The following is a 260,672-nucleotide window of genomic DNA, read 5'->3' as shown; positions in this document are numbered from 1 at the left end:
ATTTACTAGAACGTAAACAGTTGAAACAACAACACACGAACCAGCTGTGTAGAGCCGTCTACTATTGCGTAATAGTTTTTGATTGGTTGACCACATTTCTCAGCTCCATTATACAGAAAAAGAGCAAAATGGTTGTTGCCAACCTCCTTCTGTCACATTTGGTGTGATTTGCAGCCAGTTTTATTGAAACTAGTGTCCCTGTTGCTCGAATTCGAGCAATTGCTAAGTACTACAGGCGTTATTATAAAACGAATAACAGTCATAATTTCTGATGACTCTAAAAAAATCGACTCAAAGATTATGGAAATACTCAAGATGTACATAACAGATCGATATAATCAACATTTCTTGTAAATATCTTATCATTTTTCAAAAGCTGATCTTGTTTTTTAGTGTTTTCTACAAATAGCCTTACTCATAGCCGCATTAGGTTGTCCATAATTATGATTATAAAAAAAACATTATTTTCATTTCTTCTCCTTGGGTGTGTTCTATGACTTTCCTATGTTTCCATAGTTTGCAAATCGGCTCTTTCAATGATTACTAAGATATGCAGCACAGTGTTAATTCAGTTTTCTTTTTAGTATATAAAATGATCTGGGCTCTCTCGTTTTTTTCCAATGTAATATTTACGCCAACCCAAATTGAAATAGTAAATATTTTATTTCAAGCAAGTCAGTAAATGTTTGTAGCAAACTGTTAAATTTCGCAATCTTATTGACTTTTTACAATTAACATTCTGTTCTTCTTCTTGCTTTTAATTTCTGACAACAGCTGGAGTTTCATAACAATTTTGGTTCCCATGTTAATCTTATGGAGAAATACGAAACTTTAAAGGGCTTCAGGGCCTCACTCTCTTATTATTTCCCTAAAAAGAAAGTTTCCTGCACAACTTCACGTTACGCTCTTTCCAATGACACCAAAAACACGTCAATCGGTTCAGTAGTTTCGGAGGAGTAATTGTCACAAAAATCGTGCTTGCGTATTAAATAAGTATAGATGTGATACTGTATGAAGTGATTTTCTGAGCGTCTCGCTCCGAGACACCGGCATTTCTTGCGCAACCTCGACCGTCTCGTTACGAGACGCTCGACACTCAAGCTACGACAATGGTGCAACTCGGAACGAGACGCTGCGGCACTCAAAGGGTTAAAAGTTATGCTTTCCAGTTGAAGACTGTGGTTTTAATTTATACAAGCAAGCGATTTGGTCAAACCAGAGGCGGATTATCATCCCGAAAATGAGATTTTAAACCATATGTAAGATTTAAACGTTATTTTAGACTCCTAAACCTGGTAATCAATTTTTTAGCTTTCCATTACTAAACTAATCTATTGACTAACTTATTGAATTATTTTTGCAAATAGCCTAATTAAAATTAACATGATACATCAAAAATATCACTCGGGATGGAATGAGATTTTTTTTTAAATTCATGCAGGATAAAACACAGTTTTCTCGACCTGCTTAGCAGTATTTTTGTCTTGTGCTCGTGGAAATACTCATAAGCTAAGCTAGTATTATGCCGGATTAGTGAGAACATGTATTTATGTACTATTTTTTAGGATTATTTTACCTAATGTGGAATATTTTATTGTATTATGAAATTGTTGAGCTTATCAGTAATATTGCATTTTTTTACAATGCTAGTTTCTCTTTTTTGATGAAACCAGTTTGCTATGTTTTATAAGGCATAAGTGAAAATCGAGCAAATGATTTAATAAAGTTGATATAATAATGGGCCTACATAAAAGTATTGTCCTGTAAGTAAAAAATTATCTGTTCTACGCCTAAAAAAGCCACATCCAACTACCAGTACTAAGAATTTTAGCACAAATAATTTTGTTACATGGAAATTATGTGTAGCTAATTATCTATTAGTAACAAGATACTCATAATTGGTTAGTTTTGTTTAAGGAAAGGCTCTAGGCCAGGATTTTAAATGGTAGAAAAAGGAGGATAGCAGCTAGCTTACCTTGAAAGAAGTGTGGGTAGGCCATAGAACAAGTAGAAAAATATTTTGCACACAATATTTCGTCCCCTAAGGGACTTTGTCAAGTGTAGAGAGAGTTTATCATAACAGTCATAAACTCATAAACTCTCTCTACACTTGACAAAGTCCCTTAGGGGACGAAATATTGTGTGCAAAATATTTTTCTACTTGTTCTATGGCCTACCCACACTTCTTTCAAGGTAAGCTAGCTGCTATCCTCCTTTTTCTACCATTTAAGATACTCATAATGTAATTTATTCTTCAAGTTGATTGAAATGACAACGTTAGGCCGTATTTTGATGGGCCGTCTTAATTATTTGTATTGTCAATAAAGATTAAAGGAGTGCCTTATGGTTGGGAATTGTTTTAGACTGAAACATTAGCTGTACGTGTAGTTATAAGAGTTTACACTTGATGTAAAATATAAATGAAACTTCTGTGATATTTATCATACATCAACAAATTTATAATATGTTGAAAAATGTTCAACCTTCATGTATTCTTTTAATGTACCTTTTTTAAAATGTTTTTAGAATTTGTATAATTATTGATATAATGTTTAACATGTACAATTTTTAACTTTTATAAAAAAAATTATGAAATTTCTAATACATTGTGGATTTAATTAACTTCCTTTACAAGACCTTGTTTGTTGGAAACTGTTAAAGTATGAAGTCGGGCCTACTTATTCTTTTTCCTAGAAGAAATCTACATATTTAATACGCTAGGCATTTTTTTGTCATAATTGTTTTGGAGTGGTGGTGCTACCGATCACCATGTCCAAGGTGTCGTTAGAAAGGTCTTAGCATGTAGTTTTGCCATCAAACAAAAACACTTTGGAATTCCATCAGGGCTCTGCCCCAGTGGCCTTCAAAGTTCCCATGTTATTCTTAGGGAGAAAATGTTTGTTTACATTTGAACAGATGAATACTTTCAAATTTACACTAATATATGATACAGCTGGTTATACTAAAATTTTGCACAAAATCAAAACATAACCAAAAATACGTTCGACATAATGGAGACTATAAGACGTTGACCAGGACGGCCAATAGGAGGGGGCCGACAAAATTTTAACTGGTAGACGAGAACAAAATACAAATAATACTATTATCATCATCGTTGATAGCCGAATACAGCAAGCACCCTTCCGTGTGTGATTTAAGTGTGCTCTCAAACAGCCGCCTGAAGATTTCACATTCAATTTAGGACTGTTGGATAATCGCTGCATAAGCTGTTGATTTCGGAAGACAAGGAGGCGGGTATGACTACATCGGAAACAGAAGAGAGGAGATATTAGATGAGTGGCAAATGCGTTGGGAGCAGTGTTTTATGTTAACTTTTTAAAGGTAAACGTTTGTATATATACCTAACATCAGAAAGAGACTGGAACAAGATTGGGAGATGGGCCATTATGAAACGCAGTTTGTCACAGGACATGGAAAATTTCAAGGCGAATTTGTGAAGATTTCACATGGTGAAAGAGGAAGTGTGTAGATGTGAAGAAATAAAAACCAAGAGTCACGTATTTATAAATTGTTCACTTCAGGAGACAAATAGGAGAGAACAGGAATAAGGCTTGGATAAGATAGGTCTAGAGATGAGAAAATAAAACATGTTGAGTTACAAGGAAACAATTGAGACGTTTAGAAAAGTAGCTAAGGAAAACCAGGGATACATACAGACTAAAATTTACAAAAAGAAACAAACAAAAACTAAGAAAGAAAAGGAATGAAAACTTGCCCATGAAGGGGGGAGGAAAAGTTAGAGCGAATCTCAATGATCCCTATCGCTCAGGGCGGTATGGGGAAGGGAGTCGAGCTGTTAGGCTTTTGGACACGTGTCTGAAAACCTATTGCGGTTATGAGTAAGGCTATTTGTAGAAAACACTATTTACATTAAATGTTGATTATATCGATCTGTTATATACATCTTGAGTATTTTCATAATCTTTGAGTCAAATATTTTAAAGTCATCAGAAATTATGACTGTTTTCGTTTTAAAATAATGCCTGTAATACTTAAAAATTGCTCGAATTCGAGCAACAGGTACACTAGTTAACAGTTAAACCTCATTCATAAAAGTACAGGACACTCTCGGCTGTTGTAGGTCGTTAATAGGCCTAAATTTATAAATTTTTTATTTTGAGTCGGAACACAATGATTACTTAGTTTTAGTACGTTTCTGTTTAAAGAAAAAAAAACAGCATGTAGGCCTAATTGGTGATTTCTTGAAATTATTACTTGAGTATTGGTTTAGCATAATTAGGGTCTATAATAATAGTATTAGTGTGTTTGAAGTTTTTCAAGACGATTTAAGAAGTGTTGAGCATGTTTGCAGTATTCAATAAGGGTCCGCGGAATTGGCTAAATCTGGAACTCGCTAACCCCATGTTAAACGCCCTATCTTCAAATTTGGTCGATGAGAGGAACTCGCTAACTTGTTCGGTTTCGGAATTGGCTAACTCCGGAACCCACTAATCCGCTCTAGAGCCGGGTTAGCGAACTCGTTCTAAACCTCTTCTGCGAAGGAGTCAGGCATTGTGCGAGCCGCAAGAGCCCCTCACGCCGACATAAGAAAAATTATATTATTTTTTTTTATAAGACTAATTTTACAATTTTTAATTAAAAAATCAAACTGTCATCACCTAACTCAACCAACCAAACTTACTGATAAATATAAAATACCCCCGCCGCAGCAAACCTGCAGACGAAGCGAATTCTAACTTGTCTGATTACATATTTTTACTAAAATATTTCCATAAATAAGCGAGTGCATAAGTTTGGTGCTACGGGGAAGGTAAACAGTGTTTTTTGACCGGACAATGGGAACGGGGGTTTATGGGGTAAAATGGGGTTTTCCCATTTTTGACCCTAAAAACATAACATTTTGGAATATATTTTAGCGTGTATTTTAGCTTAATTTCGTAGAGGTTTAATTGCTTAGTACCAATTAAACTGAATGTTCAATATTTTTCATATTCTATTATTTTCCTATAATACTGATTGCATTTATATTTTTAGATCGAAATCATAAACATTTAATTAGCCGTTGTACAGTTAAATAAAAAAAAAACACTTTTTTCATGATTTATTAATTGCCTTTCAATTACTTTGGACTAGTTAGCTGTTAAAAGTGGAATTGATAACAACAAACAATAACATTTACAGTGTTAGCAAAACGGAAGTCCCTTCACACGCACGCACCCCCACAGGTCTCCATCGGCACTCCCGTTTTGCTAACACTGTACTGTATCTTCATTGACACTGACATTTTGAAATACGGCAGAGTACGATTATTTCGTCGTACAAGGTTGGCAACGCTCCGTGCAGTGGGCGCGGCCGGGTTAGCGACTTCCAGAGTTAGCGAATTCCGCTGCGAGACAAAATCGAGTGTGCGGGTTCCGGAGTTAGCCAATTCCTGACTGAGACGGTTAGCCAGTTCCAGAGTTAGCCAATTCCTACGTCTCTTCAATAACACTACCTTATTTTTTAAAAAAGGGCATAAAAACACATTTGACCATTTTAAATTCACCAGTTAGCAAACTAGTGGTTACAAATATTCTTTTAAAGAGCTCACCTTTTGTAAACAAAAAATGGTATAAGTGAAAATAAGGATCACTGTAAAATAAAACAAAATGTGTGCTGAAAGCATAATAATATAAAATATTTATTCATTGCTTTTCAAATAGAATAACTTTGATCTTAAAATATACTATACAAAATAGGTGGTTAAATTACATCAATACACCAGTCAACAAAATTCATCTTCAATTGTCTTCACTTTTTCCATGAATGTTGCCACCCAAGGCTGCAAAAATAAATGTATTATTAATTTAAAAAAATATATCAATAAGTTATAGATGTGTTAGTACCATCAGTCAAGAATTATACTACTTGGTCAAGATTATTTATAGAAGTAAAAATTGGTTCTAAATGTCCTTAATGTGCAGTACAACTGTGCTAATGTGTCACCTAAGGGACCAAGACCGTGGCCGTAATAGTGAAAAGGTCGGATTATTCGAGGAGCAGAATGTTCAGGATTTAGCTGCGATCGCAGAAGATGAGTATATGACCATGACTTTTTTCATTGCGGGAGATGTTCGTTATTTGGCCACGATCCTGGGAGATGAAGATAATGTTTACAGATTCTATGTTCAAGATTTTTCTGTAATTGCGGGATGACGATGTTTTTGTTATCACAAAAGATAAAGATGTGTCAGTGACAACATTTTTGCAGGAGACAGTGTGATGTCCACACGAACCATGGGAAATGGTCACAATATTACTGTGAGAACATTTTCATTGATAGGCAATGGCTTGGTTGGACTAGCCAAGGTCAGATTAACAGGGTTCTACTGTACCTAGTTTCATATTACATGATTGAGCCAATGTTGTGACAATCACCTATAATTGTGGCAAAACTATAACCTCACCTGTGCTCACAGAAACAAACATTATGTCAATCTTTTACTATTTTGCTAAAACAGCAACTATTAATTGCAGCAAGTAAGTGATCCATTTAAAGAACTGGTTTAAACTTAAACCCACTTTGTTAACTGTATCAATCAATATCAATGTACAAATCACCAATGTAATGTTACCTACCGTGATTTCAACCACATTTTCTTTCACAATCTCCTCCACTCCTTCCAAGTATTCTTTTAATCTCTTTTGAAGAAGCGCATAATCATGCTCAAGCATCTGTAGTCTGAAATAAGGTAAGATGATTTGATTTTTTAACAGATAAACATTTGAAAGCCAATTTTCAAGTATGATATGGAAAAATATACATGTGTTTGTATAACTCAATTACAGGGTAGTAAAAAATAATAATAATAAATTGAGAATTAATTAAATGATGATAGATTACATGATTGAGATGAATTGGAATTTATTACTTCATACCAAATATTTTCAGCAATTATCTAAAACCAAGTTTTTAGTCTTTACATTTATGGTAAAATTTATTTCTATTTTTAAATGTACCTTTGACAAAAAAACAATTACACAAGCAGATGTGAACATACACACGTTTAGTCAAGTTTATCATTGCTGTTTTTTATGAACCAACACAATTTTTGGTTATTTTTAACCCAAATATGTTTAGGCGTCGGTGAGACACAAAAAAAAGGGCACAAAAAAATTGTTACTGAGATAATTTACTACGCTCCCAATAAAACATGCGATTGAGGGGCTTGCCAACATAAATTACGAGTATAATATGCCCACGATAAAAATGTATGTAATTTTGAATGAGGTTTCTAGGGAATATTTAAGTCAAAATAAGAAGTACTTACTCTCGCCTCTTCTCATTTAATTTTGATGGGTTGAACTTTGAGAGTTCCTCAGAAGTATCTTTTGACATCCGTTGATAATGGTTGAGACTTTCCCTCAACTTTTCAGTTTCCTGGGGATTAAAACAGTTGAAATCAAAATCAAATATAACTGGCTTTTGTAAACATTTGTTTTCTATTATTTTTTTGCTACGTACACATGCAAGAGTTGCAATGTGCGTTTGTTTGAATAAGAGTCACCACATGGCACGTCCGAAAAAAAAGTCGAAAAGGCAATTTTATTTTGGGATTTTCACCATAGATATAAAGGACGAAGATACAGTCAAAATACCTACGTCAGCAATCCAAGCGACCTTAGCCGTACTAAGAGAATTGACATTTGTCTGATGGTAGTTTTTGCTTGGTTCCCTACATATGTCAGATTTATTCCTAATTTAAATAACATTGTGTTTAACGAGTATTTAGATTTGCTGCCACACGGTAGGCAGAAACTTCAAGAACTCGCCTACGGCTTGTGGGTAAACATTTCTCTTGTGTGCAGCAAAGTGCCACTTCGCCCACTAGTTACACAAATAACTATTTCCTATAAAGCACATAAATAATTAGTCTTTCAAACATTATAAGTTTTTTTTTTAGATTATGTTAAATCCTAGGGTTGAATGAAATGGGACAGCTGGGACAGATTTTTACAGCTGATCATAGTTGTAATATCTTTAAGTGTTGCCAACTTATTTTAAAGCATACACGTATTACGTGCATAGTAAAAGCACACTGTTTTGTATTATTTTGTTGGAAAACTGGAGTACGGCAAAAGTAAGTAAATGAAGCAATTAACTACTTGATGTACTATAACCAGTGCAAGGAAGGCCACTTTGTCAGGTAACTGTAGGAAAAGTGTATTTTTTAGTTAAATATAAATAGTTTATTTTGACATGAATACAATTTTTGCAATTTGAACAAATATACCGGGTATCCCACGAAGGGGTTTAAACGTTTGATTTTATATTACGTGCCCATTCATGCACCGAACTTTTTTAAACTTTACACAGTTTACAAAGTAGGTTCTAAAAATATTCTGGGAAAATTTCAACTCCCCAAGAAACAAAATGGTGGCATATTGACAAAATTACCAACGTGCTTTCTATAAAAACTACTTTCATGATTTATTATTAGTTGTTTATTTATTATTTATTAGTTATTTGATTTATTTTTAGTTTTCCATTAGGCTATATTCTAGTTTTTTTTTTATTTAAAAGTCATATTGCCTTGGAAAGTAACAATAAAAATATTTTATAAAACCAAAAATACCTTTTGTAATGTTTTTAAAGTAACGTTTTTCAATATGCCGCCATTTTGTTTCTACTAAGGTTAGGGAGTTGAAATCTTTCCAGAATATTTTTAGAACCTACTTTGTAAACTGTGTAAAGTTTCAAAAAGTTCGGTGCATGAATGGGCGCGTAATATAAAATCAATTAAGCCCCTTCGTGGGACATCCTATATATATATATGTTTATTAAATAATTTCTTTGTAACCATTAAGCATACTAAAACACGTAAAAATACTGAATCAATTGTTTTTTGGGCTCTACAATATTGTTTGAAGGGGAATTGCTGATTGATGATAAAATGAAAAATTTTGACGAAAACAATACTTTCTCCATATACTATGGTATAGGGGGAGAAAGTAAAAAGCAATTTCGACCCCATAAAACCCCATTCTCAAAGTCAGATCATGCTGGTTAGGTTCACGAAATCATTCCAGTGTATTCAGCTCTACACAAACATGACAAATTTAATAAAAATCAAACCACAGATTGCTCTTGTTCGTGTCCGTCATGTTCTCGGACACACGCCTCTGGGGACATAAAAATGAAAAAGTTAAGTGGCCATGGGTAACCATGAGTAGAAAATTCCCTAAGAACACTTGGGACATCCAATCTTATGAGAAAGTTTAGCTCGTATTTATTTTTTGACTTTATACCCTAATCAAGGAAATAAGTTTTTTTATCAACTACGAATGCTAATTGCTTCACTTAAACAAAAATAAAGGTCTCCTTTTCGCTTCATGAACGGTTGCCATTTTTGACTCGGTAGTCCGTTTGTGTTCAAATTTGTAGCATTGTATTCTACTATATAAGTCATATTATTTGATATGCATATCTACCTATGCTTATATTTAAGATTTTCTTCTGACTCCTAGTGACCGTCCCCCTGAGGAAGTAGCGGATCACTGAATATGTGATAAAATGTATTTTTATGCCCAGTCACTTTGTGAAAAGTTTTGTAGCTCTATTTTAAATATTTCAAAAAATATTTAACCGACCCGGGACTTTTTGGGCACTCTGTATTGTTATAACACAGCTCAAAGATATTTAAAGTTCGTAAATCCTGGTTCATAAATCAGATTGATTTTAACTGACCCCAAAGTCCTGGGTTGAGACTATAGTAACATATTAACCATCTTGCTTCATTTGACACTCAATTATTCCGGTGTAGAGCTTTATGTATTTTTGTAAAATTTTACACCTACAAACTCTAGCAAAGATTTTGAATGTAAATCCTAATGATATATGACAGCTGGGTCCTGCTTTTACCTTCATAAGCCTTTTTTTTCTACCAATACTAGCGTTTCAGTAGTCAAGCACTTGAAACACTGATATTGTATTTTCATTCATCCTTTACCAACATATTTAAGAAATAGCTTATTATTGCTTTATTTAGCAATAACAAAATTGACATTCATAAAACTTGAATAAGAACTTGAATTTGTGTTAAATACTATAGTATGATCTACAACGAATTACTTTATGAAAATTAATCAACATATTTTCAATAGCAGCTCTGAAGCGTTAATAAAGAGTTAAAATTAAAACTATTACCTTTAATGATGAATCCTTTTGCTTTTCATAATCACATTCAATTATTTCCAATAGCCTACTTTCCCTGTTGATTTCTTCTACTGTTTTATCCCTCTCTTCATTTGCCTGGGACAGAATTAGAATATACATGTCTGATTGGAATCACATTAAGCTTAAAAGATTTTAAACACGATACGAGACTCGCCATAAAAAAGGGGCGAAATCCTAACTATTTTAAAATAGGTATATGTCTTTAATGTATCTTATCTTCTTAAATTTTTTTTCACTTTTTAGTCGTGTAGGCCTAAAGTCAATTAATGATAAGAGCATAACAAATTACAAGGCTACCACTTAAATGACTGGTATTAAAAAACTAATGAGTGATTTCAAGGATATAAATCTTAAAATTCTAGGTGACCATGTGTACACGATGTATACCAATACTTTTTAAGCAACCCATGTTTATTACAATAATTTAATATAAGTTATACATTGACACCATAAGTAAGTTTTAACATGGATAAAACATACTCCCTTAGTAGATTTCTCATCCTTATGGTACAGCTGAAGCAGGGGTGCCCATCCCCCCCCCCCTAGACTCATGACGCACCCCCCCCCTCCAATTGAGCAACAGCCATCCCCCCAACAAATGAGAAACATTATTCCCCCACCCAGCATTATTTGTAAAACTAAGTTTTATACATTTTTTTAGATATTGAAAATTCAAACCCAGTTAATCTATATAAATAAAGTTATAGTTCTGTCTGCACATTGCTCAGAATTATACATATTTTGGGTTATTTTTACATTTTATACATTGAAGAAGTTGAAACATCTCAACTTCTTGTCTTATCTCAATTTATGTCCGTCTGTCACGGCCCAGAAGGCATTTTACGCAGCCTACTCTAAAGAAAACTAAAGTACCGATTATGATTCTAATGGTTTAATTGTATTCACAGGATTGGCGAGAGTGTCCTTAGCCATTAAAATATGGCCTCACAATTTTGGAAATAAAATAACGGACGATCAAAAACCCAATTTTGTGTGATTTTTCAAGTTTTTTCCTCCATGTTACTACATACGTCATTTTTGAATTAAATAATATAACTGTTGTCATTAATTAATCGACTTTCTATCTGGTGATTTCGTAATATATTTTTGATTGTCGTCACGTTGAACACTGTTGCAACTAACTTTAGCCACCCCCCCATTTGAATTTTTTGCAACCCCCCCCCAAGAATTTCAATGACGCGGTCTGCGTCCATCCCCCCCTTGTGGGCACCCCTGGCTGAAGACAATTTTATTGTTAGTTCTGTACGGTTTATGTAGAGGTCGTGTTTTGTTTACAATTTGTTTCCCGTTGTTACAGTCATTTAAAACCTTGTTTAACCAAATAATATGATCTAATCATAAACAATAACTTGTCCCCTAGTTATATAACCAAACAGTAAAGCACAAATCAAGAAATTAACCATAAAATAATAGAAACAAAATTTCGTCGACACTAGCGCCCAGTGTCACAGTACATGAACTAGACACGAAAAACGTGCTTCAAAATTTACAATGGGATGAGAAGTCTACTTTTGTTGGTTAGACTATGGTTTTAATATGAAACAATTTAATAACTAACCGTCCACTATGATGACTAAACAAATTTATTAATATACTAACTTACCAATTTTAAAATGGTTTCACAATCTTGTTTCTGTGACTCGAGTTCGTTTATTGCAGATTTATACTTATCCTTCAGTGTTTTCAATTGTGAATCAATTGTTTCAAGCACACTAACATCAGTTAACAGCTGCAACTTGATCTCACAGTTTTTCAATTGTGGTTCCAGGACATTTGTTTCAGCAACTAGTTTGTTATATTCCAAAACTAATTTTTCAAGCTGTGAAATCAAACAAGTGGTAAACAGAGTTAGACAGAAATATTGTTAACAACTCAATTTCTATTGTAAATAAAAATGTCTGATTATACTTTAAAGTACATTTACAGTAATGTTTTTGTTTTATTCATATTCATAAAGATAATAAAATTAAGAACGGCAATTGGTGATCGGTTTGGACCGAGCAATCATTATGAGATCTATCTAAACACGTATTTATTATTTTCCATCTTATAAGTTCAGTGTTCAGCTTTTTTTTCCCGGTTAGTGTGATGGGGCATTTAAGAACTAGCATCCATTAACAGTTAATGCAAATTCTGCCTTCTTTTATTTAATGTTGTTTAAGTTACTTGTTGAAATTAATTAACTAAGTGGACCGACCATTTATCAAAAATTTATGTAACATTTTTCAACTTATGAGTGTTTCTAAAAAACGGTTGATAAAAAGAGAAATAATTTTTACACAACTCCCAAAAATCATGACATTGAAGACATTGGAAGGCTATTTGATTGGTTGAAGTTATAATTCATTAATAAAAAGGATGCTAAAATTTGCCTAGAGTAGAACACAGAAAATGAAAATCTTTTTGAAAAGCAATACTTAATTTCTCATTACGTTTACAACTCCTCACTAGTTATAAATTATTTAAATCCTATAGGTTTGGACATGGTTTGATAGGCAGAAATTTGATTGCTACGTGATTTTAAGATGGAACAGTAATTAGGACAGTTTTAGTTTTTCCGTGTTCATTTATGATAGATTTTACATGACTCCACTCAAGTAATCTGGCGATCTCACTGCCTGGACTCATTTCATGCCAAATTAGTATAAGACTAATAGATTGATTTTTATAACTTACCCTCTTTTGATCCTCTGCTAGTTTCATGTCTACGGCAAAAGTAGAATTTTGGTATTCTCTTATGGTACTTTCATAAAACTTAATCATTCGCTGCAGGTTATTTTTCTCCACATTGAACTGATCTATTTCATCACGAGATATTTGCTGAGTGTTAACCTTATCCTGGATTTTTTGCAACTCCTCTTTTTTCTTTTCCAACGCAGCTCCTAAATAACAGGTCATTTTTTTAAAATTCACTAACCTAGTCAATTGAAGCATTATTTCTAAATAAGAAATGCACTGATGGTATAATAAGTTAAATATTTCATGCAGATGAGTCTTAATACTTTTAGTTTTAATGTTTTAATTAAAATGGCGACCAGTCAGTAAGCATTATTGAAATGTGATTGTTTTCGTTCTGAAAAATACTTGTGAAAGCAACTATGTTTGGTGAGTCGGTGGCTCAGTTGGTAGCGTCACGGACTTAGGGCCCAAGGCAGAAGTGTCGTGGGTTCGGATCCTGGTCACTGCCACAAACTTTTATCAGTACAGTTCACCTTTTTACTGTACCGGATCACCCCTTGCTTTGCTGGATACGTTCCACGCACAGATCTGTAGTCTATGTGGACGGGCAAATGCAAGGTTAAAAGAGGCCGCCAACCTCTTTAAAAAAAAAACAAAAAACTACTGTATTGGTAAACTTAACTAATGTCAGCATTTATAATGGTGGCAAATAATGCTAACATATTCACATTAAAGCTTATTGTCAGTAAACAAATTTTTTGTTCAACTTAAAACTTCTAAACCTTCCTTAGCCAAATTAATTTTTTCTAACACTATCTCTACATAGGAATTACTTAAAGCTAAAACAAACTATTAAGTTTAGTCCTAGTTGATTGGGAAACCTGGAATAAAACATGTGAAATATAAATATACTGACAATAAAATGCTTTATGTATTAGCTTCTCATTCATAATCATAGCCTACAAAATTTGATATCAAATTTTTCAACTAACTGCAGCTAATAACTATAGAAAAGAGTTGACATTAATTAATAATATACTTACTTTTTACAGTTATTTCTTTATCTGTTGTTGCCATTTTTACTTCAACACTCTCAACAAAAGCTTTTGATTTTTCAATATATTCTTTCATTGATTCACTGTCCTCAATTACAGCCTTTTCTTTCTCCTTGATTTTCTATAAAAAAATTGCTGGGTTGAAACAGACAGTATGTACACAAAACGAATATAAAATTGTCAATTAGTAATATGAACCAAGTAAGCTACCAAAGAAACACTCTTTGGTAGCTTACGTCTATGTGCAGTCTACATGAGTTTTAATTCCTTTAATTCTGGTGTTTGTTTGAGTTATTAGTTTCAAGAGTTCCCAGTTCAACACCAATGAATTGAGTAATATTTTCTTATCTTTGTATGCATTTAATATATTTCTAAAAGTGAACAACTTTTACTAATTGTACAAAAGTTTGAAAAATTATTAATAACTCATAAGCACACATTTTGAAGGGTACCCCAATAATATTTTTACTACAGTAGGCCTATATACTGATTTTTAAAGGTATTTTTTTACAAACTCTGTGAAAGGTTATTTCTCTTTGAAATCTATTGTCTTCTTTTAGGTTTAAACACTTTTTATAAAAAAAAATAAAAATTCTTATTAAGAGTACATCAATTTAAATTTTTTTGTAAGAGGCTACAACCGAAAATCTATGTAGGATTTGAGAGCAAAGTTTTGTTTGTTCTACAACACTAGGCTCACCTAGTGGTCTAGTGCCTATTTATAGTGGTGCAGGTCTAGGCTTACCTGCAATTCATCTATGACAAGTGCTTTTCTCTGGTTTTCACTTTCTACTTCTTCTTTGATTAGATCAAGTTGCCTTTGTAGTGTGTCAAAATCTTCTTCTGTACATTTTAAGTCTATAACTGAAAACAAAAACCTTTATTAGTTCCTAGAGCATAATGCAAACTGAACTGAAATCAACATTAATATTAGCGGATTTCCCATATAGGGAATAAGCTATTACTGTAGGTCTCATGGCAAGATCTAGTAGTCCCGGAACTTATTTAATTTTAGTAAATATACTACTACAGTACTTAGTTTTGTGTCCCCCTGAAGCCGCGTTTACATCGGAGTTTGAAACACGAGTTGCAAACAGAAATTGCAAACACCTCTAAAAACGCGCATTTTTAGACGAAACATTTCGCTGTTGCAAACAGTTTTTCAGTGTTTGCAACAGAAATTTTGTTTCCACTTGAAGGCGGTAAAGATCAAAGGGAGTTGCAAACTCTTTGTTTGCAACACTAGTTTCTGTCACTATGAGCCGTTGAAACACGAAACAGAAACATTTCTCCGCCATCCCCAACGCTGCCACCTCCACGTGATCACTCGCAATATGCTGTGTCTCGCCTCAGTGTTATTAACCCTGTCTAGACTTCTACGCTGCTACTAGCTACCTCGTGTTTGTTGTGACTTGTCTCGTATCGTGCGAGTTGTAAGTGATGGAAAATCTACTTATTGAGATGGAATGGGGAGATGACAATATTATTAGTTTGTACAGAGAACAGCAAGTGCTGTGGAATGAAAGTATTTCTGACTATAAAAACAAAAACAAGAAAAACTATGCGTGGAATGACATTTCACCGGAAATGAACTTAAGCAAGGCAGAGGTCCAAAATAAAACGAGGAACCTCATAATTCAATTTAACAGATAATCTAAAAATGGCAAATAACATCCTCGACACTTGACATCCTCGACACTTGACATATATTGTTTATGATTATGAACATATATCAAATTTATTTATTTCATATTATCACTATCAACATTTGGTCAAAAACTCTTATAACCGTCCTCGTAGCAGCAAACCTAAGCACTACAAAAAATCAAAAAACTAATGCTATTCTCTAGAAAATAAGGAATAAATATGACATTTTTAGGGGGATACTTTGGTGAAAATTCAATCCGACAAATAGAAATTTGCATAGTCTGCAGGTTTGCTGCGGCGGGGGTATACGTACTAGTTTCTTAGCTTGCAACTGAAAAAACTAACAACTTTTCAGACAAACAATCCATGAAATAATTCAAATGTGCTGTATTATTTTTTGAAATTATAATTGTTAAGTGTACTCACTTTGTTTTTCAATAAATTCTTCATCCATCAAAGCTAACCGGTCTTCATCACATTTCCTCATTTGATACGACCTCTTGAGATGGAGAACCATCTGAAATTTATTGCTATTAATACCATACATATGACACCAGTTATCGACTATATTTAATCCAAAGTATTTTGATAGATGTTCAGTCTTTTTTAAATTTAATAGACAGTCTAATTCGTCCAAAAGAAGAACGATTGTAAAACAAAGACAAATTACTTTATACCACTGGTAGCCTGTTTAACAATGTTATCATCTCCATAAAAATGTCTTATATTTAAATACAGTAGATTAATAATAATGTTTTACTCTTATGCAGGCATTTGTAATGATTTTAAGAATCAAAATCAAACACTGCTCAAGGAGAGCAGCTGGAGCTCAGCCATACCTGCGAGGGACCCAACCCTTGAATGTAAACTCACCACCGTCATAAATCCCTTTACTAACTAGAAATATAACACCTGTTGTATGATGCCTCAAAATTGTAATTAATTTCAAGTTAAATATACAATAAAGTGATTTAAGTTACTAAATTTGATGTTAAATTCCATGAAAAATAAGTCCAAACATGAAATGAATATTTTAAGAAGAAGTGGTAGTTTACTGTATGGGGATGAAAACATTTGTAATTTATAGAAAAATACAAATCCAGAGTATAAAAGCTATTCAAGCAGAGAAGATATTTTATCAAGCTTGTACTGGAAACTGTCCGTCCTGACACACTATATAGATACTTTGGCAACAAAAGTACAAAAACAAAAGTAACAAAACTAAAAAAAGTACAACAAAAGTTTTTTTTAGATATTTCTAAAGTTACAGTAGATGAGGTGTATTAATTGTTAAGCATTACATCTTTATCAATGACAATTTCATCTTCTTCCTCGTCCTCTTTTTCCTCAGTTTCGTCTTCAACAACGTTCGGGTAGATCATTTCAAACGGATCAGTCAGATCCATGACCTCTTTCAAGTCCACGAGCCAACACAAGACCGCAATCACATGCTGCCAAGAGTGTGGTGTATTCACTACAACAATATATAATATGAATAAAGTTACAGTTCAAAGAATTTTAAATTTTCCAATATCAATCTAAATTATCTTCATAAACGGTTTAATTCTTTTAATAGGCTACTTGGGAAAACAAAAGAATATGCATATCAACAATGCTGCTTAAAAAGACACACATTTAATTAGCAACACATAGGCACTGTTTATTAACTTTACGGTATTTATTGATTTTAGGTCAGCCAGTGTTTGTTGAAAGCTATAGTAAACAGTATTTTAAGTCTGGAATAATATAGAAACAACACCGTTGCAGAAAACCCAAAGACTAAACTAGTTTACAGTTATTGAGTTTATTTTTAAAACATATTTTACAATTTAATTCACGCTTAGTATAAATCTCATTGGCTCAATGAGAAATTTGGTTAGCTAATTTAAGGAACACACACCAGTGTTGTTCTGACAAATCATTACAAGCCTAGACTAAAATAAATTTGCCAAACTTTAGAAAGACATCCATAAACTAGCATGCCACTTCCATGATAGTATTACATGGAAATGAGAGACAACGTACCACAGATTTTTATATAGCATATCAGAAACCAATAGTAGACATAAAATTTAAATTTAAATTGCTGAACTGTTTTTTTTAGCTTAATGTATGTAAGCAGCTCAATAATTGAACCAAGTCAAGCTTAGCAATAGTCAAGCTTGAAAATTGAGCGAAGAATCAGAAAATTGAGCAGAGTTAAGCTTCAATTCATGCAATATTTCCCCAATTGCTGAAAGCTTCTGAGAAGTTTGCACATTCAAAAATGCACTGTCGGCACAATTGTCTGATACAATGATTTTTTCGTAAACATAGGAGATTTTGCTTTGTTCACGACTTTGCCACAATTGCAGGAGAAATCTAGTGTTTCAAACTCAGAACTATCTTTGAGAGATAGTAGGGATACTCAAAGTAAAAAAAAACAAGAGATGAAAGTAAAGACTTAAGACGACAAAAACTGGTAAGCAGTAATTTATATTAACAAAAATAGATAACTGATCACTGTACCAGTCATAAGCCAGGATCTGTCCACTTTGGAACGATAACCCAACTTCCTCAAATTTAATGGTATTTCTTCTAAGTAGTTTGATTTTGATATGACAATTTTTGAATCCAAATTCTGCAGAAGGTGATTGATCATATCTACAAACAGCTTAGTGTTCATTGGACGAATGCTGTTTCCAGGTCCAATAACGTCAGATGCATGCCGATCAAAGTACTCTTGCACCTGGATAAAACAAAACAATAACATTGAGATTTGACCTGGTTCTTTTTTAATTCTTATGGATGTAGGCCTATATAGAAGGATGTAATTCTTTGAGATTGAATTGGAAACTAAAACAAAAATCTTCATTTATACCTCCTTTAATAATGTAGGTCTAAAAAAAAGAACTTACTCTATTATGTCTTTGCTTATATTGTTCTCGACATTGGTGAGTGAACTGGTCTAGTGGTAGAGAACGTGACTTCAGGTTCCGATTCAAATCCCACTAATCACTAATGGATTAGCTCAACGTCAACATTAGAACAGCCGTCCACATATATTTACTCATGATCTATATAGTTGCTTTGTTACTGTTAAGCATGCATAACAATGTACTTTCACTGTATTGGTTTATAACCGTTTAGTGAATAAATAAATAAAAAAGTGATAATGCCACAACCTCCAGGTCTAGCCTGAATTAATTTTATAAACATTTGGCTAGAGTATAGTAAAAATTATTCTTTACTCTATCAATCAATATCAATGTTTCAAAAAACCTCTCAAGCTAATTAAAACTAGAATTTTTTATTAACCTTTGAAATTTGGCTGGTTGGTGATTTAAAAGTTGTTAAAACATCGTTTCACGTCAACACTATGGTTACAACAAATTGAAAGGCGCCATCTTACCTTAGCTTGTGCAGCTTGCTGGAAAGACTTTTCTGCAATTGGTCTTGTATCCTTACGTTTTCCACCTCCTCCAAAACTACTCATTCTTCTGGCCGAATCGGTACTGACCATTTGACTTCTGCAAATAAAGTGTGTAAAAAGTAAAATACCCCCGCCACAGCAGACCTGCTAACTAAGCAAAATTCTAGGGATGGGTCCCGAAATTTCGGGAAATTTTACTGGAAAATGGTATTCACGATTTTCGGGACAGGATTACATTTGAATCGGAAATTTTTTGGGACTGGTTTTTAACCGATAGACAGCGATTTTGCGCCACTACAGCGAGAGATGTTCACGATAGTTCCGCAAACGCAGGAGAAGAAGGCATTTCGAAGATCACGCCGAGACTGCGAGTCATTACAATGATCGCGCAGTTACCGCGAGTCATTACGACAATCACGCCGAGACTGCGAGTCATTATAATGATCGGGCTTGACCGCGAGTCATTTCGACGATCACGCCATGACTACGAGTCATTACAATGATCGGGATGTGACCGCGAGTCATTACGGCAATCACGCCATGACCACAAGTCATTACGACCATTACACCGTGACCACAAGTCATATCGACGATCACGCTGTGACCATGAGTCATACCGACGATGACACCGTGACCGCAAGTCATACCGACGATCACTCCGTTATCGCGAGTCATTTAGACTATTGCGCCCAGACAGTGTCTTTTTGGTAACTGCAATATTCAGGACTTTTAAAACAACCGATTTTTATGCACACGACCCAAAAATTGAGAAGGAAATAAAAATCCCATCGTGTCCCGTCCGGATAAAAAACTCAATTCTGTCCATCCATAAAAAATCAGTTTTGCCTGATTGGATTCTAAATTAAATGTCTCCTTTAAACATATGAGGTTTAACGAGTACTTATGTTTAGTGCTACAGAGTAGATAATAAAGTGTGTTTTTTTTAGTAAAATGTTATCGGCTCACGGCTCAGTAGAATATAAAATAAATAAATTTACCAAGTAAGATCTAAATATATCCATAAACAAGCAAACTACAACAGTTTACTTATTTTTTTCAAAATAACATGGGAAATTTAAAGTTTGGCCTAAAATTTTTTTGAATTTTCTCTTTTATCTTACTAAATTATTTATTTTTTAAGCTCTATAACATATAAGATAAATTGGGAAAATTGATGTTTCATGGGTAAAAATGAGAAAAATAATGAGATCAATTTTTACTGAACTTTGCATAAAACTACAAATGCAAGATCTTGTGAGGGTGATTGAATAACAAATGAACTAGGATTTAAGCTGGTTTTTAATCATTACAATTTGAGCTTTTTCAATAATATTGATAAAAATTAAATACCGGTATCTAATTTGTTTTTACTTTTATTAAAACCTCAATTATAAGGAATGTTCCAGGGTGAGTTATTTTCAGTTAAAGTTTTCACTGACTCTTCACTTTGTCTGGTGTTAGTCTGATTGGATTTTTCAACCAAGGTATTCACTCTGTTAAAAAACTAGGGGGTGTAAAACTGTATGACAAAATGACTTTTTTTATAAACCTCTATATTTCTTTACTTGAAGCACTTGTGTTAGACTTACTTGGGTGCCCTAGCACTGCCGGTGGGAAGGTTGCCGTGCACACTCGTGTGGCGAGGCGTGATGGGAGTCATGGCACCTATTGTGTTGGCTCTTTGAAATTGCCGACCTAATAAACAAATTAAAACATTACAGTCTAAAAGTAGCTACAGGTATGATAATGGAAATTATGATAGTTTAGTTTGTAATAAATAAACTTTGATAAACATTCGATATGATCTGTTACTAGTAGCAACCTTCTTGTTATTCGGTTTTGTAAATTTAGAATGTTTTGTTAAAATTATTTCGGTCTTCGCAAACCGCAGGACCATTCCAAGATATTGCCGCGATTATAAGAGGCAATGAGAATATCATGACCCCAAAGGAATATAGAGATGCACAGTATGCAGGTTTTGCAGGGTCTATGCGAGACTTTTTCCATATTGCAAATTGTATGAAAACTGTTTTTAAATCCCTTTTTTAATAAATATGATTTTGATTTTATTTGCTGTCATCAAAGGAGGCAGCGACGATGTCTTTGCAATCACGTGGGAATGTAAAAATATTAATAAATCGTTTTAAGTTACCTTTCTCTAATTTTCTTTTTTGAGTATGGCCATTTCATCAAATCCAAATAAATTGTTACCTGTTCAATATCCTTTGGTGTGTCAGATGACTACCACTTTCAAGACGACGGTCACATCATCAGTAAACGATTCGTCAAATACACGTAAAGTTGATATTGAATACAACGGACACAATATCTGTGGTACAAACTTTTTACATTTACGTTCTCGAACCAGGACGGAAAACATCGTGGTGTGTGCAGGCTTACGTCGAGCCGGCCGCGATTGTATTGGGAAAATGAACTCAAATACCTTGAATATTTTATTGTCCCAACAATCTCTTACTGTGATCAATGCTAAAGGTTATAGGTTTATTAGAAAGGAGCTTAAGAGTCCTTGGAGGCTAGCAGCCATCTTGGATAATTTTAAACAGCTGCTGAAGAGTTATTTATTGTCCAAAAACATTTTTTCAAACATCAAAGTGATTATAATTTAAATATCTAGTATACTGTGAGATTAGAAATGTTCTTTGTAGTTATGAATTGTTCTCCAAGGGAGTACGTGGAAGCTAACGGCCATCTTGGATTTGCCTGCCGAGCAATGTTAATTTTGTTAATTTCAAACAGCCGCTGAAGAGTTATTTACCACCTCAAAATATTTGTTCAAACTCAAAAGTGATTGTAATTTAAATATCTAGTATACTATGAGATTAGAAGTTTTCTTTGTAGTCCTTAAATTGTTTTACGAGCTAGAACGTCTAGGCTCCAAGGACTCTTAAGGGGCGACGTTAATCAAATAGCCTACCATATCTGCATAATATATCAATATATCTAAACCTAGGTATTTATTTTAATAAAGTGGTTTTAGATAACAAACCTCCATATGACCCACAACTCTCCCGGTCTGCTGATTGTGATCTTCGACCCTGAGTATAACCTGGCTTCAACAAAGTCCCAGTGCTTTTTTTCCCTGTGCATGATCTGAAAACAAATTTATACAAGTAGACATTTTTTTATTATTTCAATATGAAATTGCTAATTTATCCATGTATGCTGATAAAATCTAAGGCCTCATTCGCATTATTAAGTAAAAATAAATTAAAAATTGACGCAAAAACCATTTTTCTTGGTAAAAAAAGAGTACTCTGTAACTGTTTTGGTGAACGATAGTTGTACGCTCGGCAAAATAGTAACCAATTAATTACCATTTAAACAATAGTTAATTTCAAAAATCTGTTATTTTTCCTACAACTTATATAAAGCTCATTTCAATGTTATTGTTTGAAAAAACTTGTGTATAAATTACCTTGAAGCACTGCCTCCAGAACTGGGAACTCTGACAGGTATATGAGTTGAAGACCTTCGTCCTAGAGATGACTTTCTCATTTTTAAAAGCTCTGTAAAAAAAACAACTCATTGTAGACCAAGTAAAAATTGGTCTTAGCTAGAACCTTTGTTTTCATTATTTTAACAAGATACTCTAAATTAAGTAAGTGTACCATGTGAAATTTTTAAAGACACACTTGAATATCTGGTAACACTTTTGTAACTACTCATCGTTGAGGATATTTACTCTTAAAATTAGTTATTTGATTGAAGAATATGTTTTTGTTATGAAAAGGTTTATCAAAGAGTGGAACATCTTCTAAGGGAGAGGCTATTAACTTGATTCAAGCACTGCAAAATAATTTTGGTAACTATAACAGTCTATCATATACAGCGCTTAATAAACTCATTGATTAGTTTGATTAGGTAGGCTACATATGATTATCTTTATTTAAATGGGAAAAACCAATTTTTACCCCATAAATCCCTTTCCCATAGTCCGATCATGCTGGTTTGCGAACTTGTTTGAATAAACGGAGGTCTACACGTTTTTACCAAAGTTGATAAAAAATAATTGGATCATTTTTGCTCAAAAACACATATGAGTTTGAACAGAGGGTGTTTTTGGCCTCTAGGGAACTCAAAACGAAAAAAGTAAATCGGTCCCGGGTCTAGGTCTTACCATGAGACCTACGGTAATATCTTTTTTCCCTAGCTTGTTTATTTTATCCCTTTTGATTATTTTATCTTGTTTATTTATTTAAGTTTAAAGAGGTAAAAAAGTGGTGTAACATCTGTGAATCTTAAAAAACACCTTTGTGCTACCTCTACAGACATAAAAATACGTTGTCAAGTGAGTTCTCCATTTTTTTTTTTTTTTTTAAAGACAATTACAAAATTATACCCTAGATTGTAATTTTTTTTTGGCTTTTTGTTTGTTTTTGGCGAATTTCCCATAACCCCTGTTAACTGAATTCGGGTTAACCGAAACCCAGGTTTAACCAACATGGTTCTATAAAGTAACGTTTTTGTAGCTGAAATAAAACCCTGAATGATATAGGGCCTAGACATTCTCTTAAATTCATTTTCCTACACAGTGTGGTGATAAGCTTACATTGGCTATTTTTAGCATATGATAAGTTAACCGAAAAATTGGTTATCCGAAACGGCTCTCCCCCCTTTATTTTGGTTAACCGGGTGGTTTTGTTTGTATTACTTAAACATTAGCATATAACTTAAATAGGCCTAATGGTGTGGTGTTTCAAACACGAAACGTGTTTTAAGTTAGATTAGGTTCAATCCAAGTGTGTAACAAAAATAGATTATTAACAAGAAACATCAGGTTAAGTTGTATATTGTAGTAATACTCAAAGGCTGTGAAACGCTGCACCATCTGATCGTTACTTAGTCGTAGTAGGCTATCTATAAGTGTTGCCGACTTATTTTTAAGCATGCCTACACGTATTACGTGCTTTATAAGTAAAAGCACACTGTTTTGTGTTGTTTGGTTGGAATACTGGAATGCAGCAAAGTAAAATGAGTACGGCAAAAGTAAGTAGCCTAAAAGCAGCCATTAGCTAACTTACTTTGTGTGATATAATCAGTACAAGGAAGCCTGTTTATGTCAGGTAAGTTTGTAGGAAAAATGTATTGTAACTTAACTTATGTTGAGTTATTTTCCCATAAAAATCAATAAAAAGCAGAAAATTTGAAATTTGAGAAAGAACCAGCTCGACCTGTTTTTATTAAAATTTAGTACGCCTAGCCTATCTTATGGTCGTTGTAATTGAAAATAAAATAGTGTACAACCACCAATTGCTGTAAAAATTAGGTTCAAAAGCCATTGCAGCGTTTCTGATTTTATCCCTATAAAATTTCATAGTTATTACTACCACCGCTTACCTATGTTTAAGGTTGTTGACAAGCTAATTGGAGAAAGTAACTTAGGTTAGGCCTAACTTATGGGTTAGATTGCTGATTACGATTATTTCATTCCATCTTGTGTTTAGGCGATGGGCCTAGGCAATGTTCTAAAGTCTATTGTCTATTGTCATGTTAGGCAGGTCTACATAGGCCTACATTCATGTTCGAACGGCTTAGCATGTCTAACATGTATTAGAGTTTACATAGCCTAGGCCTACTTTACATGACTAAAGGGAGTAGGCCTATGTGCTAAAATGTAGCTTATCCTAAGATACACACTCTGATTACAATACAATCAATAAACATGAGTAGTTTACCTATTTATTTCCGGCACAATTAATGAGGCCTAGTGTGAAATATTACAAGATTCTATAATTTCACAGGTATAAAACAGCATAATAAATGGTTACCAAAACAAAAATGATGGTTAGTTATACCATACCACACAGAGCAACAGCAGCGCATCAACATTCAACGAGATTTTAAAAATGAAATTAGATAAATAACTTATTTGGTCTGCAAATGTGAATAACAAAACATGGACAATAAAGTTGAAATGGTTGAACCGGTGAACAGTCACTTTATTAAACAACGATTCTGGTTGGCTGAATTTTAAGTTTTCAAAAAAAAAGTTTTGTCTAGGTTTGAATAACACCATAGATAAACCGATAACACTGCCTCCGATTGGTGTAAAACAGTCTAGGAGGGAATTTTTTTTACTGTCGTGTGCTGGATTAAAAGCCATGAAGCTGAAGACATAGATAATACATGGATGTTTTACCTATGTTGAAACATTTTATTTGAATTAACAAAATTGTTGGGATATGGACAATCTTGGCTGTGTAAACGGACAAACCAATTAGAAATTTTATTATCATACAACCATAGACTAACCTATGTTTTATCTATGATACAACTAAGCTTAAGAATGCAAGAATGAGTTACAGCATAGACTAACCAACATATGTTTTATCTATGGTTACAGTAAATTATTAAGTTTGTTTGTTAAATAGCTGAACTGCATGTTAGTTTATGTTAGTTCTCATTCGGTTTTGGTTTTAAACGCATGGTGGAAGGAACAAATACAATAAAAACAATAACAATCAAATCTCAACAAATACATACTAATTTGACATTTGACAGTCAGGTGATCTTTTGTTTGCAATCTGAGTGACGTCAGACATGACGGGAATAGCGAATAGCCAACAAGGCCCCACTAGAAAAACGAATACCTAGTTTACCTATGTATTTTCCTTCCACCGTGGTTTTAAACATTACAATATTATTAAGGTTATAACTAAAATTACATAGGCATAGATGACACATACTCCCGTGTAACTTTAATCATAGGGTTTAAACTTTAAACATTAATCCCTTGTGTTAAATATTACGAACCACACAAGGGATTACTTCGTAATATTTTATGGGAATTTGAATCTTTTTTGTAACTTAATTGAATGTTTACAATGATCAGAATTGGGATAGTGCGCTATTGGTCTGTACCACGGCCACCTTACCAGGCCGCGGCATGGGGCCCATTTCATAATAAACTACAAGTTACAACTTGTAACTTTTAATTTCCATTAGATTTGCATTGGACGATCAGCTGATTTACTAATAATATTAGTTTGTAGTTGATTATGAAATGGGCCCCTGAAAGAATTGGCGGTTACGGTTCTTTTCCCCGATATTTTTTATTGTTCGGACGCCTGACGGAACTGTGTTATTCTTTTTAAAATAACACCTGTAATACTTAGCAATTGTTCGAATTCGAGCAACAGGGACACTAGTAGGTATATAATTTAAAATTTTTGACTGTAAATATTATAGACGGAAGACTGACTGAAACTAACTGACGGACAATTGACTGAGAAATTGCGGATGCAACTGCGACTGGACTGCAACTGGACTGTAACGGAACTGTGACTGGACTGATGTGTGTGAATCGACCTTAACCCATACAGCATACAGCAAATGAAAACTAAGGGCCGGTACACACACACCGACTTTTGTCGTGCCCCTGTACGACTCAAGAAATCGTATATCTGCACGACAAGTAGAGAAACAAAGTAGGCAATGGAAGTCGCATGGGGGTGTACACACTAGTGCGACAGCAGTCGTGTAGGTGTCAAAGTCGTGGACGACAAATTTCGAGTCGCGCCCTACACCGACTGGGGGTCCGACAGGCAAGTCGTGTCGTATGGGCTCACGACTGTTTTGAGTCGTAGCGGGACATGGCGTTATACGGCTGTCGCGTCGGTGTATACACACTAGTGCGTCTTGGAACACGACTGCCGGGCGCCACGCTGGGCTTTTAGCTATTTAAAACTGGTCTATGACACTTAATTATTAAATAACAAACGTTCAAAAACCAACATTTTTACGATTTTAGACGTTTTCCAAGATGTTATCATGGCAATTAACGGTTGTGAGAGGTTAAGTCAAGTATTAATAAATTTATGTAGGCTACTTCAACATAGGTGAATGATTGTAATTTTTCAAATAGTTCAACATTAAACAACGCCTTTGTTGATTTTTTACCATAGGTGATGCATTAAATAGGGTATTATAAATTTTGACAGTAAAGCCGGATAGTCCGGTTTTGTAGTCCGGCCGGTGGTCCGGTCCCGAGGTGGCCGAACAAGAGAGAGTCTTCTTTATGTACATTTACAAAAATAACTGATTGTAACGGTAACTTATTGTAAAGGGCAACAAAAATTTACCAAAATTAACATTACCTTAACTGATAACACATATAATTATACGAATTAAGGTTGTATATAATGAAATGTACATAAATAGCATTACTTAAATTATTGTTTTTTTTGCAAAGTGTTTCAAAACAACTTTTTTACATAGCAACGACTAAACTTTCCATACACATTCATTCTGTTTATACATGGTTGTATGCCTGGGTTAGTAGTCATAAAGCCAGTAGAGTTCGCTGTTGTGTTTGCTGAGTCGTATACCGATACGACAACTGTCGTGAGGTAACACCATAGACTAACCAACACAAGTAGACTTCTCATCCCATTGTAAATTTTGAAGCACGTTTTTCGTGTCTAGTTCATGTACGTGACACATGGGCGCTAGTGTCGACGAAACTTTGTTTCTATTATTTTAGGGTTAATTTCTTGATTTGTGCTTTACTGTTTGGTTATATAACTAGGGAACAAGTTATTGTTTATGATTAGATCGTATTATTTTGTTAAACGAGGTTTCAAATGGCTGTAATAACGGGAAACAAATTGTAAACAAAACACGACCTCTACAGAAAACCGTACAGAACTAACAATAAAATTGTCTTCAGCTGTTGCATAAGGATGAGAAATCTACTTGGGGGAGTATGTTTTATCTATGGTAACACGACGTTGTCGTATGCCAACACGACACGAACAGTCGTACTCACATGCGTCCAAGTCGGTGTGTGTGTACCGGCCCTAAGGGACCTACAGTACAGTTTATAGTGGAATCTAAACCATATATTTGCTTTGGTATTGACATTGACTATTGATATTGATAGTTAAAATTAACATAGATAAAACATACTTGTGTTGGTTAGTCTATGGTATTAACTAACTGATCAGGTATCTATACTATAACAACCACGGATTATAACTACTGATTGGTATTATTGGCTCTTTATTCACAGTCTTTTTCTTTGGCTGTTTCCAGCTTTGACCATCGCCGTCGTCCTAGTCCAGTCACGGCCGCCTTTCCAGTCCAGCTTTGCTTGTGTTGTGTTGTGTTGCTTTTGTTGTGCGTGCTGCGCGCGAGCTGCTAGCGTAGCGTAGCGAGTGGAGTAGTGGAGTGAGCTGTGAGCTTCTCTTCTTCTTCTTGGGGTCTGACTTAGGGGAGGTACGAATGAGGCATTTAGTTCAAAATTCCTCCGTGAACAGCGCTGTAGTAGAGAGCACTTTGGCAATGAATGTTTACTAATCGCAAAAATTGTTCTGTTCATAAAATAAAATTATAAATGTCTCAAATTCAATTTTATTATTTTTTAATTATAAAATTAAACTATCATAACCTAACCGAACTAACCAAACTTGCTGATAAAGAAATAATATAACAAAAGTTTAGTAATCGGAAAAATAATTCTGTTTATTAAATAAAACTAGAATTTGCTCAATTAAAATTTTATAATGACTTAATAATAAAATTAAACTGTAATAACCGAACCAAACCAACCAAACTTGCTGATAATAAAAAAATCTTGGACAAAGAGTTAATGTTTCCAGCAGGATTCGAACCCGGGACCTACAGTATATCAGCCCGGCACGCTAACCATTAGACCACCGAGGCCGATGACAACCGACTGTTTTGTTACGGTAATGGCGTTCCCTCAGCTAATAAGAAGCCCACAGCTGTCATCGTAGCCTCTTCTATACCTCCCCTGAGTAAATACCTTCTTCTTGTTAGTTGTTCTTCTATTTCAGTCAGTGTCAATAGAGTGATTATTTTCATATTTTCTAACCTGTCTGTCATGATAATTTTCGGGATAGCCTATTGATATTGTTCTTTTGTTGGGACTGTTCTCTTATGATTCTTGTTTCGGAAATGTTACCTTTACGATTTTAAACCTTAGATTTTTCCTTTTTTCAACTAACTAAAATCTGTAAAGAAATGCCCCCAGTGTTTGATATCAACTACGGAAGTCAGTGCCAGTAATGTAAGATGTAACCAGTTTTGTTTTTAATGTTTTCAAGTTTTCCATCACCAGAATTGTTATGGGCATCTGTTAAAGTATCCTACCGGAACTAGAACTGTTTTTACTATACCTATATTTTTATTTAGATTGTAGTTACCTTTAGAAAAATGGGATTTGATGTCCATAGATTTTCTGGAGATGTAGATGAGGAACTTGTTTGTCCCATATGTTCTGGAGTGCTTGAAGATCCACTTCAGGTAAGTAAAATTTGAACTTGTATGCCTACCTCCTTATTAGGCCTATAGTTAATCAGCCCATTTACTAAATTATTGTTATTGTTGGAGTAAGACCTTGGCCTGACTAGGATAAGTTTAATTTGTTTGCGGTAGTAGGCCTGGCCCAATAAAAAAGGTTTCGTCTTGTCTGTGAAATATTTTGGGCAAGTAGCCTATATATTGTTCGTAACAATGTGTGGACCTAGGATATGTTATACAAAAGGTTATTGTGATGGTTTTACAATTCACTTGACCTAGATTAGCCTGGTCTAAGTACAATCTTCTGGCGACATAGGATATCAGTTGTGCCACATCTAGCCTAATAAAAAAATGAGAATGCTGTAGATGAGGCCTTGTACAGTTTTTAGGCCCCTTCCTACATGAGCAACAGTAGCGACGCTAGCGGAACGCTTGAATCACCAGAATGTTGTAGGTTTTGGTGTCCTAAGTTACGTGGACTGGCGCTACAAGCAACAAGCGCATTTTAATATCGCCATTTCCTTCTTTGTTATCTGGACCTAACTTAAGTTATAGGTCTATACATTTTTGTTTGGTTTTCCGGAACCAAATAGTTATGTTGAATAACTTGGTAAGTTAGCCTAACTGATGTTTAAACACAATATAGGCTAGCCAATCCCACGTTAGACATGTGATATTGGGAAAGTACTTAGGGCCTACCATTTCCATTCCATTCTTCTGCGATCTTTGACCTTTTAGCGAATTTCCCTATAGGGAAGTAGCTATTACCGTAGGTGGCATGGTAAGACCTAAGCCCGGGAGCGATTTACTTTTTCATTTTGATGTCCCCAGAGGCCAAAAACACCATTCGTTCAAATTTTTATATATGTATATATATATATATATATATAGATTTATATATATATGTGTGTACGTGAACGCGATAACTTGAGTAATTTTTGTCCGATTTTGATGAAATTTGGTTTAAAGGTGTAAAGCGGGATAAACTTGAATGAGTTCGCGAACCAGCATGATCGGACCATGGGAACAGGGCTTTACGGGGGGTTTTATGGGGTAAAAATTGGTTTTTCTCACTTATGACCCTCAAAACACAAAGTTTCCCAATTTCTCTTTATACCTTTTTAAAGAGCTTAAAAAACAAATAATTTAGTATATAAAAGTATTTTTGTACGGTTATTGGTAACGGAGAAATTTTAAAAAGTTGTAAATTTAAAATTCCAATGTTATTCTTATGGAGAATATTGTAAAATGTTGTAGTTTGGTTGTTTATGGATATATTTTGATCAAACTTGGCAAACTTATTTATTTTGTACTAAGCTATTAATATTTTACTAAAAAAAAACACTTTATTAGTTTCCTTGTAGCAGCAAACCTAGGTACTCGACCTATAATGTTATTTAAATATATTTAATTGAAAATCAATTCAGACAAATGGAAATTCGCTTAGTTGTCAGGTTTGCTGCGACGGGGGTATTTTTTTCATTAGCTAGTTTTGATGGTCTAGGCTATCTGTCAGATGCGTCCCATAATGAAGGATAGGCTACCATTGCATTGAAGAAATTAATTCTTCCTCAGACATGATGAATGCACGTGGTAGAACAAAAGCTACTGAACACAAACAAAACTAACCGTCAATGCCGCTGAGAACGCTCGCGCTGTCTGGCCGAGACTTCTATGTTCGAGAGTTGTTAGCGACACGACCAACTCTTTATGAGCGAAAACAGTGGCAAGATACAAATTGTCAAATGGTTTGCATTTTCAAAATACGCTCGTAATGCATGCTGCCAAAGTATTGATACTATTGCCCATTAAGTAAGGAAGCTCCTATGCTTAGGCCTATAGTTTGGTTTGAAATGTAGCCGCTCCCATCGTTCTGCTCTTTTCGCTCACATAAGTTAACCTTTCAGAGGGCGCATTGGTTTTCAAAACGTATATAAAACGTGTATTTTGGTGCACAAATTAAGTTTTATTTTTAAGTTTAAACATCAAAAAAGTGTTTAGTGAACTCTTAATTATAAAATAACTTAATTAGATTAGGTATATAAATATAAAATTAAACTATTCTATTAAATATTGTAACATCAAAGTAGGCTATATGAAGAAATCTTTTACAAGAAGTTCATTTAAATTTTAATTTAGTTATTTTATTTAATTTTTTTTTTTTTTTTTTTTTGTAATATAATGTGGTTCTAGATGATAACACTCACAATACCTGATGTTTGAAGTAATTTAACTTACCGTAGTGGGTATCTTAATACTAAATGACTATGTACATACGTCGTTTGTGAATCTCCCTTTCAGCACTGGCTAAGAGTGTTGCAATTCAACATTTGACCTCTTCACTCATCTTGTAAAAACTATATAGGCTATTTACTAAATAATGTCATGCATCGTAAAAAAATTATTATTTAGGCCTACATGCAATAAATCAACCCACACACTAAACTAGAGGTTGCACACGGAAGTTGCCTCCAGGCTGTACAAGAATCGGCAGGGCGCACAAGGAAGCTACTTCCAGCCTCTTACAAAACTAAAAAATATAAAATAGTAGGGGTGAGTTTTGACCTTCACTCGATTCTAGGAATGAGGTGCGTGAGGTACAGTGACACTCACACTGCCGACAACACTCAAAATAATATAATCGCATAAAATAAAACATCCCTGGAGGTTACTTCCGTGATGGGACCTCTGGAAGGCTAAGAAGGGGCCTTAGCGCCACCTTAGCAAGGGCTTTTTACTTTGTTAGATTATTGGCAAGGCTACATTTTTGATAACTATTCTGCTCATAATTCTCTAGCATCTTTTGCTCAAAATGTCATTTTAAGTTAGCCTAAGCAATTGTAGGATCTTTAGATGGTTCAGAGAAAGTTTCTTTGATATTTATAAATTATCAGTCAATTATCAAAATGGGACTAGGAAGTTGTAAATTGACTTATTGTAAAGTAACTTAATGTCCCATAAGCTTATAGTTCGTTGTAATCAAAAAATCAAGAAGACTTAACTTAATTGATAAGTTAGCCTATATTATACATTTAAGATTAGGCTATTTTTCAAGTTTCGATAATTATGAACACAAGTTATTTTCAGGCTCCACTGTGTGAACATGCATTCTGCCGAAGTTGTATTCATGAATGGATATCCAGACAACCAACGTGTCCTGTTGATAGGCAAGCAATAACATCTGCACAGCTTAGACCAGTGCCTCGTATCCTTCGTAATCTTCTTTCTCGGTAAGTTGTAAATAATAACTATAAAAAAGGGGAGTTATGGACATAGTTTTAATTTTTTCCTTTGACATTAGGCGCCTACATTCTAGCTGTATAACATATTTGTAATGTCTAGAGTTAAAGGCTAGTATCAGACTCTTAATACTTGATGTCATGTTCTCAGGCTGTGTATTAGCTGTGACAACTCTCAGTATGGATGTGAGGCTGTGTTGAAGCTAGACTCACTTCCTGCCCATCTAGAGGAGTGTGAGCACAACCCCAAGCGACCGGTGCCTTGTGAACAGGGCTGTGGTCTAATCATACCTATGGATGAATTGAAGGTAGCCTAATCCTCAAACTACCTAACTCTATGGGCCCCATTTTTTAAATGATTGACTGTTGAGTCACTCACTCTCATATTGTTTTGTATTTTTCAAACGATTGACAGTTGACTTATTCAACCAAAACTACTCTCCACCTATTGAGCTGTTGAGTGGACGGTTGACTGCACTTTCTTCTTTCTCTCTAAAATTGCTCTATTTAAGTCAACGCCATGTTGTTATTGCTTTGTTTAGTTGTTAAATTGTGATTAGAGGTTAGGTATTTGTTGTCTTTGTCATTGCACCCAATACTTTATTTAATTGTTTTCTGTAGAATAAATTGCATTTTTATTTACTGTGTCGATTCTAGACTATCAAATCAAGGGTTTTATCCTTTTTGGGATGTTGCAATACTTGTACTTATATCTTCTGAGTACAATCTTATTCCGGATACAAGTTTATTAAGTTTCAACAAATTTTTCTAAGTGATAATTTTTAATCTTCCAAAGAATTTATAATATTAGATTTTTCTGGCTGTATCCTACTGAAGATCAGCTATGTTTTACAATTACAACTATTGCCTGGTTTTATAATGGTCTGAGGTATGCTTGATTTATGTTCCTGCTTGTTTAAAATCATACACAGTCAAGTTTTTATTTATTTATTTATAAGTAGTTTTATAACTTAGTTACCAAATTAATTCCTTGCCAAGTGTGATTGTTGAACTGATGATATTTGTTGTCTGAAACCTTTGAATAGATTGTTTGATGACATTAAAATGCTGTAGGCCTAGTCATGTTTTTGAGTTATTGTTATGGTGATTACCTTATAGTTTTATCTCATGTTACGCATGTTATTCACTGATTAAAGATTTGATTCGATTTATGTTATTCTTAAGCACCGGTAAATCTATAAACTTTGTCAAGGTATTGTTTAAGAGATGAATTTATTTTCCGTTGAATTTTAAGTTGCTTTTAAACAGATTGTTGACATTTTATAAATATTGCAAACAGATTCACCTGAAATTACATAATTTATTCTGACAATACATTTTTTTCACTGCTAACATCAATTTATTGATGCAGGATCACAACTGTGTTAAGGAGCTACGATCCCTAATCCATTCTCAGCAGCAGAAAATGACAGACTTTCAAAAAGAAATTGCGGATTACAAATTTCAGCTGAACCAGCAAAAAAGAGAAATTCACTTACTTAAGGTACATCACTTACAATACTTTATTGGAAGATGGAAACTTAGGCTATCTATTGTTCTGTAGTAACCTATGTATGACATTAGTTTCATACTTTCATGTATGCCATCCAACTTAGTAGGGTGCAGTTTAGAGATGGCCAAAACCAGAAATAACGAATCTTGAGACTACAACTGAAAAATCAAACCTCAAAACTCAAGTTGCAAAATCTGTATTTGCCTGGTTACTGTTATGGCTTCTTAACTCCAATTAATAATTAGTAGGGATGGGATAGCTACAATTCTCGGTTCCTCAAAACTTCTCAGTACCATTGGTGTGAAGGATTTGTCGTTTCACAATACATTGTGATTTTTTATTTGATAACCATTTTAGCTATATAGTAAACATATTTTGTCAATATTTTTATTCAACAGTAAAGGCGACAATTAATTTTCAATTGCGTAATCTTCACAGAAGTCTGTCTTCCTTGATCGGAATCATATCACATGATTCTCGTCTGAAAACCACAGATCCTGAATAACGGGGACATATCCCAAAGTTTGGATCAAAAATCAAAAACAATTCCCTAATTCTAAAGATTAGTTAAATATTGTGAATGATGATGTGTTATTATTTTGTTAATCTATGAAGTCAGGGAAATTTACAAAAAACTTCTATAGATCACATTAATTTTTTGGATGATTATGTTATATTGAAATGAGATAGTTGCTGAAAAGATTACTAAGTTATGACAAATCTGTGGTGTGTATGTAATATTTATTCCCATTTTTTTTTTTTATTTAGGGCTGTAAATATTTAGAATTTTATTTCTTATTTGGTATTGTATTAATAAATATCCCAATATTGGATTTTAAAAATATTCCTTTAAAATTATTTCTTATTCGAATAAGATTAATTTTAACAAGTACTCGTACATAGGTTTGTTGCTATAGAAAATATAGTACAGAGTGCTTTTTATTAAAATCTTGATAGCTTAATATGAAATAAACAAATTTGTCAAAACAAAATAAGTAAATCGGTCGGTGGTCTAGGTCTTATCTTGAGAACTGCGGTAATAGCTTATTCCCTATATGGTAAATTCACTAAAATGAGCTGTAATGGGGATGGTGGAGGTCGTATTAAATAAAACAAGTTGTATTTAAGCTATAAAAACTTAACTTATACCTAAGTATTAAGAAAACTCATAGCACGATACCTAGAATATGCCGTGGTCAGGGAAATTAACAAAACTCGGTCAGGGAATTCACTTAAGATAAATATTTTCGTGGGAACACTGGCAAAACCTGGCTGACCATATAGACTAAGTGAGCCACATTTAAAAGCCACTTTAATGGCTAAATATTACTAATATTAGGAAACTTGTTTTTGTAATTAAAATATTCTCCTTAAATTGTTCTGTTCATGTTTTTTTTAGTTGCAAGGAGAGGCTATTTGTATCTATGGTTCACAGTTTTAGTATCTAACAGTCTTAGATGTTTTATCTACTCAATGTAATTATTGCTATTATTGATAGTCCCTTCATTCTCCTTATAAAAAAACCGGAATTTGTGTAAAGTTTGCCGTTAAAATTTTGCCTCATCACTAATAGTTTTAGCAAAGAGTGAAGGCTTCAACACAATATTCAAACTTAAGTATCTTTTTATTTATTTATTTCAATGGCAAGTAGCCAATTTATTTGTTTTGTATTGTTGAAACAGGATTTCATGAGAGCAATGCGAGTCCACAACCCGACAATGAGAGCGTTAGCGGAGGAGATGGAGAGAGACGAGGTAGTGAGATGGTCCAACTCTCTCACTCGAGCGAGAGTCACCCGCTGGGGTGGCATGATCTCTACACCTGATGACATGCTGCAAGTAAGTCTCTGCAACAAACTAAATCTCACATTCTAGCTTACACTAACACAACACCAGATATGCATAATATTTCACTCTTGCAAACACTCACTAAAAGACAACCATCCTAAAAAAGATATTCTCACCTTTCTCCTATTCCTAATACATAAAGCAGGAAACTATCCCAATCTGGACGACGACAATGACGTTTCCGTTACCGCGGGAGTCTATGATGATGTCTACACAGCCGCGGGAAATGTTAACAATTTTGCCGCGATCGTGGATGATGACGATGACGTTTTCGAGATCGCGGGAGACGACGATGATGTCCACACGGCCACGGGAAATGTTCATGATTTTGCCGTGATCGCGGACGACGACGATGACGTTTCCGAGACCACGGGAGACGACGTTGACGTTTCAGAGACCACGGGAGACGACGATGACGTTCCTGTGACCGCGGCAATCAATGATGTCTACTTGGTCGTGGAAGATTTTTTATCATCCAAAAAATCTAAATTGGCTAGTTAGAATTTTTAATTGCTGCATTTTTTTTCTTTACTTGAAAAACAGTTTTTTAATAATACTCAATGACATAAAGACAGGGGTTGGTGTTGGTTCAATTATAAAAATTGGTATTGGTATCAAGAATTGAGAATCGATACATTCTGGTATCAACACATGATGTCTGGTCAACAATTGTTGAAAAAACTAGTCTTAAAAAATCTGGAATTTTTCTTGAAAAGTCTGGAATTTGTCTGGAAATAAACTAGGCACGCTGATTTTGCTGCACAATGTTTGGCAATTTATTTGTTTGAGTAAAATTTTAAGAAAGCTGTGGTTTTAAATGTTAAAGTTTTTATTACTGAACCAAGGTTAATGACTTAACATAATTATCATGATTGCGCAATAGCATACTAATTGTATTTTGATGATTTAATATGCAATTTATCACATTTAAGTCCATTAATACAGTACGGTATTAGGTGTTGTTTATGAGTTAGAAAAATTACTGTTTTATATCGTGTTAAATTAACCGAAGTTTTCAGTTATCCGTGGTCTGTTCAAAACACAGCTTTACTATTTTTTTATTAAACACGTTCCTCTGATAAAAGCGAGGTTCTACTGTAGTTTTATTTCTACACATTTTCCCAAAACTTTTGTTAGTAGCCTATTTGAAAATCAGGGTAGCTTAGTGGTAAGAGAGCTCAATTTAAACTTAAACTGCTACTCCACCAAATCATATATATAATTTGCTATATATAAATGTAATATATATAGGCCTTTATATTATTTTTTTTTACAAAATTTGGTTCTAACAGAACAACATACAAATTTTGTTATATTTTCTCTTTTTCCTTCTTCTTTGGTGGTATGTTTTTACTAGCTTTGTCAGCTCATTTACGTGTGTAAGTCATAAGTCATAAGTCATTTATTTTCTGAATAGGTACAATTTTTTACAATTATACATCTCAGTCGTCAATAAGAACTAAAATAATAACATTTAATAAATAAGATAGACAATATATCAAAAAAAGATACAATCAGCCAGACATAAATTCTGTGTACCAAGTTTCATTCAAATCTGATGATTTTTGCTTGAGCTATCATGCTAACGGACATATATGAATCTGAACGGATTGTGTTTTTGGCCTCTGGGGACATCAAAAAACTATAAAAAGTAAATCGGTCCCGAGTGAGGCTTACCATGAGATCTACGGTAAAAGCTTATTCCCTATATGGGAAATTCGCTAAAAGACATGAAATGTAATAGGCCTAACCTATAGAATTTGTAAGAATAATAATAATAATAATGATTGGTAAGAAACCATGAAATAATTTCCATGTCAAAGGTACCAACTGTAAAACTTTGAATGCTAACACATTATGGCATTACAGGCAATGATCAGGAGATCGCTGAATGAGTCTGGTTGTCCGACACACATCATAGACGACTTGATGGACAACTGTCACGAGCGAAGCTGGCCGTCGGGACTCAACTCACTGGAGACTCGACAAAACAACCGACGGCAATACGAGAACTACGTGTGTAAGAGGATCCCTGGCAAACAAGTAAGTGAGGAAGAGTAGGCCTACCAGTGTATCTGTCGTGATATAAAAGTAGATTAATAAGTAGAGGTGTGCGGATATCCAAAATTTCCCCAAGCCCAAATTTGGTATCTGACACTATCCGTTAAATATCCGACATTCCCGGATAGACTGTATATAATGACGTTTGAGACTGAGGTCAAAATGTTTATAAGGCTACTTATACTTGAATAGATACAACTTCCGTATCGGCGTGGTGGGGCGATCTGACGTTTGAGTAAGAGGGAGAACTGCCAGGTTGACTACCTGACCAATAAGAGCAAGGAGAGCCTGACGCGGTTTCCATAGCAACAGGCGCTGTTGCCATATCGCACTGCATCTCCACGCCCGCACGCACATGTGCAGTTCCTCCAGTGTTATGACAGTGACTACTTCGAGTACAGTATACTGTCCGCAAGAGTTTAGAAGTCCCCTAAGCTAGAAAAAAACTTTTTGATGTTGGAATAGTCATCACATGTGCATTTCACAGTATATTTTTGGTTTACAACAGAAATGTCGTTTCCCACCAGAAGTCAGTAAATATCAAAGAGTGTTCCAAACATAGGGAATTATTTACTTTGGAACAAATGTTTCTGTACTACGCTGTTCTGTTTACAACACTTCCCTATCAGCAGATGTTCTCTAACTATCAACAGATAACACGAAATTACAGCACAGCACACAGTGTAACGCTGCGTGCGTTGTTGTAAGCTGGCGCTGGAGCGCATATTCTGTGAGGAAGTTGCAGTTCCCGCTCACTGCGACTAACAACGCGGCAACACTGCAACAGCAGTCTCCCCACTGCTTGCTACCCCTCCACACCTCTCCGATTCGGAAGTTGTATATATTCAACTATAAATCATCATTAGTTTCCCACGACGTAATAATTTCAATTTCACTAGTTCCCATCGACGCTACAGCAGTCGATGAGTCATCGTCTATGACACAAAACTAAAACATTCATATTGTCATCGTCGCTATGGAAAATAACTGAATAAACAAATAAATACAGCAATGACTATCAAGGTTTGTCATTGCAAAAAATTTCAAGGTTTTATGTTTTAACCCTAGTGCTGGCAAACGCCGGATATACGGCGCGAACGGCCGCGGCCGAAATGGCAACGCCGGATATACGGCGCCAATGCAGGTGTTACGGTAGGCCTACATATAATTTTTTTTTTTTTTTTTTATATAGTTTTGTTCGCTTTTTAGGGCTGCTGTTGTAATAAATAAGTTAAATAATTCAAACCAGAGTACCCTGGAATTATATATTATATAAGGTGTACGGTTTTGTACATGACCTGGGTTGGATGATTATTTGGTACTAGCGCGGGGGTACGATCAACATAATAATAGGGCTATCAAACAAAATACACAAAGTAAGCTATATAAACTATATATTTTTGGAATCAGCACAAAATTTACTACAACTTTACAATTTACCTTATGATGATAAGTCTAACCTGCACCTAGCTACACGGCGGAATATAAAACATTTTATAAAAAAAATAATAATGCCTAAAATTCGGAAAAACTAAAAAAAAAATTTTTTGTGGTAACCATGTAAACCACCTATATTATTGTTCTTTGTTTTATTCTGAACAAAATTATATATAATAATCCACAGTTATGTTGCTATTTCTAATTTTTATGATGGTTTAAAAATGATATTACATAATTAATAAAATCCCTATGCCAGTACAGCGTTACACTACTGCCAGCTCTAGGGTTAAGGGTCAAAAATGGGAAAACCCTATTTTTATCCTTATAAAACCTTGTTCCCATGTGTTTCTCAACCTATGGTATGCAGAGACGACTGTGGTGGTACGTGGTCAAGTTTAAAGTACATATACCCCAGGATTGTTTGTGCTGGCACATCAGCTCATCAGCAACTCTATACAGTCAAGAATGGGTTAGTACGTGGTTGAAATTATTTAGTTAGCTATATATGTGTCACCAGCATGGCAACCCGTAAAGCCCATGTTAATTTTTTTAAAATTTCAAATTAATTTTTTGTGCTTATATTTGAGCCTATTTGAGTTTTTAAAGGGATCTGACAGCATGCGTAGATTTTCCCTGCGATGCACACGAGCTGAGAAAAAAGGTTTTAAAGGATCATGCTTGCCTATTAATATATAGATAGGTTGATGAATTATTGCGAAAGTACAAAATTCTAGGGAAAGGTGCATTACTTATGGTTAAATACTAAGTTATTTAGGTTTGTAAAATATAAAACATTTGTAGGCTACATATTCCACCCTTAATTACATCAACGAGACTAAGTAGTAATTTTGACTCTAAAAAAACATATTGGTAAATACTGGCTCTAGTTATTACACTATTGGACACTTATAGTGTTTCTGGTGAAAACATCATAATTAGTTTTAAATTACCTATTCACCCATACCCGATGTTTTCAGGCAGTCGTAGTTCTTCAGTGTGACAATCTTCACATAAATGAAGACATGATGGCTGAACCTGGTCTGGTGATGATCTTCGCTCATGGTATAGAAGAAAGTTAAACTCTTAGGTCTCATCATTTGCATCGGTGCTGTGAATAAATCTACTTATTTTGCTTTTATAGCTCCATAAGTGAATTTTTACGTTAGGTAACTCATTTTAGTTATTTTGTTATGTTTTAATCCTTTGCAACGTTTATCTATGTATCCAGCAACTTTTGTCCATGTTTAAAGCTTTAATTTGATTGTTTGTGGTTAATCCCTGCAAATTTTGTAGATTTCAAGATTATCAGATTTTCCTTGATACTGACTGATGCAACAAGAATAGAGTAAATATTTTGTCTTTGAGACTTGTCTGCAATGTAGAAATCCCACCCTACAATACATTCCGTTGCTTATTCGTTATTATGTTTTTAATTTGTATGGTAAGTCTGTCAACTTCTCCATCTTTGGAGGATGAAAGATATTGTATACTTTTGAATAGTGAATATATTTAAAGTAAAGCAAATACATATATATTAAATATATATTTTATATACCTGTATTGTAATTGAACATGTTTGTCTATAAGGTACAGTTACACCTATTTCAACTACATATTAACCCATTTGCATCGGATGACGTACCAGTACGTCAAGTCCGTGATGTATGGTATCACGGCTGACGTACTGGTACGTCAGCCATTAAATTTTAAAATTTGATTTTTATTCAAATGAGCCATTATACAAAAAATGTACCCATTATGTACAATATATACATATAATATTTAAATTTGTTCATCAAAATATTATGTTCCTTGAATGATTTCATATTTACGTAATACAGGCAGCTATTTAATTATTTTTATAAAAAATATGAAAAAAAGTGTAAACGTGTCCTAAATACATTTACATGTACATATAATATACAAAATTTTATATACATTATATGTTTTATATTATTGTCAGAGCTATAGAATACTATATAACAATAAAAAAATAGTATTAATATTTTTCAGGCAAGTATATATATGCACCTATTTTTTTAGAAATACAAAAAATAGTGTAAACGTATCCTAATCCTAATTACATATGAATATATATACAAAAGTCAAAATAATAAAAAATCTAAATTTTATTATTATTTTCAGCTATAAAATACTATAAATCATCATTAAAATAGTCAAATATATATCTTTTTATTTTTAATGTTTCAGTGATACTGGAATTTTTGGTCAATAAATAAGACGGTGCAAATGGGTTAAGGATATTACTTGTGAACAACATACTCGGTTGCTAAATATTTGTTGTATAAAAATAAAATTACTTGTAGGATTTGAAAAAATAAATTTTTCTTTTATATGTTTTTATAAAAGTTATGTTTTCTTTAACATTAGGTACATTTTCATGCCATTATCATTGTTTTGTGAATACCAATAGTTAATGTGTTTTTTTTTTCAATAACCATTAAGTGAAACAAATATTAAATATATTCCACATTGGATCTACAAAATAAGTAAAAAAATGAGCGTGTGGGATAATAACTTTCCTAAAAACTGTTTTTTGATTCTTGCAATATATGTCCTTAGTTATTTCTATATTATTATAAACTATGTTTACTTGTCACAAGGAAAGATATAGCAACAAAATTACAATTTTATAAGATAAAACAAATAACTTTGTTAATTAAGACTCTGAAGTCTCAATACAGTAAGACTTGCAGCTTTAAGTCTTTTTCTCCCGACCATGGCTATGTTATTTTATCTTTTTTACATCTTGAATCAGAATTTAATTTTCCTAACTAGATTTTATCCTCTATGTTCATGTCTTCTTTGTTTTTTGATATTTTTCATAAAATAAATATATATAATAAATTTTAGTTATGTAATGCCTCGTTTAGTAAGAAAGGAATTTGATTTAAATTAACTAGTCATTAGGAGCATTCTGTGATTGTAGTTAATCTCGGTCATGTTAATTTTAAATTAGTAATCATTGTAATGTTTTAAAAATAATTGTTCATGTAACGAATTATTGAGTTTGTGATATCGGTTAGTAGCCCTCATTGAATTGTGTGTTCATTTTACTCAATGTGTTGAGTTTTAAAATTTTGATTTTTTTTAAGCTGTAAATAATTTACGCTGAATTGTTGAGGTTCAATAAAACATTATAACTACTTGGTTCTTATGTTGTAACGACCTGTAGCCATTAGAAGTTTTGAAGTAATTTGGATGTATGGATTAAACTAAAGATTAGGAGATGTTTGTAGCTGCTCTAAAGGCAGCACTCTTTCAGCAGGAGTTTCCCTGAATTAGGCGTAATTTAACTTTGTTGCAACAAACGTGCATACCTTACTAAACGAATCTCCATTACTATTTTTAATTTGTATGTAAATACTTTTTTTGGAAAAAAGAAGTTTGTACAGGGCATCTACCGGTCACCGAAGTAACGGAAGTCCCCGAAATGTTGCGTAATGCACTGTAGAGGGCCACGGAAGTCACTGAACGTCATATATTTTCAGACTAAGAATTTTCCTATTTTACTTCTTTTACTGTCATCGAAAAATTAGTATCTGGATGGAAAACACAGGCGTAGAGGCAATAGGGTTGGGATATTTGATAAATCTGATTGGTTTTGGATTTAGACAATATAATGCGGATCAAAAGTTAGAATAACAAATTGGTTAGTCAATAGTGATAAGATAATGCACTGTAAAAACTCTCATTTTGAAGCAGTCTTTTGACAAGGTCAATGTTTTGTTATTGTTCATATTCATCCATGTTTAAATTTTGAATCAGGCAACCGGCATATATCATGCCGGCCTAAAATTATTGTGCGTTCCCAGTTATTATCGTATCCAAGTCTGATGAGTAAATGGAATCAGGGAACCGCTCTTACTTTTTATGAAATGAACTAGTCAGAGACTGTAAACAACCTATTGCAGTTACCATAGCGAGCAACTAATTGCCGGCATTGACAATTTGTGTTTAAGGATTTATTTTATATTTTACTACCTATATTTAACATTTTTTGTAAAATCAAAAACTTTGTGTGCATATAAATAAAATTCTCAATGAGTTTGTAGGATTGTTGGAATGCTGCTATATTAAAAATTCATTAGTGTGATTTTTTTATAGCATTGTACTTTTCAGTTAAACTTAATGTCTAAAAATAAAAAATATATAAAAATAAAAAATATATAAAAATAAAAAAATAAAAAATATATAAATAAAAAATATATAAAAATAAAAAATATATAAAAATAAAAAATATATAAAATTTAAAGAATAAACAAGCAATTTACAAGTAGCACTTTCAGACCAAGGGTTTCTTAATTAGCTGCATCTACAGACTTGTAAAATCTTGATAAATCACTAGAATCTACTTTGTATTAGCTAGTTTACATAGTTGAAAGGTGGCAATTCCTAGCACTTTAAAATGAGCTTGCGTTCAAATGTAGCCTACCCATTGTAGAGAATTACAAAAATGTTTAGACTAACTTAGTCAAGGCTTTACATTTAATCAGTTCTCCTACTCAGGTGAGGTGTGAATCATGGAAAACTTCAAAGATAGTGAGTGACACACCGATTTATAATATTAATGTCGTAGCCTTTGAAGAATCATGAATACTTTGTGGTCAGAGGTGATTTCCTACAGTAAATTGCCTCAGTTATTGGACTAGCTGCTTGTAAATAAGAAAATAAAGAGGATGAGAGGAAATGAATGGCCACACGCTGAGGAAATCAAACCATGCTCTGAGACAGGGCCGAACTGTGGCTGAGGGGGCACCGCGGCTATTTGTATTAAAATATGCGAATGCGACTATTACTGCTGGGGGGAGGGGGCGCCACGACCACGTTTGCTCCGGGTGCTGCCAACTCTAGGGACGGCCCTGCTCTGAGAAATCAAGGACTGGAGGAGCCTGCAAGGTGAAAGAAGATAAAGGCAAAGGGAGAGTTTGAAGCAAAGTGTTGAAAGAGAAGCTAGATAGATTGGAAGGAGTTGGAAAGAAAGAAGTGCAGATTTTACTGCTGTAACGGGGGTTGAAGACAGTTGTTGAAGCCTTATTCTCCAGTGGGAGTTATTGAAACCATATCAAGCACATTCTTGTAAAGGGCAATGACCAGTCAGATTTTGTAAAAAGTGGCATTTATTACGACTATCACTAAGTGCATTATTGCTTGGTCTCAAGCTCAAGTGAGTTCTCTGCGTCAAAGTCTGTGATGATGACTTGGATGGGAGACACAATTTCTAGAAGTTCATTGTCCGTGGCGGGGGCTCCGTTGGGCAGCTTGGAGTTAGAGTGGTCTTCAGGTGCATCTGGGGGTCTCCTGCGTCTGCAAACAGTGTTTGGTGAAAGTTGTGGGAATGAGAGACGATTTGCCAATTATCACTGGCAGGAAGCAGATTGTGGAAACCAAATCAAGTGGAAAACAGCAGAATTCTTTCCTCAAAATAAATAGCGGTATAAATATTTTATTTGATCTAATATTTAACACTTGAACTACAAAGAAAGGTTATACTTACTACTAAAGATTACTTAACACTTGATTACTAAAGAAAGAAAACTTGTTAGTGTTAAAAATTAATATTATGTAAATCGTAGATTTCATGACAGGTACTGAATTGAGATGCCATTTGTCACTTGCTATTAAAATGTTATAAAACTCAACATCAACCTCGTTATATAGTAACAAGACCAGTGTTTGGACCGTTCCCTTAAAAAATACCTAACTGATGGAAATGTACACACAAAAAAACCTATATTTTCAACTGGTATAAATCAAAACGTTACTTACTCTAAAAGTAAAAAAACTGACATGTTTTTCTGTAAAAACATGCAATATAAAATAAATAGCTAATGCCAATTCGTAATAACTGGTATACCTGCGCTTGGACGTTATAGAGCACAAGCTGAACGTGGCTTTTAAAGCCTCGCCTTCAGCAATAGTTTGGGGCAGATGAATGTGAAGTGTCTCAGGTAGGAAGACAGACACTGCAGCCCCAGCTAAGGACAAAGTGCCCATCACAATCAGGGGCATAACTCTGCTGTACCTCGCCTGAACAAAAAAATCATGTATTGTTATATAAGAGGTCCAAGACAATGGATTGAGCATCCTCTATGAAGGACAAATTGTTCCTAATTTATTTATATTTTTTTGGAAATGCTTTGTGCTACTATTTATAAAATCTAGTTTCTAGATTGGTCCATTCTTGTAAGTTTTATTTTATTTAAGTTTTTATTTGAACTTTTTGTAAAGCAATATGATTTATAAAATTATTAAAATTACACTTATTTCTAGTAAGGTTTGCACTGGCAGTTGTCCTTTCGAAAAAAATGGAAGCAAATACACCTTTCTGAATTGAACCTTCTACAGAGACTTTATCTTTTTTAAATCCTTAATTGCTCAGGTAAAATCTTTCTTTTTACTTGGATGCATCTTTAATTTTTATGATTAGGATCATCACTCCTCTAAAAAAAGACAAAATATATCTTTTTATTTAGCTGCTTATTTCTGATACTATTAGTGTGTTAACAATTTTTTTTAGAACTGTGCGCATAATAACCCATGCTACCCTCCCCCCCACACAACTCCCACACCCCCCAAGCCCACACACCCCCCCCTCCCAAGGCCACACTCCCAAAATGAAACTACCCCACGGGTGATGAAGACTCTTAACAAAAGCATATTTTTCAAGTGGTTCCAACCAACTTAATGAACTCACCAAGTTGACAATGTGAGGGAAGCTGAGCAGTCCAATGCCAGCAATAAAACTTCCGATGCCCATAGCTTGACTGCGGAGTACAGTGGGAAGTAACTCCCCAACAAAGACGTAGAACACTGCGAAGGCGGCCGCATTGCCAAACTTGCCCACCATCGCCAGAGAGACTGTGACCCACACAGCCTCTGAAAAGAGTTAAAGATTATTAAGATTCAATTAAATATTGGTTTGTTTTTGTTATTGGACCAACCCTTTGAACTCCGTGGATAAATAAATGATTTTAGTATGATGTTATGAACATATAAATCAAATTTTTTCAAATTTTAAAACAACTTTTTGGTGAACACACACACACAAAAGTAGGCTAAGGATAAGCAATAAATAGCAAAATTCCTGATTTTTGATGCAGCTTTTAAATATTGAAATAATTGACCCGTCCTGTAAACTGCTACAATTTATTCTTAGATGGGTCCCTCCCTAGCATGGTTTTGAACCTTCAATTTTAAGTGCTGATTCTCAAAAAAAGCCTTAGACTTCTCGGCCTTTGAACAGAAGGTGCTTATGTTATAGCTGCATATGAATGGTGATCTGTGTACCGTTGTTACTGTCTAAGATAATTTATTCTTTAATTAGGAACATATCAAGACTTAAAAAGCAGGGAGAGATGATGTTAAGGCCAACTTTTATCAAGATTTAATCAATAATCTATTAATTGGCGACCAAATCACCTAATTACTTAGCATCAGCTGTACTTACTTTCAGGTACAAATAAACATGAAACACAGGCTACTCCTCCAAGCAGCATTGAGAGACACAGAACAAGTCTGCGACCGTAATAGTCCATAGCCCACCATGTCAACACATAGCTGGGGATCTCTATGGCTCCTCCTACAAAAACATCGACAACAATGAGATTGTGGGGATAAGTTTATATGAGCAAACATCGAGAGGTCCCTCTCACACAATCCCTATACGTACCCATTGTTACCTGATCCATAAAGACTATGTGATGGAGTCCTTCTGTTACAGTAATAAACACACATTCCAATTGTTTTGATTTTGAATTACATAGTAGGGTGTGATTTTCTTACCGTATATATGTTTTTGGCTACTGTAACAATTCTTTTAGTTTTCTTCTTCTTAGTATTTCCTCTCCTAGTTTTAGATACTAAGACAGTTGAGATGACATAGTAGATGTGATAGTTTTATAAGGAGTTGTAATTCAATTTGGTTTGGTTAAAAAATTGGTGGAGTCCACAAATATGATATTGAATACACCACTCTGTTGTAGGCTCAACTAACCCCATTTTTTTAAGACAGGAAAAAGATCAACCTGAAGGTAAAATGTCTAGTTTATCTCTAGGATAAAAAACTATATGAAATGAAATGAAAATCCTTTATTTCAACTGGCAAAGTTAGGTTCGTGGCCCTTGCTTATACTTAACCTGCATTCATTTAAAATATGGTAATATAAAACATTATACAGACAAACAGTCCTTCAAAAACAATTCTTAAATAACAAAATTAACTAACTAAATGACTCACACACTCAGTCAGCAATCACACAAGCACCAAAACAGTTCTATGACATGCCAACCGATGCCATACCCTTTGAGTACAATCTTTTTAGTGTACTCAAACCGGGGACGATCAAGCATTTTTATGGAGAAAAGTAGGTTGTTCCAAAGATGGCAGGCAATTGTGATAAGGGATTGTTATATGATGTTCTCCTACATGAGTAGGTAAGGTGCAACGTATAAGATGCAGTGCGTGAGCTACTCCAACTACCTTTAGCTACAAAGCTAAAGTCACTTTAAAATTTATTTTGTGATCTATTTTGTCAGAAATGAAAAATGCTTACAAAGTTATTTTAACTAACCTCTGATCATTCAATTTTAATATTTTTGATTCAATGTAAAAAGGTCACAAAGCGTAAGAATTTATAGGTAAATCTCAATCAATGATTCTGTGAGTGTTGCAACATACCAGCAGGATTTACAGTCATGATATGATGAGGTGAAGCTTTATTTTGTGCAATGGTAAGTAAGGGAGTTTGTAATCTCTTTAGTAAATGTATTGACGAAAAAACATTTCTACAAGATTTTAGTGTTGAGAGAGTCGGTCCTAAATTTCTTACTTTATCACAGTATGCTAGTGCAGTTATGTTAACAGTGATCAAATTTGTAGCATGAAAGTCAATTGAGTCAGTTTTGATGACAGATTATGATTGGTTTGGTTTTGTCACATAAATGTTATTATTTATAATGCTTAACACAACTATAATAATTTATAATAATGTTAGACAACCAAATTATCAGAGAGGACTTGCCAATACTGTACTACCTAACTTGCCTTATAAATGTCCAAATTTCTAAAAATAGTGATGGTTATTGGCTTTTTGTTAGGATAACGATTAACCACAAAGATTAAACCAACCTATGAAAAAAGCGAGATAGTCGCTTACGCCCAGGTTGGTAGCATTGTACGAGAGGCCATTGTAGACAACAGCGTTAGCCACCCAATCAAACGAGAGGATGAAGAACTTTGTGCGTATGTTCGGATGTCTCAAAATGTCCATTGGAGTTGTGAAGTCAGAGGTTGGCTTTGAAGGCTTATGCTCTGCCAAACGCTCACTCTCTACCTAATAGAATAAAGAACTAAAAATTTGGGTTATATTAAACTAGTGTTTTGTATATTTTTATCATCACGTATTATCAGCAAATTCTTCTTGACAGGACCCTACATAATTTAAAAAGATTACGGAATTAAAAGCAAAAAAACTGAGACTCTTGCCGCTTCCAAGTTCTTAGGGATTGCCATTCTAAGAAAGGTGGCAAATTATAATCCCCAAGGTAGGAGACTGTTCTACATATCATAGTATACAGTCACAGTAATTAGAAGTTCTTACTCTATGCACTTATGGATACTTTTGAATGCTACTCAGTACTCAATAGCACTGTTGAGAAAAGTATTGAACATTATTTTTCATTACCATATCAAAAAACTTGTAAACAACATGCATATTTTTGTTTATTCAACTGAGTATCAAGAAAAAACCGAACTCATAACGCTGAGTTTCCGTGCTTATGTCACAGATAACAGCAAATAATGCAACAGCTGATCCGTCTGTACAGCAAAATCCTACAACGGTTACTACACCACAAATGCACAGAAAGTTAACGTTATGTAATTTTGCCGTGCAGTAGTGGGAATAACCTATTTTCTTAGCTCATTTTACGTTTAGAAAGGGTACTTTCGTGTGTAGAGAAATAAAAAGAGAGATTTCAATATCCATTAGTTTTGGTAATTTAAATTTTATACATCAGATACTATGGGTGGAACTATGTTGTAGCTCAACAAGAGGTTCTAAATTACAGTTCATGATCAAAAAGCAAATAGCTGTTAGTCATTGGAAGTTAGAACGTAGCTCCCAAGTAGTTCTTTGCTCTAGCCACTGGACCAGTAGCACCTCTGACCTTACATGTAAAACTATAAGGATTGAAGTTGTACTGATTTACCTGCAATGTCCTCAAAAAGTTAGGAGGAACAGGTTTTTTATTCATCTTGGCCATTTTCTGAACAATGACTTCTGCTTCATCGATTCGATTTTTGCTCAGCAACCATCGAGGAGATTCCGGAGTGATCCAGTAATAACTGTAATAGGCACAAGACTTTCATAGAGCATTTAATTTTATTAACAAGAATAAATAAAAGTATGAGAAATCATTTAAAGGACATAAAAAAACTGAGAAACTAGAAATTAAAACAATATATTTAGAATGTAGATAATAATAAAGTCAACAGGAGACACAAAGCTACATTTTGGAGATGACACGGAAGAAGAGATGAAGAATAAATCATACATCAGCTTAGCTTAGAGCAGTCTTTACATAAAATAGTAGCAGTTTATTGTATAATTTTGTTTTAAGTATTTAGGTATTTTTTTATGGAACAAATGTTGTAATCACCTGAAAAGCAGTAAGAATGGTACAGATGTGGCGAGCGATAGAGTGAACCAGTGGCGTAGGAAGTACCCAAGTAAAGCTAGTAGAGACATCGCCATGGCAAAGAACATGCATATGACCATCCCAGCGAATGTGCGGTACCTGGGGCCCATCATCTCTAGTGCTGAAACAACGTGTGTATGCTGATTGAATGATTCAAAACTCTTGAGAGGTTGGTTGCCTCTTTTAATCCTTTAATTATCCCAGCATCCACATATGCCTCAGACTTGTTTATTGGATGTACCGAACAAAGTTGAAGATTAATGTCTGGGATTAGTGTGCTTCTGATTAGTGCTTGTCTCAAATTCTGAGGGTTGCTGGTTTGATCCCAACTGGGTTGATTATGATCCCTTGTCATCGGCCTGTCAGACAAAAGATTAAAGCTAGAAAGTGACAAGACATTCCTCAACAAAACCATTGTGACTAAGCCACTCTAACCCTTCAAACAAAACTAAAACTAGTAATAGCTATTTACTTTACAAGTGTAGTAAGAGCGTTTTTACATCACGCAGGTGAAGGTTGTGCAACGAGCGGAAGCGAGTTGCATAATTTACCTAAGTGATGTATAAACACGCTCTTGCGTAACGTGTAACGTACAAGATTTTACCTGACCCGACAATATACAGGAGGTTACGAACAATATTAATCATCCATTTCACTCATCTTCTAACAGGAACGTTCATTTACAAACAAAAGCTAGGTTAGGAAAATTCTTCAAAACATAACAAAACAATAAAATTCAAGAGCACAGCTGATTTCTAGCGTTGAACGTCGTTGGCTCCATAGAGGTATATTTTTTAAGTTAATCACTCAATGTTATTTAAATGGGTTTCATTACATCACCGAGTGAGTTTTTGATACTTTACATCACTCGAGAAGTAAGGAAGTTGTATACATCACGCTTGGGATAGGGAAGTTTAACATGGCGGGTTAGGTAAAAAATATTACTCCCTTAAAAATCATGCTTTATTTATACTAATTTTATAACTGAAAATACCGTTGAGAAATTACTTTCATTCTACTAATACAGAGTTTTTGTTAGGCTACTTATAAAATATCATCCAAGTGGTGATGAGAATTCTCTAAAAATAAAAATTTGAAAAACAATTCAAATAGCCATAGCATACCAAGAATGAAGGGGATCTGGAAGATGGCTGGAAAGAAGAGTCCGTTGACTGTTCTTAAAATTGTGTAGACGAGATAATTGGGTGAGAACGATGTAGCAATGGATGAGAACACCATCAGGAACAGGATGGACAAGAAAGCCTTGCGACGGCCCCATCTGGAGACATTACAAAAGTCAGCGTTTTACCTTATCCTATTGGGTTATGAACTTTGAACAATATTACTAGGATATAATCAATTTATATTTATAAAATATATATTATTATTTAATCCTTATAACGTCTTCTCAATCAGAGGTGATACTCCTACGGGCGATTCGGAGATGACTTTATCGTCAGGATGGACAAATGAAAACATTTGTGTAGTACAGTATCCAGTGCCCTTAATAGGGTAGTCCAAGTAGTCCGTGTTTAATACCGTATGTCTAATGCCATATATTTAAATTCATTTTGATCATTTTAATAACGGTATCTTTTCATTTTGACAATTATTGTACTGTAATTTTTTTGGGGTAGGGTAAAATCTAGTATTTGTATGTCGTATTAGTTATATTAGGTATACTGGTATTAAGTTTCTTTGTATTACCTATTATTAATGTGACCGAATGTGGTGGTATCAGTGATGACATCAGACATCACTTAACGCACTCGTCTAGATATCAGACATGACCATTCCAAGGAAAGTTTGTACGCGTTTTTCCTTACTTAGGCGAATGGGTTTTTTAAGGGCCGCACCTCTCCAGGCAGAATGGAAGATAGGATTTGGTCCTAATTCAGCTTGGTTTATAAAGCCCGAATTAGACGGTCATTCAAATAAGTATTTAAATTACAAATCTTGTTTTTATGATATTTTTAAAACAAACTCATTAGGTAGATGGTAAAAGAAGCCAGGATACAGGTACGTCACCACACAAAAAAATGTTGGGAACTGCTGGCTAAGTACTTAGATGCAGTAAAACTCTAAAATGAGACTGTAAAGTACCAAAACATTGATTTGTAAATTAAAGAGTCTTTAATTAGCCATTAAGTCTTTCATGGTTGTGCTTATAAATACACTATAGACTTTGAAAATAGAATAAAGATAATAGAAATATTATATAACTAAATACACACTCACAAACCTGTCTGCTATCCATCCAAAAACGACGTTTCCCAAAAGTGAGCCGACGTAGAAAAATGTAGTTGATGTGGAAACCCACCAGCTCTTGTCACAGACTAGATCTAGCTGAACAAACATAACACCTTAGACACCAAAATACAATCCCGAGAAAAATATACACAATTGTTTTATACATTGTACAAAAATACAATAGCCCAAGATAGGACAGTAGCCACTAAAACAATTAATAAATACTCGTTTTATAAATTGATTTTTCATCTCATAATAGACATCCATGATGCCTTATAAATTTACTATTAAAAACCGTAATTGTAACACTTTTTAAAATTTGGATTATAAATAAGTTTAATTTTTTAAAGACATCAAACCATTGACTATATGGTACTATATGGACTATATTGCACCATGATATATAAAAGGGCCTTCTATATTTGAATAGTCAATGATAAAATTTAATAAAATCAGCATTAAATAAAACAAGCTTCTAATTTAATTGAGAATCATAAATACGATTGATTCGGAGGTTGATTTGATTTTCTGTAAACAAATAGTAGTTAAGTTAAGATTTTGTAGTTAAAAAGTAAAAACTAACTAATATATTTGACTATCCAATAGTGAATGGTAATATGAAGTTTTTTTTTCATACTGCAACAAAAGCAGCTGTTTTTCATGCATGTGTTGTGGGTATAAAGTAGCTCTTTTACTCCATAGGGAGTAAAAAGCATTATTAGTCTCTAGCAAAAGTCAGCTGTTGTAAACCTTACAAAAATTTATTGTAAGCAATCGCATGGTTCAACATTATTTAACGGGCAATAGGTGTATTTTCAACCAAATATAAGTTACAACAGATTGAGCTGTAGACAAAGGTAAAATCTATTTTTAATTATTTTCAACTCTTGCTCATTTTTTTACCTCGGCTTCGCCTCATTTGTGAAACTTGAGCTTGGGTTGAAAAGAGTCACTTTACGCCCTAGTGGTGAAATATACTATTGTTTATATTATAGACGGTATCAAAATTGCAATTTAAAATAATAATATGTTGTTTACAAAGGGATTTTTTTAGCAGTTTACAGATTTGAAGCTTATACTGTACTGCATTATCATTGTGTTTTTTTAAGATTATTTTATATTTCTATATATAGGCTAAGTCAATTAACATAGGCTACTGTGCAAATCAAGAAAACGTTTGAACTAACTGTCCCTTTGTTGTCTTCCATTAGTAAAGTTCTGATAGGTAAGTTACATGGTTCCCCTACAACTTTGCTCAACCTCCTGTTGGCAGCAAGTTCTTTGTCAATTTTTTTAGATAATATCCAAATATAGTGGAAGTATACAGTACAGATCATTATCACCACTACAGTCCACAAGAATTGTGGCAAACAGTTTTGACCGAGAAAGAAAATTATGTGAACTAATATAATTGTTTTCTCCGTTAAATTTTTCAGATTTGTGAAGTCATAACTCATCTAGTTCAAATTGTTGGCGAGCTTAAATACCTCATTGGGCAAAAAAGGATGCACCCAACTACAGAATATCTATTAATTAGATCAAATCAATAGCTGATATGGTTTATTCAGTTATTTTGGAGGAAAATCCATTGTTTTTCTCCATTATCTCTTATAAATACATACAAAATAGGGATTTCCTAAATAAAAACCATCATATAATTTTATGATGAAACTATTTTTTTGAAAAAAATGTTAAAAAAACTAGCACTTGGTGATTTGTTATCATAAACAACTCAACATGTAATGTGAAGCTTAAATCTAACATTTTACACAACATGGACACAGGAATAGGCCATACATACAATCGAATGAGAAAGTTGACCTTTTAAAGCATCATAATATATTATGTGTTCAGTACCAGGGCCATAAATTTATTCGGAGTTACTGACCAGTACAAATATCTGATATCATATCTAGAGCAACAGGTCTCATATAAAGGTTGTTTGTACAGCAACAAACAACTTGTCTGCAGCAGTGAGATGTTGCTTGTTAGATAAATAGTAAGTCACGATGTTATCAAAATAAAATGTTATGTGGTGGCTAGGTGGTGCTAGCATAACAAAATCAGAACTTCTCCCATTCGATCCTGAGAAAAGTTGTTTTGTGATGATTTAAAACTAGACCCAAGTGTTCTTGATCATTGATGGGCCTTTGATAATCACCCTCGCTAAAGAAACAGACAGGAGCCCAACTTAGCCAGAACTAAAGCTACACAAAAGGCGTTTCACCAGTTTCACTCCATTCTACACTCTTGATTCACTCATATTCATGGCTAAAATCCACAAAATTGACGAGATCGTGTTTCTGTCTCAATATGTAACTATAATGAATGATAAAGGTAAAAGAAGGTCAACTGTTTGATCTGAGAAAAGTCAGTAGCTTTTTTATAGTTTTAAACCGTACACTACCTACCTTTGACTATTAGGCTTTTAAGAGTTTTAAGCTTTTAATACATTAACTTGGGCTAATCAAGAGCATAGTGAACATAAAATTGAGAGATTAATTCCTTATGAGCTTATAACTTTGTCTCCCCTATTCCCCCTTGTCCTTGACCCTGTAATTGAGTGTGAGAGGCTATTGCTGTCTTAATTACCACATCATCATCCATTATTATCTCATCACTTGGTTTTGGCTGACTCTTTTATGTCTGCATTGGATAATGTTGGCGTGAAATAAAAGAAAAATTAAAATTGAACAATAGCTTTTGAAATAAATAGGGTGTACGGGAAAACCTATCAAAGTCACAAAGACTAACTTTTACAGAAACTCGATTTTATATAGTCTTTTAGGAGTCTAAAACTATTTTTTTTAAGTTCAGGGCATATTATGTGGCAGTGAATACATTTTTGTACATATCTTACTATATATTTGAAAATTGTTTTATTTTTCGACAATGTAAAAAAATATATAAAACCCACTCAAATGCACCTAAATTCGCTACGTGTTGCAAGAAATATAATACACCCACCTAAAGTCGCTAACATTAGGTTTTTAAGATTAACATCAGTGACTATAAAATTGTGAGTTTTATAATTCTTTGCAATGCATTTTGTTGCCCCAAATTACATTAAATTTGTGATATGCATATACCTCCCAAATGTGCAATCAAACTGTAGAAAAACTTGTTGTTTGGTGAAATGAAATGCATAACACTCACTGCTTGGTGAACAGAAAAAGTGAAATGAATTCAAATTGTTTACAAAAAAATAATGAAGAATATCATGTGCTATATAGCTATGGTAAACGAAGTAAAAAATTAAAGTAAAGTGTGTATGATCACTCGGCGTTCAGATAGAGCTTCAGTGGGTGCGACTGGTTGGTCTTGGGAAGCGACCATGGTTGCTGGACCACAACCGAAATGCGGATAAAGTTGCGGTCGCGACGGTGAACTGGTTCTCTTGGACAGCCACAGCCATAACCATAACCACACATACTGCCACCGGGCTCCGCGGTACACTGGGAATCAGCTGATGACAACTTTAAGGTTGATCCATAATCCCCAAAGTACTCTTGAACTTATGAGAAAACTACAATTCACGCCCCCATAAACCATATACTTAAAATGTTCGTCTTGACGAGAAACCTTGCGCAAAACTATCCATTATTTCATTAATTGCCCTTTAAGGTCGTAACTCCTTTCTAAAGGGAAATTTTTGTCTACCTAATGTTAAAAATACTTATTTGTTTGTTATTCTTTCAATTTATCACCTTATTAAAATGAGTCGTGATTGTTTGTTTGTATTACTGTACAAGGTATTTACATCTGTTTACATCTGCTTTACATCTGTTTTGTTTATTTCAGCTTAACTTAAACAATCAATAGTTTTATTAATACGGGGAAACGAAGTCAAACGGGGTGAATCCCGTGGGTAACAGCTAGTTTATGGTAGTTAAAAACTAATTTAACAAAATGAATGAGTTAATTAAACAATTATTGTTAATTTTTTCCCTGACATTAACAATTTATAAAACCTCTACTCGTAATAAAAGAGAAATTATGGTTAACTCAAACAACAGGCTACGTAGAAAAAGCACATCAAATCAGGTTTCGGATTTTAAAATATTATTAGATGTTTACCTACACTCAGTCAAAGGCTAGTGTAATTTGATTCAAAATAACAACCAAAAGATAAGTTGCTTGTGGCTATGATAAGTTAAAATATTATCTTCTCTTCAGTTTAAATAATGCAGAAAAGTACGAAATCTACCATGGTTCGTTAAATATTTTGTTATCTCAAAATGTTCAAAGAAGTAATTAGTGAAGGATTAGTTAGCAAGGCGTATTCACTTTTGCCAGGGTGTAAACGGTGTTATTTCTCTCTGGAAATTAGGCCAATCTACCAAATGGACCGTTCATTATTCATTGTGTAGTTTAAGTAACATTATCTGATGAGCTTGGCGCTACGTGTACTTGCGTGGAGACAGGTTTATACATTGTACACTACTCAGTAAATTAGTAGGTAATTACCAAACACGCGACAAGTATTGTACACGCGTGTCTACAACTGTCATGAAACTCACATACAGACATACATACACATTCTAAAACTATTGCTTTCTAAAATATTAGCTTTTGATGATACATCATTTATTGCATGTTGCTATTTGAGATAGGGACTCAACTTAGACCTATATTTTAATCGATATTTGAATTAAACACGAGTTTCGGATGAGTAATGCTTTGAGTTTGTTACTTATGGTCTATTGGTACAAAACATAGCCGGAAGAAAATGTTTTTGATCAGCTTGAATCCAGTTTTCAGTTTACTCAATGCGTATTTTTCTTTATTCCTATACTGTAATTAATTAAAGATAACAACGCCTCCTGTAAAAAGAAAAAGAGCTGCGTATTTTAGAATGAAAATTAATGGAAGCTCAATAATCAAGGTAGAGTGATTTATAATAGATTAGCTTTAGGTGATATGATCTCTACAGCTTTGTTTCTCACAAAGATTGGCCGCTTCTTTAGCCAGGAACATTGATTAGATGTACAATAATCAAGGACTACTGGGCTTGATATGTATACTAACTAGTTAGTTACATGTCTCATTATTGAACAAGCGAATCTCTCCTGGCAGTTATATGGCTATATTATTTTGGCCAGCACTATCACTCAGATACCAGATATGTTTAACTTTACATTACTGTATATTAAAGTTTGAGATGGGGACGCAGGGACGCGTCTGATTTTTATCAAAATATGAGTGAGAAATGAGTGATGGATGATTATATTGCCCTGGTATTTGACTAAATTCTAATGTTTCTACAGGGAGCTATACCTAATACAGTAAACTTACAAACTAATACAGTCTTACCTAATACTGTAATTAGTTCGATCCTGAGAATTACCAGTAGATTTCTGATGGTTGTAATCTGTACCCGGCACTCAATCTTAGGGTTTATTCTAGATATATTTCTTCAACACATATTTCAAGTCAAATTTTCGAGAAACATACAATAAATTAAGAACCATATTTTTACTATGGACCAAAAGATCTGCTAACTGTTTATCGGTGCTAAATACAACACTTTTTATTTACAGCGAAAATGGGAAAAATAACGAGCTAACATCAATTTAAAATTCCTAATTGGTCAATGAACATCAATCAAAATTCAGCTCTGCGATTATGCGTTTCATCCGATCCGAGTAGTTAATTCGACATCGGATTGGAACTTGCTTCCATTCACACTCACGCTAATATATTGCTTTCGCAAACTGATAATACAGGTTTGTGTGGTTGGCAGTATGCCTAGCAGCTGATTTACATAGTGGCAACAGGTGGTCTGTAGATGGAATGTTGCCTTAGACGGAGTTTTATTCATTGCTTTGATTAAGTTAGAGGGACGGATTTCTAGATTACACCATTGACATACATTCGTAACAAACTCTAAAATTATTCAATGGGGGTTTCTGTTAGTTTTTTACCTCTCCAACAAGCGGTTATCGTTATACTGCATTGCAGACGTTGTGGGGCTAAAGTAGTTATTTTTATCTCTAGAGCAAAGACGAATTAGCTTAAGTCGAGGACACAGGTTGTACTACGGTTTTCCTACAACATTGCTCCAAGCTACATTTTCGAAGCACTTACTTAGTTTTGCCTTGTAAGGAAATACGGTTTGGAGTTATGCTTCACTAGTCACTATACATATCTTTCGTAGCAGTGCCTCAGCCTCTTTTTGGAGCAGTGTTAAGGCATAGCATTCTTTTCGGAGCATAGTTTTTGGAGTAATATACATTTTGAAGTAATGCATTTCTGCGTAATTCCACGATCGGTCACGCACCTTAGGTCTGACCTACTACCAACTACTAACACCCATCTCTTGCTGGGAGACATGTGGATAAACAACGGCCGTCTCTCCGCTCCGTGACGGTGTCAAATTGTATAACAGCCGCTATTATTTCATTTGTCATATTGTTTTGGGAGGAGTCAATCCCCATGCTTACTTTGATACAGTGGACAACGTTTTACTTTGAGTTGCCTATTCTTTTTCAAGTGTGATTCGTAAGTGTGATTTTACTTTGTTTAGTAGTTTCACTGAAAGGCTGAACATTAAAACAACAAGAGCTAAACATTATTATTGAAGCAAATATAACAGTCAACATTTGAGTGTCTGAATCGTTATGATTATGAGTTTTTTCCAGTATTTTCCAGTTCAAGTGATCGCAACGAATGTTTAAAGGAACTGCCCTAAAAAGTGCAATGGCGTGGTCTTTAGTAAATATGACTGACTCTGACTGAACAATACAAGTTATAGTTAGAATTTAAAAAAACCCCAAATGTTTATCCCACAAATCATGAAACTATGTTGATTTGGTCAACATCGTTATAGCCCTAAAATAAGTTTTATTACACTTACTTGACATTCACGTATACCTAATTTTACGTACATATTGGATTAGGGTTCTCGAGGTGTTCTTATTGGTGTCAAAGACCCCTTTAGAAGAGCAGATACGTCATAAAATAAAATGGCCGTGTCTCACGTGGAGCATATAAACATCTCGCTATATGAACTTCAGTTTTAACTCGGTCTTCATTTTTATACATCAGAGTACAATGAGCCTTGTGATGGTACATTCTTAGTAGGTATTACAAAAATATGTTTTTGTAGCGTTTTTGACATAAATAGTCTTGCTAAAGTTGTTTAAAGCTGTATGAAATCTATGGGTATAAACTACCAAAAGTATAACATTTTGAGTAACCGAGTAACTTACGTTTGGCTATTACTGACTGAATCTCTTATGGATACTGAGCGCAATATAGAAAGTGTAATATTGTTGTCACGGATACTGACCTCTGTCACAAGAGTGCTGTCATAGTCCCTGTGGTCGTAGTTCCAGCCATGCGGACACTTGACCGTGGGCCACTGCGGGTCAGGGGGAGGCAGGTAGGAGCCGTTGTGAAGAGACAACCAGTCGGTGAGGTTGACATCGTACACGAGGCAATGGTCATACTTCCTGGACCCATCCTCCAGAACCTGTGAGGGAACTCCGACGAACCTCTGTTGCTCTGGCGATAACGGCAGCCCTCCTGTAATCCAACATGAAAATTTAAGAATTAGGTCTACTACGGTTATGGTTACGTTACTACGACAAAAGCCCGTGATCTAACAAATGAGAGCTAACCTAACTGGAACCCTATTGCGCTGGAGTTCTGAAACATAACAGGCCAACGATAAAACAATAGTCACTCTGCTTAGTAAACAAGAAAAACAATCTTCCAGTATCCAAAAGGACATTTCCACGACTCTCTTACACTCTAGAGTCAACTTACTGTGGCTTCTTCCTGTAAGACAAAAATTTAAAGTGAAGAACAGTCAGTCACTCTGTTAAGTAAATAACAAAAAATGCTTATCTTAAAACATCTGAGAGGACATCTTCACGACCCTCTTTTTCTCTGGAGTTAAGGGCAGTCTTCCTGAAAATCACTAGTCAAAGTCTAGAAAAAAGTCGTTCAACTGGGTAAACAAAAGCAAAAGCCACGAAATGTAATTATGTAAATACTTACACAGATTGTTGTATTTATTTACAAAATCAAGTGGACTGTGAAAAAACATACATAAACCAACATGCCAAAATTAATGCCAATGGTCTGGGTTGCCGAGTGGTTACAGAGCTCGCCTTTAAATCGTTTCCAGACACGGGTGCCATTTGTCATTGTATTAATGATGCTTTCTAACAAATATGTCCACGGTGGTGGCATTAGTTGGTATAAGACCATTGGCGTAGAAAACACAAAAGAAAAGTAATTATTCTATGTTTGAATCGTTCTCGTATTGCTGTAATGACGAACTTGTTTAAAATGTATTCATACCGTATTCATCCATATTCTTACTTTCGTTGAAGCCTGAAACTATAAAAGTTTACCCTGGTCGTATGGTACAAGCAGGAAGGCATTGGAGATGTTACATGGGCTCGCTATTTATCTTGTTTATTGATTTGATTGGCCCAATCACCAAACAACATTCGATAAGCGACGCGGGCGAGTCTAGAGAAGGCGAGTGGTGCTGATAACAATCACATTCTCATATCAATATTGATCGGAGGAACTGTCAACAGATAACCAAGACTGCGTCGTTTGATAATATCTCATTTATAATCTGGTACGATCGTATATAAAACCGAAAACACTATTATTATAAACCTAAACTTTTGTGGGTTTACAAAAACTTACTTGGACTTTTTGTGAACTTGTTCCTTGCACCCGAAAAACATATATAAACTTAATACGAAAATGCGTTTGTCTGTATGTTATTTTATTCAAATCATAATCTTATATATTAAAAACACTTTGTTTTTCTTTTCCAACTACGTTTGGCTCTTCTACCCGACCGATTTTCATGATTGAGGTCTCAAATTGATATGCACTCACAGATTTGCCATCAAGCATCGGCATATATTTATCTATAATCCCACTCTGCTTATACGTAAACGAAATTTGCTCCCCATGTATTTCTTATGGGAGTTAATTTTGGTTTTTCTTTGCCGAGTTCGTTTGGCTCTTTACCCGACCGATTTTGGGTGAGGTTCATAACTCCAAGTTTTCATAACTCCAAGTACTTTTAAATACAACATTTCATAACTCCAAGTAAAATTATGTCCAAGTAAATTAAAACCAAAATATCATAAGACCAAGTTTCATAACTCCAAGCGTTCATAACTCCAAGATTCATAAGTCCAAGTTAAAATAAAACCAAGTAAATTAAAATACAAAATTTCATAACTCCAAACGTACAGATTTGCAAGGACCACAAGTCCAAGTTTCATAACTCCAAGGGTTCATAACACCAAGTTTCATAACTCCAAGTGACAATGGGTACAGTCCGTGCAGGAAGCGATAACGTACGCACACACACGCACCCATTACACACACACATGCTGGAAGAGAGTTTCCGATGTTGGCGAGACTATTCGAAGTGGTGCGTTCCCTGTCGCTTTGCACGTTCGTCTAAATTGTAATACAAATAGTGAGAGGATGAAATTTACATATTTAAATTCTGCGTAAACTGATGTTTAATACTATATAAATACAATTTAGTTCGTGCAGATGATTAATGTTTAATAATGGAAAATATGAAAAGGTTGTTCAATGTAAACATGAAAAAGTAAGTGAGCGAGGATTTTTGTTATTTTTTGGTCAGATGAAAACTTTCAGCGAGAAAAGTATAGATAATAAGATGTTCTTAAATTTTTGTTCCAAACATTTTTTCGTAAGACTTTTAGTTTGTCCAGTAATCGACTTAGATGACCACCACGAGGTATGAATGAATTAGTTCACGCGCACGGTATTTTAGCAATTGCCGTCTTCCAACAACAATATTAAGGAAATACAGTATTAGTTCACGTTTTAAAATTTCTAAACTATGAAAAATATTTAGTCTTAACTTCTTCAGCTGTATGTACGAAATTTCGAAATTTTTTCTACATAATATTCGTGATGCACAACGCAAATAAGTCGTAGTGCCTTTTTTCCACTATTTTTCATCTCCTATTTTTCGGAAAAAATTTACACAGGATTAATCCACGTTAAGGTTTCATCTTGTAGCATTCATTTGTAAATATAAAATTTGATTATAGTTACAATTACTTGTTCCCTCATAAATCTTTATTCCGTAACAAATATGAGAGTGTATGTTAGCAAAGTAAATTGTACGCAAAATGTCTGTAGTGCATAATGGGTTTAGTAAAAAAAATACCATATTTAAAATTTTAAAAATGCTATCTAGATTTGTATGATCCAAACAAGCGGATATAATCTATAGATAGGTCTAAACATTTGGATTTCGAGACTAAATTATCATAGAAATAGGTTTTTGAGTAAATACATCTATACCTAATACCAGATTGTTTTATTTGAGTTAAATAGAAGGTATTTATCATTTAGGTATTATTGAAGTACCTTAATGAGTTAAGTACTTTAATATAAGAATTGATGTCGTCCAGTGGTCAAAACTCGACCACAATCCAAATAAAATATGAACTTATCTATATTCATCCCACGCTGAAAATCAAACATGTGATGATTGTGTACCAGTCTTCAATTTGTTTTGATTTTCTGTATATTTATCGTTGTTATTGCGTCACCAGAATTTTAACCCATAATCCAAATGTTAGTTTTTTGTTTGTGTTAAATTCGTTTTCGTACTTATTTTTCATCAAATTGTCTGTCACAATTTTATTTGTTCAATTGGTGTATTTTTTGTTTAGTTGCAATAACGTTAATTATATTTACCTGAGAAAATGCAAAGTTAAAGACCTTCTGTTGTTCAGATGATTTTTGTTTCCCTTAGCATTATATGAATAATAATTAAAAGCCTTCAGGTAAGGGGCTCTTGGATATTTTCATAGGCTATTATTAAAATTGCTTGACTTTTATGAAAACATAGATTAATGTCATTGACGTACCAGATTTATTTGGCTTTAGAGGGCTTTCCTCTGCAATGATCACAAAGTTAAGTCCATGTTTCCTAATAAAATTTGTAGCACTTCGGCTAACATCCTCGTTCATAGTATGTAGGAAACTGAATCTTGTAGGTGTTCTTCATTATACAGGCTAATGACGATAGTTAATTCTTTAAAAAAATATTATCTCTATTTCTTCTACTAGGGGGCGTTCTATGACTTTTAATGTTTCAATAATTTGCAAATGGGTTCTTTCTTTTTCAAAGATTTAATTTTTGTAGGACGCTTTTCTTTGAAATGCAGTTTAAATATTGACAGCAATTAAATTATACAGCTGATCAAAATTTAAACAATTATGATCTTCATAAGGATAACATGGGAACCTTCAAAGCCACTGGGGTAGAGCCCAAGGGACTTTTTCAAATCCAGTTCAAGGCCAGTTTGCAAATCTACGTGACACGCTCTTTCCAATGACACGTCAATGGATAAAATCGGTTAAGAAATGACGGAGGAGTTCAACCGACAAACTTCGTGTTCGCGTATTAATTATATAGATATACGTATCACGTTTCGTTTAGCCTACAGGTAGGAAATGTCGCTCATTACGAAAATCTATATAATTAATACGCTACATGAAACTTTGTCGGTTGAACTCCTCCGCCATTTCTTAACCGATTTTATCCATTGACATCTCATTGGAAAGAGCGTGTCGCGTAGATTTGCAAACTGGCCTTACATTTTTGAAAAAGTCCCTTGGGCTCTGCCCCAGTGGCTTTGAAAGTTCCCATGTTATCCTTATGAAGAACATAATTGTTTACATTTTGGTCAGCTGTTTAATTTAATTGCTGTTATTTATTTTTCAATTCAATGAAACCCATCGAGTACATTTATTTACTATTTGAGTTTGTGTAAACATAACCTCCAAGACGGATTTTGTTAGTATGGTTGTACAGTATCTTAAATTTGTGTATTTATTTATCGTGAAGACAGAGACTCCAAATTGGTAACCATCATCCATCTCGTTTAAATCACTAACTAAGGACAAATCGTCATTGGACATTTTGAATCAGCATACCGGTAGCCTAATAGGCCCAATTATAACTTAAACTCATCAAGATCTACATATTTCAAATTTAACCTTTATTCCAAATTTACACACACATTTATTATATACAGTACAGCATATGAGTTTGAACGAAGTGTGTATTGTCCTCTGGGGCTCTTAAAATGAAGATAAAAATCGGTTCCGGGTTTAGGTCTTACCATGAGATCTACGGTAATAGATTATTCCCTATTATGGGAATTTCGTTAAAAGTCTCAATTAGAGGTGACGGTATCCCTGGTTTTATGTAGTACATAGTACCTGGGAACCAAGCCATGACAGGGTAGTAGTATTAGCTTATTTCCATTGAACCCCTACATTGAGTAATCTTCAGTGTAATCTTTGCTCAATAGTAACAACTGGTGTTTTCCCCTTTGTACTGCATTCGTTAATTTGCTCGTAAAACCTTGGTGAACATAACAACACACTACAACTTAAAATAGTTCTATTAGTCTATGGTCATGGTTACTTGGAAACCAATGAGGCCAATGTTAAAAATTATAGACTTTCAATTCAATTTTGTTGCGTAGTTAGTTTTTTGCTAGCAGTTTTAACTGCAGTAAACACGTTTTTAGGCCAGATATAAATTATTTATCAAATTAGAATGAAATCGTATTGGCCGTTTTCGATATATAGAGGATTAACAACCATTAGTAATTGAACGGCGCAAAGCGAAGCTCTTATACTACTCTCCTCTTTTTGTTTTACAAATACCTCCTGAACGGCTGAAGCGATCTACACGAAATTTAGCACGATCATAGTAACCAACCATGGGAATGTATAAATCTTAAATGGTACAAATTGGACCACAGTGCTTTTCCCTACGTGAATTTTTTTTTTTTTTTTTTTTTTTATTTAACATGGGCCTTATGGGTTCATTGGTTGCTATGACTTTATTTGCGAGATAACACTAAAAAGATAAACAAGAATTGCCACATATGTTAGTCAAAGAATCGTTTAAAAACTACATTACCGTATAGGACACAGAAAAAGGGAAGAACAATAAGATTAATATCATTGAGCATAATTTACTACAAAATGAAAACAACCAATAATTATGGTCGCCGGAATAAGGCTGAAACACCTTTGACTTTCAATAATCTAAATATCCATTACATTTTAACCAAATATAAGCCTACCATTGAGTTATATTTCCATTTAACTTGCAATTCCAAGTAGGCTTTCCATTTCAGTGAACTATACTTACAATTAAATAATGCAGACTTTGAATAGGTACTGCAATAATTAGGACTTCCATTAATATGAACCGAAGATACCACTGAGTTTAGATGCTGCAAGTAGACATTCCATTGACGTGAACCAGAATAACATTGACTTAATATACTGCGAATCGGCACTCCGTTTATGGGAATCAAATTAACCATTTCTTTGGATCCTGCAAGTAGACAATTTATTTACGTGAACGATATGTACCATTGAGTTTGTATACTTCAAGTAAACAATTCGTTTAAGTGAACCCGACGTATCATTGACTTTGAATGCTGCAAATAGGCATCTTATTTATGTGAACCAAATGGACCATTGACATTGGATACTGCAAGTAAGTTTCTCATTTTTGTGAAGCTGGCGTACTATTGATTTAGGATACTGCTACTGCAAATAGACATTTAATTTATGAGAACCAGATGACACATATATACTTTGAGGTAGACAATACATTTAATTGAACCAGACTTGTAATTGACGTTGAATAACGAAATTAGACATTGCATTCATTTGAAACAAAATATATACTAATGAGATTGGATACTGCAAGTATACATTTCATTTACGAGAAACATATGTAACATTGACTTTAGATATTATTTGATTATTATGTCTGCTATCTGCTCAATGTTGCAAGCAGACAACTGCATTGTACACTTAGTGTAAATTACCTGAAATGTAAAGTTAAAACTGTGAAACACAGGAACGTTTCTCATCCAAAGTCCCCGTGCGATCACTAGTGTTCACTTGGTAATACATGTGTATTACAAAGTATAGGGTGTTTTCAACTCCCGACGTGAGTGTTAACGTTTCGTAAAAAGTACAAGTTCCTGTATAAGGTAATGTTGTTCTTTTTGCGAAAGACTCTAAAAGTAATGAAAGGACATTTTTTATTTACATTTATTTCGATAACAAACAAGTGTTTTTGACATATAAATAAATTTGTTTGCACAAAACTTGTGTGTATTACGATCCCCCCTCCTAAAAACTGTTTTTTTAGTAGTACATTTTAGGGAAAAATAATACCTTTACCATTCACAGACATAATATAATCTTTTAAAAATTATATATTTTCCGGGTAGTACATATGCTAGTTATTCAATATCAAACAGTTCAATGACAAAATACATATTTTTTAATACAACAAATGGTTTATATGCAAAACTTGACCAAATACACACACAAACTGCAGTTGGTAAAAGAAATATATTATTTACATTGTATAACTTAAAATAAATAACTCTTTCATATTGGAAACAGTATACAGTAAAATAAAAACAAGCCCATGGGGCGTAGCCCAAGGGAAATATGAAAATTAAATGATATTATATTGCATTGTCTTCCATTTGTGGGCTATGTTTCAAGTTTCAAGTTTCAAGTCTCTAGCTCATTGGGAAGTTAGTATAAAATTGATTGCAAAATTTGTACCGGACAAGAAAGCGAGCTAATAAAAACGTTTTAATAAACTTAAATAACAACAAAAAATGTTATTTACCAATTATTAGTGTTAATACAATTATAACAAATATGTAATAACGGGGTGTCAAAAACACCCCACGCGAGTACATACGTTAGTAAAACCCGCGCGAGTAGTTAAAGGTTAAAGTACCTTTAGCATAGAAGTAAGAAGTATAGCAATTAATTAATCTGTAAGTATATAACAAAATTACATAATCGTTTGACAGGCGACGGTAGGTATATGGATACAATGATGCGGCAAGGCTGCTGACAGTATTACAGCGGAGCGGACAGCGCAGGAACTTGTGGCGCTGACTGTACTACACATTCCACTTGGAGATATGAGACTCCACTCAACTTTTGGAGTTATGACACTCTGGTTTAATTTTTACTTGGACTTATGAAACTTTGGAGTTATGATATCTTGGACTTATGAAACTTTGGAGTTATGATCACTTGCACTTATATTTTTCTTGGAGTAATGAAATTATCCCTTTTCGGGTACTTGTAGTTTTGAAACTTTGGATTAAATATAATTTGGAGTTATGATCTCTTGGACTTATGAAACTTTGGAGTTATGATCACTTGGAGTTATGAAACCTTGGAGTTATGAGATGATCCCCCGATTTTCATGATTGAGGTCTCAAATTGAAGGTATGCACTCACAGATTTGCCATCAAGCATCGGCATATATTTATCTATAATCCCACTCTGCTTATATGTAAACGAAATTTGCTCCCCATGTATTTATATGGAAGTTAAATTTGGTTTCTCTTTTCCGAGTTCGTTTGGCTCTTCTTTCCGGCCGATTTTCATGATTGACCTCTCTAATTGAAGGTATGCACTCACAGAGTTGCCATCAAGCATCGGCATATGTTTACCTAATGTATTTCTTGACCAAACAACATAATTTGATTATTTTTGGAGTTCTTACTTAAATTTAAGGTGTATTTCACCAGTTATATAATTATATAATCCTATATATATATATATTGGTCTAAGATCCTTCAGTGAAATACCGGCTTTCATTTAAGCTATTAGTTTTTCAAATCGGACGAGTTTCAAGGTTTCAAGCAAACGCAAGGTAAACAACAAACATTAAAATTATTTTTCATAAGGTAATTCTATGATTAAAAATTAATAGCTCCAGTATTGTTCAGGTTTTTTTTATATGTTTTAGACTCAACATAATCTATAAATTATAGGCTTTAATTTGAGATATTGATCGTTTGAATCAGTTAAGCTCAAGATACTCTATTACTCAATCAAAAATCATTAATTTGATTATTTCTCGGATATTACATTTATTTTAACGCTGCGGAGCAGCGTGGGTCCTCTAGTAATAACATAACATCTGTCTAAGTGGCAAACATGAAAATATTGCATTATTAATAAGTATGTTAAAGACCATATTTTAGTATGGTAACATTTATATGTATAATAAATTTCACATTTTTAGCTTTTACCATTTCAAGGTTGATTTTAGAGAATTTGAAACTAAAATACCTAATAATATATTAATTCAGAAAGCATTTACCAAATATATTTCATGGCCATCCAATGAAAAGTCCACTTACGGAACCACGAATCACAAACCAAAATCAAGCAATGATCGAGTGGAAGATAAAAGTGTTTACGTCATCACAAACTGAGCACTTCTCAAGTGACTGCTATATTCTGGAGCAACTGAACAACATAATATATTATGTACACAAACCTCTCGTTGTTACCTATAAACAACAGCCACTCTCACATTTGTTTAACCAACAGTGGCATTAGGGCGCTGGTTCGATATCGTGAATTTCAGACATACCCGTGATTCACTTTAGTAAGTACTGTATAGTTGTATAAAGGGTCTAGCGAAACTGCCTGATCCCCTATGGCGGACTTGTTTCTTGAATGCAGACAAATGCATTTAATAAGAACCACTAATTAATTATTTCAATATTTCTTAGATATTCGTAGATGAAGCGAAATCCTTGAATTGGATAACGCGACAAATAATTTGACTAATGAGGAGGAAATATTTTTTTTACATCGGAAATAAACAAATGCCTTAAAAAACAGAAAGAGGAGCAAAACCACCAGTGATATTAGTTTTAGTTAATGAATTAAATCTTTTTTCTGACTTTTCGTAAATTGATCCAAAGGTTCAATATTGGTTGAAATCCATCAACCCTAAATGATAGGTCATCTTTGGTAGCATTTGTGCTTGATAATCTATATAGGAAAAAATATTATTATAAACGTTACTGTGACAGACTCGATGCCATCTTTACATAACATACAAATGTCAGAAATGCTGACACATACAAAGCGTACACGTACTGCATTACACTATCGATAAGCTGACTCATAACTTTTTACCAGAATCCTTATCGTAGTTGCTCAAGAGCCAAGACCACGTCAACCTTCTTGCCTGGATCATTAATGTTAGTTCTCCGTGTTAAATTGAAGAACAAAACTAAAAATCGAAACAGCGTCATCACAGAATACCGAGTAAATAACTAATAACTAACTGTCTACTCGTCAATATGGGGCAGTATTGGGCAGTGTACTGAGTAGGTGATAACTTCTGTTTATAGTTAATGAGTAGGTAACTTCTTAATCAGCATGTAAGGCCTACCTGTTGTTGTACTTACAGAGTACGTAAAATAAAAATGAAATGCGATTTATTAGACTCCTTTGAATTCCCAAGTCGTATAATTGATGAGAAAACAGCTTATAATGCTAATGTTTACCTAGCTTTATCAGGACTTGTGTAGCATTCTTCCTGACCAAAAGAACAATGGTTGAGCCAGCCTTTTATTAAAAGCCTAAAATAGGTCACAAACCGGTGGATAAATTATCAAAAAGAAAGTATGGTTCAAGCCACAAAAATAAACAGCCATTACAAGTGACTGTCAGAAAACTAATTTTTACCTGTTTCATTGTACAAAACGGTATAGTTTTAAATTTGTGTAGCCTATTTAATTTATTACATTACTCTGTGTACGGTTGAAATTCCAAAGTTACCAGTTTCAAAGACGAGACTTGGCCAAACACACGCACGGGTAGAGATCTGGCCCAGAATAGAGATGACTTACGCTAAATCCGAAGATATTCTCATCGCTCTTGTTATTGTAAACAGCAGGCAACTTAACAGATGGTTTGTCAGGCAGTAAAACATAACTATCGCTCTATGAACTAAACCAAAACCCGCCGCAACACTGCAATGCGATAGCCCTGGAGATAAATTGAGACTTTGTGTACCAAAGAAAATGTGTGCATACAGGGTGTCCCACAAGGGGTTTGGTTTTATATTACTTGACCGTTTATGTACAAAAATCTCAGAAACTTTACAAAATGTATAAACATATTTTGTGAAAATGTCAGCTTTACATGTGTAGAATCGAAATGGTGGCATATTGAAATCCATACCAACTTATTTTAATTCCTAAACAACAAATTGAGTCATTACCTGATTTGATTGCTGCGGTCCATTTTTGGGACTTGATGTTAAATCGAAGTTTCATTGGAAAAATATTGCTTGAGGCATACAAACGTAACTTAAGCTTAAGGAGCAAATAATCCAGACGACCAAATTATAGAATATCATGTGTAAACCTCTTTGTGAAATACCCTGTACATAAATCGCTCTAGCAACAGAAAAAACAACCTTATCAATCATACAAGCTTTCATTTTCCTACATATGACAAAATTAAACATAGATGAAACTAAGTAATAAAACAAAGTATTTTTACAATGTCAGTAAGTTTAAAAACGAGCTAATTTTAATTTACATTCATTTTGAAAAGGTTTGTTTATTATTTTGATTTCTTAATCTGCGAAGCCATAAAATGGTTCATTTAGTGGACATAATGACTTTAAAAATTGGATTTCAATTATGAACTCATAGCAGCACGATTTAATGCCACAAGTTAGACTAAGAATTAACTGTTTAAGACTTATATACATACAAAATGGACGGGTGTCTTAAAATCCAACACTTTACTTGGAGTATTGGATATTTTTTAGATACCGGTAATCAAATTCTGTTCATATTAAAAAATTACACAATATTGGGACTAACCTGGCCCCAGTTTGAAGTAGGCCTTCTACCTAACGCATATTTGTTCTAAACCATGAAATATTATATTTTTCTAAGTTCATAACAAACTGTTGTAAACTAGTTTCGTTAGCTAAAAGACTATTTTATTGGTATGATTATGTAAAAAGTTGTTATTTGAAAGGGAGAGTTGGATTTTTGATAAGAGGTGGTGAAAGCATCATACGGGAAAATGTACAAGATAAAAGAACAATAAAAATCAAACATCAGCTGTTCTTTACATCCAACAGCTGATTGTCCGTGTATACAGCTGATTGGCCCGTGTCAGAGTAAACAAGCTACGTACGCATAACCAAACAGTTAGTTGTCTAAGAATCAGATATTTATGAAAACCGATATGATTAAACTACTGTAACTGTCAGTGCTAAAGCTTGGTTAAAAATAAACTTCTAATTATAAAAAATGCTAGAATATCGTTTTACTTTTTAGCGAATTTCCCTATAGGGAATAAGCTATTACCGTAGGTCTCATGGTAAGACTTAGTCCCGGGACCGATTTACTTTTTCATTTTGATGTTCCTAGAAGCCAAAAACACATGGGGGGATTTATGGGGTAAAAATTGGTTTTTCTCATTTTTGACCCTCAAAACATAAAATTTCCCAAGTTTCTTTTAGACCATTTTGAAGAGCTTAAAAAAGCAAATAATTCAGTATATTGAAGTGTTTTTGTATGGTTATTGGTTACGGAGAAAATTATAAATTAAAAATTCCCATGTTATTCTTATGGAGAATAAGTAAACTTTTGTAGTTTGCTTGTTTATGCATATATTTGGATCAAACCTTGCCAATCTATTTATTTTATACTAAGCTATTAATATTTTACTGAAAAACACACTTTATTACCCTGTAGGCAGCAAACCTAGGTACTCGTTAAACCTAATGTTATTTGAATAGATTTAATTGAAAATCAAATCAGGCAAATGGAAATTCGCTTAGTCTGCAGGTTTGCTGCGGCGGGGGTATTTTAAGAAAGTAAGTACTTTACATGCTGCAATACCTATCTATATATTAATAGGCAAGCATGTTTCTTTAAAACCTTTTTTCTCAGCTCGTGTGCATCATAGGGAAAATCTACGCATACCGTTAGAAAGCTATTTTCCTGTAGGTGTGCAGAATCCCTTTATAAATTAAAATGGGCTCAAAGATAAGCACAAAAAATTAGTTTAAAAATTTGAAAAAATTAACATGGAATTTATGGGTTGCCATGCTGGTTACGAAATAACAACGACATATAAACAGAAAATCAAAACAAATGGAAGAAACTCAAATCACATGTTTTATTTACAGTCTGGGGAGAAAATAGAGAAGTCTGTACATTACATATTTTTGGTCGAGTTTCGACCACTGGACGACCTCTCGTCATTATTATTATGAATATTATTGTCATCAAAAATTGATATGGGGACGCCACCTAGGTGCATAATTTAACCCAAATATGAGTGAAGAATGGAGTGAGATGTTTCGTGTAACTTTGTTACTGGCTGATCAGCTGTTTCATTAGCCAGGATCATAAAGTCCAAGGATCAGGGACAGCTGGGTTCAGTTTCGAACCGTCAAAAAGCTTCATACTTTTATCAGAATCGATCCGGCGACCTTTTGATTGTTAGATGAGCACTATGACCACATTGAGACGGGAACATAAGGATTCGTATAACCTGAATATAAGATAAGGATTAGTGTAGATCGAAAGGAGCGAGATAGAGTTATAAGTACAGCAGTCAGGGGACATGCAAAGCCCAATATAGGTCAGCTGGGCCCAGTTTCAAACTGTCAAAAATGCTCGACTTTCCTTTAATCAAACCCATAGGCCTAACTAATTAGGGGGGGGGGTAAACTATTGAAAATTAGGCCTGTAAACTCGCGTTTTTAGGTTATTCAGAGACACATAAAAGAGATTTTTTAATTGTAGAAAAACACATGTTAAAAAACACCTTTTAAGCTCAAGGGGGCCCTGATCGAACCGGCAATTTTTTAATTACTTTTAGCGTTACAACCACTCAGATTTACTGCAATTGAAGTTGTTCAGGTACTTACCGAAGATGAAGTGTTCTAGGGACGGGATTCGGCACCAGTGGTCCGGCGTTGCAGACACGAACACCTGACTGAAGGCTAGGAAGGCAGCAGGCAGAGTCGCTGGGATACATAGCAGATAATACATCACATGTTGATACCTGCCTCTCTCTCCAATCTGGACCAAGACGTCGTCAAAGTCCACTGACGACATGGTCACATCACTTCACCAACGTCCAAATCAACGCGATACCACAGTCCATTTATATTTGTGCAGAGTTGTGACGGTTTGAATTTGAACGCACATTTTTCGAATATAAAATTCGAGTGTTTTAAAAGTAAATATGGAACTGTCTTCAACGTGGATGAAAATTGTTTCAACAACAAATATAACTCAAAAGTCTAAGATTAATCATAAGAAATTTGAATATGTGTTGAAATGGTTATAAAACCGTCTTCGGAGTAAAAGAGCACTGTTCCAACAACCCGATTTCAAAAGTGTATTGTATTGCAGTCAAAGGAATCAACAAGGCTCTCTGATCGATATACAGTACCTTGAACGCTGAACACACAAATTTTAAAACGTTCTAACATAAATAAGTAAAAAAGTAATGTTTTAGCAACAATCACACATCAAAGTTTAACAACTGGAGCCTTGGGATCAGAAGTGTTTAAAATAAAGCTCGAACTCTTGCAATGTTTCACAAACGTTCACATCATAACCGTGAAAACATCAGATTTGTACAACACAGGTTTCCCACGTGTGGCATATTTTTATCATTAATTTGTTTACAGTCAGGTTCATTAATTTAGCACGTAGCTATCACTTCAACAACTTTCACTTCGGTTTTGTAACACTTCCGTTGCTTCTTGCATCACCTCCACCAGTGGCTTCATTGGATGTCAGACGCACAACCATTGCTGAATATAATTAATAGATAAATCAACAAGTTGAGACATTTTTAATCGAATAGTGGTTTTCATTGCCCTGACTTACTGTCATTTACTGAATAAAACTTCGAATCTAAACTAATTAATGAAAGACACATTAATCACACCTACATCACACTCATGTGGATCATTGATATCATCAAGTTTAGTTTGGTTTTTGGTGTGTTTATACCTATTTATTTTTTATTTTTATACGGCACATTAAATATTTGTCGAGCTTTGACTAAATTAATACACCCGAATTAGTAACACCCAAATCCGTATACGCATGCATATCCAGGAGACTTTAATTAATTATTTCCAAAAGGTTTAAATTTTTATTTTTATTTCCCTACTCAAATGCTAATAGGACGTATAATAAATCCTTACAGGATAGTCATGCATCCATTAATTTCAATTTTAGTATAACACTTGTTCAATTATTAGTGTGTATTTCAAACTTCGTATATTAAAATGTAAACTAACATTTTCTCCCTGAGAATAACATGAGAACTTTGAAGGTCACTGGGTCAGAGCCCTGATGAAATTTCAAAAAAAAATTTCGTGATGGCAAATCGTTGAAACAAACCTATGATGGCACACAACCTATCCAATGACACCTTAAGCATGGCCATCGGATGCGTGGCAGCTTCAAAACAATTACTACCCAATTCATGTTGGCCTATTAAATATATAGATATAACTTTATAAAGCATTAAAAAATATTACAACTTCATTTGGGACGCATTGAAGTGTCATCAACTGTTCACAAACTTCATGAGGAATCAAAAGTAAAAGATTACACCACAGTATAACGTGATTTAATTTATAAGGATGATAAATGCATAAGGAGTATGTTGAATCTATGGTGTTAGATGGCTTTCATGATGTTATCATGTTCAAGGTCCACATATTATAGTTAGTGACAGTGACGATGCCAAGGATAACCAAACATGCGTCAGCTGTCAGCTTCACTGCGGCTTCACTGTCTTCGCCTAGCAAGCAATATGATCTGACACATTCCGTGTTGGTGTTTCATAGTACGGTGCAGACTTAAATGTGAGAGCATAGATTAATCCTTATAAACACATTCCATACCCATGTTAAAACTATAGTCAGTTTAAGAATAAAATTGAACGTACTTATAAATTGAGACACCAACAGAGTGCGCATTCGTAAATGTTTAGCGACTCAAACTTGCAGGACTTACAGCAAACCATCAAATTATCCCAGTAATCTATACTTATTTAATACGCAAGCAGGATTTTTGTGACAATTACTCCTCCGAAACTACTGAACCAATTGACAAGTTTTTGGTGTCATTGGAAAGAGCATAACGTGAAGTTGTGCAGGAAACTTTCTTTTTAGGGAAATAATTAGAGAGTGAGGCCCTGGGGCCCTTTAAAGTTTCGTATTTCTCCATAAGATTAACATGGGAAACAAAAATTGTTTTTAAACTCCAGCTGTTGTCAAAAAATTAAATATTATAAATCTGTCTCCATATGAGCATGAGAAAATTCACAATGTTTACATTTGCTTTGACATTTGAATGTAAACAAGCAGAACTATCAAATACCTATTTCACAATTTCAGACAGCTGATAAAAAAAACAACTATGTGGTAGGTTTATTTAATCTTAAACTTTGTGATAGATTATTTTTTGTAAATCTATTTCAATGATTACTAAACAGACTTTTCCCGTTGCAAAGCAAAAATTAATAGTGAGAAGAAGAGCATGTTAATTGTAAACCGTCAATGTGTAAATTATGTTGTATTAAAAATGTGTATAGTTTTGGATATTGGTTTGTGTTTAATGATATAAGTTATTAGTTATTGAATTTTTATTTTAAGGATTTGGCATATGAGTAAGTCTATGATAAATAACACCATTTCAGAATTTTGCCAGTTTTTGCCTAACTCTGTCCTGTAGAGTTTAAAGTACGGTAGCCTACACCTGATTGTCTATAAACTGGCTAAATAACTCTAGGTACGGTACTTTATAAACGCTGACAGCCATTTTACGTTGACTTAAATTGTAAGCTTACCTTTTCCCGTCCATGGGCAGTTTGATAGTTGTTAATAATTAACCCTTTAAACTGGAATAGGACTGTTATGTAAATTGTGAGTATTTCCATTAGTTAATAATCTTTTAGTTGACTCTTTTAAAATCATCGGAATTATGACTGTTATTAGTTTTTAAACAAGTTATTTGTTTACAAATAACTCCTGTACTTCTTTGCAATTGCTCGATTTCGAGCAACATGTACACTAGTAAGAAATAATGGAACAAATAGAGTTTTAGAGAATGCGGGTTTGTCCAGCGGCTTATTTCCAGGTGCATTTAATAAAAGCCTAATGATCATGGCCGGTTAACTCTAGTTTCGAACCATCAAAAGCCTACTGACTTTTCTCAGGATAGAAGCGAAAATATGCTTTGGATTGGCAGAGGGACAGTATCAACACTCGGCTACCCTGCTGCTAATTCAATGAAATAAGGCAATTTACTAGTTCAATTTTGTTTGTGTTACCTTTGACTATTGATATAAATAGACAAGGGACATTCCATCCCCATGGTAAAGTTTTTGTCAGTGTTCGTAGCAAAATTGGCGTAGTTGAGCCGCCGACAGAGTTTGCCGATTTAGATACTGTTTAACCAAGTCAAACTGACTGGACTACTTATTTTCCCACTATAGCACCTTTCATGTCACATTTACTGGATACTAATACTAAGGGAGATAATAATTTTATATAAATGATTTATAATAGACTGAAGAACACTCTGTCAATGGCTTCTTGAAAAATAAACTTGTTATTTTTCTTTTTTAATAAAAATAGGCTACAACATAGACTGTGGCTACAGATAGCCTATATAGATATGTCAACTTCTTCAAAATCGTAAGTGAATGGTATTACTCTAAGAGTCATTTAGTGATGTCAGTTGTGAAATTTCCGTACAATTTTTGTTTAGGTCATACCATAGCTGATGAACTAATACTGTATACAATTATGTTTATTATGTAATCTATGGATATACTTTTCTAGCAATCCAATATTTGCCGTGTTTACAAAAATTGTTATGTAGATTATTCATAATAAAGATATAACGATAAGCATAACGTATAACCCCCATCAATTTCTTTAGCCAACAGATTCTATTTAGATATGATAATTTTATGGATCAAATTCTTATATAATTTGATTGAAGATTTGTATCTTGCTCTAGAAAAGTTATTTGTAGCTTAATTTAAAATCATGGCGATTTATGGTGCCACCTATTTTAGAAGTGAAAAGTTTGCAATTTCCAGGAAATAACGCAAAGAATATTCTGTTTTTTCTTACACATGATCGAATACGATGACGTTGCCTCATGTTGTTTTTGTGCTGTTCACATAATGACGTAAAATTTTTATATTTATCAAAGCTGTGTGTTTCGATCCCTAGGCCTACAATAGTAACAAAATGTGGGTTTATTAATAGACAAAGGTTTGACCTGCTATTATCCTAAATACGATTCGAGATTACTACTTGATAACACAATTGACTTAAGTGCACTTAAGTGCAAGATCGCTTCTTATGCTGTGGTATAAATTGACGCCTGATATGATTTGTATTTTATGGAGACGTTTGAGTATGTGTCTATCTCTAGAAGCAATATTTTACAAATAGATGGTTATTGTTAGGGTAGTTTTAAAGTGGGTCAAAAATTAGAAACAAATGGTGGACAACAAACATAAACCGTACATAACTAACATTAAAATTGTCTTCAGATGATCCAGGATAGGAGTTAGGAGAGAGTATGATTGTATAACTAGGCTATTTATTTCTTCGTATTCAACCAGCTTTAAATCTATTTTAATTGAGCATATCAATCCAAGTGTAGTGTGTTTTACTTGTCATATGATTTTATTAAAATTGTCTTCAGCTGATCCATAAGGATAGGAGTTAGGAGAGAGTATGATTGTATGCTAACTTCTATTCGTATTCGACCAGCTTTAAATCTATTTTAACTGAGCATAACAATCCAAACGTCGTGTGTTTTACTTGTCATATTAGTACAGGTAAAATAGGGTTTTATAAACAACAAAATTTGTACATTCATGAAATTTCACCTGTGAGTTACTAATAATATGAGAAATGAAGATCCGATGAGTCCCCAAAATTTTGGGCGTGCTAAGGCCCTTTTTGGGGCCCTTTTTGTTCCGAAGGGCCCTTAATCCTGAATAATTTTGTTTTTACGTTTAAGGTCGTGTGAGGTGTGGTTTTCGATGGTTTTAGTTATTTTAAATCGATTGGGACTAGTTTTATGTGTATTAAACCACTCCGTACAAGGTGTTTAGAAATATTATTACTTTTTACAATATTTAAACATTTATTCATAAAGTGATAAAATTAGTTACTTCCATGCATGCTCTTTAAAAAAAGGGATTATTGAAAATAACTGTAATTCTTTACTATATAAGAGAGAAGGATCTCAAGGAGTAAGAGAAAATATTAAATACCCCGTCACAGCAAACCTGCAGACTAAGCTAATTTTAATTTGTCCTATTTTCAATTAAATCTAATAGTTTAATGAAAAAAGGGTCTAATAGTTTAATGAATACTTAGGTTTGCTGCTACAAGGAGGCTAATAAAGTGTGTTTATAGTAAAATCTTAACAGCCGAGTATAAAACAAATACCACTCCATACAGGGTGTTTCGAAATATTATTACTTTTTACGATATTTAAACATTTATTCATAAAGTGAAAAAAATTAGTTACCTCCATGCTCTATATAATAACCATACCCCCGCCGCAGCAAACCTGCAGACTTAGCGAATTTCCATTTGCCTGATTGGATTTAAACTAAAATGTCTCCTTAAAAATAGCACATTTATTCCCTATTTAAACAGAATTAGTTTAATGAGTACTTAGGTTTGCTGCAACAGGGAGGGTAAACAAGTTTTTTTTTATGTAAAATGTTAAAAGGTACTGTGGTTTAGTAAGAAGTTAATGTATTTTCCAAATTTGATTAAAATATTTTCATAAACAAGCAAACTACAACAGTTGACTTATGCTCCATAAGAATAACATGGGAATTTTAAAATTACAATTTTTTTGAATTTTCTCCGTAACAATTAGGCGCATAATAACGCTTCAATATACTAAATTATTTGTTTTTTTAAGCTCTACAAAATGGTTTGAAAAGAAATTTAGAAATTTGGTGTTTTTAGAGTCAAAATGGGAAAAACCTATTTTTACCCCATAAAACCCCCCATAAACCCCCGTTCCCATAGTCCGATCATGCTGGTTCGCGAACTCATTCAAGTTTATCCCGCCTTACACCTTCAAACCAAATTTCATCAAAATCGGACAAAAATTACTCAAGTTATCGTGCGGATGGACACATATATATATATATATATATATATATATATATATCTATATATAGATATATAAAAATTTGAACGAATGGTGTTTTTGGCCTCTGGGGACATCAAAATGGAAAAGTAAATCGGTCCCGGGCTTCGGTCTTACCATGAGACCTACGGTAATAGCTACTTCCCTATAGGGAAATTCGCTAAAAGGGGATTATTGAAAATAACTGCAATTCTTTACTATATAAGAGGGAAGGATCACAAGGAGTAAGAGAAAATATTAAATACCCCCGTCACAGCAAACCTGCACACCTAGCGAATTTCCGTTTTACTTACTTGATTTTCAATTAAATCTAAAATAGCGTTGCGTTTAATGATAACCTAGGTTTGCTGCTACAAGGCGGCTAATAAAGTGTGTTTATAGTAAAATATTAAAAGCCTAGTATAAAACAAATAAATTTAATAAGTTTGATCAAAATATATCTATTAACAATAAAAAAAATCATTTTACACTATTCTACATAAGAATAACATGGGAATTTTAAATTTATAATTTTAGTATTTTTATCCGTAACTAGTATCATACAAAAACACGTTAATATACTAAATTATTTTTTTAAGCTATTTCAAATGTTCTAGAGAAAAATTGGAAAACTTTGTGTTTTGAGGGTAAAGTAAATAAGAAAACCCAATTTTTACCCCATAAACCTCGTTCCCATTGTTCAGGACAAAAATGCTTGTGCCGACAATGCTGCTCTGATGTCTTAGTGCTGTCCTGGTCGTCATAACCACGAAAGATAACTGTACTTGGATTGATTGAAAATAAGTTTGAGGAACTTAAGATACAAGTTGCAAACGTCAGTATGTATGAAAGGTGTTTTTGCACCACATATTGTTCGTGCTTTAAGATTGGTGTTGCCTGTTCTGCAATATGCAAGGTTTTAGGTTTGTAAAGGGGAATCCTGCTTGAACACCAACTTGGACAAAATCAGTAAAGATGGACAAGTTGCTAAGAATAATAAAATTTTTAATGAGTCGTCTGAGAATAATTATTGTGATAATGAAATTGTAAAGAGAGATACTACATAAATTGTAGAAAAATAGCTTTAGTTGAAGTACTTCATTTTAATGTGTAATGTAAGGTTATATACAAATGCAATTGTTTTAATTTTTAATAAATGTAAAAAAATAACTTAAATACTACCTTAGGAAAATACATATCAATTTGAAATTGGTCTATGAGATTTGCATAATAAACACGTTGAAAGATTATTCACACCACCTTAAAAGTTGAAATTTTTGCTTAGTAACCTATGTTATCATGTTATAGTGTGAAACTTCATCCATCCCCTTCATCCCCTTTTAGCGAACATCCCATTTAGGAGATAAGCTATTACCGAAGGTCTCATGGTAAAACATAGACCCGAAACCGATTTACGTTTTCATTTCGATGGCCCCAGAAGCCTAAAGCACCATCTACTCAAAATAGTATATATGTGTTTATATCCACATATAATATAATATATCCATGTTATATACGTGTCCATAAACATGATAACTCGAGTAATTTAGGTTCAATTTTAACGAAACCGGCATAATCGGTCCATGGAACAGGGTTTTATGTGGTAAAAATATGTAATCTTTGACCCTCAAAAGACAAAGTTTCCCAATTTTTCTCTACAGCATTTTAAAGAGCTCAAAGAAAACAAATAATTTAGTATATTAACGTGTTTTGTAAGTGTGTTAGTTACGAATAAAATTCAAAAATTGTAAATTTAAAATTCCATGTTATTCTTAAGGAGAATAGTGTAAAATGATTTTGTTTGTTTGTTTATAGATATGTCTTAGTAAAACTTGTCAAATTTATTTGTTTTATACTAGGCTATTAAGATGTTACTATAAACACACTTTATTAGCCTCCTTGTAGCAGCAAACCTAAGTATTCATTAAACTATTAGACCTCATTTCATTAAACTATTAGATTTAATTGAAAATCGGGCAAATTAAAATTCGCTTAGTCTGCAGGTTGGCTGTGACGGGGGTATTTAATATTTTCTCTTACTCCTTGAGATCCTTCCCTCTTATATAGTAAAGAATTAGTTATTTTCAATAATCCCCTTTTATATAGAGCATGCATGGAGGTAACTAATTTTATCACTTTATGAATAAATGTTTAAATATCGTAAAAAGTAATAATATTTCTAAACACCCTGTACGGAGTGGTTTAATATACATAAAACTAGTCCCAATCGATTTAAAATAACTAAAACCATCGAAAACCACACCTCACACGACCTTAAACGTAAAAACAAAATTATTCAGGATTAAGGGCCCTTCGGAACAAAAAGGGCCCCAAAAAGGGCCTTAGCACGCCCAAAATTTTGGGGACTCATCGGATCTTCATTTCTCATATTATTAGTAACTCACCGGTGAAATTTCATGAATGTACAAATTTTGTTGTTTATATGGAGTGTTTTTGTATTATTTTACCTGTACTATATGATTTTATGACAGAAGAGTTGAGTATTTATAACGTTTACTCAAAAATAAACACAACATAACAAGCTTCAAATTCAATGACATGAAAGTCTACTAGCACTATCCAAAGCAGAATATTTTGATAGCCAGTTGAGAGGACCCATACTGAAATAACACATTTTTAGACATAGAAACTTAATGTCAAACAAGCTTTAGTCAATGTCACGTAGCCGAGCTAGAATGTTGCTTGCGTACACCACACAAACCGGAACCCCATTGTTGCTACTGACAGCGATGCTATCTACATTGGTGAATTTACATCAACAATTTGAAACACAATACGATTTTGTAACAGTTTGTGGGTGGGCGGAGAACTCAACTAGGTTTTGACTACAATACAACTCTAGTAGTACCATCTAGATAATCTGGTATGCATTTATTCGGAATGGATAATAAGCTTTTGAATAAGCTTGCGCACACAATAGGTGTGTTATGATTCCGACCGTGGTCTGACTGTCAGAGTTGGGTTTCATCTGAGCATCATGGGTGGCGCAAGTCGACAGTCAAACTGAACAATCTCGACAAGGAATAACCAAGGTTCAAAAAACCACTTAGGATTAGGAAACATATTTGCGCTTTGTGCTAATTTATTCTGAATGCATACAAGCTATTGACGAGTTGGGAAGGTTGTTTGAATACATGGGTTTGTGCTATGTTTACACGGGACGCGGTTTTAATTTTTTAACACGTAAAATTGATTTTAATTCCAGCCGGATCGATTCTGGGCCCAGATGCAATATGTCATTGCACAATCAATTATTGATGATATCTAACAATATGATATAACACAAGGTCAACCATTGATATATAAAACTTGACAAGGCTTGGACCATTTTACAAAGAATTTAAACTATGTTAATAGCGTAGAAACTCGCAAATGAGCACAGATAAACAATTTGTTAACATATTAACCTTTGACAAATTTCACAGTAATATCATAAAATATATTCGTAAATCAGTACTGTAGTATTATAACATATCGCTCGAACATAATACAGTATCATTAACTTGCACGACTTTCTTCTTGATTTATGTTTTAGGGCCTAAACCTACTATGGCTATCCTCAAACTGCAGGTTTTGTTCTATAGATTCTAAAGGCTGGATAACTAGAGGATATCAAGCTCACCTTACAAGCTTGCAGCATTTTTGAAATCGTTATTTCGTTGTATTTAACACACTATTTTAATGGCGCAACAACTGCCTGTGTGTAATATAAATTATCAACTCGGTTCACTATAACCTACACTTTACCTTCCTAATCTAACCTAACTTCAAAACACTTAATGCAGTCACGAATCCGCATAAGCCCGACTTGCCTTCCACACATGCCTAAATAAAACCATAGATAAAACATACTCCATAAAACATTCTGAAATAAGTTATTCAGTGCCTTATTTATTTATTTATTTATTGTTGTTTCTTCGCCTTGTTGTTTCTTAGATAGATGTTTGTCGTACATGTACTTTGAATTTGAATGTCTTTGATTGACTTATTTTTAATCTCTACTCTTCAATTTCGTATTTTCATTTTCATTTCAGTTCGGTTCAGTACAGTTCTACAAACAGTTAGTCTAGTCCGTAATTCCCGAATTCCGTATTGCGGCAAGAAGGAGTTAGAGTTAGTACGTTAGTAGCAGACTAGATAGAATAGAAGGCAGAAGGTAGATAAAGGAAATCAAAACGTCAAATTATTTTAAGTTACCTTAGTTAGTATTCGTGGCCTCGGAGACATTTTTGCACTGTTATTTCCAGGTAAAAAGTGAGTCTTCTACTTTAATCATTACTTAATATTAACGTAATATATCAAGTATCTGGAGAGAACATATCATAGGCTTATAAATAGGTTAGGTCAAACAAAGTAGCCTAGGCCTACCGGTAAATAAAACTTAAAACAGCCGTAACTCCGTTAATATTTGAGAGCGCGGAAAAATTTTTGCACCGTTATTTTCAGCTAAAAATCTAGTTTCTAGTGATATATAATTCTATATAGGTTCCCATGGTCACGTTCGTCGCAATAAATACCAAACATGTCATTCATGAATCATCAATATGAAGCAATTGATGCTATTGCTACACAAGGTACGTTGTCATATTCTTATGGATCTATTAACATCAAAAGTAGGGGTTTGAAAGTAAATAGGTTTACGCGTTTAAATCAGTTTATATTTTCAAACTAAATCATAGAGTTGCTGTATTTTAAAACGCACATCAGCACCGCTTTAATTACTCTCTTGGTAACATTTTCTTCCCGTTGCAAAGCACGGGTATAGCAGCTTGTGTCTAATTATTTCGATTAATTAGAACTGGACTCAGTTTCTCTTGGTTATTGTGTTCGTATCCCGCCTAAAGAAACAGCTGATCTAAGCCAGTAACAAAGCTAGTTAGATGATTCATTCCATTCCACTCATACAGTTTACAACACTGTACTAACTGTAGACTCTTTAGACAAAACATGTAGTTGAAACTGTGTGTGGCCGGTCTTACATAACCAGGGGAGTTATTGAGTTTTCCTGACTGTTGCAAAAGATAAAACATGTTTAGAGACAAGAAGTGTAAGCAAATTCCTACTTCATATGGAGTAAACACGTTGGCGTAAATCTTCAATCCCAAAATGTGAGATGCGAAGCATGTCGGGAAACGGTGATAACATTTTGACACAGTAAATACAAGTTGATGTTGAACCTTTTGCTCATTTTGAATTTTCAAATTTGAAAGTCTGTGCATGGTGCCACGCATTTTGTTATTGGAATTTACATTTCAGAGAGTTCGATTACAAAATAACAATTCATACTTTCACATTGATCTTGATTCAAGATCAGATCTCAACAATCAATTAAGAGGCGGTAGCGTGGTTTAATAATAAAGAATTGTTGAAACGATGTATCAACAATCAATTAAGAGGCGGTAGCGTGGTTTAATAATAAAGAATTGTTGAAACGATGTATCATGGTTAAGGAATGTAGTGATATATCTTAGTATATATAAGTATATACAGCCATGAGTGTTTGTAGTGGTAATACCTGAGAATACAATAGATTAGTAGTTGTAGTGAGTCTACATCAGACATAGTGCTAATATCTGAAAATGCAGTACTCATATTAGTAATATCTTAGTTGAAAATAGAGTTGGTAATAAGAGTACAGAATACAGTACACTTACTGGTCACATCTCTTTAAGGAAACAGTATTTTAAATTTCGTAACGAAGTAGGTTTAAAATAGCCGCCGCTTAAGAGCCCATTCAATTATGGTTTACCACCGTCTACTTGGAACAACAAGAAAGATTTTATACGCTTCTTTAAATAGACCTAACTGAATAGACTTTTCTGACGTAAGTCAGCTAGAAATGATATTGTGTTCACATTATCAACACCAAAACTAAACCGTATCACGATTTTTACCTAACGTAACATTGAACTTACAACGGTTGGTTTTAAGATATCGTATACTTAAGGGGGCAAAGGTTCCACTAAAATCCTATTTTCATTTTCCCTGGGTAATGTGAGCTAGCCTCGGGCTGGACTATGTAGAGGAGGCTAGCCAAGTAGCGGCTTGTTAGTTGAGCCACTCTGGGCCTGGGTATAACAAGCCTATCACGATGGCAGTGTGGGGCCAATTAAAACGTGCCTGCCACAGTGCAAAAACTGTATACTGCATAGCCAGTATAAGTGTAAAATGGACCACGAAAATAGCAATAGGACTCTCAATATTTTCATAACTCGGGGATGCCCAATACAGTACGTTTAAATTGTGTCGATACTTTTTTTTAGTATTTTTTGGTAACCTAAGAACACATCTTAAAGGTTTAGAATCATTTTCGGACAATTCTCACAGTTCCAATTTTTCTTCTATTGCAAGTTTTTAATTTCCTTTGTTTATGTTTGAAATGATTTTATAACAGTTATTTAAAATCTGACTTACATTTTGAAAAATAAATAAATACTGGAGCTCGCCCCGTGGTCGAAAACTCGACCAAAAGTATATTGTGCAAACTTCTCTATTTTCACCCCACGCTGTAAATAAAACATGTGATAGGAACTTCTTCCACTTGTTTAGATTTTCTGTTTATATTGTTTTGTTATTTCGTTACCAACATGGCAACCCATTAGGTCATTGTTAATTTTTTTAAATTCCAAAAATCATTTCTCGTTCTTATTTTTGGGCCTATTTTAATTTATAATGGGATTCTGCACATCTACAGGAAAATATCTTTCATTTGGTACCAACCCCGTGTAATTCGGTCCAGTATATTTCCCAGTATATTAAATGGTGAGGTTAGCTGTCCGTTTGGCAAAAGTGTTTAAATAAATAAGATATTATTCAATTCAAATTTAAGTTGAGTTAATCGCACTCCAAATTTAACATTAAGTCCGCATTAAATAACAATATGTCAGCATCAATATACGTATCAGTTTAGAAAACGTTGTTGAATCACCCAAAACTTTGGAGCATCTGAGGTTCGGACAGACAAATTCAAGTAGGTCTACAACTGTAATAGGTTCCCTGCTAGGAAAGGTGGAACACCTTCTAATTTGACTTTTATTGTTTAAATAGATTTATAATTTTTTTTCATATTTATTTTTAAGTAAATCTTTATGTTTTATGGAAATCTTGATTCTTGACATACCGTATATGTAAACCCGTTTTCAGTTGTTGGTGGTGTGAAAAACCTTAAAGCTGTTCCCAGAGCTGTATGTCCTTCAAATTGGTTTCAATATAACCACAGAATAGGGATAAGTACATATATAACTTTGTACAAAAGCCATTGGTATCAAATAATTTTGATTAACTTTGAATGGGGACGGAAACAGAAAAGTCAATCTATTCTGTTAGCTTTTAAGAACAAATAAAGTCTTTCGTTCCAAATGTGAGAACGTCACGAGAACGTCATACGTCTGTTTGGTCTATAGTCTGTGCCACAATACAACGGTTACGCTAAAATGAAGTGACGTACCTCCATACTTAATTTTACCGTGGAAGCATGCTGTTATTCGTTTTACTAGGGAGTACGAGTTTTGTTAACATGGTAAATGTTAAAGGGGTTCAGTTTTATAGAGATAAAATAAAAATACTGAAATAATTTGTTATAGCAAAATTTAAACTCTATTGCAACCTTGATTAGATTTTTAAATTATCCACGCTTTTGAACTGTAGGGTTTAAAAATATGAAATTGTCTCCGAAGGTTTTGCTCTCCCAATAATTATGGGACCGAAACAGTATATACGAGCTTAGTGACAACACTATTCGAATAATCGCAATGCAGCTAGATAATGCTAGGCGTGTTTTAAGTACGATTTAAAGATGAGTATTATATTTTTGTTTTTTTTTTCGTGGGTATATCTTTTTGCAAGGCTAACAACAAAAAACAGTCACTTAACCAATATTTTCAGCGCTTTTCCATTTAATTCCAGCGATTCAGCTGGAAATTTGAGTGGTTATGGATTTTAATCTCACCCTTCATTAGTCTCACCAATTCAGCTTAAAACATGGAAAGTGAGTGTTGCTGCCTCAATAAATTAATCGAATCGACTTGTATATCTAGGTCCAGTTTCATACTGTATACATGGCTGGGTTCTTCAAATGCTACACATGAATTCTTTGATTAGAAACGGGATATTTTAATCTAAAAACTGGTCCTCATAAGTACCTCTATACTCTTGAGCAGTCTTAGACATAATTGAGTGAATTTCTTGGACAACAACAATCGTCATTATCATCAATTGACGATGCTGAGGATTCTAGGTTTTTTTAGGCTAGGAGTGCTTTATGGCGTAATATTTAAAATAAAAATTAAATCACAAGTTTTAACGTGTTATCATTAGACGTTACAAATTATTACTTCATTCGTTGTTTGGCCTAAAAAATTCTTCAGTAACGGTTTAATCTACACATTTATAAATTACAAATAAATGCCGCCCACCATTACTCTTTGAGTTGATTGTAACAAAGTAGATTGTGCAAATCCACCAAATCAGGTTGATTAACCTTCGTGGTTATTGTTTTGTGTGCTGTAATATTTCTGAATTGTACATTTCTATGTAATATTGAAACAATAAAGATTTTTCTAAAAAAAAAAAAAAAAAAAAAAAAAACGGTATGGAATCTATTCATGGCAAAACGACAAACCAACAACGTTAAATAATTGGTTTTATTGAAGATTACCCTAATAGGTCTGCAAATAACATAATAGTTTTATAATTATCTAATAAATTGTATGTTTATTAGTTCCCTAGTTATCATGTGTTTTACTAATCAATGAACTGTTTTTTCTATAGCGCATGTTGTATTATACTAATTCCTATTGGTTCTAGTTAAATACGTTGTTTTGAATGAAATACAAAACACGTTAATTTAAGCTTTCCTCAAACTATAATATCAGAGTTCAGATTTTATATTAGAACAAATACAACTTTGACTATATTGTTTTCATTTTATATTAGAATTTACAAGTCACGGATTCAATTTTATCACACTTGTAACTTATAATTAGTTTATCAACGTTTTATCACGCCTAACAAATAGTTACATTTCACTGTAACAGTGTATTTACCGTCCTGTAAATATTTACAGTAAAAGTATAGAAGTTTTATTATCAAACCTAATTTAAAAACAAATATTTTCTTTCTAGAACAAATTTGTTTCTATGTACAGAGCAATGAAACCCACTTAGTAAACAAGTTCAACACTTACATACATATCAACACGGCACAACTGATAAGAAACTAGTAGTGATAACCGAACACTACATCGTGCACTAATCACAATGTTCTCTGACAGAGAACTGGCTGGAGTGCGGCTCCCGCCAAATGTGCCGCCTCCCTCCCGCGCAAACCACCACCACATCAGCTGATGTCAACAGCTTTGTTGTCCCACAGCCATCTTAATTACGTCTATTGTTGCGTTGTTTTGTTGACATAGTGTGGAACAAATTCACTATACCATTAATTAGTTGGCCAAACTATTGTGTTTTTAACGATAAATTATTAAAAGAATAGGAAATATGATGGGACTTCTCGTGATGCCAGCGAAACTCATTGTACGAATTCTTTTACTTAAGAAAGTTGAAAATGACTTTTGTTGTTATGAAACCTATTTTTAATTGAAAATGAAATTGATTTTTGAAATTTCGTCTCTATATATAACAGTGACATATAGAAAAACTGCTGCAAATTTTAACATGAAGACAATTTAACATGAATTTGAACATGAGTGAAGGTGCTGACTTATCTCAGTATAACATACTTAATTGATTAAGTACTTGATAATTAATTAAGTAAGTTGCTTGATAAATTTACGAATACTGTTAATGTATACCAGCAGTTAAACTTGTATTGGCTCTACCACTCCTGTTCATGTTACCCAGAACGTATTGATTTAGTGATTTCTCAGTACTTGGTCAAGTAATACTATACTTTCATGACATGACTAATGTAGTTAAATAAAATTTAACATGCAACCATATTGCACAAAACCTTGTATTGAGATACTAGTTAATAACAGTTAAAATGAAATAACATTAATCAAAATAGTTTGACGCAAAAAACAATACCTACACGAAATTTATTTCAGGCTTGTCAGTTCTATTTATTTAACTGATAAAAACAATTGACTACACCTACAAATATGATTTTATTAAAATTGTTTAAGTACCTACGAAAAACGGCCCCATTGTTCTAAACTATTAAACACAATTTATTGCATAGGCTTTTATTCTCAACCCCTGGTTGAATCTGTGCCTAGTTTGTATAAAAATCCATAAATCGATTGTAACAACTGCTGGTATTGATATAGTTGAGTCTGTTATTGATGCTATTGATAGAGACGACTACTGTGTTGGAATTTTCATGGACCAATAAAGCATTTTGATAGTGTTTCGCATCAGACACTTATTTCAATATTACAACGTTTTGGTATTACTGGTAATTGACTAAATTGGTTTAGATCATATTTATAAAACAGGCAGCAATATGTTGAACTGAATACAATTACAGAATTCAATCAATTACATAAAGCCAAATAATCTTTAAAACAAGTTTCATATGGAGTACCTCAGGGTTCTATTCTTGGTCCAATTTTATTCCTCTGTTATATAAAAGGCCTACCTTTTAGCTCTAACGAACTTAAACAGTAAATTATGCCTCTATGCTGATGATGCAAATTTAATAGCTTCTGGTAGATCAAAAAATTAAATTAAATATATAGGCAATCGTAGCCTTAAATCTATACATGAATATTTATCTTGTAAAAATGTATTGCTTAACTCAGAGAAAAATAATTACATAAATTTTTCAACTATGCCCAAAAAAAATTTAAACCATTTAAAAATTTATAACAATTACTTAACTCAAGTGACTCAAACTAAACTATTAGGACTAATAACTGATCAAAATTTATCTTGGTTGTACAGTATCGCATTGATAGACTAAAAAGTAAAATTTGTTCAGGTCTATTTATGCTACACAACTTGTCTAAACTCTGCTCGTTTGGATGTTTTACTGAAGGTTTACTTTACTCACATATTGTATTCGGCATGAAATTATATGGTGCAATAACCATTCAAAATTTAGATAGTGTATTAAATTTACAAAAGAGAGCCATACGCATACTGTATGTAAAACTTAGGAGACAACCAATCGACGAAACAGTATTTTGCTAAATTCTATATATTTACAGTGTATGGATTATGCATTTATAAAACTATAATTAATCTAAATTGTGAAATGAATAAAAATACACCGAAATTGGGAATCACACATAATGTTATAAATACTCGGCATAGGAAAAAAACCCTTATCTCAAAAATCCTTTCGGGCTCCGCCCCAGTGGCTTTGTAATTTCGCATGTTCACCTTATGAATTAAAATAAAAATATTTAAAAGAATGTATCTGGGGACATGGCTCGGTGTAGATTATTTCGATTGTAAAGGCAATATAAAGGAAACTCATGTTTTATTAACAACTAACTAGTTTTGGCTTTTATTATTTAAGTTTCAGTGGAATTTCAATTTATTATGATGGAAATTTTAACCTGGGCCCTGTTTCATAAAAATACTAGTCTAGTATTTACTAGTCCATGGACTAGTAATACTAGTGTATTTTACAAGTCTACGTTTCAAAAACATACTAGTGTAAAATACTGTTACTAGTGTAGGGACTAGTATTACTAGTGGTTTTTACTAGTGTAGACAGCAATGCGTTTCATAAAGTTTTACTCTTGTAAATTACACTAGTAAATACTTGCTATTTTCTACCAACCTCTCTTCACCCGTATTATTTGAAGTAGACTAGTATTTTTGAAAAGAGAGTTATTTCATTACTCAGATCATTTAAAAAATGAATTATTAAGTTCTTTTTGCAAGTGCGAAATTGGCTCACGTTTGCAATTTAAGATAAAAATAGATCTGTGAGTGCTAAAATGAAATTAGTTATTAAGTTAGATATAAATTACAATCAATAAATGTGGTGTAGTTCAAAATGAGTGAAATTTTATTTTATAATGTATGTACAATCGCCCTATTAGAATAATTATAATTACAAGTAATCAATTTCTGTGAAATTTTAGTCTAATTTTACTTGAGTTAAATTTCATGGTTATATCAACTATTTAGCTACTGTATAATAGCACAGAGAAAAGATTAAGCTTTGAGAGAAACCAAATTAAAACCGCATACCGTATTGCATACAAAGATGTACAAAAATGTTTCCAACATTGCAACATTAATCAGATTATTTTACACCCAAGGCTATCGGTGTTATTTAAAGACATTTAATAGGAAATAATAGAAAGACAATTTTGAAGAGGAGTTGCATTGTATTTTTGAGGTGCTTAATATTTGCTTCCCTAAATAACTAAAACCCTGGTCATGTACTAACAGTTTTGTAGGCCTATATTCGATTTTTGGGTGTTGGACTGAACTGTTTATCATAAAAACATTACTTTTAATCCATTTTGGTATTCTCAATTTGTTATTCAAAGTAATAAAAAAATTAGATGTTGATTAGAGCTGTCATTTTAATGTAAAAACATGTAAAAGTTTAATTAATGGTATAAAAAGATCGTGAGTGGCGCGGATTTGAACCAGGGACCCCACATGAGAGGCGAGAACTCTACCTCCGAGCTACACCCTGCTATAGCTTCGATGCCATGTTTTAAGTACTGTAACGGTACTACTGTATACTTGAAAATCTACTTCACCATTGCTTGTAACGGCGTTGCAATTATTTGTTACATCAATAAACGTTTAGGCTTATTATTCATGGTTTGTAGACTCAAAATTAGAATAACACCAAATGGTTTTCAACCCAAATATTCATAAGCATTCGAATATTAGAAAACATTGGTTAGGGTACTTTAAAACGTTCCAAACAAAATGTCCTTAGACGATTTAATTACATTCAAAAGTTGAGCCTTCTTTTCTTTACTCATAGCAAGCTTAATTTTATATTTCAGAATAAAACAAAAACTATAGGCCTACAAATCACTGCGAATGCGGCAGCAACAGATCAACTTCCACCCAACTGTTGAGCGCCGCAACTAGGCCTACAACCGGCTACTACAATCACCGTGTTGATTGCAGCGACGTGACGCCGCGCCGCGCCGGCGGGCTCATTGATGAACATAAATAATAGCGTTTTGATAAATAATATGTGATTGTTTTAACTATGTGTCTATATAGTTATTAATTTAAAGAAAAGACTGCGTTTCTACAACTATTTACATTTTGTATCAAATGAAAACAAAATTAAAACCCTTTATAACGGGTTTGAAAACCCGTGATTGAGGTTAGAAATTTGTTTTGAGAGTTTACCTTGTAAAGTTGGTCACGTGACTTGTAGTTTTGGTCACGTGACTAGTAAAATACACTAGTTACTAGCGGTATAAAAACGTTTATGAAACACAAATTAGTAGGACAGGTAAATACGGGACTAGTATTTACTAGACTAGTAATTACTAGACTACATAGTATTTTTATGAAACAGGGCCATGGTAATCCTTAATTGACATTCATTTATTTTACAGTCGATGAGAGGTCGCTCGTTTATAATAGCATATACTTGCATAAACATTGTTTTGACATTTTGTTTGAATTAAGATTACTTTTGTAGAAGAGAGCCAAGTTAAATAATCAGTATTTGATCGGAACATGGAACTATGTTCACCTATATCGAGTTATCTTCAGTGTAAGCTTTGCTCACAACTGATGTTTTTCCTTTTGTACTGTATTTTGTAATTTGCTAGTTTACTGTGGGTAGATCACTTATTATGAACACTTATTACAGCTTACAAGTCTTTTGATTACTTTTCCTTGTTATTTTGGTCAACCAACATGGTTAATTAGCAACCCATAAGACCAATGTTAAACAGTTTTGACTTTCAATTCCATTTTTTTATGTAATTATTAGATTTTTGTTGGCAGTTTCAACTGCATTAAAGCGATGTTTTCCTTTAGAAATGAAAATTTCTTGTTTGATTCATTAAAAATTTCAGGTTCTACAAGGTAATTTTTCATATGCCCAAATGATAACCAGTTTAAACATATGCAAATGATTATATCTTGCTCTCAGTCATGATTGGCACTGGTACCTCGAAAACATGTTTTGTATGTCATTCCAGAGTTTGTTTATCATGGAAGATTTGTTTGATTGCATAATATATTAAACTGTACAAGGCTTAAACAAGCATGTGGACTAAACGCAATTGCCAGATACTAAATTGTATTTTATACTGTTTTGTAACCATAGGAAACGTTAACTGTGGTTTAATCCCTTTGTAATGCTGCGACGTATTGGTTTGTTATGTTTTCTGATAGAGAGAAACTCACAAAGTAAAAAAAAAGCAATAATGCCAATTGTCACGCAGATGAATTCGCAATGAAATAAATGGATTTTGTATTTAATTTTATTCAGAACCTTGTATTTCAAATCGAAGTTAAGGTACAGGTCGAAACACTCGTATTAAACCCTTTCACTCAATAGAAACTAGAAACTACAGGCAGCATCAACTTCATAAATTGGCTCACAATGAAGTCATGTAACCTGCTTCTCTATTTACTTAAAACTCAAAACTACAAATTTGTTTAAGGTTTTTGTAAATTGGTTTGGAGGGTTGTAAGATTTATACAATTATTTATATAATCACGTGAAATACTCTCGCAATTAGGTATATCATAAGTAATCAGCTGTTAAAAATCAATTGTATCTATCATCTGTTTTAGCTGGACTATTCATCAAGATCTCTGCTGATATATTATCAGTACCGGAGACCGAGCCTCGCACGGCTGTGATTTCGGTTCAAGAGTATTGTTTATTACCACGAATACTAGAATATGTAAGTACATACACACACCGACACACGAAACATTTATATTTACATGAAACAATTTAACACTGACTGATGACTATCAATGTACCGGTCCGCACGATGTTAACTAACTGTTAACTAACTGTAACAGTACTGTAATTTGTTTAGGCCGGCCAAGAGTATTAAATGTTAAATTGTTTCATGTAAATACAAATGTTTCATTTAACAGTGTGTATATGTACTAGATGTGGAATGCAACTACCAATGCTTTTAACAGTAATTAACAAGACAGAAGATTCGACAATGGAGCAGATTGCCCCGAAACTAGTCATCAGAAAAAAAGAGGACTAGGATTGAAGACGTAAAAAGGCATTTAACCTATTATTAGTACTTGTTATTTTGTTCAACCAACATACAGTAGTTACTTGGCAACCCATAAGGCCAATGTAATATTTTTGAATTTTTTAAATGAGTTGTGTAGCGAAATACAAATTTTCCTGATGCTGTCACCAATCTGTTTTTAGAGCCATAAATCCCTAATTCCAAAATTAAGTCAAAATCCTTCCGCTGGATTTCGAGATATATATTACAGACGGACAGATAGGCAGACAAACAGGCAGAGCTCGTATTAGAATATAGGATACCGCTAAAAATGTATTCATTACCTACAACACAGTATTTTAACATATTGTTGTAAACAAACTCACAATTCTTGGGAAATATATAATCAATGGTAGGACCCGGGACCCGGCTGTCCTTGATCTGGACTCTAACAAATGGTCCTGGCTATAGAATCGGGAAATCTGAGTAGCAATACAAAGCTACATTGATCATCTCACTCCATTCCACTACACATGCCCTGCATTCATGTTCAGCTTATTGAGTTGAACCACGGCCACCTTTAACTACAGGCCGAGGCCTGGTAGAATTGGCAACGTTGCAAGTAGTGTATTTTAGTGCCAGACATGGCAGACAGGTGACACCAGCTTATTAATTCATTTATTATTCATTTAAATTTAAATTTATGAAGATAGATTTATTAAAAGATTGGAAATAAAACACATAAGAATTGAAAACCAAAACAATATTTTGATTTAAAATATATTGTTGTACCTACATTTAAAGCTGAGTCAATATTTTCATAGACCAGTAACCAAGCTTTCGTATTCTTAAAACATAAACAAATACCATTAGCTGCCTCCAAACAAAACAGCTGTTACAACACTACTTGCGAAGTTGCCACTTCGAAGGCCGCGGCCTGGAGTTAAAGGTGGCCATAGTTGAACTAAATGACGAGAGAGAGCCGAAGGATTAGTAACAATGATAACAGGCTCAGTCTACTGTAAAGTTTATAGATTGGTTTTGTATACACTTTTGTAAATCAAACCCCATAGTCTTTCCTGTAGCAACTGAACAAGAAGAATGGTGCTTTTAGGACAAGTTGCACAAACCTATGTATAAGTTGATTTTTGGATATGCCACAGGTCAAAACCATCCTTCATCCTGCACCAAAGTCTGAGACGCTAACCACAAGGATAGCAATACACCCTATCACTCTTGGGTTACCCATAGTTTCAACTATGGCATCCAAAGCACATATGGATTTGGACCGCTTTCCCTAAAAGCATTTGGTAACCTCCTCCTGAAACTCTTATTCAAATAAAAAATTCCGCTCGCGTGACAAAAAAATAATTTAGCGGTAAACAAATCCTTTTCATACTAAAAGTTAATATATTTAGGATAAATGTTGTTAACATACAGGTGCTGTTAGTTAGTTATATAAGCATGCATATAAGCATAATAAGCATGCATTGCTTTGCATGTTTTGTATTGAGTGAGATCCTGCATGTGTTCATTTCAGCTTTTAATCTTGTTAGTCAAGAGTGCATGAAGAAGTTTGTTTTTTTATTATTTATTATCTGTTTGACGTAGCCTATTGTTTGTATGTAACTGAATGGCCAATAAAATCATTTGAATCATTTAGTTAAAGGTATTGTGTCAAGCTGCCTGTCACGGACACAAAACCAATCTGCGTTAAAAAAATTACAGTATAAGCTTTTTATTTTTTAGATATGCACACCTTGAAGTAAGTACATATAACATTATTGAAAAAGTATTTTTCAACGATAGTAGTAACACAGTCTCATGAGTATTTTTTTTTTCCTAAGGACGCTAGGCACGAGCCTGGGATTGTTTTTCACATTACTTCAGGCTAGACCTAGGGGTTGCGGCATTATCACTTAGAAAAATCCATTGGTGACTTGGCGGGGATCGAACCCTGGACCTCAGGGACTGAAGTCCCGAGCTCTAACCACTATGCCAGCTCGCTCATGAGTGGAGCGATTATTAATGCTTTCGTGTGAACAAACAAAATTGAAAAGTGATAACTAACTAAATGAAAATACGTAAAGTGTAGAAAACCAATGGAATGCTCTGTTGTTATCTGTCAGTAATAACACCTAATGGCCTTCATAATCGACAAAAACTAAACTTGAAAATTGCCCTTTACACCTTCATATAGTACGATGATTTTGCGAATCTGAGGTCTTTGTAAATTGCAATGAACTTTGGATGTGTTGTTATTGATCTGTGATCAGCTGGCGTTCGGTTGGTTTGTCGTTCTCTCTATTTATGTTTACAAATCAAACGTAGATAACCTCTAACTCTAGGTAAATTTAATTTAATTGATTTCGCAGAGTATATTTTTGGTGGACTAATGAGTCCATTGTTATTACTATTATTTTTGTAGTTAAAATACGGAACAGAGTACAATTTTGAAACCTACGTACAATTCAAGGTAAGAGTTAGGCCTAACTTGGAGTAGACCTAACCAAACAAAATGTTGTCCATTCATTTATGTTACAGTTATATAATAATTTTATTAAATTAAGTAGATTATTGTTTTTGGGCAGCTATTTTCATGAATAACAGATTAACTATTTGTATCTTAAGAATCTTTGTAGTTTTGAGATTAGGCCTAAGGGGCTGCAGTTTCATAACTGACTTATGAATACAGCAGGCATAAATTATTTACTGATCATAAATGTATAAGTCTTTTGCCGTTTTGCCACTATAATAATTAAGCCCACCTAGTTAGCTGTGATTGATTTTTAATTCCCAGAAACACAATTAATTTCTATCTGACGTTTTGTTCCTTGTAGGCCTATCTGTTACTATTCCTATAAGCAAAATTTGGATTGGAGTTGTCAGTAGGCCTACGTCTAATTGGGGATATCAGATTTCAGAAAGTGTCTTGGTTGTTTCTTTGTTTTAACTGGGAAGAAAAACTTATCTGCAAATAGCCTTCTAAACCCAGGGCAGAAACCTAGCCCACTGTTGTACCGGTACTGTATTAACTTTCTGATAAAATGCATGTATAAGTTTACTCCCTGATATCTCTGCAGTTTTGTAAAAATAGCCGACTCGTGCAAAGTATTCACACTGAACCCTTCTAAAATGCCACCTATTGAGGTACAAAACATACATAGGCCTACTGGCCTACAGTTAATTCTGTGTAGTAAGTGCATTGTTGATTCAAGTATGGGTGCTTACTTCAGGAATAGATGTGGGTCTACATTTAAGATAGTTAACGTTTTCAGAATTGAATATAAGAGTTTTTTTGGGTACACTTCCAAATCTGTTGGCACAAACAACCGAATGAGTACCGGTAATAATGATTGTTTGATTGTTTAATTTGATATATCGTTTGGTTACCAGTATACGATATATAGAAACGATATATAGAATAATCGATATATCGATCGATATTTTCATTCGGTTGTTTGTGCCAACAGATAATGGAAGTGTAGGCCTACCCGTTTTTTTTTACGTTTTTACATGTTTACAGGACCTATTTAAACTCTATATTCAAAGTATATAGTCATAAACAATTTTTATTTTGATGGTTTGATTTTACACAGACATAGTTAAGTAAAAAAGCGCGCCCTTGATAAAGTCACAAAGACTGATGTGTAAAAAAAACAGGGTTTGGCACGTGCAATCCTTCCTCTGTTAGGGTCTGTTCATGTGCTTCATTTAAAGTTGTGGAAAAGATAACTTTTAAGGGAAATTCCTTCTTAGTCAGTTTAGTATGGCAGTTTGAACGGAGTAACGGAGTCAGCCAACTTCGCTTTGATAGTGTAGGTGCCCAAGTGAGCTACAACCAATCTTGGATAATGCTTAGGTTTCTTATCTACATAATGAGTGCTTTTTAGCATGGATTTATGAGGTAACTAACCTAAAGGGCTTAGGAAAACTCAAATGCATACAACAGAGCGTTCTCCGTCCTTCGGTAAAGAACTGGATCAAAACTGATAGAAACCGTTTCCTGTTGGTAACAAAATCAACACAACATAACCATTAATTGAAACCTATAGTAAAGAAAAGATAAGAGGTGATATTTGAAGATGAAATTCTTAAATATAGGTACGGTACATAGAATGGTTGGTAGGTGTATGTCAAAATAAAGGTCATGTAGCCTAATAAATAAAGAAATATAAAAGCTAAAGAATCCATGTGGTACTTACTTTTGACTTGTTCTTGTTTAGACTTCTTTAAGTTTAAAGTGAATAATATTTCATCCACCCTACTGAGTTATTTATCGTAGAAAGCACAGTCTAAGTATATTGGTCAACATTGATGAAGTAAAAACAAAACACTCAGATTTGAGAAATACATATTTGTTTGTTTTTATTATAATTTAATTCACATATTTCAGCTGATCGAATAACGTAAATAAACATTTGAAGTTTAAATGACTTGCCAAAGGATGATATGTAGATCGTTTTCACGAAAAACTACTTAAAAATGAGTGATTTGTATATTTCCCCTGGTAGTAAGTAAAATTAAACTTTTAAATGAAACCTTATTTATGAAAATTGGTGAAGAAATAAGGAAGTTATGGTCTTCTGACAAAAAAAGTACTTTAGAAATTATACTGTATAGCCTATATAGATTTTTGTATCACAGTTTGTAACTTATTGCCAGCCCCCTACACTCTAGTTAGCCTACTTATATTCTACTTACTTTTATTGTTTTCATTGTAAACTTTACATCACTAAACACTATTCATATTCTCAGGGTTTGAATCCTTTTAAAATGGAAACATAGCAGGCTAATTGACTTTTACTTATCACTATAATCAAAATTACAATAAATAAACAAACAAAATTAATTCCTAATCATAGGGTGACTTGCCCAGTGAATGACCGGTTAAGGGTAAAATTCTTTGTTAACTTAACAATGCTCTTAAATGAGAGTATTAATTGTATATATTATTACACCTACTTCTTCGTTGTTATTTAAGGGTTTGGCCTATATCATTAATTGTCCATAAAAGATCAATTATGCATGTAAAAATTGTTTTTTTTTTTTAAACCAAAGTCATGAGTCCAGTAAATGACCGATGTTATGCCAGTGAATGACCAGTCCTGTGCCAGTGAATGACCGACTTCGGAAGGTTTAGTAAATCACTTATAAAATCAGTAATATTCAAAAAAGGGGGATTTATATTGTTTACAAATGTGAAAAAAGCTTAAAAGAAAAAGCCTAATGCTATATAAAAACATTATCAGAAGTATATAACATTTTACATGTAATTTAAAATGAAAACATAGGCAGGCCTGATTAGCTGATGGATAAAACGTCTTAAAGTGCCAAAGAGGATATTCGATTGGGATAAATAGTAACAGTGGTCTAAATATAACACCAATCATACCATTTCAATGACAAATGTTTACTAGAAAAAAAAGTAGATGACTTCGATATAGAATTCGATATAGAATCAGTGGTCATTCACTGGTTAGGTAAAAGAAAATGAATTATAATTTTAGTCTGATATCGATAATTATATTCCTTAATAATTTCTGAGCATTTTGATAGTAAATTGTAAATTTGAGACCAAACCAAGTAAAAATGACCGGGCGGTCATTCATTGGTTTAGTCCAGGAATCTGTTCCAGTATGTGACCGCTTGAATAACAACTTATTTTTTGGCTTACGTATGAAAACAGATAGTTTAAGATTAATATACACTCTTAATATTAAGTATTAGCCAATTAAATCGCCATTTCGACAGCTTTTTTTTACAAAAAAAAGGTAATGAAATATGCCTTACTTGCAGAGTTCTTATAGTGGCAGAAGCTAAAAACGAAAATTCAAAACATGTCCAAGCTAAATCATCAAAATAAACATAAATAATTAACAATAGTAAAAAAATGACGATTAAATATGAAGAATAGAGTAATATCTATTGTCTAAACTAGTTTTTTTTCACTCCTGTCTTAATTTAACTCTTATTATAGATGATTTAGAGTGAAACGGTCATTCATAGGCACCGGTCATTCACTGGGCAAGTCACCCTAAATTTATTTAATAAAATTTGTTAGGTGAGCTAAGTTCAACAAATTATAAATAGGCAGACATTTTTAATTCACATATTCTCTTGTAGTGACGGTATGGCTCCTTCAACAAGAGATGTTGATTTGGCAGTTTGCAAAGTAAAAAGAAAAAGTCGATGGGACGTTCGTCCTGAAGATCTCCAAGTTAGTCATAAGAAAACGTCATGCAAGGTAAGCCAGTTTAGACCAGATGTATTCTATTTTGAATTTCATTATTTTTATTTATTATGTTATGTCAAAGAAGTTTTATTGTTTTCTGGGTCTGAAACAGCACTGATATCTTAGCTTTTCAGCCAGCGGCGGTTCTAGGGCCTTGTCTAGGGGTGGCTACTGGTGGGTGCCAGGGTATTCCATACTCCCTTAACCCCCCCCCCCCCCCCTAAGGGTCTAAGGTCTAAGGGTCCTCCTCTGCAAAATTTGGTATATTTAATTGGTCCACACACTACACGTGCATGTTAGAAAAGACTAAACGTGTTAGTATGTGGGGACACCAGTCGTTAGGAATATTTTCCTAGCCAACACTCGTGCAAGCACAGTATGCACTGGCATGGTGCGGTGGAAATCGAGAAGGGTTTGGTTTTTGGCCTGAAAATTACTTTTTCAGGGTCTAATGCGTAGGGCTCGAGCCCCTGTAGCTTCCTGTGTAAATAGCACTGTTTTCACCCAAAACCAATCATCTTGTAATAAAGTCTAGGCCACCAATGAATAGTTTGTTGAAAACATAGTTAGCCTCAAGCTCGCTGGCCAACATATTTTTCAAGACCTTTTCTTAGCTTTAAGAACCACCTGAGGGAAATGTTCCTAGGTCTACCACAAAGCATGGCTGCCACAAGTGTATCTGTGTCCCAAGGCTCAAATTTGAGCTACCTGGCATTTTGGAAAATGCTAGAACTCAGGTAGAATATACTGCATCTGTTATGTCCTACAATTCCATCATTTGTCAGGGTGACAAAGCTCAAAACTATACATGTAGGTAGTCTAGTTGTGCGGGAATTGACCATACTAGAACACATCTAGAACACATACGCCTTGTCACATTTGATATTTGCTACAATTTTGTTATTTGCTTTAAAATAAAAGTTTGACGTTATTGGTTCCAATACCAGAATCTCTTAGATTTTTGTCGAAATGCTGGAATCAAACTAGTCTATCCTGTTTTGAAGATGAGTTTCTAACCAGTAGACCAGCAACACACCCTCAGCTTTTTAATTTTGGCCACAGGTCCTTTAAATAAGAAAACTCCTTCAGCAGCTTTTTAGCATTTTGCTGTGTCTGCTCGGACTCATTATGTTGTCGATCATCCACCAAATGTAGTTTACCATGAGTCCTGCATCAGTCCCTTACACTGCCTTTTTTCTGTTCCATTAGTGTGATCATCTAGGCCCTACCCTCAGTCAGGATCCCGATCTTTGTCTAGTTGTGTATGAGATGGTATGAGGGGATATCTTGATCTTGAAATCATTATCTTACAATCTCTCGTTGCCCCTATATATTACATGTCAAGCCTGGCTGAGCAAATTGTATGTTTTTTGCTGAGGTTAACTCCAAAATTTCATCAGCGTAGTCAATTAAGCATAACATACAAAGCAGGACCAAGATCAATCTCAGTGTAGTAGCCCTTCTGTCCTCCAAGATTAGTTTACACCTCCCAGCTTGCATTGCCCAGCAAATATCATCCAACCATTCTTTTGTATAAAGTATAGGATTTGAAGAGTTTTTGCAAGCTCACAATTAGGCCTGTTGGTTTATTAAATGAAACTTGTTAAAGCCATATAGTTTTTATTAATCTTACTTGAGAAAAAGAGACGAAAATGTAAATAGAGTGATTTTAGAAGCTAAGCAAAAAAAATAAACCAAAATAGGCAGCCAACAATTTATATTCATGTAAAAAGGTTTTCCTGAAAATGTATAATCGTATAAAGAACTTAAAGGTCATATTCATATTTTTAAACTGCCATGCGTATTTTATCAATGTACGCCGCCTTCACTTTGAGATAGGTGTCCTGCACACGTTCAAAAGTAGTTGTTTGCGTCGTGTAGATTGCAGGCGTTTCATATTGCCAGTCTGTACAGTAGAGACAGTTGCAATAGGCGTCGCCAACCAAGCCAACACATTTGTTTTATCTAAGACTGCTTGTTTACATATCGTCGTGTCTATAAAGTATCAATAATAATCTTTTTTTTTTTGAAATTGCAAATGAGATATTTGTTACAATTTGTGGGAATATAAAAATAATAATTTTTAATAGATTTAAAAACTGGTTTTAAACAGATTTATTTTTTATTAACAATAATTTATAGTTTTTACACAGAGAACGCTTGTAATTTTCTCAAGATTAATTCCGCGACTTTATAAGTGAATTCTAGTAATCGTGGTGAAAACTGAACCCGCCTTACTACCATTAGCTGCTGTAAATATTGTGCAACTTAGTTTCTTTGTTTTCATTAAAATCGTACAAAGTTGCCATAGATTGTTTGGATCCGATTTTCTCGACTATTCGCCAATGCAGTGTGGATTGTTAAATTTAATTTTTGGAGTGTGAATTATATATCCCTTGAAAGAGATCCATATCAGTATATCACAGAACGTTACCGGCACTCTAGTCTCTGTCTCTGATGTTCACGTTTGACAAAATAAATGTCGAAATTTAAATTATTGATTGATTGTAGGTAACAAACTGGTACGTAAACAAATTACTATGATTATTCGATATTTCTGTGCTGGTGTACACTTCTACAATTCTACAGGGTGTCCCTAACTCTCTGGACACTTGTATATAGCGTTATTCCTTAGGTCAAGACAAACACATTTCACCATAGGAACATGGGTCTGTGGTGTCTAGTTTACCGACTGTCGGCATTTATGTGTTTTTTACATAAACATTAATAACTCCTAAACGGTTTGAGATACAGCTTTGATATTTTGCAAAAATTTTAACCTTATTAAGACCTATTATTGTTAGAAATTATACAAAAAAATCATTATCCGTTTCAAAATGGCGGCCATTTAAAATATTTGATGCACTTTTCTCCATTTAAACAATGCTAATACTCCTTTTACGTTGTTTAGCATTGTTTAAATGGAGAAAAGTGGTCATACATTACGAAAACAACACGTTTCTCTGTTATTATTTATCCAATCTTAACAAATAAGGTATCATTGAAAACTACATAAGATTTACAAACTTTTTTGTCTCTTGCAATTTTTTTGTAAAGTTAACGGTTTTCGTGAAATTTAGCATCAAATATTTTTAATTGCCGCCATTTTGAACAGCATGAGCTATCTTTAACGGTTTCGACCAGTTTAAAAAATCGTATTTTCGTAGGGTTTTATTTTTGTCGTCCTATCCCATTGGTGCCATCGTTCAAGAAATGTTTTCTTCCCAAAAATTCCAGCCCTTTCATTAAGAACTATGTAATTTGTGTATCGTTAATGCTATTGATAGTACTCCGCGGCTGTGCTAAGTCATAGCCATATCCATACTATATAGAGACGGCTATGGCTAAGTGCGTCACTTTGCTTTTTCAAGTGCGTCACCACCAGCTTAAATATACCAATAATTAAAAAAATTCAAGGAGATGCTATGTCATCCAGTACTCCTAAAGAATATTGTACATGTGTATTTATTTAACTTCCAAAGTGTGGAATGTCTACTCATATCGGTATTCAAAGCTCCGACCTGTCTCGTTGTACGAGCTAGTTTTGACTTTTATACGTCATTATAATGACATCCACACGCTACATTATACCCCGGAACTCGTAATAGTAATTAATTGTCGCACCCTTGGCGGGGAAGGGCGCCCGGTGGTGGGCGGGGGTGTTTTTTACCCGGGGAACTCTAACAAGATGTACTCCAGCCCTAACTGAATCACCCGGGGGCGGAAATAATTGAAATTTGAGTAAGCCTCCAAATTGTTTTCAGGGCGTAAACCTTCCCCACGGGACGACGCTGTAACCTGTGTGTTGTCAGTCCCGGGGGCCACGACGGGGAGTCTGTACAACCTGTGATGCTGTAGACTATAGAATATGTAATGGTTTACTCTATAGTCTGTGGTGTAATGCTTCCTATTTTATAGACCAATGAGTTTTTTTCGCTTATCCATCACGCAGGAGTGTTATATTTCTAATGGGTAGCTAACGCCATTAATGGTCCGCTTGTGATAAATACTGTAGTATTTTCCGTCATTTTATACCAGTCTTTAATCTATCAAGTTACTTAAAGAAAACGTTATCCAGTAAATAGTTTATCTTTCTAAGGTAGGTCCCAAAATTGTTCCTATCTTGATTTGCTACCTACCACATATTACTTAGCGAACGCAAGGAGAAATGTCGATAAAAATTACTGAATCAGTTGTACCATAGACAAATAGAATTGAATCTTTATTAAATATTATTTAATTTTACTTGTCTGTGGATGTACATTTTTATCTTTCACAGGACTAATGGGGTTTTTGTTATTGTAAATAAATTACTATAGAATTTATCACAATAATAAACACACGTGAGTTGTGATAGCGATATAATATTTTTAATTTTAATTACAACTATTTTTCGTGTGAATCAGTTGCCAAAAAGAAAAATTGTACAGTTTATCCCTCGATACTTCGATTCTTTCTGACCGTGGAATAAATTTTGTTTCGTCCCCACAACGCATGTATTGTAACCATCGATCTTTGTAACAGATGCCCCATGATATCGTTATATAATCGTTATATATCGTTATATAGTCTATATTACTGTATGATGATATTGTATTTATAAAGCAATAATTGGTTGATCTGCAGTGTTGTTATTTTTATATTATTTTTTTGCCATTTCCGCATATTGCAATAAAAGCTTGACATCTATCCTACATATTACACTAATCCTCTTCCACTAACGCCCAGCTGCTTACTGGTCTTGTCTCGTAGTTTAATCCTACTCTGGTGGGAGGCAGCAATACTGCTATCTGCTATTCCTTGACCTATTTATATCTTGACTACGTTTACAAACAACGTCACCGCCCTTCTCTTGCATAAAATTTAATTGTATTCCAATAAGGCAACAGAAATAGTAAATCAATTAATTTACTCAGTCACAGCACTGAGACGTCAATTTACTCGCGGCTCCAATTTTAAGCTAAATCCGAATTATATGCAGAAGTTAAGAATGGAGTCATGATCTATGTGGCTTTTGGATTTGTTGCAGACAACGATTAGCTGATTCTGTAGCAAGGTCCTTGCGTTTTTTTTAGAATTAGAGATTTTGTCGATATGAGTACACTTGAAAATATCCGGATACACATGATTCACATAAAATCGGATTTCAGATTCTACAATTCACCTATAGTATCCAATGTTATGTAACTTAGGACGTGATGAAAGTCTCAAATGAGCTAGGCTATATTCTCTTACCTACTGTATCTTCTTTCTAGTCTAGTCACCTCTCAATATTCTTACGGGGTCAATATTTGGATGATGTAGTTTATTCCAATGTTTTCATGGTAGATAATGCCACATTAAGCTGGGTTTTCCTAGGCGCGGAATCGGCGAGCGGAGAGAGGAACGCGGAGAGCGGACTCAGCTTGTCTTAGGTAATTTAATGTTACTGTTTTCCTAGCAGCGGAGCGGAATACCATGTTGATTTCAATTCCGCTCTCCGCGTTCCTTTCTCCGCTCGCCGATTCCGCGCCTAGGAAAACCCGGCATAAAGAGTCTGTGATGATACCTACTTTTGTGTGTGTGTTCTGTTGTGAGTGTGTGAGTGTGCGGTGGACCGCAAAGTACGGCTCGCATGTCCAGTGTCCAGCCACAGCCGAAGCCCCGTCTATGTTTGTGGCTGTGCAGTCTCCACTCCAGCTAACATGACTGACGTCCAGACAGATACTCTGAGACACCACAACAATCGGGCTTCGATAACCACAAGAGACTGTCTGTTGTCCTCCGATTGCGTACATTTTGTTTTTGTTTGTTTGTCCATTTGGTTTTTCTGATTTCAACAATGAATGTTTGTTTGGTGCTAGGATAGTTTGAACAGTCAGCAAATGGTGCAGAATAAAAACATTTATGCGATGCGATAGGGTGCTAAATCTATGCTTGCTGCTCTGGAGATTTTGTAACTGAAGGAGTCCTATGTTACTATTCATTTTCATTTTTTTATAGAGTTAATAACCCTACAAAAAGATCACACATCTAAGGTTCACTGTCGCCAGAATTACACTATTGGACTAGCGATTTCTACAAATTATATAATATCGAAGCAACTGATCACGGTTTAACCTTCTTCTTTGTAAGAAGCTTAATATTTTTGGATCGCTGGATAGAGTATAACTTGCAGTTATTTAATTTATCACCATTATTGGAATTGCAATATTGATTTCTAAATTTCTTTAGTAAAGTGACTGATTTATGGCAAACCTTCTTTTTCAACCACTTTTGTTCATGCAATGCAGATTAAAAATACTAGCGTATGGATTTAATACTAGTATGGATCAGTTTAAGGAAATTTTCAGGTATGCTACTGTCCCGTTTATGTAGACGGATATATTTTTTACTAGCACTTGGGATTCAACCAACTTTGAAACTAGGCTATAATTAAGTATAACAACAAGTTTGTAACTATTGTTTGACCTCAGATATTTTGTTGGGAATTATTATATGAGTAAAACATAATAACTTTTTATGTCTTTCCAAAGCATAATGTTGAAATTGTACAAATTGTTCTGAAATAGGAGAAAAACTAAACTTATTTGACATTACCGTACTCAGGCGTTACCAACATGAAATAAACCAAAACAGGCTTCGCATTTTACATTAGAATGGTTCCTTAATGTAGAATTTTACTAGATTTCGATAAAAATACTTTACTTTCAAACGCGACCTCAGACATTTAATTGATAGTCAACTGACAGCTACTATCACGAGTAGGCTTAAGGAAGGTCTAATCGATAGTTGATTCAATTATCAAAGCGTTGTCTAGTCGTCAAATGAAGCCGGTCTAATTTGGGATTAGGAGGGTCTGATTTAATCTTCAAACACTAAAGACTGCCACCTCTCAGCTTCCCACCCACCAAGACTGTGATAAGCAGCTTAGGTCTGATCGGAAGCCGGGGATGGTTCACGCCTAGGCTGTGATCAGAGGTCCTGTCACACGGGGCTGTCCTCCCCATCGAGGACATCAAGTTAACTACACTTTCGAAAATAAGGGAGCCATTGGAATTAGAGCATGTGTGATAACTGGTCGTAACTAAGTAGCTGAATGACTTTAAGCTCGCCTAGTAACGAGAAGACCGCTGTTTCGAGTCTGACAAAAGTAGGATTTTTGAATGGTTCGGAACTGAACCTAGTCGTTCTTAATTTCTGTTATGGTTTAAAAATGTTGGGAGTGAGATGGTCTAGTGGTAGAGCTTGAAGCTTTGAGCTTTGGAGCCCGATGTCACGGGTTAAAATTCCGTCAACCACCAATATGTGGTAATGCCGTAACCCACTAGGACTAGCCTGAAGTAATGTGTAAAACAGTTCCAGGCTAGAACTAGCGTCCAAGGATGTGAGGGTGGAACATTAAAAAAGTATGGTATGCAAGTCGTTTTTTTTTTGCAATTATAAATTAACATGGGATTTTGATAAATAATGAAAAGCTATTTTTTGACAGCAATAAAGATATCTTCCCAAATCATACACTCCATTCTACACTCAACTTGCATTCATATTCAGGGTTATCTACGTGCACAAAGTACGTAGTTTTCTTAGTGAAATTAAGTGACTTGTTGTTTTAATGCGACGTAAGAAACAAGCTGTTAATTTTGCACTCGAACATAATTTCACAAATTGATAATAGTTGACTGAAGAGTAAATTTGATTTTACTGTACATGTAAATACCTAATTGTATAAGCAACATAATGATATCACAAAATATGTGAAAAAATGGTGCATCATCAATAGGGCACTACTTAAATTTGTATTGTTATTATTATTTTTTTCTTTTTAAGATCAACGTTTGGTTTAGACACCTCAAGCATCTGTATACCCAAAAATTGTATATAACCTAGATAAAACACCAATACAATAAGAACAGTATTAAGACTAACAGGTAATAAGAATCACGTAGATCACATAAATAGCACGTTTATTCTTTAGAAGGGCGTTACAAGTGGAATATGACTTAGAGAGGTTTTCCTCGTCTTTGGCTCAAGTTAAGCAGGAAGTATTAACGCGAGAAGATTATTTAGTGCGAGTGAGAAGATTAATGGAGGTTGCGAAAAGTAAGTAGGATGTATTTGCTTAACGTAGTGGAAGTGATGGAAGTACTGGAGTTGTTAGATCTTACATCACCATGTATAGGGAGTGTGCCGAACTAGGGGATATTAGTGAAAGTAACGGCACTGCTTTACATTATCATATTTGTCAAACCGTTACAAGTAGGCATATTTGAATATTATCTTCTACTCTACGTTTAACAACCTTTGGACCTTGATGTTATTTAAAAAATGGCATTGCACTAAATACATTTTCGCACTACTCACTCTCTCCCAAATTTTGAGTACTGATCAATCATGTATTTATACGAGATGAAAGGTTTTTATTGAACCTTTCAGTATTTTACAAACTCGCTAAGATCTAGCAAACAAGAGATTTTCAGATTGAAGGCATTTAACATTTTAGAACTTCTTTATGAATTGTTACATAAAGGTTATTATGTAAATTTTACGGTAGTTTTTTTCAAGGATTGTTTTTAGTTTTACCCAATCCTTAGTTTGTGTATGGAAGGTTTTATCTCGTGGGTTCTGTCAAGAAAATTACAGGGAAGTATGTGAGGAGGCTGCAGTAGTACAGTAGTTGGTCTCATTAAAAGTCCGTCCTTGAATTTCTTTTTTCTTTTTTTTTTTTGTTTTATTGGACAGCAAACTTATGAATTGTTGACTTACTTTGATAAATTGTTTGTAAACAAATAGTTATAGTTTTTTCTTGAATGACTAGGCGTGGTAGCTCGGATTTTGAGTAAATTATTAAACATTGGGTGTGTTATGTAAGCAGTGACCTATCACAACTAGTTTTGTAATGCCAGTTCGTCGAACTGAGAGCTTTGATTTAAGAATTATTGTAAAAATTACTGAAAAATGAATTACAGCTACGACAATTAGTAGGGTACCTTGCGGGTGCACGCTTAAGACTTATTAGAAAAACTACCGACAAAATTATTTAAAAACCAATAATACAATAAAGAAATAACAAGGTACAATGGGGGTGCAGGCTCAAAAAGGCATAGCTATCTCCATACCTCGATTGTTTAGGCTACACCTTACTTTTGTCAACGAGGATACCCAGTTCATGGTGTTCCCCCGATGCGATACCCAATGTTTCACCCAGTCTTCCTTACTGAAGGCCTACTTCTACACCACCCTCTCCCTGAATCCCTACGTCGTATCCCGGTGGTCCAGAAGCTCCTCAACAGCGTCACCTGATCCCCGGAAGTTCCCTTCACCGATGCCGTCGTTGTCGTTACTGTTTTATTTATCCCCGCGACCGGTGACGCTTCCTCCCCTGTGTTGTGGGAAGATCGCACGATTTATCGTTAAACGCTGACGAGGGTAATTTGACTTTTTTCATTTATTTCCGGCACTTTTACTGCTTGCTTCTTTACTGAATGAGACAGTGCCCAGAATAGGCTAGAGAGGTTTTAATGGAACGTATTGGGTATTTAAAAGTAGGACAAGAATTTAAAAAAGTTTACAATTGAGATAGATTTTAGTTTAACCTAGCTGTACTTGATACTTGGCCTTTTAATAAATTGTAATGAAATAGCTGGACAAGCCATCTCACTATTAATGATGCATTCCTATTTGGATTAGAATACACCATAATCAATTTCGCCCCATCTCGTAATTTCGTGATATAGTTGTTTAGTCGTTTATCAAGTCTTCAAATCCAGGTAAAATACTTAACCTTATAGACCAAAATAACTACTTTCGATTCGCAACGTTGTATTAAAAACTGCTTTCCTGTAATGAGGTGATAATGCTATTTTTCTCGATCTACTGTAATATTTCTTCCTATTTGCTTACATTGCGACTTAACTTAAATATTATAAAGTGATCATTGGTTGCTGAGGTATAGTTTCGATTTCTTGGTTGAACCCTCTTCAGGCAACAACAATACAGCTCCTCAACAAGGAGTTAAAGACAATCATCTGATATCTGAAATCTGTCAACGTCAACGAAAAACGTTCATTCGTCTACGTTTCGTCCTCGATCTAGAGCGCCATCTTATGTTGGTCAATCCCCAGGCGAGGTCCAAGTTGTTGAAGATGTAAGGGGGAGGCTACGGAGGAATCTGTCCTCCTGGAGCCTGGTCCGGTCGCACCCCGCGGCCCGTGACTGGCTAGTCATGGTCTACCGCGGAACTCTAGTCTCACGGTGTCGTGTGACAACCACAGCCGCGACATTGCGACATGCGACAGTACAAGGTCGACACTACAACGTCGTCATCGTGGAAATCAATTGGAACTGAAGCTCGGATTTCGGGGGAATTCGACACAGTTATACGGTAGGGGTCGAACAAGTCAGAGACGAAAAGTTTTAGTATTCTGATAGGTTACGAACCCGGGAATCATAAGATAATCTTTTAACAGTTTACAAAATCTGGATAACTCCTAACAAAGTAAGCATGATTGAAATTGAGCTTAGTTTACCCTAACCACACAAGTTAAATGTTGGACATCAACGTCAGTTCGTTTGTGGCTTGAACTTTTGTCCCGGTTCTGATGGTTTTATGTAAATATTCCAAATAATTCCGTTCTCCCACAGAACCCTAGAAAAGACACAGGATCAAAAAGATTCAAATTTATTGTTAAGAACAAAACGTAAGAAATAAATGTCAAAATCGTCCGTGTGAAGCTACATAATAAAAGCAACTTTCAAAATACGGTTTGGTTCTAGTTAATTAATTGAGACATAGTAAAGTACAGGATTTAGTTACTGTAAAACCAAATTTTTTCCATCTAATAATTTAATTAGATTTGTATTTAAAACGATGCACGACTTAAAGTCTAGTTAAAAATGGCCCCTTAATTATGTAAATTCTGAAGTTTCTGTCACAATCAACAACTTCAGAAGCCTTGGATCGATTTATTGACCGATTCATAGACTTTTAGCCTTCTTGCGCATGTTCTAATTTTAATAACCTTCCAACTACAACAATACTTTACATATTAACTCTATGACTAAGTTTTAAAATTCCTCTAAAAATGTATCAAACAGAAAGGTGGCGCTTTACCCGTGGTGATATAGTTTCTCTCTCTCAGTATAACATTTTTGTTAATTTTTGCCTCCGCAGTAATCACCCATTATTTTGGACGTATCCAAATAAGTAAAGAAGAAAGAATCAGAGGACGCATGTACTCATTATGTCCCGTATATTTGAACGTATGGTTATGCTCTAGTTACATTGCAGAGTGATAACTACTGGTATCTAAAAATAACTGTTTGTTCGACAGGAAAAGAATAATATTTCCAAGTAAGCTATAGAACAATCGAAAAACACCTTATTTCGAGGATTTTGAATTAGTAAATGAGCCATGATATTTATTTATTGAGTTTGTAAGGGAGCCCTAAAATAAATTAAATCTGTTGCAAAATTAAACGCCATAATTATCGGCCATAGTGGATTGCTACAAAAAGATTATAGAGAACTAGCTGTAACCCGCGGGCTTTGCCCCGTTTAACTTCTTAATTTTCAAGATTATCTCGTTCGCATGGCTCAATCACGTCCTGGTTGAAGTTTGTTCGCTACGCTCACTCACCTTTAGAATGGAGCTCGTTCGCTACGCTCACTCACCTTTAGGTTGGAGCTCGTTCGCTGCGCTCACTTGCCTTCAGGTTAGCTCGTTCGCTACGCTAACTCGCCTCCAGGTTGAAGTTCGTTCGCTACGCTCACTCACCTTTTCGTTGCAAATTAGCTGTTGTCATAAATGTAAAAGAAATAATAGTGCTGCACCCTGTTGGTAATCCTTGTACTGTAACTTTAATGCTATTGAACATCATAGAACAGAACCAACTTGTTTAATTGAAACAGCTGTTAAGATTCAATAATTCCATTTCTCATAAGGTTAACATGGGAAACTCCAGAGCCACTGGGGCGGAGCCCGATAGGATTTTTGAAATAAGAATATGCCTATATGTTAATCGGGAATGTGAGCTATCATCATGCCAAATTTCAGCCCAATCCGACCAGTATTTTTCGCGTTCACTTGTCACAAACATACATCCATACATCCATACATCCATACATCCATACATCCATCCATACATCCATACATCCAAACTTTCTCATTTATAATATTAGTAGGATTCCATTTTATCAGTTTCTTACAACACGTGTATATTCAGAAACGTAAAACTATGTACTGTATAGGGCCTAGTATTGATTTCAAGTTATACGAATGGCTGAATTTCTGAATAAGGTCCTGTCCTAAAATCGAAAATCTGGAAGTACAGTAGACTCTCCAGCTTTCCAAACATCATTGACGTATCATAAACTAGAAGTAATCCCTACCACTTACCCGTTTTTGTTATGAATAGAACTATACATGTTACATGTTATGAATAGACATTCCATTTACCAGTTGAGAATTAAAAATGAATACTTCTGAGTTGAGTCACCTACTTAGTGAGCTCATGTAAATTACTGGTTTCATTAAAATATGCCAACTTGTTAAACATGTCAAGCTGCAAAGACTACTAAAAACTATAGTATATTTAATGTCACATCAACTGTAAGTAACGCATACTTTAGGAAGAAATACAGTATAATCCCAGACGGTTGCCCACTGCTGTTTAGACGGAATGCCCACTTCAGTGTTCCTAAGTCAATACCAACACATTCTAAATAATTTACACGTCCCTAATTTCAACTGTTGACCAACCACTATCACAAACACTTTAATTCATTTTGTTCAGTTTTTTCATATTTATTGTGATCAAACGATCAAACGATATTGTGATCGTTTAGTTTATCAAACGAAAATGTATATACAGTATTTTCATGCCTTATTGACCTGAAATATACCTTTTATCGCTTTTTTCCCCTTCTTGTTCTTGTAATGTTTTAAATACTTTCTTACCTTAAGACTGTATCAGATCCCATATTCATGAAAACTTTTTTGTTTCTATTTAGCGTGATGGAAAATGTCCTCAATAAACTATTAGATAAAGTATAACCCAACTCTATTTTCCTATCTATCTATCTATATCTTAAAAGAGGAACTATGTATGTATGTACCTTATGGACTCAGAAACAGCTCGACAGATTGTAATAAAATTAAGCACATTATTCAAGGATGGTTGGTGTGAAGTTTGGTGCAGATCCGTCAAAAGGGCTCCGCCCCAGAGGGTTTTAAGTGGGCCAATGTCAGACTTTTTTAACCACTGCTTACAAATAAATATAACTAGCAGTTACCTGGTAACTCTTTTGTAGGTTGAATAATCACAACATGCTGTTTAGATTTGAAATAGTGCCACAATGTTTCCGCAGCAGCACAGAAAACTATTTTACTTTTGAATAAGTCCAAATATATTAAACCCCCACACCTGTGACCTGTGTAAATAACATAAAAACCTTTAAGCGCAGCAACGCGCGCCGGGTAACTGCCAGTTAACTAATGAATACGAAACTCATTTGACATTTCCTTCAATAAACAAACATTATAAAGCTCAGCAACCGATTCAACACAAAATTCCACAGACCACCATGAGAATCGCATCTCCAAGAGGTCCGTGCGATACCAGTCCCAGATACCATCTGCTTGTTAAGTCTTGTACGACAAATTTTTATGAGTGTTTTTTTGTGACCGCGATGTTATCAGGGCTATAAACGTGTCCCGCAGGCCCGCGACCAGTACCGTCTCGGCCGTATCTCCTACCGAGGTGTTGATAATGTGCTGCTCACTAAGTTGCTGAATGGATAAGTGACTAAGATTTGTTGATTTAAAAGGTTAATTCCAATAGAAATTGGATTAAAGTAAGATGACGTACAATTGAATTTTTGAATTTCACTTGACAATTGGGTTTAAAGATGGTGCGTCGTTAAATATAACGAGAATTAGTTACACATTATATTTTGATATACATCATTACAAGAGGGCCTAGTTGCTGAACGATTATAAGCGACAAATGAAACAATTATTTATTTAGTTCGACGGCAATTCCAATACATAATTGATTTGTGTTCATTGGCGTAATGTACTGATTATTTAAAATGACAATTAGGCTATGATTATAGTATACTAGCTGGCCCGACAGACGTCGTCCTGTCCTATTGTGGTTTTATGTCACATGCTCGTTCATTTTCAAGATGAGCTCGTTCGCATGGCTCAATAACGTCCTGGTTGAAGTTCGTTCGCTACGCTCACTCACCTTTAGGTTGGAGCTCGTTCGCTGCGCTCACTTGCCTTCAGGTTAGCTCGTTCGCTACGCTAACTCGCCTCCAGGTTGAAGTTCGTTCGCTACGCTCACTCACCTTTTGGTTGCAAATTAGCTGTTCTCATAATTTAAAAAAATATAGTGCTGCACCCTGTTGGTAAACCTATTAACTTTTTAATGCTATTGAACATCACAGAATCAGATAGTTTAGTTGAACCAGCTGTTAAGATTCTTTAATTCCATTTAAATATGAGTACTCATAAGGTTAACATGGGAAACTCCAGAGCCACTGGGGCGGAGCCCTTTTGACGGATCTGCACCAAACTTCACACAAACCATCCTTGAATAATGCTTAATAATGCCTGAAAGTTTCATTACAATCTGTCGAGCGGTTTTGGAGTCCATAAAGGACAAACATACAAACAAACATACATTGGATTTTATATATATAGATAAGTTTTCACGATAATCTAATGATTATAATTTATAAGTTTTCACGATAATCTATACTATAACATGAGTAACGTTTGCGCACAATAATTTCAAAAACGACTCCTATGATTTACTCTAAATTGTTGGGAATGTCTTAGTTTCAGGCTAAAAACAATATCCATGTTAACCACTGTTCTGATGATTATACGACTGTTCAAAATCGTAGAATATTTTACCGCAAAAGATTATACACTAATGCTGAACAAAGAGTATTCATGAAAACCCAAGGACGTTCTGTCGTTTTTGACGATGCGCTACCAGAATGGGCGTGTTGTTTGACGATCCCACGGATTATAAAATATAAACGATGTGGATCATAAACAAACAAATGATACGAAAATTACATATGTTTGTATTTATTTCAATGTGTCTGTCAAAAAACGTTCAAAACACATGTAGAGATTATTAGTATTAAATTCTATCCAGCGACGTAATTCTTTTATGTTTTTGATCCGTAACGTTTCTGTTCTAATATCCGAGGACGATCCCATTGTTGCGACGTTCCGCGATCCAATGACTAGTGTCGCAACTCGCAACAATGCTGGTCAACAGCTGATGTTACATTACCACGAGTTTGTTATAGAACTTTATTGTAGATATTTGTAATATTGATTGTTCTTCTGCATTGTTAATTAAATGATATATTTTGTCTCGAAACCCCTCCAGCTTTGTAACTATTATATAGCAGAAAACCACATCCTAGTATTGGGTGTGTTTATTTGCGGGTCTTACAATTAATCAATTAACTATTTCAATACAACTAACTAACTAATTCAATAAAATTAACAATTAACTATACAAATTTACGAACTAATACACATTACATTTGGTGTATATTGTAAGTCAAATTATCATTAGTTCGAGAAAAGAAATATCTGTATCATTAAATAATGATTATTTATTTGATGTTGCATTGAATCAAATTCGCATTACATAAATAAATAAAGTCGTGGCTTAAAAGATATAGTTTCTGTATAAGCTTCTCACATAGGGAGAATTTATCCTTGTGTGTTTTAACATAGAATGTTTGGTTTTAATAGTGTTACAACTATTAATTGTTTTACCAAGTCAACTGTATCATCACTCACTCAATGAAACATTTCCCCTACAGTCATCATACAACATTACCGAAGTACGGCAGTACGGCGAGTACGTGATGTTACTACTCGTATATATTTCATATTTACTATTATAGTGCAGTATTTAGATTTTTATGAGTTGGTTTTGTTTTTAACCATACCAATTAACAGTTGGTCGTAGAATGGCTCAACACTTTGAAGGGACACAGATTTGTTTCCCGGTTTCGTTCAGTCGAAACACAGCAACCCTAATAAAGTAAGATCGTTGCACAATTATGGACCATTTATGTATGTTTGATATAAAACAACATATTAAACGCACAATAGGACTTGAACTCTAGAAAATAGCTCAAGAGTTCGACGAATTTGCAAATCAACTATTAATTTACAAGATTATTTGCTGGTTGTCCCGACCTTGGACTATATTCTTGTACCAGTCATATTTAAAGACGTGTCATTTTCGTTCTTCCCACGAGTTTTTAGCGGATGTTCAACTGGAATCTGACTGACTGCCGAGACGTCCATGCGACACCGCCTTCCCTCGACAGACAGACAGACACGCGTGTAACACGTGTCCGCCATCGCTGATTGACAATTATCTTGATTTACCGCCGAAACTTTTTGTTGCCCTGCTGTTTTGGGAAATATTTAACCTAATTATAACTCTTGATTCGGGTTCAACTTAAGGTTGAAGGTTGTCGTCTGTTGAGACGGCACTCTTTAACTCTTGATTTATTATTTGCTCTTCGCTCTTCTCATGACAAGGTCGCATTGGATTTGGATACAATTGTAGTTGGACTTGAAACCTATTGTAAAATCGATTTGGAATAATGCAAACTAGTTGCTCTGCCCGTGCTCCGCTACGGGGTGGGTGAGAATGATATACTATAAGGAACAGTTACAACACACTTACCAGGAAACATATAGGCAAAGGCTCAATCGTACTTATTGATTAGTTAAATGAATATCTCTTAATGTATTACAGTACCATCATTTTATATAGTGTATATCATTTCAAATATATGCAAAAGTATAACATATTGACCACATGGCACTAAGAAACAATTCTCATTGTAAAAAAATCCTTATATATAATACGTGAAGGCAATTTCTACGAAACACTACTCCTCCCTTAATAATGGACAGATTTTTACAAACGAATGTCAACATTAAGTGTTTTTTGTGTAGACGCCCCCTTTCACCAATTCCTGTAATAAAAGTCCTCGGGCTTTGCCCTACAGGCCATCAAAGTCCCAATGTATTTCTTATGAAGAAAGGATTTTGTTTACTTAAACAAACGAATAATTTGTATTAATTACAGCTGTTCATAGTAAATACATGATACGATACACACAAGGGCGTTCGTTTTCAGTTTCAATAACTGAAGTGAAGTGAGCGTTCGTTTACAGGGTGAGTTCGTTTCCAGGTTCTAAAATTGGAGTGGAGTGATTGATTACATTATCTTTGAGTTTACTATTTAAAGTAATCAGAAATTGTGACTGTTATTCGTTTTGAAATAACACCTGTAATACTTTGCAATAGCTCGAATTCGAGCAACAGGAGCACTAGTTAAATTAAATATCAGAACAGCATTTCTGACAACAGCTGGAGTTTCATAACAATGTTTGTATCCCATGTTAATCTTATGGAGAAATACGAAACTTTAAAGGGCCCCAGGGCCTCACTCTCTAATTATTTCCATATAAAAATATTTCAATCGGTTCAGTAGTTTCGGAGGAGTAATTGTCACAAAAAAATCTGCTTGTGTATTAAATAAGTATAGATATACTTATCGTTCTCAGCCTAGCCTTGATTTGTTGCTTGCTCTTGACATCTCTTGTCATTATACATCGATGCTCTTGTCATACGTTCCATCCATTACCTTCTCAAGTATACTGGGGTTATAATAGCATCATTGAGTTCGGATACTGTTAGTAGACTCGTCATCTTATCCACTCTATGGCAAAAATGTATATAATTCATCTCCGATCAGCTATTATGGTTTTATCTTGGTCAACATCTGTTGGGGAGTACCCAGGTTTGTTATAATCTATCCCTCACTACTCACCATAACATTTTGGCTAATGGTAACAGCTGATACTAAATAATGTTTTAGAATAAGTCCAATGTCCAATGTGTCCGTGATCAACTTGAGTATTTTTTGTCTGATTTTGATTAAATTTGGTTTGAAGGTGTAATAATGAGTTCGCGACCATTGATTGGAACGGGGTGTTACGGCGGTTTTATGTGGTAAAATTTGGGTTTTCTTACTTTTGACCCTCAACAGTCTGCTGTTGTTTATCTGCTGTTTGTATCAGAGTCTAACTTTGTTATCTTTTTTTTAATTTTATCATTGTTGCCTTCTTTATTCATTATCGCTGTTATTTTTTTTTAGTCCGTTATTGTTATCACTATTACTCGTTTCCGCATTGCATCTCTATCACCACTGTCAGTATTGTTGCCAATTATTATTGTTACCTGGTTATAGATTATTTATCGCCAAGCATGTTATCTATTTTATTTGTTATTGTTACCTATAGTTATAGCCTGTTGTTCGCTGAGCATGTTACTTAATTATTATGATTACCTTTTAAATTTAACTTTCACTCTTTAATTGTTATTACAACTGCATGTAATTTTCTTTGAACATGTTCTTCATCTTTTCATTTTAATCTTTGCATGTATCACTGATGTATCTGTACAACATTTATCAGCATGTAATAAGCATCTTGTCGCATGTATCACAATGTAAAACGATTGTAAAAATGGTGTTTGCCGTAAAAAAATAAAATAAATAAATAAAACACAAAATTTCTAAATGTCCCTCTAAACTACTGTATTTTAAAGAGCTTAAAAACAAATAATTTAGTGTATCACAGTGTTTTTACAGTGTTATTGGTTTGGAGAAAATTGAAAAGATCGAATATTTAAAATTCCTATGCTATTCTGATGGTGAATATTGTAAAATGTTGTAATTTGATCGTTTATGGATATATTATGATCAAACTGGGCAAATGTATTTATTTTATACTAAGCTATTAAAAAACATTTTATTACCCTCCCTGTGGCAGCGAACCAAGGGACTTGTCAAACTTAATGTTATTTAAATGGAATATCCTATCACGCAAATTGAAATTCGCTTAGTCTGCAGGTTTACTGTGGCGGGGAATTTATTAATTTATATATTTGTAAAGTGCGTAATATAATGATTATGTTATAAAATAAAGTTTAATAAATATAAAGTTTGGTAATCTATCTATATACTTATTTAATACGCAAGCAGGATTATTGTGACAATTACTCCTCCGAAACTACTGAACCGATTGACATGTTTTTGGTGTCATTGGAAAGAGCGTAACTTGAAGTTGTGCAGGAAACTTTCTTTTTAGGGGAATAATTAGAGAATGAGGACCTGGGGCCCTTTAAAGTTCCGTATTTCTCCATAAGGATAATATGGGAGATAATTTTTATTTACAGAAACATATGTTTGTTTCTTGAAAATAGTAAAAGTCTACTACATAATAATTGCTTTGTGTTATGACTGTAATGTATATTACATTTCAATCAAGGATTGTGTACCTTAAAGTTTACTCATAATGGATCTTACTACTTTATTTTAATGCTGGGAATGGTAAAATTCAGTTGAGAATAAGTTACCATGATTTAGAAAACTTTAATATAATAATTTATGTATTTAAAATCACAAATCTTTGACAATATTAATTCATTTGAAACTAAACAGCTGATCAACAAATCAAACAAATCATCTACTTCATGTGAATAATATTGTTATTTTTGTTAACCAATAACTTGATTCTTTTTTACTTGTGGGTGTATTTTGAGTTTGCAGTTATGATAGCACTAAGCCAAGTAACTTTTAATTTTTAACTTAACTTAATTTAACTTCTAATTTTCTTTATAAACTAACAGTATTAATGAATCACTACATGGACTTGACAATTTATTGTCAGTATACCAAGGGAAAGAAGAGCGGGTCCTCGAAAACAGACGAAGGCGGAGACACCCATCTAGAAAATCCAACTGAGTTGTTAAATATAAAATAGAGGTCAGTGGATTGCCAAGACACAGATTAGACTAATAAAAGGGGGCAGTGGTTTTATTGATGAGGAATATTAATACATCAAAAAGGGCCTCATTAATGGGATAAGGCTTCATGTGATCAGAACGGTCAACAACTTAATAGAATGAAAAGTCCTAACTGGAACAAGTGAGTGGGGACATATTTTGATTTCGAGGATAAAAATTTGCCCGTCTGAAACAAACTTACCTTTTAAAATGGAAAGATGCTAATTTCTATTATCTTTGGCATTTGCAGCCCAAGCACTTTAATTAAAGAGCAGCACTGTTCTTATCCAGACCAATTTCAGTGCATGAGCAACTATATTATATGTTGTTTTAAGTAAGGCAACATCTTTTAGTAGGATACGCATATTCATTACGGTAAATTCTGACCAGGGTAATATTCCTGAAGGTAACTTTATGACTAAAATCGTAGTATTCATGGAAGTGCTTTTGTGAGAAAAAAAATGTTGTTTTGTAGTGTTTATTTTTTTAAGTGTTTTCTTCAAGCAGCATTTTATGAACCTCAAAATATGCTACACAGGCCTATTGGTTCGATATGATTAAATTGTTTGTTGAATCTGTTTTTAAAAATCTTTAAAAAATAACTACCCTATAACATACTTGAACTTCAACACTTATTAATTTACTAAATATAATACACATTCAGCTAGAAAATGGCTGGACTGCTTCGCTTTTAAGGCTTTATTATTACTGTATTTAATTTTCGACGTCGAGTCAATATATAACACGATGAATTTGTTTTCTAAATTCATATGTTATTTTGCGGGGCATTGAGCCGCACAGGTTCACTAGTTACTTATTTAATACGCAAGCAGGTTTTTTGTAACAATTACTCCTCCGAAACTACTGAACATATTGACATGTTTTTGGTGTCATTAAAAAGAGCGTAACATGAAGTTGTGCAGGAAACTTTCTTTTTAGGGGAAATAATTAGAGTGTGAGGCCCTGCGGCCCTTAAAGTTTCGTATTTCTCCATAAGATAAACATGGGAAACAAACATTGTTATGAAACTCCAGCTGTTGTCAGAAATTAAAAGTGAGAAGAAGAACATATGTTAATTGTAAACAGTCAATAAGTTTGCTAATTTCATTTTTCTACAAACATTTACTAACTTGGTTGAAATGAAAAAATACTGTATTTACTATTTGAATTTGGGTTGGGATAAATATTACAATGGAAAAAGCGAGAGAGCCTGGATAATTTCAAATACTAAAAAGAAAACCGAATTAACACTTTTTTACCCTCCCTGTAGCAGCAAACCTAGGCACTTGTAAGAATGATGATTATCAAACTAACAAGTAGTAAAGACTGGAAACGAGACAACAAATTTCAATATAACGCAGTTCTGAATAACAAAGTGGAGAAATAACAAAGTATAACCATAGATAAAACATAGTATAACAATCTATAACAAATCAACAATAATCTAAAGAGCTTAATAAACAATACTTTAACTGTACTGTACATTGTACAATAAAAGCTGTAGATAATTTAATTCCGCACTAACGATTTTCCATCAGATTTAAGTTCCAAGCATATTGGTTCAGGTTACAGAACAAAATATAACTTATTTAATAGGACTTATTTAATCCTAAATTTGTATTGAATATAGAGATGTTGTCATGTATAATAAGTGTAGGCCACATTCTGATTTGTTGTCTGAAAAATAGTATGTACAAATTGTTCAGTGTTAATTTATTTAGTCTAGTTACAATATAGTTGTGTAATGATTGTTTTGTTTTCTTGTGTTTGGATTTAGAGTTCAAGTAAATAGTTTTGATTGATTATTTGCATACGGGTTTTTAAATTGAGAATGAAGAGGATTTACACGATTGTAAAATTTTAAACCCCTTTTTAACATCACAAGTCGTCAAATTAAACCTGTAAAGTAACTTATCGAACTGCAAACTACAAAGTCAAAGCATCACGTGACAGTGACAGTGTTCAACCCTCCCAGTTCAACGCTTCATTTGTACATATCCTACTTGAACTTGATTTGATGCAATTAACTGGGTAACCGTATCCGAGTCAAAGTAGGCGCAATTAAAATAGAACCCTTTAAGTTATTTTATTGAGGGTGGAAGTGTCAACGACAATGAACCCCAATACAATTGAAGGTAACAATAAAACTACAGGGGTGTGTGACGTCATGCGACCATAACTGCTGTCTGATTGGCTCGCGGAGGACCAATGGCAGCGCGACGTGTAGTTCGTCGACTCTCCGCTATAGCGCTGCGTGCCTCGTCAGTTCACACGTATTGTTCTAGTTTGATGGTCGAGGCATTATCGCGAATTAATTAGTGTAATTAATCGAGCCAACTTCCATCACCGATCGCCATTTTGTGCTTGTTGTGTGGATTGGTGAAGTGCTGTGATTTTAATGCGGTATTGTTGAACTCTTCACTCGATTTATAGTTTTATTGCGGGGTTTTCGACTGTGTGGTTTTCCCGCGGGATTCAAATCCTTGTTATTGATCTGGTAAATAAACTCTTGGTTGTAGACGACGGGTTTTGGTACTTGTTTTATTCTGTTGGTACAGTATTTTCAAAAGGTTAATAATTGTGTTTTTTTACATTTTTGATGTTTCGCATTGAATTAAACAATTTACAATTGTCTAATTGCTGACTTATACACATCATTAACAACAAATTATAGGCTTATTTGTAATTATGAGTTAATATTGTGATATAGTATCTATCTATAATCTATAATCACCCTTCGAAGTCAAACATGCTATAAAATAATCATATACCTCAAATTAGTGATATTTTTATCATCTTAATTGTTTATTAATTTTTAGGTATTAAATTACCACAGCTGAAATATGACTAAATCGATTTTCTATTTCGTTTGTGGCAGTTTTAATCTAAAATCAACTTGATGTTTCCTCATATTTTTTTTATCTAGAAGTAATATTTACCTAAGCGTTTATTTGTTTATTTATTAACACGTTATATACCATTTTACAATAAATACATACAATGTCAACATGCTATGTGGTAGTTTGAGTGTTTTAAGAAAACTACAATAATAATATTAGCTGCTATGTTAACAGTACATAAATACATAAATTAAAATTGATATATTTTGTATGACAATGGCAATGACGCTGAAATACTGACATAGAATAAACATCAGAACATAAAGAAACAATATTTGGTTTAAAAATCGATACCTAATGTATACAGAACCAAACATGTACTTTGAAACTGAGTATAAAATTAGAACATAAGAAGTTGAGCTGTGCAGGAATTGCAACAATACTAACATTTAAGTTATTAACGATTACTTAAACATCCTGCATTAAATTTATTTTCAAATTAAAATATTTCCCGAATTTCTCCATTTAAACAAAATATATATGACTACAGCGTAAACTAATCGATTAGCAACTACCGCAAACAGTACACATTAGAGTATGCAGTTAACATTAATTAGTTCAAGATGTAGTAAAAATAATGCACATTTTATGCATAAATTTAATTAGGTATTTTAACTTATATGGTATGCTAGATACAAAACTATTAACCAGTGTTGTTTGAACGACCGATTTTGTTGACACCAAAAATTGACAATTTTAATTTTCATTGTTAAACTTTTGAAATTAAAGCAACTAAAAGATGTTTTTATTTGTTTGTAATATTGTTACCAACAAAATAAGGATATGAACTTATCTTTCTAAAATAACTGATTATGTAAATGAATAACTTTAAAATTATGTTGGTAAATATTATCCAACTATTTACATTATCTTCTACTAAAATTAACCAAAACGAGGTATTAAAATATGGTTTGGACTTGCTTTAACAAAACTGTAAACGAAACAATCTAAGTTTGATTGAAATATAACTAAGGGGTTTATTTGAAAATTCGCTATAAAAAGTCAATCTGATGTAATCAGAATCTGAAGTCGCGATCGTCGGAAAAAATTACAGTGTATATGTATAGATATAGCTTTTCGGTAATATGTTTTAAAGTGACTTTAGGTAAACCTAGAACAATTAATAAGCCCTGTAAAAGATTCCTAAAAGGAAGAATTTCCTTGATTAGATCAAAACATTAATCTTTATACGTGCTTTCATGCATTATCACCAATATTAATATAGTCGATCATGTACAGAAAACGCCTCTAAAAACGTTTTAACTGTATGTTATATTTTATTAATTACTATTTTAATATCGGTGCAGCATAATTTTAATCATTTACTTATATGCCAAAGAATATTCTTGTATTAATATTTCCACCAGGCTACTTTAAATATACAGAAAAACCAGAGTACCCATTTTTAAATAAAAAAAAGTTACTCGGTTAGTTTAAAACATTTTTACTCTCTGTATATAAACTTTCTAATTTCTACGTAGGGGAGTCCTACAAGTAGACTACAGAGTTTTTGGCTAAAATATTAAGATTCTATAAAGTATCACCATAGACAAAATAATTAAATAATTACTCAGTCCGCAAAACATTTAAAACTATTTTAATTGTGTGTAATACTTAAGTGTAATGAATTATATGAATACAGATTAAAGTAATTAATTTTCTCCTCTAAGGCTAGCATGATTAAAGAAAGAATAAAGACATAGGCTTCAATATAAATGCATAGTGCGCTCATGCAATTATATTACTGTGAATCGCTTTTAAACCATCCAACTGTAAATTTTAAATACACAATTCCTGTTTTACAAGTTTAATAATTTTATTTTTATTTTTTCCTAACGTTCTAACTAATTTTAGTCATGTGACCGATTAAATATTTTGCGCTGGAACTCAGCAAAGGTTGTAGCCACATGAAATGTAAGTTAGGTATTGATACAATATTTTAAGTACCAAATACTGTACCATAAAATATATAAGATCATAGTTTATTGAAAGTTCCATTTCAAATCGTATATAGAACGTATGCTTGTACCTTCGGGCCACTGACAATGCATTTAACTTTAAATATTGCGCAAATAAATCACATTTATTATTCATTCGATTTCTGAGTTTGCGACTTGTGTCCGTATACCGCTGGATTGACTCGTAATTTACCTAAATTTTTTTCTAAAGTTTTAAACATTTTAGATTATCAAATTAAATACAAAATTAATATAACCTTATTTAATAAAATGGTTAATTTTTATACGAAAACCCGTAATGTTCCCTGAACATTATTTAGATACAAGTGAAGATTTGGTTACGCTAGAGGAGTTAGTTAAAGCTGTTACAGAACAGATCCGAAGAGTGGTTGATAGTTAACTCATTGCCGATGTACTAAAACCAAAACTTAACATTTCGCACCTTAATGATGCGTGTGTATTTTAATTAATTCACGGTAACGATAAAGTATGACCGAACGAGTAACTATGTTTGATGACATTCTATAATAACCGTGATTTTAGATCTTTTAAAAACTCAGATAACAAAATACCTCGGAACTCTCTGACTCTTTTTTTTATTGTATATTGCATCCAGACATACATCTTTACCTTACAGACACAAATTTTACATATTCTGTTTGACGAAATCCAGGGGTGCCCATCCCCCCCTAGACGCATGACGCACCCCCCCCCCCAAATTGAGCAACAGCCCCCCCCCCCCTCATAAATGATGTACACAACAAATGAGAAACATTATTCCCCCGCCCAGCACTATTTGTAAAACTATAAAAGAAGTTTTATAATTTTATTTAGATACGGTAGCCTATTTAAAATTCAAACCCAGTTATATCAATAAAGTTATAGTTTTGTCTGTACATTGCTCAGACTTATACATATTTTGGGGTTATTTATGTTTTGTACATTGAAGAAGTTGAAACATGTCTTATCTCAATTTATGTCCGTCTGTCACGGCCCAGAAGGCATTTTATGCAGCCTACTCATGGCCTACTCTAAAGAAAACTAGAGTACCGATTATGATTCTAATGGTTTAATTGTATCCACAGGATTGGCGAGAGAGTCCTTATAGCCATTAAAATATGGCCTCACTATTTTGGAAATAAAATAACGGACGATCAAAAACACAATTTTGTGTGATTTTTCTAGTTTATTTTCTCCATGTTTACTACATAAGTCATTAATTTATGAAATACTAATAATCTGTTAAGAGAACACGTCATATATGAAATTACGAACAGCTGTTTTGATAAAGATTCCTTTTCCTAGCTGTCACTGATATTTTTACATAAATGTTCTTTAAGAATACTGTGTAGGCCCTAACCATTTCCGATCACGTTTGTAAGCAAATCCAAAACCAAGTGAGATTAATAACCGTGTGGCTTACAACGGGTTTGATTTATCACGAGTACTAATATGTAACTGTAAATTAAATTAAATAACTAGCCATCATCCAGGTCGGGAACCGGAGATTCTGTGTGTATCAAGTTGTACTTGAATTTTGATTACAGGGAAAAGACCGTGAATCAGTGTTGTACAGGACTGGAAAACTTATCTTCCTATATAAATAAAATTAGAGTATTATAAGTCACCTCAATTAAAGGAATTTTTTTTTCCAGAATATCTATATAGCGTTCGTAACCTCTGCTTAACGAATTGTCAGCGTCTTTCTCGATATAACGATCCCATCTCCCTCCCTTTAGAAACATCACAGCTCCTTTGATGAAAATGAAATGGAAACAACGCTTGCGCCAACAATCGTCTGCTCCGTTATACACTTCTGTCTGCTGTGCGCTATGTTACAACAGATTTCAGATACAACAGCTGGGGAATGATGACGATAATGTTTAGTACACTGTGATTGAGTGATAACCATGGTAACTTTAGTAAGGCTGTGATTGGCCAATGAGTAGGCCTGACAGTGCCGGATTTAGGGTACTTGCGGCCCTAGGCCAAATTACTTGAGCGGCCCTCCCCCTGTGGTGAAAATTCCTTGCGATCGCGGAAGTAATAGTGACTATCTCCAATACATCAAGGGGACATCATCATCGACACCCGTGATCCTGGATGAAATCGTGGACATCTCTCCTAAACCAAGTCAAAGCCATCATAGTTATCCGGGACCGCAGTAAAATCGTGAACATCTCCCGCGGGCCGCAATCACGGGGACATCATAATTGAAACTTGCGATCGCGGCAAAGTCGTGTTAAAAAACCTCTCCCGTCGACTGCGATCATGACGACTTCATCATTGTCACCCGCGGCCGTGCCGAAATCTTAAACATCCCGCTCGGGAAGCCATCACGGGAACGTCCTCATTGACACCCCGAGCCGCGGCGAAATCGTTAACAACTCCCGTGAACCACGATCACAGGGACATCATCATCAACACTCACAGCCGCGGTGAAATCATGAACATCTGCCGCGGACCGCAATCACGGGGACATCATCATCGACACTTGCGATCGCGGCAAATTCGTGTTAAAAACATCTCCCGTGGACTGCGATCATGAGGACTTCATCATTGTCACCCACGGCCGTGCCGAAATCGTAAACATCCTCCTCGGTAAGCCACCACGGGGACATCCAAATTGACACCCCCAGCCGCGGCGAAATCGTTAACATGACGCCATTGTATTATTCTTAATGAAATTACAAAATAAAGAATGAAAAAAAACATCTCCCGTGGGCCGCAATCACGGGGATGCATCATCAACACTCACAGCCACGGTGAAATCATGAACATCTGCCGCGGACCGCAATCACGGGGACATTATCATCGACACTTGTGACCGCGGCGAAATCGTGAACATCTCCCGCACACGGGCCGCAATCACGGGGACATCATCATTGACAGCTCGATAAAGCATCTAATTCGTGAACGTCTCCTGCGGGCTGTGATCATAAAGAGACATCCCCGTCACCCACGGCCGCGGCTAAACCGTGAACGTCTCCCGCGGGCCGCAATCACGGGACATCATCACAGGCACCCGAGGCCGCGGCAAAATCGTGAACATCTCCCTCGGTCCGTGGAGACATCATTATGGTCACCTGTGATCGCGGCAAACTGGTGGTTTAAAATAAATATTATTTGTTATTAATTTTATCTAAAAAATGTTTTTCCCAATCCTCTGCGGCCCCCTTTTGCTTGCGGCCCTAGGCCGCGGCCTAATCGGCCTAGTGGTAAATCCGGCACTGGGCCTGAATATGGCGACTTGTTGAATTTGTGTATGAATTGAAGAGAAACCTATTAAAGAACAGAAGAACAAAGAAAGAGAATAACAAGATTGTTCTCGTTACATTCTTTTTTAAGAGTGTTTTAATTATCTCTAAATATAATTTTACATTTTTTTATTACTTATCCATCAATTCCTATGCTGTGATACAGCACCTATCGGTAGCCTCTGTCTATCATGAGCAGTACCTTATAACACTTTCTAAAGGTTCCTTTAATATTTACGTTATTTATAGCAATGCAATGTTTGGCTAGTGATTAGTTGAGTTTGAGTTAGCTACAATTTTAAACGTTGCCGTTTGTACAACTGAACCAAGATAAATGATTTGAAATTTACAATAATAATGATTGTGCAATATTGAATTTCGTTTATAAAAATGTAAATCGTGACGTTAATGGCTGTTTACAGCGTTTTAATGAGTTTGTCATCTGTTTTTTATACTATATTGGATTAACCGTATTTTTCATTCCCCCCCTCTCCCTATTAACTCAGATAATCGAGTATTTACACAATAGTGTAAAGTATTGTAGCCTATGCTACTTGCTACTTGATTGTATTTTAACGAGCTTTATGTTCAACAAAGCGTTCTGCTGTTCTAAGTCGCGGTGTAGCTGGACGTGTCTGTACCACGCGTTATCTTTTATCTATCACAGCAGTTGAGCCATCCCGTGCGCTCCCTCTCTTAGATCTCACGTCTTGCTAATCTTAAATAATAACTTTCTACACGAATCCTAAACTATCCTAAAATCCTATTTTAACTAATTTAATTCAATAATATAACTATTGTCATTAATTAATTCACTTTCTATCTGGCGATTTCGTTATGTATTTTGGATTGTCGTCACGTTGAACACTGTCGCAATTAACTTTAGCCCCCCCCCCATTTGAATTTTTTGAGCCCCCCCCCCCAAGAATTTCAATGACGCAGTCTGCGTCACGGCCCCCCCTTGTGGGCACCCCTGCGAAATCTATTGTAGGCTAATTTTGTAATTACTGAAAGATGAAAAAATTTTCTATTGTATATTTAAAATATAACCAGATTCCGAAATTGACTATGTTGTATGTGATTATAACCAAACTCGTATTAATTTAAGATCTATTTGAGCTACAAACTTGAAATTTAGCGAGTTTACTAGGTATGCTGAAGATCACGTACTTGCTAATTTGCACGTTTACAGCTTAATGTTTCGTAATAGTCAATTGCGGATCTATGTTGACTAAGCTCACTTTTAAATCAAATCAGATTAAAATGTAGTGTAAATCATATTGTTACTGTGCACATTATGCTATATTACAAATTACAGAAGCCTATATTACAAATTACAGAACCCTACATAAAATGTAATTATTTTAACAGTATAGTGCTCTGTGAAAGTTTCCTTTACAATATTTTGTATTTTAATACTAAAAGTTCCATAGTTGGTCCATATACTTACTATACAGGGTGAGTTTTAATTGTCCCCCCCCCCAACTTTTTTCTACATTTTTTCAAATATCAATCCCAGACCACTTCCAAACATTGTTGGGTAGTAAGTACTTCATTTTGACAAGGTGGTAATTTCCGGCCGCCATCTTGGATCTGCCATATTGGATGCAAAATTTTTTTTTCAAATGTAAAGGTGGGGTTCTGACCCATTATTTCGAACTACATTTTTACCCTGATTACAATGCCGCAAACCGTTTTTAAAAATCTTGATTCATTCTAAAGTTACAAGGGCTTTTTAAAACTTTATTTTTAGCCCATTTTAACATTGTTTATTTACAAACTAAGACCATAATTCCAAAATAGTGCTAGATAATGATAAGTATACACTACCAGTAATTGTCCACGTATTTTCACTTGGTTATGACTGATGTATTTTTTTCGGCCGCCATCTTGGATCCGCCATTTTGAAATGTGATAAATTATTTTAAATATGAAGGTGGTGTTGTGACCCATCATTTTGAACTACTTTTTTAAGCTAAACTCAATGCCGCAATCCATTTTTTGTTATCCAGTTTTATTTATGAAATATTAAAACTTTTTTGTTAAAAATGTCAATATTTCAAAATCAAAAAATGAAAATGAAAAACGGATTATGGAATTAAGTTCAGATTAAAAAAGTAGTTCGAAATGATGGGTCACAACACCACCTTCATATTTAAAATAATTTATCACATTTCAAAATGGCGGATCCAAGATGGCGGCCAAAAAAAATACATCAGTCATAACCAAGTGAAAATAGGTGGACAATTACTGGTAGTGTATACTTATCATTATCTAGCACTATTTTGGGATTATGGTCTTAGTTTGTAAATGCACAATGTTAAAATGGGCTAAAAATAAAGTTTTAAAAAGCCCTCGTAACTTTAGAATGAATCAAGATTTTTAAAAACGGTTTGCGGCATTGTAATCAGGATAAAAATGTAGTTCGAAATAATGGGTCACAACCCCACCTTTACATTTGAAAAAAAAATGTTGCATCCAATATGGCGGATCCAAGATGGCGGCCGGAAATGACCACCTTGTCAAAATGAAGTACTTACTACCCAACAATGTTTGGAAGTGGTCTGGGATTGATATTTGATAAAATGTAGAAACAAGTTGGGGGGGGGGACAATTAAAACTCACCCTGTATAATATAGGCCTATAGCTTATATTGGTAGTTCAATATCCAGATGACATTCGTAAAAGATTGTAATGTGAAATGTAATACCTACACGATGAATTTAACATGCTTAGTGACCATATTACGCGTTTGTAGCTATAAGTAGTGGAGAACTACCGGTTTTACCCCACTTTAGACACGTTTTTCCCATGTTATTCTTATGGGGATTATTTTTGGCCACCAAATCTAAAATCCTGATCTTTGCCTGCAAATCCCTATAAAAATTGTCAAACCTTATTTCTTAGTTATTCCCCATAAATATATTCGATATTAAGCAAAAATAAAAAAAAAACATTTATTGACCCATGTATGTGTATATGTATAGTAGTATAGTTTGTCGGTGCCGTTTTTTGTGGTGCGAGGTTTTTGGGCCAACTCCTCCCCCCCTCACCCCTCACCCCCTCACCACTCCCCTCTGCCCCATGCACAATTGCTAGTACATCTATCATTCCCCTTTCCAGTTGATATATTATATTTCTATTTCAAAATCATGTATGTGCGTGGTTTGCACACGAACTCGGCTCATGGCGTGGGCACGCTCCGGGCTCCTGCTTCTTGCCTCTAGTGGTGACGTGGTGAAAATGTCACTCCCTTGGGCTTGCTCCTTGCTAGTCTTGGATCTGTTGAAGTAATTTTTAATTTCTAGCTGAAAATTTTTAAAATTTCCAAAATTTTGAAATTTTCGAAAAGTCTATAAATAGAAGTGGCACAAATTTTTTTTGTTATATATAAAAATGAGGCTCACCTGTCAACACTGCTCTGTGTCGCTCTCCACCAAAAGTAACCTGATTCGCCACTACAAGGTAATTCATCAAATGAATGTATGTAAAGTTTGTAATTTAATCTGTGATAGTAACATTGCTCTAAAATCACATATATAGGTAGATGTACTAGCAATTGTGCATGGGGCAGAGGGGAGTGGTGAGGGGGGAGGGGGTGGGGGGGGGAGTTGGCACAAAAACCTCGAACCACAAAAAACGGCACCGACAAACTATACTACTATACATATACACATACATGGGTCAATAAATGATTTTTTTTTATTTTTGCTTAGTATCGAATATATTTATGGGGAATAACTAAGAAATAAGGTTTGACAATTTTTATAGGGATTTGCAGGCAAAGATCAGGATTTTAGATTTGGTGGCCAAAAATAATCCCCATAAGAATAACATGGGAAAAACATGTCTAAAGTGGGGTAAAACCGGTAGTTCTCCACTACTGCTATAATAGATCTTATGTTATTATGATTTTTAGTACAAATCACATAAGTTACAGATAATTAAACATATACAGTAATCTCGCGGCTTCAATTATAAAACCTGCTACTAATCTTATATGTCAAAAAACTTATGCAAAACTTATGACATAATACTGGACGGAATTACACTGGGTGTACCAAAAGAAAGGTTATCGGTCCTATATGTGCAGGTTTTATTTGTATTTTCAAAATATTTATGTTAATTGAGTCAAAATGGAAATTTAACTTTTCTTATCTTGATTTAACATGGGGCCAAGCTTACGACAGCCACCCTACCCTGACCATACTACTGGACTAATTTACACGTGGGTTGTACCAAAAGAAAAGTTATTGGTCATATATGTGCTGGTTTTATTTGTATTTTTTAAAATATTTAAGCTATGTTAATTGGATAAAAAATGGAAATTCAACTTTTCTTATGGAGATTTAACATGGGGCTTATCATATAAATCAATACACAAGCATGCTTATTGAAATTGTTTTCTCAGCTCCTGTGCATCGCAGGGGAAATCTACGCATGCTGTTAGAAAGATATTTGCTTGTAGATGTGCATAATCCCTTTATAAATTAAAATAGGCTAAAATTCAACACAAAAAAATGAATTTTTAATTTAAAAAACATTAACATGGGCCTTATGGGTTGCAATTTTGGTGACGAAATAGCAACAAAATATAAACAGAACAACAAAACAAATTAAAGAAATTCTAATCACGTATGTTTGATTTACAACGTAGTCAAAATAGTGAAAATAGGGGGTGAAAATAGTGAAGTTTGCACAATACATACTTTTGGTCGAATTTTCGAATTGAGCTCCAACCTAAAGGTGAGTGAGCGTAGCGAACGAACTTCAACCAGGACGTGATTGAGCCATGCGAACGAAATCATCTTGAAAATTAAGAAGTTAAACGGGGCAAAGCCCGCGGGTTACAGCTAGTTAATTATTATATGTCCTCTTGCGCACGTGCTATATATAGCATATATATATAGCTATATATGACTATATAAATGCTATATATAGCAGTTATATATAGGAACAGCCTTTACAACTGGTATTTTACCTAATAGTCGCTTGATCCGCACTTTCGTTTCTACCAAAGCTTTGTCAGCGAGCGGGTGACACATAGTGGACGTTGTTTGTGAGGTAGGGAAGTGTAGTGTCAACAGACGAGGACAGTCCATGCATCAAGGTGGCTGGGGAGGCGGCCAGTGTTAGTCTGGGGGAGGCCTCGGACGTCGACACCATGCTGTACAACCCTCTACCCTCGTACTACAACAACGATCTCTACGTCCTCTCCTGCTACCAGGTGAGCCACAAACTATCTGCTACTACTGATCCTCTACATACTCTTCTGCTTCTTCATCTCCTCGTGTTCCTCTAGCCTCTCTTTCTGGTGCTTCTTCTTTATTCACTCCTCTTCCTCATTATTGCTCTTCCTATCCATATTCACTTAGTGCTTCTTCTCCTCATCCTACTTCTACGCCTCATTCTAGTGCTTTTCCACACCCTTGCGCTTCTTCTCACTTTCACATCGTCCTTCTTCTTCTTATCGAATTTTTCCCCCTACGTCTCCTTCTCAAGCCTTTTCTCGAACATTCGTTTACTTATTATCTCTCTTCTACTCATTCTTCTCCACTTTCTTACACTTTTTGCAGAGCGTGCTCCTTCTCCTTTTCCACCTTCTTATTCTTCTCCTCGTGTTTCTTCACCTCCTTCATCTCCCCGAGTTCCTTTTTACGCCTGCTGCTTCTTCTTCCTTTTAAATGTTTTCTTCTTCCTCTTCGTCTGGCATCGGAAACCCACTGTGGCTGTTCTAGAGTCTTGACTCAGGTTGGTTTGGTGGAAGTTTTTATTTTTCGCGTCAGAGCAGTTACAATTAGGGCCCTAAAAGGGTAATGGTGTAATTGGTGACATTGATGTCCAAAAATTAATTTATTGTTGAACTTTTTTAATTGATATCAATCCAAATTTGGTTTGGACAACTAAAATGAAGACAACCATATTTATGTTCTTACAGAGTAGCTAAATCTGTGTTGCTATTCAGGAATTTATAGTTACAACAAAGTAAAGTGCCAGAATAATATGTCCACCCTAGAGGCAAAGTGCATGTAATGCATCTCCCTTTATACATGCTTCAAGTCTTACAGTATGTGTACTGTAAAAATTAATACCCCCGCCGCAGCAAACCTGCAGACTAAGCGAATTTCCATTTGCCTGGTTGGATTTACACTAAAATGTCTCCTTAAAAATATCACATTTATTCCCTATTTAAATCAAATCAGTTTAACACATACTTAGGTTTGCTGCAACAGGGAGGGTTAAAGTGTTTTTTTTTATGTAAAATGTTAATAGTTAGTAAGAAATAAAAACATTTTCCAAATTTGGGTAAAATATGTTAATAAATAAGCAAACTACAACAGTTTACTTATCCTCCATAAGAATAACATGGGAATTTTAAATTTACAATTTTTTTTGAATTTTCTCCGCAACCATTAGGCGCATTATAACGCTTCAATATACTAAATTATTTGTTTTTTAAGCTCTACAAAATAGTTTGTAAAGAAATTGCAAAAATTTAAGTTTTTTGGGTCAAAAATGGGAAAACCCCATTTTTACCCCATAAAAGCCCCCATAAACCCCCGTTCCCATGGTCCGATCATGCTGGTTCGCGAACTCGTTCGAATAAACGTAGGTTTACACGTTTGTACCAAATTTCATCAAAATCGGATCATTTTTGCTCGAGTTATCGCGCTAACGGACACATATATATATAAATATATATATATATATATATGAATTTGAACGGATGCTATTTTTGGCCTCTAGGGACCTCAAAACGAAAAAAAAATCGGTCCCGGGTCCAGGTCTTACCATGAGTACTACGGTAATAGCTTATTCCCTATATGGGAAATTCGCTAAAATTAAATTAAATTCTTAATTTGTATATATAAATTAAAATATATATTGAGTTGGAGTTTATCATATCAAATTGTAAATTGATATTAGTGATCTAATTGCGTTATACACAATTCCCAACACACCGCATTGGTTCTTATACCGTGCTTATGAATAAAACCAGAGGTGATATCGACTACAGTATAAAGATAATCGTCCACTACATTATCTATACCATAGCCTCCTCTAGTACAATGGTAAGTTGTTGTATTAGCTTATAGGACGATTTCGGGTGTTACAACATTACGCACCCTCCACCCTGCATTACGATGGCTTCACCAAGTGGTTGTTATTGTGATCCTGTTTATCACTAACTTGTTTCTTTTCATCGGATGTTTTCTTAGAAAACTATCTCGCTTTGTAGGACTGAGCTGTCAAGAGTTCTTTGCATTGTAAATCGAATTTATCTCGTCTCTTTATTTAGGAGAATTTATGGGTTTTCGATTTTTTCACTTTTACTAACCGAATTTTAAAGAAGAGACCTTTAGTTCATGGATGGTATTTACAAAATCTAACATGTGGATAAGTTTACTTTTTGCAAAGTGTAGCTTTAAAACAATGTATCAGTCTTTGGGGACCAGTTGATTGCCTCGAAACATAAAGTTTTAGAAATGTTTAGTATTATTGTTGACAAATTCGACATAGTGAAAATTTGTATTTGTACTATACCAATTTCTTTCTAAGATTAAATTTAGATTTTATAACTCAATGATAAAGATATTAAGCTACATTCTTTAATCTCGAAAACTAAATCTTCTATCAAAATGTCATCACATTAGTGGATTATGTATAACAGAACCGATGAAGGCGATAGAACTTGTTGGACTGGCAAATTCGTTAAATGAAGCTAAGCTTCCGACAAGCCCACACAGGACATGTAAACATGCTATTTTACTTCTCATGATGACAATTAAACTGTATAAGGATTGAAGACGTGCCCTAAGTGTACTTGGTACGTAGATCGTCTCACGAATCGTCGATTTGTCGATTGGATGAAGCTCAATAAAACTGAGGTGGAATGGTCGAGGTGTGAGTCGTGCTGTATCCTACAATCAGATGCGGGTCAACTGCCTACAGTGAGCTGAGCATAGGCTTTCTATTGCTATCAGCACTTCTTGATTCAATTTCAAGTACCTGGGGACCGAGCTTTGCTCGGAGAAAATCATTAGTTCACTCTGAAAGCAGTCTTGTATCGGAGATACATAAATCTGTTCCCAAACTCCACACGGCTCGCCTTTACAACGTCCTACACCATTTCCTACGTCATGGACCTGTTTCCCTCCATTCCCATAGCACTTTAAGATTGTAGATACCTTAATCTAATCGTTATTAACAGTTCCCACACTCCGGACAGCTCGCCTTGACTACTTCCTTCACCACTTCCAACGTAGCGGACCTGTTTTTCTCCCTTCCCATAGCATTTCAGAATTGCAGATACGTTAATCTAATCGTCATAAACAGTTCCCACACTCCATACTAATCGCCTTTACTACTTCCTTCACCACTTCCTACGTCGCAAACATGTTTCCCTCCCTTCCCATTGCATTTAAAGATTGCAGATACATTAATCTAATCGTCATAAACAGTTCCCACACTCCGGACAGCTCGCCTTGACTACTTCCTTCACCACATCCTACGTCGCGGACCTGTTTGCCTCCCTTCCCATTGCATTTAAAGATTGCAGATACCTTAATCTAATCGTCATAAACAGTTCCCACACTCCGGACAACTCGCCTTGACTACTTCCGTCACCACTTCCTACGTCGCGGACCTGTTTCCCTCCCTTCCCATAGCATTTTAGGATAGCCCATACCCTTATCTAATCGTCATAAACAGTTCCCACACTCCGGACAGCTCGCCTTGACTACTTCCTTCACCACTTCCTACGTCACGGACCTGTTTCCCTCCCTTCCCATGGCATTTTAGGATTGCAGATACCCTAATCTTATCGTCATAAACAGTCCCCACACTCCGGACTGCTCGCATTTACTACTTCCTTCATCACTTCCTACGTCACGGACCTGTTTCCCTCCCTAGGCTATTTTAGAATGATTTATCAAGTGGAAATTTTGAAAAATTCTTCGTGAAACACTCTAAAATTGAATCATATTAAGGTATTAGTTACACCACAAAATGTTTAGTGTAACACTGCCTCACTATTTATCCCGTTGTTGCACATAGCAACCAAGGTATTTTGATAATCAAGTAGGCCTATACAGTATACACATTGCACAATCTCCAATGACTATCATGACAGAAGCTGTGGTATCATAATGGAAAATTGTTATCGCTCTAAAGTTCACACGGGGCGAGTTTACAAGCTACACGCCAGCGTGTAAGAAGCCGGTGAGTTGGCGAGTGTGCTTGTATTCGTTCACACGGAGCTTGTCCACTCGCCAACTCGCAGACGTGTAGAAAGACGCCGGCGAGTCGGCGAGTGCGCTTGTAGTCGTTCACACGATGCTTTTTCCACTCGCTCAGTTGCTGGCTTGAACCAAATCCTCCAACATCTTTGAGTAACAAGCGCACAAGCACAAGCAACCGTGTTCACACTGGGCTACTTTACACGCCTACTCGCTCAAAAGCTGGCGAGTTGGCGTGTAAAGTAGCGGCAGCGTCAACTTTTTCCAGAGCTTTTTTACAAGCAGCTTTTGAGCGAGTACGTCGTTAACACTGAGCTATTTTACTAGCTGCGTGTAAAAAAGCGGGCGTGTAGCTTGTAAACTCGCCCCGTGTGAACGGGGCTTCTTGCTATCAGCTGTTTTCTTTTAGCTCTTTGCCGTCCCGATTGAAGATCACCTTTTTTTGGTCGGGTTAATCAGCTGTTAATTTGTGTGGTTTATATTATATGCATGGGTAGCACATTAGGCATAATCAATCGCATAATCAACCACCTAATCAATTCAGTATTTACTCAGTAACTTTTACTACATAAGTAACTTCATAATTTGTATCGTTATCTTTGCTTAGCGAAAATAATAATAAGCTATTTCATTCATTGCATGATTTTATACAATGACTCATTTTGAATGTGTATTATTGCAGTAGGTTTTTTAACGTGTTTATCATCTTTTGTTCATAGGTTCTTGTAGGTTAATATTTTTGTTTAGTGATTGTATGTAGTTTCCTTGGTCGGGGTAAAGATCTGTCACATTCGGCTCCTAATGCAATGTGTGAACTGTACTATTACCCTCATCTCCAGAAGGTCCCACTAATAATATACACTCTCGCCTTCTGGGTATCTGAGTGGTTATAGTCTTCGCTTAACAATCGATCGCCGATTCGACCGTGAGAAAAGTCCTTTTCAATGGTCCGACAGCCAGTTTTCCTTGATCATCGTGTTTTCATAAATAGTCACGGAAGAATAACAAACAAGTTTTATTAAAAATTCAATAATATCACCTGTGTAGAACATATCCAAAGTGATGAAGGAAGTTTGCCAAGAAGTTGAAAAGCGATTACTGGATCTCTAGGGTAAAATACGGCTCGGGGTGGTTGACCGAGGATGAAAAAACTTAATGATCTTGCACAATAAAGTGTAGACTACTTTGCGACCAGATATTTCATGTGAAGCTCTGTTAGCTCTCCCCTCGCAACAACAATCGGATGGTCGACAGCCAGCGAAGACAGCACAGCGGGGTGGCTTTGGTCGTCCTGGGCTGTCACTAGGGAAAGAGCGGTAGACGTCAAACAACCTCCTGCCAGCCTTCCGCGCACTCTTTGTTGTCTAAGGGAGTTCTGTTCTAACTCTTTAGAATTGCATACACCCTAAAACGTACGGTGTGGATCTTGATGTTGCCTTACGTGTTCTTTTGAAGATTCCCAATAGATCGACTGTTGATTGATTATACACTTATGTTAAAGGCAGTCGCCTAATGAAGAATTGAGATGAAGGTAAAGGACGCGGTACTTGCATAGTGAGACGGCTATAGTCAAGTAGAGGTAATTTACCAACTAGGATAGAGTCACAACTGGGCATGTTTAAACCCAAATACTAGTGACGCATGGATAGTAGAATGGATTGAGATGCCTTTTTTTTGTTTTTTGTTTTTCAACGAAGACTAGACAATTCTTTGTATTTATTGAAGCCCAATGATGAACCTTAGGTACAGAATTGTCTTGGGTTTTTTCTAGATTCTAATTTCTAAATATTTTCCATCTTCTTTAGGAGCGGAGCGGTCGCCCTTATTACGTGAGGACTAAAAATAACTATAATACTCAGCTTCCCAGCTATTGGTTGGTGTTCATGGCAATACCAACCTGACGGAGATCGATATTGGTACTAAAATTTCAAATGTTCATTAACATTACATTACTGATGTTTTGAGAAAAAGAAGCAAATGTAATCAAACTTAAACTCTCGTGCGACGTGCGAAGCATTAAATAAAGATCGATATTCAAAATTGCATTCTTCCGAACCAATGCACCTCATTAGTACCTCCAAGCCTCGGCTTTGCATCCTCATAAAATCGTCCCGCCTACAAGTCCGCTATCTCCGTTACAAGTGGTATACACGGAGACGCTTGTCGACAGGATCGTCAACGCGCCACCATCACATACATACACAATACAGCTACAAGTCTTGTCTACAAGTCGCCCCGGCCTATAAAGATGTGCCTGAGTGGCCGGCGACTCGTGCTGGTGTTATGACACACACACGTACACACACAGCATCGAAAAAACACAGGACTTAACGCGTGTCCACATCAAACACATTTACTCTCGGGTCTCGATCCAGTCTTTTATTGAGGTAGTAAAGTAGACGGTTTGTTGGACAGTCGGTTTCGGAGATTTTGGAACACCTGTGCAGTGTGCAGGTACAGTCGCGGGATTGAGAGTCGCTGTTACTTGTCGGAAGATTATGTTTGCCGACTCTGCGGGGGTCGCTGTGTAACTGTGGGGGACCATCACAACATCCGCGGGTAGTGTTGGGGTAACGCTTCTGGACTGCTACTACTTCGGTGCGTGTTTCTGTCGATAAATAGGTGCCATCCTCAGGCTGTACATGTAAGTTGTTTGTACCAAAACTAGTTGCTTATTAATACTACAAATTCGTTGTTAAATACTTTATACTGTACAATTTAGTAAGGAGACAGTATTACGAATTGAGATGGGGATGCCACCTGATGCGTATTTTAACCTAAATATAAGTAAGTGAAGGATTAGCGTAGGATGAAGTGGGATGCCTTGTGTAGCTTTGTTACTGCCAAGACCAGCTGTTTCACTAGTCAGAACAATAAACCCGCTCCAAAATCGCAACTTGGACAACAGACGTTTTTTCTTTAAATAGTAACCGAATAGATACATTTATAAAAAAAAACCTACTGTAACCCAAGTGAAAATTATCCAAAAAGCCGCGGCCAGACAAAACTGGCAACGCCGTTGTACTACATTGTAATTCAAAGTGAAGTGCAGTGTTAATTTTATTACAATTTTTTGCCGGTACGAGGAGCGTATGCTTAGGTTGTATCATAGATTAAGAATACTCCCTTAGTGTGTATTCTTAATCTATGGTTTTATGTCCATGTACAGAGTACCGCCCTAAGGATGACATCGATTCGGCGCCGAATCGAGAGGTATCGATAAGTTACACAATTTTCAACATATGTACTAATGGATATTTGTATATATGACTCAAGTTTATGATTTTTCGTTCAACATTTCACCTTTTTAATTTTGATCGTTTCTGTTGCAGGTAAACACTTCAAACAAAATATAGATTTCCAGTAAGTACTTAACATATATTTCAGTATATAACAGTACACACCTAAAAATGTTCTGCCTTCATTTGTCAGTTCTACCTATACGTGTATTCTGTATCAGTTCATTACATGACTACGAAGTGATCGAATTGCTTTTTTATTCAAAAATAGTTAGCCGATTTCATATTCTGTATTTTGTTTTGATTTAACTCCCTGTAAAATGCTTAATTCCTGTTGTATTAAATGTTGCCAGCCTCTGACATTCCTTATAACCAATATCGAACTTTTGATCGTGATGGTTAGATTAATAATTGGCATCCACGAGAGTTTCACAAATACAATATCCCCAAGGATCAACACCTAGACCGCAGTGGCTGTAGAAGACCTGGTCTTGGTCCTTCCAGGCTCATTCCAGCGTTATCACACATTCCATCTGAGGAGTGTGTGTCATATTGTCCTGCGCCTACATCTGGCAGTAACCGATACAGATCACGTTTTTAGGTAGGACAACGACTGAGAGGGAAATATATCTGAGAATTTAGTGGATTTCCTTAGAAATCTGTGGGTTTTTTTTTACTGAATTGTTAAAATTTAAGTCACGTGCTTTGGTGACCAGTAAAAGCGAATTAGGTCTGCATTTGTTTTTTCAAGGTTAGGTTTAACTTGTTATTCGATCAGTTTACGGTTATTTAGAACGCGATATTTTATAAGGCTCTATGTAATCTGTTCTACGTTATAAGTTTTACAGATGAAGTTTTCCCGTAGGGTATAGACTGAAAACTGAGCCTACATTTTGGTGGAAATCGGCAAAGTTCTTAATTTGTAAGTAAGGAACTGAATTATCCTCTCTCTACTGTCAAATTTTGTAAAGCTTAGTTTTTACGTGTTTTTAATGAAGTGTTCTATTTTCAACTGGTTGGTTATGACTGTTGATAGAAATCAATCACTTTTTATTAATCCAAACCTAAAGAAAGCTTCCCAACGCTGTTTAGGGGATCTTGGTACTACGCCGAACCGAAATATGCGTAGTCCTTCCTCCAGCATCGCGATGAAATCTCGTGAAATAAAGAAGTTGGTCTTCCCGAGTAACCTTCGAAGAGGCAATCATACCTAAGCCATTAAGACGTTATTATAAACGTTCGAACACCGGTTTTGTTAAAATTTTGTTTTAAACCCCATTGGTATACAACTCTCTACATAAGCGAGATAGAACAAATCTTAAAATTGTCTTCCGCCAAGTAAAAGAATGAAATATCCTCCTTAACATACTCTAAGACTAAGATGAGTAGTTTTTTTTTTTTTTTACCTAGACTAAATATTGAAAACCTCGTGATAAGGGATAGCTGGGTCCAGTTTGGATAATCTCAAAGCTACTTTCCAACTTTCTCAGGATCGAACCGGTGACCTTCCGATTGTTAAGATAGCTCTATGAGAAAACTTCCTTCACCATAGAATTAAGAATGCCTCCATATTTAGACCGACCATACAATCGTCTTCAGCTGATCCCGAAGGATGATAAATCCATTATCGAGCATGGCTAGGCTGTGACACCGGGATTTGGCCAAAGATTATTGACACTCCTATACTATTCAGTTCTACAATCATATTAACGATTTCCCCACCGAGTTATCAATATGACCCAGTACATCTACAGTATTGTACGGAATGCGACCTCGGCCGCGGGTGACACACGGCGAGGGGGCAGAGCCCCGACACTGGTCCAGCAGGTCCCGGGACAATAACTCCACGTCGCCGCTGAGTTAGACAGAGAGCGAGCGATAAAATTAGTATAAGTGCGACAGGGATGGGGGTCAGGCCGTCAAGTCCTGTGTGTTTTGTTTCGCAGAGTCCCAGCCCGGAGAGCCTGGGTGGCTAATAAGACCGGGTGATGTATGAGGCTCGGGATCTCTCAATTGTGGTTACAGGTCTAGGAGTGGGCTCGTGGTATACGGCGATGCGATGGAATCTGTTGTGATTGTGTTTGTAGATAGCACTGAGCAGTCTGGAGGTGTGGGGGTTCTTGTCTAGTTCGGACCTGTTTCGCGGAAAACTTGGAATGGGTTCGCATTAGTTCTCGCCTTTCATTCTGGTGTTGGTAGTCTATGATCCTGAGACCCTGAACTGTTGTTAAGATTATTGATGGACAACTCAGAAAAGTAATATAAACATTGGAAAAGGGTCATATCTGTTATTCAGGTATAGTTACTATTCCTTAAACTTTAAAGTACTCTTGATTCTCAGTACGCTATACAAAACAAAAGGATGAGACATAGGATGATTTTCTAATGGTCTTTAGTACTAAGTAACCCTAGATTTAATTAGATTAGATTTTTCAATCCCCGAACACCAGGGTACAAATGTAAGGGATGATCATGAGCAAATCATGAGTGAGGGATGATTTTTGAATGAATCTTGAATCTTGTTCAGCTAGCTCTTTAGCCGGTCATGGTCCATTTCTTAAAAGCCCAACAATTAAGGGAAACTGGGTCCTGTTTCGAACCATTAAAAAGCTTATGACTGTTCTCAGGATCTAACTGGCAATCTCCTGGTTAATATGGGAGTACTTTAACCACTCATATCTAGTTTAATTAAAGAGACTATTAAACTTACATCAAGTAAAAAATATACATAAAATATGAAGAAACTAAGTAATACCTGTTAGAAGAACCATACATGTTCAAATTGTATAGGTAACTGAGGAGGCCCTTAAGAAATCGACATTTGTTAGCTCTACGCGCAGGGACAATGTTTAAATAATACGCTGATACGCTGGTTCAGTATTTGGCTAGTCTTTGATGTCTGTTTTTGCAGTGCTTGTACCTCTTTGCGGTGTGGGATTGAATTCGTGTTCAGGAAAATGTCTTTTCCACCAAATTAGGCGCGTCAGCCTTGATACATGACGTGATCGTGTTGAAATATCTATCAGATGGACCTTGACGTCAATATCAACGAGTCGTCAAGTTCACATATACATGCTACGGTGTAAGAACACCAAATTGTATATATTTTCTTTAATTTCAGTACTTTTCAGCTAGTTTTAAGCCCATAATCTATTCAAACTGTTGTTTGGATAGTAAAACAGTAAGTAACTTGCACAACCTTGGATACTAAACTTGAACACACCGATTACTTCAATGTCAAACGTAGATATTACATTACCTGGCCGACTTTCTATTTTGTTTATTCTGCTTCAGTCAATTCGAATCTCGGCAATGTTTGAATATTTGTTCTCTAAATCATGCAGTTTTCTCGAAGAGCGTAGCCGACAGCAACAATCCCTGTACACAATGCGATAATTCAATCTAACGTCAAAAATACTTTTGAAACTTTAAAAACTGCCTCCAAAATAAAACCAATGACCAAAATAGAATCAGCCGAAAGGCCGAGTATATTTTTTACCTTGGAATCATCCATCGGACTGGAGTGTGATTTCTTACTCCGAATAAATAATTCAATAGTAACAAGTATTCGATAGTGCAACACACGTAAGATCCAGGTGAATCGCCTTCACTTTTTGCATTGGTTTTGTGATTATCAAACCTTTGCCCTTATATTACTCTAAATTTCTCGATTGAGTATCTGGACTGACTAAATATCCGATAGTAACAAGTACTCGATAGCCGATAGCGCACCACACAAACTCCTTCACTCCAACAATCGGTGCGGTGATGTAGTGGCCCGGTCCCCGTCCTCTCGTTTGCCTGGGACAGTTAGCATAATCGGAGGATATTTCAACAAAACGATGTCCAGTAGCTCGTTAGTTGTGTTAAGTGTTCAAGTTCAAGAGGGAGCAGCAGCTGGAGTATATCAGGGAACGTAAACACACGTCAAGCTGTCGCTGTCCTAGGCCGACCCTCACCGAACTGTTAAAAAATAATTACAACAAATATATAGCTTTTGCTAAATTCATGCGGTGGTTTGCAAATTATTTTGAAAAGCAACATTTGAAAGAATGCTCAGTCATAACCCAAAAATTTATCATTTGAAAGGCATAACTCCAAAACATATTTTTATCGTAGTACTTTTCGTAGTTGGGTTTTTGCACCCGTGTTTGTCTGAGTTATTCGTTCCGGAGATTCGCCTGATCGTGCCCAATCTTTTCGTAGATACGCCTTTCTGACAAACAACACCCACTTTTTGAAAGTATTCCTTGTTGCTAAAATTAGCTCAAAATGTTCGACATATCAATACAGTAGTGATAGTTTGTCTACCGTACACTAACACAGTCGTGGCAGATCTAATAGTTGAAATTTTGTTAAGAACTTACAATTGTGATGGCCTGTCTCATGTGGGGATGTCAAATATTCGGGCCATTAAAGACTAAAATATTCTCTGATTCAGACGAATCGTTATTCTACTCAACTCAATCTGATCATTCCAAAGATTCTCCTTAAGAAACATGTTTCTGATTACAATATACTGAAGTAAAACGCTCCCTGTAACTGAATCTCCGCATCGACCAGCAGGTCCGGTGACTACTTAGCGCCTCAGTTTTTTCTTGGACTAAAAAATAAACCAGAAGGGTACGAGAGCGGTCATCAACCACCGAAAACAAGACAGTTATGATACGTCGAAGACTAATAGCTCGGCTTAACCAAACACATCATTAGGGTAATAGATGTTCAATCAGCTGATGATGAATGGCTCGACAGCTGGACCACTTGTCTTCCCTGCTCAGCTGATGTCACTCCACTGCTGCCAACTTTATTTCGCGTTCCTCAATGTCCCCTTGCGTTGATAGGCCATTGTTGACGTGTTGTTACTCACTGTCTAGTAAATTTATGGTAAACGTTTGTTATGTTTAGCGCTCCAAAAAGACATTTCTTTTTGCATTGGATGGCTTTTTTACTTTTTTGAAGACGATTAAACTTGACATGGTTTTACTCATTTGAAAAGTTAAGAAAAAAAGGATTTGCCTACTATTTTACTGGTTTTTGTACACTAGTCGCTTACTCATGCCTCGTAGTGGGGTGAGAATGCAGAAGAGAAAAGTGTAATCTGCTTTAGGAAATATTGGTACATACGAACAATTGATTATAAAATCAAATCCATCAATTCGATTTTGTACAACTTCCTCTTTACCCAGTCAAATTTGTTTCCGTGAGCTGTAAACAAATCAATCCGTCTACACCGAACAGCTTTGCATCGGTAGATTGGCAAGATAATCTTATGTGTGTGTTGCAACCATAATTGTATGAACCTCCTAATTTGGTGCGTGAAGGACGGATTCAATCATTAACAATAAAATATGGGGTTTGAACAGCGTTAAAGGCGATTTTAGTTATTTCATTGAAACATTCACACACATCATTGCATTTGCTGTTTCTCGCAATGGCTCGATAGACAGAAACCCCGAACCCAGGAGCTCTACAATCGTCAAGGGCGCTCCTCAAGGATCACTCATCGGTCCCTCACTATTCCATATTCCGCCCTCGGCAAAGGAGCCGAGGGGAGAGTAATGGGTCAAAAATGGACTCGCCAATATTTGCCAAACACTCAGGGGGCGCCCTCGAGGGGGCGGATGTCAACATCGCCAGGGGCGTATCTGCAATCTGAGGGCGGCGCTGCGGCGGAGAACGATCAGGCAATTGAGAGAATGACGATAATATGCAGACTTGATTAGGTCTAACAGGGCTATGATTAGAAGTGTAGACGCTTCTGCGAGGTATTCATGTAGTATTGAATTAAATTATTATTGGATAAATTAGTCTAGAGTAAAAAATATCCTAATGCAAGGAATTTTAAACGGGTGACTCCACTATCTATTGCCATTGACTTTTAATAGTGCAAGAAGACGTCTCGTTCTGTTTTAAAATCTATTGCTATCTATAGCCTTTTTATCTGTTTTCATTTGGTAACGTTTAGACAGCGATGTTCTATTAATAAATATTTTTCCCTTTTATTAAGGTAGATTTTACGATTTGTGTGAGTGATTCGTGTCTATGGTTATAATACGGTTAAGCTATGGTTTATAATTAAAATGTTTATTTTGTTAAAATAAGCTAAATGCAAAAACAAAATACCAAACAACAAACTGCCCTCTGGGTCTAAATGAACTTGGGGAGATCAACCTTTTTACCAGTTCCATGATAAAGTTAAGCGTAATCTATCATAGCTACCAATTCATGGTTTTAATAGCTAGTATTATCCAATTTTTGTGATTTACAATAATTTTCTTATGCTTGTGAATGTGATAACACCCCTTTATACCTCTTCATTACCTCTTTACTTTATACTTTACACCTCTCTTTAAACTCCTACTACACTACCTGATAAACAGCACCGATGATGACGTATAAACATTGATAAATGTTCATATTTGACTCAAATTGCGTTTGTTGTACTCTTCCACCTGTCAAGTTAACAATCCACGAGTCTGGTGTCCATCTCCGAAGCGTTGGTCGTAACTGTTGATGACCACCACAAAACACATTTTTCTCCGCTGCCAACAAGAACGTCGTCCAATAAACCCTTGTGGTGCTGACCCCGCGATCATGGTGGCACCCGTGTTTATGGCAGTATCGTACTGCATGGGACTTCCCATATGGCGACAGTTATTATAATTTGTTGAGACATTTCCCGAGGAAATAGTGTGGCAGAGGTCAATCTCTATAAGTCTAAGCAGATGGGTTTTGACCTACGGACAAAGAGGATTTATCGAGTTTTTAGATGAGATATGGAGGTTGTAAAAGTGACACTTAACCTCCTTCCTTCATTTCTCCTGAGCTGTTTACCTCAGGGTTTTGATATGAAATCCCTAAGTGATTTCTATATTAGCGAGGTTCATATATCTGTATCTATTTTAAATCAAATCTATATCCAGCTGCAGAAATTATCCCTTCAGCAAAAACTTGGCTGTAGGTACCCAGTAATTCAATCAATAATTCATGTGCCACTATGACTATAACAGTATATAACTTTTATCAGAAACAGTTATTGTTGAGCTGTTGCCACCGGTAGTAGATGAACCAGTTTGATAGGATTCGAGACGTAAACCTTGCTATTCTATATTCAACCAGACGTTCATTCTGTGATGCTGAAATGGCAGAGAAACTCCTGCAAGGTCAACCGCCGTACCTTAAGTTGAGGTAGTAAAATTCCCTGGAGGTTCGTCAATAAATAATATCAAAGTGCTTACTGTGGAGCTAGAACCACTTAAGATGAGGATAGTCCAACTATAACAGTGATGATTTTTGGTTAAAAATTTCGATGTCGTCAGTGTTGGAGAATGTGTCACCATTCACCAATACCCATACCCTTTGTCAACTGGTAGTGTCAAGCGATGAATAACTGAGATAGCCTGCACGTAGCACGTGTGTGATGGTTTATGTTTATGTGGAGAGTCGCGCCAGTTTTGGAGAAGGTGTCACTAATATACTGGACGACTGTTCCCAGCAGGGTGTCCTCCATACGAGGAGATGTCTACACTTGTAGCCTTGCTGAGCAACTCTTTATTTTGTTTTGGTCACTTTAGATTATCCTGTTAGATCTCTCTGTTTTGAACTTGTTGTGTTCCGAGGTAGTATATTTTGTCCTAACGGCCGCATTGGGCACACATCGCTCATGCTCTGTGTATCAGTCATTCACGCTTGGGTGGTTAGGAATAGTTTTGTTACATGAGTGCTTATTCCAGATATTTTATAAACGGAATGAACGTGATATTTTATTTTATCTATTTCAAGTGCGAATCAATACACATAGACATTATTTGTGTGGACTCTTTGCGGTCTTGTTACTGTGACGAACAATTGTTTAAGCATGTTGACTTAACATCAAAATGCTTTAACAATGAGTTTTGATAAAAATTTCGTTCGTCATTAGGTTTTGTTAGAACTCTGCGGTTGCCTGAAAAACTATTAACAAAGGTAGAGGCTTGTGGATAATACCTTAACCATCCTTTGCTTAAAGTCCATTTTGGTGATGGTAAGTTAATGTTCTTCAAAGGTTTATTGCGGACATTTTCCATCACGATGGCGAAAAACAATACACTACGTTTCGGGATCTGGAAACCGATTCCGTCCTCCGGTTAAAAAAACGTAACTAACACATTACAACTAACAATACACAAAAAGCCTAACCTATGTTGGGATACACTACAGAGAGTAGCAGTCAAAAAATATATCTTAGGTTATAACCTGCAACCTAAGTTATATTTTTGACTGCTACTCTCTGTAGTGTATCCCAACATAGGTTGGGCTTTTTGTGTATTGTTAGTTGTAATGTGTTAGTTACGTTTTTTCACCTGAGGACGGGATCAGATTCCAGATCCTGAAACGTTGTGTATTGTTTTTCACCATCATGATGGAAAATGTCCGCAATAAACCTTTGAACAACTTTAAACATCCATTGATCAGATATTTAGCAAAATAATCCACTAGGGAACTAAATAAAATACAGTACTGAGCGGATGGAGTAATATCCACAAGTTTTATTATGAATATTTCATTCATCATCAGAACTCGGTGGTTGCTTTGCTTTGAAAACCCCTCGACTGAACCAGAAGCTAGGAGAAAATGTGTGTCAGTCTTTTTAGCCTTTGAGCACGATCCTAGCTAGGTAATCTGTTAGGGAAATAAATTAAATGCGGAGCTCGCAGTGGAGTAATATCATAAATGATCTATGGTAATTCCAAAAGTGTATTGATCAAGATTTTGGGTCGCCGGAAGTCTACCCCCCGGACAAATACCCCTAAGCAAGTTCCTACGTAATATTGATGTCATAGATCTTGGGGGCAGTTTTCCAGTCACGGACACTGAGTTTTCGTTGTCAAACTGCTCTAAACTAAACCAACCAAACTTGCTGTAACATTTCAAAATTCTGTCTGAAATTCCCCACATAGCTTTTCTGTTACCAAACGGAATTATTCGAATTCAAAATTTCAATTACATTGCATCTTATTTTGCTAGGGGGTAGTATTCCAGTCACGGACACGGCTCCCATATTGGTTAGTCTGCAGATTTCGTGACGTCACGTTTCACCTGGGGGGGTGGTTTACCGGGGGATAGTAATCCGCATCCCCAAGATTTCATTCCTCACGAAGTTTTGTAAGAACTCTCAGAACTCTGCGGTTGCTTTGACAAATCATCGGAAAAACCATAAGCAATGGAAATACGTATTTGTGGATTTATGAAAAAAAAATTATGGAAATACGTTTCAACCCATTGAACTCTCCTAGCAAAGGTAACGCGTTCTTAAAAGAAATCAATACAGGGATCGCAGTGAAGTAATACAAACAAGAGTACTTTCCAGGATTGAATCTTGGTTCAAAACAAAAATATTTCCAAACCAACTGAAATGCTGAATATACTGAAGACAATGGATGTCAGCATCTTCCCTGAGCGGGAGTAAAGAGTGGACCGGTCGACTACAGGCCCATCGCGTTCCTGCCCGCGTTTCCAAACCACCTGTTGATGCCTTGCGACAGTTGCCGGCTGGCCGACCTCGCCGCCGTAATCGTCCTGGCAGCCATGTTACATGTTGACGCCGATAATGTTACGTGTTCATTCATCCCCCCATGTCGAGTAGCCCACGCTTCCTTTTGTCTTTGTCTTCCACCTGATGGGATTTGTCAATACGAATTACACTGAGGTATCGGTTTTTTACAGGTTTTCGGTTCTTTGTCCTATTTGGAGAGCTTCTTTGTGATAAGTCGCGGATGTCTTGTTCGAGCTTAGTTTAAGAGGTTACAATCCGATTTCGGATTTAAACTGGGTAATTATAATCTTTCCTTCTTATGGGGTTATAAAACTTAAGATTTGAATATGCTTTCTCGTCTCCGCCAGCAAATAATTTATTTGGAATGAATGACGGGAGAGAAAACTGTCCACTTCTACTTATCGTGTCATTGCATTTTCTAAAACGGCTAGCAGGGAAAATCTTAACTCAAGTCATAATTAATATGGTAATGGAAATAGTGTTGGATATTTAAACTCGTAGTTGTCATTATGAAGATAGATGTTGGATATAGGAGTAAAGTGGATCTTCTCTCAAACCATAATGTATTGACTTAATATTTTAGTAAAAACCTTGACAAAAGTTTCATGGGTGTTAGGGTTATTGCAATGGACTAAATGGACGTTCAAGCATAAAGAACATCAATATGTATATGTTTTGAGCTCGTTTTGATTTGCAAAATTTGACTATACTGAATGAAATCCCCCTGCTTGTCACCCAATCTTGCTCAAATTTGTGATTTTCGCACTGGCGAGATCTCTAAACTTAACACTTATGATCTTGCTCGCTCAGCACCGAGGAATGTCATCGTTTCTTGACAGCAGATTTTCCCAGGGCTATGGGAAGAGAGTCAATCATTCAATAGCCCCGAGATCTTCCACTGTTTCAATTATATCTTTGTGCTTGATCTGGTGAAGTTTAAAAAACAAACACAATTATGGATCTTTCTCAGTTCTGAGGAAGATATTCTCGAGAGTAGGTCTTAAATAGTTTTAGTATCATCTTTGATATTAACTGTTGAATGGTTTACTAATCAGATCTATAGATTATCCTCAGCACGGAGAAACATAAATGTTCTTCATCTCCAAATCTAATACTTACACAGTGTTCAAACTAACACCCACAGATCATCCCCAGTGTCCGACTCTATGTGACAAGTGGGCCCTATGTCTGGCGTTGTCGTTTTATCAGATAACAGTGGCCACCTGCACTGATACAGCAGTACTAGTCTAGTTGCCAAAAGGCATTTTTCACCCAAACCTGAAAGTAAGGTCCACCCGAAGTTTTATGGTGTTTTCTGTTTCTTCAAGACCTACATAACTAAAATCTGCAAGGTGCCACTTTGTCACCCTTGAGCAAATTGAAATATTCAAGATGGCGGCCAAGATGGCTTAAAAACTGTATATTTGCTGTATCTTTTCCTATAGAAGAGACAGGATAATAATTTTTGAGTCTAATTTTATGTTTTAAGGGTCAGAAAATACCAATAATTGATTATCTTAGTAATAAAAAGACCCCCGCCACAGCAAACCTGCCGACTAAGCGAATTTCCAGTTGCCTGAATTGATTTTCAACTAAATGTATTTAATTAACATTAATTTTTATGAGTACTTAGGCTTGCTGCTACAGGGAGGGTAAAAAAGTGTTTTTTTTTTTTTTGTGAAATATTAATAACTTAGTATAAAATAAATAAATTTACAAAGTTTGATCAAAATATATCCATAAACAAGCAGACTACAACATTTTACAATATTCCCCATAAGAATAACATAGGAATTTTAAAATAACAATTATTTAAATTTTCTCCGTATCTAATAATGGTACAAAAACACTTTGATATACCAAATTATTTGCTTTTTTAAGCTCTTTAAGAAGGTTTGAAGAGAAATTGGAAAATTTGCGTTTAGAGGGTCAAAAATTAGAAAAAGCAATTTTTACTCCATAAAACCCCGTTCCCATGGTCCGATCATGCTGGTTCTCGAACTCATTCAAGTTTATCCTGCCTTACACCTTCAAACCAAATTTCATCAAAATTGTATAAAAATTACTCAAGTTATCGTGTTCACGTACACATATATGTAATTGTCTATTATGAAAAATTGAATTTTGGTATGTTTCAAAACCCCAACTTTTTCAATCAATCAATCAATCAATCAATCAATTTATTTATTGAACTATAATGAATACATGCATATTATACAATAGGTGCAAAAACCATACAAGGCTTGTCTGCACCAACATATTATGAAAAACAGTGTTCAGTGTTCTCATGCTAGGATTTTGTCAGATCTTTTTATACATTGCCCTATATGTATGAATGTATGATTCCAAAATTATTTTAAATGTTCTCAAAGCAATTTTTCCCACCTCAAAGTGTATTTTAATCGAACTAGATGTAGTGGTGCAGCCCGCGTCACGACTAGCGTTCCAAGTTGAAGACTAATAACAATATATCCCATAATATATCTTCAAAGCAATATACAAACTGATATGAGGTTGATAATTGTTGAAAATTGTATTCTGATTCTTTTAAGAGCCACAAAATATGAATGTTCTTATCACCTGAGTTTGTATTTGCAAACATTTAAAGGTTTTACAAAAAAAAATCTTCGAAATTTGCTATTGTTTCAATTTAAAGCTTTCTATTTTAAATAAATCAATAATGAAATGGTATAAGGTTATTATTACCTTAAAGTAAACTTGAAGAGGAATCTATTAAGACAAACCGCAAATCGTTAAGACGATTAGTTGTCAAATAATTGATGTTTTACTAAAAGCTTACATAAATCCAATATGGCGGAAGTTTTTTCAAAAATGGCGGCTTTCCACCACTTGGATTTTCTTGATTTTTAGTATAATATTCTTGACACCTTTTTTGACAAAATCCAATATATTTTGGAATTTATGGGGAAGAAATATATTTTATTTCTTTTACCTTAAGTTTGATGTTGGACCGTATTTTGACTAGCCTAAAGAACAGTGTTTTTTTCTTAATTCAAGAAAACTATAATTTAAAAAGCAGTTGATAAAGTCATTCACTGTTCCTGAAGAAGGATAATGCACTGTCCCCAGTACAGCACAAGCATCAATTAGGAGAACTGCTTGTAAGTTAACTGATTTGATGATTGTGTTCTGTTTGAATGTAGCACTTATCCTCAGAAACCATAGATATAATGTTTTAAGTCAAGTAAATACTTGAAAACATTGTTGATAAGGTAACTTGGCAACAAATTAATGTGGAAATTTATTAAAAACTTATATTGATTTATTATTTTGGGTAATTTTCTAATTAAAACATCAAACTAGGCACAAAATGATTATCCTGTCTCTTCTATAGGGAAAGATACAGCAGATATACAGGATTAGTAAACCGAACCAGCATGATCGGACCATGGGAACGGGGTTTTACGTGGGGTTTTATGGGGTAAAAATTTGTTTTTCTAATTTTTGACCCTCTATACGCAAAATTTTCCAATTTCTCTTCAAACCTTCTTAAAGAGCTTAAAAGAACAAATAATTTAGTATATCAAAATGTTTTTGTACCATTATTAGTTACGGAGAAAATACCAATAATTATTATTTTAAAAAACACATGTTATTCTTGATTATATTTTATATATTTTTTATATTAGGATATATTTTGATCAAAATTGGTAAATTTATTTATTTTATACTAAGTTATTAATAATTTACAAAAAAAACACTTTTTTACCCTCCCTGTAGCAGCAAGCCTAAGTACTCATAAAAATTAATGTTAATTAAATACATTTAATTGAAAATCAATTCAGGCAACTGGAAATTCGCTTAGTCGGCAGGTTTGCTGTGGCGGGGGTATTTTATTACTAAGATAATCAATTATTGGTATTCTCTGACCCTTAAAACATAAAATTAGACACAAAAATTATTATCCTGTCTCTTCTATAGGGAAAGATACAGCAAATATACAGTTTTTAAGCCATCTTGGCCGCCATCTTGAATATTTCAATTTGCTCAAGGGTGACAAAGTGGCACCTTGCAGATTTTAGTTATGTAGGTCTTGAAGAAACAGAAAACACCATAAAACTTCGGGTGGACCTTACTTCCAGGTTTTTTGACCGGCAACCAGACTATACAGCACTGTCGTGGAATGCGCATTCCATTTGAAATCTTTTCACTTAGTGTTATGAAAATGTTTTACTCGGTGAAGAACAGTCCTCGAATTTTGTGAACATGTTCTTATTCTAATGTGTTACTACTGATATGTATATAAGGCGAAAGGTACTGTACGGAAATAATAGTTCACTTTGCTGAAAATACTGATACTTTAATATTCATATAATAAAAGAAACATAGACATCATGGTACATGAGATGAGACTAACTAACAGACCAAATCACATTGTCCACTCAACCTACAGATTCTAGGTTAGACCGGAAGAGCATAATAAGAACACACTAAAACTAAATATCGTTAACTCAATATAACAGATAGAAAAACATATATATATATATCAACTACTATTTACCAATTAGAAGAGGGCCGCAACTGGGCGTATTTTTGCCTCAAATATCAGTGAATGGTGTGTTGAATGGAGTGAGATACTGTGTCCTTATTTCTCTGTGATCAACGATAGCGCTGGAGCCAGTTTCAAACCATTATGTTTATGATTTTCACAAGATCGAACCGGCGACCTTTTAATAAGCACTTTTAACTACTCCGTTGCCCATATATTTTTGTGTCAGTTTTTGGGTCATTTGGAAATGAGGACAAAGTGTATCTTTTCTTTGTATACGATGTTAACAACTTTCTACTAAAATGTGCCCTATGCAAATGAAGGTGATTGCCCTCTTCTTGACTCGAGATTTTAACTATGAAAGTTGGTTGTAGATGACTAAATCCTGAAAGTTCTGAAAACCTAATGAACAGACATCACAGATGCCCACCCCCACTATCTCTCACCCCCTGCGGCGCAAACAATGTGATAACCCCCCATTAGACGTATACAATGATTTCATTACAGTGGCGGGTTGCCCCTGTTTTGCGCGCAAAGCTCATTACAATTAATCAAATGTCGTGCCGCATCGGCTTACCCACAGGTCGGTGGATGCGAACAGACAACCACCCCCCTTGTACCTCACCCCCTCCCGGTACGTCAGCCCTTGTTACTTCACCGGTTAGTTAACGTGTTCACTCAATCGAATGTTGCTACATTATACAATATCAGATGTAGTTTTGAATTAGAAATAGCAGTTTAATGGATTTGTCTCGATAACATTTAGGACGAAAAAATCATTACATCGAGAAAAGAACACAATTCTGCTTATTTAAACCAGGATTTGAGTGTAAGATAAGTGTAGACTGGAGTGAGATTACCAGTATACCTTTTTAATAACTTAAGTTAATTATGTTTTTGAGGTAGTATGATTAAAACATTCTTGTTCTTCGTCTCATATCATTACATTTGTTCAAAGCCTAATATGACCATGGACAGCTCGGACCCGTTTGAACCATTAAAAAGCTACTGATTTTCTCAGACTCTTACCAGGTGAGCATTGCAACAAATACTTTCAATATTGCATTACTACGGCATCATCCGAGAATTGGAGTGTGTAACCTCGTATGCTTAAGTATATATGTAAATCTTTTCATTATTTAGTAAGTAAATCCTCATTAATCAGAACCACGCAATATTCGGAGATGCATTGATACATTACTATTATACATTTACTTACATACTTTCTGAGATTTACTGAATTTTGTAAGGTGAAAACAATTCTTGTAACTCGCAAGGGTTTGCTATATTTTGTAAGGGACGCTTTGCTACATTTAAGGGGTTTATTCGTTCGAATTTTTGCTATCTTTTATCTTGAGAAAACACATATTATAAGTTCCGTTTCGTAAGTGTCAAAAACCTTTAAGTCGGTGTATTCAACAGAAATCAGTAAGTTACATGAGGGCTCTCTGTCGGTGGTTCAATTTTACAACTTCAAATTCCATTTAAAACTGTTCCATACGTTCGTTGAGATAAGTATGTTATCTCTATTGCTCTCTATACCATCAGAGGTACATCTTAGTAAACACGTTAAAACAGAAAATCAACGCTCCCTGATAGGATAAACTAAATTTGACCTCAAACTTCGCCACCTCGGCAATCATCCCACAATACGTCCTCGAGTAGTCGATAACGCGTACACAAGCCGCTACACAGGGGGTTCGCACTCACACAGTCAACGAGGTTCAAGTGATGTAAGGGTCCAAGGGCCATTGACTGAGCCAAGGGCCTGTTGTACGCCAGGCTCTATAGAGTGTGGGCGTTGTTGCAAGGTGCGGTAGGCCGTGGTCCCGTGCATCTGCTCTTGCACAAACAACCATCAGGATACCAGGGAAGAATGGGATGCTGAAAAGATCACAAATATTTTGACGCTTGATAATTTGACGATTCTTTTCGGATGACATTTTTTACGCTCGATGATAATTTGTTACATCGCTATTTGTATTACAGGCTGCCACATTAAGATGAAAAACTCTCATTTCTTTCATTTTTATTACTTTTATATTTTTCCTTCGAAATTAATTACAGAATTACGATGAGGTCTAAGCTAAGTCAACAAGTTTCCCCAGTTAGAGTGATTTACATGGGCCCCATAAAACAAAATTAACTATATTTTGGTTCAGTTAGCAAGATTTCACCGTTTCTACAAATATTTTGGCAATTGTGTTATTGTAATTGAATACTGTAAAAGTGAGATCCCACGAATAAAGCAACTCGTGTACAAATCACCCAAAATCCGGCTCGAAGGACCAATTTCACAAAACATATTATTGGTGATAGAACGAAAAAACATACAGAACACAACAGAATAATTGAAACTTGATTCACAGTGTGTGGCAAATTGGCAAAACACGCCTTTTATCAGTATGTTTTATTATTGACCCTTATAGTTCATCGTGTTTACCTTAACTCTTTAGCATTTAAACGAATCTATTACTTCATTAACCACCCATTCATCCGACCCTCTTATACACCAAATAAATCTTGAAAAACTCATTGTTAAAGAACATTAAAGGATGATCCGCTCGTACACAGACACTCTCAGGTGTGTATTGAGGGGAGGGGGCCGGGGCGGCAAATTAAGGGGATCCGCTGAGATGCGCCCCAGATAGTCCGATAGTTCGGTGCCGACAATAGCCCCAATTTTCCACCAGATCTGCCCCAGAACAAACATAGCGCAGACAAAGGAGCTGTCACAACGTTATCTTAGCGGCTGTCATGGCTGGGGAGCGGAACAGAGGAACACGGACTGGCGAAACTAGAGGTAGGAATGAGAAATGAACAGAGAGCGCCGGTGTTGGGATCACGGTGTATAGAGGATGTGTATGATTTGTGTGATGTTGATCAGATTATGCACTGTAGTTGGGCAATTGACAGTTACTATTTTATTTGTGGCAACCATAGAATTGTGGGTCGATAGATGAAGTACATAACTCCTGAAAGTTTATAGTATTCGCGAAGTTGCCGTTCTTGAATCGTAGCAATACCCGAGTATCAACAACTGAGGATTTAGTGCGGTAAAACAAAATGATAAGGAGGAAGAATTAGACAATTAATAATAACTAGTGGCTTGTACATAAGTGACATAAGTCCCTAAAAAGCTCAAATGTAAAACAAATTATTGTAATATTTAAACAAACTCAGAATCAAATTATCTATCAGTCAGTATAGATATCCCAGTACAACATATCTTAAATGTAAAAAACAGTTTGTTGTATGTCTTGGTTTGCGCTTTTGTTGATGTTATTTTCAATAAATAATTTGAATGACCCCAGAGGTTTAACTCTGCTAAAGGCAGCAAACATGTTTGTGAATAAACATTGGTTTACTAAGGTAGCTTTGGTCTTTTGGGTAATGATTATAAAAAGACTTCCCTGGTTGAAATATTGGAAATTGTCTTCGTCAAATATGAAAAGGCAAATAAAAGTGTGCTGAGATAAGCTTAGTTCTTGGTCAAACCCGCTAAATTAGCACCCCGACTAAGTTATTATTTCAAAGTTTATGCTCGTTTTGTAAACGTTTAACAAAATCAGTGTAAAGTAAAGGCATCCCATTGACCAAACTTAACCCTAGATTTGTTTCTGATCAACATTTAAAAAAACTACTATTAGCCTAGTGTAAGATTATGTGGTGGTATTCATCCTGAAGGTGCGATAGACTTTACATATTCTATCAAAAAATTGACTAATCAACGCCTGATTCCTAACTATTTTGTAACTGGTAGGGTTCCATTGCCCATCGACGCCAATCACGAAATTGATTTTCATCGGCATCTTCGACATGCATGTTTTTAGTTAGTTTTAAGAAACTGTACCTTTTTTGCTTGGAGCAACAGGCAGTACCTGGTAAAAATCTCCTCCAAACAATATTGTTTTCAGCCTATTGGAACTTGTCATGGAAGTTACAAGATGTAACTTGTACTTTGTAATCTCCATTAGATTTGCATTTGGCAATCAGCTGATTTACTAATAATATTAGTTTGTAGTTTATTATGAAACGGGCACCAGCTGTATTGAAGTAAACAAAAATCAGAAGGCTTCTAAGTTATTCTTATGGAGGGCAATTTACTTTATCTAATTTTCTGTTTGGGAATTTCACTATTTTCCGCCGTCACGGGATCAAGACCTTTAATTTGAGCCTCTCCCGTCACGTATTTATTTATTTATTTATTTCATTCATATTTATTTTGTCACTCTACGACTTCCCAGTCACCCACAATTATGACGCAAAGAATCGGCTTACGTAATTAATATATGGATTATAGTTATCTCATTTGCTACAGAGCAACTAGAAGATATGGAGGCAATCAGGAGATACGAACGAGGGGACGAATTGAGAGAGCAGTTGTGTTCTCGTGATCTAAAAGGATGATGGATGTACATAAAATTTAACTAGGCTCAGTAGTAGAGTATAGTAGTTACCGTTGTTGAATCGCGTTAACCTATGATCGAATTATCGATAGAATAAGTTGGCATTTGCGCTACATTAGCCCTACATTAGCCCCACATTCATATTCTGTAAAAAAAAAAACATACTAAATTAATTCAGAGTGTCATGATAGAGCATCATCAATTGATAACCCAGTGACTATTGGATGTTGTTACATTTGCGTTAAAATATAAAATGCGCCTGTGAATGAACACTGTAGTTTCTATTGTGGGATCTCCTAGCCAACAAAAACACCAACAGAACTCAACACAAGCAGCTGCCAGTGGCCTAATTGACACTGAAACAGCTGATTAAATAATGGTGATAACTGCCAACTGTCCAACTGTAGGGTCTACTGTTCACTGACCGTGCGTCTTTATGATGTGTCTTACTGGTAAATAAATATCTCCAATGGCTATGACAGTGTTGTACACTTCCACACAGGTACAGAAACGTCATTTATTTTTTTTTTCACAAATTTCATAGTTTAACGGATATGCGGTATCTGTTTTATATTTCGTTGTGTTACCATAAGTCGTATAACTTGGTATTCAACGTGAAAATAGCCCTAAAAATAGGATGATTTGGACTTTCTGCAGGCATTTTCTTTTATTTGGTACAAATGTGATCCAGAGACTCAAATTTATCCATATTAAATCTTCTGTTTTGTATGAGTAACGAATTGCATTATTGCGTTCGATAAATATTGAGCATCAAACACTGTAACGCAAGATGACCAAGAAGATCTTGACCAAGATTGGCAGATCTAGAGATTTTTTCTTGATTTCACCACGTCATATTTGAACCGACATAAACTGCCACCTGGTTATTTTAATAATTCTCTAGCATAGTCAATAATTTAACCCTTCCTAGAGAATCAAGCGTGAGAAAACCAAATGCTGCAGGTTTCCAAATTTTTAGAAACCAGTAAAACAGTCCAAGGGTCTCTATTGTTACTCCGGGCCTAAGGAAATACTCGAACCGTGTCTGGGAAAGAATTTGAAAAGAAACGCAGGTGCCCTTGAGGAAACTGGAATAAGTTACCTTTGAATCAAGAATCTGAAAAGGGTTGCAAGGGCACTGATTTAAAATGCAATTACATTTGTTATAAGCCAAAAGGGTAAAAAGGTTTGGACTGTGTGGTGAGATTTTTTATGAAAATTCTCAGGTGCCTTGAGGAACATAAGTCACCTTCGAATTCGCAAATCTGGAAAGGGTTGTAAAGGGTTGAATTCGAAATGCAATTTAATTTCAACCGAAGGGACGGAAGGGTGGTGTAGAAGGACAAAGCGTAATAAACGGGCGATGTTGTAATGTGATATTTTTGTTGAGAGCTATTGACGGCAGAATGGGGCGAATGGTTGATATAGTGACAGACCCCTGGGGTACACCGTGGTAGTGGTGAACTCCTCACTACTCTCGGTCTCTCGGTCTCTTACTGCCACAAGGGTTTATACTAGGGAAGTTTTTTTATTGTTTTTTTCCTCTATTTTGCCAAAATTGTCCACCTTTGTTGGTTTATTTTTTATGTGTTCAGTTTTGCTTGCCGAATTCAAAGTTTATATCAAAGCATGTTAATGTCTAGTAATAGTAGTTTACGCAAACGATTGCGTAAAGATAGTGTTTTCGACACGAGTAGAAAATTTAAGGTACGAGCCTTGGTGAGGGCCTTAAAACTTCTACGAGTGTCGTTAACATTATTTACAAGAGTTACGTACACTTATTTACCTACGACAGTGATTTAATTACTAAAAATCACTATCATAACTTCTTAGAGAGGTTCGTATTATAACCTCTCATTGCCACTGACTATGATGCAACGAAGTATTGTACCAAACACTAATTGCACCACTCAACAATTAAATTTACATGAACAGCTGATTAGTTGAAGTTCGAATCATTAAAATTTTAATTCTTCTCTCTCAGTCCTTAAACCTCATTGGTCCGTTACCCTTGTTTTGAGTAAAACTATGCTGTTATGAAAGTAAACAATGCTGTTATGGGAAACTTTTCAATTCTAAGAACTGAACTGAAACGGCTACCTTAAAAATCGGTCGTAGGTAAATATAATTAGTTCATATTCATCAGTTCAAGGTGGAATATGGATTGGATACAGGTTTAGCTTAGTCGCTGTTACGGGAAAAGCGCAACGCGAAAAACGACAAAGGAATAAACGTCTCCTTAGAATTAAATAAACGTCTTAATCCATGTTTACAAAACCAGAGTCCTGTAATGTGTTATATTGATTTCTACTTATGACTTCTAATTATGTTGACACTTACTTGACAACAAATGGATGGTGGAGAGATTGGGATATAAAGATTTAAAGGGGTTTAGAACAAATCAAATTATTTACTGGTTTGAGCTCAAAACCTGGAAGACCGTGTGGCAAAGTGGATGGATCGTCTAAAGGCGAGGGAAGGACGTTTGGCAAGAGGAATCGTTGGTCGCATTTTTTTTGTAAACGCACACTGACCTGCTAAAAAATCATTTACCTTCAACTGAACATCATCCCGAGGAAAACCTACTAGTCTTCCCAACAAAAGTGTGTAAATTCCGGTGTAAATGTAGCTTAAAACAAGTGTTTTAGACTTCTTGTGGGAAACGGCATTACTGTATGTTTGTAAAAACTAAATATCATTTTCCGCTAACATAAAACGGCTCGACGAAACACGTAAACATAATATGAAAATATTCCTTTACTTAACAAAACATTTCCTAGAACAAAAAATATGAATGATACAATTGTACTCAGTGATGACGAATGAACTATGTGAGATTTGAATAGTTGAGGGAACTAGTATGCCAAAAATACAGTGTACTAGAATGTATATACAGTAAGATGATATAGAGGACTCATAGAAATGAGTAAATTATTACCGGAAGGCTACATTATATCTTAGCATAATGTCACTTGAAAGTTTCTTTTGTATAGAGAAAAGTGTTATTGAACAACAATTAATGTCAAACATGTAAATTTGAGTAAAGTCTACTACACAAAACGTTTTGACACAAACAGATATTATTGAATCAAATAGTTAATAATAACAATTTGTTTATGATCATTGAAAATGAGGCTGAATAATTGGAAAAGTGAAACTTTATAAAATAGCTGACATCTTGTCCAGAAGAGAGCCGTTATACATATTTGAACACCTGATATCTTTTACAAGCCTGGTTGGTTGTGCTTTTACTTTTTTAACGAATCAAAATTTGTGAAAAAACATAAACGCCCAAAATTCTCCATTTTGAGCAGCAGGTAGGCAGTGCTGCCCCGTCACAGAGGTTCAGCAGCCCAGAAACTACATTGTGTTCAAAAACCATGAAATATCCGATTCCATGTAACTTTACACTATTGTCCGCTGAGCAAAAACTCTTGGCCCACAATCGTAATAATCACCCCAAGGTCGAGCCCCAAATGTCTATTTTGGGGAGAGTTTCCAGCCCTGTATTTCGGGAATCCCTTTTTTGATTACGTGTTATAGTTGTAAAAGTTAAATTATTAAAGAATTAACGATTATTATTAGGTATTATAAGTCAATAAGGTGCTTGCATTACGTCATTCCATTCAACTCTAATTGGTGACAGTTCCAAAGACCATAAGTTGAGATGGATCGCCCACAAGCAAAGCTAATTATACTCCATAAACTATATTACATACATGTTCTTCTTACTATAAAATGTTTCTTCAAGACAATGATGTGCTCTCGGGTATGTAAATAAATGCAGGGTGGTAGAATCAACTGAGGCCTTCTGGTTATGAGACGAACACTATTTAAACGCCAGCTTCCCAGATTCTTCAGGAACCCTAGGGCTTTTAGCGAACTTCCCATATAGGGAATAAGCTATTTTAGCCCATTTGTGCGAACTCAACAACTTGTATGTCTCTTTAGGAATATACTCCCATAAAAATTCAATTATGCTTGGAATTCGTGTATGGAATAATATTAAATCCTGTATGAATACTGTATAACAACTTTAATATTATCGCTTGGGCAGATATTAGAAACAATCCAACGTGTTGGAAGGTACAGACGTACACAGTTTAAAAAAATAAAATTCTGCCACTATTCTTAATTTATTTGGAGTCCAGCTCCATAATGATTGAGCCTTTCGATTTTGATTTGGACAATTGTGTACAGTTCTTGATAAAGCAATCTTAATTCCCTATTTAGGGATCAATCATCTTTAGATACCAACGTACAAGTCCCGTCTTTATGAGACAGTTTTTGCTAATTTTACATTAAAATAGAACATGGTTGAATTTGCAGCTCAGAGTTTTCTACGGCCAAAGTTATATTTTCTCTCTTAGCTTTCGAGCCTTTCATAATTTATATGTTATTAGACATTATATAGTTTCCAGTTTTTTCTCCAGTTGGTTTTGGCTTGGTTAATAAGTTTGTTTTTTCGAAAAAAATCTGTAATAGTTTATAGCAGCACATTTTGTCGGTGTCTCAGTTCAACTACGTTCATTTTCATCGTAAACTCAAACTGGCTACTACATAGTCAATGCTACTGTACTTAACATGGGAATAGTATAATTCCATCTATCAATGTCAAATCTACATCTTTAACAACGGAATGATATGTCTACTACTTTTCAGAGTGTAGGGGCCCCGGCCACTGGTGGTAAATTCAGGGGCCATATTTATATAATCTATCCTAACATAACCTAACCAAACTTCTATGCGGATTAGGGCCAGAGGTGGCCGGTTCTCCGTTTCCCTCAAAAGCTATCAAAGTCAAAACTATCAGTTTGTTTCCAACCCGAATGCAAATCCCCGAAATAAAAATATTAGTTTTGAACACATCCCCTCATAATCATTGATCACCATTGACCGCTCATGACATGTTGCATTCATCGCGTATAAAGAGCTTGATTGGACAAATCTATAAATCATAAACATACAGGCCAGAGTACACCTGGACTGAACCCTTCCCTCGTAGTCTGTCTCACTCTCGCACACGCGTAGTTTAATTGGGCTGTCATCATTATGTACAATGGGAAGAGTACAAAGACACGGGGGTTCGCTTTGGGGCTTGTCTCAAATGTGCATCGCGCTGAGGTCTTTGGCGCGGTTTTGGATTACTAATGCCTTTGGAATCCTGCAAATTATTAGCTTTTGCCTTTACTTTTATTTTTAAATGTTGTGTTTAGCATGATGAGGGCGCTGCATATGGCACAATCACTACTGATTATTTTATCATTTCATATAGCTTTGAAATATATGTAGATAGATATTTCATTATTTTTAAGGTCCCATCGTAAGTCAAAAGAGATTAACTTGTAAACATATTTTACATCCCTAGGTTATTGTAAAAGGATGCGATAACAATATTATCCACCGTTAGGTTTTCGGGCTTCATGCTGCTCTGAATAATGACGTCACTTTCCTATTGGCCCTAGTACAGAGTGTAGGAAATAGTGGATCACTTTGCCGCTGAAGCACCTATCATTTAATTCGCCGGAGAAATTCGAGCCAGCTTCGGCTGCGTCTAGACAGCCAATTAAATCATTTGTAAAATAGAACTCTAAAGGAGATCCCGAGCATGAAGATGAGTAATTTGAAGCTGTTGTTCCGTGCATAAATAACAAAAGATGTGACTAAGTAAACTGACATTTCTCCCACATTTCTGTGTTTCGAGAATCCCACATACACCTAAACAAAAACATCTCAATTTTCAACCTATGCTAATATTCAATCAACAATACGAGTAATTAATTGCTGTACGAGACCAATCCAAGTTACATACTCGCCAATAATCGGGTTCTCTCTCCAGGAAAGGTCCATAGACAGTATTGATCAGCTGTAGCACCTATGTGATGCTGTATTGTAGAGCTGGGGGTGGCTACAGGGTGTCTAGTTACACCCTCCGTCCTCCACCTACTCTACTGTACCATCCCTGCATTCTACTGTGGAATTGCGTTTACTTTGTGTTAAGCAATGGAAATGGTGAAATGATCTATTGTCTTTATTAGAGGGGTGTAGAATCTTACATAAAACCACAGAATAAAGAGTTCTCAATACAAATAGGTTTTGACTGTTGACTATTCTGGTCAAACATTCAAGGGTTGATCCCAGAATGTTTGGCCTGTTTTCATGTGTGGTATCAGCATAGAAGCATTATTTCAACTATTATTTTAACCGAATCCACGATATTCTTGCCATAAAAAGGCATAAAGCCATTGAAATTATTCAAAGGAATTAATTCATATTTTTTATTACAGGTAGGCCTGCTGAAAGTAACTTACATGACGTGAGGACGTCAGTGCTCAATCTGTGAGTACCCTCTCTGATGTTAGCGTTCAAAAAGTCTAAATGAACCCTTCTCTTTTTTCAATTCACAATTCTGTGTATTGGTTGAATGTTAGCCATACCATATAAAGTGTGGTTTCTTAGTTTCTTATTGCAAATTGTGATAACTGGTGATCTCAGTCATGAGATAAAAAATATATTACACAGGTTGATGGTTTTGAAACAAATAGAATCATCGGCGAGAAGAAAGTTTACGTTAAATACCTAATTATTATGTAACATTCTCCGTTACGTAAATTAGTGTTATCGGACGTGATACAGTGGCATTCGTCGTCACCAGACGTCAAGTGTAACGTGGGTGTGAATGAAGTGTCTGTTGGTCCAGAGCTAGACATGTGACTGTTGTCAGACTCGTCATGACAGATGACATAGTGTTACTTCCGTCAGACCGTCAGACCCTGGCATCTAATAATTGACTGTGAATACACTCGTAGGGTGCCATCTGCAATTATACTATCTTGTCTCTGGTATTCATGTTTTGATGATGTACAATCTGAAACATTTCTAGAGTTGTTCTCTCTGTTTTACTTTGTTACAAGTTATCGTACTCGCAAGGCACCAGTGATTGTTATCAGAATACTTTGTCGGAGGTTATTTTGATTTTGTAACTGCAACCTTAAAATAAAAATGGAATGGAATTTTATATTCTTCCCTTAGTCAAATCTAGTAGTTATGGATGTATCAATCACGCACTCCGTATATACATTAAACAAAGATAAACTGTGTTTTCGTGAACCGATTACCATATTCCTTTACAAGAATGCTTACAAAATAGATTCATCACTTCCATCTATGGTGGGCAAGAGGTCAAGTAATTTTCAGGTTGATACTCAGCATCAGCATTCTGCCGTGGTCGATGCTACAGTCCAGGTAGGGTGCAGCAACGGCATAACTACTATCAAGTTACACACTGTGTACGGTGTCACATTGCTGCATCACGCTGCAGAGTGCAGACGCCTCATCTGCTGAGGCAGCGAGGTCGTCGTCCGTGCTGAGGAATCCACCGTAGTTGTGGGAACTGGCGCAGCACTAGGGTCTCAGCGACCGAGCTACGTCAGCAACAGTCAGCACGGCGACGCAACAATGTCCAGCGCAATTGTGGCATTTTTCATTAGAATTGTTTCTTTGGATTTGTGCAAATTTAAGCTATTTCATTTGTAGCAAAATGTTACCATCGCTGGTAGTTGAGTCTGTAGCTAAGCCTGTATCGCGTGGATTGTGAAGAGCGCGATTTCGCGGGTTCCTATCTCGTTATCACAAATTTTACTTTATACATTCCACCACAGGCTAAAAACTGATACAGAAGATATTATGTGGTTCAACGCACACACATGAAGGTCTATGTGGACAGGCGAATTCAATGCGAGTCCGCCAACGTCTTTTAGTTAGAAAGAAGAAAATGGTGTACAAGAAGGACTTTTCTATAAGTCAGTTTTTAAATATTATATTTGAACATTTAATTTACAACGGATCAACTACTAATTTAACAGGTCCTGGGGTTTTTGTAACTGACAACTGCCAAGGTGTAGGACTCATCTTCCCGGGTTGACCACTGGCCATTATTTTTCATGGTATAGTATGGACAATGAACTTTGCACAAACTGGGATTTTTTTGTTGGCTAGAAATAATATTTCCATTTCATAGCCCAATCTGAAACGACCTTCATTTGTGTATACCTATAGTCGATTTAGCGTTCATCAGTACAATACGAGTTTACTCGTAATATTCTCAGAATTCCACACACGTCGAGTCAAAATGTCCTTGACCAAAAAGTAGGAACAATATAATAATCCAACTAATTTACAAGCGAACGCTTTTTGTCTTCTGCAATATGGAAAATGAAGGAGGGGAATTATACATACCTGTATATTCAAAGTACAGCTTTTCTGACTTGTAATAAGCATGTGATGTAAGTTAATAGACTAACAACAGACAAAGGTACAGTGTCTGAGTTGCTTGACTATCAATGGTGCTACATATTACAAGGTCGATGTTTGATCGTAACAAGACCAAGGTTCGGACAGTTCCCAACAAAATAAAATGTAAAAATGCATTAAAACACAAACCAATTAAATTTGACTTGACTTTGATTTCTTTGAAATATTGTTTGAAGGGGCACTCCTGACCCATGTTTCCATGTTCTATGAACTACTGCATTTCTTGCCTGTTTATTTACATTACAAGCTGAACATAATGAATAATAACTGATACAGCCATATGCAAATTCATCAAATCACTGTCCAAATGCACTGCGGATTCTGGAACGTACATTTACAAACATACTTTTCTATTTTCAACGCCAATTCGTCATCCGATATATCGCCTATCATCGCTTTTCACAACAGATGAAGTATTAGGCCATAAATAAACAAATAACCCGCCCGTACTGGGAAATAATCTATGACTATCAGGTGCTAGATATAGACAGATAGCAGCAATGAATCAATTGTTGCGGCGCGCAAGTCCTGGCTCCGCCCCTTGCTTCTGATTGGCTGAGGGCGCGCATCCTGCTCTCGCATTGGTCCGCGCGGCGCGTCAATAATCCACAATTGCTCCGTAAATATTGTTCACCCGCTGCCTCTCCCTCGGATAAATTGGACTTTCCGACAGCGTCTTCAACTTCGTTATTATATTTGGCTTGGGAAACGCGGAGGAAGAATTTTTATGAGAACAGCGCTTTGTTTGAGAAATTGAATTTTGGAGTTGTGTAAGTTTTCTGGTGGAAGTTTTAGCTATTGTGTCAGGAATGGAGAAATAGTGGTTATTTAATATTCTGGTTGTTTATTTTATTGTGACAGTTGCAATTCATGCTGATATTATTTCTGTAATACGACATTTTACGTATGGTTAGAATTGAACATTTGCCTCCCAAGTATTAGCCAGTTTAAAAATGAAATTAAATGTCGTTGAATTATGTCCCCAACCCGATTGTGATGGTGTTGATTACTAATTTCTAACACCTTATCGTACTGGACTATGAACTATCATTAATTACTGTTAAAGAAAGTTCATAACCCAGTTCGGAACCCCCTCAAGTTTTGTGTTTTCATTTTTTTCAAAATTCATAACCCCCTCAAGAGTCTAACTATTGTTCAAAAATGTAAATTACATTATACATTCCTCAAAAAACTGACATTTTAATTAATGTTCAAATTTGGATTGAACCCTCCACTCCCATTTTGAAAGTTCTAGCTTTTACTACATATAGAACTGTGAAATCTAAAAGTAAATAGTTGCATCAATTTTGAGAAAAACCCCGACCGTAAATTGTGTTGCGTGCTGACAGAATGTGCTGCTGTCAGTTACTGACATCGGGTTGATCACATAAACTATCTTCGTACAAAACCTAAGTGAGGAAATGTTGACAGTAGCTTACTGAGTGGCTCATTCAAATGTTCAGATATGTTCGCATTTTCGCATTTTCGAGGACATACTTGAAACCCCCTTATTTCCCCTTTCGTTTATAGTTGATCTGAAATGTCAACCTATGAAATCATACAAGAACACAGCAGTTATGTCTCTTCAGCGTGGTATCTCCAGCAGATTCCAAGATTGTTTAAGTAGCTGTATCACTCATCCCCCGTATGTCTCCAGTAAGACAGACACCCGCATCTCTATGACTGTAGGCTGAAATGTGAGAGTAGCAGGTGGCCCCTTGTTCTACTGTGCCCCTATATACTTGTACCCCCTGCCACCCCTTGCTCTACAAGTTGGCGCCCCCACCCTGTGTCTGTGGACCAGTTGAATATGCCTGTCATCCGTATTATAAGACGGTGGGAGGAGTTGATTTAAATAAAACAACATTTTTCAAGTCAATTTTTGCATCGTTGACGATTTTTTGTAGTTCGAAACAAGAAAATAATATGGTTCTTTGCTTCGCAATACGTAGTTACAAATCCATCACTTTTCCATAAAAGTGACTCAATTGTACCGTCAGCGTGATGGACTTTTCTTTCAATATATGCCAGGGACACGAACAACTTTACTAATTGCCTTATTATTGGTACGCTGATATTTCAAGTTAATTGATAGCTATAAAAGAACATTATACCATACTGTAGTAGAACAACAATAAAATCAATTAAATACATATATAACTTTACTCAAGTTGTCGGTTTTAGTCAGGCTTAATTTTACCTAAAGCTCACACATAAACACATTTCACAGTAAGTTCTGTCGCAATGTTGCAATGCAATGACTGGTTCGCGTGCTCATGATGGCGAGGGCTTGTCAAAGTATTAATTACCGTACCTCAGCATTACTACTCAGCACACGCTGTCGTAATAGTGGAATATTGCTTACTTATCTAGCTGACCCACAAGACAAGCGTACACAATTAAACATTGTATTTTGATGTGCCAAAAGTATATATTTTGTCAATTAGAGATATAGGATTTAAAAATAGTAAGATTAAAGACTTGTAAGACGACGATACGTCAGGATACGTCATAAAGAGAAAATGATTGGTTAATATATGTTAAGGTAAATGTTATAATGTATGACATAGCTTTGATGCAAGAAGTGTTACCTAAAATTCTATGACAATTGACAATGCTGCGTTGATTTGAAGATTTCTGTGAAAACCATGACTTAACCATTCTCTCTCATCTTATGAATCAGTGGAGAATTTCAAGGTTAGAACCGGAGTTAGTTAGCCAATTTCAAAACTATTTTAACCAAATACACTATATATTTCATTTAAAATACAGTGCTTATCGTATGATATTAGAACAAAGAGCCAATTACTAATCGTGAATTATTAAGGCCAGAGCGAATGCTACATTATTGTTATGAATTATTGTTTCCATCTTGTTTTGTTGTATGAATGTAAAAATGGAGTTGTCCGTTGGTATGTAAAATAAATAAATAAAAATCAATAAATGAAGGCTATCCTAAATTACGTAAAAAATCAACTTACTAAAACGTTACCAACCTAAAACCAACATCAAAATGGGTTTCAGTTTTTTTCAATAGGTTGATAATTCTTCCTGCTTCTTCAAGCCTATCATAAAACAATTTCGTACGTTTATGAGTTAGCCTATAAAATTAAGCAATTGATTATAGAAAATATGAAAGCTACTGTAAAATTGGCAATACAGTATTAGCTGTTCATGTGGCAGTTTTGAAGGGCTTGCTTTTAACAATACTCATTATCCATCAATGGTTGAATTTTAGTTGACCATCATTTAATAGATTACTATACAATTGTTTTAAAGATCTTTATTGCTCCTTTTTTATACAATGTACAAACACAAAGATACAGTACACTCAAGAAACAATAACCAGTCTGGGTTAAAACCTATGTTTGTGAATTTATACACTTTCTAAAGTTCTTAAGTATCGAAGAGGCGATTTGTCCGGTCACTTGGTTATAATTTTCTGTGAGTGTGAGCTCTACACAAATGATCTTCCGCTCAAAGTAAAACACTTAAACATATACAAACAAACAAAATTATACAAAACAGAGTAGGCACTTATATTACTTAGTATCTATATAGAAAATAAATACTAGATGTATGTGCTTGTGTAAATGTTAAAGCTCTCTTCATTTTCCTAAGCAACATCCAGATCACTAATTATACATATCCAGGCGAAAAGTTACGCTTAGTAAATATAAGGCTTGTTCAGCTTTGTTTTATTGCTATCGACACTGATGTAGGATTGAGCTCAATTTGAATCAATCTAGAGAAGCCTTACTCATCCCTTCGCCGAACCAACCTCCCTCTGGCTTACACGTCCCGAGAGAGCCAATCATCGTGTTAGGGAATGATGCTGTCGCGGTTATCTCAATTTGGACATCTACGTCTGCATGTCAGTGTTGACTGATGATGTATGTAGATTCCTTGAAATGGATCTAAGAGGGTTACATATTGAAGGGGGTTTACATATTGCAACTAAGTTAAAAGCAGTTTTATTTCTATTACATACAGAACACATGCAGTGGTACTGCCTTACTTGTTTGAGCGTTAAACATTGTGCCTCGGAAAAAGGAGGAGTTGTCAAAATAAAACAAAAGTTAAAAAAAAACCCTAAAGCTTAAATTCAAACATGTGCGTGACCGACGATATCAGTGAATTAACTAGAAGACAATATAATTAAGAAATACTGTAGTATTTTATAGTATTTTTCAAGGATAGTCATGTTCATTTTGCATACATACTGGATGAAATAAATCAAACTATTGAAACCCGAACTACTACAAACAAATGAAAGTCATTTTGATCGTATGGAACTGGGTAAAAGGCTTTTAGTAACAGGTTCTGGTAAAAAAAATAAAATTGCCGGTACACAGTCAGTTTCAAATCTGCTCATATTATCTTACTCCATCCTACAATTGACGTGGGTACTGTCACAGAAAACATACTACTGGTACTGTTGAAGTAGATATCCCATCAATATGGACTAGCTAAAAATAATACTTAAATTTAAACAGGACGTAGTTGACAGAGCCATAGAGAGTATAATGTCGACATTTTTTCCTGTCAGGTTTGGTTACTGTTATAGTTTATTTGACTTAGCTACGGTTTACAATAAGTTGTCCTTTTATTTTGGCTTGGATAAACATTAAGATTTTGTTTGGCGCATATCTGTTATTCACAGCAGCGCTCTCTGCTGGTGGCTCAATTTAAAACCCATTATTTACTCGTGGCTACAACGTGGGAAATGGATGTCTACTATCAACAGTAACCGATTCTACACTCATATCCACTACGCACCTAGGTGTGCAGCTCGCTATCATTGTGTAATGATAACGAGTAAACGTCGACGTTCCACTTCTTTTCAATAAAGTAACACCTTAAAATTAACACTTGGTCTAACCTCTCCAGCCCCCCAGTTAACCTTGCTAATGACCTATAAGCGATGTCGTAGCCTCCCCAGTATAAACAGAAGACCTCGCCACTTGTAGGGTCCGGAAGCTGCGAGGGAGGGTTTTTTATCGCAAGACTCATGAGCTCAGGAGGAAGGCCCGCTGTAGTTTAAATCACAACGATAATTATAGCGGAATAAAAACGCAGACAAAACACAACGTATGAAAATAAACGTGAACGTGTGTTTTCATCAAGGCTTTTTATTCAAGCTATTACGTCCAGATTAGGCCTATTAATAGTTCTGTAAACCCTCATTAAACTGGACTACCTGATACGGACTAGCAGTTAACCATAATATCACATAGTTTAGGGATATTACCTATTGTATGCCCCTATGTATTGTAATGCCCCTATTGTACAAAAACGTTTATTTTTTCAAATTTAGAAGTATTTTTCTTTAAATATGTTCATTGTACAAGAGTAATCCAACATTCTCGGACCAGCATTGCTTTTGTTCATATTAAGATGTTGTCTATGCTTTGTACTGTTGTCTTTGGTTTTACTTTTAAAGTTTTAACTGTTGAATATTCTACATAACTAATAAGTATATGTAACAAGTAGTATGTTATGTATTCATTTATTAAAACTAAAATCAAACAAACTAAAATTAACTAAAATTAAAACATAAATTAAGTAGGGACGCCATTAAGATTCTTGTCATTCGCCTATTGGGTCTGATGATGATTGGAGTGTCCAATCGAAATCTATCACCACTTACCATCTTGTTTGTATATTTACCGTCTTGTGAGTAACAATATAAGCGTAAATATATGTTATACGTGTTATAAGTCGTTTCTTTTATTTACTTTCCGTAAAACTAAAACAAATCCCATTAATATTTTCAATGATCTGGATGACACTACATCCAACATCCCCCAAACCTCTGAGTCCACAAACTGTCGAGTTAGTGAGGGTTTACTGTACATCAAACAAACAGACATCAAATTGACTTTTGGATCAACTTGTTAATTATGTCATACAGCTAAGTTAGGAATGGACCACAGTACAGTAATTTACGCAATTTTATGTTTAGTTATCCTTAGTTTATTCTTTCATAATGCGTCATTTCCTAGTTTGAGTATGCCATTATCATCATTGAAATATGGATTTAAAATTAAAATCCGTCATGGGTCGAAAACTGTTGGTCGTTTCATTTTTGTATAAGGCTCCGTCTATTTTATGGGATAATAATTGAATGCCCCAATTCAAAAAGATTTTCTTGTCCAACAAAGAAGGACAAAATATATTTTTTTTATATCCTGGACTTTGACAGGACTGCGTGATATAGTAACTATACCTCCTCAACGCGTTTTATGACCAATAAAAGTGTTATTAAAATGAAGCAACGAGACATCTTATAGTCTGGCTGATCCAGTACGGTACAATAAATTACGGCGCGTATCACCAGGCTGTACTACTGTCAAATTGTTCAAAAAAGTTTCTGTCCCAAACAATTTCCCCTAACCCCATAAACAGATTGAAAGCAAATTAGACCTCACTGGCCATATACAAAAAGCACAATGCAAGGACATACTAGCACTAGTATGTTCCTCCTTAGCACCGTGTTGGTCTGACCGCGTTCCTCTGGTAATTACTAGGGCTGCTGATGAGGGCAAAGGTCGGGGATTGGCTGCCGACTGATGACTGACTGATTGACAGTTCATCATCCATCAGCGTCATCAGTGGCGGCAGTTGGCCGGAGTAGCTCGTGCCAGTCGACACATCGATAACATCGGTAATCTCGACGATTGATTGATACAACCTGATGATTATTTATACCTATTCGATTGCTCTAGAATGCATTTGAAATTATCACCTTGTTATTACGGTCAGTTTATTGTTATCCAAAGGAAAAGTGGTTAATATTCGCATTTGAATTATTTTTTCAAGAATGAAAACCTGAGCGCATAGGGTTTCACAAGTACTTCGTTATGTTAGCGTAAAATATCTTGCCCGAAATAGCTACTAGTACTTTATTAGCTATGTTTTGTGAAGTTATGACTGTACTTAAATTCAATATGTTCTGATATAATAAAGGAATTGTTAAAAAAATTAAGTGACTGTAAATGAAATTATTTTACAACTTAGAGTTGAAATGACGGATTATTGAAGTACAGTAGTTGGACGTAAAAACATCCAATGGGCCAAACAAATCCCATCAAGAAATGATGTTTAAAGGTCGATTCACACACATCAGTCCAGTCACAGTTCCGTTACAGTCCAGTTGCAGTCCAGTTACAGTCCAGTCACAGTTGCATCCGCAATTTCTCAGTCAATTGTCCGTCAGTTGGTTTCAGTCAATCTTAAAGTAATTTACAGTCAAAAAATTTAAATTTAAAACCTATATTCTATTAAATTGTCATTGTCCATCTTGTTGATTGTTACAAACAGTACTCTAAATGCAAACGCAACCATTTAAATAACAATAACACTATTTTCTAACCTTAAACAGTTCCGTCAGGCGTCCGAAGAATTAAAAAGTATCGTTGGAAAGAAATCTGAAATTGACTGACGGATGCCAGCAGAGTGACTGACGGAACTGCAACGGATGAGTGTAGATAGCGCAATAGAAAATCCATCAAAGAATATTTTTGTTAACTGTGACGTGCCTGAAGTGACTTTATTGTGACGTGCCTAACTGATGTGTGTGAATCGACCTTAAGGCCGCGAGTCTCCTCCAGTGATGTCACTGTATGTGGATTTACTGGTGGTGCCTAATAAACCAAAGGTCAGAGTTATTTTATGGTTCGAAACTGGACCAAGTAATTAATGGTAGGAGACGATCTTAGTCTGTAACAAATCTCTAATCTCTTTCAAAATCATCCTTTACTCATCTTCGCCCTACACTCACCCTGATGTATTAGCGTCGCATAAATCTAATCAATTCCATGTTGGAATTTTTCAATCGACTTCGGCAAGTAATACACGATTCTTATTTTAAGTTTTTGAACTGTAATTCTTTTAACTTCAATAGTACATGACAGTGTTATTGAAGTAATTAAATGATTGATTACGATTGTCAAGATTGTTTTTATGTACAAATAGGTCTACGAATACAGATTAAATATTGTTCCCCTTTAATGGACTACAGCTATTCCTTGGCGGTTTGTGGCAGCCACTAATGCAAAACAGAGTGTTTGGCATTAACATTTTGGTCTTCTTCTAATTTTTGTTCCAAATGAATACCCTTAAGAAGAAACGACATTATACATACAAGATTGCTGGTTACAGGCTGTTTCGTGGTGTTGGGGACTTTTCTTATTAGTGGCTTATAATATTTGTTTATTTTGGTAGCCAAAAGAATAAAAAAAATATTAGTGAAGGCAAACGCAGAAATAAACAATGAAATATGAGCAGTTTGGCTTCCAAATAAATCAATCGTCTCTGGTAAAACGCCGAAAGTAATTTACCATCCTCGTATTATACAAGTACTTGACGGTTATTTGTTTTCACAAAGGGGCTTATCGAGTCAGTTTATTATTTTAATCAATTCACCCTCATGTGCCACTCCTCCCCACAGGTAAGGGAGAACTGGTCCCTCCCCTCACAACCGAACAACTGAACAACTAGTCATTATGGTCAAGGGCTGTCTATGGTTTGTTCCGCACTTTGTCGCGCGTTTGTTTGTAAATGAATATCAAACACGCCTACTACTAAAGGAAGGACGTAATGTCTTCATCATCTTTATTTCAGTGTACGTATCCTTAAGAAGTGGGAGATATTAGTCAGGAGTAAGCATAATCTGGGTAGCTCAGTGAATAGTGTTCGCTCAGTCAGAAGGTTGCCGGTTCGATCCTGAGAAAGGCCAGTAACTACTAACACACAGTTTAACTACTACTACAGTTTATGGTTCGAAACTAGACCCATTAATTGTTGTGGCCAAGGAACAGCTCTAGTCTTCAACAAAGCTCTCATCTAATTCATTTCACCCATCTTCGCCTTAAAACACTTGAACTCATGTGCGTCGGATAAAGCTAATAAAATCCTTGTTGAATTTTTTTTTAATCGACATGAAGTCAGGAATCAATTTGTAATATGGGATTCTTATTCTTGACTTTCTTAGTGACGTGATTAAATTATGGATTACGATTGTCAAGAGAATTTGGAAAGTCCTTTCTCAACTCAAATGTTGTGCAAGATGTGAATCTTATGTTTAGTCTCCCCTTAAATAAATTCAACATTGTTAAAGTATTATAGTTTTTGTGTTATTACACTTATTTTATTAACCTCTGCGACTACAAAGAATATGTTCACATTTAAATCGTAATATTCGGTTGTGTTCAGACTGTTACAGCTCACTTGAGCTGCCCGAAAGAAAGTGTTAACATAGTATCACAACACAACAGTTGGACGCGTTTCCAGCAGCGACCACCCATTTGCACCACGTAACCTGGAACAGAAACGGAATCGTTGAACGAAAACAGTGTACAATAAAACCATGGTGTGTGTGTTATTGTGGTTCTGGACTTTATTGTTCACACCTTTACGCCTACGGTTCATAAATAAAAATGCAATGCAAATGCATATTCCCATGATATGTGCAAGGACTCCTCGCGAGCCCGCGTGTGGCTGAGGGGGAGGGAAAGTGGTGATGGACGCTGATCTGAACCCAGTCTTGGAGAGATTTGGTTTTTAATGTAACTGTTTTAGTTTCTTAACTCAGAGACGAGGATATTATGCCCACATACATTAGTTGTGTTAATGATCTAGGCCTACCTTCAACTTTTGAGTAAAAAATCAGCCCAGTTGATCCAGTATTTTACACGTGAAATCATAACTAAGTCACTTCCGCATTTATAATATTAGCATGGACGAAACATATTCCATTACAGATTTTACCATCCTTATGAACCAGTTGACGACAATTTGAAGGGTAATTCAGTTTGGTTTATGCAAATAATTTTGTCTTTATAGTTTGTTTCTCGTTATTTGACCAGTTTTAATTCTATATTGACCAAATAAAACGATCCATGGTGACAGCGTATACTCTATTTGGTAATATAACTAAAAATGCTTGCACAAAACGTAAAATCTACCCTAAAATAATAAATACTAGAGAACCCATAGTATGAACATGCATAGTATGAAACATAACGCCGAGGAAAACTTTATGCTTAAATTCGAGTAATTGTAGCTACATCTTAGAGTTGTTTAAACACTTGTTAGAAACTAATTTTAAATATCTCTGTTTGCGTCGTCAAGGTTCACCTACATTATTTCTGCTCTCAGTTTTAATTGATAACTTCTAATGAATGCTAAACAATCTGCTTCAATTCGAGTTAACATGTTGCAACAAAGTTTTTCCAGCATTGAGAATTAAAGAAAACTGTTGCCTTAGGCCTACTGATAACCAGTGTTTAGTAATTTAATTTGGGTCATTTTATTTCTTTTGAGACATCCCCCTAATCAAACAAATTTTCTTCGTGGAGAACCCTGAAAAGTTAGGTGATATCAACTATTTCATGTGGTCCATTTTTTGCCAACTTAACTGTCATAATCTGCTTTGAATTAGCTTAAGCAGCAACACCATTGAAAGTTGGTTAACATATTTCAACGTGTTGTCTGTCAGTCTCACGTTTTTCAGTGGAGTTTCTCTAAATACCTGTCCCAACGTTTTGAAAGTATGGATTCATTTGTCGAAATAGGTTGGATAACTCTTGTAGCTATATGATTTGGATAGCAATTTTCATATTCTCTTTTTGAACAGCGTATATTATTTGCCTTTCCTAAATCATAAAAATAAACTTGACCGTAACAACTTGATCGTTGAATACATAAACACTAATTCCTTCACTTATGTTTGGTCTAATATTGCCTCTAAAACTTTCAATAGCAAATGAGTTGTTGTAGCAAACTTCTTATTTTTGACTTGAAATGTCTGGATTGTGTTGGTAAATTCAGTTAGTAGACCTTGTATAAGTTTTCCCGAGGAACTGGAAACATAACCTAGAAGTAAACAATCCATTTGTGTTTTTTCTCAATTGAAGTAGAGCGAGCAATACAAAAGTTTACAATAAAAATATAAGGTCCGCCAAGATTTGGTATAATCTTACTACTTGAACTATAGTCAAGGCATTAAATATAGTTTATACTAAATGTTTTGAAATATCTTGCTTTGTCATTGTCAGAAGTAAACATTTCTTGCATGCATTCATTTGATCTGACATTAGGCAAGTTTATTTTACCACCGTGACAACACTATGTGCTTCGTACATTTTTTCACTTCCAAAGTGAGTTGCTGAGCAGAACCATCGATGTATAGCAGAACTGGCAAATATTAGGTATACATATCACCAAGTGAATATGTATCTGGATGGGTGTCTGTTAGACCAGGCCTATCTATTTCTACTCTCCTCATACGCATGAGATATCTTATTATTAATTGTCTCCTACTCACGTTTTCAATATTTCTTCTTTGAACTTGAGGCATTTTCTGTTCTTCCTACAAAACTGATTACCGGTTTAACTTGGTCTTAACCTACTGAATATTACAAACATTAATATTTACTCCCAAAAAGCTAATGAGTTTCTTTTTATAAACAGCTGTTTTTGGTTTTTAAATTTCTCCTATGTATTTCTTATGGGGAAACCCCGACCTTTGAGAGGGTCTCACGCCCTTCAGAGTAGGAATTTTAAAATTCTAAAACCTTATTGCAAAACTTCATATTGAAACGAATCTTTTGACACCTTAAACGTTGAAATTGGTCCACAAATAAGGGAGGAGTTGCGTTAACAAAAAACGGCTTCACGTATTATATATATAGATTCAGTTTCAGCAGGTCACTCAAACGTCACCAACATGAAACACACATATTACCCACTTTTTAGTATTCACATACTTCAAATTACAATAGGCTATTTGCATAATTTTCTGTCAATGATAAAATCACGCGTTTCTAAAAAAAAAATCAGATGAATATTGATTACAGTTTGCCGTTGGACTTAGCTCTATCGATACTATTACTATTGAAATAGGTAGTTCACTGTTTAACAAGTTGGCAAAATAATTCATCTTCTCATAATGAAATTTGTAAAATATTCTACGTATTTAATCGGTGGCGTTTTTCCAATGCTCGGTAAAACAACAACTAACTGTGTAGTCTTTACTTAACGTTATTCAAGCGAGTGTTTCCCTTTTCAATGTCAAGGCCTCCTAACCTACAGCTGGTTTCTAAGATAATTTTTACCCTTAAACAAACAGACGAACATAAGTTGCCCGTATAGTGTAGATGTGTAGTGTAGTTTGTGAATTATTTTGCAATACAATACCATCCAGTTCACCAAGTGTCAAGCAAAACTATCTCATTAAGTTGGTTCTGCAGTAAATCATCACAGAAGTAGCCGCGGCTGTTTATTTGGTCGAGCCGGTCCTGATTTAGTGGAGCCCATTCATCCCTCAGCACAAAAAACCTCCCCCGGTCCACGTGTGAGCTCGCGAGCTCCTCGACATCAGTGGCTCAGTGGTTCAGTGTAGCTGTAGCTCGGTGCTTGGTCCTGTGGTGTGCGGATAACTCTGTCTTGGTGTGTGTTTGTGTTGAATGTAGGTACGTACAAGCAGAGATTCAGTGTTATTAGTTGTTTTAGTGTGAATGATTTTTGTAAAAGGGTTTCCGAGTTTTAGATTTAAGCGATTGTGTGTACTTTCTTCCTCTGCGGAGATATATGTGTATTCTTTTGTTGAGTATAGGTTTAGGTATTTATTGTGTTTAGAGAAAGAGAAAGTAATGTAATTCCATGTAAACTAGTGATTGGTTAGAGTTTTGAGGAGGTATTTCAAGCTAATATTGTAAGAAGGCACCGTGTAATGAGATGATCAAACGATTGTTCAAACACAGGGTCGTCTTGCTTTTTAGTAGGTGGTTGTTTGAATCTATAAATCTTTCACAATCTAAACATATAATTCAATCTATCATCCCAGGGATTGTTGGTACTATCAAAAGATTACAAAACAACCGAGAGAGATTTGTACAAAACGAAGAAGATTTGTTAAACCAATTGTTTATGTAGTTTTGGGGGGAGATTGCTAACTAAAAGTAGGAACTGTATAGTTTGTAATCAAATGTTTCTTTAAATACAGCGTTCTCTTGTTTATCAGCAGTTTCTTTTCTGAGTTTCATGATCTTTGCTTATTATTTACTCTAATCTTTGGATCGTTGGAAGAATCTCTTTAAAAAAACAATATGACAAATTTTTTGTTCAAATACAGCAATCTCTTCTTAACTAAAATCAATTTTAATTTGAAACATGTAATTTAGTTAGTATTGTGTGAATTTTCTGTAATATTGTGTAACGAGAACAATAAAGAGTTTCATTCATTCATTCAATTGTTTGTATTTTGTTGGTTATTGTACTATACAGACGGTTTTACAATCTATCTACACTGTTTTAAATGTGCGGGAGTCAATGTAAACCAAATAACGTAAATTACTTTGTTTACTCATACACGAAGTAACATGTCAACAGAAACGCCATTGGCGTGTTTTTGTATGTTTTATATTTTGAAATAAGGTTAAGCCACAAACCTTGAAATTTAAAGTTAAGTATATTAGGAATTTTGTTTCCATTTGATTTGCTTACTACCTATATAATGTCGTTTTACTGTCACATGTATGGTTGCAATCTAGCAAAGAGAATAACATTTTAAAATCAACAATAGGTAGCTTAAAATCCAAACGAACTACATTATTTTTTGCGTTCTCACCTTGTTACAAAACACCGTTCATTACGATACTTACGTTATTTACTTATAGAATTTTGTCTTTTTAATATTTCCAGTGAATGATGTCATGCCTGTTATTCTAAATTGAAGTTTTCTTAAATTTATCCGTACATTAAATAAAATTACGTCAGTTAGGCATGGAATCGTGGTTTGAAACTTGTAACTGGTGCTGTACTGTATTATTTTTGTAGTCCAATTCCAAAACGTGTGATTTGCTAAGTTATTTCGTTATTGTTAATCACGTTAATTGCAAATCTCAGGTTTTATTCATTTGGTAAATAAAAATACTACTAAAAAGTTAAAATGTGGTGTACGGTACATAGCTATCAGTGTGAAACGGTATATTGATTTTTGCACGTGAAAACTATCTTTTGAAGAAGGTAGTTTTGTTTAAAACTGTTTTTTAGGCCTATGAAGATTTTGAAAGTTAGGCAAACATGGAGTGGTTTTATGCAGGGAATAAGCTTATTTAGTTCAAAAGAAGTCGGTAGTCTATTCAAACACTGTATTTAGCTAGTATGTATTCCATAAACCAACACCTCTTGTTTGCCCGTGCTATGGAAATACTGGGCACCTTTAATCTAGCCATTAAATTGATTTTTGTAATAAGGCGTAATCAAATTCTCCGAGCGTTTCTTAATAACAATACATCAAAATGTCAACCTATCTACAGAATTTAGTTTGATCTGCTCCATTTATAATTACGGAGAGTTGTGCCGGCCAAACTACGAATTACCGCAATTATGTTCTGAATTGGCCTCCTCTCTGCTCCTGGTTTGAAATAGCAAGTGCATCAAAATGTATTAAATTTTAGAAAAAATAATATATTTTTTCAAAGGACCAAGCTTGTTAGTGTGGCCTTGCTTGTGCCATTAAATTTGTATACTTTCCTAGCTTTTTTCATACCCATAATAAATTACCATTATAATTGTCCAAATCCTCTTACTTTACAGTACCATATAACACTAGTTTTTCGAACCACATTAGCCTATACTCTTTGTTCTACGCCAATATCTAATGACAATGTGTTTGTTTCAGACCAAGAGACAACGCACGGAAGGCGGCGACGCTGACGCTACTGATAGAGAACAGTAAGTTAAACAATATTTAATCAACTATTAATGTAATTTTTAATTTTCCATGAATTATATTAAGGTATATTGTTGTTAATACGTCAGTTTTCCATATGTATCCCCTAAGTCTAGTTTGCTTCTAGAAAGAACAAAAATGTATCTTCAGGTAGTTTCTGTAATTGGTTCTGCTAGTCTATACCCCATTCCATTATTCCTTTGTTCACCCGAGTGACCATAAGCCATATATTTCAATCCTTCAATCCTAAAACATCAGAATCCGTGACGCTTCATCATCATCGTCATCGTCATCATAATTAGATGTGACATTACAATCTGATGTGTGTCACCACTTGAGCATTTTGCACTCCCCTGAAACATCTCTAGAAACATAACCCAATATCTGCAAGCCTGATGGAATTTGCAAATTCCTTTTAGAGCTTCCTGAGGCATTGTCTGTCATTTATTCAACTTACCAAAGGAGTCAGTCCTTAGCTTTTTACTGGCAAAGAGCAGATGTTTAGCAGTCTCATCTTGATGACCTCATTTTCTGCATTGTGGACCGCCCACAAAGTGACCCATTCTGAATTATGCACTTTCTAAGGTGTTATTGTCTTATGATAAAACTTACGACCTTGTTGATGCTGTCCAGCTTCAAGGAAAGGATTTCCTTAGCAGTTTTCGCTGAGGGAGATTCAAAATAAGAGTTAACTCATCTTAAGACCTTAGCACGCCTTTCATCTCTTCTTGTGTTTATTGGGAACCTTAGAGGTGATAGCTTGCATCACTGTTTTTCTGCTTGTCAAAGTATTGTATTTATCCTTTGGAAATTGCAGATGGCTCCTTGTTGGCCAACTGATCTGCCTTTTCGTTAATATCAAGCCTAGAATTTCCGGGAACCCAGCAGAGTGTAACTTTGTTGAGCCTAACCTGCAGGTGGCTTTGAAGCATTCCCAAACTAATCTTGACCTAAAATCGTAGGAATTAAGGACTTTGTGGGCAGCCTGGCTATCCTGAGAAATGCATAAACATGCTTCCTTACTTTATGTTGATTTCTCATGCTTTTTTTCTCTAATTTTAATAACACCAAAGTCAAAATCCAAGTCATGAGGTCAAAATACTAATCAATCTTAGTAACAGCATAAAGGTACAGAATTGGGTTGAGATGTACTTTGGGTTGAGGCCCTTCACCATAATCACAAGGACAGTTGATACAACTCGTATGGCAATAAACATATCTCAGGTTGTCTCAAATAAAGACTTGTAGTGCTTGATAAATTTTGAGTTGAGTTTAGAGGCCTTTTTTTCATTCCACCCAGTCCACATCAACTAGCTACACTTTTATATACTTGCAGGACACAAGGAGAGGTATCTGCACTGGCGGGGGACGTGTCAAGTCCTGGTAGTGGACAGTCGGAGTCTACCTGCAGCTCTCCTGCCACCTCAGCACACCCCAACCCCCATCCTGCACACATACACGACTCAGGCAAGTAAAAGCCCTTCGTCTCTGTTGATGATTTTACATTTAATATCCTTTTACACTTTGAGGTTGAGGCACCTCTTTGTTTGGCAATTAAGTGGCTAAAGGTGTATTTTCTATTTCCTATCTGCTGAATACGGCTGCAGAATTTAGAATGTCATATGAGTTTTTACTACCTGTGTTTTTCAAGGTACAGCCCTGCTTAGTTTGGGAGCTAGGGAAACAGCTTTATCTCACTCTCGGGTGTCCAAAAACACAACCAAAATCCAGAATAAAGGAAAATCCGCCTTAAGAAAATTTTATACGTAAAAGTGAGAAAATATGTTGTGTGTGAGCAAAATCTTTAGCATTAAAGAGAGATTATGAGACTAATAATCTGTTTGTGAAACCGTACTGTCAGTTGAGTTAAAAGTATTTGGAGAAGCAAGAGCCTAAATACAGCTCAAAACTAGACTTTGTAATTCAAAGACATACCGAGAGTAATATACACAGTTTATCCTTAGTAGGGGCAACATGAATCAGGGCATCGTAACCCTGTTAAACATCAGAAACACTCTAAGAGTCAGAGCGAGTGCCCCATATACAATATGTGTAACCAACTCTAAAATGTGTGCATTTTATGGCAAAGCATAATTGTAGGTATTTAAGCTTTCTGTACATTGGCACCAGGGAGTAGGGCAAGGAAATGGCAGACAAGTTAGCAAGGCGATAACTCTTCCTGACAAGAACTACTCATTGCATGTAATAGACAGCTCGTGATACTACGAGGCATCTACTGTCAAAAATATCTTGATCATTGTACAGTAAAGAAAATTGAAGAATCCTAAAGCTGAGCTTTTCACACTTGACCCTGCAGGCCAAGAAAACATCCAAAGAACTTGACCATTCGTAATAATTCAATTTTTGAAAGAATTTCAAGTTTCGTAAATTTTTCTCAAGGCTTTTCTGGTCAAAATAAACTGTTGAGTCTTAGTGTTTGGAAGTGTATTTAGCAATGTGATGAATGAATACCCATAGAAATGAGTCAAGAGATTAACAATTTATTCTGGAAAATTTGCATTCTGTATGATATCATTCCATGTCCGACCCGTAGCCACAGAACATTGGAGTTCATTAAACAGCCACTCTTGGATTTGACAAGAGTTAAAATAAACCAGTTGGCGGCCAGTTTGGTGTAGTGTAGCCGTCACTCCTGTGTGATGATCAACACTTTTGTCTCTCTCTGACATTAAACTGCTATTTCTGCTCAACGTTTTCTATTTTCTGTTTGACAGTCATTTACTGGTGTACTGACTCTATGTGGCTAATTTACCCATTTGTCATAATAATATCATTTGTAAATGTTACAGGGGGTTTAATCAACAGCAATGGCGGGTCGTTACCACAGTACTCTCAGTCCTGGTCAAATGTCAACCTGGGATCTGATGTTAGCGGTAAGTGAAAAATCTGACAACCATCAATACATTTATACAAGTGTTTATATTCACCGATTCTGTTCCTGGCTCATAACTGTTCAAGGACTGGTCAAACATATTCATAATTAATTGTGCAAATACCTTTCTTATTGTAATCCTAAGATTAAGTAGTTTTGGAAAAAAATTGTGACTGTCTCAGACTGTGATTGGATATACTAGGTTTGCCATCTTCTTCTGAAGACCTTTTTCTGTAGCCTGTGATATTTTTCCAAATAATACCACAGATTGGCTCAACTATTTTGCGAACAAACTACAGTAATTCAATCTCTAGCTTTCATAAGTTGGTATTTACACATTTGTAAATATTTATTGGTAATCTGGAGAAGCCAGTAAAGTAGAGCTTGCCTGCAATAGAGAACTTCTCTCTACCAAAAGCTATACAATTACTATTATTACTAATTACAGTCAAATGCCATTCTATGATTTTTATTCAAATAATATTGTAAAATTTATTTAATCATGACTTTAAAAATTGTTTCTTACCATCATGGTATTGGTAATGAATTAAAATAATTTTTCCTTCATCCTAGACTTATACTCATTGGAACGGTTTGCCAAGTGTTAGTGTAAGCGAGGACACACATTTTTAAAGAAAGCAATGGCTGTTATTTTTGGACAGCTGTGGACAAACGAGCGCTGAGATTGACAGCGTAAGCGGACCCGTATGGGTCCACCTGTCCGTGCCGCGCTGCGCCGCGCCGTCACTCTATAAATACTTCTGTTGATTGTTTGCGTCTTTTGTTTTTATTGTTTGTTTGGAAATCAAACAAAGTGTTTTATTGTTAACTGTGGGAATTCAGTTGCCGTCGTTGGACCGAAGCCACCCGAGTCTCGGTTTACACTGTCAGAGTTGATCCTTGGTTCACTTAGTGGTATTTAATGCCAGATGCTTTTAGTGTTTAAATTGAACAGTTAAGGGGTGTCTGAAGGGATTGCTTTGATTTCCTAGTATTATTTATTTGAAAATGCTAACTAAGCAGATTGGAATAAACTTGCTGAAGAAACTGTTTTCTGTCTGATTTTGAATCGAGTACCGTACATATTAGGATAACCAATGTTTAAAAACTGTACAGATGTAATGAAAGTTTGATTTTACCAGTATTACAGTGATTAGTATTATCAGTTAGGGTACAAAATGAATAAAAAACATAATAGCCTGTACGGTATACGCAAAATAGCATGTATGTATACCCTAAACAGATGTACATCCCTAAAATTTAAAAATCTTTGTTAAAAGTGATAATGCCGCAACCCTTAAGCTGGGTTTTCCTAGGCGTGGAAGCGGATCGCAGAGAGAGGAATGCGGAAAGCGGACTCCTCTTGTCTTAGGTAATTTAATGCTACTGTTTTCTTAGAAGCGGAGCGGAATGCCATGTTAATCGCTTTTCTGCTCTCCGCGTTCCTCTAGAAAAAAACGGCTTTAGGTCTAGCCTGAAAAATGTGTAAAACAATCCCGAGCTCATTTCTAGCATCCTAGGATTAAAAAAAAAACCCTATCTCAGCTATTTCTATATTGTTTATCAATATTAATTCAGATGTTCCAAAATTTCTTGAAATTTTATTTAACATTTTTTTTACAGTTAGTGTAGGCTAAAATAAACTAATAAACACATCCTGAAAACCTTCTACTAGGTTTTTGTAGAAAGATTAAACTTAGCGGATGGATAAAATTTGTATCATTATCAAGACCATTATGACTAGTGGCGTAGTCGTAAATTATTCCAGTGCAGAGCGCAGCATCTTTTTAATGTCAATTTTTAAACTGACTTAAAACATGGATTGCCCGTAATTGTATATTGAATGTTTAGAAGAATAGCAGAATGATAACTGTTTCCATGTGTTTCTTCCTAACTACACCACTGATAATGAATGAATGGTCTTCGATTATCATTTTCCTGGCTAAACCGTTTATCATAATCAGTAACAAATCTATAAAAGCATCTCAATCATCTCACATTTATCTGCCATTCATATCTGGGTCGCCTTATTAGTTGCATCCCCATGAGGAAACATAACAGCTGTTCATTTTTAGCACATGCAAAGTAGAGACGAAATGAGTACATATTGCACACAGAGTATTTGAGCAATCTTAAAGTGTTTAAGGATAGTACAATGAGCTGACCTTGATAAGTTGGCATTCAATAATGGTCCTGATAAAAGGAACAGTAGATCTTGTCCATAAAAAAGCTACTCTGGCCATCCACTCTATTCCACACTCATCCTATATTCATATTCATTCAGGTTACAGTACGTCCACAAAGTAACTGGCTGGGTAGCTGAGTGGTATGGTTATAGCGCTCACGTAACAATCTAAATGTCGCCGGTTCGATCCTGAGAAAAGTCAGTAGCTTTTTGATAGTTGAAACTGGACCTAGCTGTCCCTGATCATTGGGCTTTAAATAAATGATCCTGGCTACTGAAACAGTTGATCTAAGTCAGTACAAAGCTACAAAGATCATCTCACTCCATTCTACTCTCATCCTTCACTCCTATTTGGCTTAAAATACGCACCTATATATATGGCGTCCCAATCTCGATTAATTGTTTATTGATGATGTTGTTGTCTTAGTCAAGTGACCAGTAAGGGATATTTATATATTATCTTGCAGAGGTTTGTCAACCTGTATGTTTTTCAGTTTTAGGTGTAAAGAGTGAGGTTTGTAGCCCTGGCAGTCAGGTGTTGACGCAGGCCGATCCTCTTTACTCCATCTCAGGTGACACAGCTACCTCCGCCTACGCAACCAGCGATACTTCCAGCAAAGACCAATACCAGTACACCTCCCCTACTGCACAACAGTACTATACCAGGTAACCAACAATGATACATTTGTCTTAAAGGAATAAATAACGTCTTGTCCAGCATAGTATATGTTATTAATTTTACAAAAAGTAAATACAAACTTATTTGTCTTATAATAGTTCAAACGTATATTTACACTTATACTCTGTTTTTAACAATATCGAAAATATGTGTAAAAGATGGTACGTGGTGATTGGTTTCGATTGGACACTATAATTGTAATCATAATGATGATTGGAGATAATCAAAATCGATCACCACATACCATGATAACTTGTATTTACCGTATTGTTAAAAAGTACCGGTATAGTTGTAAATATATGTTTCAAGTGTTATTAGAAAATTTATTTTCTACTTTCTGTTAAGTAGGAATAGACATCCCATTCCCAGTATAAAGCTGTTGCCAGTTCTAGAATAAGAATAATTTCAACACCGATGAAAAATCAAATGTAGTAATTAATGGTAGCCCACTTAGACGGCTCAAGTATGTAAATTTCTATTAAAATGAAAATCCAATACATACTTGAAATAAGGTAACAAGATTTGGACCTTTATAGCTTCATTTTCAAATCTCCAAAGATCTCTAAATTATAACAAAGAATATACCCAATCTACATAATTGAAGACAATATAATTTGCTTACACTATCAATTCTACCAACACACCATAGAAGCAAAATATCTTTACTTTGTTTAATTTCATATTCATAAAATATATTTTGCAATTTCCCATAAAATCATACTGATGTATAAAGATTGCTTTGAAATGAAAACATGTTACCACCATAGTGGGGCTGTGCAAAACAAGCCAATACGCCGATGCGCTTAGAGGTTTCTAATCAATCTATTATCAATATAAATATTTACTAACATTGATTTGCTGTTTATTAGTTGGCAAGCCTAGGCTAGAAGGCCCATCCATTTATTGTTGTTAAACTTTAAAGTTAATAAGTTTGGGGGAGGTTTTTTGATAACTTTTTCTGCAAGTAATGGAGGATGAAATGCGTAGGGTAACCCATTTGTGGACTGCATTCAGCATAAATTTGACTAGATAACCTGTTGCTCAAAACCGAGCAAAACTGTAGACTGTAATGAAAGAATAACCCAGCTAGCCCTGAGAATAACCAGTAAAAAAAACAGCAAGACTTAATCAAAGAGTCACTATAAAGTAATTTCTGAATGATTATATAAATATGAAAAATATAATGTTGTAAAAAGATTATAAAAGTAGTATACAATATTTAAATATAGATCCGCTCTCGTAATGCTTTGGCTATCCTATCTCTTATGTACTGTAGGTGGGTGCCCTCTATGAGAAAGTAGATGTCAACCACACACTGTAGTGAGCTTTTAGCCTTTTTGTAGCAAGCTAAATCGCTCTAAAAATTCAGTTCTATTCTAGCTCCTGAGCTGTTCAATTCAACATAATAAATAGGTTACATACCTTATAAATCCGACAAACAGCTCAAAATTCTGTTTTTAGGCGTGTTTAAATTAGGGGCGCCAACGAAAGTCTCCGGTTGGGAACATAAGAGGGTAAGCAAGTGGATCTAACGACGGATCTAGAACGGATTCGCGTTTAACATTATTAGTTTTTGGAAAAGACCTAAGATTTATTTGGCCAGGCTGTGCTCTGTTTCAGCTTTAAAAGTAGCTGCGACATTTATTTAAGTAGCATAAGCACATTAATCTCACTTGAATCCTCGGACCTCTCGTCCCTACACATTTCTGTCACAATTTTAAAAGATTAGGCAAATAGGTTGGCAATGTGACCTTATTCCCGCATATTTTTTCCTGGCATTTTTGTTTGAATTGTGTTTCAAGCGCTGTTGGGTTCCAGTGCCAACGCCGTACTCAACTATACATCTGTGCGGGTTAACGATGACCTTCTAAAGGTAATAGATTATTTACTCGGAGATAACACGTGTCATGGATCTATAAATTGTAGATACACTGTGTGATCCTCTCATCTAAATGAGCTAAAGGTGAAATTTAATTGACGAATTTTAGATCTAAGCCTCGCAGCCCTTTTTTCAGATTGGGAGTTTCCAATAACTTCCTGAAAGTATAGTGAATTCTGCAGATGAGGTAAACGGGTCTTTCATTTATAGTAACAATGAGTGAAAATTGAACTGCTTCGGTCTTTCCTTTGCTTAAAATGTACTGCCACTCTGTATCCTTCAAATGTTCCATTGGTAGGTTGATGCAAGCGGTAACGTCCGCGTTCCCTCCAGCCACTCACAGTTCTTCATCTTACTGGTGGCTTAGTTTTAAATTGAGATAAAAATACGTTAGTTAACCAAACAACAGAAAACACTACAACGGATTTTCGATATACATTGTAAATTACGTGATACGGTAATGCAACACCCAGGTAACTGCACTAAGAATAATCACTTTCAAACATTCACTTGTTCATCACACCGAACTGTAACCAAAACTACATGGTAATTCAGTAAAATAAGAAGCAAGTTAAATTAATTCAAATATTACGAACAATGTGTTATCAAGTTTTGCTAGGAAACTATTTTATGAACCAGACTTATTTACAGACGTTTAAATGAAAATATCTATTCCGGCTTTGCTCTGGAAGTTTTAAGTCCTGCAGTCTGTGGTTAACCTTAAAAACTATTTCAAACTACGTCCATATGTTATTTGTAAACAAAGGGAAATGAGTTTGATCTAATGTCAACAGATAGCGCCTCCTTCCAAACTTTAGCCCTTAAGTGTACTTAAGTGGTTCCCTTTCTTAATATTCTGAGACGTATTTGCACATCTACGTGAAAATACCTTTAATTTGACACCTCAAAAGTTAAAATCCGTCAAACCGTTATTGAGTTATGACTGTGAAAAGAAACCTGCTTGCGTATTAATATATAGATACTGATGTGTAATTTTACAGTATGCAGCAAGCGTATAACAACCAGAGCTCTTCAGCATACATGAATTCCAGCTTCTACAACTCTACAGCTTACTCACCGTCCGCTTACCCAGCCACCAACAGTGAGTAACGTAACCATTCACTAACATTGTTATAAGTAATGTTGGTACCAGTGTTGTTTTAATTTCAACCCTATAAGCTCCAGTTAGCTCAGGTCAATGTTATATCGAGTGCAAGAGTAACATAATTCAACTTTCACTTACATCAAGTGTGGAGCATAGGCCTACACCAATCTCCAAAAAATCATACAAAACTTCACTTGACTGCAACTTAGGAGTGGAGTTAAGAACTATTACCCTTGGGTTTTTGGTTTACTTATTTTGTAAGTGTAGTAAATTATTAAATCTGATCAATGCCAATAATTCCTAGGTGAGGTGGATTGAGGGTTGGATTACAGTGAGGTCCAATGTGTAGCTTATGAAGAATTCACATCGGTGACAGCAGTGGTGTACCCCCTTAAAACAAATTTTTTTACAATTTAAATTTTTTCTACAATTATTAAAAATTCTATTTTTTATGTCTCTAAATATCCTAAAACGTGAGTTTTCAGGTCTAATTTTCAAACATTTTCCGGGGGAGGGCTCATACCCCATTCCATACCCCCCCCCCCCCGGTGTAATCCCCCCCTCAGGGTCATCCTAGTTTCAACTATGTGTGGCAGAGTTTGATAGGAGGGGCTCACTTGTATAAACGGTGCACGGTCTTGGATATTAAAAGCATGAGAGAATTCTTGTTGAGTTGCACCCAAAATCAGGCATTTTACTATTTTTTGCTTTTCCTTATTTTGTTTGCTTGTGTCCACTAAAATTTGTTTTTTTTTTACTATTTTCATTTTTCTGTTTGTAAGATAATAGAGATATGATTCAAATAGGCATTTTTAAATTAATGGAAAAATCCATTGGGCTTAAAATTGTAAACACTTGTAATCTGTTTGGCAAAACAATTAATCCTTAACATTCGATCTTTTATTAAGGTAAGTTGAATGTAAAAACAACTGGTAATATCACCCCCTCAGCAAACCTATTATTGCTGACTAAGCGGATTTCAATTTGCCTGATTTTATTTTCACTTTAATATTTCTTATAAATGTCAGATTGATTCCCTATTAAAATAACATAAGATTTAACAAGTACTTAGTTTTGATGCTACAGGAAGGGTAACAAAGTGTGTGTTTTTTTAGTAAAATTTTAATAGTTGAGGAATAAAAGAAATACATTTGCCAAGTTTGCTCAAAATATATCAATACAACAATTTACTTATTCCTCATAAAAAACATGGGAATTTTTAATTTACAATTTTTGATATACAAAAACAATTCAGGATACTAAATTATTTGATGTTATTAAGCTCTACAAAATGATTTAGAAAGATATTGAGAAATTAATTAGAAATGTCTTCTTGGCGTTTCATTTGAAGGTCGTCAAAATCAATAAAATATAGGAAATGCACACACAAAGCCATAAAAAACATAAACATTGAGGAGGCAAAAACGAGCAAATACTACTCTTGATATATGGGACACAACATGCTCGACTCTAGTCTAGACATAACCGGCCTGAAGACGACACCAATGTTGAATTGAAACTAGTTGCCATGCTGCAACAGATAACATTATAGTAGGTATTTACATAAATTCTTACACAATTTGTATACTTTCTCCCTTTTTCTCATTTTAATTTTGTATAAAAATATACAATCTAAGGGTTGTTCTTTTACAGACGGAAGGATGTTGAACCAGTGCAGTAAAGGGTCCAATGGGACCACCAACGGTTACCTCAACTCCTACCCTGGCTACACACAGACCAACTCTGCGGCCTACGCAGCGGCTGCGTACTCGGCTGGCTACAACTCACACAACTATTCCTCACAACAGGTAACTACTATCTCAGAGTTTTAGATAAAAAATACCTCATCTAGGTACAAATTATGGCACATCATAGAGGAGGAGTTCTAGAATATAGAAAAAGTGTATGTCATCAAACAATGTCTATGTCGCTTCGCTTTTAGATAAGAGACATTTTGTTTCACAATTCACTTATTTTATAGCATTGGATGAAAAACAATTGAGAGCCGTGTAAACTCTCTCCTGTTTAGACTTCTCACCACTGAATTTTATTGATTTTAAAATACTATTATTGATTGAAAGGAATGTTCTAAAATGCATAGAACTTTTTGGTAAATGTTACAAGTCAAACAACAACAACAAAAATATAATAAAGGTTGATAAACTACTGAGAGGTATCTAAAAATAATTTGAAATTACCCTACAACAAATACTAACTCTAACAACAATATATAACAATAATTAACCCTATAACAATTTCTCTTAACGATAAGGTTTTTGTGGCCAATTTTGTTTCATAGTTTAATTAATTGTTTTTATTGCCTTAATTTCATTATTCTAATCCAAATTTTGCTACAGAAAAACAATGATGATTGTCAAAAACTTCAATGACAAAAACATCAGTCAGTAACCATCAATGTAAAAAAAACATCATTGTATCAAAAACATAGGTTATCAATACTCATTAATTTACGTAATGCATGTGATCTAGTCGCTAGAATTATCGCTCGCGTGAACTGGTATGTCGGTGGGTCCCGAGAATTCAAATCACAACCTAGTTGTTAGATTTTTCGCTCGTGTGAACTGAGCATTAATGTCAGTCTAGGATTAATGTAATTTCTCCCACTTACACTGTTCACATTGTTGTTGCAGGATTACAGTGGCTACAGTAGCAGCTACAACCAGGCAGCTCTGTCCAGTTACTATGGCTACACTCCCTACGTCAACAGCACCGGCTCCTCCTACCCCCTCTCCGCAGTCGGCCTGCCAGGTTAGTTTATACTCAAATGCAAAATAGTGTCCATTCCGATTTATAAAAAAACAATCGGATCACGTCCTCAGAGAATGTACCTCGTCATCGTGATCGTGACGTTCCAGTCCAGAGAGCTGAAACCCTACTGAACTGAGACTGTTTTAGGAATATGTCCTAGCTTCAGTTATATGATAGTAGCCTACCTAAAATATAAAATGAACTTAAGGAAAAAAGTAAATTTTACCTTGTTAAACTTGATATTTTTTATTTTTTTGCACCTTTGTACATCACATCTGCATGTTTTATGTTATGTGAAAGTAAATAATCCTGTTTTGCTAGAACAACTAGCAATCATTTTAAGGGGTTCATTATCAAGTTCAAGACACTGGAAATAATTTTATCTCCTTTGTGGCTGGTGGTTGGTAATGTTTATTACGAATGGACTGTAAAGTCAACTTGAAGAACAATAATTTTGCATATAAATATCCCATTCGTATAAGAGTGTACAACATAAATAAACTCCTTGTTGAAAATAATTCCTGGAATAAAAATGTTATGGATCAGTAGTTATTTAAATTGGATTTAGAAGGCCAAATAACAAATAAACATTTGTAAAAAACCAACAAGTCCTTTAGTGTGAGTGTAAAACGGAACATTCCTATGAATTCTTGTCATACAGATGGCATCCTTAGACAGCTAAAAGCTCAAGAGTCTGTTTTTTCCAGACTCACCCGTCCCATCAGAACCGGAGTCTCCAATAAAGTCAGATCCCAACAATAGGAGAAACAACTCTAGTGATCCCAACCGTAAGTAGTTACAGCTTACAAAAGTAAAACTATAACTATAACATTAATATTAGAAAGATTACTAAGTTAACACTCCGCACAATATAGTTGACTAGCAGAGTACCCGTCCTTCGTACGGGGTTGGCATATAAGTATAAACTTCTTGTTGGGGTGCTGCAGCATAACATGAGGTTTAAACACAGTGAACATGATTTTAGATTTAGGTTTAAACACAGCTGTATTTTAGATTAATCATGTTGTGATGGTTGCAGAGAGGATGGGTAGGGGGAGAGGTAGACGAGTGGTGGGGGGTCCTACGTCCAGTCCACCCTCCACTCTACCTGAGAACACACTAGACAGAGTGTTTGTGTGGGACCTGGACGAGACCATAATCATCTTCCACTCCCTTCTCACCGGCTCCTACGCCACCAAGTTCTCCAAGGTTAGTGGAATTGGAGTTATACTACTGTGTCAATGACATAAGTTTGTGAAAACCACTGTTCAACAGATTAAACCTAGAAGCAGGTGAAATATAACCAAAACTCAAAAATTAAGGCTTAAGTTTTAGCGAGGACCAGTGAGCAAAAGAGCCAGTAAAACCCTGAACACCCATCAGGTTAAATGGGTGGTCTATGTTCAAAACAGGAACTAATGTCTGAAGAATGTTTGCAAAATTTATTAGAATAACAGTTGATAGACTAAAAGTACTATGGAAAAATAGCTTAAATCCGTCAAGTACAGGGTGGGGCAGAGTGGACTCCCTAGTTTCAATCAGTCGCTGAAGAGCGTGCGCGCAAGTTAGTGGAGTGGGAGAGGTTTCATGTGGTGGGGGGAAAGACGCCATTGTTAGTAGTCACCATGCCGTAAACTGGCGAGCATCGTGATTTTGTAGTCGAAACGTTCTTCAAAAATAAGGATAGTGTGGTGGCGACCCAGCGTGCATTTCGTAGACAGTTTGGTTTGAATTGTCATGATAGTGTTCCCGATGCTAAAACCATAAGGGAATGGATTACAAGTGTACGGGCGACCGAATCTGCAACTGAGGTTTACAAAGTTCAACCAAGGACCTTGGAAGCCCTTAAGGAAGCAATTGTTGATGTTATCACTGGAATAATGCCAGTTATGCTGCGTAGAGTTTTTGAAAACTTCATTGAACAGCTGAATATGTGCATCGCTCGTCAAGGTCTTCACCTGGACGATATCATTTTTAAAACTTAATGAAAAATAAATGGCATTGTATTTAGATTTCAGAAATAAAAAGCTATTGTATTAATCTTGTACGAGGTGTTAGCCCGTCCTACGTACGGGAGTAGTCAGTTAAAACTGTGAATAATTCAGAACAGCTTACACGTACAAAGACAAATTTTATAGCAGCCTACAGTAGAAAGAGTAATTTTCAATTGAGAAGTGTATAGGCCTAGTCAACGATATCACCTTCCAATTCCATCGCATACCTGCCTCTTCCATAATAAATATCACCACAATGCAATTACTCATACTATACACAATTTCCAGTAGGCCTGAATAGAAACTCCCAAAAATAAAACTAAAACATCCAATCAAATTCACAGTAGGACACATAATTATAACGTTGGTGTCCTGACATCATTAAACTAATCGTCCACACATATTCTTTATATCAATTTCACTGCATCAATTGCTAAATAAATAAGTGTAAAAAAAGAAAAGTAAAAACAACAACATATAGTTTGTTTTGGTAAACAGCTGAGTCAAAAATAAAATAATATTCATTTGAACAAAAGAACTGGTCACATGTTGAAGGAATTTAAACCGTAAACACGCTAGTAAAGCTAGTGACGTAATTAATTGGCTATGTTTATTATCCATTCCGTAATCAGTTCTAATATCCTTAATAATTAAACCACCCTCATTGAATCAATGTACACCGTAATTCCCCATATTCATTTATTTAAACTATACAATATTCAGAGCCTCCAAACTTAAAAACAACTAAACACACGCCAAACAACTTTTTAGATTTCATAAAAGGATGGGTTATCTAATTGCAGTATCCTAGGTCAATGATGACGTTGTGCTCAATCTAAGACTCTTGTACAGAGCCTCGACTTGTATACATCAATGGTGTTACTTATCTCGGTGGTCTACTAATCTTACTTATTTCCTATAATCAATGACAAAATAAGAGTAAATAAAATAACCTCATAGTTCTATTGAGCATTTGTTAGCTAAAAAAACTGCTGTTAGTTAAAAGAAAATTATATTGAACTAAAACAAACCGAAGATTACAAAGATTTATTAAAAAAAATCCTTTGAACATCCTAGTATTTTACTATGTATATTTAAATAATCTGTCATCCTCTTATCGAAGGATTGAACGTATAAATGATTAGGATTACACATAGTATAAATAAGTCAACCCTTAGTATGTATTTTAATTTTATCCAAATGCTGAATTTGTGTTACAAACGCTGAATTTTTGCATCTGTTATGTTAAACAAATCATATTATACCAAAAGCTAGTTTAGAATCTTAGCGTCGGCTGCTAGACTTTTCAAAAATTAAAACTTAATTTCTGAATAACTGGGACCCTAAACTAAAATTATGGCTTCGACATTCCCTAGTTCTCAAAATTATCTTTCTTTCAACACAAAAATCATGAAAATCCGTTGAGTGGTTGATTCAGAATCGTGAAATAAAAAAACACTGTTTCGTTTTAATATTATAGATGGTTTTTATACAGTTAACCGATCAAATCAGGAACTCCACTCTGCCCCACCCTGTATAACAGCACTTGAATGTAGCTACATAATAAAATTTGTGGCAGTGATGTTATAGGACATTGTTTACTTCATCGCTATAAATGACACACATTGGTAATTGGTAGAAAGAGAAATTAAGCTAAATCATGATAAATAAAACTTCCTGTGAATTATTGTAAATTATGTTTATTGTACATTTATCTGTGCAGGACTCTCAGGCTGTGATTAACCTAGGCTTTAGGATGGAAGAGATGATATTCAACATGGCTGACATGCATCTCTTCTTCAATGACGTTGAAGTAAGTAGGGAGTCGAGTGTTGAAAAATCCTCTACAACTGATTTTGGGAGGCATGTGACTATTTAATGTGACATAGATTGATTAATTTCCTACAAAAATATATTATCAACAGTCAACACAACCATATAACCATTCATTTTGAATCCTACTACAAAATGTTCCATCTTTTTTTTAATTAGGTAGTTTCAATGTGGGTTCAATGCGAAGTTACGTTTGGGTGATTGACTAGTTGATTCAGACTTAACTTTTTTTAGATTTTGACTATGCGTGTCTTTATGAAGCTTAGAAATATAGATGCCTAAAAGACATGTCTCTAAAGCAAAATATGACTTTCTCAATAAAAAACTTCCTCCTTTAAAAACTGTACATAATGTTTAATGAGGTAGTAAACATTCCATTGTATGATTTTGTTGACCAGTTGAGTATTTTAAACTAAAAGAACAATTTCCATACCTAGCTTAAATTTATTCTTTAGTTAGTAACCTAGAAGTATATCTGATTTTTTTAATTTCCACCAGGACTGTGATCAAGTGCACATAGACGATGTCAGTTCGGATGACAACGGTCAGGACCTGAACGGCTACAACTTTGCCACAGATGGGTTCACAGCTGGTGGCGGGGGTGTAGGGGTGGGTGGACCAGTAGGTGGGGCAGGGCTGTGTCTGGGTGGGGGTGTCCGGGGCGGCGTGGACTGGATGAGGAAACTGGCCTTTCGCTACAGGAAAGTCAAAGATATCTACAACAACTACCGCAACTCTGTTGGAGGTAAGGGTGGGCTGAGAAAATATTTGTTATGTTTGGAACAGAATAAAAAAGACTGGTTTTACTCCTCATAGTGGTAAATGTCAAAGTTGTTTCCTGTAGAAGGGAACGTAAAGACGGTGACACACTATCGATCTTTTCCCCAAACAAGACCCCGAACCGAGCAGGGAGAAGGGAGAAGGGAGGTCGAAGGGAGGATGTTCGATAGTGTGTCACGGGTCCGTACACCGATCAAGACGCCGAACAAGACATCAGGCCGAGCAGGGAGACGAGCGCTCTGGAGGCGGTTTTTTGGCGAAAGATCAAAGAAAAGATCGGTCCGATGTACGGTCCGATGTACGATAGTGTGTCACGGTACATTTTTGCCCCGTACATCGTCGCGAGCGCCGCACCGAGCGGCCGCCTGTGCTAGCATTGATAGTTCTGATTTAATATGGCAATTAAACTCTTTAATTGGTAAAATAAATAAATGTTGGGTAATATGTTGCCGTTATATATTATAATCATTTAAGATGTAATGTTTTGTTGTATGTTTGGTCAAGGTTGAAAGTGTAGAAACCGTTAAATCAATTATATCAATAATATTAAGGTTGAATTAAGTAATTGATGTTGACTTAAATTCTTTCAAAAATAATATAAACATTAATATTATTAACACGTTCGCTACTGAGCGTCGCATATATGCGACGCCGCGGTCATTGCCACAGACCGAGGTATACATTTGAATCTTACACATAGACCGGCTGTCACTTGGATAACAGTACACACAGACTACGGGCGAAAACCTGTAAAACAGTGATCATTTACATTGTAATATGCTTCAATCGTGTTTGTAAATAAATTATTCTTGTTTTTTTGTATTTGTTATAACCTTTTGTGATGTCGCATATTTGCGACGCCCGGTCTACAGCGAAGACAATAGTGAAAATTATCATAGTTTTCTTGAAATAGACTAAACGTCGCATATATGCGACGGTTAATTTTTTTGTGTTTTAAGGTGAAAGTAAGTAAAATAATAAACAGATTATTCAAGAACAGTTTAAAACTGAACAAATATAAAAGCTACATAGGATAATGCAGCCTACATACTGCATACATACATACAGTGATGCAGAAAGTAAAGACCATATTTTCCAACTATTATATGACGTCACCAATTATCATATCCACAGACCAAGCGACGCAGTTGTGCGTCAGACATCTCTGTAGACCACTGCAGGGAATTCAGTGGCTTCAAATAGACCACTACAAAGATATGAGCATTTTAATAACATTAGAACCCCGACGCAAATATGCGTCGGCAGTCTATTTTAATGTGACTAGCCGTCGCATATATGCGACGGCAGTCTATGGGTGGAAATCGGCCGTCGCATATGTGCGTCGCTGGTCATGTGAATGGAAAATTTCGTATTATTGCAGTAGCGAACGTGTTAAAGGCGATTAAAATGATCATTCTGTAACGTTATTTCAATGAATAAAACCAATAGAAATCAATAGATATAACTAAGCATCCTTTCTAGAATATTTTATTTTTGCGACAAGTTTTCAAAATGCGACTTTTAACAATAATTTTTATGTTATAGAAACTTTTTGTTATAGAAACCTCCGCGCTCTCACTCGCACACACTCTCTATCTCTCTCCAAACTTCCTTTTGCCGCGCTCGGTAGAATTCGTCTGGTCTTGGTCATGTTCGGGGAAATGTTCGGAGTAAAATTTTGCTGATATTTATCTCCCTTCTCCCTTCTCCCTGCTCGGTTCGGGGTCTTGATCGGGGAAAAGATCGATAGTGTGTCACCGCCTTAAAGAGAATTTCTTTTAAAATAGCACGATTCAGAAATTAAGATAAAATTTTTGTAGTATAATATCTTGGTTAAAAACAGAACTGGAAAGATTATGAGAGTTCTAGCTTTTACTTTTAGTAAATGGTGTTAAGTAATTGTAAATTTTTTTTTTATTATTTGCTGGTAAATCTGTCTGTTCTAATATCATGTTCACAGTTCTTGAGTACTTGCTGATGTAAAATGGTTAATTAATTTGTGAACTCAAATAAGTCTTTCAGAAATGTATGGAATATGTGGGCCGTGAAACAGTGAGACTCAGCCGTTAGTTTAACAATTTGGTCGGCGTTGGCGCCAAACTCTAGATAATAATATGCACAAAGGAGGCTAGGACTTTTTAGGGGACGAAAAACGGAAGTTTTTTTACATTCAGTAAATTCTTTTTGACTGCTGGAGTAATTGACTATCATCCAGACGATGGCACTTAGTGTTATCAGTAAGCACACAATATGTAAATCTATGTTTATTTGTTGTATTAATAGACTGAGTATTGCAGGACTGCTGGGACCAGGCAAGAGGGATCAGTGGCTACAACTGAGGTCTGAGATAGAAAGTGTAACGGACAATTGGCTCACGATGGCCATCAAGTGTCTCACACTCATCAACTCCAGGTATGAAAAGACAAATAATGTTGAGAGAATCTGGGAATGGGTGAGGGTGTGTGTGTTTACTGTGCTTTTCTACCATTATAGGAACGGCTTGTTATCAACTACAGTACTTGGTTGTGCCAAGCAGGTAACCCAAGGAGAAATGCAAACAGTAAGTTAGAAAAAGTGAGCTAAAAACATCTGATAGTTACAAGCTACAGAAATTTTAACTTCTTTGACAGCCAGAAAAGAATGTTAAAGTGTTGATTCTTTAAACTTAAAATGCTAGTATATTGGACACAAAAATAACATAACCAAACTTACACTTACAACTTCTATACATGTATAGCATACCAAAAATTACTGAAATCCATACAACAATTTGCTGCATCCTGGGTGTCCAAGTTGTGCCGTGTACGTCACTGTTATATATATGCACCCAGCAAGCAGAACGTATTGGCTGAAATCACATTTAGCCTGGCTACAACCAGTATCACCAGCAAAACGCAGCAGACCAAAATGACAAAAGCCCTAACCTACTCGCTGTGGTCCTCACTCTTTAGGCTACTGTAGCCCAGCGGCAACATTTTAGGAGTTCTCAATAACCTAGATAAGTAATTAGCTAATAAGTATTTAATTATTAGGTACCGTAGTCAAGTCAGTAACATGAAATAATTAAATCTTTTGTTAGGGGTTGCCGGGGAGAAACCAGGGGCTTTAGGATGTAGTTTTCCAATTTAAAATGCATTCAGCTTGTTGAAACAGTGTCACAAATTCAAACGGTTCTAAATTGTTCAATTATTTTCTGCTGTCAATCCGAGTAATTTATTCCCAAATTACTTTACTTCAATCAAGATTTCATATTCCACAGTTAGTTCATTATTAGTTATTCATGTCAACGCAATTCTTACATTTTCAGGTAGTGGTTTGGTTATAAGGTTTTCAGGTTATAAATTAGTAAATCACTGCTCATCAAAGGGTGCAAACTTAGGGTGTTAACGGCTATGGGCACGATCAACATCAGGGAAAAACCTTTCCTTTAAAATATACAGTTACAGCCCTTCCTAATCCCTCAATCATACAATTATTTTATTAAAAATTTCCATGTCTCAACCCTCTCTATCCACCCAACCTTTCCATTATTCCACTACTGTCACAGGTCTTATGATGGACAAGCGGTCTAAGCAGGTATTGTCTCTTTGTCCAGGAGACTGTGTACTGCATATTGATGGTTTGAATCTTGTCTTGTCCAGGTCTTAAGTGAAAGTCATTCGGTTCATGAGTTCTCCAATCTATGTCAGATGCCCACTTAAAATTAACTGCTTTGGTAGAATCTATTTGAGTTCCACCTCAAAAAGGCATTTTGCTAATTCTTAACTACCCTTTGTTTGTTTTTAAGTAAAACTTGTTTAAAAAGATTAAAATTTTTGCGCCCATAAGACGAGGAAGAAATATTATTAGGTGTGAACATTATTGGCTGTAGAAGTTTAGTTAATGATGTTAAAAATATAATTTATATCGGCTTTGAAAGAGGTTTATAATTAAATGTATTCTGTTGCAGGCCGAGTAATGTAAATGTGCTGGTCACAACTACACAGCTTGTCCCAGCCCTTGCCAAAGTCCTGCTCTTCGGTCTTGGCGGAATCTTTCCTATTGAGAATATATATTCTGCCACCAAGATTGGTAAGAATTGTATGCGTGCAAATAAAAAATGAAACCGATGTTAACTATTCTATAAAATAGTCCAGCAATTGTTATTATGTTGGTGTAAAAATATGTGGTTCAGGCAAGTCATTTGTATGAGTTATTTTATTTCACAAAATTATTTCTAGTGTGGATAAATGAATATACCAATGACAAAAAACACAGTCTGTGGGGTAGAAAGGTGCTCAACTAATTTTAATTCAGTTAATGAATTAATCTATCTTCTTGTGATTCATTGACTGTAACTTTTCAAGTGGTCATTATGATTAATTTGGATCACTTACTTTCTCCGAAATATGTTAATTTAATATTAGAGTTAACCTTGGTAGATGAACCATTCAATTTTCTACATTAAAAGGATTTTGAGAGAACAAAAAGAAACCATTCAACAATACTGCTTTTCTGTTGTTGTAGCTAAGTTTTAAAATTAATGTCTTTTCCTAGTTTAAATTAGTCATCTTTAGTGTTTAAAGATTTGTAGAAGTTAAAAGTGAACTTAATTTCTGAAGTAATGAACTATGATCTTCTGTTTTCAGGGAAAGAAAGTTGTTTTGAGCGTATTGTAGCCAGGTTTGGACGAAAGTGTACATATGTGGTCGTCGGAGATGGACAGGACGAGGAGCAAGCTGCCAAAACTGTGAGTTGACAATTGATCAAGAAATATTTTTCTTTAGTTCAGATTAATAATTAATTATATTTTACATCAAGCAAAAAAAAAAAAAACAGCTGTATTCAGTACTAACTACTTACTACTTACGTTGCATGGCTAAAGTACTTTTTATCCGTAGGGCAAAGTGAATTAGCTGGAATTGAGGAAATAATTTTTTATCAAAATTAATATGTTATGTTCCGTTAATTCTAAAAAAAATAGTACAACACCCCATTGCTGTAACAAGTACGGTTCAAAATTTATTGCAACCTTTGTGATTTTTAACTATAAAATATCATGTTTACTGTTACCGCTTACCCATGATAAAGGTTGTTGACGAGCTTATCGGAGAAAGTATGTGTCAGAATGCTGATACCGTTTATTTTCTGGTATTGCGAAAGTAAAGAGTTCTGATGAATAAAACGGCCCAAGCTGTTTTTTACTCGAAGACAAACTAAGCTGCCAACTGTTAATCAAAATGAAGTTTGGCTAGTAAAATAAGTGAACAATCTGAAAATTGGCTATTTATTTGAGAAATTTTAAGTACAATTTTGAGCACTGTAAAATTATTTGTAACTACTTTAGACTATAATTAAATCTATATTTGAAAGAACTTGAGTGATGATATGTTTCAGATGAACTTTCCGTTCTGGAGGATATCTTCGCACAGTGATCTCGCAGCTCTATACAACGCACTAGATATGGGCTTCCTCTAACACCAGTCTTGTACATACCTACCAATCTACCTGTACAGAATCACATAAATGAATTATCCTCATTTACATATTATATAGATGTGTACATTTTGTAGAACAAGTGGAATATATATATAATTTAAGGTATGTAACTGTTTTGTATTCACTACCCTTACGAATTCTTTCCTTCTCCCTAAAATATTTAATCACACTTTTGTGTTTAGTCAAAACGTTAAAACAAAGACGAGATAATTTTTAGTTTTCAAAGTAATAAAACTCAGTGAATTGTTGGAAAAAAAACAAACTCAATAAATATGAGAAAAATTAACCCTTGCGCCCGGTGTTCAGGCATTCGTGAAAATACCATTTTTAAGTTGGCTTCCAATCTTCAATTTAAGCCTTCTCATAAATGTTTTGTATTATATGTCAACTTACGTTATGGATTCCTTGTTCATATCAATCGAGAAAATGTTATAACATTTTAATAGAGTTGTATTTTTTATGTTCTAGTTATAATAATTGGAAAATGGGTAAGCAAAACAACAATAACAATAATAAAAAAAAATATCATTCGTGATTAGTTTGTGATGGGATGGTCTTGTGATGGGATGGCAAAAAGGTACACATTATGTTTTGAAAAACTTGAGCTAAAATTCTTACAAATGGCAACAATGACAAATAAAATCAATTGTTTTTACACTACTGTTAAATCACCTGATTTCATAAAAGAATGTACAGTATACAGTATATTAAAAAGAGTCTATAGAAGAGCATTGTATTAATAAACGTGATAACTGGTCTCAAACCTTTCCCACGAGAACAGTTGTTTCAGTACCGCCCACTTCCTGCAGATCTAGTGCGGTTAAACCGATGTGCTAATAAAAATTGTCCGGTTAAAGAGAAAAGACGAAAGAAGAAGAAAGACGAGGAGAAAAATCAATAGCCAGAATAAACTACACAGCAGAACAACATTAGAAGAGATAAAAGAGGAAAATACCAGATATGTCTCAGTCCCCAATTTGTGTTGTAGTCCCCATGTTAGCTACATGTCTTTTGTAAAATGTAGCTAACATGGGGACTACAACACAAATTGGGGACTGATTCAAGGATTACGGAGTTTCAATAGCCTACAGGACTCAGAACACCATTAGTAAAATACTGCATAAAAAAATAAAAGATTCTATCAAATTTGATGCTTCAGGCATCTACAAAATCAATTGTAATGATTGTGACAACTTCTACATTGGACAGACTGTGAACTTCGTCAACCGCTTCAAAAACCACATATCTGCATGGAGGAACAACAAACCGGAAAGATCAAATGTCGCACAACACCTGTTACAAAATGGACACTCAATAGGAAAAATGGAGGATAATCTATGTATTTTAAAGAATTGTAAGAAAGGATATGTAATGAGTGCTTGGGTAGAATTGTACATTTTTAAGGAAAAATGTAAAAATAGAAATAAGCTGATTAATGAACAAGTAAATTTTGACTCCAGTTGTACTTATAAAAAAGAACTATTCACCTGTAGAAGGAATTTGAAAAGGTAATCATGCTAGTAAGCTAGGGACGTAACTTGTCTATGTTTTATTTATGCCGTTATCAGTTCTAATATCCACAATAATTACCCATCCTCATTGAATGAATATACAACGTAATTTCCCATATTCGTTTATTCAAACTATAAGATATTATATCTTATAAGATATTTATCATTTAGTTTAAATAAAAGTGATATGTTGCCTATATCAACGAACCCAAACATACGCCAAACAACGTTTTAGATTTTACAAAAGGATACCTAGTAAGTCTACTTGCAGTATCCTAGGTCCTAGTTCAATGATAACATTGTGTTTAATCTCTGTTATCCATCTGTTTATTTCTTGATAAAACCCATCAGAGGTTGTGGTAGTAATAATCGCGATTCCTGATTATCCTTGATCTCCTTGTTTGATAACATCAATATTTTCAGGCCCAATCCAAACAAAGTTTAAGCAGTCAAACATTTATTGTAAACAAAAAAAGCTGCCAAGATGAATTAAAACATGTAAACATTGTTATTTAATGTTTACTACTCTTCCCTTAAAAAGTCTAGCAGGAAAATAATTTGCATAGGCTTTTCTTTGAGAACTTGTGGGCAGAGCCACGAGTTGTATACAGCAAAGGTCTTGCTTATCTCTGTGGTCTACTCATCCCTACTCTCTACTAATCTTAGTTATTTGTTTTAAAATAACGCCTGTAATACTTAGCAATTGCTCAAATTCGAGCAACATGGACACTAGTTTCCTATAATCAACGACAAAATTATAGATTAAATAAAATAACCTCATAGTTCTATATGGGATATTTTTATATCCATCCAGCTGTTAGTTCAAACAAACTATATTGCACTAAAACAAACCCAAGATTTTAAAGACTGTTCTAAAACATAAATTAGAACATTTAGTATCTTACTATCTATCTATAATATTAAAACGAAACAGTGTTTTTTTATTTCACGATTCCGAATCAACCACTCGACGGATTTTCACGATTTTTGTGTTGAAAGAAAGACAATTTTGAGAACTAGGGAATGTCGAAGCCATAAATTTAGTTTAGGGTCCCAGTTTTTTAGAAATTAAGTTTTAATTTTTTTAAAGTCTAGCAGCCGACGCTAAGATTCTAAACTAGCTTTTGGCATAAAATAATTTGCTTAACATAATAGCTGTAAACATTCAGCTTTTGTGTCACAAATTCAGCATTTGGATAAAAATGTAAAGACATACTTAGGGTTGACTTATTTATACTATGTGTAATGCAAATCATTGATACGTTCAATTCTTCTGTAAGAGGATGACAGATTAATCCTATACTCTAATACGAGCAATGTTTGCTTGTATGCTTGCTTGCTTGCTTGCTTGCTTGCTTGCTTGCTTGCAGAAAGATCTCGAAAACGGCTCCGACGATTTTCTTCAAATCTTGTAAATAGTTTATTTTTGGCCTAAAAACGAGTTTCATGCAGTTAGAACTGCCAACAAAAATCTAATTACGTAGAAAAATGAAACTGAAAATCACATTTTTTTAACATTAGTCTTATGGGTTGCTAGGTAACCATGTTGGATGAATTAAATAACAAGGATAAAGTAAACAAAAGACTTGAAGTTGTAGCATGTGTTCATAGTAAGCCAACTACCCACAGTATACTAGCAAATTACAAATACAGTACAAAAGGAAAACATCACTTAATAATTAGCATAATATTTAGCAAAGATTATACTGAAGATTACTCGATACATTGTAGGGAGTATGTTTTATAGTCTATGGTTTTATCTATGATTGTAGTCAAGGGCAGCAGTGCGAAGTCTGGGATCTGTTTATGACGATTAGATTAGATTAAGGTATCTGCAATCCTAAAATGCTATGGGAAGGGAAGGAAACAGGTCCGCGACATAGGAAGTGGTGAAGGAAGTAATAAAGGCAATCATAAAATGCTATGGGAATAGAGGGAAACAGGTCCGTGACGTAGGGAGTGATGAAGGAAGTAGTCAAGGCGAGCAGTCCGGAGTGTGGGGAATGTTTATGACGATAAGATTAGGGTATCTGCAATCCTAAAATGCTATGGGAAGGAAGGAAAACAGGTCCGCGACGTAGGAAGTGGTGAAGGAAGTAGTCAAGGCGAGTAGTCCGGATTGTGGGAACTGTTTATGACGATTAGATTAAGGTGTCCGCAATCTTAAAATGCTATGGAAAGGAAGGAAAACAGGTCCGCGACATAGGAAGTGGTGAAGGAAGTAGTCAAGGCGAGCTGTCCGGAGTGTGGGAACTGTTTATGACGATTAGATAAGGGTATGGGCAATCCTAAAATGCTACGGGAAGGGAGGGAAACAGGTCCGCGACATAGGAAGTGGTGAAGGAATTAGTCAAGGCGAGCTGTCCGGAATGTGGGAACTGTTTATGACGATTAGATAAGGATATGGGCAATCCTAAAATGCTATGGGAAGGGAGGGAAACAGGTCCGCGACGTAGGAAGTGGTGAAGGAAGTAGTCAAGGCGAGCTGTCCGGAGTGTGGGAACTGTTTATGACGATTAGATAAGGGTATGGGCAATCCTAAAATGCTATGGGAAGGGAGGGAAACAGATCCGCGACGTAGGAAGTGGTGAAGGAAGTAACAAAGGCAATCATAAAATGCTATGGGAATAGAGGGAAACAGGTCCGTGACGTAGGAAGTGATGAAGGAAGTAGTGAAGGCGATCAGTCCGGAGTGTGGGGAATGTTTATGACGATAAGATTAGGGTATCTGCAATCCTAAAATGCTATGGGAAGGAAGGAAAACAGGTCCGCGACGTAGGAAGTGGTGAAGGAAGTAGTCAAGGCGAGTAGTCCGGATTGTGGGAACTTTTTATGACGATTAGATTAAGGTGTCCGCAATCTTAAAATGCTATGGAAAGGAAGGAAAACAGGTCCGCGACATAGGAAGTGGTGAAGGAAGTAGTCAAGGCGAGCTGTCCGGAGTGTGGGAACTGTTTATGACGATTAGATAAGGGTATGGGCAATCCTAAAATGCTACGGGAAGGGAGGGAAACAGGTCCGCGACATAGGAAGTGGTGAAGGAATTAGTCAAGGCGAGCTGTCCGGAATGTGGGAACTGTTTATGACGATTAGATAAGGATATGGGCAATCCTAAAATGCTATGGGAAGGGAGGGAAACAGGTCCGCGACGTAGGAAGTGGTGAAGGAAGTAGTCAAGGCGAGCTGTCCGGAGTGTGGGAACTGTTTATGACGATTAGATAAGGGTATGGGCAATCCTAAAATGCTATGGGAAGGGAGGGAAACAGATCCGCGACGTAGGAAGTGGTGAAGGAAGTAACAAAGGCAATCATAAAATGCTATGGGAATAGAGGGAAACAGGTCCGTGACGTAGGAAGTGATGAAGGAAGTAGTGAAGGCGATCAGTCCGGAGTGTGGGGAATGTTTATGACGATAAGATTAGGGTATCTGCAATCCTAAAATGCTATGGGAAGGAAGGAAAACAGGTCCGCGACGTAGGAAGTGGTGAAGGAAGTAGTCAAGGCGAGTAGTCCGTAGTGTGGGAACTTTTTATGACGATTAGATTAAGGTGTCCGCAATCTTAAAATGCTATGGAAAGGAAGGAAAACAGGTCCGCGACATAGGAAGTGGTGAAGGAAGTAGTCAAGGCGAGCTGTCCTGGGTGTGGGAACTGTTTATGACGATTAGATAAGGGTATGGGCAATCCTAAAATGTTATGGGAAGGGAGGGAAACAGGTCTGCGACGTAGGAAGTGGTGAAGGAAGTAGTCAAGGCGAGCTGTCCGGAGTGTGAGAACTGTTTATGGCGATTAGATTAAGGTATTTGCAATCCTAAAATGCAATGGGAAGGGAGGGAAACAGGTCCGCGACGTAGGAAGTGGTGAAGGAAGTAGTCAAGGCGAGTAGTCCGGAGTGTGGGAATTGTTTATGATGATTAGATTAAAGTATTTGCAATCCTAAAATGCTATGGAAAGGGAGGGAAACAGGTCCGCGACGTAGGAAGTGGTGAAGGAAGTAGTCAAGGCGAGTAGTCCGGAGTGTGGGAACTGTTTATGACGATTAGATTAAGGTATTTGCAATCTTTAAATGCAATGGGAATGGAGGGAAACAGGTCCATGACGTAGGAAATGGTGGTGAAGGCGAGCCGTGTGGAGTTTGGGAATGGATTTATGCATCTCCAATACTAAGGTGCTTTCAGAGTGAACTAATTATTTTCCCCGAGCAAAGCTCGGTTCCCAGGTACTTAAATTATATATAGTAAACTACTAGGATGTTCAAATTATTTTCTAAAGCAATCTTTGTAATCTTCGATTTGTTTTAGAGCAATATAATTTGTGTTAACTAACAGCTGGTTAAATATAAACTATGGAACTATGAGGTTATTTTATTTACTCTTATTTTGTCATTGATTATAGGAAATAAGTAAGATTAGTAGAGATAATTAGACCACAGTTTATAATAGTTTAGACCAAAATTAATAAAAACCACAGTACAAATCGAGGCTCTGTACACAAGTCTTAATAAAAAAAGGATAAATGCAAATTATTTTACTATTCCACTTTTTGAGGAAAGAATAGAAAAATAACAATGTTTACATGTTTTAATTCTTCATGGTAGCTTTTTGTTTACAATTAATGTTTGTCTGCTTTAACTTTGTTTGGATTAGGCCCGGAAATATTGATGTCATAAAAAGAAGATCAAGAATAATCAGGAATCACGATTTTAAATTACCACCACAACCTCAGCCGAGTTTTATACAAAGATTGAACACAACGTCAACATTGACCTAGGATACTGCAATTAGACAAACCATCCTTTTATGAAATTGTGTTCAGTGTGGTTACGTTTGGGGGTGCCTATCAGCGCCCCCAAACGTGAAAATATCACTTTTATTTCAACTATGAATATATTGTAGTTTAAATTAACTAATATGGGAAATAACGATGTACACTTTATTCAATGAGGGTGGGTAATTATTAAGGATATAACTGATAACGGTATGGATAATAAACATTGACAATTACGTCATTAGCTTTACTAGCGTGTTTACTTTTTATATTCCTGCTTCATGTGACCAGTTCTTTTAGTAATCGTGAGTTCTTTTTTTTCAAATGAATGTTATTTGAACCAAACAGCTGTTTCAAAACAAACTGTTATTGTTTTTACTTTTCTTTGTTTACACTTATTTATTTAGCAATTAATGCAGTGAAATTGATATAAAGGATAGGTGTGATGATTTATGTGTACTGTGAATTTTATTGGATATTATCGTTTTATTTTAGGTCGTTTCTATTCAGACCTACTGGAAATTGTGTATAGTAGTTGTATTGTGGTGATAACAATTATGGAAGAGGCAGGTATGCTATGGAAGGTGGTATCGTTGACTAAGTCTATACACTTCTCAATTGACTATTACTCTCTCTACTGTAGGCTACTTATAATCAGTGTGCGTCTGTGCGAATCGACTGCAAATCTCACTTCAACGCTTTTCACATCGTAAACATTGCAGAATTGCTGTTTTATTGTAAAATTATCGGATTTAAAATGCATATCGTATAGGCCTATGATGGAACAAAAACATATTTGGTCACACAACATTTGTTTACAAGATGATTTTTCACATTAAAACTGCAAGAAAATTTGTCTTTATATGTGTAAACTAGCTGATCTGAATTGTACATGGTTTTAACTGACTACTGAAATCCCGTACGTAGGACGGGCTAACACCTCGTGTATATTTAAATAATCTGTCATATTCTTACCGAATAAACGAACATATCAAAAGTTATAGCATTACATATAGCATAAATACGTCAACCCTACGTATGTCATTTAATTTCTATCCAAATGCTGAATTTGTGTCACAAACGCTGAATGTTTACAGCTGTTACGTTAACACGTTCGCTGCTACAGACGTTCCAGAACGTTAGCAGGGCCACGGCGCCAGGAGCTAGGAACGTTCCGGAACGTCAACATTCATTGTTGTTTAATGTTTCCATGGATAAGCCAGCTCGTCACAAGCGTCCTATATTTCATTGCAGCTCGTGGGGATGTACTTTTCTGACAATAAAAAATAGTTTCTCAAAATCACCACTAGGGTAGTTTGGATCAGGGCTTTGTCCCATCTCTTTCCTGCTAGATAGCGACACTACTTTACCGACTGCAACCTAGGTAGTGCTGCTATATATCAGAATCACTTAGTACTATGTCCAAAGCAAGTTTTATTGCAGAACATTATCATCCAGTATAACTACTGTTGTTTTTACTGTAATTCAGTTTATCGGCGGCAATGTCACGCAGAGGCCAAGTGTTAGTTCAGCTCCTGGCGCTGTCCCGGCATCTAGCGGTCAGCAGCGAACGTGTTAAGCGAATGGCATTATACAAAAAGCTAGTCTAGAATATTAGCGTTTGCTGCTGGACTTTTTAAAAATTAAAACTTAATTTCTAAAAAACTGAAACACTAAACTAAAATTATGGTTTCAACATTCCCTAGTTCTACCGACACAAAAAGTTCTATTATCTTTCTTTCAACACAAAAAACATGAAAATCCATCAAGTGGCTGGCTGATTTAGAATAGTGAAATAAAAAAAACCCTGTCACGTTTAAATATATATGATGAGTGAAGGATGTGTGTAGAAAAAAGTGAGATGATCAGTGTAGCTTTGTTTTGACTAAGATCAGGTGTTTCATTATCCAGGGTCATTCATTTATAGCCCAATTATCAGGTACAGCTGGGTACAGTTTTGAACCATCAAAAAGCTATTGACTTTTCTCAGGATTGATCCAGCAACCTTTGATTGTTAGGCAAGCTCTACAACAACCACCCATCCAATCAACTACCCACATCTGTCTCTGTCACACTCATTATAGCCAGGAAGAGCTGTAAAAGCAATAACCAACTCTGTAAAGTCCTGTAATGGTCAAATTTTATTAGGGGGGTTAGTTTTAATTATTTAAGGACCGCGAAGTGCTCGAGCGCGCTCGAAAACAAATTGGAAGTAAACACGTCCAGTTGTCCACTTGTCAAGGTCCCTAGTTCGTGACTTGGCCGCCGCGACCTCGGGGCGCTGACGTAGACGTGATGGGGAGAAGCCGAGACCAGTGGGCCGGGGTTGATTATTAGGACAGTCGATGGCGAGCGCATGTTCACAGAACGCCTCTCCTGAGAATATACGGCGGACCTGCTGCGAATGTTAAGACGTGGATGCGACTCGCAACGAGCGAGATTAAAAACAATAATAAAATCGAGATAAGTAGCGACAGAAGTAAGTACTGCAGTTTACCCTTACATTATTAGTCTTATTTTCCCGTTCACTTTGGCGAGTAAAAGTTAATTTTCTTTACGATCATCTTAGTTGTAAGAGATTAGCGTATTGTATTTCTCAGGCCGGCACTGCGAGTGCAGTGCCGCAGTAGCCTACACTTTTTAGTTTATTTATCTAAAGTGGTTTTATTTTATTTTATCTAAAAGTATTTTATTTAGTTATTTCGAAGCCAAGAAGTCCATTGGCATATTAGCGCTGACTCATTTCATTTCGTTAATTTATTATTGCGTGTGACGACATTTTAGTTCACTACGAGAATATTATTTTTAGTTTTTATACGAGAAGCGATTCCTTTTGTTAGGCCTAGAAGCTGGTCAAGTACTTTAGTTAATTTAGTAAGCAGCGTATTTAGTGCCGACTTATTCCTAGTCAGTGCGTCATTGTGCTGACATACCACTATAGTGCACCCGTGCGTGTAGGACGACGAAGGGATATTTACAAGATCGAGAAGCGGTTAGCGAGCGATGGGGGCTGTCAGCTAGAACCCTGGTCTACTCACGAGCTGTCCGAGCAAATCGGAGGTAAGTTTAGGATAGGTTAACCTACCCGAAATAAACACCTCACAGTCCTGGTACGAAATAGTTCACGTTTTCGTTGTCAGACCACACCCTACTCACAGGGACATATTTCCGAATAGGCGGACTAGGCGCCCGCCTAGGGCGGCAAATTTTAGGGGCGGCAAAATTTTGAGGGTAAAAAAATAAAAAAAAACTAAGTTTTAATCTAAAAAAATTAGCAAATAATTTTGGGAACGGCAAAATAGCCATTTCAAATATTTTGATGAAGTATACAACTATTTCAGAACGCATCCAAGTCAAACAAACGTCAATAGTTTATCACACAGCTGTGTAGAGCTGTCCGTGCTGCCCTATTGGTCTGGCGGACACGCTCGCCGCGGGAGCGAGTCGCCGTGCCGGCCGCTATGTAGTGACAAACGTAGAAAACACTCCCTTCTGTTTACTTCATACACCACTACGCAGCGGCAGCTCTATAGCTGAAAGGTCCTTTTGATAGGTTAGGTTAGGTTAAAACCTAGGTAAAACCAAGAAGGAAAGTTTGAACTAAATACTTACCACTGTACCAAACTTAACTAATTAAAAATTGTATATTATTCTTTCAGTATTAGTACGTAATTTTTCTTTGCGATTCATGTGCTTTTGGAAGAAATAAAAAGTATAAGAAAACATATTTCTTTCGTTTCAAATCAAAGCCAATAGCACGTCTCTCAAGTGGATCTGACTAATAGTGTTCAATGAAAAGCGTTATAAGAACCATTGTATACAGACGATTTTGTGTGCCGTTTCAAGCCGCAAAATGGGATTGTAAAAATACTGATTAGATAAAAAAAGTTGCATTCCGTGTAGGCCTATCCAAGTCAGAGTGTTTTGCAAAAAAACGGCACAAAAAAGTCCGTTAAAAGGGGTCGAAATACTATATTTCGTACCTAGGGCCGAAAATGAGGTTTTGCCGGCTCGAGATAGTTTTTAGGTTCGAGACGAAGTCAACTTAAAACGATCGAGAGCTGCAAAACCATTTTGATCCGTGGTACGAACGCTATTTCCCACCACACTATACCTAAATAGCACCTTAATTCACCACAATAATGATGCACACTGATAGTCAACACAACTAGAACTTTAAGGTTATGTGAAAAAATAATTTGAGGAATCAGCAAAAGTTAAAATAAATAGTTACTAAGCAGCGGTGACAATAAAACAATTCTATTGCAATGCTATGGATACTGATTGTGTATTTAATATGCATTCATGTTTTAAAAAGTAAGCGATCAGCTGATTTTGCGGCCCTAGGGATCTAAGAACCTGCTCGGTCCCCAGATGACGATGACTTTAAATCGTCATTTGGGATTTGGGCTTTAAATCGTAACTTTCAGCCACCAATTAACGCATGCAAAACAGCTAAAAACATCATAGTGTGGTGAAAAGTTATTAAATTTGTTGATGCAGCATGCAATATTACCAATTATTTTTCCACAAAACCAGCTGACAGGGCATGTATTGGCCATTGGGGTGATATTAGTGAGGTCGGGGAGTGCGTTGAAAAGTGGGAGCGGGAGGGGCGGCGGCAAATTTTGTTGCCTAGAGGCGGCAGATACTTAAATACGTCCCTGCCTACTCATGATAAGTGGTTCTTGCCAAACCGTAGCAGTATATTTTTGCGTTTGAAGAGAAAGGTATGTCAAACCGCCATGAAGTCTAAAAATTGTTCTCCCTTTTTCAACTTCTTTTTTACCACAAGGATTCCATTCATAATTTTGACACTTATTTACTAGATTACACATTGACTCACCTATTTGTCAGGCTTGTACTGAGGCATAGCGACAAATCTAGTGACCAGTGCGTCACGCAGGACTATGGGGGCGACACAGGCCAGGTTATGGTAGAGGCTGTAGCGCCAGGGTGTGTTGTGGTAGTGAGGGCGAGGCCGAGGATCCAGCAGGGCAGAGTCTAGTAGTCTGTAGAGCGCAACACTCTGTACAGGAGCTGCAGGCTTGTCTCCTGATAGAGCTGTTAGGTATGACTGTAGGGGAAAGCATCAGGTTTAGCTAAACTTTCACACACTACAGCATTACAGCATTGACTTTTGTAAACTGAAGTAAGTATCCTAAACGGACTAGTTGCAGTTAATTTAATCAAATATAACACAGTTGAATTAGCATGTCACATGGTGTGCTTTAGTCAATACTATATTTTCTCCCCTAGTTTTTGTTACTTAAGAAAGAAGGGAGGATGAAGCAGTGGATCGTGCAATCTGGATGCAGTGTGTTGGAGAGGCAAAGTACCTCCTTGGGTACCAAGAGCCACGGCAGTAAGTAAGTAAGTAAGTTTTTGTTACTATACTATGATTGTTGATCTGATCTATCTATATATTAATAGGCAAGCATGTTTCTTTAGAACCTTTTTTCTCAGCTCGTGTGCATCGCAGGGAAAATCTGCGCATACCGTTGGAAAGATATTTTCCTGTAGAAGTGCAGAATCCCTTTAAAAATTGAAATAGGCTCAAATATAAGCACAAAAAATGGATTTGAAATTACACAGAAATAACATGGGCTTTATGGGTTGCCATGCTGATGATGAAATAACAACGAAATATAAACATAAAATCAAAACAAATGGAAGAAATTACAATCACATGTTTTATTTACAGCGTGGTGTTAAAATAGAGAAGCCTGTACCTTTACATTCCATTCCATCCACATGTTAAAGTTGTCTCCAGTTTTTTCTTTAAATTCGTCGTAGTTGATGTGAGCCACCAACAGATTGCACTGATCTAAATGACTAACTTCTGTCGAATACAAGATGTTTTTTACCAAGTCAAACTTTTGGAATGACTTATTATGAGCTATAGCAACTGTTATGACCCATCAACTCTGTCAGCAACAAAAAATAAGGTATAAAATAGAATTTAAGACATGCATTTGGTGACTGGCTCACACAACTATATGTTTTTAAATAACGAAATGACGACAGCTGGTCCATAGAGATGGGGTGTCTACTTCAGTATCCAATAGTCAATATGTGTACATTACATGTTTCTGGTCGAGTTTCGACCACTGGACGACCACTAGTATAAATTATTATGCAGTTAACCATAAGTTGTTCTTTTAGTCTGGATTGGTTAAATAAAAATGTTGGCGTCTTTGACAGCAATCGGTAATAATTTATATCAACATACTCTGTTTTTTTCCCAACATTCTACTATAGGTATATTGATGATGTATGTATGATCTATGTATTGTGCACTATGTAGGGTGTGAATGATAAATAAACATAATGTTAGCGTTTGGTAGGTTTCAGTTTGGCTACCTTATTGATACTTGATAGTTCGTAGTAACATAAATATTCTATTTTTTTGTGTATACATTTTTATTACTTATTGTAAAGAACAAATTACCATTTAAAATAATAGTTGTTAGCGCAGAAACGCGCACCGGGTAATTGCTAGTTATATTATAAAAAGAGAAGCACGATTTTTGCCTGTAGAACTCCTCCGTGGTTTTTCAACAAATTTTGTTAGTTCACGGCTCATTTGAAACATCTCATTGAGTAGGTGTCATATAAGGTCTGACATGTTTAAAAAGTCCCTAGGGCTCTGTCCCAGTGGTTCTTAAAGTTCCAATGTCTCATTTTTTTTGTTTACATAGGTTTGAGCTATTTTTTTTAACAGCTAGTAATAAATTTATATGTTTATGTTGTAGGAATCAAGGAATGAAAACAAATAATATTTTTTCCTACAGTTACCTAACAATGTACATGTTCTCTCACTGATTTGAGAAAGCAAAGTGGCCAATTCGCTCATCAGTGAGACAATGTTAACATTGTCTCACTCTAATTACTTTGTCTCACCCCAGATTTGCAACGTGAAGGCACGAAATAGTGAGCGCGTAACATGCAGGCAACGTCGTATGCGCGCGAAATACGTTGGCAGCACTGGCTGTAAATCAGCTGGTCAGCTGTTGTTCTGTTGTATTTGTCGCTTCACGTTAAATGTTATATTAAAAGTTCACTTCTGTGTAAAAATAGGTTATGTTTCTTCACCAATTTATTTGTTTTATGATAACTGTAGGAAAAGTACAATGTGCAACTCGAGTTCAAAGTACAATTGCCTCACTCGAGAAACCATTCCTCACTCGCCTACAGCTCGTGAGTAAGGATTTCTCTCGAGTGAGTCAATTGCTCACTTTTCTCACTAGTTGCACAAATAACTAGTGTAATTACATGGCTTAAGTTAGTTTTTTTTTTTATTTCACTATTGCCTGCTTTTTCAATACGCACTTCTTTAGTACTCTTCTAAACAATTGCATTGCTGGATAAAACGGTAATCATAGCAGTATTTAGCTGGAGCTTTATCTGGACTCCATGTACTGATTCCAATAATTAACTTGCGACCTTCTGACACTGCTCCCTTTCACATTGGACTGGACACATTTCCCCTTTTATCCCGGCATTCGCAATGACCATCAACAAGGCGCAAGGACAGTCAATTAGCATAGTTGGAGTACTTCCAAAACATGTGTTTGGACACGGCCAGCTCCAGTAGAGCAAGGTCTTTTGCTGGGCTACGGTTTTTCGTAGAAGACATTTCCGATCAGATGATCATTGTTTTTACACTAAAAACATTGTTTATATTAAACTGTTTCAAAATTTACTGTTAAAGAATATAAAATGTGTATTTATTACATCAGTGAGCGCATGATGTTCCAGGTTTGTTGTAAAATAAATAGCTTTAACTTTCACTGAGAATTTGAGGAGGGATGATAAATTGAGACTAATAACGTGCTTATGCATATCTGTCATAGGCAATGCCGTCCTTCACTATGTTGAAACAGCTACATTTGGAAACTGTTCTACATAGTTTAATAAACTCGCACAATCGTGCGACCCCGAGACGTCCTAGTTAAAATAAACATGGTAGACATACTTATTTTCATTCCAAAAATAGAATTAAAAAATATAAATAGACTTGAATTAAAATCAAATAAAGAATACCTGGTACAGTTGATAATAAGAGCCGTAAAACTTCTTAGCTTCCTCACTCATTGCCTTTAACATAGTTTCAGCATGAGCATTCTGATTGGACAGTATGTTGGTTTGTTGGAAAAATGCACCTGTGTACAAACATTTAAACTTTGTTAAATATCATGATTTTTCAGTGACTTTTGGCCTCTTTTGTGAATAGAAGAAGAATTTAAGATTCAGAAGAGATTATTGCAATAGGATCCCTGGACAGTGTTTGTAAGAAATGCAATTTCTCTAAATGGAAAGGTCAAAGGAGTTGTCTCCCGAACCCCTATATTTCCTCCCTCTATGATGATTTGAGAGTGAAAAGTATTAGAACAAATCTGGCAAATACAACAGTGATTTCCAGATTACTTCATTTAGAGCACAACAAATTTTTGTAAGAGCTTTATCTTCACTTTCAAAGTCCAAGGACAAGATAACCATTTATTTAGATATACCATTATTTAGATTATAAACGAATTACTACCAGGTATCAATGATATGACTGAGATGTTGTATTTAGCCCATTCGACTCGCAGTGCGTCCGACCAGGCCTGTAGCCCGGCCTTGCTGGCAGCGTACACGGACAACCCTGGCAGTGGCAGACTGCCACAGTGACTGGTCATGTTGATCACTCGACCTACACCAACATCAGACACAGCTAAACAAATTTATCTAATCATATTTAGCAACTCAACCAAATAAAAGCAAAAGCATTGTTGTTTGGTTTTCTTTAAAAAAAAAAAAAAAAAAAAAAAAAAAAAAAACTAGGTGGCGTTCGCAGAGGCATCCAAAAATTGAGCAGAGTCATTGGGGTTCATATTATATTGTTATTTGCCTTCTCCATCGAGCTTCATAACTATTTTTACCCACAGTTTTTTAAGTGAATACAACATTTGTGTAGAGATAAATATAATTAGATTGGTTACACATTGTGTGTAATGAAGGAGAGTAAAAAACACAGAGATGTCATTTTAGGCCTTTTTGGAGACATGCATTTACATTGTAAGTTTAAAACTTGTGGGTTGGTCATCAGCGTTTCCCAAACAGGGCCGGCTAAATCCAGTTTCCAGCAGAAATCATTCTCGTGGCCAAATACCCCATAATAAACAAATAAATTAAAAATCCTCGGACAAAAATTAAAGTTTGTCTGTACACGTTACAATTCTATTTTGGTGATAACCTAGAAATCAACCCCTACAGTTTTGGATTTCATTTTGGCTACTGATAACTGCATAAGAGGACTTCATGTGATGGTGATTATGTAAGTGAAAACACGAAATATAATTATTGCACTCTCTATTCATGCCTACTAAAACATAACTTACTAGCCAACTAGATAAGTATGCTCGGTAAAACAATTTAACATGTTTTTTTTTTCAATATCAAAGTACCAGGAAACCGAGCTTTGCTCGGATTGAGTTAAATATTAAATTTATTTTAAAAGCTATTTAGCTAAATGAAATATATTTATTATGTACGGGTATCAATGTGCATGACCCCGTGGACATCAATGTGATGCAGATGATACAAAGAAAACATTTTGACACACCTTTATATAAATACATTTTATATTGCAATTGAAATAATAATTGTTATGTAATATGATTTCTATTGTACTGTCAAATATTTCTTCAGCTGTTTTATTTAAGACTGTTTTTTTATGCCTATGTAATGTTTACAGTTTTGTGTAATTCTCTCATGTAAAAATTAAGTTACCCTATTTTTGTTAAAAAGAAGATTGCGGAAAAAAGAAGGTTGAGAAGAATCTGGCAAAATAGCAGGAATCCAGTCGATAAAGCAAATTTTAATAGGGCATCTCGAAATTTGAAGCGACTGTTATATGATGTAAAAAATCGCTGGTTTGAGAATTACACCCAATCTCTATCACCTTCCGAAGCTACGGATTATTCCCTCTGGAAAGCTACGAAGCGAATGAAGCGCCCAAAGATTCGAATTTCGCCTATTTTAAAATCTGATGGGAGCTGGGCAAAATGTAACACAGAAAAGTCTGAAGCCTTTGCTCAATACTTTGAGAATGTGTTCAAACCAAATGCGGCAGTAAACAACGAGGAAGAGATACTTGAATATTTGGATGCTCCGCTACAACTTGACTTCCCATTGCAGAAGTTCAAACCATCAGAACTAAAATCAATCATCACCAACAATCTTCATTCTGACAAGGCTCCTGGTTACGACCTCATAACTGGTAAAATACTTAAAGAGCTTCCACGAAAAGGAATAATGTTTTTGACTATTTTATTTAATACAATGTTAAAACTTGAATATGTACCAGATCATTTCAAAAGAGCACAATTGATAGTCATTCCGAAACCTGGGAAGCCTCTTGACCAGGTAATTTCTTACCGACCCATAAGTCTTTTACCAATAATGTCTAAGTTATTTGAAAAACTTCTTCTGAAAAGAATACAAGAACTTATTGGCGAAGATGTGATTCCTGCACATCAGTTTGGTTTCAGACGGAAACACAGTACCATAGAACAGGTTCACCGAGTTGTTGACGTGATACGTTAATGTATAGAAGATAAAAAGTTTTGTTCAGCTGCCTTCTTGGATGTTAGCCAGGCATTCGATAAGGTGTGGCATGTTGGCTTGTTATATAAAGTAAAAAAGTTTTACCCCATTCAATTTATAGCATTTTAAAATCCTACCTTCAAAACAGGACTTTCCAAATTAAATATCAAGACGTCCTCACTAACCTACGTCCAATTAATTGAATCTGGGATTCCTCAAGGAAGTGTCCTCGGGCCGTTTTTGTATATTCTCTACACAGCAGATCTCCCAGAAAATGAGTTGGTAGAAATTGCTACATTTGCGGATGATACTGCGGTTTTGTCTGTTCATCGTGATCCATTTCAAGCTTCTCTAAATTTACAGCAAAATCTGAACATAATTACTGATTGGTTTACGACATGGAGATTCAAAATTAATGAAACTAAATCTGTCCACATTACTTTTACTCTAAATCAAAATTCTTGTCCTCCTGTCACAATAAACAACACCCAACTTCCCGAAGTAACTGAGGTTAAATACTTAGGTATCCATTTAGATAGGAAGTTAACTTGGAAAACACACATTTGGAGAAAACGGCAACAACTAAATTTAAAATCTAATCAGTTAAATTGGCTCATCGGAAGAAAATCAAAACTTAGTCTGGAAAATAAATTATTGCTATATAAAACTATATTGAAACCAATCTGGACATATGGAGTGCAGCTATGGGGCTCAGCGAGTACTTCTAATATAGAAATTCTCGAAAGATATCAATCGACAATGCTGAGGAAGATAACATATGTACCATGGTATGTCAGCAATAGGACACTACATCAAGACCTTAAGATGCCTACAGTTAAGGACGAAATCATGACCATAAGTGAACGATATATTACGAAATTCGAATCTCATCAAAATCATTTAGCTCTTAACTTATTAAACAACGTGGATACAATTTACAGACTTAAGAGGCCATCAATTCTCGACCTGCCCTACAGATTTTTGTAAAGTGTTTTTATTGAAAAATTTGTTGTTGAGAGTGCTTAACAGCTATTTTTAATGTTCCAAAGTCAATTTTTCGTATTACATAGTATTTACTTATTGTTCAATATATAATAGAACAGATTGTAAAGTAAATAAATAAAAAAATAAAAAATTTGGTTTCTAAACATTTGCTTTCATAACACCTGTATCAGCTGTTTTTATTAACTGCAGCTAAAATAAGGTATTGACGATAACATGAGCACTTTCAATGGCTTCTCGTGGCCAAATACCCCATAATAAACAAACAAATTAAACATCCTCGGACATTAATTGCTACAGCCATCTAAGAGGAGTTTGCGTGTTACGGAATGCACAAGAGTCGACGTATAAGAGCTTCACTCGCTCTGCTCAATTAATTGTGGTACAACAAAATATAAATAGGTTTTTGTGACTTTTGAAAACTAACACAACACCCATTGTGTGTTTTATTGATAATGCAGCGTTTAAAAAAAAAATTTTTTTCAAAATGTGAAAAAGTTTATCAAGACAAAGACACCGATAATTATTGCATAAGCTGCAACAAGATCTGAGTTGAATCCTTCTATAATGCTGGTTGCTGGGCAGGGCAAGATTCAAGATTTTTATGTCAAAAAATATACAAAATGCCAACACTGTACTGCTGTCAAATACTGCACTGATTTCCATTGTATACGACTTTTAACCGAAGCAAACTGACAGGACACCTTACTAAAAACCGTAGCATATTATTGTCACTTCAATTATTAAAATATCACAAATTAAGTGTTGGAAATTTGAAATTTTTACAGTCACTGTGAGCGGTCCACTCACCTAGTTTGTGAGTAAACTACTACATATTTCATACAGGAGGTTTTGTCTACTCAAGTGAACTAAAAACCAATGATACAAGTCTCAGGCAATGATCACACCTAACTTCTACCGCACTAACAAGACTGGTAAAACCAAAGTCGTAGCGTAGTAGTTCTAAGTTTATTACTTAAGTTCAGTGAACAGCTTTTGGAAGGCTTTATGAATTTTTCTTACACTAAGAAAAATGGATCAGAGACAAAGGTTAAGAATGATAAGATGAAAACAAATGATTAGCATATGAGTAGAATTGTTTGGGAACATTCCATACCTTTGTATTTCCTAAGCAGAGGTGCGAAGAGCCTCGCAACAGTGATGGCTCCCAAGAGATTCACCTCTAACTGTAAGTCGACTATTTGCTCCGTCTGCCACTCCATCTCTCCAAACACCATCACACCTGCGTTGTTGATAATGCTGTGGAACTCTAGAAAAAATTAATAAATTAACTTTTTAAAAAGGAATATAGAATAGGAATTACCTATGGTAATAGCTTATTCCCTTTAAGAGAAATTCGCTAAAACCTAAATGTGTTGTAAAAAACGTGAGTTTCCTTATTGCTTTTACAATCAAAATGAAGTATACCGAGCCCTGGCTTGGTCCCCCGGTACTATTAATTGAAAACATCAAAAACTCTAAGGAGTAATCAATCAAAATCAGAAAAATCTCATACAAAGTTATATGAAATGTTGTATAAGTAACTGATAATACAACAATTAATTAATAATACAAACTGATAATAGTTGATAATACTACAAAGCTAGTACCTATATAGTTTAGACTTACTGAGATTGTTATTGTTGTCCAACAAAGATGAGACTCTGTCCACCAACCGAGAGATATCCTGAGAATGTCTCACATCTACCATGACCACCTCCAGCCTGCCACTGATCTGCGATTGACATGATCAACACTTTGAACATTGGTTAAAAAATATTTTGTCACTATTTAGCGACAACAATATATTTCATAGAGTAAATATCATCAGTCTAAAATAAAAGTGTTGTACATCAATGAGTTTCAAAGCTTTGACTATTGATAAAAGTAGACATTCCACAAAAATCAAGAAGAAACCTGACACAATCTATCTGGAAATCCAGTCTAAGATGAAGACATCAAGTGTGCCAAAGGCATGGATTAGGTTAATAATATTCAGCTGATAAAATTTGATTTATTTTTGTTTTCAACTTATAATTTTGTTACTTTGTAAAAATAAAACTGTGTGTATCAATAACTCTAAACTTATTTCAGTTTTGTCAAACTTAAACTAACTAACTTGAACTTTACTAACGTACTATTTGAATATGACGACTCGACTGCGGAAGAAGACCGCCAATCTCAAGCTACGCGTAAAGTCTACCCTTGCTGAAGCGCCCTAAATCAAGCTAATCATGACAATAATTCAAATGGTCTTTCATCTGAGCGAGTGTTGGAAAATCCACGAAGTTTAGTACAACTGCCTAAACTAATCCTACCCATGTTTGACGGTAATATTCTTATATGGCAAGAGTTTTGGGACTCGTACAACTCTGCTATTCAGGGTCAGCAATATTTAAATAAAGTAGATAAGTTCAATTATCTTAAGGGTAGAAACACACATACAGCGACTGGGAGCGGAGCAGGGTGGGGCAGAGCGGCGCGATTTAGAGCAACAAAATCAAACCTAAACAATCAAGTAGGATCGCGCACACAAGCCGCTGTGGCGAGCGTAGCGGTTAACTTTGGAACAATCTCGTTTGTTTTTCTAGATTTTGGGAGCGGAGCGGGCAACGATCTTGTGGACATTTTTACTTCCACTTTCGCCAGTAGTCCGCTCTGTGCATTCTACCGGAAACGGAGCGTTTTGGGACCTTCTCGAACCTTCTCTTGTTGAAAGAAGGTATTCAAAGGTCGGGGTGGACATCTATTGCATGAATCAAAACTGGAAACAAATGGTGATATTAACCATGTACCTCCCTTCCACCATTCACTCCATGCAACCACTCCGATTGGTTTGAAGCACGCAAAATTCATGTTTTTAGCCAAGTGTTTTTGCTGTGCTGCAAATTGCGTGCGAACTTACTATGTGATATCTTGGAAATGATCGAGCTCCTGTTCGTGTCGCTCTCTCTAGTTTTCAACTTATAATTGTTACTATGGAAAAATAAAACTGTGTGTATAAATAACTCTCAACTTATTTCAGTTCTATCCAATTTTCAAACTTAAACTAACTAACTTATACTTTACTAACATACTAACATACTAACATACTATTTAACATCAAGTTTAGTTTCTTTGGAAAAAGCAGAGTGGGACAAGATCCCCATGTCAACAAGACCGAAGAAGAAAATATCGACGATTTTGGCATTACAGTATTGTGAATAAAGATTACGTCGTTTCCAAGACCGTGAGAAACAATAATAATGTCTACAAGACCAAAGAAGATATCTAAGATTTTTGCACTAGGAAAAAGGTGACGTTTTTTCCGTCACCGCAGCTAGGAGACGATGATGACGTCTTCAAGAGCGAAGAAGATATTCATGATTTTGCCTTAACGGCAGAAAAAAAAAAGACTGGAAGACGATGACAATGTCTACAAGACCGTAGAAGATATCCAAGATTTTTGCACTAGGCCTATTGTGGAAAAAGGTGATGTTGTTTCCTTGACTGTGGGAGACGATGATGATGTCTTCAAGACCTCAGATGATGTCAAAGATGTTGCTGCGATAACGTAAAACAATGACGAGTTTCCATGACCGCGGGAGACGATGATATCATGTCTAAATGAACGCAGGATATATACAAGATTTAGCTGCGATAACAGAAAATGATGACGGTGTTTCCATGACGATAAAAAACTATTGTTATCCCGTTCTGTAACAATGTGCGTACATTATGTAGATACACAAAATAGTTATAATAAAAATCTAAAGAGAGGTAATGGAATCTCAAAACAAATATGCAGGGCCATATTTCCCTTATGGTGGTTGCCGGGGGCCTCAGCCTGGGAGGGGGCCACACATAAGGCCTCAAAGGATTTTTTTTAACTCTTGAAAAGTAATTTCACCGATAATCTGTAAGGAGATACGATTTATTACTGTTGTGACTTTGAATTAGAGTTCATAATAAGCACGCATTTGAATAAACTCTTTTATTGAAAGTAATATTTACAACTGCAAATTGAAAAGGTAAACATTGTTTTAAATCTAATGACAACAGCTGATAATATACAGTATAAAGAATACTACAATCTCCCCCACTTATTTTGAACTCATTTTGTAACATAGTCTTTAAGGTAATCTGGAGCTTTATGAGTGCGGGTTGAACATCGTATTCGTGGTCGTGGTGATGTTGGTTGTAAGTTCTCTTCACCTGGTAATCTGACTAATTCTGGTACTTGCATAGGAACTTGCTGTTGCGGAAGTATGGGTACTTGCATTGGAACTTGTGGAATTTGATTAGGTACTTCTTCACATTCGTTGAAACGAACCTTCTTTAGGCCTACTTGAGTTTTCCGGAGTTGGTCTAGATGACGTTTCAGTGTTCTTCCAGAATCTAACCTTACAATATAGTGAAGAGTCCCTAGTTTCTGTATAATCTCACCAAATGTCCATATATATTTATTATTTTGTGAATACTCCCTAATGAGAACTCTCTCCCCCACATTGAATGTTCGAACTCTTATTATTGAAGGAGGATTCTTTGCCGGATGGTAAGGTTGAAGAGCATCCAGCTTGATGCGAATCCTACGATGAAGATATCGTTCTGCAGGTGATTGTCCATTTGAGAGAGGAGTGGCACGATATTGTTGAAGAATCTCTTGAACCTTTGTATGTATTTGACGATGGTCATCTTCCAATGCTTTTAATCTTTGCTTCAAAGTCTGGATAGTTCTTTCAGCAAGACCATTTGTAGCTGCATGTCCAGGTGCAATCAGTTTCTGGAAAATTCCATTGGATGAACAGTATTTCTTGAATTCTGCGCTGGTGAAAATTGTGGCATTGTCTGATACCATCACTTGAGGATAGCCATTAGATGAGAAAATGTTGTCGAGAAGAATGATAGTATTAGAAGTTGTAGGAGCATTTCTCAATACTTTAACTTCTACCCACTTTGACTTGGCACACACAAAAACAAGAAAGTAGTGGTTTTGAAAAGGCCCCGCGTAATCTATATGAATACGCTCCCAGTTTTCTTCTGGCTCTACCCATGGATGAAGGGGTGCTTTGGGAGGATTGAATTTTATGTGGGCGCAAATTTCACACAATTGGACTAATTTCTCTATGTCCTTGTCAATCCCTTGCCAATAAACGTATCTTCGGGCTAATTGCTTCATCTTTGTAATACCAATGTGAGTAGCATGTAGTTGCTGTAAGACTTGAGGTTGAAGGCTGTTAGGAATGACAGCACGAGTTTCCTTGAAAAGTACTCCATTGTCCAATGTGTATGGTAGGTCAGTAGAAGAAGACAAAAGTTTCCTTTTAATTTCTCTAAGATTTTGGTCAGCTTCTGTTTCCCGGGCTAGAATAGTTGCATTTAAATGTTCAGAAGATATTTCAAAAATTGTTTCTGAATGTAGCAAGGTAACTTCATTGTTTAGGAAAATGTCTAAGGTTTCAGAATGTTGAGTGACTGGAGCTCTGGATAAACAATCAACATTAGCATTTGCTTCCCCTTTCTTGAAACGTATTGAATAGTTAAACCCTGATAGAAAAGATGCATAACGGAGTATTCGGCTGGAAGTCATGGGTGGTAAGGATTTGCTTTCATGGAAAATTCTTGAAAGAGGGGCATTATCTGTAATTAAGGTGAAGTGAAGTCCATACAGATAATTGTAAAAATGACTGACTCCAAACACGATCGCAAGAGCTTCTCGATCGAGCTGACTGTAATTTCGCTCTGATGGAGTTAAGGATCTGGATGCGTAAGCGATCGGTTTCTCTTCATCATCAATTATGTGACTCATTACAGCTGCAATTCCGGTAGGACTGGCATCACATGTTAGAACGATTGGACGATGGGGGTCATATGGTACTAGAACTCTTTTAGAAGTTATTTCCTCCTTGAGACAATCAAATGCAGATTGACAATCTATTGACCAATGAAATCTTCTATTTTTCTGAGAAGCTGTCGAAGAGGTGTTGTTTTTGTAGATAGGTCTGGGATGAACCGAGCGTAGTAGGTAACCATTCCAAGAAATTTCCGGACCTCATCAATATTTCTTGGTTGAGGCATATTACAAACAGCTCTAATCTTTTCTGGACTTTTTGAAATTTGATTGTACTTAATCACATGACCAAGATAGTCAATCTGTTCGCAAAAGAATTTGCATTTGTCTTTGTTTAGATGCAAGTCGTTCGCATGTAGACGGAATAGACACAACCGTAAATTATTGTAGCATTCATCTTTTGTTGTACCATGCACGATTATGTCGTCAAAATAAACTTCAGTCTTTGGTAACCCGTTTAGAATTTGGCTTAGAATGCGATTGAATTCGGCAGGCGCGGTCTTGATTCCGAAACTAAGTCTGTGCATCAAGTATGTACCGCGGTGTGTAGTAATAGTTTGAATTTTGCTGCTTGGGGCATCAACTGGAATGTGCAAATAAGCCTTGTAAATATCAAGCTTGCAAAAATATTTAGAGTCTCGCAAACAGTGTAAAACATCTGGAATGTGTTTGATCGGGAAATTAGATGAAACAATACGATCATTTACGCCTGTTTTGTAATCAACACATAACCTCACTGTGCCATTTTCTTTAGGAATAACAACTAAAGGCAAACCCCAATCGCTAGCATCGACTTTAGATATTATGCCGGATGATTCAAGACTGTTGAGTTCTTCCTCAACCTGAGATCTAAGGGCAAACGGAACATTACGTTCTTTGGTATACACAGGTTTAGCGTTTTCACGTAATTGAAGTGTAACTTTGTGGTTGGGCAAACATCCAATTCTTTGGTCGAAAACTGTGGAAAATTCAGAAAATATGTCATCAATTGAATGGAATGTTTCGGAGACATTGAAAAAGTTTGGTTGATTTGAACCATCATCTATTTCTTGTAGACTTATATGTAAGTGTCGAATCCAAACTCTTCCTAGGACTGCTGGACAATTATCAGGAACTATATACATATCTTCAATTGATTTATGGTTTTTGTAAGTAACCTCAACTGTAACTTTGCCCAATGGTTTAAATACATTATTTGTATAAGCACGGAAATACACATTAGTTGGGTCAAGTTTGACGTTGAGATTTAACTCATTGAAAGCTTTTTCTGGTATTAATGTAAATCCTGCTCCGGAATCTATCTCAAAACGCATTGGTTTGTTATCAATTGAAACTGTAGCAAAATACTTATGTGAATCGGGTAAATTTGATCGTTCGTTCTGGTCAAATATGTCTATGATATTAGGTTTGGTAACTGGATGAACTTCAGTGATTTGATTTAAGCCTAGCGGAATGTCATCAGAGGTTGAAGAAATGTACTTTGTTGAATTGAACTTAGATTGATTGGTAGAAGACTTATTTTTCATTTGGGTTGAAATGCAAACTTTGGCTACATGGCCTTGTTTTGAACAGGAAGTGCAATGAAGTGATGACTTGCTAGTGCGACACTCAGTTGCGCGGTGATTATTTCTACCGCATCGAAAGCAAAGATCTCCAAAACCTAGGCGATTGAAATCTACTTTTGATTGAGAACGATAAGTATGACCAGAATTTGGATTCTTACGGTAGTTTGAACGACTTCTCTGATGTTTTGTACCTACATTTGAAAGTTTATTGATATCTACATCAGTTGGAATTGAATGCTGATGTTTGTTCAAAGCCTGGGTCTCTAATCGGGAAGCTTCCAAAGCAGTAGCTTTGGTTACAATGTCTTTGAATGAAGTAGTGTCTGATTGTAATAACTGTTCTCGAATCCAGTCATCTTTTAAGCCTCTTATGAATTGAGCTCTTAAAAATGTATCTGAGACTGAAACTTGTTTTGAACATTCACACTGGACTGTAAATTCACACTCAGACAGGTCTTTTTGTAGTGAAGCTATGTATTCAGGAATTGATTGATTTGCTTTTTGATAAGTGTTTAAAAAGTAATGTTGTGAAACTACAACGTTTCTGTGTGGTGAAAGCATGTCACGTAGTGATTTGACCAAAGTAGCAAAATCTAGGTCTTTGATAGGTTTTTCAGGTCCAATTAATGATGAAAGATTATTGTAGTGAACAGAGCCAATTGAAGCGCAAAGAAGTTGTGCTTTTTTCCTTTCATCTGAGATGTTTTTGACAGCAAGATAATTTTCAAAGCGTTCCAAATAGTTTTTAAATTTTTCCTTTTTCTGATCGAAATTTTCAAATGGTTGAATACTTACTAACGTATTACTCTGCTGTACTGGAGGTTGAAGTTGAAGTTTTTCGGTAATCTTCGTTGCAAGTGTAGCTGCAAGTGTGACTTGGCTCTCAGTGAATGCTTTCAGTAGTGCTGTAAATTGTTCTGCATCCATAATGTACAAAATCGAAATTTAGAAAAGGTTTTAAATCCAAATAATGAGTAGAAATTTTGAAAAACTTTTTCTCGTCGCCAATTGTTGTGACTTTGAATTAGAGTTCATAATAAGCACGCATTTGAATAAACTCTTTTATTGAAAGTAATATTTACAACTGCAAATTGAAAAGGTAAACATTGTTTTAAATCTAATGACAACAGCTGATAATATACAGTATAAAGAATACTACAATTACCCTAGCTTTTATTATAGCAATCGCTAAAAGCATCAACTACCGAGATTTAATATATTATGATTTGCTTCAATCGCAGCAGACTAAGATGAAGTCCCCGTGTCACAAAAGATGTTCACTATTTTGTCGTGAATGTAGGAGACATGATGTCTCTGCGATCAAAAATGATATTCACTATTTTGCCATGAACGTGGAGACATTCGAAATTCTTTTGATATCGCAGAATATGTCCTCTATTTCACTGCAACCGTAGGGGACGGTCACAATTTTGTCTTGAATGAGGACAATTTTATTCATTTTTAATTTTGTTTCTTGTTTAATTTTGCCACAATTGCAGTAGGTAGTATTTTAAACCGATTATAGTGAGACAATTTATAGATTTTTAAATCCATACTTTTTCATAGCAACCCGATTTTGTCCCAATCTAAATTTAGTCCAAGACCCAAAAGTAAATTTACGCTACACCACACTGTTTTGACGAAATTTCCACGCAAGGATTTAGTCCAGAAAACAGCTGTTTGCCGCCAGTTTATTCAAATGGAGTTTCATTGCGTACTACTGTTCTGCAATGAGTTTCACCGGACAATAATCAGCTGATTATACTGTATTTGCGTGGCAATGAGTGGTTATAAACAAAAACATAACTAGTGATTTTTAGTCCTTTAGTTGGTGGAAATATATAATGATTTGTACGGATTAAGTAGTATGGCGTAAACTATCGTACGTAACTCGTCCAAAATGTGTGTACCGGACTCGTATGGTAATCCCGTGCGAGACGACCACACTCGTCCGGTAAACACTTATTTTCAGGACTAGTAACGTAATATACTATTTTAACCTGACCCAAAGTAATAAGGTCTGGCCAGCCGATCCCCTCATGTTAATATCTTAAATTTTAAAAAATATATATATTTACTAGCTGTACCCGCGGGCTTTGCCCCGTTTAACTTTATAAGTGAGCTCGTTCGCATAGCTCAATCACGTCCTGGTTGAAGTTCGTTCGCTACGCTCACTCACTTTTAGGTTGGAGCTCGTTCGCTGCGCTCACTTGCCTTCAGGTTAGCTCGTTCCCTACGCTCACTCACCTTTTGGTTGCAAATTAGCTGTTGTCATAAATGTAAAAGAAATAATAGTGCTGCACCCAGTTGGTAATCCTTGTAACTTTAATGCTATTGAACATCATAGAACAGAACCAACTTGTTTAATTGAAACAGCTGTTAAGATTCATTTCCATTTAAATATGAGTACTCATAAGGTTAACATGGGAAACTCCAGAGCCACTGGGGCGGAGCCGGAGAGTCCGATCAGAATAAAAACAGCTTAGTTTTCCTATTTAATGCCTAAAGAATCAGTGTACACAATTTCAGCCTCCTAGGTAAATGGGAAGTAAGAAAATTAGTGATGAGTGAGTGAGTCAGTGAGGGCTTTGCCTGTATATATATAGATTAGCTACTGTACCCAAGTGAGTGAAGATTAAAAATAAATTCTCGTAGACTTAAAACCCTTTAGTATCCGATTTGTACCATTTCAGAATCATACCTTCCCATAGTTGGTTACTATGACTAGTCTCTTAACCTCCTTCCTAGGTCTAATTTCCAATCGGATAGTTGAAAACAAAACGTCGAGTTCATCAAGTTGAAGCAATCCCGCGTCTATTTCTAAACCCCCTAAGCTTCATCCACCAAAGAGAGCTGCTGGGGTCTCATTGATTGAAAATCTGGCCTTCAAATGTGAGTAAATGATACATTAGGATTAGATCTATACGACACCAGCACATAAATGTGCAATGTACAAACTTAACAAGAAGATGAAAGATGCGAGTTGAATGAGATGTTAGCATTGTTATGTTACTGACCAAGATCAGCTGGTTCTATAACCAGGATCAATATTCATTAAAAGCCCAAAGATCAAGGACAGCTGGTCTCGGTTTTTAAAGCTTCTTAAATTTGTCAGCATTAGGCTTGAAATGTTCTAATAACCAGGCAAGCACTGAATCCACTCAGCTACTCAGCAATGAACAACATGTGGGATGAATGAAATCTCTTGTACTCTCATTGTGACAGCCGTCTCAGTAAAACAAAACTATCTTCAATCACCTGAGCGATGCGCAGAAGGTCCTGAGCCCCGCTGCTGTTCAAATCGAGCACCGCAGCCACCACAGTGAACCCCCGACAATGACAATGCAGCGCAGTGGAGTAGCCGATGCCAGAGTCACACCCAGTAATAGCTACCACTAGTCGGTCTGCGGACAGTCTGCGTTTCCTGCGTAGCCAGACTCCTGTAGACACGGCTAACACAGCTGCAGCACAAGCTATCAGCCTTGGTTGAATCATTGTTAATCTGTGAATATTATTAACGACTGAAAATTATTTGTAGAAACAATTTATGGTATGTGACTTAAAATTAAAATATGATTCCAGCAGGAAAAAAACATTCAATACAGATCTTTTGGTACTTGGACCCAATTTTAACCAAAATTATTTAGATTGTAAAATTGTAGACTTCTGGGGATGACCACATCAGTAACAGTGGATGAACTAGTTGAAATACTGGCTGACGCTTTAGGATGCATTGCAACAATCCATTTTTTTAGGCAAGCTAAAATTATAGCTGGAGGATTGATGCAATGGATCAAAAACATTGGCAATTGGCCAACATGGTAATCATCTCCTGAACACCAAGATTCTACTTTGAAGTATGTCTACTGACTGTGAAAGCCCTTTTTCTAGCGCAGTTATTTTGACTGGGTCCTGCGTTTTTTATGGTTTTAGCAAATTTCCCTATAGGAAAGTAGCTATTACCACCGTAGGTGGCACGGTAAGACCTAGACCCGGGACCGATTTTCTTTTTCATTTTGATGTCCCCAGAGGCCAAAAACACCATTGGTTCAAATTTTTATATATGTATATATATATATATATGTCCGTGAACGCGATAACTTGAGTAATTTTTGTCCGATTTTGATGAAATTTGGTTTAAAGGTGTAAAGCGGGATAAACTTGAATGAGTTCGCGAACCAGCATGATCGCACCATGGGAACGGGGCTTTACGGGGGGTTTTATGGGGTAAAAATTGGTTTTTCTCACTTCTGACCCTCAAAACACAAAATTTCCCAATTTCTCTTTAGACCTTTTTAAAGAGCTTAAAAAAACAAATAATTTAGTATATAAAAGTATTTTCGTTCGGTTATTAGTAACGGAGAAAATTTAAAAAATTTTAAATTTAAAATTCCCATGTTATTCTTATGGATAGTATTGTCAAATGTTGTAGTTTGCTTGTTTATGGATATATTTTGATCAAACTTGGCAAATTTATTTATTTTGTAATAAGCTATCAATATTTTACTCAAAAACACACTTTATTAGTTTCCTTGTAGCAGCAAACCTAGGTACTCGTTAAACCTAATGTTATTAAAATATATTTATCTGAAAATCAATTCAGACAAATGGAAATTCGCTTAGTCGGCAGGTTTGCTGCGGCTGGGGTATTTATTATTATTATCAGAGTAGAATTAGTGGAAGTTATAAATATCAGTGGTCAAAATTGAATACATGATCAATGTTACAAATCATAAAATATGCCCGTTTCAGATGAACATAATATGTTGAATGGTTGAATGTTGAGCAGGCGTGGCAATTGACCATCAAAAGTATGGGGCTCCCCAAAATTGTTGTCACTGATGAAGAGAGTAAAGAATTACGACAGAGACTTTGCTGTTACTTTCTAAAGCAGTGGTTGAGCCAGAATTATTGACATATGTAATGTTTATTAAATTTATGTTAAATAGCCGCTTCGAAAAAAAAAATTGTTTTCATTTTGAACTAGAATAGTAGTTTCTAATCAATATCATAGTGAAATATAATTGGTAAGCCAGTTGTTTCTTTAATTATATTTATTCTAGAAATTTTGCACTTCAAAGCATCTAATGAAAAATATACCAACATTCCAACCATTTGGTGACATAAGTCATATAAGCTATCTTGTCAAACATAAAATGTTAATTGTGGGCTTTACTTAATTCAACAAGCATATAATGATAAGAATTCGATTTAGCTTTCTACCAACAATAAGATGAAAACCAAACTAGGATAAATACCACAAAATCCAACAGAACAAGTCACAACACTTCACATAACCTTCTTTGTTCTTCAGATTTCAATTTCAAAGATTTCAAATCAGGAAAGAATCATGTTTAAATTTGAATTCATACACCTTTCAGAGCCCATTATAATCATATAGACAGACAGAAACAACCGGCACTTGCACAACTGTACTCAAACACATCAGATGATTCTTGAAACAAAACACGACACAAGCAAGAAACAGCTGGAGCTGGATCAAATCAGCTGAGAGCAATGACCGGATGCTTGTCCTGCTCTGATTGGTCAACTGCTCCAACCGGTTGTATGGCTAGAGGCGGGAAATTACACTATTCAAATCTTTGTGGCATTTGAAACAGATCCAAACTTCAATTACTGCCCCTGTATTAAAAAAAAATTAAAAGGAGGCATTTAAACTCCATCCCCTAAATTTACACTGTTATTTTTTGTCACCAAGAGAATTTTGGTCCAGGTTTGTTTTACCATCTTTCATTAAATTAAAGAGCACAGAAAGCTAGAAGCTGGATAAGTAAGTGCTGGCCAACAGTGAGGTCGCCACAAGACAAGCATTAAAAAAATTCTGTCCTTGATCATTCAGGTTTAGTAAAATATCCTAAATAAAGAAACAGCTGCTCTTAGAAATAAAGCTAGCAGATCATTTAACATCACTATATATACAGGATTAGGCAAAAGTCCTGGAAAAGTAGCAGCCTTCATTACACGGTGTGGAAGACCCTTAATCGAATTAGGGTCGAGGTACCAAAATGCAAGACAAACATGCAGAAATGGGGTCTCTTACCAGACGAAGAAAACATCTTGTGCGCGTGTGGTGCTTTTCAGGATCTTGGCCATCTGCTGATCTGCAAATGCCTAGGCCAGTCTTGCACATTAGATGATCTTTTTCATGCGAATGACAAAGCCATATCGGTAGCTAATTTTTGGAAATGCAAAGTCTGATTTCCGGACACGGAAAGTAAGTAAGCATCTAGCATTCATATTGAGCTTAGCGCATCAAGTGACTTTGTCGGAAAAATAATGATTAATAAGTATTGAAGAAATACTTTGTGTTACTGATGCTTAAATGTACATTATTGAGAAGACAAAAATACCAACACCTATGCCGCTAAAGCCAAAAGAGTACCGTAATGCAATTGGGCAAGTGAAAAGTGCAATACAATTACAGTATAGATTTGCAATATCCCGTTTCCCATCGCTTTAGGAAACCAAATATAGTTTGGGGTTAATTTCTATCGATATGTAGTTAAAAATGTAAACAGAAAACTTTTACATTTTTGTAGATAAGAAATACTGAAGTTGTTTAATAAACTCAACTTTTTCTCTTTTGACATTTGCAGGAAGACATGAACAATGCCAATTCAATATGGTCACTCACTGTCATTACATTTTATATTCTCAGGACTATCCTAAAGACCCTCTAGACCACAAGTGTCATGCTACACACTGACATAAAATTAACAAATAATCGTTTAGGTTTGCTGTGTATTTAACCTATTTGATCAATGATTATTTGACACCACTTATTCTATAGGCAATTTTTAGCTTTTGGCTGTTAAAATCTGTTTTAAGTCCTATTTTAATTACAGAAACACTGAAGATTCTGTTTAAAAAAATCTTAATTTGTGTAAGTTCAAATGCAAGCTAAAGAAAGCAAAACAAATTGAGTTTTTCAGAATCTTAAAAAAAAAGCAGGCAACAATAGTATATTTCATAAAAAGAGTAGAAAGCGAGTCATTACATATTTGAGACCATGTTTGAAGTGCGAGATTTATCAAGAATATGATGTATAGAGCCACTTTCACTCGTTTTTACGTTACTTTTTGCTACACTACAAAGACTTATTATTTTCTTAATTAAAACAGACATTGGATATTTATTTTAATAAACTGTTAGGAACATTACAAAACTCATAGCATTTTCACAAGTTAAAAATTGAAACTGTTGAGAAGATAATAATAAATCTTTGTTTACGTCGGCAAAATCCAAAAAGATAGTTAACATTACTTTTGCAAATTAAACATTCTTTTTCGGTAGTAAGCAATGTAATGATGAATTTTCACAGGTGATAAACATCTAACAAAAACAGGTAATTTCACATTAGTGTAGCGAAAATTTTTTTTCTATTGCTATAGTAGGCCTGATTTAAACAAACAGTATCACATTGAAGGAAGTAGAAAAGTCAATTGGTTTATATAAGACAAGTTTTAGCTTTTAGTTTATGCTATACTAACATTGATGGCCTCAGGTTGTGAACAAAAACAATGTTGTTATCACGGGTATTCTTTATTCAAATGAACAAATAAACGCACAAAGGAATGCATGTTGTTTAATACAGTAAAAAAGTAGAAGGAACAGACTGATAAATAATACACATATAGGAATGCATTCGGTTGTGTTTTTAATACAAAAGTTAGAAAAAGAAAGACTGGGGAAAGAAGGGGGGAAAGAAGAAAAGAAGAAGGGGTGATGTGAAAAGGCTTAGTTCTCGTCGACCTCAGCCTCCTGTTCTTCGTCAAATTCGGCGTCTTCGTCAGCAGTGGCTTCCTGGTACTGTTGGTATTCTGAGACAAGATCGTTCATGTTAGACTCAGCCTCAGTGAATTCCATCTCGTCCATGCCCTCTCCTGTGTACCAATGCAAGAAAGCCTTCCTCCTGAACATAGCGGTGAACTGCTCAGAGATTCTCTTGAAGAGCTCCTGGATGGCGGTGGAGTTACCGATGAAGGTAGCGGACATCTTGAGACCTCTGGGAGGAATGTCACACACGGCTGTCTTCACATTGTTGGGGATCCATTCAACGAAGTACGAGGAGTTCTTGTTCTGAATGTTGAGCATCTGTTCGTCGACCTCCTTCATCGACATCCTTCCTCTGAAGATAGCGGCGACTGTGAGGTATCGGCCGTGTCGTGGGTCGCAGGCAGCCATCATGTTCTTAGCGTCGAACATCTGTTGGGTCAGTTCGGGCACTGTGAGTGCTCTGTACTGTTGGCTACCACGCGATGTCAGAGGGGCGAAACCGGGCATGAAGAAGTGGAGGCGGGGGAAGGGCACCATGTTGACAGCCAGCTTACGCAGGTCCGCGTTGAGCTGACCAGGGAACCTGAGGCATGTGGTTACACCGGACATGGTCAGTGACACGAGATGGTTCAAGTCTCCGTAGGTGGGGGTGGACAGTTTGAGTGTGCGGAAACAGATGTCATACAGAGCTTCATTGTCAATGCAGTATGTTTCGTCTGTGTTTTCTACGAGCTGGTGGACTGAGAGGGTGGCGTTGTAAGGTTCTACTACAGTGTCGGAGACCTTGGGTGAGGGGACAACGGAGTATGTGTTCATGATTCTGTCGGGGTATTCTTCTCTGATTTTGGAGATAAGTAGTGTTCCCATACCAGATCCGGTACCACCTCCCAAGGAATGTGTCAGCTGGAATCCCTGTAAACAGAATAGTAGGATTAAAATACATTCATGAGTAAAAAAAAAAATCCACTACTGTAAGCTGTATGAGAACAGTATAGCACTGAGTTTAATAACAAAATGAGTAGAATAAAATAAACAGGCTGAATACCACCGACAAGATTGCATACATTCATGAAGTAATTAAAAACAGATTTATTGTAGGATGTCATTACGTTCATGAAAACTTTAGTAAATAATAAACCCACCCTTTTCCATGGTATTCAAAAATCTATCCAACAACCAGCAAATTGTTCAAAGACAGTTATAAAATATCAAGAGTAGAATTTATACATACAAGCATATTAGACAAGTATAATTAACATTAACAAAAATGTTACAAACCTGTAAGCAGTCACAGCTCTCTGCCTCCTTCCTGACCACATCGAGCACAGAGTCGACCAGCTCAGCACCTTCCGTGTAGTGTCCCTTAGCCCAGTTGTTACCAGCACCGCTCTGTCCAAACACAAAATTGTCTGGCCTGAAGATCTGGCCAAAAGGTCCTGACCTGTAAACATCATCCTCAGTTAGGAATATAAATATTGCAGCCAGGATCATTTTGATGTATATTAATTGAGATACCTATTACTATTATGATGATCTCAATATTTCTGAAAGGTAGTAATAATTCTGTTCTTGTAGAAGGTTAGATAAAGGATTACTTAGTAAAACTGTTTCTTAAATTTAAAAACATACAACTTTTTTTCAAATTTAACTTTTGAGATGACCGTAAAACTGTCTTTAACTCTTAAACTGTTATCTAGTCATTTTCTCAACTGCATTATTCCCTTACAGGTTTACTACACAACAGGCTACTTATTACCTTTCATTCGCTTGTCCGCATAGTCCCCAAAGAACTGAGCTTAGTACATAAGGTAAGATATGTGAGCTAAGTTAGTACAGAATTATAGTGAACTGGAATAATAGAATTTTAGTGGCGGCACCGGAAATGAACTCAATGCATCACAGTCTTTGTTAAGCATTTCTGGCCAAGTACTTCCAATGACAAAATGACAGTTTTGTGATTTGACGCAGCTCAAAATACAAATGTAGAAAGTGTGACTGACCTAACACTGTCCATGGTGCCTGGCTCCAAGTCCACAAGGATGGCGCGAGGGACGTATTTGCCGCCGGAAGCCTCATTGTAATATACGTTGATCCTCTCTAGTTGAAGGTCTGAGTCACCGTGGTAGGCTCCGGTGGGGTCGATACCATGCTCGTCTGAGATGATTTCCCAGAACTGAAACACAATTTCAACATCAAGACTTGTCATCTAGTTAGATACATCATCATTGAGAAGGCCCTCCCAAAAATAATTATCTACATTGATTATAACTGTGAGAATGAATCATTTTGTTATGCCGTTTGGTTCTTTCCCAACAACTTCTAATGGTGTAAAGATAGCTTGATAGGCCTATTCATGTATGATGCATGATATCGGTATAAACCAAAATAATTACTTAGGGTCTAAGCTTTGGACAGTATCAGGCATTTCCTCTTGACCTTAATGTTGCGCAGTTACGATATAATCAAAGTGAAGTGTCAATAGTGTCATATTAACTTGATAATGATGAATTGGACGCAGTGGGAGATTTCATGGTTACAAATTTTTCTTTTAACACACACCCATGCGTACATGACAGCTACAGAGCTGCAATTTGCGTCATTCTGTTCACAAATGAAGCCAGGAAGTGGTGAGGAGCCTCGCTGCGGCGTAAAAGGCAAACTACAGTTTATTACGCAATACCACAAATTCTGACCCATCAAAGAAATTGTTAGAAAGAATACATACTAACCTACTTAGTACCTGAACTACCTTAAGTTTACATCTTCATTTACAATTTGATTTTTGATCGCTTAGTTTTAATTTCTTTAATACTACTTCTCAGGAATCACTAATGAGCACATTTAGAATAGGTACTGTAAAATAAAAAGTACGATAGCGCTCTCTTTACGATACCCCACTAAAAATTGCTTGATAAAAAAAATACTACAGCACCGGTAATCTAAAAGATAACTAGCCTAAAAAGAAACAAAGTTTTAAAAAGCACATTTATGGCATTTTGAGATTAAGAGAATAATTGGCTCAAGAATACGGTACTCAAGGGAGGGAGGGAGAGGTAGGCTAACGGGTCCCCAGCTCATGACAAGACCTGGGTGGCTAGCAGAATTGTCAGCTTGATACTACAGGAACAATAAAGCTCCCAATGCCCTATTATGCACTTTTCCTACCCAGCTAAGTAAGATCAAGATGGCAACCCAAGAAACATTCACAATTTTTTTTCTGACACTTTTGGGGGAAAACACCACCCTGAAATCGCTGAATATCAGAAAATCTTAAGTGGCGGAAATCAAGTTAAACCTAACATAAACTAACCTAACCTGAATGACCTAAAATTATAATAAGTTACACCCGCCGTAGCAACCCTGCAGACCAAGCAAATTTCTATTAACCAGGTTGGATTTTCACTAAAATGGCTATTGTTAAAATTTTCAATATAGTTAATATAATTTTCAAGTTATACCGTAGCCTATTTTCTGATAAAAAAAATTTTTAACGAGTTACTTAAGTTAGTTTTACTACTTCAGGGAAGGTCATGTATGTTTTTATTGAAATATTATAAAAGTTTAGTAAATGGCTAATAAGTAGGTAGGCCTACTACCTAAATAAAAATAACTTTTTCCTACAGTCACCCGACAAAGTTGGCTTCCTTGTACTGTTTATAGTACAGAAAGCAGCTAATTGCTGCATATTTATACTTTGCCGTACGGTTTATACTTTGTCGTACGGTTTATACTTTGCCGCACATCAGGATTCCAACAAAACAACACAAAACAGCGTGGTTCTATTACGCACGTAATCCGTGTACGCTTGGAAATAGGTTGGCAACACTTAAAGATAATAATACTATGAGCAGCTGATTGACTATTATAACTACAATTTAACCTGTCATTTTGTGTTTATAGTTTCAGTATTTCTGAACTTTCTGGACTTTTCTTTTAAACGTTTTTAAAACATTCCTACGATCTTAATAAACTAGGAAATACCTTTAAAGCATTTTTTTTAGGCGCGGAAACCACTTCAAATTACAAAAACATACGGAACTATATTCTCAAAACGCGGAGCACATTTCTTGCCGTGGAAAAATAGCGGAGTGATACGGACCGGGTACTACTTTCTCTAGGGCACCTATTTGTGTTGCCAGCTGAACTTAAAAAGGTGTTGTATAGTGTTTAAAAGACTAATTATTTTATATGCTTTATAGTGACTGTAGGAAAAATATAATGTGTAACACGAGTGAAAAAGGCCTTTGCTGCACTCGAGATCATTCCACACTCGCCTGCGGCTCGTGCGTAAACATTGCTCTCGTGTGCAGCAAAGTGCCACTTTCACCACTAGTTAGGCCTACACAAATAACTATTCCATTGCAAATAACAATTTTATACAGGGTGGAAAAAGCACGGGACAGTTAAATATTACAAAAAGTAATAAAGATAGAGCTTTAAAATTTGGTAGGTAGCTTATACAGTTACTGGGCATTAACATAATTTTAACAATGATTCAGTGATACACTACCTCTTCAGGGGGACGGCCCACTAGGAGTGAGAAGAAGATTTTAAATGTAAGCATAGGTTGATATACATACATAAAGTTTAAGGCCTTTACTAGTAGAACACAATTTCACAAATTTTTACTCAAACTGATAACTGAGTCAAAAATGACGGCCTATCAAAGATTCCTTGAATCTGCCATTTTTAATCTTTGAACGGCTGCCATTTTATTTTCAGTAGGCCTAGTTTTTTCGAGCTCTAATTTGTAGCATTATATTCTACTAAAAAAATACCTTTAATTCAATGTGCATATCCACCTATGTATACGTTTATGATTTTCTTTCAACTTCTAGCGGGCGCCCCCCTGAGGAGGTAGCGTATAATAGCAAGATACAAATTTAATGCATCTTTGATTAGCTTGTCATTTCATACTCGGTTGTCTGCTAGAGTTCAGGTTTGTGGCATTTTATTTTAACTAACAAAGGCCTTTAATTTGATGTGCATACCAACCTTGTTTACACTTAAGACTTTCTTCTGACTCCTAACGGGCCTAACTCCCTGAAGAGGTAGCGCATCTTTGAATAATATTTTAAAATGATCTTAATGCCTAGTAACTGTGTACCAAGTTTTAAAGCTTAATTACTTTTCGAAATATTTGACCGTCCCAGGACTTTTTTCCACCCTGTATATTTGTATTTAAGTCATAAGTCATAAGTTGTTTATTCAGCAAAATTAACATAAAATGCATTAGCTACGTCAACAAAACAAAATAAAATACAATAATTAAAAAGAATAACATGGTATTTGGATTTTTCTCTGTAACCATTCTAGGCGTAGGCTACAATAATTCTTTAATACTGAAGTAGGCCTGCTGACTTTTTAAGCTCTAACTTACTGGACATTACATTTCTTTAGAAAGAAATTGGAAAATTTGGGGCAATAATGGAAGACCAAATTTTTACCTCATAAAACACGGTTCCTGTAAGCTCATCACGGTGGATCATGGTTGGTGCATGATCATTAGGCTCTTAACTAGAGGGAGCACATTTAAACACCAGCCATTAAGTTACGTAAAAAGAACCAGAAATTAAAAAAAAAACTGAATGTTTGATCCTGCTTTTTAAATTCCAGGCCTACAATGGAGTAAGCTAACATAAAACAAGCATTTAGCCTAGGCCTACCTTCCTTCAGATTAGGCCTATTTACAGAATCAAGAATCAAACTGATTAAGTTATGTTTTGATGAGTTACGATTTTACCGTATTCAAAAATGGAAAAATGACACTTTTACCCTCCAACTGGCAGCGTGACTATAATAGTCGCGGTAGGTGGTTTCTGTAGTGGCAGCGGCTATAATAGTTACGTTTTGCAAGGATTCGGTTAACTCCAAATAAATGGATAAAAAGGATTGTAAAATGGAATAATGTTTATACCATTAGAAAGATAATATTCTAAACTTGCACTTTGTTACATATATATCTCACAAAGGGATCACCATAATTGAGCACTAAAGTGAACGAACATTTCGAGCAAAGTGAGTCGCACCATGTAGGACGCGTCACAAAAAACTGCCAAACACGGTATGTTTTAAAAAATCATAACCAGGGATATTTTTTGTCTACAAAGCAACAGGTGGTACCACTGCAATAAGGAAGACATTTCCTATATTATGGTGCAAAAATCATTTCAATGCCTATACTGTAATTACATATGATCAGATCTCACAACAACAAAAACAAATCAATCAATTTTTAGGTAGGCCTACTTCCCTGTTAAGGGGAACATCGATGATTTCTTTTCTATATATCGATATTTTTGTTTTCCTTTACGATCCATATTCCATCCATGTTTAATATCTTCAAACGTATTTAAATTACAGACAGACAAACCGACATAGCAAATGTGTCTAAGTTATACTTGGTTAAATAACAGAGTTATTGAGTTATAGCTCGTATTAGAGAATAGGATTAAGAACTAATCTTGAGCAAAAATAATAGCCTATATATTGGATTAAGAAATGAAACTATTCTAAACTAACCTAACATAAATAACCAAACTTGTTGTTGGCTTAAGTTACCGTTTCAAAATTCCGTTTGATAATAGAAAAGGCATAGGGCCTATGGAGAATGCTGTCAAACGGAATTTTGAAATGTTACAGCAAGTTTGGTTAGTTAGGTCTAGTTTAGAGCAGTTTCATTTCAATTTTTTTTTTTTAATACTGACAAAATATTTATATAGGCTACCTATCTCAGTTGTCAGTTGATAAGTTTCAATTTGTTAATATCAATATATCGAATAAAATAATAGTACCTATATCAATGTATCAAAAAGAAATCATTGATAATAATGAATGTTCTTTAACAGGAAGGTACCAATTTTTCCGTGTTCGTGAAGTGGTAGAGCGACTATCTCTGTTGACCAACAACTAACAAGAGTTTTAGTGCAATTTTACTTTGTATTAGTTTACAATGTGATTATAAGTTGTAAATTTGTACTGTAAATGTTTGGTTTGGATGTGCCTTGACTGAAATGTGACGTTACTTTTAGAAACTTGAGACACTATTTTAAGCCGGTTTATGAGAACTTTATTGACCGTTTACCAACAACGAATATCACAGGTGTGACTGTGACTTTATCACTTTGAATTATAGTTATGAGTTGTAAATTTGTACATATTTAGTTTGACAACTTTATCTTGAGCACAGACTCACCAAATATGAGGTTTGGGACATTAAATTTTGCCCATTATTTGTTTTGACATTAAATTTACGGCGAAGGCTCTGGGACTGACTGAATCAGATTGAACTGGATCGAGATTGGTATCGTTGTTTTCAGCAGATTCCTAGCTTTCTCCTGATGTCTGTTTCTAGACGCTTTTCATTTTAGTTCCGAAAATATTGTAGCAGACAGATGACGTGCGTATTTGTAAATAACCTCGCACCGATGACTGATGTGTTTTATTACGTTTATCATTGTTTAATGTTAAAAATAAAAAGTAATGATATACGTGTTGCATTATAAGAAGATTTAAGTGATTTTGAAAGGCTGGTTGATGATCCTGAAGAAGTAGGTACTTAGTGATATTGACAAAAATTATCCGCCAGATTCCTAGCTATCGTTAGGCTGTGCATTCTTAGCTAACGCTAAATGTACAATCTGTTTTTCACCCATTCGGTAACTTATTTATTTGCAAACCAACTTCCTTATATTTATTATATTTTTGGAATCCTCATAAAATTTATAACAAAGTGGCTATTTTAAAATATTTGCTAGATCTAAAATTATAAAATGTATTTAGCGCAAACATAAATTTTTTTCATTTACCCTATTTTATAATTTTTGAGAAATGTTAACCCCACAAAAATTGTAGAAACTTTTTTGAGTACAGTAATGTTTTTTATATATTACATTGAAGCTCATAATTTTCTAAACAAAATGATATATAAAACAGTATACTTTAGAGTATTTTTAAGTAGGTAAGTTTCTAAGATACATTTTAATAAAACCCTGCGATTGCGCAATAAATGGGCCGACATTAATACCATTACCATGGACACTATGAGGGTTAAGTATCGTAAGTTACTCGCCCGGTAAGCTTTAACATACTCGCACGAAAATCCCGCGCAAGGTAAAACACCACTTAACTACCGGGCTAGTAACGTAATATACTAATAACTTATAGGCCTACATGTTTGAATAACAAAATGTTTTTTTATCTAAAAAATATAAAAGATTCCATGAACAATTTTTACTTTAAAATGTCTAGTAATGTTATTGCCTCTACAAGAATATGTAGCCTACTTTTACTACATGTAAAAAACATTTTATTTATTTGGGTTTTGTTTGAAATTTGTAGTGCAAAATCATGCAATTTGCAATTTCTTTTGTTTTCACGTCATAAACTTTCTAAAACAAAATGGTAACTTGGTTGAAATATTTGTACATTTCCATGTAGAAAAATAACTTACATTTTGTATTTGAATCTCACAAAGAATTGTTGGTTCATGTTTTACTTTCAAAATTTCAAAAGCCAATTTTTTATATTTTTTCTACCTTAGGGCCTATGCAAATACGTAATATACTGATCTGAATAATTTGTCTGTTGCCATTTTCAAATTTTTCATTTCATTTTGAGTTTTTGAAAATATTACTGCAAAATCCCCAAAACTTCTTCGGGCCTAATTTAACCTACATCCTTTATAGTATAGACTAGATACGGTGTAACTAAGAGCCAAACACGGTCATAACTAATTCTTTAAAATTAATTTAACTCAGCCTAAAAACTCAAATAAGTTAGATAACTTAATCAGAAAAAATACATTAACTTAGTTGCCATCATCCAACCAAATGAGAGTTTCATTTAAGGTTAAGCTTAGCTAGAACTAGAACTTAATACAATGTCACTTTGCTTTCGCTTAGGGCTTCTTGTGCATTGGTTGAGAAAAGGCCGTGCATTTTGATAGCCTAAATAGTATGAAACATGTGTTGAGCATATAATCATGTGGTTCCTTTGACGCCGATCGGACAAAGAAAAGCCCGGGGAAACTCCCGCCAAAAATTAGGACTGTGGCTACCCTGTCTTTTTCTAGCACGCCAAACTTACAGTGGTGAGTCAATTAAGTAACTTATGATTTTATATTAAGTTATAATCTTTGCAAGAAGATTGTCAGTTCTTGCAATAACGCGATTAAACAGGTAAATTGCAGATTGTGAAGTTGTTTCGAGGAATTGCGACGATGGCGTTAGATAGAGCGGCCACGTGAGGCAAGTTAACGCAATCGGCTCACCAACCCGAATAAAACCGGACTTGACACGTTATTAATCGAAATCAGCAGAGGATTAAGAAGGGATTTAGTACTAAATGTTAAGCTCGAAAGGAATTACAGTAGACTAGACAGAATGTAACGATTTGACCGTTACATTTGGAACCCACAAAGATGGCGAAGTGGTCACGAACACCTGAAGACAATAATAGTCTACCTCTAGCCTATTGTATTCAGGAAAGGATGAAATTATCTTCTTACCTTAGCACCGATCTGGTTTCCGCACTGTCCAGCTTGAATGTGTACAATTTCCCTCATTTTGATGTGTAACTAATAAATACGACGAGTAACTATAAACCTCTTCACACAGCGTTCGTGAAACGAGTGAACTGAAATTTCCCAGTCTGTAACGGTTTTACAGGCTGGAGGAGAGACGCCCAAGCTCACCTCTGATTGGTCGAAACATGGGTGTGCAATGACGTCATGCGCACTGTTGCCAACGTAGGCAGAAACCTACGAAACCTTTCCCATTTCAATTCAATCGTACGCTCTTTTCCGGTCTACAAGTTCGTTTGTTCCGGAGACCGGGTTTTGTAAAAACCATTAATTAAGCCAGCTCAATTTAATAATTTTAATAATTTAATTTTACGATTTTCACATATTAATTCTTTAGAATAAAGTTTATTGAAATTATTAAAACCTAATACGGTAGTCCAATAGGACCTAATGCAGATAATAAAACAAAAGAATATTATTTAAAATGATTTTCCAGCATTACTCAACAAGTGCGAATCGTTATTATAAGGCATATATCAGCATTATGCAAGCAAAATAAAATTAAGATCATTTATGTAATTTTTAGAACTTTGTCAACAATTTTGTAGATCTAATTTCATAATTCATTGCACTGGAATTCGTAATGAGGATTATAATTTTATTCCAGGTCTGGTCTGAATTACTATTGCTTACCCACCTCATATAAATGATGGTTTTTAATTAAAATTCATAAAATATCTAGAATGTAAGAGTATGTTTGTGTGCCAAATATGATCATTTCGAATACATATAATAATTTTGTAGTTTTCAGTTTTTTTTCATAAACCAAGATAAACCCCACCCCAACCCCACATTCATGTTTATCTCATGAAATAAACCAAATGTAATATATATCCAAAACAAGGTTTACTCGTCGCCAGAATCAAAGTATACGGTGAAACACGATACTGTATGTTTGGTTCCATGCTATGCAACTACAACAGTACTGTATACCCTAACTGGCTAAGCAAAAAATAATGCTAACGTTTTGTTTGTAAATTGCATCGTAATGTAAAATTCTACTAATGAAAAGTATTTAACTATATAGGGTCTACCAATTAGAAAACATGTTGCTGTTTCAGTGTAGAACCTTTGACTGATTATTAATAGAACTAGACATTCCATCCCAATGTTTGATTCGATTTAAAATTGTCGCTAATTTTGTAAAATTGAGCCACCGACAGATAAAATAGACAATTAATTGTCAACAGCCCCAACAGCTGGGCCTGGATTATAACCTGGTACAACTGGATTATACCACAGACTATAGACCATAATGGTATATACTATAGTCTGTGATTATACATATTCCGCAGTATATTAAGTAGACATCCCGCCTTCTCCGATATTCAAAAATTAATTGTAGAACTTGAAACTGTCAAAGGGTGGTATGATCCATATCCAAGCAAACACTTAACTATAATTGATTAATCGGTTGTTTGACTAATTATGTTGCAACAGATTAGACTAATCATGTTGCTAATTATGTTTCAATTTCGAGTTTTTCTTGGCTTTTGTAAACATTTGAATCTGCAATTATATTATTTATAAGTAAAATGTAGTTAAATTCTATTCATGTTTTCATTGAATATATTATTATTATTTAATTGTCTTATTGTTGCTAATGTCCAATAGCAATTAATTAGGAAAAAGAGTGTATCGCTGCATTTTTCTGTACCCGGTATCGGACAGTTTGCTGCATATCACCAATACAGCTGTGGCTGTACCACGCAGTAAGTATACTCCCTACTCCCACTTGAGTTTCAATGTTTGACCGATTTTGGCGGATCGTCTTCGCGAACGAACAATACTACAGTTACACAATAGTCGGCCTTGAAAACGGACAATGGAACAACCCCGAAATGTCACTGAGAGAGCATCTACTTCAAGAAATGAAGACAATGGATATATTCAAGTAAAATTTTTTAATGTTAATATTTCCTGTACTTCCCACTTATGAAGGAAATGTATGATGGAAAATAATAGTCATAGCAGGATAGCTTAGCATATTGCTCACTTAAACATAAAATGTTTAAATCAAAAGTTTACCGGTTCAATCCTGAGAAAGATCAGTAGCACAGTGGACATATCTTTTTGATGGTTCAAACGAGCCCAATTGTCCTTGACCATTTATGGATTCGTCACTCTTCATAAATGCTCCTGGCTAAAGTAACAAAGCTAACAAGTTAATCTTACTCCATTTTGGACTGCTTTTGTATTTATTTCAACTTAAAATAGCTAGGTGTGCGTTCGCGTTGTCCGTCTTAAAATTAATCAGTAATATGAATGAATAAGGAGGTTTGTTTATCCAATACAGTAAACATAGCAACAACTTGTTACAGTAGGTTCCTATCCTATTATTTAGTCGCAGTCCGTCGGAGAATGAATCAGAGTGTTATTTTATGCATTTCTGTACAGTTTAATTGCAGAATAGTCGCTAACTCTCTCCACTCCACCCCATTATGACCTGATAAGCCACTTTACCTCTGCTTTGTCAGTCGTGGTTCTGGTTAGAAAAAGCAACTAATAAAAAACTGTCTAAAGATAAAAATCAGTGATATCTTGCATTTATTAAATTCGACAAACCTTTTCTTACCTTTATTTTACCTTCAGATGGACAATAATTTTACTTCCATTGTTTCCTATACCTGACAAGTAGATAAGCAGGTGACAGGTGGTGGGTAGGGGAGGCCACCACCACCTGCCCTTGTCTTCCTACACCTTCAATTTCAGACAGGAAACAGCCCATGTGTGCTCCTTACAAATAGATATAGGTAGAATCTACTGGTACTCCAAATTCAATGGCGAATAACATTATGCCATTGATACCAAAGTCATCTTGAAATCAAACTAAACCAATGCCGAGCAATAATTTACTTTTGTAATCCTAACGTCTGTAGTGTTGTGTTGTGGTAACTATAAATTTTGATGGATATTTTAAGCAAGATAATATATTTTGTGCATCAATAATGTGTATAAACTTACCAAAATTCATACTCTTGAAAATCGAAATGAGACAACACGAGACAGATCTTAAGAACTAAGAATAAAACTCCGACACTTAAAAATACGTATCTGTAACCTGCATTTCTTTCTTGCATCTTACGTCGCGTAATTGTTTTCCTTATTTCTGATATTTTACGTTCTCTAGGTTTTATATTGGTCGCAGTATTTTTAACATACGTTGAGGCAGCGGATAATAAAAGAACTTCATATGCCTATCGTTGTCGTTATCAGTTATTTTATTTTTTTGTAATTTTATAGTATGATTATTAGCGAATTTCCCATATAGGGAATAGGCTATTTTTTTATTTACGTGAACATCACATTAAGTCAATTCATGATTTTGCACCGCAAAATGTTAAGAATTATTTGGTTTTACATACATTAGTCCATTAATCTACATGAAATAAGAGTTAAACTACTCAATATTAATGAATCATTGTAGATAAGTCAATGACATTATTCAGTCATCATTTAGGCTACCTAATGTTATTGTGAAAACTCTTGGAAATCCACCCCTTTCATTTATCACCAAGTTGTTGATTGTGTCTAGATATCAACTGGTATTTGACGGCGCCAAGACAAGGCAATTCAATCTCTGCAGATTACAGTGTATCAGTACGTACTCTGTGTGTTTAGCACTGATTAAAGAGCTATACCATCTTAGTAAACTAATCTTAACTACCCATCAAACATTTTAAAGGTTTGTATACACCCAGCGATAGTAAATTAGTCAAGGTTATAACCCAAAGAGTAATAACTATAATAAAGACCAGGGAAAATGCACAAATTTAAACATTATAAATTATTAATTTATAGTTTGACCTGACTAATAAGTTGTGGCAAGTTTGTGAAAATGAACGAGAAACTCTTATTAATTAACCGGTTCACTACTCACTATACAGGATGCGGACTAATTATTTTCATCGGGTTAACAAAGTCGTCAATTAATTTGCACTGAAGGATTAATTATTTTGTAAATGCATTAGAGTGTGAACAATGTTCTTGATAAGAGGAGCGTCGACATCTTATTGCTCTCACGGCTCTAGTCAGATATAATTATTAATTTTGAGCATTTATAAAATTAATAGGCTAAGCCTATATTTTACAGATATGTTAGCTATACCTATTTTCATTTTTACGATTTAATTAGGGCTATTTAGCAGTTAGTTACAAATATTTTTCCTATTTCAAATAATAACGAACCAGGGGAAGGAGATTTAGGGTGGTTTGCGTGCTAAATAAAATAAAATAGTCAAACAGATGTTACTTTCGTGCAGCAGTTTATCGATCAGAGTAGGCGGTAGTGGATTTTCGTGCCGCAAGGTTGGCAGCGGGGGCCCGCGCCGTCCACTGTTCCGCTGTTCCCCCACCACTGCGACGCGCCGGCAACCGGCAACCCGGTTGCTGAATGACGTTATTAATTTGAAATTTAATTTAATTTACAGTGTCTACCTTGCGTATTTTTAGTGCTAAAGTAATTACATGAAAGCTTAGAAACACACCTGTAAATAGCGTATTCTTCTTTCAAAAGTTTGGCACGACGCACCTTAATCATTTACTTTAATTGCAAGAAAATGTGTTGTAAACTTTGAAAATTCAAATATTTGAAGTGAGTAGAGGGGGTGGGGGGTACCAGCAGCGGTGCGGCATTTTCAAAAGGACGGGTTTCCGTTTAATTTTGAATAGAGTTGATTACGTATACTTTGTTTACATTCCAACATGTAACGTACTATTCCAAGGTCGCTTCGTATGAAGTGATGAATCCACAAGGAAATCCAATAAAAATGCAACAATCAAATCAACTACTGTAATAAAAAAAAAAAAAAAAAAAAAAAAACGAGATGAGGTATAAGTATAGACCACTCAAATTTTCACAAGCAAATCGGTCACCGCAAAATATTTCAACTAAAACTAAGACGACTCCTTAAGCTTGACAAGGTTGAATAGAAATTTTATAAATTACAAAAAAAATCTCTGGCTATTGTCTATGGTTTGTTGGTTTGTTGCCATACATTCCGGTTTTCTGAAACGTACAATGGGTTATGGGTTTGCTACCAATTTTCCAGTGTCCCTTAGGGTGTTCACAGAACATTGTCTCGAATTTAGAATTATTTCAATTCTTAAAACTTTTTTACAATTAACTATACAATGAAACTAATTAAATCTCGAAATATGAGTTTTACAATGAAATTTCATTTACATATGAATAAATGTAACACAATTCAAGAAAATATAATATGGCTTCGGAGGACAAAATTTACGATGGCTGTTTTAATTATATAAATTATGTGTGGAAATAAAACATGAGATTTTGAGAATGATTAAATTTTCTAGAGCCTTTGGAGCTCGAAGGCCCAGACCCATATGAGAGGTCAAAATACGGCAACTACGCTCATCTGCCTCTTTCTGGCCTTCCAAATTCACATAATTTTCTAGGTAAAAATTGCATCAGTTTTTTCAAGCTGTATAAAAATCACGAATATAGAAAATATAGTTAATTATAGTATACGAATAAACATAAACGCAGCCTCGGTTTCAGCCCACTATCCTTTTAAGTTGTATTAATGTTTCATCGAAATTTAATTAAAAGTTGTAAATAAACTGTTTGAAATACTACCGATTAATTGCTAGTTTGAACACTGTTATCGTATTTATATAATCTATATGACGATGAAATTATAATACACTAACATATCAAAGCAAAATAACTGCTATGTTGGCTGAGAAGCCGGTTCGATTTTGAGAAAATAGATAGGGCCTACCGTAGTTTAAAGTTGAACCCGGCTGTACTTGATTATTTGGCAGTTTTAATACAAGATTATGACTAAAGAACCAGGTTATATTAATAAATTCTGCATGCATCCCACCCCGTGGTCACAATCAGCAAATACATACACAAAGTATAAGTATGTTGCCTTCAGATGGGATTTTGCTTCAGTTCTCCCAACTTATACTGGTTTAAAGTCACAACTCTCACACCTAATCAACCAATTAACAAAATTCTGCGTTGTCTCCACTTTCATCTGGTGTGCAAGAATGGCGAGAGGCTGTTTCCCACCCTCCGCCTCCTACCGGTCCCATGGTTAGCCGGCCATGGTACACCCGGACCCTGGGAAGGGAACGGTCCATTGTGATAGGGTATCACTTGACACGGAGACATGTGAGACGCTAACTCTACTCAACTGTTTTTGTGATACACCTTTCCTTGGGTTTCGCACATATCTGAGATTTTATTTACGGAGGTTGTCCAGGACCAATACAAGCAATACGGTTTGAACTATATTGTCCCAAGTTGGTACAGTTTTGTTGAATGGAGGTGATGAATAGATTGTTTTTTTTTGTTTTGTTTTTTTTTTCAATGCAGTACTTGGATTGTGTCGAGTAGATATGTATGGTTGTGTCCCTTCTCTTCTTCCCTAAACAAATTCCTCTTGAGAAGAAAACGAAATAAATTCATCAATGGAATAACGGATCGTAAATTAGCGTTATGTTTGATGATTCCTTCAGTGTGAAAGGAAAATTTATCTAAATATGCTTTGTGTATTGGACGACCTTCGTTAAAAAAATAATGAAACGTATTTTGTTCTAGTCGAAAATTTATCTTATTATTGTGTTAAGTATTCTATGGTTTATTTTTCTTCTAGTCTGCCTCCAACACATGTTTTTGGGTTTTTCAATATTTACATGTGATTATTGTTGTTTTAAAAAATAATTTTCTAAAATGTTCAAGAAATACATCTAAGTTTTGTACTCAATCATTTTTACTTCAATTTTTTGGTGATTTTCTCTACAGTATTTAAGTATCTTAACAAGTTATAAGGATTTTCTCTCTCTTCAATACATCTATTTAACATCTCTAATAGATCTATTTAACCTCAAGACAAGTAATCAAGATTAGAAAGAATTAATACAAGGTAAATCTCTATTCCTATTCCATTACTCAAGCCTAAAGTTAAATTCTCTCCTCTCTAAATTCCCTAATCATTTCATATTGTATTTTTTCCCACCATACTTTGAATAGGTTAAACAATTTCCCTGGTATTTTTTTAAATTTAAAGACTACAAGTCCAACAAGCTTTTCAAACAATCTGGAATACGAGGAATAGAAATTTATTTTTGAACCTCATCATCTTTGAATAGCCGGCTATTTGTTGTCTACTGGAGTAATGGTAAATGAATAATTTGACAGTAGGCTACATGTACATCACCGATCGCTCCACGATACCCCCTCCACTCTTCCGTTTTAATTGTGAACCATGGAACATCCTAATGAGATTACCGCGGGGAAATCGGATCATTGGCCATTGTAAGTAACCTGCTGTATCCTGCTATGTATCCTGCGGTGTAGAGTGTATATACATGGATGGCGTGTGGCTTGTAGCGGTTCATCCACAGGATGCTCGGGCTCAACGTTCCACTAATTGTTGGCTTAATGAAGACTCTGCTCTTCACGGTCTGGTGAACTGGACGTGGCAACTAACACTCAGTAGTTCAGTTTCACGATGTCGATCGTCTCCTAGTACTTGTATTATAACCTTCAAACACCTCAATACGATTGTTAAGAGACAAGAGAAAGAGAAGCAATGCTTACTATTATTATTACGTTGACGTTGGCACAGAAACATAACTGCGCATTTTAGCCTGAATGTGAGTGATGAGTGAAGTAAGATAGTGGATGCCTAGTGAAACTTAATTACTTAGAGATGATTCTTCAGCCAGGACAATTTATGAAAATAAAAGCTCAATGCTTGTTAGGCGAGCTCTATAAAAATCAGCTACAAAAGTTTAAATATTCACTCAGCTTTCTTTTTAAGTTAATCATGACAACATCCATAACGCTTTTTGGCTGACAAGCGACGTTGTACTTTGTATGAGTTATGATTCTCTCATCGAAATCACGATGCCTTAGAATTCAACAACGAGGTTGACAAGGTGAATACAGAAGTTTAATTTTATACACATTTTCAAGGTCGCCACAAGTACACATACACTATAGACCTTTCAAATCTTGGTCTTCGGGATATGATGAAGTTATTGAACTATACTCCGTCCACACAGCCGTGGCACCTGACGGATTAGGACACCCCATGGAAACCCTTGGGGCCTCCTAATCCCTCAGGTGCCACGGCTGTGTGAACGCACTATAGTGGACATAAAATACTGGATTACATTTCCAGCAATCCATCATCAGGGCGAGCAACGTAATCTACAGTTCAATTGAAGTTGTATTAAACTGGATCTTCTTGTATCGAAAATTTCTGCGACCAATACGAAATGTCACTCAGTATTTTCGCGTGAGAACCACGATGTAGACGAAGCGATTATCTCCCGAATACTACGGTCTTCTTTGACTTGAACCATATTCTCGTAGTTAACTTTACGATTTTAAGTTAAACAGGTAAAATTAATCTAAATATTATCATCGTTGACCTCGATGTTGAAGATTGATCTGATCAAGGACGCCGCCGCCGCCGGGCGCCGCCCCCCATGAATAAGACACAAAGAAATGATCCGCGGGGGCGTAGCCCGACCACACCAAACACCAAACCTCCGTGGCGATGGCAGGTCGTCACCTCCAAGTCCATCGTCATCTCGGACACTTGGACCGGGGATCGCGGTCATAAATTGGCAAAGTGAGAACGTCCACCGCCTCCCATTTTTGTGTTCATCGGAGCATTGAACATTATTATTTAGCATGAAATCATACCAGCTTGGGTGGGCCTAATTTCTGTCACGGCTATGTTTGGATAAATAATTAGTCAAAACAACTGCAAATAAGTCTTTCTCAGTGTGCAGTTTTGCTTCATAGGCTAGTTTTCTAATCTACTGGATCATTCGAACAAAAACTTGTACTGTAGCTGATCTGACAAGTGACTAATTATCAGACTAATACCAACAGAAGCTGTCAAGTAGCGAAGTCAAAGCCAATGAGCTGAGAGATGACATACGATACGACAAGCCAACAGCTGATTTATCATCAGCTGAGCACAGAGCTAACAAACAGCTGACTGAACTGACAGTATGAATGTAACATGTGGGGCAGTAGGACGTAGCCCTGCAATCTCACACACACTCTCGCTGTTTGATCAGTACATGAACATGTGGCTGCATGAGTCATCTGGCTATTTTTGGATCATTACAGCATCCGATGCATATCCGTAGACTATGGATAGAACTAGACATTCCTTTCCCAAAAGTTGTGTTGTTTGTACATTTAGAAGACCTGACATAAATTGAGGCTCCAACCGAGTTTGCTGTTGTCCATTACTTTTTTCTGTTGTATACACAAGTGTTTTCTTTCACCATTAGCAAGGTATATATCCTGTCTCCCGTCTTAACAATGAAATATACATTTCACTCCCATATGTTTGAGAATAAAAATCATCGTAGTTGAGTTTACAGCTGGTCCATATAGATGGGAATTCTACCCAAACGAGAAACAGAACCGACTTGGCATTATTTGAAACTACGAGGAAAAGCGATACAGGACGGTAATTGAAGAGTTGTGTTCGCTCTGATAGTTTTCCATGCCACGGGTTTATTGGACTCTTCATGATGATTCAATAAAATATAGCTGGGGGTACCTGAGTGGTTGGTTATAGTGTTCATCTGATAACACTATAACTGAAACTTGTGTGTTCACAAGTTTGATGAATTGATTCAGCAGCTCGTTGATGGTTTTAAACTGAATTCTGCTTTCAATACACGAGTCATTAAATTAAATAATTGAGTAATGAGTTAAAGTTTCACTCCATTCTACACTCAACTTGCATTCGTATTCAGTTAAAAATGCGTACATAAATTACTTTGCTATCTTAGTGAGGTGCTTCAATTTTATTTCCATCTAGAAATAGAAACTCCTAGATGGTAGTTTTTGAACATAGCGATGCTGTTTGAATAAGACATTTAAATATTAAAAGGTTTAATAAAAGCAATGCACAGTTTGAGAAACAAATTGTTTTATGTATTAAATCACACAGATTCTTGATGAATTCAGTACATACAGTAAGTCATAAGTGTTTTACTATTACAGTAGATGGCTCTTTTCCTACATACTATTATACAATTGAATTTAGTCGTATAAGCGTGAGGTAATTGTGCAGAACGATTACGCAATTGATCAAGCTATTTTTAGATCCATCCAATGATTGCCCAGAAAGGCTTGGTAGACATTTTCAATACAAGACACGAGGCACGCCTTTCCGGCACACGCACCTAGTCAGTCAACTGTCGTGCGATGTGCGATATAGCCGTACAATGGTACAACCTACAACTACGATCTCATAGGTACCATCCATATGGACCAGCCGTAGCCAATCTTAATCTTAAACAAATAAAAGTCAAAACTCTCACTGACTCACTCTTTCATTCATCACTAAGTCTCCAACTTCCCGGCCAGCTAGATACGTACATACTCATTATTCGGGGTAAGAATGGAAAAGATATTTTACCAAAGGGTTGCGCTCTAGAAGTACTTCAGGTCCTAATGCTATTCAAATTTTTGTTGTTGTTGTCACTGGCCAAGACTAGCTGTGTTTTCTGTACTTTACACACAGAAAACAGAATAAAGTACGGTGTTCTGTTATAGTACCACATAATAAAAATGGAGATATATATTCCTCTCTTTTATTTGTTTACTAGCTGTAACCCGCGGGCTTTGCCCCGTTTAACTTCTTAATTTTCAAGATTATCTCGTTCGCATGGCTCAATCACGTCCTGGTTGAAGTTTGTTCGCTACGCTCACTCACCTTTAGGTTGGAGCTCGTTCGCTACGCTCACTCACCTTTAGGTTGGAGCTCGTTCGCTACGCTCACTCACCTTTAGGTTGGAGCTCGTTCGCTGCGCTCACTTGCCTTATAAAGCCACCAGTTTCCTCCCACATTGATAATTTCCATATCCTACATCAACCTGCTACATAATTCATCCAGTTCATTTTACTTCCTTCCAATATTTCTTCCTCTGAACAGCAACACTGTTGCAAAATTACCATTTTCCTTCCGCACCGGTAATTTTGATCAGTGTTCATCCCAACACAGGATACCCATTTTGCAACATTATCTCCAGATGCAATCATTTGCAACTGAGATGAGTCTCGAGAGGCGAGACTGCAATGAACGACTTCCTCCTCGGACCATCGACCACTCGGGCGACCCTGGACGGAGATTTACAGATTTAAAGGGCTGTATAGGCGTGTGTGGGTAGACGTGGGTCGTAGTGTGGGTCTCCCAACCCACAGCGTAGACCTCACAAGGCTACCGCTGCTACAGCCCACTTTCTAACGCACTCATCACAGGGTTATAGACTAGGTTTTGTTAATGTATTATCATTTTCATCACATTGAGACAGGAACACAATGCTGTATATTTTTCAGCGTGAGTGAAAGATGGAGAAGGTAAAATAGATTAAGATGTCGTCTAGGGAGACTCTCACAGATTAGATTAGATTGACCTAACGCCGACACACCCGGGTGTGTATTTAGAGTGAATAAAAAGAGGGACAAGTGTTGAATGAATGAGGAGACAGACTTATAAATTAATGAGAAAATTCAGTTGCTTTTGAAAGCTCAAGACATAAAAAGATCAGCTGATTCTTTAGCCTGGATCTTTATTAAAAAAAAACTCAATGTTCAACCATGCCACTGAGGCCAGTTTTAAAATTTCAAACGCAACTGACTTTTCTCATGTTGGAATTGGTTACATTCTGACTATTCAGGCGAACTCTGAAACCACTCCACTCAGTAACCCAGCTTACAAATTATTCTTGTTGACTGTACATGCGAACGCGTATATCACTATTACGTACATACAAGACAACTTTACTACATTTCTCCTTGAAATCCAATATCGTACTTACTTCGGTAAACTAATAACTCTAAAAAATCCTATATTTGATAGTGGCACGTGCACAGTTCGGCCAAAGTTTCTGTGCGCGCGACCAGATCTGGTCGGGTCTTTGCGAAGGGGTTGGCGAGGGTACTTTTGCGAAAACATTTGTGTCTTGCTACTCACTCACCCCTACCCCAGCACTGCGAATAACCGATGCCCGTATGTTTTAGTTTGGCTAGTAACGACCCGTCCACGCGCACATACGTTTTGGCCAAATAACTGTCAATAGGGGACGGTTTGTCAAACGTTCATCAGTTGCAGTACTCAAGACAAGAAAATGTAAACACGAATACCTTAAAACCTAATGTGTTGTCATAAAATAATAAACCCCATCCATCTCTATGGAGAAATCAATTACTTGATCATACCTCAAAATCACCCACATCTACCTACACTTTAACAGTTCAACCAATCAAAAAATGTGATGGTCATCAGACACTGGGCTGGGTTATCAATCTCAATTGTCAGTACAATGGACAGTTCCTGGGGCTCCCATGTAGGATGTGAAGGCCACTAGGTGTTGGCGGAGGCATAGATTGGCCTCTGCCTCTCGTCCCACACCTCCTAGATCATCCTCCGTCTTCCTGATAAAGCCATTGGTCAATTTCGCATAGGCGGACTAATTTCATGCTCGATTATGCTGATTGCTGTTCAAATGATTATTACAGTATCAGTCATTCAGTCGGTGTCTTGGGATTACGTTGTTATGAATGTGTTACATGTTCAGTGCGGAAATTATTTAGATAGAGCTGCACTATGTATCGAGTTGTTGGTATCCCTTGTACAGTTTGCTATCCACCACAAAAATATTTAAATCCCGTTTGATACCAAGCAAGATCGGTTCTGGTCCCAGATATCTTTGACTTTGACAATTAATTATGCGATCTAAGGTCAACATTAGGATGTAACAAGCCTAGAGGTTGGATAGTTTCCTTGCAAACGACTAACATGCAAAGGACATAGAGACCTTAATATGAACAAAGATCAAAGATGCCACCGCAAACTAACTGTATGCGCGCACGTTACGTTGTAGATATGTGCACTTCAAGTTCAAACTAACTAATAATTCATCAAAAATAATTTTAATGATTTAGCCATTCTGAACTTCAGTTTTTGTTCATGGTTACATGGTTATACCAGGTTATACTGATCAACTAGCTTTAAACAGCATGATACCCCCGCCCCACCCATTTTTATGTTGTCTTGCCTTTTGGCAAGTGCCTTCTCAAACTTCAGCATCTGAATGAAATAATTTAGAATGGAAGTTAATCGGAATGGATTTAGTAGCAATTACACTATTTCTGTAAATCATCAATAATTAATTGGAATCGGGTCGTCCGGATAAATGAAAGTCTGGTTCATACTTACTGGTGCCATACCGTCTTAATATGAAGAAAAGCAGTAATTCAGGGACCGTTTGAGGCAGCGACCATAGGAAAAAATTAATTATCTGGTCGCTGGTTTGAGTACAACTTGTTTATGACCAAACATGTTTATAGAAAGAAAAAACACATAGCTACGTATAGTTTTACAGTTGAGCATGAAGCATTGATTACTTAGTTGTATGTCATTGAAATGTAAAAAATGTTCTGTCATTTGGCCCATCCGAATAAAGCAATGACCAGATTAACGGGGTTCAGATTTAGGATTTACTACAGAATACGTTTCTTCATCTTGTGAGTGGAGTGGACAACAAGCTACAGTTAACGTACAAGACATG

General features: G+C 35.4%; 6 protein-coding genes across 14 annotated transcripts; 2 read left to right on the top strand and 4 right to left on the bottom strand.

Moving 5' to 3' along the window:
* Positions 1-5,635: 5,635 nt before the first annotated feature.
* LOC129004791 (kinetochore protein NDC80 homolog) lies at positions 5,636-24,839 on the bottom strand. The gene is made up of 16 exons (XM_054433429.1): positions 24,709-24,839; positions 22,449-22,537; positions 22,020-22,123; positions 20,602-20,707; positions 18,992-19,109; positions 18,109-18,328; positions 16,902-17,074; positions 16,027-16,117; positions 14,699-14,817; positions 13,942-14,074; positions 12,896-13,101; positions 11,823-12,038; positions 10,169-10,273; positions 7,293-7,402; positions 6,601-6,703; positions 5,636-5,803 (listed from the first exon to the last, which is right to left on the bottom strand). The coding sequence occupies exons 2-16, from the start codon at positions 22,526-22,528 to the stop codon at positions 5,747-5,749; spliced, it is 1,941 nt and encodes a 646-aa protein (XP_054289404.1). The 5' UTR covers positions 22,529-22,537; positions 24,709-24,839; the 3' UTR covers positions 5,636-5,746.
* A 4,097-nt stretch (positions 24,840-28,936) lies between these two features.
* Positions 28,937-41,128, top strand: LOC129004785 (E3 ubiquitin-protein ligase NRDP1-like). The gene is made up of 7 exons (XM_054433421.1): positions 28,937-29,299; positions 32,384-32,526; positions 32,687-32,843; positions 33,908-34,039; positions 35,731-35,886; positions 37,765-37,938; positions 40,374-41,128. Exons 1-7 carry the CDS (start codon positions 29,210-29,212, stop codon positions 40,473-40,475), a joined length of 954 nt encoding a protein of 317 aa, XP_054289396.1. The 5' UTR covers positions 28,937-29,209; the 3' UTR covers positions 40,476-41,128.
* A 3,167-nt stretch (positions 41,129-44,295) lies between these two features.
* Positions 44,296-88,800, bottom strand: LOC129004828 (organic cation transporter 1-like). 2 transcript variants are annotated; one of them, XM_054433474.1, is made up of 12 exons: positions 88,688-88,800; positions 73,196-74,092; positions 59,660-59,895; positions 52,361-52,464; positions 51,243-51,397; positions 50,080-50,239; positions 49,630-49,765; positions 48,548-48,752; positions 46,868-46,999; positions 46,115-46,296; positions 45,275-45,447; positions 44,296-44,724 (listed from the first exon to the last, which is right to left on the bottom strand). In XM_054433474.1, exons 2-12 carry the CDS (start codon positions 73,383-73,385, stop codon positions 44,562-44,564), a joined length of 1,836 nt encoding a protein of 611 aa, XP_054289449.1. In that variant the 5' UTR covers positions 73,386-74,092; positions 88,688-88,800; the 3' UTR covers positions 44,296-44,561. The 2 variants fall into 2 exon arrangements, with proteins under 2 accessions (XP_054289449.1, XP_054289450.1); XM_054433475.1 differs by having other exon boundaries at positions 88,684-88,796.
* An 8,216-nt stretch (positions 88,801-97,016) lies between these two features.
* On the top strand, positions 97,017-204,541 carry LOC129004781 (eyes absent homolog 2-like). 8 transcript variants are annotated; one of them, XM_054433408.1, is made up of 17 exons: positions 97,017-97,090; positions 100,741-100,861; positions 182,791-182,843; positions 184,178-184,308; positions 185,652-185,735; positions 188,414-188,585; positions 191,479-191,579; positions 193,236-193,390; positions 194,234-194,351; positions 195,059-195,139; positions 195,391-195,560; positions 198,069-198,158; positions 198,677-198,923; positions 201,256-201,370; positions 202,908-203,029; positions 203,587-203,687; positions 204,335-204,541. In XM_054433408.1, exons 2-17 carry the CDS (start codon positions 100,748-100,750, stop codon positions 204,413-204,415), a joined length of 1,935 nt encoding a protein of 644 aa, XP_054289383.1. In that variant the 5' UTR covers positions 97,017-97,090; positions 100,741-100,747; the 3' UTR covers positions 204,416-204,541. The 8 variants fall into 8 exon arrangements, with proteins under 8 accessions (XP_054289383.1, XP_054289386.1, XP_054289391.1 ...); XM_054433411.1 differs by lacking the exons at positions 97,017-97,090; positions 100,741-100,861 and adding exons at positions 123,029-123,144; positions 133,811-134,083; XM_054433416.1 differs by lacking the exons at positions 97,017-97,090; positions 100,741-100,861 and adding exons at positions 123,029-123,238; positions 133,925-134,083.
* Positions 204,211-235,160, bottom strand: LOC129004783 (D-beta-hydroxybutyrate dehydrogenase, mitochondrial-like). The gene is made up of 8 exons (XM_054433418.1): positions 234,961-235,160; positions 232,961-233,204; positions 223,937-224,042; positions 223,425-223,577; positions 219,258-219,410; positions 218,759-218,877; positions 215,559-215,789; positions 204,211-204,445 (listed from the first exon to the last, which is right to left on the bottom strand). The coding sequence occupies exons 2-7, from the start codon at positions 233,195-233,197 to the stop codon at positions 215,559-215,561; spliced, it is 999 nt and encodes a 332-aa protein (XP_054289393.1). The 5' UTR covers positions 233,198-233,204; positions 234,961-235,160; the 3' UTR covers positions 204,211-204,445.
* Positions 235,161-237,363: 2,203 nt separating this feature from the next.
* Positions 237,364-247,165, bottom strand: LOC129004782 (tubulin beta-1 chain). The gene is made up of 4 exons (XM_054433417.1): positions 247,008-247,165; positions 239,500-239,672; positions 238,778-238,940; positions 237,364-238,411 (listed from the first exon to the last, which is right to left on the bottom strand). The coding sequence occupies exons 1-4, from the start codon at positions 247,062-247,064 to the stop codon at positions 237,461-237,463; spliced, it is 1,344 nt and encodes a 447-aa protein (XP_054289392.1). The 5' UTR covers positions 247,065-247,165; the 3' UTR covers positions 237,364-237,460.
* Between the last annotated feature and the right edge of the window lie 13,507 nt (positions 247,166-260,672).

The sequence above is a fragment of the Macrosteles quadrilineatus genome, unplaced genomic scaffold (assembly GCF_028750875.1).
Source record: "Macrosteles quadrilineatus isolate MER2022 unplaced genomic scaffold, UCM_ALF_1.0 Scaffold_11__1_contigs__length_5352618, whole genome shotgun sequence".
NCBI classification, from domain to species: Eukaryota; Metazoa; Arthropoda; class Insecta; order Hemiptera; family Cicadellidae; genus Macrosteles; species Macrosteles quadrilineatus.
The sequence above is the reverse complement of the archived record's forward strand: the minus strand, read 5'-3'. Positions and strand labels throughout refer to the sequence as shown.

What these genes read in the sequence shown, in the direction of transcription:
- LOC129004828 (XM_054433474.1), bottom strand. Translation starts at nt 73,385, where the DNA reads ATGTCGTCAGTGGACTTTGACGACGTCTTGGTCCAGATTGGAGAGAGA. An exon ending in CCAGATCCCCTTCATTCTTG is followed by an intron (nt 50,240 to 51,242) that starts GTATGCTATGGC and finishes ACGTTGTTTCAG; the next exon opens with CACTAGAGATGATGGGCCCC. An exon ending in CTATCTCGCTTTTTTCATAG is followed by an intron (nt 47,000 to 48,547) that starts GTTGGTTTAATC and finishes ATGTTTTTGTAG; the next exon opens with GAGGAGCCATAGAGATCCCC.
- LOC129004781 (XM_054433408.1), top strand. Translation starts at nt 100,748, where the DNA reads ATGGCTCCTTCAACAAGAGATGTTGATTTGGCAGTTTGCAAAGTAAAA. An exon ending in CTCCGCAGTCGGCCTGCCAG is followed by an intron (nt 194,352 to 195,058) that starts GTTAGTTTATAC and finishes TGTTTTTTCCAG; the next exon opens with ACTCACCCGTCCCATCAGAA. An exon ending in AGGAGCAAGCTGCCAAAACT is followed by an intron (nt 203,688 to 204,334) that starts GTGAGTTGACAA and finishes GATATGTTTCAG; the next exon opens with ATGAACTTTCCGTTCTGGAG.
- LOC129004791 (XM_054433429.1), bottom strand. Translation starts at nt 22,528, where the DNA reads ATGAGAAAGTCATCTCTAGGACGAAGGTCTTCAACTCATATACCTGTC. An exon ending in TAAAGAAATAACTGTAAAAA is followed by an intron (nt 13,102 to 13,941) that starts GTAAGTATATTA and finishes CCTGTTATTTAG; the next exon opens with GAGCTGCGTTGGAAAAGAAA. An exon ending in GTGAAACCATTTTAAAATTG is followed by an intron (nt 10,274 to 11,822) that starts GTAAGTTAGTAT and finishes ATTCTGTCCCAG; the next exon opens with GCAAATGAAGAGAGGGATAA.
- LOC129004782 (XM_054433417.1), bottom strand. Translation starts at nt 247,064, where the DNA reads ATGAGGGAAATTGTACACATTCAAGCTGGACAGTGCGGAAACCAGATC. An exon ending in GGCACCATGGACAGTGTTAG is followed by an intron (nt 238,941 to 239,499) that starts GTCAGTCACACT and finishes TGATGTTTACAG; the next exon opens with GTCAGGACCTTTTGGCCAGA. An exon ending in AGAGCTGTGACTGCTTACAG is followed by an intron (nt 238,412 to 238,777) that starts GTTTGTAACATT and finishes TTCTGTTTACAG; the next exon opens with GGATTCCAGCTGACACATTC.
- LOC129004783 (XM_054433418.1), bottom strand. Translation starts at nt 233,197, where the DNA reads ATGATTCAACCAAGGCTGATAGCTTGTGCTGCAGCTGTGTTAGCCGTG. An exon ending in ACCTTCTGCGCATCGCTCAG is followed by an intron (nt 224,043 to 232,960) that starts GTGATTGAAGAT and finishes TGTCAATCGCAG; the next exon opens with ATCAGTGGCAGGCTGGAGGT. An exon ending in TCTGCTTAGGAAATACAAAG is followed by an intron (nt 219,411 to 223,424) that starts GTATGGAATGTT and finishes ATGTTGGTGTAG; the next exon opens with GTCGAGTGATCAACATGACC.
- LOC129004785 (XM_054433421.1), top strand. Translation starts at nt 29,210, where the DNA reads ATGGGATTTGATGTCCATAGATTTTCTGGAGATGTAGATGAGGAACTT. An exon ending in GAGAAATTCACTTACTTAAG is followed by an intron (nt 34,040 to 35,730) that starts GTACATCACTTA and finishes TTGTTGAAACAG; the next exon opens with GATTTCATGAGAGCAATGCG. An exon ending in CACCTGATGACATGCTGCAA is followed by an intron (nt 35,887 to 37,764) that starts GTAAGTCTCTGC and finishes ATGGCATTACAG; the next exon opens with GCAATGATCAGGAGATCGCT.